Below are 288,358 nucleotides of genomic sequence, written 5' to 3' on the forward strand. Positions count from 1 at the left end.
TCCAGTTAGACCAGCACCATTTGTTGAAGATACTTTCTTATTTCCATTGTATGGATTTGGCTTCTTTGTCAAAAATCAAGTGACCATATTTGTATGGATTAATTTCTGGGGTTTTTATTTTATTTCATTGACCAACTTGTATTTTTATGGCAATACTATGCAGTATTTTCCCCATTATAGGGTAACTAATTTTCAACTCTTTATATATGTATATCAGGAAACTTCTACAATAGTTTTTCATGTGACTTTTTCAGAAGGTTTTGGTGTTAATTACATATTTTTATATTTTGATACATTTTCCCATCAAATGCATCTATATTTTCAAGAGATTCTATGATTCTAGATCCCACTAAAAATTTGCCATCTTGCTACAGCGAATGCAACTGGAAATTGTATTTAGCAAGGAAGAAATTTAGACACATCACGTTTCATTTCTTAGATAAGTGTAATAAGGAAATCATCCTGGATATTCAGGTAACACTGTTGGATTCAGGAAATCTTCCTTATGTTTCTTTTAGAGACTTCTACATTAAGATAAGGCAATATATGGAGGCCATAATGATAATAAAAATAGTTAGGACAAAGTAGTGCAACTAAATATAGGAATATTTTAAAGACAATGGAGACAGCCTTTATTTGCTGTTATAACAGAGCAGAACAAGGATAGACAGAAAAAAAAACTTCAGTTATTCATTTTATAAAGAGGTTTGTATAACTGGATCAAAGGCAGGAAAGCTTTAGATTAAAAACAATTAACAACAAAGTAATTCAAACATACCTAAAACATGTAAAATAATCCAGATACAACAGTTGATAACTTTTTCTAAATACAAGTAACAGCTATGTACTTCCTGGCCTTTTTTAACTTGATGAAGAAAGAACTACATTGTCAGCTCTTCTATTTCCCTGGACTAAATGTTTTTATAAAATGGGTTACAATTTTCCTATGAACATTTTAAAATTTAAACTATCCACATCTAGACTGATAATAAATCTATACTAAAATATTTTATAAAATATTTTTAAATGTCCATGAAATGTATTAAACTGTATTCTATCACTGTCTTCGCCAGCAATTAGTTTTATAAATGTGTTATCTATGTCAGTGTTGTTGAAAAATGCTGCAATTTTTGAAAGATTTACAGATTATCTACCTATTATTCCTCTAAATAATAGTTAGATTATTTTCTCTGTTTCTTCTACATCCTATCCTCAAAATAACAGGGATTATTGACTATCCTTTTATATACCTTCTTGGACTCATATTAGGGAGACTCTCTATGACTTTGTTACCCAAAATGTGGCCAGGAAACAGCATTTTTAAATGTTCTTGTGAGCTTGTTACAAATAATATATAGGAGTCTCCATTCTAGACTTACTGTCGTGGGTTTGGGTTTTATATTAAAAAAATCAATATCTCCCAGGTGATATTTTTGGTGGTTAGCAACACTGGAGGAAATGAAATTAAATACAAATACAGCAATTGATTAAAGAGCAGTTAGTCTGTAATATCTATAATTTTCTTTACACTCAGGTGTCTGATCTTGTGGCTTACATGATCACATGCATGCATAGAGTCATATTATTATTTTTGAGGATTTCTGTCATGGGTCCCTAGTTACAGATTTATATTTATCAAAAAGTAAGGACAACTTTCTATTTATTTTCATCCATCATAGTATGAGTTTCATTTCTATTTACAACTACTATATTTACCTTTCTTTATGTTATATCCAGGCAGTGGTTAATAAAAGGAAAAAGGTTAAAACAATTGGTTAGAATTTCAAACCAATGATTTACAGCTCTATAGTCTATGTAGAATACAGGTTAGAGATACTGGCTGGTGGTAAGATAGTAAACAAAGTAGAACCCAAGTATTATAAAATGCTGGGACATTGAATAAAAGCAAAATAAAGTAGATACTGTTTGAAATCTCCCAAGATGTTCTACCTGCATTGCTGGTCTCATTTTATATTATTTTATTTTTGATATTATGATATAATTACAGCATTTCTCCCTTCCTTTTCAATTTACCTATCTGCAGTCTATTTCATATTCATGGTCTCTATTTTATTGTTATTACATGCATACACATATATTTATATTCCTACATATAACATATTCAGATCATATAATATTATCTGTTTTTATGTTTTCAGTGATTACCATTTTGGTATCTCTTCTGTCAGTACCACTCCTCAGTTGCTTAGAGACTTTGTGTAGGGTTGAAGCCTCATAGGCTTTTCCCTGTCCAGTTTGGCATGTCCATTCCTGTTGCCCCTGTTCAGCTCTCATAGTTATGTTGTTGGGACTTTATGGATATAGCTTCTGACATTACTACAATACACAACCTTACAGCCAATCCCTTGTTCTTCTTGCTTTTAACTGTCTTTATGTCCCTTTATGTCCCCTTTTTCACAACATTCACTCAACCTTAGGTATGAGAGTATTTTCTAGATGGGTATCCATTGTAACTGGGCTCCACAACTCTGCATTTTTATTGGTTGTGGGCTTTTTTTTTGTAGTGGTCTCTCTGTTGCAAAGAGAAATTTACTTGATGAGGGGTGAAGACTACTTTTATCTGTGGGTATAAACTGTTCATAGGTTGTTGTTTGAGGTTGTGCTGGTTTAGTAAATTACTAGCTGTAGACTCTCTTTCACTAACCATGACTTCACTAGCACTAAGTAATTAGGTAGGTTTCTCGTACCAGGCATGGTCTCCTTGTTAAGCAGGTTTTAAGTCCAATTAGAGAGTTTTGGTTACTGTCAAAGTATATGTGTCAGTACTGTACCCTTGGGGGTTATAAAGTCATGCTGCTTGTTGATGTTCTTCATAAGCTAGGTAGGGCTGTTGGTTGCTTCTATCTTTTGGAAACTTGCATATTGTTCTCTAGTACCATGAAAGGTAGTCCTCAGGGAGGAAGCATTCCACTCAGTTCCAGATCAGGGTCCCCGAGCCTTGTTTCTGAAGTGCATGCTGTCTTTAGCCATATAGATATGCCTTCTATCTCTAGGGAGCAACTGAGGGCAACAACAATAGGCTGTATGTTTTGGGAGCCCGTAGGACAGATCAAACCAACAACTCAAAAGGGGCTTTTCATGCCTGGTATTTGGGGTTTCTAATTTTAAAGAAGAAATATTGTGTTCTCTGTGCTGGGGCAAAAAGACATATGGAATTCTTCATCATTTTAATGTTAAGGAAGACAAGTGATTATAGAAGTTACTGTGATTTTAAAACCAGTAAAATATAGAAGCCAGTAAGTCTCATCATCTTCTCACCTTCAACCCAAAGAACCAGGAAAGTAGATAGTATACTTCAGTATAAGGCAGCTGACATTCTCAAGTAGGCAGAGGAAAAGGAAAACAGAAAGTTCTCTCTTAGGGTTTATGACATTTGAAGCCATAGTTTCTTAGACAAGTTTATAGTGTTCCATCTTGTAGAGCAAAGCTTTAATTCCATGTTATCAAGAAGTGGCTGGCTAACCCCATACCATTCATGCAACTATTGTACCAATAAGCACATCATGCCAGACTTTCTAGACTTCCAGTTATATACATGAGATTTAAAACTATATATATATATATATATATATATATATATATATATATATATATATATATCCCTATATACCTTCTTTCCCAATTTTATCCTTCTCATAATGCTTAATGTTTTGGATTGTTCTGTTTGTTTTTGAATGAAAACAGGTTTCCTTAATATATTCCAATGAGAGCAGCAGGTACGGAAATAGAAGAACTACCTGTGCGCTTACAGCTTTTCCATTGCCTAAACCTATTCCATTCTCTAGTTTCTTTTGTGTTTCGTCATTAAGTACATAGAAATGCCATCTAAGAAGCTTTCATCAGTCTTGACAATGGTGCATGTTGGATAAAGAAATGCAAGTCCTTGTATTAACTCCTCTTAATGCAGCCAGATTAGTTGAATACTTTGAGAATGATATGTTTAAGAGATTAAAAATGCCTCAGCATTGTCTTAGTGTAGGGGTGAAGATGTCTTTAGGTCTAGATAGATGTTTTAAATTGATAATGACGAGATAGCTATGGATTTAAATTCACAGTTTTAGACTTACCAAGATAAGAAAGATGTTTTCTTCAAAGCTGCCAAACACAAATAGCCAAAACACTATGCATGTAACAGTTATATAATTCCTGATTATTTTGTGCTTCTTCTTGATGTAGGTAATAATATAAATATATATGTAAAATATTTAATAAAAATTGTAATAAATAAACAACTCACTTCAGCAAAACAAAAAAACATGCATACAGACACACTACCACAATCAACAGCAAAATAAAAGAAACTAGTAGTCACTGGTCATTAATATCTCTCAACATCAATGGACTCAACTCTTCAATAAAAAGACACAAGCCATAGACACATAGAATGGATGCATAAACAGGAACAATCATTCTCCTGCCTACAAGAAACAAACCTCAGCAACAAAGATAGATATTATGTGAGAGTGAAGGGCTGAAAAAAGGTTTTCAAGCAAATGGACACAAAAAGCAAGCTAGAGTAGCCATTCTAATATATAATAAACTACACTTTCAGCCAAAATTAATCAAAGGGGATAAGGATGGTTACTTCATACTCATGAAAGGAAAAATCTACCAAGATGACGTCAGAACTCTGAACATCTATGCCCCAAATGCAAGGACACCCACATTTGTAAAAGAGATATTGATAAAGCTTAAACCACACATCAGTCTTTATATACTAATAGTGGTAGACTTCAACACCCTACTCTTGCCAAAGGACAGGTGAGCAAAATAGAAACTAAACAGAGAAATAATGACACTAACAGCTCTCATGAATCAAATGGACCTAACAGATATCTATAGAACCTTTCAACCAAACACAAAAGAATGTACATTCTTCTTAGCACCTCACCAAATCTTTTCCAAAGTTGACCATATAGTAGGTCACAAAGCAAGCCTCAACAGATTCAAGAATATTTAAATAATCCCTTGTATCTTATCAGACCACCATGGACTAAAGCTGAACCTCAACAACACCTAATTTTTTTTAAAAAAAAGCCTGTACATACATGGAAATTGAACAGCTCTCTACTCAGTGAAAACTTCATAAAAATCAATGAAAATTAAATAAGGCTCAATATAAAGGATGTAAACATGTTTTTGTTTTGATCCCAAGTGTGGGATGTGAAACAGACTTGTGTAAGGATGTGTGGTATTTTTCTGCTGAAAACAGACTTTTGAGAGAACAGGTGAAGTTTGTTCCCTGAAGAAGAACTGCCTCTTGTGGGAGCATGGCCTTTGCCAACTGATAAAAATCCTCATATGGACTCTGAAAGGAATATATATGCATATGCCCAAAACAAGAGGCATGGCTTTTTGGTCTTGGTTGTTCATCATTCCACTTCAAGACTTTCCTAAAGAAAACATCTCCAGAGAATGCTTCGAGGCTCCAGGTTCCAGCTGCTGCTCCATTTTCCAGCTGCTGCTCTGGGTTCCAGAGGCTGTGGTTACAGTCACTTTCAACTGAATTGCTGGTCTACTGTTTAACTGGTCTATTGGAATCCTGCCAACTATGTCAGTGGAATTATTCCAAGGAACTGAGTCTTAAAAAGGTCTATTTCTTCTGTTCTTATTAACCTCTTTTCTTTCCTATCTAGGGTAGGTGGGTTAAAAGGGAAGTATTAGCATTAAAGAACTCCAAATAAAGTAGGTTTGAAAAAGTTCAAAGCTAACAGCGCAACATACCCAAACTTATGGGACACAATGAAAGCAGTGCTAAGAGGAGAAAGTTCATAAGTGCCTTCATAAAGAAATTGGAGACATCTCATACAAGCAACTAAATGGCAAACTTGAAAGCCATAGAAAAAAGAAGCTGACACACCCCAAAGGAGTAGACTACAGAAAATAATCAAAGTCAGGCCTGAAATCAACAAATTAGAAACAAAAAGAACAATTAAAAGAATCCATGATACCAAGAGTTGGTTCTTTGAGAATATCAATAAAATAGACAAGTCTTAGTCAAACTAACTAAAAATTAGAAAGACACTATCTAAATCAACAAAATCAGAAATGAGGAGGGAGACATAACAACACACACTGAGAAAACCCAAAGAATCATTAGGTTTTACTTTAAAAACCTATACATCACAAAATTTGAAAATTTAAATGAGATAGAAAAAGTTCTTTTTTTTTTTTTTTTTAAAGAAAAAGTTCTTGATAGATTCTACTTACCAAAGTTGAGTCAAGATCAGGTAAACAAAACAAAACAAAACAAAAGATCATGTAAACAATTAAAGAGCCCTATACACCATAAGGAAATAGAAGCAATCATCAAATTCTCCCAACCGAAACAAGCCCAGGGTCAGATGGATTTAGTACAGAATGCTACCAGACCTCTAAAGAGGAGCTAATACCAATACTCTTCAAACTAGTCCATAAAATAGAATCAGAAGGAACACTGTCAAACTCATTCTATGGGGCCACAATCACCTTGATATCTAAACTTCACAAAGACCTGACAAGGAAAGAGTATTTCAGACCAATTTCTCTTATGAACATTGATGCAAAAATACCCAATAAAATACTTACAAATCGAATCCAAGAACACATCAAATATATCATCCACCATGACTAAGTAGGCTTCATATAGGCATACAGGAGTGGTTAACCATATAAACAAAATGAAAGAAAAAACCCTACATGATCATCTCCTTAGATGCTGAAAAATCATTTGACAAAATCCAACACCCATTCATGTTAAAAGTCTTGGAGAGACTAGGGATACAAGATACATACCTAAACATAATAAAGGCTATATACAGCAAGTCTATGTCAACATCAAACTAAATGGAGAGAAACTTAAGACTATCCCACTAAAATCAGGGAGAAGACAAAGCTGCCCTCCCATCCATAATCCCATATACTTGCTAATTTTCATCATCTGGGCCAAGTCTCCATCCACGCCAGCTGTGTGCTTCTTCTCCACCTCATCCATGGCAGCAGCAGCCTCCTACCTTCTCCTCTTCCTCTGCTGTCTCTTCTCCTTCCCAAGATCCTTTTCTCCCCCAAGGAGAACCTTGGCCACGCCTACTTTCCTCTGGCCCTGCCCAGGTATCAGCTTTATATTGGTCAAACAGGGAGGCAAGGTTACACGGTGTCAAGGTAGCAAGCAGACCTTGGGAGCCAGTAATCAGCATCAAAATGCATCAGACAAATCTGCAACACAATTTTCTGTCCTTCTTAAAAAATATTTTTCTAGGAATGAGCCAGATGATTCAGTGGATAAAAGTGCTTGTCACGTAAGCCTTACTACATGATTTTTATTCCTGGAACCCATATAAAAGTGGAAAGACAGAGCTGATATCACAAAAGTTGTCACCTGATATCCACATATACTATGGCTTGCATGCACACATATTTATATCATGAATATATATACATGTACACAATAATACATAAAATTTAAAAATATCTTCCTGTTCCAAAGTCAGTCACTCAGATTTTCTCTATCGATTAATATTATTAGAACAAAAGTTCAGATTATGAATATGATTACCCAACTTTTTAAGATTTCTTTTTATCTTTATTTTGTTTTTATACATACACATATTTGGTCAAATAATTCCTTAAAACTTAATATTTCATCTGAACAGTTTTGAATATGTTTTATTTTTTGAATTCTATCCTCAGTGATAATTTAAAAATTAATTTTCTGAGTATTCCTACCTATGACATTTTGCTTATAACCTCCATTTTGTTTTAGAGTGACCTAGTCCTGAACTCTGGATCCAGGAAAAGCCACAGAATGTATACTTGGCACAAAAATATAGAATAACCAATCAGTTGTAAAACAGAAATGTACCAAAAGTCCAGATGCTTCCTCAGATCTTCTAAAAACTTAGCTATTTGTGGTCTGGCACATAACAACAGCCAATCAGAGACAGATATGTCTGTCTGTTCAAATGTCATCCAATCATATACTGCAAAACCTATTTCTTTGTCTAAAACCTATATTAAAAACACACACGCACACTTTCTAAGCTCGGGGCTCTCATTCCCAATCTGCTTCATTGACAATGGAGGGCTTCCCTACCCAGGCTTGAATAAACAACCCTCTTGAACTTGCACTGAAAGTGGCTCCTGAGTGGTCTTTGGGGATCTCATGATCTGGGGCATAGTACCTAGTATATAGAAATACAGCTAATTTTGTATATTCTACCTCTACATTGTATTTTTCAAAATAGGCATATTACATTCAGTAACTTTTTTATGCATATCTTGAGTTTTTCAACATAAACTATGACATCCTTTTTATGCACACCTTGAGATTTTCAACATAAACTATGACATCCTTTAATACTTAAGATTATATTCTTTTCTTTCTACTATACATACATGTTTTTATGTCATCTGCGCCAGTTGTGCTGATTTCTAGCTTTTGTGTATTTTGAAATTGTTATGTAACAGATTCCTCCTAGATAAAACATTCCATCTTACAGGAAAGTTCCTTAAGATCAGCCTAGAAGTAAGTAACTCAAATTAGCTTCAGAAAGTCCCTGAAATCGACCAGATTCACCAGGCCTCTCCAACCCTGAGTGTATATAAGCAGTAAAGCCTGCTAAGAATCCCTGTCAGACAAGCCAAGCTGCAAAGAAATCTACCTTCAAATAATAGCATGCTACTTATCATGTAATATAAGAATATAAAAACCTTTTATAACTGTTTACTTTAATTTCTCTCCCCTAACATACATGCTATTTTTATTGTACATTTTACTCCTATGTATGTTTTAGCCACCAACTATTTTATTGTTATTTTTCATTTATGTGCTAATTTTTCGCCTCTCGTTATTTTTAACTTTATTGGGTAAAGTAGCATTTCATAAGCTGTTCAGTAACTAGGGCACAGTTTACACAGCATGTTAAATTCATATATTTTATCAGCAGTAAATTAGGAATCTAAAACAGGACTGAGCTACAAGTCCATTTAATTTTTTTTCAAGAGAAAGATTCTGAGTACCTCAGTGTTTTAAGGGCCATTACCCACCATCTTCCGAAGTTTTTGTATTTACAAATGTCTAGTTTCTGGGCTGTGAAACAAATGATTATAGCTAAAATGTGCAATGGCATGCCGTAGCAGAAAATTTCAGAAAGGAAGCTCATTTTTCTTTTCTGATTTTTCTTTTTATAACTTTATGTTAATATAACTATGCATAAGAAGTACACTTATTGGTTAATAGAATGTAATTGTGTTTAACTTATCCTACATAATCTTGACTAGAAATTTGGTACAAAGTTTATAATTTTTTAAACCTTAAATCTGGTTTGTTTTTATCCATTTCAGATACATAACAGACCCTCTATCAAATGCTGCTAATAGTCTGTCTGCATTTTCTTTCTGCCTGAAGAACTTCCTTTAGAATTTACTATAATGCTGACATACTAGTGATAAATTTTCTTAAGTGTTACATGCCTGCTAAAGTTTGTTTCATTTTTACTTATAAAAATTATTTTCAGCGGGTACGGAATTCTAGGTTGACAGGATTTTTGCATTTAACAGTTTTTTTTTAAAAAAAAGGTGTGACCACTTTACCCTTGTTTGTACTATTTCTGATGTAAAGTCTGATTTCATATTTATTTTTCCCTCTGTATCTTATATATCCTTCTCACTCTGACTTCTTTAAAACAGTTTCATTGTATTATTGCTTTTCACAATTAGACTAGGATTAATTGCTATCCTTTGTAACTGTAAGGTCCATAAAGGTACACATGATAAATAAAGGCTTGATTTTTCAATTTGGTGCTGCTGGGAGATGTGGGACCTTTAAGAAACGGAGTTTTTCAGGAGGAAGTTAAGTCACCTTGCCCTAGAAAGTGATAACAGGACATTTTCTATTATCTGTTTGCGTTCCAGATGCCAAGAGATGAGCAGCTTCCTCTGACATTTAGATCCTGTTGTGATGTACCTGCTTTGATACAGAAACCAAAGCAACAGGAACAATCATGTGAAGCCTCTAAAGCTTTTATTAAAAATGATGGTTTATTATAGAATCAGAAAGTGACAGTATTTAATGTCTCGTTTAGGGAACCATATTGTTTATATTTCATTGTGCAAATTCCCTGTTATGTGCAGAAGACACTCTTCCAGTAGACACCCTGGACCTCTTGGTCTTCCAATCTTTCTGTTCCCTCTTTTATGATGGTCTCTGAGCCTTAGGTTTAGGAACTGTAAATGAGAAAAAAGTCACATCTTCTAACAAGCAGCACTTCACTTTTATTTAGATGTGAAGTTATCACTCTAGTTCCAACCTGCACAGACATGTTCTTTGCAGCACAATCTTTGTGTTTTAAAAATAACTAAAATTCAGGAACAAATGATTTATATACATACTCATCCTTTTTCTTTAAAAAATCAATTCAGCTTTATAGAGGTCTTTCACCTATTTCCTTTGCTAGATTAATTTCTATTTTTTTCTTTTAAGTCTGTTGTGTTTGAATAACATGTCTATATGTTCAATCATGTTAAGTGGTGCAAGAGTGAACAGTGAGAAGTCTCCCACCCTTCTCTATTCTTCCAATTCCTTTTCAGATAGAAAACAAAATTTACAAGTTCTTGTAAATTTTTACATGCATATTTCATATATACCCAGAACTATTGATGAGGAAAGGGGAGACAGAAGAAGAAATGAATATATAATGAGAGATCAGTATGATCAAAGAAAATTATGTACACTTATGGAAATGTAATGATGAAATATCTTACATTTTATAGATAATATACTGTTAAAAACATTTATCAGGCAGGTATTTTTATAAAACAAAAATGATGTTTACAGAATTCCTAAAAAACAGAAGCAGAGCATATATACTTATTTGCCTATGTATACAGATATTCTTTTTTATACTTTTATTTGCTTATTTCATCATGCATATAATGTGTGATCAAAGCTACTCCTTTCTTTCCCTTCCAAATTCTCCCTTATCATTCATATTACAATGCATTCCCAACTTCATGTGATCTTTAAAAAAAACCCACTGAGTCCACTCAAAGTGCGTGAGTACAGAACCATCTATTGAAACATGATTGGGAGGCAATGAGGGAGAGGGATGTAATGGGGACCTGAGTGAAGAATATAAACTGCAGAACAAGCAGGTAGCTTATACTGCTAATCGCACTCCGTGGGAACAGCTCTGAGACTGGCTGAGACATGAATGTCTATGCAGAGACAGTGCTTCTTGTTGGCTACAGAATCCATGAATAAAGATTTAGAGATGTCTTTCTTCTGCTCATATGAAGAGCAGCGAACCAGCCTTAGTTGTTCTGTTCATCACACACACCTCATACGTTTATAATTTTAGGACTGTATAATGCTTGTGAGAAATTACATGTTTTCAGAACAAAAGAACCAGACACAGACATTGGATTAGACCTGACAGGATGCATTCCTCTCAGCATGCTGGACGCTGACATCCTGCATCCTTCATGTTCCAGCACCAAGCGCCTCATCAGAACAAGACAGCTCCCAGGACAGCTTCAAAGAAAGCTTCCAATCCCAATTGGTCCAGCATTTCAGACTGTCCTACACAGGACTCTACTTAACCCTGGAATTTCTCAACATTCAGAAACTGGACCACAAATGTTATTCCTAGCTTGTTTAACCATTTTCCCCAATTCTATTTGGGGCCCTACAAAGGTATTATTTATCCCAAGTCAGCCAGAAGAAACCTTAAGAGAACAAAGCCCCATTTCCCTTAAGGGGGTTCGGGTAGGTTTGGGGTTGCTTTCTTGGGTTTCCTTCATTGGGAATTGGATATAAGTTATTATTGGTCTTATTTAGAAAGAAAACAAGGTTGGACTTGGGGATTTCTCTCTTTTCCTTTATCTTCCATTCTTAGGTTTGGAGATAGGGGTTGAAAAGAAAGAAGGGGAATAGAGAAATATATAGGGATGACAGGACAAAAAGTAGATTACTGAATCTACTCCTCAACTTAATGCCTTAATTGTTACTCAAAAGGTTCATTTTAATTCACTGGCATAGAATTTTGTATATTTATACAAAATAAGTTTAATTTTGATATATTGGTATAGAATTCAAATGTAAGATTATCCTTTACAAACATTATATATATTTCTACTCTAATATGAAGTATTGTACCCATACAACACAATTATAATACAAGGTTTACTTCCAATACTTTGAAAGTGCCATTGCAGGTTCTTTAAAATAATTAAGTAATACAAGTTAATTATTAGTTGATCAGCTCATGGTCATGTCAATTACTAGTCGATTTTTATCACAAGAATATACATCCTAAGTTTAACAGATAAATACGATTCTATAGATGTATAAGGTAAAATGGTTAGATGTCTTCAAAAACCTCAGAGACCTACAGAATATGGCATTTAAAGATGTTTTTTATTATTTTAAAGGTTCTTTGACAATAAGACAGGTTAACTCCTAGCAACACCCAGGATGATGAGCATCAAAGAACCTCCTTTATGGAGACGGCTTCAAATGTGGCAAACAAACCACTGGGCAAAATGTCCTCATTTCTGCCACAGACAGAATTCTACCTAAAAGAAGGCAAGCTTGGATACAGGCAGAGTAGACAGCCAAACTCTGCCAAGACAGGGTAAGCAAGTCCTCCAAATATAGAGAGTTTTGGGTGACTGTTCAGGCAGCTGTCTCTGCCATTTTCTCATTTGGCAAGCTGCTAACCTGCACTTCCTGTCTACTCAGGTAATTAATTTTATTCCTTCTCAAGTCTCGAATGGGGTTGAAGACCAGATAGTTTAGTTTTACAATTAAGCTTAGTTGTTTAGGGGTTAAGATGTTTTAAGGTCTAGATATATGTTTTAAGTTGATAATGACAAGATGTGATGGAGATTGATTTACATTCAGAATTTTAGATGCACTAAGATAGGAAAGATATTGTCTTCAAGGCTGCCAAATACGAATAGCCAAAACACCCTGAATGTAACTTTTATATAATTCTTGATTGTATCGTAGTTCTTCTTGCTGTAGGTAGTTTATTGTATATGTATATAGTAATATAAATGTATTTGTAAAAAAGAAACACGAGAGAGGTTTCCTTGAGTATATGCTCCCCTGATAGACTACCCTGTCCTGCTTCTCTGGACCTATAGATAAATAAAGTTCATAGATAACTTTGGCCAAGACAAATCAAACTGTTCAGCTACATCGTTCAGAGTACCATAAGCCTTTAGTTAATTGTAATCCATTAATTTGAACTCTCTTACTAAACACATTGTTATGCAACAGCTTAAATGAATTGTTCCAGTTTATACAGCTAGAGACAAGCCAAGAGTAGATGTTAGTTTACTTGTGCCTTGGGCCATTATCTCATCATAATATGATGTAGAGGTATACAACAATATTTTTAGAACAGAAGTAAATGTTCTTCTCATAAAACATATGAATTTAGGAAGGAGAAAGAAACAAGAGGCTAGCTGTTAGAACAAATATTGATTTGAGTCATTCCTTCCTTTTAGTTCTATAATAATTTCATACAATAAATTTTGATGGTCTTTGCTCCTTCTCTAACTCTTCCAATACCTATCCTCCATTACGTATCCACTCAATTTTTCCTTTGTTTTTAATATCCCCAAAATCCAAATTATAATGCCATAGATGTAAAGTTTTCCAGTAGAGCATGATTGATCTGCCAATGACAACATTCTTATCGAAAACTGACTTTCTCTTTCCCAGCAGCCATCAATTGCCACGATCTCTTTGTCTAACTGTGGGACTCCATGTATACCTGCCCTTTGCATGTCGGGATTTTGTCTGCCTTAAACTTGCACAGCGCTCACACATGGTATCTTAGCTAGAGCAATAAACAGTGAAGCAAATAAGGGGATACAAGTAGAAAAGTATGAGGCCATCATATCTGTATTTGTAGATGATGTTTCTGTATAGAGAAGATTATAAAGACTCTACCAGAAAACTTCTCTAACAAACACTTTCAGCAGAGTAGCAGGATGCAAAATTAACATTGTGACTCTTGTGGTGGCATATGCCTGTAATCCCAGCACTGCGGCAGGCAGAAGTATGCAGGTCTCTGTGAATTCGAGGCCAGCTTAGTCTACAAAATGTGTCTAGGACAACCCAGGCTACAAAGAGAAACCCTGTCTCGAAAACAAACAAACAAACAAACAAGCAAAATAAATATACAAAACCAAATAGCCATCCTTTATACAGTCAAGAAACACACAGAGAAAGAAATAAGGGAAACAGTACTATTCACAAAAGGTCTAGAAATGAAAATATCTTGGAAGAGACCTAACAAAGGAAGTGAAAGACTTGTACAGTGAAAATGTCAGGACACTGAATAAAACAATTAAAGAAGACATATGAAGATGGAAAAACCTAGTATGCTCGTGAATTGGCAAGATTAATATTATGACAATAGCTACCCTACTACAAGCAATCTACAGAGTTAATGCAATCCTCATCAAAATTTTAATGGAATTCTTAACATAAACTGAAAAATAATAAAAATTCACATGAATGAACAAAAAGTGTGGGATAGCCAAAACAATCTTGAATTAAAAAAAAAATTTAAAGCTGCTGCTAGAGGTACCATTATTTCAGGTTTTAAGTTATGCTACAAAACAACATAATGAAACCAGCATGATCAAGGAGATAGAATTGAGGACCTACATATAAATTCACACTTCTCCAGCTACTTGATTTTTGATAAAGAGACCAACTATACACAGTGGAGAAAAGACAACATCTTCAGGAAATGGTGGTGGTCAAACTCAGTGGTTGCATGTAGAAGAAAAAAAAACTTGATACTTACTTTCTCACTCTAAACAGAAACTCTATGGTTGTTAAGAGTTCTTTTTTTGAAGGTTATGTTTCTGAGGAGGTATTGGTTCAGTGCGATGCTCAGAGTAGAAGATCTCAGAAGACCACTGAAGAAAAGACACAGTTGTTTGAACCTGATAATGATGACCAGGTTATTCCTAGAGGGAAGTCTGTCCAATAGTATAATTGTGTTGCATGGGAGCTGAAAGCTGGAGTGAAATTTCACTTTCAGAACTGTAAATTATGTTGAGTAATACTTACTGAGTGAGAGGAAACACTGAAACATACTCATTCGTTTTGAAAAACCAGAAAGTATTCTAGACACATTGATACATACAGTAAAGCAAACCTGATTATTATGTTTTGCTTCTAAAAAATCACATCCATTTATATTGTGCCTTAATATCCAGTGTTAATTTAGCATTCTAAGTAGGGGTTCAGGCAAACATATGGTGATAAATCTAGAATATAATCATGGCTTTCATTTTAAGTAACTTGTTCTTATATTTCTGCTATTTCCCTTGCTAGAATCTGAGCACAGATGGAACAGATCAGGGAAGAGATTTTATTTGTGTTCTTTTCCAGGCTTCTTTTCTACCTTTGAGCCTATGGTTGGGAGAAAACTTGCCTCAAGGGTGTGTTTTTGACAAGTATGTGTTCGAGACACAGAACTGGAGAAGTGACCACAGTCGGGAAGAAGGCTGCTTCTAATTATGTGCTTTTCTCCAGGTAGGCAGACAAGGACAAACAATTTTAGGATCTTTAGCCAAATTCCCTTCACTGTCCCATGGTCAGAAAACTGATGTATAATGCCATTTCTATTTAAATTTTCCTTCTTAATTTTCACTGGCAAAATAGAAGAAGGCAAGCTGCTCACACTCATGCTGATTTGTGTATCTACCTGTCATGATGTGTAGTTTAGTTCTTTGGGCCATAGGCACTTGTACCTTAAACTAATCTCTCTACTGGTACCTTGGATCCCACTCAAGGGCAGGACTCCAGCAAGTCTCGCCTTTTTCTCCTGATATGCCAGCCTTCGTTTTCTGAGTCATTTCCATCTGTCTACAAATATGCTATATTGCCTTCTATATTAAAAACACTCAAAACAACTTTTTTTTGACATACCATACCCCTTCTGCTTCCTTAAGTGGGTGTATATTTCCGTTTATAGCAACATTTCTTGGAAGATCTTCCCATACCTGTTGTTTTCCTGTTCTCTTCTGAGGCTTTCGTGAATCCATTGCAGTTAGGTACTAGAGCTTCTTTTCTTTACCACATCAAATCTAATGGCTAAATATTATTTCTATCACATTTTCTCTTTCAGTAGGGCAAGATGCTGCTTCCTTCTCCTTTTAGAAGCTCTCCATTTTATAGGCAAATTCCATGAATGATCTTTTAATTATGCTTAATTATAATCTCTTAATTATCTTCCTACCTCGTTGACCACTCTCAATTCCTTTCACAAATTGCCTTTCCTGCCTTTCAAGTGCTGGATTTCCTCAGACTCTTCCCCAAGACCTCTTATCTTGATTTGCTGTCTCCCTAGATGATTTCTGTAAGCATTTTAATTGTGACCTATAGGGTGACAATTTTCATCTGTCTTCCACTGTAAGAATAATCTCAACTAATTTTTTAAGCATTTCCACTTAGATGAATGAGTCAAACCAGCAGATCCTGAAACAGAATAAAGCCCCAACCCCCTTTCTCTAGTAATGCTGCAATTTGGTACCTAGAAGGCCCCTCTGTCCATGACCTGTAGTGGCTCACCAATAACTGCCACAAATATTCTGTTTAGATTCTTTTATGCTCTAATTTTAGAAATTTGGCTCAGTTTCCCCTGCAAGTATGCAGTCCTTCCTACTCATGCTCAAGACCATACAATCTCGTTTCTCATATAAACTATAAGAGACTCCTAACTTACACTTGCTTTAGCTTTTTAGGGAGTCCTCTTGTAACCACTTCACCTTATCATGTATATGCTCACATAATACTAATTTTTCTCTAAGGATAAAAAAGTGTTTCCTAAATTTCTCCATAACTGTTTGTAGTAGAATGCCTGGATCATAATAAAAACCAAATATATGTTGAGTGACTGTTACCTTTTCCTTATACCATCATTAGCTCACATGCCCAGATGCCTGTGTTATATCTAGTATTCTCTATAACATCCTTTCCTGATTCCACAACTACTTATCTTTTCTTTTATTAATAATTTTATTATTGAGAGTATGCTAGAATTTCATTGCAATCCACATCAAAATTCCATAGACTTTTCCCCATAGAAATAGAACAAATAAAAAAAATTCATAGGGGATCACAAAAGAACCCAGATTGCCAAAGCAACCCTGAGCAATAATAACAACGCTAGAGATATTGTAACTGATTGCAGGTTATATTACACAGCCATGGTAACAAAATCAGGACAATACTGACAACAACAACAATGACAAAGCCAGATGTGGTGGTGTACACTTGTTATACCAGCAATGGGACAGGAGCGACAAAAGGATCCCTGAGGCTCCCCAGCCAATGATCGCCAAGCCAGTGAGAGACTCTACCTCATAGAAGTTGAATGGCATTCCTGAGGATGGCATCCAAGGTTGTCCTCCAGCCTCCAAACATTATGAACACACATGTACTTTTGAACACATATGATTGTGAGCAAATCCATCCATGCATGCATTAAAACAGATAAATAAAACAAATAAATAGAAGAGAGGACCCAGAAATTAAACTGCATAACTATGACTACCTGACTTTTGACCAAGGTACCAAAAACATATGCTAGAGAAAAGACAACTTCTTCAATAAATTGTGCTGAAAAAACTGGACATTGACATGTAGAAGAAGGAAACTAGATCTCTGTCTGTCATCTTGCACAAAACTCAATTGCAAATGGGTCAAGGACTTTAGCATATGATCTGAAACTCTGAACCTGTTAAGGAAAAAGCGATTCAAGATATAAGTATAAGCAAAAGTTTCCTCAAAAGACTACCAATAGGTAAAATTGAAGATTGAAAAAATGACATTCCGTGACATTTAAAAACTCTTAATAGCAAAAGATATGATCAAGTGAAGAAAGGAGGGAAAGGCTTTGCTAACTATACATTTGATGGATGATTAATATCCAGAATGTACTAAGAACTCTAAAAACTAAATATGCCCAAACCAGACAACCCAGTCAATAAATGGGCTAATAAAATGAACAAATAACTGCCCTGTTGCGCCCAATACATTCAGCAGGACAGCTGCACATATGAACTCACAACAGTTGTTACATCATCCACAAGACTTATGTAAGCCAAAGCTAGACCAACTCTTAACGTGAAGAGGGGAATTAGGCATGAAATTCCACTCTTAACTATGGAGCTGTTAGAACTGTTGCTTCTGGGAGAGAAGGAAAGAGTTTTATCTTAAGATATCCTAGTAAGTCAACCATGCTCTAGCAGAAGACCACACATTCAAGAGTAAGCACAAATTGGTCTTGATGGGTTAGAAAATACACAGAATTGTGTGGGTTGGGACGAGTGTAATTTTGGAAAATATTATGGAAGGGGTAATCAAAACATGATACACAAAAAATTCAAGGAATAAAATTGTAGCCAGATTGAGATTCCTTCTCACTCCATTCATGATGACTATCTTGTTTGTGTATTTATTTGTGACAATCTCATTCATTATGGTTGACCTTGAAGTTGCTATAGCAAAGATGTTCTTGGACTTCGATCCAACCTTGGTCTACTTCAGAATGTCTATTATCATAAACAAATATGTCAGATTTACAAACGCAAGTATGGCATATTTTCTTTCATTTGCAAATCCCAGATTTTGTATAGTTGTATAAAAATCTTACATATAATCATATATATTTATCTATATATTTAATTTAATTTGTTTTTGAAAATATCATATATGAATTCATGATCTATTTTTTCTTAATTATTGTTGTTACATACATATGTATAAATGCTTATGTAAATATAATCTACTGAGTCCATTAGTGTTGTTCATATATACATGTATTTAGGGCTGACCACTTAGTATTAGATAACCAATTAGAGGTTTGTTTCCTGGAGAAAACAGATTATCCCTCTTTCAGTAGATTTTCATCTAGGAGTAGAGCCTTGTGAGATATTCCTTGTCCATGTTGTCCTGTGAACTAGTGCTGATGCTCAAACGATATACACTTCTTGTTTAGGTGATCATCTTATTGAGATTTTGAGTGTGACTTCCCTGTGATATATAGTATACATTATATTCCAGCGGAGGTGATTTTTTGTTAGATAGCCCATGGCTTTGGGCTGAGCATTATTAAACTAAATGGCATGACTCCAACACACACACACACACACACACACACACACACACACACACACACACGAAAGAACAGGGATAGTGGGAGGGGTAAAGGAGAAAAACTGTGGAGGTATGAGGGGGAAAAATAATAAGAAGGTATATGGTATAGGTGAACAAAAATGCCTTTAAGAAATCCTGTACTATTTTCAATGAATATACACCAATTTAAAGGGAATCATACAAAAAGGCTGGGTGGGAATTATAATGTTTTTCTCAGCTCTTTCAGGACTGATAGATTATAAATTGTGATCTGGTAAAAGGAACTGACTATATATTGCTGGAAAAGGAAATAATTAAATGGGTGAAATAAATTAAAACTAAAAACCATTACCGTGTCTTTTGTAACAGAATGAGTAGACTAAAAGTCATAATGCTAAGTGATACTGAAGGACAAATACTGACTGTTCTCTTACCTCTGCATGCTAAAAGAAAAAAACGGAAGGCTCAGATGTGACTACTAAAGCCTTGGAAGGTAGGGACAAAGATAATAATGTGAGCTTAGGTAACAAGTATCCAGACACTCTATGTTATGTTTTAGTGTCATGTTCTAGTACTCTACATAAAAGTGGGAAAGAAGTATATTTCACAATATGTTATTATATGTTTTCTGAATTTCTACAAGAGAAGATTTAAAAGGCTCTATGTGTGTAGTAATGATAAAGAGACAAAAATTTTAATTGTGCTGATTTGATCATTATACATAGACTATATACTATGATGCTATATGTACAACGTACTATATACTATTTACAATGTACCATATACTATGATGCTATATGTACAACGTACTATATACTATTTACAATGTACCATATACTATGATGCTGTATGTACAATTCTTTTATGTTAATTGAACAATTTTAGAGGTTTAGTGAGATAAAAATGCTGACTATCCCTATTTGATCACTAAACATGTGACAACTCAATCACATTATGCCACATAGATTAAAAAAGGAAGAATAGCAAATAGATGTTACATGAAATTTGCATAGACATCACTGGGCACTGTGTTCTTCTTTCCCTAGTCTCTGCCTTTGGGAAGAAGTTAGAGGTATAGCTTCTATCATGAGCTAGAGAATTGCCCCCACCAGAGGATGTTAACTGCTTCTATAACCTTGAGGAGGGACTTTCTCAGAGCCTGAACTTTGTTTGCCCCCCAAGTTTCATGAGACCCTTCCTTTCCTGGTGAGAATGTTATACTCACATGGCAAATCACAACCATCTGAAACTCTAGTTCAAGGGGTGTAAAATGCTCTTTTCTGACCTTTGTAGACACCAGACATGCACATGGTACACAGACATAATGCAGGCAAATTATTCATATGTATAAACAATTTAATAAAAAATGTTCATGTAAAAGTGAAGAATGGGGCCAGAGGATAAGGAAACAGAACCAATTTGAAAAAAGCTATGTATAGAAATGCCATAACGAAACCCATTATTTTGTATATTAAATGAAACCAAATGAGTCTGCAATTCAGATGACTATGGTGGCGTGTGTCTATAATTCCAAAATTTGGAAAGTGGAGGCAGAGGTTCAAGGCTACTACTGGCTACATTAGTGAATTTGAGGCCAGCCTGAGTTACATGAGACCCTGCCTAAAAGACCAAAACAAAGCAAAGCAGAACAAAATATATAGTAAGTATTGACAGGCAGAATATCAAGATCTGCTGCTATGATTCTTTTTTTAGATGTTTATATCTCAATGCAATATGGAATCTTTGACTAGGCTAGTATGAAATTTATAGGTATTTAGTTATGACAAAGCATATAGCCTAGATCATAGCATGGGATAGATACTTCATGTTAACATAATTTGAATTTAAAAGTCTGCCCAAGCCTTTGTTTTCAGGGGGCACTCAAGCTTACAGGTATATCCAAATCATGTATTTTTTTCAGAAGTCTTATGGGATACTTGAATCCTACTATTGATGATTCTGGAATTGCATTTTAAGTAGCACTGTGTACAAAATACTCTTTGTTGCAAAGAGAAGCTTATTTGATGATAGTTATGAACACTTATTTGTGGGTATAAGGATAAGTATTTAGAATGCAATTAGGAATTATTCCAGTGTAGGAGAGTAGTATTAGTATGTTCTCCTCCAATGGTCCATGACTTTACCAGCCTCAGGTATTTGGTTAGGTCTCAGGCCTTAAATCCAGTTAGAGAGCTGCCAAAATATTAGTGTCATTCTTGTGCCTACAGGAGTATGTAGCAGGGCCTTTCATTGTTGTGATGCATAGGCATCATACCTGGGGCCAATATATGGAGCAAAAATAAGGAAACAAAGGCCATGAATACATTTGACAGGTTGTAAAGAAGGAACATGAGTTAGGTTAGAGGGGTAAAATGGATGGGGAAATGGTGTAACTGTAATTTAATTTCAAATTTAAAACGCCTCTTGCCTCTGAACTTATGTTGTTCTTTGTAAATATGTGTCAATTTATTGAATCCCTGCAACAATATATTTCTACATCACAAGAATAGGATCCTTCTGAAGGACAGAACACCACTAATATAGTCATCCTTCAGGGAGAACCCAGAATGTTGGATTTGAGTAGGAGGACCTTAACTAGGTGGCCAATATAAGGGGTTATCTTTTTATATCATGGATGGTGTCAGCTTGCCTTAAGAATAGGCATAGGGTAGTATGTTTGAACTGTGGGATCTGAACATTGAGAACAAAATAAAGCAGTGGTCGTAAGAACTGAGACAAGGTGCAGTGATGCACTGCTGACTCTTGAGGAAGACAGCAGATAAGATGGATAGAGTAGATAGAAATTGAGCTGCCTCCTTAGCTTTGCTCTTTTTCTGTGCTTTTAAAAAAATTACTCCATTAATACTTAGAAAAATATTGTTAAGGCATTTGTCTTTCTTTTGTTTTTCTGAGACAGGGTTTCTCTGGGTAGTCTTGGCTGTCCTGACTCACTCTGTAGATCAGGCTGGCCTCGAACTCATAGAGATCATATGCCTCTGCCTCTTGAGTGCTGGGATTAAAGGCGTGTGCTACTACACCTAGCTGGTTGAGGCATTTTAAATTGTATTAATTATGCTTAAGTAAAAAAAAGCAAAAACATTTGTCAGGCTAACCTGTTAGCATTTCATCCTGAGGAAACTGAAGAAAGCTGAGTCAGCAGCATGTGCTTTAGTTCTTCTTGACCAAGGGACGCCCTCCCCAATTTGACTTTCATTTTCTACTAGTAAATTTTTGTCTGTGTTTTAGTTTTCATCAGCCAACTTAGGTTGTTGCTCCACTGCAAAGCTGTACTCACAGTCAGAGCAGTCACGGGCAGCACAGGTTGAGCGATGATCCATTTAAGGAATGCCAAGTTCTCCCAGCAGCCTGTGTTGGAAGTTTTGTATCCAAGCTCTACTTCCAAATCATCATCCATCTTTTTGACAACACTATAAGTGTTGTGAGATTTTGTGGGTCTGACTATGAGATTATGTGGATGCATTTGCATTTTAGTCCCTCAGTTCTGCACCAAGGGCATTCTTAGGGTGTGTTGTTTTAATTTGGCATTATACTTTGGATAGTGATATCGAAAGATGTTTTAATGTAAAGAGAAAGTAGATGACAGATATTTTAAATTGCTTCATATATAATGGTGAGCAAAATATTTAGCTATCTCACTTTAAAAATCCTTTGAATGTAAAATAAAATGTAATATACATGATTCAAGGTCTGCCATTAACTCTGTTTTTGGAGAGCAAATTGGACTCATCTTTAATCCTATCTTTATTATAAACTAGTGCTCCTGAGTAAGGTACTGCATCAGTCCATGTTTGTCTGTGACAGCACTGGCTTGGTCCCAGTATGTTATATTCGGAAGAGCACATTTTTTAACTCGTGGTAAGACTGTTAACTGTTTGAAGCCATCTTCATTTACCACAATTTGAGACAAGACTATGCTCTCCACAGACCTGACCACCTGGTCTCTGCAGAAGATAAGATTAGGCCCTACATTACTATTTTTAAGAAGATTGGATCATGCAGATATCCTGTTCATTGCTCTTAGAACCAAGGACTCTCCTCATGGCTTTCTTTGTCCCTTCCTCAGGTCGTCAGTATGCCTAGTAGAAGAGACTAAGTGTGGTCTCAGCTACTTAGTAGAGGATTCAGAAATGCCACCAATGGATGTGTACTAGGCTTGACTAGACAATGCTGTGGTAACAGATGTCCTTTGCCTAGCCTCTAAACACAAGCGATAGTTATTTTTCCCTTCTAAAACCTTTCCAAGACTGTGCTTTCACCTGTACACTGCAATGCCACTTTTGGTGATACACTCTTTTTTGTGTAGCTTCTAGAAAATTATTGGTCTGAATCTTGTCTGAAAAAAAGACAAGAAATTTAAGTGCTACTTTATGCCTTACTTGTTTATTTTATTTCATTGTCACAGATTTTTTTCACTACAATGCCTTGATATATGTTAACATGTTAGCATAAGAATCTTCCAGATGTGTTTGTTTTCTCAAAATTGCCTTTGGCTACATTAGCTATTTTGCATTTCCATATGAACTTAAGAATCAGCTTGTCAATTTTTTGTAAAAACGTCTGTTCTTGCTTTGATTGGAATTTGAAGTAGATTACAGATGTCCACAAATTCTTTACACGCTTCATACAGGACTATGAAGTCTTCTTATTGGTTTTATCCCTTTATAATTACAAAGTAATCGTATTTATCTTTAAGGATTCTCGCTTTTTTTTTCTTGACATTTTTTACCATGTCATCATCTATTTTTTGTTGAATGATTTCTTTTTTCAAGCCATTGGATTTGTTTAAAAGCAGAAAGATATAAAAGAATTTCTCATTTTAGTCTTTTTATATTAAACCATTTCACATCTTAGCATTGAGAATGTATCTTTTGAAACCAGCATATAATTAGGGGTTTTTGAATTTTTATTTATTATAATTTATTCACATTACATCCCCATTGCTTCCCCTCTCTCTTATCTTCCTGTTTCCCCTCCCTCCTTCTTCTGCCCTATTCCTCTCCCCTAAGCCTCTGATGGGGGGCCCTCTTATCCCACTATCTGGCCATAGCCTATTAGGTCTCATTCTGATAGCCTGCATCCCCTTCCTCTGTGTATCCACAAGGCTGTTTTGCCAAGGGGTAGTGACCAAATCATGGACACCAGAGTGCATGTCAGAGATTCAGCAGCAGTTCGCCTATCCCCCATTGGGAATCAGCTGTCCACTGGCTTTGTCTGAACAGTGGGTCTTGTTTTTCTTCATGCATTGTCCTTGGTTGGTGCATCAGTTTGTGCAGGTCCACCTCTGTCCAGATCCACAGGCCTTGGTGGTCTCCCAGTGGAGCTCCTGCTCCCTCCTGGAACTTCCATTGCCCGACTCTTCCCTACAACTCTCAATGTTCCACCCAGAGTCCAGCTTTGAGTCCCAGTATCTGTCTGAATCCCCTGCTGGGTAGAGTCTCTAGAGGAGATCTATTTTGGGCTAATATCCACTCATAAGTGAGTATATACCATATAGGCTGTTTGATCAATGGAATCAAATCAAAGACCCAGAAATAAACCCACACACCTATGGACACTTAATTTTTGACAAAGAAGCCAAAAACATACAATGGAAAAGAGATAGCATCTTCAACAAATGGGGCTGGTCTAACTAGATTTCTGCATGTAGAAGAATGCAAATAGATCCACATTTATCACCTTGCACAAACTTAAGTCCAAGTGAATCAAAGACCTCAACATAAAACCAGACACACTAAATCTGTTAGAAGAGAAAGTGGGAAAGAGCCTTGAACTCATTGGCATAGGAGAAAACTTCCTGAACAGAACACCAACAGCTCAGCCTCTAAAATCAACAACTAATAAAAGGGACCTCATTGAACTGAAAAGCTTCTGTAAGGCAAAGGACACTGTCAACAGAACAAAACAGCAGCTTACAGTCTGGGAGAAGATCTTCACCAACCCTACATCCCATAAAGGGCTAATATTCAAAATATATAGAGAACTCAAGAAATTAAACACCACCAAACCAAATAATTAATTTATTAGGGTTTTAAAAGTTCATTCTGACAAGCTTTGTATTTTTTTTGGAAATGTTTGTTCTGTTTCTAATTTTTATTGGTTGAGAATTTTGTACATGCATGCACTATATTTTGATCAAATCCATCCCTCAATGCCCCCTCTTTCAATTTCCCCAATCTCCACCACTTTTTCTTCTCAACTTTTTATGCTTTTAGTTCACTGATTTCCCTTAGTACTTCCCGTATGTGTGGACTGGTAAACATAAAGTAAACTCACACTCTCTTTTTCAGTAACCATGAAATGCCAATAGCTCCTCAGCTAGGGGTGGGTCTTCATGAGACTTTCCCCCATCCATTCTGAGATTTGGGTGGATTTGAAATTATACAGGACTTGTACGTGCAATCACAGATACTGTGACTTTATCTATGCAGTGCCACTTTAATGTCTAGAAAACACTGTTTTGCTATAGATGTTCACTGTCTGTGGACCTTACAATCTTCCTGCCTCCCCTTCTTCAATGATACCAGACTTGTGGGGAAAGAAGGTGTAATATATATGTCTTGTTTAAAACTAAGCATTCTATAGTTTCTCATTCTTTCTCACATTGACTAGTTGTGGGCCTCTTTATTAATTGCCATCTACTGTAAAAAGAAGATTCTGAGTGTTGAGAGATTCACTACTCACTGGGTATAAAGATAAAACTTAGGAGGTAATTTATTAGTATGCAAATTTATCAGAATAATGGAATTAAGTGTTTACATTGGCCAGATGACATAGCTAACCACAGGTGTTTGTCCCAGTTAATTGTACCAAGCATAAGTACTGTCTTATAAAACAGGCCTTAAATCCAATAAAAAGTGATTGGTTACTCCCACAGCATTTGTGCCACTATAGAGTCAGTGGGAATATCTTGCCTGGCCAGTTGTTATTGTAGCTTGCACAGTTCACAGCTTGGTAAGATACTGTTGATTACTTTTCTTCCCTGGCAGTATGCACAGGCACTTCTAGCATCATGAAAATTAGGCAGTAGTGATAAAGCTTCCAGACCAGTACTGTTCTGATTTCCTCATGTACTATGACTCAAGTATGTGGTATTGCCAAGAATATGATCTTACCAAGTTTCAAATGGTAACTAAGAGCAATGACAATAGCTTGCAACTTGGGGGTGATCTATAGGACCCCACTGAGCAATGGCAATATCCTTGGATGCTGGTGTAGTCTATGGAACCCCACTGGCAAACAACTTGAAAAGAGTAACCCATAACTGAGCTTTGTATTTGATAGCCTGTCTTGTTTAGTAAAGGCATTATTTTAGAGTTTCTATTGCTGTGGTAAAACACCATGACCAAAAGCAACTTGAGGAGAAAAAGATTTTTTTTACAACATATAAATCCCAGGTCACACTCCATCACTGAGGAATGTCAGGAGAGAAACTCACAGCACAAACATGGAGTTAGTAACTGAAGCAGAATCCATAGAGGAGTGCTTATGTGCTTGCTCTCATGCTTTGCTCAGATTGCTTGAAGACAAGTATACAACTCTGGACCACCTGCTTTGGGATGGCGCCAACCACAGTGGGAGTTGCTCTCCTGTATCAATTATTAATCGAGAAAATGCCTTACAGACTTGTTTAAAGATAGTATGATAGAGGTATTTTCTCAGTTGAGGTTTCCTCTTCCTGTATGTCTAGGTTTGTGTCAGGTTGAAAAAAAAAACAACACGGGTAGACATTATCCTCCTTTTATAAAATAGCACTATTTAAAACGTGTGTGTGTGTGTGTGTGTGTGTGTGTGTGTGTGTGTGTGTTAGAAAGCTTCTATAATAGGTCTATATAGGGCTGTTCAAGTATTAGTTAGCCTACTATATACTCACCCGTCTATACTATTCTCCTCTTTTCCACCCCATTTAACTTTTCATGAACCGTTTGTCCCCACCCCTCCATTCATACACACTTGTGTTTTATTCCTCTTCCCTAGAAATATCCCACCCTCATGGTCACTGGCTAGTTCCATGCCTTCTATGGGCACTTCATTTTAAACACACATATCGAAAGATTCAAAGCTAGTATATGAGACAGAATCTGAAACATTTGTCTTTCTTGGTCTGGGTCACTTTACTTAGATTGTGTGGTGATTTGAACAAGAATGGCCCCCAAAGGCACTTATGTTTGAAGAATTAATTGGTCTTCAGTTGGTGGAACTGTTTGGGAAGCATTAGGAGATGTGGTCATGTTGGAGGAGGTGTGTCATCGGGGATGGACTTACAGGTTTTAAAAGATTAGCAATTTCCCAGTATGCCTTTATGCCTCTTGCATGTGGACAGAGATGTGAGCTCTCAGCTACTGCTTCAGCCACCTGATGCTGTGCTTCTGCTTCACCATTATGGACTCTAACGCCCTGGAACCATAAGACCAATTAAAGCTTTCTTTTATATTTTGCCTTAGTCTTATTGTTTTATCACAGCAACAGAACAGTATCTAAGACAGAATGTGTATTTCCATCCTCATCCATTTACATGAAAACTTAATTTTGTTTTTATTTACAGCTGAATAATACCCCATCGTATATATGTATGAAAATTTTAATATCATACATGTGTTGTGAATACAGAAGCAATGAACATTGATGAGAAACTTTATCTGTCAGAGAATATAGTTATTTGGGAATATGTCCAAGAGTAGTAGAGCTAGATCACATGGTTGTTCTATTTCTTGCTTTCCAAGGACCCCCCACACACACACACTGATTTCCATAGTGGCTATACTAGTCCCCCTTTCCCTATATCCACAACCAGCATTTGTACTAATTTGTTTTGTGATCTTAGCCACTCTAACAGATATACAGTTGTGTGCCTACATATGTTTTTGTTTTTCTTTCTCTGGTTTATTCCCCACAAGGAGTCTCAATTCTGTGGATTTATGTCTTTCATTAGTTTTATGAACATTCTGGATTTTACTTATTTGTTTATTGTCTCTTCTTCATTTCTTCTTTTCTTCCATTTTATGTGTGCTGATTTCTCACTGTGTTCTATCTATGTGTCTCTCATGCTCTTTCCTTTTTGACCCCCCTTTTGTTTGTATGCTTGAGTTTCAAATTTTTAGGTCATTTTTGAGTCATATAATCATGTTCTTTTATGTCCACTATCTTATTAAACCTATACATCTAGTGTTTAATTTTCATTTCACAATACCCAGTTGTTGATTTTATTAATTCAAACTTTCTATTGCAGTTCTTTATTATTTTATAATTTCTGTTAATTTCCTCTGTTTCTTTAAGAATATCAATAAAGTGACACACAAGCATAAGAACTGGAGTAAAACCTAGATGTGTAATCTTAGTGCTGGGAGAGCAGAGACAAGTGAACCCCAGGGCTTGCTGTATAGATATTCTACCCAAACTTTAGTGAACCCCAAGTTTGCTGAGAGACCCTCTTTCTAAAAGTACAGTAGAGAACAATTGAAAGACACCCAACATTGGCTTCCACATACACCTACACATACGTGGACATGCACTTTCACATGCACATGTACTCTACAGAGGAATACATTTCCACACGTGGATACATGACACACATAAACCTTATGTATAATTGGATATCAATAATAATAATTTCAAAATTCAGACTTTCTTTGACTTTATGCCTTTTTATTTTTTATTTTATTTTTGGCACCTAATTTTTTATTGTGAGTTCCAGCATCTATCCCAATCCCCCTACTGGGTAAAGTCTCTCAGAGGACAGCTGTGTTGTTCTAGTACCCAATTATAAGTGAGTATATACCATGTGTGTCATTCTGGATCTGGGTTATCGCACTCAGGATGATCTTTTCTAATTCCATCCATTTGCCTGCAAATTTCAGGATTTCCTTGGTTTTGATAGCTGAGTAATATTCCATTATGTAAACGTGCCACAGTTTCTTTATCCACTCTTCAACTGAGGGACATCTAGGTTGTTTCCAGATTCTGGCTATTACTAATAAGGCTGTATGAACATAGTTGAGCAAATGTCCTTGTATGGTGGAGCATCTTTTGTGTATATGCCCAGGAGTGGAACAGCTGGGTCTTGAGGTAGAGCTATTCTCAATTTTTTGAGAAAGTGCCAGATTGATTTCCAAAGTGGTTGTACAAGTTTGCACTCCCACCAGCAATGAAAGAGTGTTCTCCTTTCTCTACATCCTTACCAGCATGTGCTGTCACTTGAGCTTTTGATCTAGAGGGTGTAGAAGAATGGAGAGAAAGAAAGATCTAGAGGGTTCAGGAGCCCCACAAGAAGACTGTCAAAGCTGATGGATCTTGACCCAGGGGGACCTGCACAAACTGCTGTACCAACAAAGGACAATGCATGCAGTAAGCCTAGACCCCCTATTCAGATCTAGTCAAAGGGCACCACATTCTACCTGGTTGTGGGGAGAGCAGGGACTGTCTCTGACATGAACTCTGGTGTCCCCTATTTGACCACTTCCCCTTGGTGGGGAGACCTGGTGGCACTCAGAGGAAGGGGAAGCAGGCTACCAGGATAAGACCTGATAGGCTGTGATCATATGGTCGGGGAGGAGGTCCCCTTCTGTCAGAGGTCTAGGGGAGGGGAAAGGTAAAAGAGGGAGGGGAGAGGGGAACAGGAAGATACAAGTGAGGAGATAACAATTGGGATGTAATCTGAATAAATTATTTTTAAAAATATTTTTTATTGCATGATGCATACAATGTCTAAAAGAAGCTTCACATAAGACAATTCTAGTTAGAAATCTACATCCCCCCTTCTTACAGTATAAGCCAGCATCTTGTACAGGGACAGAGAAATTAAAATGTTTGTTGAGGAAAATATGCAGAACCATTTGAGTCTTGTCAGCTTTTAAAATTTGTCATAGCAGCCCTATGAAACTGCTAAAAGGTTTGCTATTTTTTCTTTTTCCCAGTAGAGACTCTTTGCCTGAGTAAGCTTGAAGCTTAGCTTGCTCTCAGAGTTGGCATATTTTCAGGGAATAAATAGGTTGAATATTATTAACTAACTCAACTTGAAAATTTTTAATGTTCTTTGGAATTTTAATTCATGTAATCTTTGTTTCTACCATTATGGGATACCTTTATAATGTTATGATTACTATAAAATGACCAGATTTTTCTACTTTTGGAAGGTTTTGCCTCTCATAACGTTTTATTCAGAAGATTTTTAAGTGGAAAAGTTTGATGCTATTATAATTGGGACTTAAATTTTTTTTGATTACTTATAGAACCAAACAGTGATTTTTATGTATTATTTTTGTATTCAGTGATTTCACTAACATCTTCTTGTAAAAACAATAGTTCATGTTATATTTTTGTATTCTTGGTAATATAACCTGTTAATAGTGCACTTTATAAATGTTTTTTTTTTTGTAGCAAGCCCTGTCTCTATCCTCTCATCAGTGCCTTTGAACCTCTCTGTGTATTTATATGTGTGTTTTGTAGGCGTTCCTGTGTGAGTGCATGCAGATATGTGTGTGGGGGTGGTATGCACACGGAGTTTAGAGGTTGATGCTGAGTCTTTTCCTTCATCATTGTCTATTTTCTTTTTGAAACAGGGCTTGCTAATTTGACTGGCTAATGAGTCCTCGGGATACTTGAGTATCTGATTTCCCGCCTCTGGGGTTATGGATTCATTCACAATGCTCAACATTTGCATGGGTGCTGGATGACTAAAGGCAGCTCCTCAGGTTTAAATTGCAGATGCTTTACTGACTGAACTCCTACTTTGTCAGACTCTTAGTATCAGAGAGAAACATTGTAATAAATATAGATGGAGACAATATTTTCAGTACATGTTTTTGTATATGCATTGGCTCATATTAAGGATGTTACCTTGTTCTCAATTGTGCTATTTTTAGAAAAGATAGAAATAGAGTTTTATCAATGCTTGCTTTAAAAAAAATCTGCCTCTTTATATAATCAAAATGTTGTTTTCCTCTAAAATATTGATGTTGTGACTTACATTTAAGATTTTAAACTAGAATTGCTTTTCTGGGATAAACAAAACCAGGTCATGATGTATTAAGGTGTTTATATACTGTTAGATATAATTTTAAAATATCTTTATGGGTTCTCTCACTCACACCCATGAGTCACAATGTTCTCAAGGGTATACTAGTCTAATAGAATGATTTGGGAAGTGTTGTGGATTGGTTTACTCTGTGAAGGTTTTTTTTGTTGTTGTTGTTAAATCATAATTACTTCTTTTCTTGAATAGTTGATTGAAGTGGTGGTTAACTTGATTTGGCTTAGATTTTCTCCATGGGAAAAACTTGGTTTGACTCTATCCTAGTAAATTTGTTGCTATGCACTTTTTCTTTTCCTTGATCTGATGTGCACAAAGTTCTTGGAATCTTCTTGTTCAGTTCTCTTTGTAAACAGATGGTTTCCTTTCTACTGGTTACATATCTATAAATAGGATCACCACAAGTGTAGGTATTTGTAAAATTTTTCTAAAAGCTTTCAAACTGGTTATGCTATTTTAAAGATAAATCTTTCATCTATGAGACTTCAAGATGTCTCAGATCTTCGATACTATTGGCAATCAGTGACTATGTATGATAGCCAATTTCATCCTAATTGATGAAAACCTCAAATCTATCAAACCAAAAATGAGACAGGGCTGTTTACTACCTTCACTCATTTTCAATGTAGTACGTGAATGGGTCTGCTTCTGCCCAAGGGGTATCCAGGCATAGTTGCTCACCAGGCTGGAAGGAATAAAGCTTAATCTGGCAGGTGGCTTATGCAAGATCTCAGAGAATCAGCCTTCCCCAAGATGGTTTTCAGTGAAACATCTCTTTTTTATTGGGGATATAAGAGCTATATAAACTTTGTAGAGTGGGTAGGGGTTTTGGAGGTAGGTGTACATCATTGGCTGGGGCTGAGGTCCTGAGAATGCTTCATTTGCATGAAGAGGAATTTCAGGTGCTAGTTGGACATGTCTTTATAAGGAGGGAGGAGGCTTAACGTGAAACCTGACCACCAGGCTATGTGACTACCTGAAGGGGATCAGAGATGGGGGTCTTAGAGGGTGGTTTGTCCAGGGCTGGCTTCTCCAGTCCTTTGGTTTTCTATCCCCACATTTGAAGCAATAGTGTAAGCAATAAAGCAAGAGCAGAAAATTAAAGTGATACAAATAGGAAAAGAAGTCAAACTATCCCTATTTACATATGCCAGAATAATATACATAAGTGATCAGAAAAATTCAACCAGAGTTGACTGTTTGTTTGTTTCTGTTGTTGTTTGTTTGTTTTTCTGGGCAGAAACTTTTGAGTTTGATGATGTCTCATTAGTTTGTTTATGGATTTTGGTGTTATATTTATGAGATTATGACCAAGATCACTCAGAAAAAAAATCTGTTTTCTTCTAGAACATTTCTTTTGATGGCTACATAATTCTCTACTTACAAATTTTAAAATGTCATCATTTTATTGAGTGAGTTTTGCAATGCTTGGGTGAACCTAGGGATTTGCATATGAGAGATAAATGCACTAACATTGACCTAAACTCCCAAAAGTATACCTGCATTGTAAAATGCTTTCTCATTATGAGGATTCTGAGTTTAACTTTAGTGTTCTTTCTAAGTGTGTGTGTGTGTGTGTGTGTGTGTGTGTGTGTATTGCTGGATAGCTTCAAGATTTTCCCTTTGTATTTGTTTTCTGAAGTCTATCCTACACCTAAGTGTGGTATATTGCTTAGAGTTCATTGAGATCATGGACTTTGAAACTATATGTGCTTGTTGTCTTTTTTAAAGAATACTTTGTTAGAATTGGAAGTAATTTACAACAACCTGAACATATTTAATGTATTCAATTTCATGAGTTTTTATTATATTTAGAAATATATTGAGGAATCATTTTCAGATACTTTTATTTCTTGTGTGTCTTCTGACACTTTAATTACATATATGTGATCAATTTGTTATTGTCTCACATATTACTGAAACTTCATCTTCCCCCATGTCCATATTTTTATTTTCTAAAATCTATATTCTTTGTATACTTCAGATTAGACAATACGTGGTAATACTCCACTTAACACTTTCTTCTACCATTTCAAATCTGCTGTCCAGTGAACTTCATTTGAGAGATTTTCATTTTTAGTTATAGAATTAGCATTTTAAAAAGTTCATCTTGTTACAATTTCCTACTTGTTCATTTATTGGAAGTGTATTTTCTTTATTTCTATTAATGTAGTAATAAAAGATTACTAAAATCCCTTCCTGCTAATTTCAACATTTGTTTCAATCAAAGATGGTCTCTGCTGAGTATGCTTTCTTTTGAGTATTGATAATATTTCCATATTTGTTTTCCTATAACTTTGTAATGCGTCTTCAACATTGTGAATGGCAGTTTGTAAGGTTTGTAAAATTCTTTTTTATTTCTCTGTAGTGCATTGATTTTTGTTTCAATACATGGTAAAGTGGCTGAAATGAAACTCTCAGTTGGGTGGGGCCTCTCAGAGGATAGTCAGCTAGGCTCCTGTCTGCAAGCATAGCACAGTATTATTAATAGTGTCAGCGGTTGGCTTTCTGTCATGGGGTAGGTCTCAAGTTGAACTGTCCATTGGTTGGCCATTTCCTCAAACTCTGCTACATCTTTATTCCTGCCCCTGTTGTAGGCAGGGTAAATTTTGGGTCAGAAGTTTTGTAGGTGTTGTGGTGTCTCCCTTCCTCTATTGGAAATTCTGCCTGGCTATGGGAGGTGACCACTTCAGTCTAAGCTATTAAAAACAAAGAAATCATAAAAATTTCAGGCAAATGGTGGAACTAGAAAAAATCATCCTGAGTGTGGTAACCCAGACTCAGAAAGACACACATGGTATGTACTCACTTATAAGTGGGTATTAGCCATATAGTACAGGACAAACATACTACAGTTCACAGACCCAAAGAGATCATCATTTTAAGTGTTTGTCATACTGAAAAAGACAAATATCACATATTTTATCCTATATGTTCTATCTGGATTAAAACCATATAGGACATAAAAATAGAAGACTCTGAGACAAAGATAAAATCAGTGATGGGAAGATAGCAGAAAGTAATGACAGGTCAATACATTAATATATATGGTATACATACGTGGAAATGTCACAAAGAAGCCTATTATTTTGTGTAATGAAGATATGATAACACAACATGACTAAGATAAGAGTATTCGTTTTGAGGACATCTTTAGCTAAATAATTTGTATTAAGATATCTTTACAAAAAGATATTATCCTGTTGGTTTATTTGTTTAGTCTTGAGTAGTGTCCCACTAAAATTCATATCTATTCATAACTTCAGGTTGTTACCTTTTAAAGATGATAAGTCTTTGCAAACTTCTTTAGCAATGAAATCATCTTGGTTTTAATCTGACAGTAAGAGAAAATAGTGTAAGTTTTCACACATAGGGATAAAAGAAGAAAACAGGCAATCACTGGCTCCAACAGAAGCTGGGAGAGTCAAGGCAGTTTCTTCCCGAGCCTGTGGAGCAGCTCTGCTAATATCCGAATTAGGGTCTGGCCTTTAGAATAATGGCAGAATAAACTGCTATTGCTTTATACTATTGAAAGGATGGTCATTTGTTCTAGAAAACTAACACCCCATTCTCATGACACTTACATGCCTTTTTATTGAGTTACTAATCCACTGTGCTCAGTGGACATTGTGAAAACAAGTCTACTCATAGAAAATAGGAAGGCACTTGCACAGGCATATAACACACTTGCTTTATACACAACTTAGATGTTCTCTTGGAAGTCAAACATGCTAAACCTGGAGCCAGCAGTCTACATGTTGATCTTAAGTCTACCACTGATGCATTGATGTGTGTGTTTTCTTTTTCCTTCAGTCATTTTGTTTTCGTACAATGCTGCTTATCTTCATGCTCTTTCAGCTCCACAACTTCAAGATTATGTGCCTCTCCCTCTCTACACAATCAATCTACAGATCTATATTTTGACAGAAATGTGTGGTTGTGCTGTATGTACTTCAGTGGGTAGGAGTAGAGAGTATTAGGAATCAATGAAAAGACAATAGCACTATAGTTTAAATAAAAATGGAACACTGAAAAACTTTAAATACCCACTAGGTCTCAGTTACCATTTTTATATTGAGGACTAATTGATCTTCAGTCAATGTCCTTTCTTTCTCTGACTGAATAGGGCAGAAATTACAATATGAAGGTTTAATTTTTAAAAAGGCTTTAGGATGGTGCAGTGGTTAAGCATGTGTTGCTCTTGCAGAGACCTGGGACACACATGGCAGGTCTCAAGCTTCTGTCATTCCAGTTGCAGGGGGTCTACCACCCTTTCCTGGCTTCCCTGGGCACCAGGCACCCAGGTAGAACATAGACACACATATAGACAAAACCACCACATGCTTAAAATTTTAAAAAAGGTTATAGCTTAATCATGCTGGATAAATGAAAAGAGTAAATTTTTGATAGCAGTAATTATTTACACTCATGTCCATATTCAAGTTGCTTCAGAAATACAAAAGGAAACAAACAAACAAAAATAATGGAATGGTAAGTCATTGAAGACTTACTTTTGGAAAGCCTTTGAAATTTGGTAGTTTTTTATTGTTTAAGGATAACATCTCTTGCATCTGGATGTTTCCTGTCTTTTATGTCTTAGATTGTTACATCTAGCAGGGTCTTCACCACCTTTCAATTAGTCATTGATGATTCTAAAGGCATTGAAGAAATGATTCACCCAAGGCAATAGTTATTTCCAGAGGCTTTCCTCAAACTTAAGTTCCTTGGTTTAATCTTTCTGTCTCTATCCACTCTGTTACATTGCTGTTTTACTTGGCTCAAACTGCGTTTTCTCCTTTGGGTGTGTATATTGGATCAGTCAGTCTTGAGCTTGTATATTCTCTCTAGCACTATGGACCCACTGTTGCCCCATTTTCCCTTGAAGAAAGCTTGAACTGACAGTTTTGAATTGGATCCATACTTTTACTTCATTGGGGTGGGGTGGAAGTTAGATCATTATAGGGGATCAATATGGTTGAACTGTTTCTTTTTGGTGGAATGTGAATGACAACTTTTTTGATGTACATTTTTAGGAGCTAATTTTTATCCTTGGAGATGGAATCTGGGCAGACAAGATTGTCAAACCTTTATTTGGAGCCCAGGTTAAAAGGCACGCCCATAGAGAAGACAGAAAAGGAGGATGCTCCTCTTATTCCTGAAGAGGGAAGTATGCATCTCACAGCGGCTTGGTAATCCACACTTCCTTTATCTTCTATTTGTTCTTCGCCTTTTGCTCTCTTTCTCCTCTCTGCTTGCCCTGCTCCTCCCCTTCTCTATGAGCTTCCCTCGATTTGATTTCTCTACTAGAAACCTCAAAGAATAAAATACTACTTTAGTCTTTCGTAAAGCAACCACAGATTTAAAGCCTTTGCAGCTCTGTATTAGGAACCCCAGCTTAGCCGCGTGCTCAGCACTAGGCAGTGGTAAAACCAGCGCAGGGGGTGGGGAGCAGGGGAAGAAGATTGGGAGAGAGGTTGAGGAGGGAAGGAAGGAAAGAGGGAGGGGAGAGAGGACAGAGGGAGAGAGAGGGGGAGGGTGAGAAAGGGAGAGAGGAGGGAGGGAAGGAGAAGGAGAGAGAGAGAGAGAGAGAGAGAGAGAGAGAGAGAGAGAGAGAGAGAGAGAGAGAGAGAGAGAGAGAGAGAAATAGGGAGGGAGAGGGAGAGAGGGAGAGAGGGAGGGAGGGAGGGAGGGAGAGAAGAGAGGAAGAGCGCCAGCGCGCGCTAGCTAAGCAGAGAGACAGACTGAGAGGGACTAGGAGAGACATCTAGAGAAAGAGAAGCCACGCTCTATCAGGGCTTAGCCTCCAACTTGTTTCAGTTCATTCATCTTTTTTTCCTCTCTGCTTCGGGGAAGTGACTGTGGCAGTAGGTAAGAGACAGAGAATGTTCCTTCTTCCCCCTCCCCCCAAGCCTTGGTCTCCTTTCCTGATAGCATCTCTCTCTCCCCCGTAAGGAGAGTCTCCTTGGGTTGGTCGGGAGGCGAGACACGCTCTGCAGCTGTGATGCTATCGTGGGTTCCCCAGTGGGGCTGGTGGAAGCCCAGAGGCGGCATCCGGGCTGGGAGGCGCTGGGGTAAAACCTGGTTTGAAGAAGGGGGGTTGCGATGTGGTGGTGTATGCGCGATTTGCTTCATTGTCAGTGAATTGTTGTGCTCCTCTTTGAAAGCAGGTCAGCATTGACCTTGCAAATTGCTTGGGGGGCCAACAGCTGCTGCAGAAAGCCACAGTGTGGCCCCTAGCCAGAACAGACAGCACTGTCATGACCCCTCAGGCAGCCCTAGGCACCAAGGGTGGGGGAATGGCTGGAGCTCCCTCCTTTAACTCTTTCTCTGCAGCTGTGTCTGGCTGCTGGGAATCAGAAGAAAGGAGGAGACTGTGCAGCCCCTTTCCTTCTCCCTATTGCAGTCCCCAGCTGCAAGTGAGTAGAAAGTTGTAAATAACTGCCTCCTGTTAAGCAGGTGGAGCCCTTCCCCCTCCCTTTTAGAGGCTCACTGTGGGGTTGGGCCCCAGTTTTACAAACTTGGGAGGCATGTCTTGCTTCAATGAGGGAAACCCCATTGCCTGCCCACCCCTAATCCCAGAAAGCTGTGCTGACAGCCTAGACCACAAATTCAGATTTAGCATATCCCTCTCTGGTGGGCATCCTTTTAGGTCCAGATGTGTCCTTGGGGGCAGGACAGAAACACCTGATGGTTTGTAAAGGGCTTTCTTGCCAGTAAGCTGCCCCCCTGACTGTGCCTGGAGGGGGGGCTGCTGGGCAGGAGAAGAGAGGGTGAGGAGCTAGGATTTCTGTTGTGAATAGTTTGGGTTATTGAGGGTTGGTTCCTCCCCTTTGGTTTGCTTGAGGCCATGAGAGGACTAGCTGAAACTAGTGTATTACTCCTAAACTTGTAAGAAACAGAGTTATTCCATAGAGGCTTCTCTCTGGAGATAGTGGCACTGTCATGTCCCTGGTAATAACTTTAGAACAAATTGTACCTATCACTAGTATTTTGAGTGTTTAATGTTCCTGATCTGGGCTAAGGGTTCCATGTGTATTACCTCATTGAATTTTTATTTCAAATCTATGAAGCTGTTGACTTGTCATCTTGGATTAGCTGATGGGGAAACTGAGTTACACCAAGGTTAAGTAGCTTGTTAAATGACAGAACACTGCCACATCTAGTGGGAAATGAAAGCATAGGTCCCTGGCAAGTGCAGGAGCAGCAGGAACAGCAGCTCTTATGTTTGGGGAGCAACTAGTGACCTTGTGTAGAGCAACAGGAAGTGGCATGGGAGGGATCCAGGCTGCTCTTGGCCAACCTACTTTCTGCTTTGGAAAGAGTGCCTTGAACACCTTTGCTTTTCCATGGTCACAGTGGAAACCATTCTGCATCTGGCTTCAGACTATCTTTTAGAAATGGATCCTGCTGTTACTCTCTGAGAACTCTGCTTTGCACTGAGTTCTTCAGCTTGTCCCCAGCATCCCATTTGTTGGTTGACTGCTGTCGATTTAAACTCCCTGCCGTGCTAGAGAGCTCATTAAGCGTTTCTTCATACTTTTGAGCAGCTCTGTTAGAAATTTTATAAAAACTACCTATGACTTCTGTTCATTGGCTCTTTGGAAGTGTGTGGAAGAATCTTACTTTTTCCCAGCTAGTTGAAGATGGTACTCATGCCTTCTTCTTAAGTCTCAGGTCTCACAAGACTACAACTTAAAGGGTCAGAGTTACCTTCTGGAAACTACACTTTTTATTTATGTGGTAAAATAGCTCACTTGTTTGTCAGCTTCAAACTCACATGCCAGAGCTTTCTTAAGAAGCTCTGATAATATAAGTTCTGGTACTTGAAAGAACCAGCTATCTGCTGTCATCTGGACTGCTACAAAGTTCTATTTCGTATTTCTCAAGACCAAGTACTGTTCTAAAACTACAAAAGATCCACATAACAGTTAGACAATAGATATGAGGCATAGAGCACTCTAGAGTCAGATATTAAGGAGAAATATTAGTAAGGAGATTTTTGAAATAGTGGTGACTTTAAGACCCGACGTGATTTGGAAAAAAAAAAACCTGTTAGAATGACAGATGTTGGATCGCTGAACAGATCCAGGATGACCAGAAAGAAAAGGAGAAAACCATGCTAGAGAAGAGCATGGCTAGCAAACCTGAGTTTACTCCAGGCTCTGGTGATCTTCCAGTGACTTCTCCTTCAAGACTCTTAGCTTTTCCACTTACAAAATGAGTTGGTGCACTATAGCCCTCAGGCTATTTCACATTTGAAAATCTTGACCTGAAGTTTATAAAATCTCATGAGTGTGAAGGTTTTCAGAAGTAATCTGAGGACAGTGCTTCTCAGTCCTTAACATGCAATGTATAGTAATGCTAATTCCGGTCTGAGGTTTTAGGGTGGGCCTGGGACATTTTAGTACACAGCCAGGTGATCCTTAAATTGCTGTTTCACTGATCACTGTTCAAGTAGAAAAGTCCTAGTGTGCTGGTCATCAAACTATTGTCATCAATTCAGTTGTTTATTTCTCACTATTGAATCATTTGCATATGTAGTTAGGCACTGTGTAGAAGACAATAAAGCTGAACAGAAGAGACGTGTTCTCTGCTTGTTTGAGGTTTATCATTTAAAGGGAAGAGGCTGCTGAGCATGTTAGTGGCGAATGACTCGAAGCATAAGTATGAGGGTGAGTTATAAGAATATCTAATAAAGATCTTGGGGTTTAAGCAAAGCGTGAGGATAGAGCAAATGTATTATTTCCATAAGGAGAAGATACTGAAGCTACACAGAGATGCATCTGTATCAGGATGGAGTGATGGAGCAGTTTGTTGATGGACAGAGAAAGGGACGAGGAAGGAGAAGCGGGAGAGCAAGAGGAAAAGTACATCTTGGGACCTGAGATGAGAGATACATGGTCTGTTGAAGGAATTTTAATCTTTGGTTAGGAAACATGTTGCCTGATAAAAGAGTTTTAAGTAGGATTATTGACATACTCTAAGCTGTATCCATTTGACCTGAGGTTACTAAGTGTTTACCATAGTCCAAAGAAAATGTGGGAGACACAGAATGGGTTACACTTAGTCTCTGCTCTCTGAGGTGACAAAGCCAAGTAAGAAAGAGAAGAAATATTCAAGCAATGCCAGTACTAGGAATATAAGATCTAAAGCCATAAAACAAAGGCAGAGGGCTTCAAGCGGAACAAAGACAACTCCTGGAGGTGGATTTTTGAACTGTGCTGAGGATTGAAGATTAGACAGTCTTTAGACACTAGTGCTTGGAAATGGCCGGTTGTACATGATGAAATAGCATGTGCATGAGAAATGTTCTGCAAATAGTTGAAGAACTTGCTAGAAACAATATTGAAAGCTAGCTTGGAAAAAAGACTTCTAAGCAAAAGAGATGGGGTGGCACCACTTGTGAGCAATCTGATCTGGACAGGCTGAGCAGCTTGGTTTGCATGAACTCACACAGATAGTAATGCTATTGCTGAATCCCAGCATGAGCTGCTGGATGCAGTCGAAATGTGGGCTTGAAGCTCAGCAAGGAAGCCATATGGAGACAGCAGTGTGAGAGTATCTCTCAATTTTTAAAATAAGAGATCCAGCTGTGGTGTTTTGGCGAATGTTTATCTTTAGGTTATAAGAGGAGATAAGCGAATGTGAATTCTAGAAAGGAGGGAAAGGAGTCAATTGTAAAAGAGGTTTGGTCTCAGCCACTTACTATTTGGACAGATATTCATTGAGTACATATACTTTTCCTTCAGTGGTGAATAGAGTGGTGAACAAAATAGGGCTGTTATTGCCAACTTGGTTTAGATGGGGAGAAAGGATATTTTTGACAAACTATTGAATGATACTGCCATAAATTATGGTTTTGTGTGGAAGAGGATGTACTTCTCTAACAGGGAAGACATGATCACCATCACTGCAAAATGCAACAAACGGCAGTCAATTTTTGTGCTCTGCAGCTCACAGTGCTCACTAACATTTAAGTTGGATGATACATAACCATTTTGCAGATATCTGGCAGGTGGTAATACTGCAATAGTAGGGGAAAGGGAAGAGTTCCTCCTAGACTTTGGCTCACAGGAGCATAACCTTACTTTAAAATCCGATGGTATGCTTTAGCTTAACTTGTAGTCTCATTGTGCCAGCGCCCTCCTCAGATCCTTAGCTTTGTATGGTCAGCAGTTTGTAGAAAAAGTCATCTGATAGAGAAAACATTTGTGTGAAGCATCAAACACTAAAAACCTCTTCCAACATGAATTTCTGATAGCCTAGTACATAATCTATCCCTGAGCTGGATACTGATTTTCTTGTGACAAAATACTCGTTTTGTGTGAGCTTCAATTTTGATAACTGTATGACGGGGCTTAGGGGGCAGGTGGCCTGCTAGACCTGGATTATTTATAAAGACTCTCTTAGCTGTAAGGTTCTACGGTGACTGCCCTGCTTCATAGAATACTGCCTTCTCTGCACTTTGCGCACGTGTTTCAAGTTTAGCCACCTCAGGAATACAACAACAAAGAGGCCTCCCCATGGTCTCTTCCAAAGCGTCAAAATACTCTTGTCAAAATGTTCAGAGAAAGTAAGTAAGAGTAAAATGGTGCCGCTGGACACTGTGAAACAAAAGTGACATGCTAAGCTTAGATGCTAGTTGGTAATAGAAAAACAGTTTTATACTTGGACTTGAAACATGATTTTAAAGGTGTTGATGTCTGTACACAGTATGTCTCCTCACTATCCACAGAAGGAGAATAAGAACCTCCAGGCTGTGTGTTTTAGAGGGTGATTTTCACTTCAAAAATGTTTTCTTGAAAGCAAAGGGTATTACATAGATTCTCTTGAAGGGAAGGGAGGTGCTTGCAGACAGAATTATGTAAGTGATCATAGCATAAAATAGCTTTTCAAAATAGTACAAGATGGAGCTCAGAAGTGGCGTGATCTTTAGCTATCCTGTACAGCACTCTTATCTCTGTTTTCAGTGTGAATGCTTCCAGAGACGTCTGTTCGCTGCTATCTGATGAGAGGACCACTACTTGATGTTATGCAACGGTTATTGTTAGCAAGTTAGTCCTCACTTTGTTCTGAGACACATTTTCTACATCTAACCTAACCTTAGAACAACAGCAATGCCACGCTCTGTTTTCTTTCCTATACCAACCATCACATACTGAAAGATTGTTTAGTCATCGTTGCATCTTTCCTTTACTCTCCATACCCTCGGTCCTCCAGGTCATATGCCATATATATATATATATATATATATATATATATATACATATATATACATATATATTAATATCTCCTCCATCAGGCCCTTCATTTCCAGAATAACTCTTTTTAAAAATATACTTTTATTGATCATTTGAGAATTTAATATATCACATTTTGCTCCTATTCACCCCAACTCTTCCTATATCCAACCTCTCTACTGTCACCTCTCTACCCTCCCAACTTTGAGGGTTTTTTTTCCCCATTCCTGTCTCAAAGTTTGGCTTGGCTTGGCCAACTACTTGGAAGTGAGGGCTGCCTAGAAGTGTGGTTGCCCTACCAGGGTGCTGTCATTAGAGAAAGCTGGCTGCCTATGTCCCATACCTATCAAATGTCAATTGGTCCTCAGTTAGTGGTGGGATTTGCACCCACCTGCCACCCTCCCTGCTGGGATGTTCTCTGGCTTGAGTTTATACAGGTCTTGTGCCTGCGCTCACATTTGCTATGACTTCATATGTCCTGCCATCCTGTTGTGCCCTTTTCCTAGTGTTTTCCACATAAGTCATGTGGTAGTAGAGCAGCATGACTCCTAATGGTTGCTGGCTAAACCTGAGCCCATCCTCTTATGTACTGCTTCCCAGAACTTTAGTTTTAAACGTCCTAGACAGCTTTCAACCTACTTTAGAACTGTAAAGTATACCTTCATTTTTCATCATATTAAACAAAATAACCTCAGTATAAAAAATTGGAAATTGTATCTAAGATTCAACTCCCGAAATAACTTGCAATGCTTCCTTGCAGATCTCTCTCTCTCTCTCTCTCTCTCTCTCTCTCTCTCTCTCTCTCTCTGTGTGTGTGTGTGTGTCATAGCTATTTTTCATTAATACTTCATTCTGAGAATTTTCACTTCATTAAGTAGTTATTTTTAACAGCTGCATAATTTTAATGGCATCATTATCTGACAGCCCTAATATTGACTGTTGAAATTGTTTTCAATTGTGAGTAGCTCTGTGGCGTATATCTTTATGCATATCATACATCATTGTTTTTACCTCTTTAAGGTCTCCACCCAAATGCTACTATGCTGAAGTCTTCTGTAATGAGCTTAGGCTAAAAGAAAGCGCAAACTCATCCCCCGTAATATGCACCTCTCTTTTTTTCTTTGCTTCTTTGGTTTGCATCATCACCTAACTAGATTTCATTTGAGACACTTACCTTAGAAAGCAAGCACAGGATTTTCCTCTATTTTGTATACGATAATATAACATAGTAGCTAAAAATGTCTAAATACATAATAAATACTTTTAAATGAATGATGGAAATGGGTTAGGGGTATTGGTGGGCCTCAGGATGCTAGCTTTTAAAATCTCTTGATGCTCATGTGAGATCATTGAGCTGCATACGATGATTGTTCCTTTTATTATAGTAGATGTGAACATTTTTATGTATTTTATTTTTTCTTTTTATGTACATTGTTTCTGTTGACAATTTAAATAACTTTTACTCCTGTTACTCTATTTAGTAGATATTAGACCATCCTCACCACTGTGAAAATATTTCTGTCTATCTGCATTTTAAAAGATGTTTTACATACACTAATCTTAATTTGTACATAATTATATCCATCTCTCGACTTATAATTTCTTCTCATAAATTATGTTGCAGTTCTTCATTCAAAATTTAATAAATGTTTGAATAGATTTTGTTTAGTTTTCATTGCTTCTGAAATTTGTTAGTGTATGGTGTGAGGTAATTTTCTAAACTGTTTTCCCCTTCAGTTGTTTCACAACAGCAAATATTGAATAATGCATTTTCCCACTGTTGTATAATATATCTAAATTTTTATATATAGTATGTTCTTTAATTTATCTATTTCCCCTTCTTGTCCTAGATATGAAGTTTAAATATTATCTAAATATTATCTAAATATTATTTGAACTTTATGGCTTTTAAATAATTCCTATCACTTCAGCTCTTCTACTTATAATAAGTTTAGGGTCACTGAGCCTCACTTTGTTTTTTTTTGTGTTGAGTGCATACTTTTATACCTTTAATTTTGCAAAGGAGAACTTTCTACTATTATTGCAGATAATTGAGTGTGGCTTTTCTACAGATAATTTGATATTAACAATATAACTTCTATTTTCTCACTTTGTTCAAATGTATTATAAACTCATGGCTGACAAGTTTATCTTTTTATCTTTTGAAGATCAAAAAGTATATAGAAAACAACTCAACTTTTTTTGCTTATTTCTTTACTTTTTTTTGAGACAGGGTCTCTATGCCTGGTTCCTCAGTGTCTTTTAACGGATTGGCTGCATTGATGTGGTACATTTCTGACAGCTGATGGACTGATATGTTATTGCTAATTAAAATTAATAGTTGGCATTTGGGGTCAGTCTTTATTTCATGTAGTTAAATGTGAGATTTAGCATGCATAATGCCATATAGTCACGACCGTATTATTCCAGCCACAAAAGTTCCCTATTCATCCCTTTTACTCATTTGAACCCATACTCATCATTGATCTTTAAATATTTTTTTGATATTATAATTCCATCATTTTCTCCTTCTCTTTCCTCTTTCACCCCATACCTTCCTTTCTTGCTTTCTTTCAAATGCATGGCCCTTTTCCATTAATTTTTGTTACACACACCCACCCACCCACCCACACTCACATACACACCCATCCATCCATATATATTTATATTACTAAATACATAAGTACAACCTACTGAGTCAGTGCTTTTAGGGAGTTTTGTTTTTATTTAGTATATGTTGTACAAAATGAGTTTCATTTTGACATGTTATCTTCTCTTGTCCTCTTCCCTCTTGCATCTGGAAAACTGTTTCTTCCCAAATAGTTCCCATTTTATTTTCCTGTTGTTGTTTTTTATTCTGCATATAAGAGAATATATGACAGGAGACATTTGTCATTTTATTCCCTGTGTACTTTTGCCTTTTTCAGAGTGGCTCTTTTCACTTGTCAGTATGAGTTTATGGTTCCTCAGTGTCTTTTAACGGATTGGCAGCTTATTTATTTCTTTTTATTAAGGGGTAATATTCTGCAGCATTGGGATGTTACAGAATTTTTTAAAAAACCTATTCACTTATAGAAGGACATTTTGGTTCTTCCCAAGTTTTGACAGTTAAGAACAAAGCTGTCACTAACATTAATGTTTAGGGTTTTGAACTCATTGGGTGAATTGCAAGGAGTTCAACTGCTAGATTACATGGTAATACTGACAGTTCTTCCAAGGTGGCTAGCTAATATGACATTCCTGACGGCAGCAGCTTTTGTTCTCTGTCTTTGCTAGCATTTGGTTTTGTCAGCATCTTGGACTATGGCTTTCTGATGTTGCGTTATCATTTTGGTGTTTTGCTTTGCAAGTCCCTAGTGACACAAAATCTCACACTTTTTCATAAATTTATCTCTCATTGGTAATAGTTTTGGCAATATGTCTATTTAATTCTCTTGTACCTTTGATAAAGACAGGGTCTCTCTATGTACCTTTATGTTTCAGGATATTTGATCCCATTATGAACCCCGAGATTGTGAACTGTAAAAATCTGTTTCTTGTTTGGTGTGGTTCAGCCCTAACACACACTTTTAATCTAAGAACTTTCTGCTTATTGTAAATAAGAGATTGTGGTGTGGCTCAGCCCTAGCATACACCTTTAATCCAAGAACTTTCTGTACACAGGATTAAATAAAATTAACCCTAGGTCAAGAGTTGGAGCAAGAAAGCAGCTGACAGGGAGTAAACAGAAAGGAAAGGCTTTGAGTTGAAAGGTAGTATTTAAGATAGTGTGGGGAAGGAGAAGGTGCTTTTGGTTTTTTTTCATTCTGGGATGTGAGCTGAGTAGAAAGGCTTTTTTTCTTCAGGGAGGTTGGCTTAGTAGGAGGGTCAACTGGGTGCTTTCTCTGCCTCTCTGAGCTTGTATGATTTCACTCCAATATCTGGCTCTTGAATCTTTATTGGTAAAATTGAATAATTGGGATTTTGTTTTAAAACAACACCCTGAGAACTCTCTGTGCGATCAAGGCTGGCTTTGAACTTAATATGGAGTCCTCAGTGGCCTCAAACTTGCTGTATATATAGTCCACACTGACTTTTATCTTGAAATCCTTTGGCCATTTTAAACTGAGTTTCTTTATTCTTATTGTTGAATTTTAAGAACGTGTTTGTATATTTTGAATGTAAGACCTTTAATGTGATCTGTGCTTTTCACATTCTTAGTCTGTGACTTGAGTTTTCTTTATCTCAGTAGCAACATTTTGTATTGCATTGAGGCCTAGGTTATCAACATTTACTTCTGTGAAGTAGGCTCCTATCCTTCAACATTGTGTACTAAGACTTTTGTAGTTTTCTATGAAAGCATATATTCCACATTGGACCATTTTTGTGAAGGGTATAAATTTGTCTAGATTATTAGAATTATTTAAAACATGTGTTTAATAATAATTAGTGAAAAAAAAGAGGCCATGAATTTGAAGGAGAGTGTGCAGAGAGGTATATGGGAAGGTTTGGAGGGAGGAACAGGAAAAGAGAAATGTTGTAATAAAAGTGTAATTTCAAAAACAAAAGAAAGACAAAGAGTGATACATCTTTGAGAGCATACATGTAATGATGTTGAAATGGTTTCTTCTTAATATGACATAAAAGACTATGAAGAAGAGGAGTAGAAAATGAAAAAAGTCTCCTCATTTTATGTCCTATTACAACCTTTGAAAAAAATAACAAGCACATACATGAAAACATACTATATTTATTAATGTGTCTGTGTTTTTGTGTGTACAGCTGTGTGTGTGTGAGTATGTAAGGCATACATGCCACAGTGCCTACATGTGGCGGTCAGAGGGAAAGCTTATTCTTTTCTCATACAGTGGGGGTCCTGGAAGTTGAACTCAAGTCATCAGGCTTGATGACAAATGCCACTGGGCCATCTCACTGTAATTGCCATCATTTTCTCTTTTTATTATTATTGCTGTTACTGTTTTATTAGTAATGTAGATAATACTATATTTTAAATTTTCATTGTTCATCACTGTCTTCTTTTATTATTGTTTTTCTTATTATATTAGTAATGTAGATAGCACTGTATTTTAAATTTTCATTGTTCATATATTAGAAAACAATTATCTATTTGTATTAACTTTCCATCTTAATTTGGCAGTCTTTTTAGTGAATGTGTAGTTGTAGCTTGTGGTTCAACTTGTATTTTCTTGTTTCATTATAATTAGCTATTGAATAGCCTTCTTGTGTTTCTCGGCCATCTGGACGCTTTCTTTGTAGAAATGTTCATTTAAATAATTTGCACATTAATGTTTGGAATACTTACATTATTATTGTACACATACATGTGTGCTCTTGTGACAAACCGTTTAAAATATACATACATTTGAGATTTTTTCCATTCTGTGGCTTATAATTTCATTTTCTTAATGTGTTTTGTATTATGATAATTATTTTAGGGGTTCTAAGAAGTTTGTGCCTTACATGATGGCCCCCTTGGCTGTTGTCTACTCCCAGTCCTGGAATGTGGACTCCCTTCTCCTTTACAATAAAATCTGGCTATCTTCACTATAAAAAGTCTTTGCTTCAGTTTCAAAATGACTTTGTTGATTTTGTTGCAGAATTCTATAGAATTAAGTAGATTTATCCATTCATCTCTAGATGGACACTGGTTGATTCCATTTTTTTGTTTAGTATGCGTGCTGTTCTAGGGATGCAGTGTAAGTTTTGTCATGCTAGTTTCATTTACTTTGTATATGTACATAGTGGTGGTCTAGGTGGATCATGTAGCAAATCTGTCTTTTGGCCTTTAAGGAACCTCTACACTATTTTTTGTAGTAGTTACACCAATTTGCATTCCCCTCAACAATAAATCAGCACTCATCATTATATCAGGACTGAGATGAAATCTGTTCATGGTCTTCAGTTGCATCTCTCTGAAGATTAATGCTATCAAACATCTATCTGCATACTTGTTGACCATTATTTAGAGATGTCTTTTCAAGTTCTCTGCCCACTTTAAATCAGGCTCTTGATATTTTTGCAACTGAGTTAATTTGGTTCCTCAAATATTTTATATATTAATACCTTATTACATGTATAGCTTCCTGTTTTCCATTTTGTAAATTATTTATTCACTGAATGGATTTGCTGCATAACTTTTATTTTGAGAGAATCCTACTTTATCTATTCTCACCTTAGTTACCCATGCTTTTTAGATTATGTTAAAAGCTATTGCAGAAAATAACGGCACAACATTCTCTCACTGTGCTTTCTGGATGAGTTGTATAGCTGTGGGCCTTACATTTTTACCCTGAGGAGTTTATTTTTGTACATGGTGAGAGGTCAAGATTCCTGTGCTTTAGATGCACTGGTACCTGGTTGATACCCATTGTGTCACTATTTGGAGGTACTGGAAGCTCTAAGAAGAGGGACCTAGCTGAAAGGACTTACATTGTTGGAAGCAGCACTCTGAGAGAGCATTATGGTCTTCTTCATGGGGACACTGGCTAGTTACATCCGAGTACATTGTCATAAAAAGAGAGAGTTGCTATCTAATTGGACTCCCTAATCTCAAGACTTTCAGCCTTTAAGGTTTACTTAATTTGAAGTTTTCTTCTGAAGTTTCAGGACTGATATTTTGTTATAGAAATATAAAGTGGAATTAGAACAGAAAACTGGCACTGAAAATCAAGTAATGCTGTAACTATCTGAAAACATGGAAGCTCTTTTGGAATTGGGTAATAAGCAGTGACTGAAGTTGTTCAAATGAGCTGGCTAGCAAAAGTATAGAACGCTGTAAACAACATCACACATAGGATTCTAGGCAGATACAAATGAGGACCCTCTTTGAACTGGGGTAAAGGTTATCTTTGTAACCATTGAAAAAACTTTAGGAAGCATTTTAGAGTTTCTTAGAAGATTGAATTTCAAAGTGATGATTAGAAAAAGAAACATCTAAACAGCCCATGCAAAAAGATTCTGTAGGCGCTTTAGACAGCAGAGGAAGCAGAGCATGAAGACTAAAGAGAATTGTGGCTTGACCAGGGAATGCATTAAGAGACAGTGTGCAAGTGTGTGGCCCACAAACTACTTGCTAAAGACGCTAAAAAGGGTAAAAAGCCAAGTGCTATCCATGAAGATAGTGGTCTGAAATGTATCTCAGAAATCTGTGAGGAGTGTCCAAGGTCCTGGAAGGGCCGCATTATGCTAAGGAACAGGCTTTCTATGATTCCACTGCTAGCCAGCTCCCTTGAACTCAGCTAGGGGATCCCAATGGCAGGGGAAGAGACAAAAGAGACTAGTAGAAGGTGGCTAGGGCACTTGGCATGCTTCCCTTGATGGTAAAACATGCCAAGCACATTTCTTACAGGAGCAAAATTAGTTCCTATGAGAAAAAATAATAAAAAAAGAGCAAAGTTGGCATCTAATCTCTCTGACTTTCTAATGGTTTCACTATTTGGATTCCTTTGTATGAACTCCAACCTATAGGAGGACTTCACCAGAGGCTAACTAAATAAGTTGGGCTGCTGATTGTTGGACTTTGAGCTTCCAAAACTATGAGCTAAATAAGACTCTTTTAAATTTCTGAGCTATTAGCCTCAGGTATTTTGTTGTAGCAACAAAATCTGACTTACTTCTGCATGTATATATTTGGTCGTAATAGTACCACTAACCTTTCTCCATCTTTGGATCTTTCTCTTTTGGTCCTCTTGGATCTTCGTCAAAACAGTCAGTTTTCTGTAGATACAAGAATTTATTTCTGCCTTATGTATTATGTTCTATTGGATTATATTTCTGTTTTAAGTCAGTACTATGTTGTTCATATTGCTAAATCTCAAAAGTACAACTTGAAGTTCGATGGAGTGTTGCTTCAGCTTTGTTCTTTTGGTTCGAGATTGTTTTAACTATTTGGGTTCTCTACAGTTATTTCCTGGTAGGTATTTTATTTTGTCCATTTAGTAATGTCATGCTTTCCCGATTACCCTTGATCTTTGTTTGCCTGCATTAAGGCCTGGGTGGTGAAGAATTAGATGCTTACAGCAGTATTTTCATTCTGGCATTGTCTGAGAATGTCTCCCTAAATAAATCTGTCCAGAAATTCTGAGCATGTTGTTTGTTTTGTGGTTTTTAAGCCCACAACTGCTGCAGCTAATGCAACACTAGGGGGCACCCTAAGTACAGGACCTCTGAGACCCATGCCATACCAGGCTGGGGCTTAAGCTCTTAGCTGCCTAAGGCTTGACTGACTGTAGGCTATTCAGAGCCTAAGGTCAGTGTAGTCCCCTGGCAAGATTATAGGCTGGATCTCAAGTCTGTCTTGAAGCAACTATAGATGCCTATGTTACACCATGAGACATTTAGAGGCTCAGGCTGTGTCTACTGACCTGGACTTAGTAACTGTGAGGGGTGGTCAGAGATTTTGTTTCCTGTGGTGTGGCCCAGTGTTAGGAATTATGGCTAAATATTGTGGTTAGCTATTTTTTGATCCTAAGTAAATGATCTCTCTCTCTAGCCAATGCTGCTTGAGGTTGGTTCAATGATGATGTAGGTAATACGAGATGGTTCCTATTCTCTTTAGCACACCTTTTCATGGCACCATATTATGATCAGATACTCTCATCTATGTATGGATAGTTGTTGAAAATGATGCTTGGGACAGAGTGATCAGCAGTGAGTTTAGACTCCCATCTTGGTATGTCTCTTCTCAATTTCTGCGTGCTTTCTGATACCATCATAATTGATTTACATTTTGTGAACTGACAATGTATCTATGAATCTCACTTTTTTGTTTTATTGCCTTTTTATGTTCTTACTAATTTCTATATGAATGATTAAGCTGCCCAGCAACAAAGATAGTTTTATTTATTTTTTTCTAGTTTGTATCCATCTGTCTTATCTATCTTTTTTCTGTCTTTCTACCTCGATCTATCTATCCATCTGTCAATCCATCCAGCTATCTTTTGCTCTACTCTATTGCAGCTGGACAGGAAGGCTGTCTATTAGGATGTTGACTAAACAGATCTCATTGCAGAAACTCTTTAGCATTTTCTCACGAGCTGTGATGCCAAATTGAGTTTTCTTACAATTTTTAAATTTGTGAAAGGTGCCTTTTAGCCATTGCTTGCTAGAGGATTTGATTATGAGTGTGCTAAACTTTTGTAGACAGTATATCTATATTTTTTGGATCTACTACTATGGAGACAGTGATTGGTTTTCAAGTGCTGAATCACCCCTGTATTCTCTTGCAAAATTCTACTTGGTCAAGATATATCATACTTAGTATGTATTTCTGGGATCTGTTAAATACTACTTTGTTGGGAGCTTTTGTACATATCTTTATTATGTATGTTCAACTTCTGATTCACCCATTTTGTACAGTCTTGGCTACCATAGTACAACTCTCCCCCCAACTACATATTCCTTTTTAAAAATGTATTTATTCACTTTACATCTCAAACGTAGCCTCCTCAGTCCTCTTCTCTAGGTCCAACCCTCCCTCCTTCTTCCCCTTCCCCTATTCCTCAGAAAAGGGGAATGCAGCCACGCACCCTAACTCGTCAAGTCACATCAGAAATGAACATATCCTCTCCCCCTGTGGCCTGGCAAGGCAGCCACTCCAATTGGGGACTGATCAAAATGTAGGCAACAAACCAGGCGCAGTGCACACATGCCTTTAATCCCAGCAGAGGCAGAGGCAGGTAGATCACTGTGAGTTGAAGCCATCCTGATCTGCAAAGCAAGTCCAGTACAGCTACAGCTACACAGAGAAACCCTGTCTCGAAAAACTAAAAAGAAAAAAATAAAAGCAGGCAGAGGGGTCCATGTCAGAGACAGCTCCTGCTCCCCTTACTAGGTGACTCACATGAAACCTGAGCTGCCCACCTGCCACATCTGTGTAGGGAGGGTCTAGGTCCAGTCCATGCATGCTCCTTGGTTGGTGCTTCAGTCTCCACAGGTCCCTCTGGGCCCTGGTCAGTTGGCTCTGTTGGTCTTCTTGTGCAGCTCCTGTCACCTCCAGGTCCTGTTCTCCTTTTCCCCCAACTTTTCTGTAAGACTCCCCACCCTTCACCCAATGTTTGTGAGGTTTACCATCTGTTTCGAACCGCTGTTGGGTGCAGCCTTGCAGAGAACAACTCTGCTATGCTCCTTTCTGATAATGCACTTGAACTTGAGTTTTGTGTAAAGTGATAAATATGGATTTATTTGCATTCGTTCGTATGCGTACATCCAGTTAGGCCATCACCATGTGTTAGAGATGCTTTCTTTTTTCCACTGTATGGTTTTGGCTCCTTTGTCAAAAATCAAGTGTCTGTAGGTTCGTGGTTTTATTTCTTGGTCTTCGACTGTCTTTTTCTATGCCAGTACCATGCTGTTTTTATTACTATTGCTCTGTAGTATAACTTGAAGTCAGGGATGGAGATATCTCCGGAGGCTCTTTTATTGTATAGGATTCTTTTTAGCTATTCTGGGTTTTTTGTTCTTTCAAGGTCTGTAAAAATTGTGTTGGTATTTTGATGGGAATTTCATTGAATTTAGGAATTGCTTTTGGTAAGCTGAGCATTTTTACTATGTTAATCCTATGAACATGGGACATCTTTCCATCTTCTGATACGTACTTAAACTTCTTTCTTCAGAGATTTGAAGTTCTTGACATACAGGTCTTTCACTTGCTTTGTTAGAGTTATACCAAGATATTTTCCTACATTTCTTTGAGGGATTTATTCTGTTCCTTTTAAATGCTTCCAACATATTCATAAACATAGATTTATGGCCAATTTACTGTGTCTCAGTTGCATTAGGGGATCCAATGTTTGCTGGGGTTTCTGGTGGAGCCATGTTGCCCTGGTTTTTGTTGATTGTGTTCTTATGCTTGCCTTTAGCCATCTTGTCCCTGGCTAATAGACTAGTTGTTTCTGGAACTGTTGGGTTTCTGTGGTGTGGGAGAGGATCCCTAGGTCATGAGCTGGGCACAGAATCTCCTCCTGTAGTACCTTCAGCTCTACTCTACTGATTGTGTCCCAGTTGGACCTATAACAGGGAGCTAGGGTGTGGGTTTCCAACCTGTGTGAGCCAGTGAGGTCCTGTGGTCTCCTCATTTCAGCCTGTATAGCTGTGAACCGCAGGCTGCATCTACACATCTCAAGAACATGGAGTTGTCCCTAGGATAGTGGTGGTAGTTGGAAAGTTTGAAGTGGCAGCATGTGTGCCTAGAAGCTGGGATCCCCTCCTCTCGCTGGGGAACATGAAGGACTGAAGCTTTGGAATCAGTGTGATGGCTTGCTCACCCAGCAGACACTGGTATCAGACTTTGCTGGACACTGACAACTTGGAATAGGGACCCTGTAAGCTTCTATTGTCTCCACAGTCTCCACAGGGGGCCAGTCGAACTATGTACCAGAGTCTGGGATCCTGTCCCTGGTATCTTCTTGGGTCTGGACACTGGAACCATGGGCTTCTGGAACTTGGGATCCTTGCTCAAGTAGACAGCAGGTGTAAGGTGCCCTGAGAACAGATCCATGAGAAACTCTTGGACCTGGAATATGACTGCGGGGGGCCTGGAACTTGGGTCTCAACCCCTGGGATGCCTCCTCCTGTCTGGGAGATATAGATGCTTGTGTTCTGGAGTCAGCAGCCAAGTGATTCACTTCATGAATCTGATACTCAGGTATGGTATGCACTGGGTGCCGTTGTCTTGGAACCCCCTTGCTATGAATTCTTGGTAGTTCTCATTCATCAGTTGAAGAATGTTTCACTGTATTTGTAATTCGCTAAAATTAATTTTCATAACTGAAAGAATCTAGTTGTATGCCTTTTCAACTATTGAGATACTTTTGTGCTTATTCTCTTATACTTCATGCATATATTTTGGCATTAACATGTTCTATTCAATACCTTGCTTCTCTTTTTTTTTCAGAATTAAAAATCACATCACTCTATTTAATATTGAGCTATTCATCATTGCTTCCACCAATGTATTTGATCTTAGAATATATGTCGCTGTATTTATCGTTTCCTCTAAAAACTATATTCATGTTCATATATTAATTGACTTTGCATTGCTATAATGAAATATCTGATATGAGTTAGATGTGAAGTAAAAATAAGTTTATTTAGTTCACAGCTTTGGAGATTTACTCTAGAGTGCAGCACAGTGTCAGTAAAGAGCATCAGTTGGTTATATCAACTCATGTTAAATGGTGGGTAGCAGTCAGAGGAGTGTATGTAGGAGCTATGGTGGGTTTTGGTTTTGTTTCTGTGTTTTAAGACAGGACCTGCTACTGACTGAACCTGCAGCTAAGTAATTTGGCTACACCGACAGGCAGTTAGACCCAAAGATTCTTCTGTTCTATGCCTCCTGAGCACTGAGATTCTAGGCACATGCTCAGTATATATTTTTATAATGTAAGAACTGGGACTAGAACTCAAGTCCCCATTCCTGCTTGGGTGGCAAGGGCTTTCCTACAGACTCAGTTCCCTTCCAATGCTTTTTGCTTTAAGGTTTAAAAAATATTTATTTTATGTGCGTGAGTATATGTTTGCGTGCGTGTCTGTACAACATGTACATGCATGGTGATCATAGAGGCCAGAAAAGGGCATCGGATCCTCTGGGACTAGAGTTACGGATAGTTGTGAAGCACCATGTGGGTGCTAGAAATTGAACCCTGGTCTTCTGAAGAAACAGCCCATGAGTTTAACTGCTGAATCTTCTCTCTAGGCCAACTTCCACCTTGAAGCCTTTCTCCTTCTTCTACTTCTTCTTCTTCTTCTTCTTCTTCTTCTTCTTCTTCTTCTTCTTCTTCTTCTTCTTCCTCTTCTTCTTCTTCTGCTCTTTCTTTCTTTCTTTCTTTCTTTCTTTCTTTCTTTCTTTCTTTCTTTCTTTTTGAGACAGGGTTTGTGTGTGCAGCGTTGGCTGTCCTAGAGCTCACTCTGTAGAACATGCTGTCTTGGAGCTCACAGAGGTTCACCTGCCTCTGCCTCCTAAGTGAGGGGGATTAAAGATATGTGTACCACCATATTTGGCCTAGATGCTTTTAGTAATATAACTTTAATGATATTTTCCCTTGTAGAGTATTTTCTTTCCAAGTCTCCTTTAAAGAAATATGTTTGTTCTTTGTTTTTCATGTTAGAGGCTTTCTGCTGCATCCTGTGTTTTTTCCTTATGTGTTCTGGTGTGCAGCATCCTCTGAATGCAGGAAAGATTTTAAGGGTCAAGCAGTTAAGGAAATTTACCAGGCCCAGGAAGGCCAGAAATGTTATGAGGGCAATAAACAATATGTGGGGAACACAGACCCTCTGATTCTCCTGCCAGACACTGAGCTCCAGAGATGCAGCTTTTAGGAATTTTCATTCATCTGAGGGTGGGTTTTTCAGAGACGCAGTTGCTTTTGAGTCACCCAGGCTCTAGAAACAAACTCTCACTCCTGTTTCTGTAAATACCCAAAGAAATGTATTGTTTTACTAAGCTACACTCTGGTAAATTAGTGTCTGACATTGGTCCATATTTATTAGCTTTCTGTCAACTTGACGCAAGCTTAGGTGGTTGGGAAGAGGGGACGTCAATTGAGAGAATGCCTCCATTTGACTGCCCTGAGGCATTTTCTTGGTTCTTGATTGATAATGCAAGAGTCCAGACCTTGTGGGTGGTGCCACCCCTGGGTTGTATAAGGAAGCAGGCTTATCAAGCCATGAAGAACAAGCCAATAAGCAGTTTTGCTCCATGGCTGCTGCTTTAGTTCCTGCCTCCAGATTCCTGCCTTGAGTTCCTGACTTTCCTTCATGGTGCACTATAGGACCTAAGCTGAAATAAACCCTTTCTTCCAAAGTTGCTTTTGGCCAGAACGTTTTATTACAGAAATGGAAAGCAAACTAGAACCTAAACTGTGTTTGTGTTTTCTCAGGAGATGTGACGCAGTATGAGTGAAACAGTAAATACTGACTAGAATTATTAGAATTATCATTAACTGCCAAGGTTGTGCTTTTAAATTTCTTTATATAGTGTAAATATCTTTAGATAATTTCTCTTAAATAAAAAAGATTCAAACTATGTGGATAATGCAAGTATCATCTTCAGAGGAACAGACTTAGTTTCTTGAATTTTTGGTGATAAAGTTTGAAGTATCTTAAATACTGTTTTGTTGTTGTTGGTAGTTGGTTGTTTCATTTTCTTTTCTCTTTATCTTTGTTTGTGAATTAAAATAAATTGATTTACTGCCACTTCAGTGCAATATGAACTTGAAACAAGAAATTCAATCAGCTGTTGTTAACTATAGATGGTTCAAGATTTCTGTTGATACTTTTCTATGTATTTCCTTGTTGTTATGTCTGAAAGTCAGCCAGCCCCCTTACCAATGCTCTAAGTATGCTCTTCTAGTTTTTTTGTATGCAAGTGTCTATCTTTTTGCCACCACTACTTTTACAGGATGTTCAAGTCAAATCCAATATTATATGTAAGAGGATATATATGTATCTATGTATATGTGCATATATAATGTTATTTATCTACTATTTCCTATTTCCAGAACTCTATTAGGCTTTGAGTAGAATGTCTTAGTCATATCTAGATATCTTAATTTCTCTTTAATGTCATCAGTTCCTCTCATGTGTTTTGGTTTAATCTATTCTCAAATATGTCTTAAAATTAACTAATTATTTGGGTATATTGAGTGTGTAATTTATGCTGCCATTTGAACTTTTGTTTCAGAGTCCCCAGTCTTGATTTAAAGTATTCATATTTTTCATTTAAAAATGAACATTTTTTATGTCTATGGCTTTCTATTTTAAAACTTATTGTTCCTGCTTTGCATAGATCTTAGGCCTCCAGTTCTTTGATGATGCAAAATCTATGTACTGTTAAGTCTCTTTCAAATGTGTGTTTCTCCAGGATTATACTTTCATATTTGTTTATTATTATTTTCTCAAGACATTTTTGGGAGTCTTTGCAATTCTAGATCATTGCATAGCTACCCTAAATACAAACATTCATGGTTTTCTTTCCCTACATCTCCTTATTTTCCCTGTGTCTCTGTCTAGATTATGTTTGCTTCAAACAGTCCCTTAGTTAGAAACAGTTTTTACACTCACAGCTTGAGGCCTTTGTTCCTTTGGGATAGGGATAGCAGAAGTCTGAGTTTTGAGCTGGTGGGTGGTGTGATGTGAACCATAGTTATATAATTATTTGTCTGACCTCCTAGGCTGCACCTCAGTTGGCTATCTTGGTTTCTTATACTGTTCATAATGTATTTAAAGTTATTCTTGTCTTGTCATCTGGTTTCTCGCAATGACTTAGTTTTTCTAACTTGCCACTCAAGGTGGAGTGGAGTGTCAATTTTACAAATTTACAATTGTGATTATGCTTTGCTTCTCAATATCTAGCTTATTATGTCACAATTGTCACTATATTTCATATTCGTAGCTGAGAGGAGGCATTTCTCCTATGTGATATGATCATGTGATTTCCAGCTGGATAACAGATTCTTCAGATAATGAGGACTCAGTTAAGGCAAACTGCTCTTGGTTAGTTTTCTGTGTTGAACTTGTGTTTGTATATCTGAGTACTTATTGTTCTAGAGGATAAAGCAACAGACTTATTTATTTATTTATTTATTTGGGGCCCAAATAAATAGCAAGGGATTTTTGTAGATTGGATGGGTGGTAATAACTACCCTAGCAGGAAACATTTTTGTGGAAGGAAGGATAAAGGACAAAAGTGTGGGGAAAAAATCATAGCTGGAGCTTTAAGCAACTAATTCTTAGGTTGAAGGTAACTGTTCTTGTTGTTTTGGAAGTGGTAAATGGGACTAATGAAAAAAATTTCACCATAGTTTCAAGTAATTTCTGAATCTGCCAGCCACCATAGTGTTGCAGTAGAGAGAGAGAAAGGAGGCTGATATGAGATGCTGATAAAAGAATTCATGTTGAAGATATAAGACTTTACTAATTCTTTAAGGACTTTGTGGGCCAGATTCAAGACTTCCCTCTTTCTTCCAGGAACAGTAGGGAGCCTTCCAATTGTTTTAAGCAAGGGAGCAAAGCTATCTGATTTGCATTTTAATGGTTGTTGTGTGAAGGGTGGATTAATGCAGCAGAAGGGTAGTTAGACTGCATGTGAAGGGAACAGGAGGGCTGCTTTGGCTAAGGCGCCATGTGGAGAGAGAAGATAGGTTTGAAAAGGATATTAGAAATTGGAGCCTGGCATGGTAGCACAGGCCTGGAATCCCAGCTCTCAGGGAGGCAGAGGTAGCCAGATCTCTGTGAGTTTGAGGCCAGCCTGGTCTGCAAAGTGAGTCCAGGACAGCCAAAGCTACACAGAGAGACCCTGTCTCAAAAAACAAGACACAAAAACAAAACAAAAACAAACAAACAAAAAAAGAAAGAAAGAGAAAGGAAGGAAGTTAGTGGCAACACTGGGTAGAATATCTAGCAAGCACTGGACATCAGGTATAACTGAACTTGTTCTTTTGCTTGCATTTTTTAAATAAATAAGTTGACTTTCTAACAGTTTTTCTTATCTGTCTTTAGCACTCATATCAACTGATTAATTGTTTTTCCTGTTATTTAATTTGATTTTTTCTCCTTCATTATCACCTTTCTGCTTTTTTCCACTGATATAAGGGCTGGGCTATGATTTTGTGCCAGAATTCAATAATTAACATCTTCATTTCCTTTCTCTGCTTTCTACATTGGTCTGTTCATAATGTTTTTTTTTTTCTTCTGACTTCTTGTTTGTTTTCAATCCATTTTTCTTGGTTTCCAGCTGGAACTAGCTCGAGACAAACTCTTTTGCTCTTAGGGAGTGGGTGTATGCTTACCAAATGTTTACAAGAACTACCTCATTGTACAAGTGCCATTCCAGATGCCTTACCACCCTGGCAGGAAGAACTGAACACTCAATTTTAGAACCCACTCTCATCTTTACTTTTAGAGTAATTTCTTCCTGTTTTCCGAGTGCTTGTGCAAAAATCTAAATCTGCTGCAGTCTCCAAAAGCTACAAAAATGCTCCTGGTTATATGTTCAATGGGCATTGGAGGCTGGACCATCATATATATGAATGCATCATCCCTCTCTTTTGTGCCAAGTCTGAAAATTCCCCAGTTTAGGTAAATGCAGGTTTCCTGAACTATAACATTACATATGCCAGTTCATAGTTCCCATAACCCTAGGGACAAACTACAAATCTGTGATTACTCTTTAGTCTACAACTTTGTCATCTCTTTGCAGCTCAATAGATCTTTGATGGAGGCAGGACACCACCTATTGTTTAGGCACAGCAGCCCTAGCTCTGAATCAGTGTCTGCACAGTGAATGCCAGTATTGGAACCCTGGTGCGAAGCTCTAGGGGACTATGAGTTACACAACTCACTCTTAGGATGAGACCAGTGGTAATTCAGGTCAGCAGTCTGAGGAGTGCAAATGAGACAGGGTGTTGCTCCTTTTTTGATTCAGTTCTCAAATTACTGTTTCTAATTCCTGGGTCTGCAAGTCTGTAGATGGTTTCCTTGCTTTGCCAAGCACAAATAATTTAACTGTTAACTATATTCTTATGTAAAGATATGCAATATAACATATGTATATGAGCGACAGTTATTAAGATAGTTTGATGTGTTGCCCCCCCCTCAGAGCTTGGCTGTGAATACTATGGGCAGAACTGACAAATTCAATGTTCAATTTTTAGAATTTCTGTGTGATTGAGCTCTATAAAATTTCTTAGAATACTCCAACTCTAATCACAGTAATGAAATATTTTTTTGGTCAGGACACAAAGATTTTTTTCTACCTTTCATCATCTCTTCATTATGTAAAATATATCAGCCTACTGTGTTAAAGTTTGAGGAATTAACTGTAAATCAGATAGACCTGCCTTCTTTCTGCTGCCTGGATCTTATCATATAAAGCATAAGGGACACTTTGAACAAGAATTTTTCCATGATCTTAATGCTTTGGAGATGTAACAAAAGGTGTTGTAAAGCAATACAAACTCAGACCTGGTTCAGCTGGGATACAGGAGACAGCACTGTTTCCTTACTGGAGTAATATTCAAGCATAGAATCTAAAGATCTGTAGCTTCTAGCAAGTCAGCAATGGTGGACAAGGAAGCAGGTAAAACATGTTTCAGGGTGAAGGCCCAGGTTATATAGGGGTCCTACAGGTTATATAGGGGAATTACACAGATTACATTCTAGGAGGTAAGAGGATAAGAGCATACAGATACAGCATTATGTATGTATGAAATACAGTTTAGACTGTGTTTCAAACTCATGCAGAGTCATTGAAGGATTTTAAAGAGGGAATGGCATGGTCCAATTTGCAGTTTTCAAAGCTAATTATGGCAGCAGGGAATGAATTGGTTGTCAAGGAAGTCAAAAGTAGAAATGGAGAAGAATTAGTTGATGAGAGCTAATAATGATACTTCTGTGTATGGTGGTGCTAGGGTGGATATAGAAGAGAGAGATAATTAGAAGCTACTTATATGAAGAATATTTTAGCCTATCCACCTAACAGAGCTGTTGTGAGGGTTCAGTAACATAATTAATGCAAAGGACTTAGGACAGTGTCAAATGCAGATCATGTTTCATCAGTTTTTAAGAAGCACCATTTCCTCTTTTAATGTTTCCAAAATTGGAACAAATCTCAATTATCAATGACATCAATTATTCATTAGATAGCACATTTGCTTTTTTGTTACTGTATAAAATATAGGTGGGCCTTAAATTGGTAGAAACCCGGAATAGATGAAATTTGATCATAAGTGGTATAGACATGTTACTGCTGTCATTATTTTACTGTTATTATCATGTCAAAACTTGGTGACAGAAAAAACCTACAGGAGTGACAAGAAAGTACAGTGAAAAGAAGTGACAGAGAATGAGGATATATACCTACATATTTAGAAAAAGTGGTTTTCATGTAAGGAAGCTTTTAGGATTGAGATAGGATTTGTCATCACCACCATAGTGCTGAGTTCACAAAAGAATTGAGTGTGAAGAGTTGACTCCAGGGACTTGAGTTCTCCTGGGAGTTAATTCACCTGTACTTGTGAATGAAAAACAAGCTAAGTAGCATGATTTGTAAGAATGCTTCTTATAAAGACTGAATATCTCTTAATCCAGAAAGAAGATTAACATTGCCTATCATTTATGCAGCTTCTTTTATGTGCTAAGCATTATACTAGTTCGTTTTATAAGAATTTAATCCTAGTAATCCCATATGATATGTGATGGATGGTGTTGCTTATTCTCATATAAAGAAATCCGACCTCTGATAGTCAAATGTACCTTCTGTGATTTGTGATTTGAACTCAGATCTGTGTGATTGCAGATTCCCTGGGCTATGCTGTGTCTTAAATTCCAGTTTTTACAGGAAGAACAAATCTCTGACTAGTTTCTTATTTATGTAATGAATCTTATGTGCTGCCACGTCCTGTGTAGGAAGCTTGAAAGACACATACTTTATTAATGTTTTGTTATATTTTCATTGATAAATCCTGTAGTTTATTAGTGTCATTGATATTTTCTAAGAAATGAATGATTTTTGTTGATCCTTTGACTATAAACTTTTTAAAAATCAGTTTTTGCTCTTATCTTTTAAAGTTTTGCTTTAGTTTGGTGAACTTAGCTCTTTCTTAAGTCATTCAATGAAATTTAGTTTTCTTTTTCAAGTTTTTTCTTTGCCAACAAACATTTTAAGACCAGATGTGTCTCGCTAAGCATGGCTTGAGCTATATCTCACAGACTTTGATATTATTTTTAATATTGTGCATCTTAAAACATTGCCTAAATCCCAAAGTAATTTTCTTTTTTGCCTAAGGCTATTTAGAAACATATTTCTTAATTTCCACAGGATGGGGATCTTATAATCAAATTGTCCTTTGTTTATTTATTTCTTGTTCAATTGCTTCATAGCCAGATAGAAAACTCCATAGAACTCTAATCCTCTGAAATTTGCCGAGAATTGTTTGATTGTCTAGAGCAGAAAACAGGAAATGATTTTCCATAGGTCAAATCTGGTTCATGAACTATTTTTATATAGCCTGTAAAGTTGAAATTGCTCCTAATGTCTAGAAGGTTGCTGAAAAAGAAACATAAACCATGTGGCAGAGGCTAGCTGAGGAGTTGTTTGCCTTATGATGTTTAATGAAACTAATAGTGCTAAGTTTGGCCAGGTATGGTAGCCTTTTTATTGGGAAATTGGGACCACTAAAAATGAGAGTTATCAGTGAACAGTTTTGTTTTTGTTTTTGTTTTTATTCCCACTATTTTGTTCTGTTTTGTTTTTGTTTTTGCTTTTCTCCTGTCCTTTGATATGCTGATCTGGGCTTATTTATTCCTTGTATTTTCTTGGGTGTGGTTAAGTTCTTTAGGTTGGAATTTTCTTTCAAATGCCTTCTGTATGGCTGGGTTTGTAAATAAATACTGTTTAAACTTGGTTTTGTCATGGAATGTCTTGTTTTCTCCCTCTATGGTGATTGAACACTTTCCTGGGTATAGTAGTCTGGGTAGAGAACTGTGGTTTCTTAGAGTATGCATGACATCTGCCCAGACTCTTTTGTCTTTCATAGTCTCTGCTGAGAAGTGAGGTGTAATTCTGATAAGTTTGCTTTTATATGTGACTTGGCCTTTTCCTCTTGTTGATTTTAGTATTTTTTCTTTGTTATGTACATTTAGTGTTTTGATTATTATATTTTGTGGGGGATTTCTTTTCTGGTCCTGTGTATGTGATATTCTGTATGCTTCTTATACCTTTATAAGCATCTCCTACTTTAAATTAGGGATTTTTAAAAAATGACTTCGTTGAAAACATTTTTCTGTGCCTTTGACCTATACTTTTTCTTCTTCCTCTATCTCTCTTATTATTACATTATTGTGCTTTCATATGGTTTCAAATTCCTGCATGTTTTGTGCCTGGATTTCCCTCCCAGATTTAACATATTTGGCTGAGGTATCTATCCATTTCTTCTATCTTGTCTTCAATGCCTGAAATTCTGTCTTCCATCTCTTATATTCTGGTGGTGAGGCTTGCCTCTGGGTTCCTGTTTAAAGTTCCTAAATTTCTAGATTTTTCTCAATTTGGGATTTCCTTATTGATTTTGTTTCTACTTTCAGTTCTCGAGCAGTTATATTCATTTCTTTCTATTGTTTGTTTGAGTCTTTGTAGATATCTTTAATGTATTTATTTATTTCCTCTTTAAGATCCTTAAACATAGTCGTAAGGTCTATTTGAAGTCCATGTCTTGTAGTACGGTGGCTGTGCTCTAATGAAGACATATTGTTTTGGCTGTACTGATGGTATTTTTACACTGGCATCTTGGCTTCTGGGTTTGGGATGATTATAATTCTAGGGGTGGAAATCTAGCCATGTTTTTGTTAGGTGAGTTTTCCAATTCTTAGTTTTTGTTGTCTTCTCTGAATCTTAGAAGCATGTGGTGGTATGGGTTGCTTAGTACGGAATACTTCTGAGTCCCTGCCAGATGTGGTCACTGGGGGTCCCAAGTAGAAATTGTTTCTAGATATTGAGAACTGACACACCAGAATGGAGGTAGGCTAGAAGGGTATGGAGGTGAGGCAGAGGGGCTGAGAGAGTTCCTGAGAGGGTGGGAAGGTTCTGTGGTTCCAGGAGGTTCTGTGGAGTCCACAAGGTATGGTAGAAGAGAGGGAAGGCAGGCCCCAGCAGGGGGGTAGGAGGGAGAGTGAAGATCACCTACCTGATTCCAGACAAGCTCGGCCAGCAGGTCTCCAGGGAGAGAATGGCTCAGTTGTGAGGCAAAGGGATAGGGGGTGAGGAAGGAAGGCTGTAGGAGAGATCTGTTCAGTTCCCTGGGACTAGGGCTGGAGAGAAAGGAAAGGCCACAGCAGGTGGTCTGCTGCCAAGGGCTAAGGCAGTCAAACAACAATTTTTAACATTTTAAATATTCTGACAATAATTCCAAAGGTGCACTACTTCAATACATACTCAGAAAGGATGGTAAAAATATTACATTTGTTTTCTACAATTAAACCATTATATTTGTTTAAGAACAAAAATCCTTGTATATATAATAAAAACACTGATTTTCATAGAATTCAATAGTTTCCAATCTCAGCAAGAGTGAACACAGCATGTACACGTTGTGTTTTCCAAACCAAGACTCCAGAGTTGCAGCACAAGCAGGCACTACCAGAAACAACTCAGATTCATTATACATTTGATTTTGAATTCGTTTTTTATTGTTCTGCATTTAGAAAACTTAATATTGCTTGATATTTTTTATCATCACCCCATTCAGTTGTTTGACCACTACAAAGAACTGTTGTGCACATTTTATGGTACTATGGTTACTGAGGAGATACCTCAGTGAGTGAGAGTGCTTTCTATTTCAGCACCTATGTAAAAATCTAGGCATGGTTGTGTTTGTACCTGAATTCCAACGCTAGTGGGTGGGGGGAAAGTCCAGTAGGAGATTCTGTTGCAAGGAATAAGGCAAAGAGTGATAAAGGAGGACATCCAAAAGATCTTCCTTTGTTTTCTATATGTGTGCACACATGTGCATACACCTCTGTACACATTTGCATATGTACTACATACAGACAAACACAGACACAAACATAGTAAAAAAATGTGGCTTTAAATATAGTCAGTGTACTTGACTGTCCCATGTTTCTGAAGAGCATAGTGTTTAAGTTGGATCTAACATATGATCACTGCACTGAGCAGCTTTGAATGTCTTTACAGTATTTATCTTTGTTCTGTCAGTATGACTTTGTATTGCCTATTTCTCATTGTGTCTTGCTTAGCTTTTCTTAATTTCATCTTACTTCATATCTTTTGAAGCACTATTTAGGTGCATACAAATTTAGAATTGCTTTTGTTGTCCTCATTAATGGCACAGTTTATCATTCAGGCACATCTTTTTTTATTGCTAATAATGATTAGACTTTAATGTCATCTGCCTGATATTGATTTAGCCCTCACAAACTTTTTTTGGATTAATTTTGGATTATTATGACCTTTCTTCATATATTTCTTGTATATAGTCTTCCTTAAACCAATTTAATCGTCTTTAATCAGAATATTTAATCAGTGTTTATTGTAATTAGTGCAATATTTAATTGTAACAATTCATTTTATTTTCTACTTTTTCTGAACAGTTTAAAAAATGACTTTAGCAGGCAAGGGACTACTATGAGTTGCCCAATAACTGTGTAGGATACAAGGCTCAGTGGATTGAGGAATCTGGAAGGAGGGCCATGTGGCTTAAGACGTTAAATGAGCAAACTATTGAGACATAGAAGCCTGGCCTTGGCTCCAGCACATAGGGTAGGGAATGACAAATGAGATAGGAAAGGATAGAACATTTTCTATCTGTGTTTAAAAATTTTTTTTCTATCTTGTTTTAGAAGAACATAGAAACTCAGAAAAAAAACAATAAGAAAATCATTTGCAAAGTTCAAAACATATAAGCTAGGCATGGTGGCACATTTCTGTAATTTCACAGTCTGGAAGCCCAGAAGATCCCAAGTTCGAGGTTAGCGGCCTCGGCATTGAAAAACCGAAATGCTGCCCCGTCATGGTGTGCATGAACAGTGTTCCTTCCAAGTTAACGTGCTAGTCACCGTTCTCCAGCTTTAGAAGTCAAATGTCCTGTTGAAATAGTTCTGCTTGTTATGTTTATGTTTGTTATGCATTTGTAATATTCCCTTTGTTCATCTTGCGTTTTGTTTCATCTTCTACTTACTCATTCAGATAGACTCTGTTTGCCAGAAATAGTAGTCATTTCATGCTCTAGTTCCTTTTATTGAAAATAGTTTTTTTCCTCATGTAATGTATCCTGATTGTGGTTTCTCTTCCTTCTACTTTTCCCAGTTCCGCTTCCCCTCCCCTCATATCCAGATCTACCCTTTTTTCAGTCTCTCATTAGAAAACATCATGTTTCTAAGGGATAAAATAAAATATAAAGAGTAAACAAAACCAAACATATTGTGATTGGACAAAGCAAATGAACAGAAGGAAAAGAATCCAATACAAAGTACAAGAAATAGAGATCCATTTGTCTCACACTCAGGAATCCTATAAAAACATTAGATGGAAGTCACAATATTATATACAAAACCTGTAGAGTAGAAAGAGAGAAGAAAAGTATATAAATGAAATAAAAATAAAAAATAAAACACGATAAGATAATCTTAAAAACAAACAAAAATGGAAAAGGAAAAGCCCACACAGGACACTGTGAGACAAAGAACCTCTAAACATGCCTTTGAATTAGTTTTCTGCTGGCATGCAGCCTACCTACCCTTAAGAGCCTTTGTCTGACTAGTGAGAGTCTTTGTTTGCAAGTGGTTATCAATTAGAAATTGCTTCTGGGTTAGAGATGGGCCTTGAGTCCATTTCTTTTAGCCCTAGGATCTCATTGGTGCAGATGCATGCAGGCCTGTGCATGCTGCTTCAGTCTCTGTTGGTTCATATGCATGTAGATTACATTGATTTGGTAAGTTAAGTCTTGTCTTCTTGTTGTCCTCCATCCCTTCTGACTCTTACAATCTTTCTGCCTCTTCTTGCACAGGCTTGAGGGGAGGAACTTGATGGTGACTACCTGTTTAGGGCTGAGTGTTCCAAGGTCTCTCATTTTCAGCATAATGTCTAGTTGTGAGTCTCTGTATTTGTTCCCATCTCCTATAGGAGGAAGCTTCTCTGATGATGGCTGAGTAAGGCACCGTTCTATGATTATAGCAGACTGTCATAAGGAGTCATATTATTGCTATGTTTTTATTGTTGTTGTTGATTTTTGAATAGTAGTGTTTATTTTTACTCTATGTCCCTGGGCTATCTAGTCTCAGGCTCTTGGTCATCAGGCAGTTTTGAGTATGGGCCCCATCTTGTGGAGTGGGCTTTAAGTCAAATCTGCTATTGGTTGGTTGCTCCCACATACTCTGTGCTACCATTGCCCTAGGATATCTTGCAGATAGGACACCATTGTAGATCAAAGAGTTTGTAGTTGGGTTGGTGTTTATGTTTCTCCTTTGTTAGCATGTAGAGAATCTTCCAAGGACAATCGCATATAGGCGTCAAGGCTCTATGTAGGCACCTCAATTTATCCATGTTCAATGAGTTGTGAAGTTATTGTCAGTTTGTGAGGAGCAAATATCCCTGAATTGTTTGGGGTTTCCCATGGGATCCCCACTTGGCCAATAACTCATTTAGATGTAACTGGAAGGTTAATTTGGTGACAAGACAGTTGAGGGCTCTAGCTTCTCAATTATTTGGCATTTTCACTTATTTATCCATTCTTCTGTTGGGGGACATCTAGATTATTTCCATTTTCTGGCTATTATGAATAGAGCAGCAATGAACATTGTTGAGCACTTGTCCATGTGATAGAATGAAGCACTCTGGGTATATGCCCACAGTGGTATAGCTGGATATTAGGGCAGATTGATTTTTATCTTCCTGAGGAAACACCACACTTATTTCCATAGTGGCTGTGCAAGTTTTCACTACCACCAGCAATGCAGGAGTGTTCCCCTTACTCTGCGTCCTTGACAGCATAAACTGTCATTTATCTTATTGACCATATCTATTTTGATGGGTGTCATCTGAAACTTCAAAGTAGTTTTGATCTGCATTTCCCTGTTGTAACTTTCTTTTACCCTCATTACTTTACATAAGTTTCTTTTTTTTGTTGGAAAACCCTTTTAAATTCTTGAATATCTATGGACACTTCAGATTTTTATGCATAGATTGAATTGATCAGTTTTTGTTCATGTCTGCATAACATATTTGATGTTCATGTGTGCACAGGTATTAGGGTTCATGTAGAGATCAAAAATTGATGTTGAGTGTTTCTTAATTGTTTTATTATTATTGTTAATTATTATTTTGAGATAGGTTTTCTCATGAACCTGGAAATTAGCTTGCATGGCAAGCACTTTGATTTCAATATGATTCCAGACTCTTTATTTTCATAGTGTCATGAGTTGTACTGATTGATTTTTAAGTGTTAATCCAGCCTTTATTCTTAATCTAACCCCTCCTTTTCATAAAGTTGTGAGATGGGATAGGAAGTATGTAATTGTACATGTGGGGTGTGTTTGTGTATGTGTTAGAATTTTTGTGTTCATTCTCATAAAAATTGTCTTCAATTAAAAATATTTTATTTAATTTTAATTTATGTGTGTTGGTGTGAGGGTGTCAGATCTTGGAGTTATAGACAGTTGTGAGCTGCCATGTGGGTGCTGGGAATTGAACCCGGGTCCTTTGGAAGAGCAGGCCATGCTCTTAACCACTGAGCCATCTCTCCAGCTCCTTGTCTTCAAATTTTTAATGTAAATTTTTGTTAGGTTTGAGAATTAGAATAATGTTAGCTTCAAAAATAAATGAAAACAGTTGTACATTCTAGAAGACATTATGTAATAGTGAGAGTATTTATTCTTTGAATGTTTAGAGGAATTCACTGTTAATGCCATCTGGACCTCAAGTTTTCTTCGGGGAGTATATTTAGTTATATAGTTATTTTTTTAGAGAGTTGAACGAATACTCAGATTATATCTTTTCAGTGTTTTTTGAAATGTTCACTCTAAAATTTCACACTTATTGGCATAGGGATATCTATTTTATATCAATGGGATCTACAAGGATGCCCTCCTTCCCGTTCTCAATCCTGGGTTTTGTTTGGTTGGTTCAATAGTTATTTATCAGTCTTGAAGGTGATTTTTCATTTTTTTCTATTTTACTGCAAGATTTTTATTTCATTAATTTAAATTTAATATTGATTGTATTTTCTTTGGTTTTAGCTTGGTTGTACTTTGTTTACTTCAGGCATACTTATATATTTTTATTAATTTTCAAATATATGCAACCATGGAATATAATCTTCACTCTCGTAATGAGTCTTCTTGTTTCTCAGACTTTTTTTTCCCGAGACAAGGTTTCTCTGTGTAGCCTTGGCTATCCTGGACGCACTCTGTAGACCAGGCTGGCATCAAATTCATAGAGATCTACCTGCCTCTGCCTCCCGAGTACTGGGATTAAAGGTGTACGCCAACACTGCCGGCTTCTCAAAAGTTTTGACTTGCCATGTATCTGTTTTTGTGCCATATAGGGTATTTTGTTTTCTTTTTGTCTGGTGCAAACTCTTGCTTTGTAGCTCAAGCAAGTTTAGAACTTGTGTGTAATACCAGCTAACTTTTGACTTGCAATTTATCCCACCTCAGCCTTTTAAATACTGGAGTTACAGGTTTGTGCCACCACAACAGGTTATAATTGTGCTTTACAAGCAGTTGCATACTGGAGCTGTATATTAGAGTTGTATATTGGAGGTTCTTGGTTAGGAATGGGAGTTTTTGTCCCTTTTCCCCAATCAGCACTAATATCTGTCTGACTTGAACCTATGCAGCCCCTGTGCGTGCTGCTACAGTCTCTGAATTTATATGTACATCAGTCCTGTTGTGTCTGGAAGACACTGCTTGGTGCCAGCCACCCCCTCTGGCTCTTAGGATTTTTCTGCCTCTTCTTCTGAATAGCTCCCTGAGCCAGTGAATTCATTATTTTGTATGCCATCAGAATACTATAGTGCCTAGATTACACCTGAAGTTTTGTTTTTCTTTTTAAGTTTCGTTTGAATAAATATTTTAAATAAAAATGGAAAAGGTCCTGGAAGATGTTATTTTTTTAACTTTTTAATTTTGAAATAGTAAACTCATGGAAAGATGTATCAACAATTCATAGATCCTTATGAACTCCATACTAATTTTGCCTTAGTGTATACAGTTATATAAAAATATTTTACATGTAACCAGTTTTTGATATCTGTTAGTATACTTCTATGCAGTCTTCTCACACACACACATGTACATATATATTTGTGTAACAATTACTACAATAAAGATATAGAAATGAAACTCTGTCATGTTACCCAATTCTAGGAGCAATCATTCCATCTGTTTTTTTCAATCCACTAATATGTTCTCCATCTCTATAGTTTTGCCAGTTTAGTAATATTATAAAAATTTAATTACATGTTATATAACATTTTGAAGTCAGCTATTAAATAATTAATAGACTATTTTAGAGCAGTTCTAGGTTTACAGAAAGCAGTACAGATCTCTGTATGTCTTTTATGCCTTTTTCTGTTATTAATATTGAATATTAGTATGGTATATTTAATACTGTTGATAAGCAAGGATTTAATATACTATTGTTAAGTGCATAGTTTTCAATGTATAATGCCATATCTCCACAATTAGAGAGTGTTTTCACTTATTAAAATTTGATGTCTTCTATTCATCACTTTCGTTCTCTCCTCAAATTCTTGTCAATGACTGACGTTTTAAACTTTAGGTAGTCTTTCTTAGAATGTCATATAAGAGGGTAGTTTTTGGGTATTTTTGTTTTTTATTTTTTGTTTTTGTACATAATAATATACATTTAAGGTTTTTCAGGGTTTCCTTTGTGGCTTTACAATTCATTTTTGGTAACAAATGATATTTAATTAAATGAATGTACCATGCGTATTCATTTGTAGAAGCACATATTGATTGCCTCCAACTTTTAGTCATTATGCATAAAGCTGATATCAACACTTTTGGACTTTCCTGTGCACACAGGAAAGAAATAAATTGAAATTGCTCAATTGTATTTAAGAGTATGTTTGGTTTTGTAAGCAGCTGGTCTTTCCTTCTCACCAGCAATGAGTGAACACATGCACTTGTTTTCAGAGTCTTGGATTTCAACCATTCTTACAGATGGAAGAACTAACTCATGGATGTTTGACTTTGTGTTTTCTAATGACATATGAAATGCATATTTATTATGTTTTCTTTTGCTAAGAGATTGATGTTTTATGCATGATCCCTTTGAGTTCCCTGAAACTTGGTACACAGACCAGTAATTGTTTTTTGAAGAAAGAGAATAGCTGAATTTGTTTACCTAGTTCTCCAATTCAATATTTTTATGTTGTTCCAATTTGAGGACCGTTAAGGGTAGAGCTAGAGAAATATAGCTGATAATGCTCTCTGGCTTCCACACACAAACACATGCTTGAATATGTATACTCATGAACAAGCATGCACACTTGTGCACACATTACACACATGCACACACAAAATCTAAACATGTTTTCATGTTTGGTAAAAATACTATAAAACTCCAAAAAGTTATTGGTTATTATTTATAGTGAGAGAAACAGTCAAATATTTTAAAGTAGACTTAGCATTTTTTTTTTTTTGGTCAACAAACATTTTTTAAGTGTGGCTAAGCTGGGCGTGGTGGCACACTCCTTTAATCGCAGCACTTGGGAGGCAGAGGCAGGGGGATCTCTATGAGTTCAAGGCCAGCCTGGTCTTCAGAGTGAGTCCAGGACAGCCAGGGCTACACAGAGACCCTGTATTGGAAAAACAAAATACAACAACAACAAAACAACAACAACAAAACCCCAAGTGTGGCTAGAGAGTATTTGACCATATTGTCACCACTTTAATACATGCACGTTTCTTTTAACAATTAAGTATTACATAAATTAGTGCATGGTTAAATGTACGGAGAAGTATGAATATCAGCGTGCACATTTTTGAGTATATGTGATTTCATTTCTTTGGACTATATGCCCAAAATGCAACTCTGTGTTTGTTAGTAGGATATAGGAATCTGACTTTGCATTACTTTCTTTCTTTCTTTTTTTTTTTTATGGTGAACTGTTTTTGTTTGATTTTTGTATTACTTTCATCCTTTCCATTTCCTTGCTTTCCACTGTCATACCTTGTTATACTGCTTAATATTCCAGTGTCATGGGAAAAGGTTTGCAAATAAAATGATGACCTTCATTTTAACAGGAAAGAACTCATTATTTCAAGATTAAAGAGACTTTTTAAAAGTTTTATAATAAAACTTTAATAATTAGAATAAATGGACTTCTTATTTTTTAATTTATTCACTTCACATCTGAGTGGCAGCCCCCTCCCTCCTCACCTCCCTGTCCCACCCCTCCTCCCTGTCCTCCACCCCTCCACCACTCCTCAGAAGAGGGGACCCCACCCACCCACTCACCCCAGCTCTTCAGAGCATGCCTCCTCCCCTGTGGCCTGACAAGGCAGTCCCAATAAAGAAACTTTTAGTTAAATTATTTTCTTCAAATATTCTTTATTAAGTTGAGTATATCAATCATTTACAATATGGATAATTTTTAAAAGTTACTAAATGTATTTACTTGTGCGTGTGTGTGTGTGTGTGTGTGTGTGTGTGTGTGTGTACGTGTGTATGTGCATGAATGTCAAGACATACTTTTGGAGGTCATAGGGCAACATGTGGAAGTTAGCTTTTTTGCTTTCACTATGTAAGTCCTGGAAATCAAATTCAGGTGATCAGGCTTGGCAGCCAACATATTTAACTGAAGAGCATATTGCTGGCTTACAATATCCTGTTTCCAATTTCCCACTATTTTGGTCTTCCAAATCCTGACTGATTTATTCTCCAGTTGGCTAACAGCATAATCCTTATTCTGTTGTTTCAGTTATTGAATTCTGACATGAAACAAATGTTAGTTGTTCTTTTCTGTCCCTCCCTGGAAAAGATTCCATTTTTGAAAAAACAAAACAAAACAAAACTTCAGTTCTATTCTTGGCATAGTATCAGTAACTTGAAATACAGTCAATAACTATGTAATGGGTTATTTAATTTACAATTTATTATATTTGACTCTCTACATTTTAATTTTTCTTTTATTATGACCATGTAATTGTTCAAGTTGGACAGTTCTGATCCTAAGGATAGCTTAGACCTAGGAAATGAGTGATCATATTCTTGTTCAATTCTCAGTTGATGTTCCTCTGACTTCTATAATCCTAGATCTGGAAGTTTAGTCATTGTATTAATTGATTTTCTCATTGCTATGACCAGATTATTGACAAAATATATGAAGGGAAGGCGCTTATTGGCTAATGGTCCAGAGGCCACCATCCTGTCAGTGTGGTAATACATGCTGACTGGGATGATAGCTTGTAGTATGGTTTGTTTCTGGCTTAATATGGAATCTTTCCCTTAGAAGAACCAGAAGAAGATATCATCCTTGAAACTCAACCCCAGCAACCCACTTCTGCCATCTGGGTCACAGTCTCAAAGATTCCATTTTAACCCCCAAACAATGTTACCAGCCAAGGACCAAGTATTAAATCACATGTGCTCTGGGGACATTTTCCATCATTGTTTTGTTTGACTCGCTCATTCTGCAAACTAGAAAACTGGGATGTAGTTGAGAATGAGGTGCCTTAAACTCAGAGACAATATGTAATCTACTCCATGAATTCATCTTTGCAGCAAAAGAGATGCCATCGTAAATGAATAAGATTATCTTTGCTATGTGGTGATTTCCTCCCTGGGTATACAGATAGGGTGAATGGTGGTGTAGAGATCAGCACTGGCTTAAGGCATCAATTTAGTCTGCAGAGACAGAAAAGCATAGGCTTTGAACTTTTTCAAACCTACTTTATTTGGGGTTCTTTAATGCTTATACCTCCCTTCCAACCCACCTACCCTAGATAGGAGAGAAAGGAGGTTAATAGAGACAGAAGACCTATTTTAGACTCAGTTCTTTGGAGTGATTCCACTAGTGTAGTTGGCAGGATTCCAATAGACCAGTTAAACAGCAAAACAGCAATTCAGCGAAGGTGACTGTAACCCCAGCTGCTGGAACCCGGAGCCTCGAAGCGTTTGCTGGAGTGGTACTGCCTTGAAGTAGAATGATAAACAGCCAAGACCGAAAAAAGCCTTGCTTCTTGTTCTCTTTAGGAGCATCTCAAGGTGGAGCAATGAACAGCCAAACAATACCAAGACCCCTCCAAAAAATACCCAAACTCCTATTGTGTTCTCGTAGGTATATATCCACTCAGAGCCAGTACTAGGATGTGTATCAGTTGGCAAAGGCCATGCCCCCTCAAGAGGGGGTTCTTCTTCCATTGAATAAGCATTACCTGTTCTCTGACAAGTCTGTTTTCAGAGGAAAAGCACCAGACACCCTTACACAGGTCTGTTCCTCATCCCACACTTGGGATCAAAACAAAAACATGTTTACATCCACTACAGAAAAGTGTTTTCCCCCTATACATCACTTTCTGGAATAGCAAATTCTGAATTGGTTCACCATTTTCTTAGATGCAAACAGTATTCTTTTTTTTTAATTTTTTTCCTTTTTTTCTCCTTTATTAATTTATTCTTGTTACATCTCAATGGTTATCCCATCCCTTGTATCCTCCCATTCTTCCCTCCCTCCCATTTTCCCCTTACTCCCCTCCCCTATGATTGTTCCTGAGGAGGATTACCTCCCCCTGTATATGTTCATAGGGTATCAAGTCTCTTCTTGGTAACCTGCTGTCCTTCCTCTGAGTGCCACCAGGTCTCCTCCTCCAGGGGACATGGTCAAAGGTGAGGCACCAGAGTATGTGAGAAAGTAATATCCCACTCTCCACTCTTCTGTGTTAGTCTTGAGTTTATTTTGATATGTGAAAATACCTTAGATAACCTTTGTTTTTGCTTTCTAGTTTCAAGTATTATGCTGGGTTTATATCTGAGATACTTGAACTTTGAAATAAACCAAACTGTACAGCTGTTGGGACGTGTGTGAGTGAGCTGAAGGAGCAGGAATCAGAGAAGAGGATTAATGGCTTTGGCTAAAACCAAAGTACCCTGGGTTTAAGAACTACATGGTTTTTGTTCTTTGGACAGCTATATCAGATTTTGAAATCCCTTAGTGCTGATTTGGACATGGCCTTATCCAAATCTCTCTATCCAGCAATTTCTGCTGCTCTCCTTAATGCTTTCTCAGCAGACTCATTGTGAAATTTTATTTCTTGCACATGCTTAGGATTGGTTTTAAGAGGCTATGCTGGCTCTTTATTATATTGGAGATATCAAGTAGCAACTTGCCCAAGAAGTATTTCTTTCCCTCTTAAAAGTATAACTAAATTCTCCCCAACCTTATGAATGCCTTCAATGAGTAAATATTCATACTTAAAGTGAACTGTGAAAATAATACATTACCAGAAATGATTCAATTTGGACTCAGTTTTTTCTTGAACATTCAGGTATTGGTTTCTGAGCAAGTAAAAATTTCTTCATGTTTTAGACTTTTATCTCTTTAGGTTGAAACATTTTTATAATTCCTACATATCTAGACTGTGATGAGGATAAAATATGATAACAGATGCCAAACTGTATCATGAATATACAGATATTATTATTAGAGTAACAATTTGTAAGCACTAATTGTATGCATATAATATCTACTCTAATCAATTATATAATAAACAATTATATTTATCTTTCTTCTAAATCATCATTCAATCAAAAAGAAACAGAAAAGTATCCTCCTCTCAGAGATGAGGAAAGCAAGTATATTAATTGTCTACCATTCATGTAAAAACCTATCACAAATATAGCACTTTAAAACAGTACACCCTAAAAAACAATCTGAAAAGTCAGAATGCTCTCAGCAGTGTGTTGTTTCCTGAAGTTATGCCGATAAATCTGCTTCTAAGCTTATCAGCTTGTTGATATATTTCAGTGTCACACGATTGCTGGACTCAGATCTAAATTTTCTTTCTGGTCATTGGCCAGAGATTTTTGTCACCTTTTCAAGGCCATCTACATTTGCTCTCATGAATCTCTTCATCTTCAAAGTAGTATTTAGTTCTTACCACTCTTGAATCTCTTCTGGCTCTTATTCTGCATTGAGATCTTCCTTTTAAGGATCCATGTAAGTAAACTAGACCCACTTGGAGAATCCAGGGTAATCCCTTATGTTAAAATTAGTAGATTATCATTCAATACCATTTGCAAAGGCCCTCTGGGCATGTGATGTTAACATATACTCAGGTGTAATACTAGGGTGTAAAGATCATGGGAAATAAAATCTTGATATTATGTTAAGAGAACCATTTTTGCTCTATTTTAATATTTATGTTTATAAACAGGAAATTAAAATAATATTAACAAAAATATATTAAGGCCACGCAACACAACGTACTATGATTTCCTTTTAATAGATATGATTGTCTATCATGTACTTTTTGTTTTGTTTGTTTCATAATTTTCTTTGTAATCATATGATCCTTTCCTTCCACATAAAGACTGTCTGCCCCAGCATCATGATTGTTTATTACCGTGGCTTTCTATATTTACCACTGTACTTTGTGCTCATGTTTTATTACATTTTTTCTGATTATGAACCTCTTCTCTGATCTTTGGGTTCTCATTTGTTTTCTGCTGTTTTAAACAAATTCATCATTGTTAGTAACACTAGTTTTACTGCATCACAAACAGCAGAGCAAACAGACATCATGTCTGATCATGTACTTTGACTACTACTAATGTATACTGTGCATCACAACTGACCTTATGAACACATGGAAGGGTTACATGTCATGATGATCTGAATAGGATAATATAGGAAGTTCTTAGACCATTGTGATCTGAACATTTAACATGGTCATTTTGATACAAACCATGAGAAAAATTGGCTGAAAACGGAATATACAACTTTATTTTACTCTTGATTTTCAGTCAGGGCCCAGGGTCTGCTTTTTCCTTCAGGTCATCCGGGCTCCCTTGTGCACAGATGCTGGACTTGAAAGTATGAAGCTTAGCCAGGCGGGTGGGTTAGCAGGATCTCAGTTCCTCTGTGAGTGTATGGGGGAGGGGAGAAAAGCCTTCCCTGATACAGTGTTCAGTGAATCAGCTCTTTTTTATTGGGAATAGAAGGGCTATAGAAACCTTGGAGAAGTGGGTAGAGGTATTTGGGGTAAGTGTCCATCATTGGTTGTGGCTGAGGTGCTGGGAATGTTTCATTTGCATGGAGAGGAATTCCAGGTGCTAGCTGGACGTGCCCTTGTAGGGAAAGAGGAAGCTTTAACCTGAATCCTGGCCACCAGAGTACATGACTACCTCAAGGGTGACAGAGGTGGTGGTGGTAGGAGGTCTGCAAGGCTTTGTGCACTGGAGCATGCAGGCTCAAAACAGGGAGGGAATGATCCTTACTCCTGCTGGTCTCAAGATGAGAGTTTCAGGCTTTGGACACGCCTCTACCTCATTGCTGCAGGCTAGTTCCCTGGGCCCAGGGCTCACTTGACATATACCCTATAGGAAGCAAAAACCCAAGATTTGGCCATAATGTGTTGTATTAACTATATGTCAATTCCAGGTTACTAAAAGTTATTCACTATACACCTTTATCTTTTTAATTTTTTCATGTGCTTCAGACATTTTTTTGTTGCTATAATAAAATGTGACTAAGGCAACTTATAAAAGGAAACATTGTTTGGAAGTTAAAACTTCAGAGGGTTGGAGTCTGTGTCAGGAAGCATGGCAGTCAGTAGGTGGGCACGGTGCTACAGCAGTGACACAGAGAGCACACTGGGAACACCATGGGCTTTTGAAACCTCAGCTACCAAACTCAGGCATAAGTTTCCTTCAATCTTCTAATCTTTCCCCAATAGTTCCACCAACTAGGGACCAAATATTCAAATATTTGCGCCTATGGGTGCCATTCCCATTGATACTATCACAACATAGATAGAATATTGCCCCAAATGTTTTTAATAATTGTATGTTTTGTTTATTATAATTTATTCACATTACATCATGATTGTTATCCCCTCGCTCTTATCTTCCCATTCTTACCCTTCCTCCCTCTTCTGCTCATTTCCCTCCCCTAGAACTCTGATGGAGGGGCCCTCTTATCCCAACTGTCTGGCGACAGCCTATTAGGTCTCCCCAGGATAGCCTGCATCCTCTTCCTCTGTGTGTTCACAAGGCTGTCTTGCCAAGGGGAAGTGACCAAATCGTGGCACCAGAGTGCATGTCAGAGGTTTAGCAGCAGTCCCCCTGAGAATTTGTAGGGAAGCCGTGGAGGGCAGGGGGAAGTGGAAGTTCCAGGAGGGAGCAGGAGCTCCACAGGGAGACCATCATGGCCTGTGGATCTAGACACACGGGGGCCTACACAAACTGATGCACCAGCCAAGGACAATGCATGCAGAGAGCCTAGACCCTTGTTTAAATGTAACTGATGGAGTGCCAATTCTCCAGGTTGGGGAGGGGACTTCAGCTGAACCTCCGGCATTTTATTTCTTTAAATTAAAATATAATTACATTATTTTCCCCAGTCCATTTCCTCTTTCCAGCCCCTCCAATGTAACCCCATGTTCTCAAACTCATGGCCTCCTTTTAGTTGTTATTACATATGTCTCCATACATGTATATGTCTCTGCATATGTATATGTATATTTATATAGCCCAGGATATATAAATATAACCTGCTCAGTCTATATAATGTTACTTGTATGTGTATGTTTTATGGATTGACCATTTGGTATTGGATAACCAATTAGTGTTTGTGTGTGTGTGTGTGTGTGTGTGTGTGTGTGTGTGTGTGTGTGTATGTGTGTGATACTATTTCTACGTCTCTCAGCATTCCTTTGTTGCCTGTAGTTCTTTGTGTAGTATTGGGACCTCATCTGCTTTCCCCTTTCCATGTTAGCATGTATATTTGCATTGCTCTTGTTCAGGTCATATTTAGGCAACCGTGCTGGTGAGATGTCATGAGTGTAGCTTTTCTGAAATTTCTAGTAAACACGATCTTATGGAAAACTCTTGCACCTTTGGTTCTTATAGTCTTTCTAGCTCCTCTTCAGAGGTGATGCCTGAGCCTTAGGTACAAGGATTGTATCGTAGATGTATGAATTGGGACTGGGTACCACACATCTATATTATTCTTTAAATACCAACTTGAGCTATTGGTTCTATAGTTATATCATTCATTTGTTTTTCATATTAATTTGTATTGACTTGTTTTTCTGGCTTTCTCATCAATTTTGCTGAATTTTTAGTTGGTGTGTGTGTGTTTGTGTATGTGTGTGTGTGTATGTGTGTGTTTGTCGTCAACACTGTGTGTCTTGTTCTGTCACTCTGCACTTTTGAGATAGTCTTTCACTGAACCTGATTGGCTAGGCAGTCTGACCAGAAAACCTCAGGGAATCATTTGCTCAACAGATGTGTGCTGCTGTGCCCTGATTTTACATGAATGCTCAGAGTCTAAACTCAAATTTTCATGGTTGTGTGACAAGAACATTGCTGACTTATCTGTCTTCAGACCCTTGTTGACCATCTGCAGAACTGTACCTTGTCTTTGTTAATTCTGTAATCTGTTCTTGTGTGTCACTGATTACTAAAAAATAAGAGCTTATGCATATGAACATGAACCATTACTATAAAGGTGTATATCAATACTCATACGCATAATTTAGTTACCCATCCTTACTTTCTCTAGATATTAGGATTCTTCAGGAAGAGGCAGCACTATATGTCATTTTATGTTATGTATAAATTATCTTGTTAATGTTTTACCTGAATACACATCATGCAAGTGTATACCTGCATTAGAGAGTTAGTGTACCTTGTTGAGACTTATAAATTATTATTTTTATGTGTTGTAGTATTCATACTTATTTTAGTATATTATTCTCATACTATGGTGATTAATAATAAAAATGTACTACATAAGGACATTTAGCTCAATTATGGTCTGTATATATGACGATCATCCCATAAAATTGTGGTGGAGATGAAAAGGATTTCTATTTTTTTTTTTGATGGGATAGCCATCACAAGTAATATCACAGCCTATTATTGAGACATTTGTAGCATAAACTTATTGTGAAGCCAACATAAAAGTTGGGCACATGTAAGTATATATATTAATATTGAAGAATGAATAATTTAGTGTTTACTTTAATATTTTATTTCTTTTTAAACTTAAAAGTATCTCAATAGATATAAAACATAAATTTTTATATTTTTATGGACTACCTTGTAGTTTGAAAATTTCTTTTATTTGTACTTAATTTAACTTAATTTTATTTAAACACTTTAATTTCATTTTTCCTCATTGGTTTTTAGTCATCACACAGTTTCATATAGGCAGTTTCTTTCAAGAATATCATATATTAGTATTCATACCATATTAATCCCCTTTTATCTCCTCCCTTTAATACCTCTCCTCTATGAAAGCATAATATACTTTCAGTCTATATATGTTTATTATATGAAACTATATATCTCCTCATCTGTTATTTAATATTATGAACAAGTTAAAATTAATTTATTCAGTCATTTTGAAAAGTACACTGCATTATCATTATCCATAATCATCCTGATGCACACAGAACACTAGAACTTCTTGCTTCTATTTAACTAATTTTGTGGTCATCAATAAACCTCTTGCCCTTTCCTGCCCCATCATTATTTTAGAGGGGTAGCATTTTTTTCAACATGTAAAAAATACTTATTGTAAATCAGCGGCCTGTGTTACAGTAGCAGCAGCCCCAAATGCCTTATATTACTGTGTCTCTTGAATGCATCATTATCTGGTTCACAACTACAGTTTAATGGTTATAATTAACTTCTCATTCTAATAGATGATTATGAATGTAGTACACGATGGATGTCAAGTCATTGGTCACCTCATAGGTGCTGGAGGTTTGCTTTTGTAACAATACCATTCATTGTTGTCTGCAAGGGCTAAGTTAACAAAATACCACAATAGTACCTATATCTGCTTAGACTTCTAGAAGCTAGAGCCTAATGACCAAAATGTAGGCAGTGCTATGCTCTCTTCGCAGGTTCTAGTGAACAATAGCTGTTGTTAGCTTCAAGCTTTTCTTGGCTTGTGGCATCCTCACACTAAAGACTACCTCTGCTGAGACAAGCTGTTCTCTCCCTTTTGTTCAAATTTCACTCTTTTTATACAGGTGATGGTGACTGGATTTTTGGCCCATGCAAACATCTTACTACATTTTCTGTTGATAGAACAGAATCTATGAGACTAAGTTATTGTCTTCTGAATGCAGAATGCTTACTTTAGCGTATTATTGTGGTCATTAGATTTTGTGCAAGGGTCCCTCAATTTCTGCTGATTGCTCCGGCATCATTTCTCATAGTTGTTTGCTCATATAATGGGATAATTTGGGTGTATACCAGAAATCCACAGATCCACATATGCCAAGCCTGTTTTCATAAGGGATCATGTTCATGGAAGTCTAAAAACTTCTGTCATATGCTGTGTTTGAAATTATCATATGGATTTCACTTAAACACCAAGAATTGTAAAAGTACATAATGACAGTCTAGTTTTTTTTTAAAGGAACCGAATATTTTGCACCTTTTACATTAACCTGTACACTGTATTTTGCTGGTAACATGAGTTTCTCTCTCTTTTGTCATTGGTGTTTGTGTGTACATCCTGGTTAATGCTCAGACTCTTGTGGTGGCTGCTTATGCACCACGGATGTTTGAGCATGTGCTAAGGCACCTACTTTTACAACATTACCATCTGTTTCTGAAACAAATCCATTCATTTCTTTACTCAGTTTTTAAACCATGTACCACGTCTGTCTGTCAGGAGAATCAGAGCATATTGTCATTTATTATTGTACTTAGAAGGATGGGCTGTGGAGCCAAAATATATGTGTTCGGATTTCAAATTATTGACTTAGTAACTATGGGATCTTTGACACATCAGTTTGCATTTCTGTTCTTTGGTTTCTGTAAGAGGCAAAGATAATATCTCATAAATCTGTGCAGACTAATACATGGCTACATATAAACTATTTCAAATATTGAATATAGTGTTGGGAGGTGTATGTGACAATGATCTTCTATCATCAATTTCCCCCTAATATGCTTGCACATATACTTTTGGTTTATAGTCACCAACTTATTTGCTTGTAATGTCTAGGAACACATCATGGTGAAATGTTCCAACATCAGACAATGGTATGAATATGTGTCATGTTATTGCCTTTAGCATTATTAGTTTCCTTATGAATGTCACCTTTATTCCTATATCTTGTTCATTTGGCATATTCTCCACTAGGCTGTTTGTTCCCATATCATACCCACCTACTTTTGTGGTATAGTAACTGTATAGGTTTTTGCTCATGCACCATGGTTGTCTGAGCATGCAGCATGTTTGTCTGCTCATACCCCATGGTTCCTGAGCAGGAATCTTAACTGCCTACAGCTCTACAGAAAAATAGGGTTTTATGTATTGCCTATATATCAGTTTGTGTTTTCTGGTTGTTGTTTTTTTTTTCTAGTACATGGATCTCTGCTCCTAGAATTTTCCTGCATTTTCCTGTACCATCTCTATCTGTTCCAAGTTTATAGATGTTATCTTGTGTCACTAGAGTTCCTGTGCATCAGTCCAGTGCTCAACTGCATCCCATGCACCATGACCTGTTTTATCAATGTAGTCTACTCCTAGACTGAAGGGAGCCATAATTTATTAATTTCAAAATGGTAGCATACTTTTAACTCAAATAATGAAATTGTATAACTAAGGAGCATGATCAGATGCTGTAGTACAAATAACGAATGTTTGTGGACCATGGTCACATGGTCATCTGGGCATATGCTGCCACGTCTCCCTTGTTGTATGCGACATCTACTAATGCAGTAAAAGCTCTTTGCTCCTGGGTCATGGCTCACTTATAAGGCACAACCCTCTCTGGGCATCACAGCATGGCTTTCTTCTTCTATACCATCTCTCTGCATCTTAGCTCTTGTGGCATAACTGCTATGTCGTAGAATCGATTGTTTTTGTACAGATCCTGATCAAATGCACAAACATTCCTCACAGCTTTCCTCATCTCCGGATGTCCATTGGCTCTTTATATGTGTTTTGGCCACATGATTCTGAAGCAAATATTCATGTATTGAGATTTTTCAGCTTTATAACATATGCAGCTGTGAATTAGCTACTCATGGTTATTTTATATTACATCTCGTATCTTGGAGCCATGTGGGGGCCTCATTTTCAATACTTGTATGACTATGAATTAGCAGCACATCCTGTTGTTTTATTGTGTTTGGAGTTTTACTATGGTCTTGTACTCATTCCTCATGCTCATCTGCTTTGTCATAAAGCTGGAAATTTCTGTACCTTGACTATCACTTTGTACTCCATAATTACTTCTTTAATGTTTTTGCCTCCTTCTGCCTCCTCAGTATCTACTACTATAAACTGGATGTCAACTCGTGTTGCAGAACCTTCAGAGTGTGCATCGTGGTCAAATGCTCAGATTCCTGTGGTGGCTGCTCATGCATCACGGATGTTTGAGCATGCACTACGGTGTCTACTTTTGCATCATTGCCATTTACTTCTGGACCAAATCCATTTGTTTCTGTGTTCTATATTTTAATTTTGATCACATTCATCTGAGGAAGCATGGCATAATCAGAGTAGAATCTGAAGCCAGATTCTTCGGATTTGAATCCTGGTTTTGTCATTTAATAGTTTCATGTTCCTGAGCAAGATATACTTTCCCCCCCAGTGTCTGTTTTTTCAACTCTGAAATAATGATAATAATGCTATCTCAAAGGTTTAATTGTGAGGACTTGACAACCTGAATATAATATGCTAGGCTTAGTGGCTGGCACATGGTAAATGCCAAATACTTCCTGATACTGTTGTATTATTTATATTATATCTTGTTCTACATGGTCTTCAATGTATGTTTGTGTGTATTGTAATGAAACACCGGTACTGTTTTTCTTGTGCATGGACATTTGATAATCTGTCATTGTGTTTCCCACTATATTCTTTACTCCTAGACCAGCATATTCTTCCCATATTATACCTGCTTGATCATGTATTTTGATTTAACTAGCTCCCTTTCTACTCACTATGACAAAATACTTGATAGAAACAACTGAAAGGAACAGAGGTTCGCTTGGCTTACAGCTTCAGAAGGTACAGTTTATCATGGTGGGGAAAGGATGGCAGTTGAATCAACTTGGTCTGTGGTGGAGGAATTTATAGAACAGTTTGTTCTCATTTAGCGGCTCAAGAATCAGAGTGAACACACTAGGAGCAGAACCCAAGCATAGCCCTCAAAGGGTCATCCAAGTGACCAACTTCCATCAGTCAGGACTTAGGGTCTCCCCAAACAATGCCTCCATCTGGGTACCATACGTTCAAGTATATGAACCTGTAGGGAACATCATGGGCAAGTGGTTTTGTTGCTTTGATGTCCCTGTACCATGGTCTCTCTTTGGGAAACTGGGAGTTTAATTCCATTCTGTTTATGCTGGTATTGTTAACTTGGTGAAGTTTCTTAATTTCTTTCACTGAAAATATGACTTACTTGCATCAAAAAATTTAATTCACTTCATAGATATAGTGATTCTGCATTGCTTTTTTGCATTTTTTCAATCTTAAGAATGTCTTTTAAATAAATACATTAGTGTGATCAATCATCAATGTTTAGCACTTGGTGAACATGGGGCTGATATTTCTGTATCTTAAATTTTAAAATATAAAGCAGAACACATATATACACTTATATAAAGATGTGAATTGTTTAATAGTAGTTATAAATTGAACATCTGTACAATTACCATACAAGTTAAGATATAACAATTTGTGAATACTACTGAAGTTATAATAAACATATTTCTGTCCTCAAATGCTTCTTTCATCAATCACTAGCTTGAATCTTATTTGTTTTGTTACGTGAACTTATAATACATGTAATCAAATGTAGACTGGTTTTCTAATGTTTGAGAGTTGTATCTATTTGTGTTTGTGTGTGTGTAAATATGTACATGCCATGGCATGCATGTGGATGTCAGAAGGCATCCTTGGAGATTGGTCCTCATCTTCCATCTAATTTGAGATGACACATTGCCTCTTTGTGTGTGCGTGTATATGGCATAAGTGCTGTGGAGGTCAGAGGACAACTTTGTGGAATTGGTTATCTCCTTCCACCTTTACATGGGTTCTAGGGATTAATCTCAGGTTACCAGGACCACATAAAAACTCTTTTTACCTGATGAGCTGTCTTGCTGTCTGAAGACAGTTTCTCTTTTTCACCACTGTGTAAACCTGTCTGGCTGGCAAGGGAGCATCTGAGGATTCTGTATTCACCTTCCATTATACTGTAGTAGTATTGATTGTGAGATAACTGATATAAGTGCTAGGAAGTGAACCTAGGTTTTCTATTAAGAGCAGCAAATACTAAGCCATCTCTCTAACCCCATACTTTAGTTGCTTTATTTTATTTTATTAATTTATTCATATTCCATCTCAATGGTTTTAGTTGTTTTCAAGATGATGCTTTTATGAATATTCTTTCACAATTAACTTGTTGTATTTGTTCAAATGTTTCTTAACAGTTCATAGGTCATATAGAAATAGTAGATCATAGGGATGGATATTAATTGTACAATTCAATGCCAAACAGTGCTTCAAAGTAGTTTCCCATGTTCTCAGTAAACTTGATATTATGAGACATTATATTTTTGTCAAACAATGAATATTATAATATGAGTTTATTTTGGCTCTGTTTTTCATTATATTTATAGAGTAATGGCATGGATTAGCAATATTGAAGTTAAACATCTGTAACAGGAAAAATATTTTGCATAAGATACACAAGGTATAGATATAGAGTGCTAATATAGAATGAGAAAATAATTAACTATTGTGGAGATAGAACAGCCATGATATGTACACTACCTACACAGATAAATGTGAGATAGTGAAAGTGATGTAAAGACATGAAAACTGTGTGTTGAGCTCTGTTTTGGGATCAATGTGAGCATGTAGAGGAGAAAAGGCTTTGGAATTGTACTGATGTAGCTTAATATGATCATGTATCCCAATTACATATGTATGAGAAGACATACATGTCATAACTAAGAGTAAAGCTGTAAAATAGTGGTTTTTGACAGAAAGCTTAAGCTTTTAAGGCAAAATATGGGGAAATTTTTCTTTTAAAACCTTAGAAGAATAGGGGAATTTTCTTGTCATAAATGAAGGTTTACAAGAGAAGAATATCTCTGAGTAAAATAGGGTAGTCAGAGTTGTATAGTCATGTACTCCAGAAAGTAGCAATTTTTCCAATAAATATTTTATTGAATGCTTCCCATATGCCAAGCATTGGCTTTTAGCCGAGAGATGGAGATAAAATATCTTTATTAATGAAGCTTATATTTAGTGAGAGAAGTGGGTAATGAAGAAATAAATGTCATTTCAGGTGGTAACAGAGGAAGGCTCAAGTAAAATGAAGTAGACAAGTGAGTGGAACAAGAGAGTGGAGTAGAGTTCAGTTTCATAGCAGAAAAGTTCTATTACTGCCTAGAATTTTAAAGCACATGAAAGAGTGATTCATATCGATACACAAAGGAAGAACATTATGAAAGAAGGAAGAACAAAGGCAATGTGTCTCAAGCAGGATCCATGGTCACTTTCAGGAGGCACCAGGAAAGCAAGTGTGGCCTAGTGTTAAGGAGGAGGAGGAGCCGATTAAAGAAGTGGTCAGGTAATGTTGATGATTCAGCTCATAGCAAGACTGGTGGAGCTAATGCCAGCACACCACACACGCTTGAGGAATGTGGAAGCCAAGTCTCTGGTCACAGTACAGACAATGGCAAAAGTGAAAGCACAGGGACAAATTAGGCCATTGCCTTAGTCCATTTTCTGCTGTTAACACAGAACAAATGGAATACCTCAGGATGGTATGACCTAGAAAAAAAAAGTTTAACAAAGGTCATGTTCTGGAGCCTGAGAAGGCTGGGAGCCTGGTTAAATTTGCTCAGTTTCTAAGGACTCATACGGGTTAACCTAAGACAAAGAAATGACTGTGTGCAAAGGAGGGCAAGCACAAAAATCGGCTTGCTTTGTAGGAGCCTGCTCTTGTGTGAAAGAAAGGCAGTATTGATTTATTTTTAAAAGATCTACCTCCAAAACCCAGACACCACTTATTAGTCTTCCAGTGTGCTCCATACCTCAATCAATGAGATTTTTTTTTGGAAAAATTCAACATAGGAAGCAGTTAATAGAGAATAAAAGAGAAACATTGGTGTATGTATGTGGATTACACAGTGGGGTAGAGAAAGAAGACCTTGTTCTATTATTTCTCTCTTCACTGATTCTATTTTTTGGCTGCTTTGCTCCCTTGGAATGGTGCCTGGCGTGTAAAATGATGCTTCATAAGTTTTGAGTTAAGAAGAAGAAGATAAATTTCAGTGGAGTTACATGTGAAAATACTTGGCAGCTATGGACCACTATAGTTTACATGTTAAGCATGATGCTTTAGTCTATAGTTGATATAGCTCCATTAGTTATCACTATACTATGTAGTCATAACTACCAATGTTTTTTAGGTTATAATATTGATTCCTTCAATTTTCCTAATATCAGATTTTTATGTAGTTTATCAAGCATAGAAATCAAACGACAGTGTTTTGAAGCTAAGTTAGTGACAACCTGAGGCAAGTAATTGATAGTTTGGTTCATAGTATCTGAGAAAATTCCAGCAGTTATAATCTCAGATTGTAAAAACAGAGGAATTGATGGGAAGAATTTTAACATGATCTAGTTGCTAAGTACTGAGGTAGATATGTTTCGCGAGGACTTGACTATGTGTGGTACCCACAGCAGCTTTTCAAATGTTCTAAGATGAACTTTTATTTGGAAGGGATTTATTGGTGTTCTCATCCTGGTAACAGGCATTGGGCTAAATATATTACATATGCTATCTTATCTATGTATAGCCCTTATGTCATCATCTCTAATTTTCACTGAAGAAGGGCTGGCTCTTTAAACCCTAACACAGCTAGGATTTGTCAGTTCCCGATAGCCTCTGGATCAAGTAGGTTGCGTGGTCTCCCCTGCAACTCCAGCCTTTATAGCATCTTACTTCACTGATGGTTCTGCCTGTGTCACGATAACATCCATCTATTCATTTACTGTTCTTAAAATACTCATCATTTGTCATGCACTAGCTATGCATTACTCATGTAGCAAGCCCTCTGTTGTATTGGCAGGTTCTGGATCCACAGATTCAATCAGCCGCAGATTGAAAATATTTTTAAAAATCACGTCTGTGCTGAATATGTGCAGACATTTACCACAGATTCAACCAACCATAGACTTAAAATATTTTAAAAGATCATGTCTGTGCTGATTATGTGCAGATACTTTTCTCACTATTCCTTCAGCAATGTAACGATGTGTTTAATTAACGCCGTAGTATGTGTATGTGTGATCTAGAGAAATCATTTAAACTATTTAGGAGGATTGCATAGGCTATGCAAATGTTGTGCCTTTCTATGTAAGAGACTTGAGTGTTTGAGGATTTTTGATATTTGGGACTCCTGGCATGAACAACTCATAGATACCAAGGGAGAATTATATATCTCTGAATAAAAGAAATACAAATCATAGTTCACACTGACCTTAAGCTGTGCTATGGACAAGATAATAACCAGGCACAATTGCAAAGGTGATATTTGAATAAAAACTTGAAGGACTCAAGTGAACAAACATTCTGGAAATTCCTGTATCTTGTACTATCTCCCTCTTAACTTCATATTTATCTTTATAAGTGGTGTCTTGTTTATTAATTTTTGTTATCCTTCATGTTTCCCTTTATAGAGCTATTTTCTTAATTAATTTATATAATTTTTTAAACTCTTGAAAATAGCACATTTATTTAAATGTTGGCAAGTATATGCAAATATTTTTTATTTCTTTTATTTTGATATTACAATATAATTACATCATGTCTGTTTTCCTTTTCCTTTTTCTAAACCCTCCCATGTTATCCCTTGCTCACCTTCAAATTCATGGTCTTTTTCTGTTATTGTTGGTTTTGCTGCAGCTGTTGTTGTTGCTATTGGTGGCGGTTGTGCTGCTGCTGCTGCTGCTGGTTGTAGTGGTGGTATATTTCTCTCTCTCTCTGTCTCTCTCTCTCTCTCTCTGTCTCTCTCTCTCTGTCTCTCTCTGTCTCTGTCTCTCTCTGTCTCTGTCTGTCTGTCTGTCTGTCTGTCTGTCTGTCTGTCTGTCTGTCTCTCTCTCTCTCTCTCTCTCTCTCTCTCTCTCTGTGTGTGTGTGTGTGTGGTGTGTAGTCAGCTCTGAAAACATACAAGCAATATTATACATAATGAGGCTTTTGAAATGAGATAAAATTGCTAGGTTTAGACAGTGTCATATGATCTAACTCAGAAACTTAAATTTTTACCTTGCTAGCTATGTGGAGAACAAATTTGCTGCTTAGGAAATCAACCATGGCTGCCCACTCATAGACATTGAATTTTTGTGTCTACTGCCATTTTATGGTTTACTGCCATGGCTATCTGCTCCTCTGTCATGCCACCTAACTCTTGAATTTTGTTACCATGATACACATGCTATGTTTCTATGTCATCATGGGTCTCAGAGTTTTCAGTTTATTCACAATGCTCAATCAAAAAAAAATCACCACTTATATCATAAAGATTTGGGTTACTTTTTCACAATCATTCTCTGTGTTCATATGATGGTTATTTGAGCTTGTGACTTGGGTGTATGCTCATCTAGTGCTAAATACTATTGTGAAGTATTTCTCTATCCACATACTAGATTTGATTTCTGATCTGTGAATATTTGTTAATAGCAGCAGGCATCTTTTCCCCCTTAAAAGCACTTCACATAAAATTTATCTTCTTAACCATTTTATAAAATAGTAACTGTACTTACTACTATCTTTGAGACAGGGTCTCTTACATAGCCCACCATCCTGGAACTCATTCTGTAGACCTGGCTGGCCTCAAACTCACAGAGATCCACCTGCCTTTGCCTTCCAAGTGCTAGGATTAAAGGCATGTGCCACTATGCCTGACATCATCTTAGGCATTTTTAAATACTTATTTCAACAATGTTGAATATTTCCATATTGTTGCCAGTAATTTAGTTACATGTTTTGATTATACATTATGCCTTTTGTGTATGTATTTTTCATTTGTATATCTTTGTGTGTGCATTATGTTAATTTGATCTACCCTTACAATGCATACTAATCAAGCAAGAAGAATAAACATTTCTTTATATTCAACCATTAATCACTTTTATATACTGGAAATTTCATACTTGTAAGTCATTTTGAAAAATATCATAGATTGTCTGAATGCATGATTATCCTACTGTGCTATACCATTTATTCATCAAGACATCTAGGTTGACCCAGTACTTTTTTGGCTTTTGTACACATACTTCAATAAATGTAAGAGTACAAGTATCTGGTCTGGTACAAAGATTTCATTTTCTTTGAGAATATATCCAGTAGTAGGATTGATTGATCATATATAGTATCTAATTTATTTGTTTGTTGGTTTTTTCAAGACAGGGTTTCTCTGTGTAGTCCTGGCCATCCTGGACTCACTTTGCAGACCAGGCTGGCCTCGAATTCACAGAGATCCATCTGCCTCTGCCTCCTGAGTGCTGGGATTAAAGGCATGCGCCACTGCCTATAATCTGTTTTATAAAATGGTTATACTGTCTATTTTTGTTTTAGTGGAATCTCTATATTGTTTTCCATAGATTATATTAATTTAATTCCCTGATTTTTGCACAACGGCCAAAGGGTTGTTCATTACAGTCATTCTGAGTTTAAATAATACCTGATTTTGTTTCTGATTCAATTTTCCCCGGTGGTCACTGAAATAGACCTTTATTTCTGGCTCAATGTATTTCTGTTTAGTTGTAAAGCCTGCTTTTCTTTTTTTTTAGTTCCTTATATACTCTGGATTCCAGCTCCTTATTATCAAATATATTTTTCCCACTCTGTAGTTGTCTCTTAAATATGTTGACTTTTCTGTCTACAAGTTTCTTATTTTTTGTTTTTACTTTTTGCGGCTTTGTGGAAGAATTTTCCATATATTGTTGGTAGGATTGTAAATGAATATGATCATTATGGAAACCAATATAGAAGTTCCTCTAAAAATAGATATTATATATGATCTATCAACCTACTACTAGATATATACTCAAGGGAAATGAACTCTTTGTACCAGACACTTGCACTCTGGCTTACTATGTCTTGAAAGAGAACATGCACATATATTGTGATTACACAAGAATTAGCCCTTGCAATATGATCAAAAACCATTAGGTAGTGACCAGGCCCTATGAATATTTGCACATATATTATAGATGTTGTTTATGCCCAGATTTGTCTGATTATATAAGTGTATTTTATTACTTACATGATAGGGTTTTCTGAACTGTAGTAATCTTGATCATTTATGTAAAATATCCAATAATTCTTGTACAGTCCATAAATCATCAATCTTATGTAAACTCTATTAGCTTAACTCAAGATATAATACTTTAGTGAAATAAAAATTGTTGAATTTACAAATGTCATGCTAAGACCTAATTTCGCGATGAGTCTCATGTCTGATGTAGACATTGAATCATGTCAGAAGTCCATGGTACTCAGCGTTATAGTTCTTCATATACCTGCACCAGATTCATAAAGACAGCCCAGAATAGACCCCAACAGTCTCTTCGTAAGGAGTGCATTTAAAGGGAGCCATATTCCTTGGGTGGATGTGGTGCATGTCTTTGATTACAGCACTCAGGAAGTAGAGGCAGATGAATCTCTGTAAATTTGAGGCCAGCCTGGTCTATAGCATTAGATCTAAGACAGCCATTGCAAAACAAAGGAATCCTGTCTCTAAAAATCAAAAGGGTTGAGGGCATATTCCTTTAATCAACCAGAATAGTTCTCCAGATAGGATATGTTTTATGGATTGGTCCTTTACTTAAAATTTCCTTGAAAAATGTTTCATATACCTCCACTGTCTCTTAAAATTAATTTACAATTATGACTTAAAAAGATAAGTTTTGGTCTGGAATGCTTCATGTCTCTAAGATAAGTTAGCACAAATTAATTGGCTGTTTCTTAACCTCATATCTTGTATAAATCTTTTGTAGTATAGAGTTTATGAAACAATGCTTGTCCTCTGTATATAATATAGATCAATACTTTTTATCATTGGTATAATTTGATAATTTAGGTTGTGACTTCTTCCTTAAAGGAATTGGCCTGTCCTTGATTAACACTTTGTTGGGAAATGGATTCTTATTCAAGATCCATCACTTTATATCACAGCATTTTAAAAAAAATATCTAGGGAGCTCATTTGTCTACTCAAGATTTTCAATATTTTGGAAAAGTGTTTAGCTTTAGGAAGATGGGAAACAGTCTGAGAGACTTCAGGTTTTACTATTGATGAATTTTTGCAGTGTTATATGTTTAACCAAACCAAAGACCTCTGTGATGTAAAAGACCAAACAAGCAATTCAGAGAAATAGAATGGAGACATGAGAAACTATCTTTAAAAGATATTTTTATTTAAAAGACTACCTGTTTTCATTTTATTTTATGGGTATTTTACTTGCATGTGTGTCTGTGCACTGTGTACATACTTGGTGCCCACAGAAGCCAGAAGAGGATGTCAGATCCCCTGGAACTGAACTTTATAGACATTTATTAGCCATCCTATGGATACTGGGTGTTGAGCAGGGCTCTTCTGGAAGAATACTTAAGCCTTGAGGCATCTCTCCAGCCTTATGGGGGACTGTTTTAAGCTCTTATGTATTACAAGAGGTAACTGAGGCTCAGGGAAGTTCAACAACTCATCTAGTCATGCAGGAAGCCAAGGAGAGGGATGCAGCTGTAACTTCAGTTTCCTGATTTCTGACATACAGGAGGTTTGTTTTGCCTTTTGCTCTTCTTGAGAGGATTCTGTTCAAAAGAAACATATATTAAGAATTAATACTTTTGACTTTGATAAGGTTGGGAGTGTAAAATAACTAAATGGATACTGGAGAAACGGTAACTTTAAACATTTCTAAACCTCTTTTTTTGTTTCGTTTTTGTTTTTTCTTTTCTTTTCTTTCCTACCCTTTTGTTGATCTCCTTCCCCTGTACTGTGGCCATCACAGGTCTCTGCAAGTTGCTAAGAAGATGATAATAAGACAAATGTGGCTCTTCTATGAGACCAGAGTTGGACTCCTTTTCCTGATTAGTATTCTCCCTGGGACCACTGGGCAAGGGGAATCAAGACGACAAGAACCCGGGGACTTTGTGAAGCAAGATATTGGCGGGTAAGAAAATGTCATCCTTGGAAGAAAAATTGACTGCTTACCTTCCACTTTTTGCCAGAGTGCCTAAAATACTCTGATCACAGATGTGTATATATTACATTGCATTTGGAAAAACAAAACAAACCATCAGATCAGATCAGATTGCTATGGCTGAAAGAAAATGTGACGGTCCCTTGGAGAACTCTCTATATTGTGATCCTGGAAACACACTTATCTACTCTCCCTTAGATTCTTAACCTAACCCCTTTAAGGGATCATATCTATTTAACATTTAAACATCATTATCAATATCCCATCTTCAATATCTTTCTTGTAGAAAATTTCTCAAGTCTTTGCTTGCTTTTACAGTCATATTTCTTGAAGGAATGATATGCTTATTATCTATACATTTCTCTCACCCATTCTTATATTCCATGATGCCAGAATTCTGACCACAGGATTAGAAGGCAACTTCCATAACTACGACGGTTAATGCTAAATCTGTTGGTCCAATGAACAATCATATCCTTATGTCATTCAATTTTTTTAGTAACAAGTATTCAGTGGATTTCCCCCTTCACTTCTTTCTGTCACGAAATGAAGCATGCATAAATTAACATACATAAATAAGCCCATAGCATAGATATAATTCTTTCTGTGACTTTTTAAAACTCAATTCCTGGGTGTTTAGGTTAGGCTCTCTAAAGTAGAACATCACCCAAAATCTCTTGAGCACATGACTTGTAGAAAGAATGCTCTCAAGAGGAAAGCACGGGGGTAAGGACAGCAACAGACAGAACATAGTCATTACCTAATACAAGTGTCAGGGTTACATTTCACTTTCCATTTCTGAGTTATTTCATTTCTATATCCACTTTTTATTTGGACATATTCACTTACATATTCTACAAACTCCTCAAAATAAGCATGCTGAACTCTCCTCTCATTCTCTTACTCATTCCCTAAGAGCAAACAAAAGAAACCCTCCTTTTTTTCTTTTTCATATTTGAGTCCATAATGCTACCATGTACTCAATTGTTTAAACCAGAAAATCCCAGTCATCTTTGCTAATTTTCTACCTTTCCTCTCCAAATTGAAGCACTTGCCAAAATCTACCATTTTATCTTCCATGTCTTTTGAATGATTTTATTTTCCTTTACTAGCCCAGTTTTCTTCAGTGCTATTTTCTACTTTGACTGCAGCAAGGGCTTCTAATTAACATAATGCCTAGGTTTGCTCCTATTCTTCTCTAGACTGTAGCTATTTTTTTTGTTTAATGCAAGTTAAAACATATATTTGAAGAATTTAATGCCATATTCTTGTCTTGAGAGTAAAATCAGGACTCCTAAACATGACGCTATCATGCCCAAACTCACCTTCTTCACCTTACTTCCTAGTCCTCCTGTCCAAATTGGGTATTCTCCGGCGTTTTTTACCTTTTTTTTCATGTCTATTAATGTATTCTTTGTGGTATAAAATATGTTTAGTTTATTTTAATTTTAAAATATTTTAATTAAAATGTAATTTCATCACTTCCTCCCAGCCTCTCCCAAGTTCCCTAATTCCAACTCTTTCCACATCCTTCTTCTCAAATTGATAACCTCATCCTGCATAAGTATATAAGTACAATCTCCTTAGACTGTTTTTATTATGTGTTTGTATATGGTATCACTTTCTGTTGGACCACTAATTACAGTGTTCATCCTGGGTGACACTCACACTCCCTCTCTCAGCAGGCATCAGTGGCCTCTAGTTCTTTGCAGCCTTCCTAATATTATAAATCTTATAATCTTATTGTCCCCTTTTCTTGATGTTCCCTGAGATATACCAAATTCTTATCCCACATGTGTACTGTCACTGCTAGAAGTGGCTCCCTGTGTGTGAAATACTTTAATATTATCATAATATTGTTTTTGTTTGAAACAGTTATTTAAATAGCCATCATTTGTGGTTTCATTTATTTTGTTCTTACTTTACAATTTTATTAGCATATATTTAAAGGAATTATTTATGACATTTTCATTCATGTATATACTATATTTAGTTTATTCTCACCTCCCTTGCCTTCTCTTACTCCTTTACATCCCTTCTTATCAGTTCCTTTCCTCTTCACAAATGCAATCTCTTTTGCTTTCATGTATTTTTAAATACTATAAAAGAAAACAATTAATATTTATCTTTCTGATTCTGAGGTATTGCTGTTTTATTCCTTGTTATTACCCCTCTAGTTCTTTTTTAACATTTGGCAATTGTCTAATATTCTTGGAAATAGAATTGTTCTTTGGTGCTTTTGCAAGGTTAATTATTTTAATGCATCCTGTTTCTTTCTATCTTTTCTCAGCATTTCACAGTGATCTCTGGGGTTAAGGGATACAGAACTGGACTCATGTTCTTTGAATTTTTGTATATTCATGTCCCAATATGGAAAATTAAACCAATTCTGTCTTACTAATTCCGCGAGTCTGATTTTCCTGGGCTGAAATAGGTGTTCTAAAAGAGGTAGAGATTCTAAATGAATGAACCTCACCTCCTCATGTCTTGAAGCTTTTACAGCTTCGCTTGGAGGCTGAAGTTTCTAAAAACGCATTTCATATTTTCCTATGATCTAAAAGATTTTGAGCAGAATGGTTCCTTTTCTGGTAAATTTTTGTTCTCAGAAAGAGCATTTATTATATTTCTCCCACAGCTGCATTTTATTTTTATCCTTAGTGTTGTCACCTTTCCTGTTTATATTGTTTCCTAACATCCTGCTCAAGCTTAGAAAAACAGATATTCAAGCATTTTTGCAATTATGTTAAATAGGAGGAAAATAAATCTTTCCTGAAACAGCAGAGTAAAGAGCTTGGCTTTACAGCAGGGCAAAATGACTGGATAGCCCTTCAATTAGACACATTTTCTTATTTATTCACTTTCAAGCTAAAAAGAATTCATCCTGTACAGATGAGACCACTAAAGAATTGACAATGGATATTAAGTTTGGCACTTTTCATATTTACTAGAAATAAATGAACTAACTCAAAATCTATGCTGCATATTGACATTTCTCATATGTAAAAGCTATTGTTACCTTTTGTTTGTTTCCACATCCTCTTAATTATGTGTTAAAAATCTATTTGCTGTATTACTCTGTGATTTGTTTATTTATTTATTGTTTTTTCAAGACAAAGTTTCTATGTGTAGTCCTGGCTGTCCTGGACTAGCATGGTAGACTGTAGTGGGCCTCGAACTTACAGAGATCCGCCTGCCTCTGCCTCTCTGAGTGCTGGGATTAAAGGAGTGTGCCACCACCGCCCAGCTTGTGGTTTATTTTATTAAATCTTCTGTGCTGGTAATTGTAGCAGGTTTGACAATAGGCCAATCAACAATGGCCTATTGAAAACTACTTCATTTAAACCATGTTTTATTATTAATGATTTTCAGTGTTTGGTTTTGCAAGCCAGAAAGTGGACTTTACACCAGGAGGTTGTAATAGAGAAACTTAGAGGACACTGCCTAATAGTTTGTATTTGACCAAACACTCTAGATCATTCTAATGCAAGGAACTTTGGTAAATGCTTTGGGAAGACAGTTAATGTTTTCTAGGACTATCAGATCCTAGATCTTTAGTAGGGCAGTTGTTGAAAAACCCATATACAACATCTAATTTAATTTCTCATTTTACACTCAAATTGAATGATGGGACGAAATAAATTATTTTCCTAAGACCTTATAGCAAGTTAATAAGACAGTCAGGAGTAGAACACAGTGCTCTGATAATTTGTTGTGCAACAATTTCTTCTGAGATAAAAGCTTTTATTTTTGAAGGAGGCCTGTTCCAAATAGACTATCAAAGTGGAGGTTAAACAAAAGTGTGCTCTAAAGACGGGTGAAGTCTTCCATCCCCCAGGGAAGCTCATTAAGTTCAGGAAGTAAACAATTTAACAGCTTCGGGACATCCCCGAGACTGACTAGATTCATTAAGCTCCTTCCTCTCCTCCTGTCTATAAGCTCTAAGGGCTGCTAAGAGACACTCTCAGATGCGTCGAGTTGCCTGGAAGAAGCAGACGCTAGCTGAGCAGACTGCAAGAGGCTTAGAGCAACTGAGTTACCTGGAAAGGACCCTGTGCTCCATTTTGTGAAGTGTCTCCATGCTGGGATAGGCTTTGGGTGATGCCACTGTCACTAAGTCACTTCTGCTTCTTCAAGTAACTCCCATTTCTTCATAAACTCATGTTTTTTTATCAATTAAAATTTTTACGTATACACTTATATTATTTTCTTATGAGATATAGCGCTCTTTAGTTGAAGGAAAGAAGGAAGCTGAGGGGATTTGAGAGCACAACAATTAGTAACCTAAATTTTACCTTTCTTTATGTGGCCTTTAGGAATTGTGGACAAACTAAGTTGAATTTAGAGGACCAAAGAGCCTCACAGTTACCACATTCCAGAATTCTGTGGTTTTTGTTTGTTTGTTTCTCGAGACAGGGTCTCTCTGCATAGCCTTGGCTATCCTGGACTCACTTTGTAGACCAGGCTGGGCTCGAACTCAAAGCAATACACCTGCCTCTGCCTCTCGAGTGCTGGGCTTAAAGGCGTGCTCCACCACTGCCTGGCCGGAATTCTGGAAAGAGAAAAAAATGGACAATGAAAATGAAAACTTTATGTGGATCTGTGTATGGTGGGGCACGCCTGTAATCTCAGCACTTGGGAGATAGATGGAAGCAGGGATATCAGGAGTTGTATACATGGCCTGGATTATATAAGACTGCCTCAAAAAGATGTATCCAGGAGGGCAAATGAGGACCATTTGGGACTAGCCCTCATATTTGCAGAGTTCACTGTGCCTTAGAAGCTATGATCTACAGAGATGTGACACTATATTTACACATCCTTTTCTGCCTCAAGATTGTAGTGATAATGATGATGGCTGATATTATAAATTGAAGAGGAGATGGTGGAGGGTTTCATTATTTCTTGTTGGATAACATAGCCTATCTTGGTGTAATTGTACCAAATATGTAAGGGTCTTGAAATTTACATTCTCGTGGCTGGAGAGAGAGAGAGAGAGAGAGAGAGAGAGAGAGAGAGAGAGAGAGAGAGAGAGAGAGAGAGATATCTCAGTGGTTAAGAGTGTGTATTACTCTCATAGAGGACGTGAGTTCAGTTGCCAGCATCAACATCGAGAGACAAGCTTAGCAATTGGTGAGGTGGAGGCTATAACAGCTGTTAAAACTAGTCCTTACAGCCTTAGGGAAGCCTGGGGGGACATGGCATGACTGGTGGAGTTCCTCAGGCCAGGGCATCCTTGGTGATTCTTATCAACTCAAGCATCAGCTTCCCTTGCTGTGGATTCCTTTTTGTAAACTTTGTAAACTTTACAAACTTCAAAGGCATACAAGTGGCCAGGCCCTAGCCCCAGACTTCCCTAACAACCCTAAAGGCTGTTTTCTAACTGCTGTAATGGTCATTCCCAGCCCCAAAGTAGGAGAGTGGCCAGACTCTGCCCTGAATGTGCCCTCTAATCCCAGGCCACCTGGAAAAGCTTGGCCACCCAAGAAAAGTTCTATAAATCTTGCATTCTGCCCAGGCCTCTGCTGCTTCTCACCAGACCATAGGTAGCCACTTTCCTGGGATTTTCTCTCCCTATAAATCTTTTGTGTGAGGTTTATTGTGTAGTGTGACTTTGTTTGTTCCTCGTCTCCTGGTTGCTAAGATATATTTTCCATTTGAACTGTAACTCTTACAGGCCTGACTGCTCCTGTGCCTCAAGAGGTCAGGTCCTGCCTCAAGGAGTCCTGCATGGCGGAAACTGGAGGTCCTAGGGGCCAGTCTTACAAGGAGTCTGTGAGCATGGTAGGGAAAGCCCTCCTGCCACCTGAGTTGGCATGAATAGCTAACATGTACTAAATATCATTGGCTTATAATTAGATTTTTGAGAATTCAGTTTGAGAATTTTTATGCTTGTCTTTACAATTCTTTTATTCCATTATGCTAATTTAAAGCTTATATTTTACTACATATGAAACATTATTCTAAGTGCTTTCTATATGTTCAATTGTATATAATTCTTATAATAAAACGATAAGTAAAGAGGAAATAGTGGTAGGCTAGATAATACATATAACATTGCAGCTTTTCTATTTTATATAAAAACTTTCCTCTACAGAAACAGTATTATAAGTCATTTATAGATTATTTATAAAAGTCTTCTTATCAGAATGTTGCCTAATATATTAGTGTCATTGGTATAATAATTCAGGTAAAATATGAGAAACAGACTTGGAAAATTATGTATCCCCTCATGGCAGCATTTTAAAGTAAGTAAGTTCTGACTTCTTTGCAAGTGTAGGATTATGAGTCATGTGAAGCTGCTCTCTGTATGCCTTTGATCTTTTGTAGAATCATATATCTACAGCCTGTCACTTTGCTGTTTCATCATGTATAACAGTGAATCTCAACCTGGGGACTGAACAACACTTTCACAGGGGTCAACTAAGACCACTGGAAAATTGGAAAACGTAGCTATTTACACTATGATTAAAACTATAGCAAAATTGAAGTTGTGAGGGTTTTATGCAGTGATTCTTTTGAGGTGCCCAAGAAAGCACAGAGGCCTTGGTCTTGATTTTAAATTAACTTGGGAAAACAAGTTATTGTGAGTAGGTGGGGCACATGTTGAGTGGGTGTGTCTCAAGTCAAGCATTTTCTAGTTTACCAGTTTGTGCAAGCTATTTATGAAAAAAATGGCTGTCTTTTTGAGATAGATCATGTGTCACTTTTTGTCTCTATGGAAAAAAAATCCAACAAAGCACTTTAATGATTCAATGTTGCCTCAGAGTTTCAGAGATTTTTATGCTCTGTGGTCATGTGGTGTCAGTTCTCCTGGACTTGTAAATGGTGAATTAGAGCCTCATGGTAGTATGTTAGAGAGGCAGAGAGACAGAGACAGAGAGATAGACAGATAGAGACAATGAACACACACACACACACACACACACACACACACACACACACACACACACACACACCTTTAAGGTTATACTCCTGCTGACCTATTTCTTCCAGTAGACCTCACTTCCTAATAATGCATAATACAAACTATTGATTCACTTGATAAGGTAACATCCCTCACAGTACTGTCACTTCTCAATATGACCATGAACTGAGGGCAACATTTAAAACTATGAGCCCTTGGGGAGGATACCTTTTACCTGCACCACGATAGAGTATATAGGCATGTCCTAGCCAAACCCATTCTTTTTCATTAAATACCTTCTGGAAAGACAGTACAATGTGTTCAATTGGATTACATGGGTTTTGATTGCTAATTTAGTATATAATGAATATTCTGAGGGTTGAATATTTAGTTTGATATCCCACTTTTGGGAAAGACTGGTCTTTCTGAATGAAAACCTTTAGGACACTGAAAAGTAAAATAAATTGATCTGGCCACAATTTATTACCCAAAAGTGAAGTAGTAGAATTCACAACTGTAAACATGTATTCAGAACATATTATATAATGGTATGAATGTCAGATAAGGAACTGGGATTCTATTTGGTAAGCCTTCAAGATTTGTGGAAGGCTTGAGAGCAGGGGAGAGATATGATCTGCCCAGTATTTTAGAATTTTAAAAAATTCTATTTTTCTTCTAGGATACATGCAGAATTATGGAAATTGCCATTCTTTTAATGTTGTACGTTTCTCTTCTCTTTGGGTTCTTCATGAACTGCATCAGCAGCTCTGCAGCTGTGCTGCTTTTGCTTTCTGTGAACGTAAACACACTGGGATCCTTGATGAGGGTGAACTAATGCTGGTAGTACTGACATCCTGTACTTAATCTGTACTCCATGAACTTTTCCTCATAGCCTAGAAGTTCACATCTGTTAAAGGTTTCTCATGTCATCATTAGAAGGTTGAGGCGGGTAGAAATTAAAAAAAACATCCTCCACTTGCAAAACACTTTACTAATTCCCTCCTGAAGAGTTCCAAGGTTCGGAATGTTACTTCCCATGCAGTTGACGTGCTAGCAAGGATTGAGGACATCTTACAAGGCTGTGGGTTAAGAGCTACAGATAATTAATAGCTCCTGAGAGAGAGAAAAATCAATCTGTTCAAGGACATACCTCCAATAGGCTATCCAATGCCAGGTTTAGCTGTAAACACATGTACATATAAGCAACACTAAATGGACTTAGCAGAATGTATTTATATGTACATATGAACATCCTATTCTATACAACATAACAAATATTTAATGGGGAATAGGGAGGACATAGGCAGAGTTGGAAGGATGAAGGGGGTAATGATTTAAATACAGTGCTTATATATGAAATTCTCAAAATAAACAAAATTTAAAAAAATAGGCCATCTATAGCAAGTTGTGGTGACAGAACTGACATTTTAATTATTTTATTCTAATCTTCTAAAAATACTACCAATATGTTTTTAGGACTAAATAAATTACTAAATTTATATGACTCATACAGATAGTGTATTTGTAAATTAATTTTAATTATTTATAGAAAATTATCATCTTATTTAGTCTAACAAACAGTGATAGCATGATGAACAATAGTCATGGCTATGAGATTCATCTCATCAATTTAATACACATGCTTTTATACAGTTTCTTTTTTTCATTGGTACTAATGTCTGAGATGTTTCCTGAGTAAAGTAAAAGGAAGGAAAATAATTATGTGACCTCTAAGGTCCCCAATAACGTACCGTGAATATTTTCCTAAAGTACCTTTGGATAAGCAAAAGCTACAAAAGTATTGCTATACTTAACTTATTGAAGAGAAGGTTCCTTGAGCATTTTACTATAAACTAACATTTAGTTCTCTATGTAGGAGAAAAATGTATCAGTAACCAAGTACAATCATAGAGAAATTTGCTGAGAATATTACTGGCTTGTACTTAGTATTAACTTTTTTATTAGTTCTTTCAGAATCTTTTAAAAAATAATAAAAATTATTCACTTTACATCCTGATTGGAGCCCCCTCCCTCATCTCCTCCAGGTCTCACTGTCCTTCCCTCTCCTGAAGTATTCAGAAAAGAGGAGCCCTCCTCCCCTACCAACTGACCCTAGCCTATCAAGTCTCATCTGGACTGCCTGCATCCTCTTCCTCTCTTGCCTGTCAAGCCCACTCCACTAAGGGGAAGTGATCAAAGAGCAGGAAACAGAGTCTGTGTCAGAGACAGCCCTTGTTCCCTTACTAGGGGTCTCACATGGATACTGAGCTGCCTATGAGCTACATCTGAGCCCAGGGCCTAGGTTCTCACCATATGCTGTCCTTGGTTGGTACATCAGTCCCTGCAGGCCCCTCTGGGCCCAGATTTGTTGGCTCTGTTATCTTCTTGTTGAGCTCCTGAAAATCTTGATCAAGTGTAAAATCATGGAGAAATTTACTGAGAATATTTTGAGGCTGTATTTAGCATTTTTTTTTTAGTTCAATGAGAATCTTGGACAGTGTGTCTTGATTATACCCACTCCTTATTCCAACTCCTCTCAGATCTATTGCTCTCTCTGTGTACACATGTAATCTTGTGTCCCCTCCCTTTATATTTTATTGTTATAACCATCGAATTCAATCTGCACTGTTCGTTTATTACTGAATACGTCATCTTCCAATAGAGCATCATGGACCTATCAGGAGCCACATTCTCATAGAAAACTGACTCTCTCCTGGCAGTCACCAACTGCCAATAAGTCTTCAATCAGTGTTACAGGTAGGATGGAAAGGTACCCTGGCCGTCAAGAGCCAAGGAATACCACAAAATCACATGCAACCTCACATAATACACTTATTTGTAGTGAAAAACCTAGAAGAGTAGCTGCCTCTTCTCAGGCTAGACCAGCAGAGACCTGGCAGAACACAAGGTTTATATAGGGGTGTAAGAGCTTCCCAGGATGGCCTGAGATTGTTGGGATTATGTGGCCTTATCTTGGAACAAGCTCAGGGATTGGCAGGATTTTTTTTTCTGTAGAAAGAAACCTGGCAGTTAGGGCTTTTAGAGAAGTGTGGAGGTGGGGCTTCTTGGGGGTGAGGCTTACAAGGGGTCTCTGCCCCTCCAGGGAAAGTTATGTCTGCTGCTCAAGTTGGCTTGAATAGCCAACAGTAAGATTTCAGATTAAATTCCCCTCTCCCTGCTGGGATTTGGTTTGTCTTGAAAGTTCTCAGATATGCATATACATGAATATTATTACACATATACACAATAAACTACACACAGCAAGAAGAACTGTGAAACAATCAGGAATTATATAAATGTTACATTCATAGTATTTTGGCTATTTGTATTTGGGAGCCTTGAAGAAGACATCTTTCCTGTCTTGGTGAGTCTAAATTTCTGAATGTAAATCAGTATCTATCATATTTCATCTCTATCAACTTAAAACATCTATCTAGACAAGAACATCTTATTACTAAACAACTAAGCTTCATTGTAAGACTAAACTATCTGGTTTTCAACACTATCAGAGACTTGAGAAGGAATAAAATTGAATATTTGCATTCTCAGCCATCAGGGAAAGTGCAAGTTAAGACTCCTTTGAGATTTTATCTAACCTCAGTCAGTATTGCCAAGATTATAAAACCTGGATCAAAGCAGATACTTGCATGGATGTGGGAAAAGAGGAACACTTTTTGTGAGAGTGAAGACTTGTGAAGCCATTTTAGACATCCTACCGAAATCACTATGGAGGTTCCCCAAAAAGCTTGAAGTAGATTTACCACATGTTCCAGCTAGACTACTCTTGGGTATATATTCAGAGAACTCCATTTCATACTATAGAGAAGCCTACTGCTTATCCATGTTTATTGCTTCTCTATTTACAATAGTTAACAAATGGAAAAAGCCTACATGTTCATTATCTGTGAATGGATCATGGAAATGTGTTAGATTTACACAATGGAGTATTATTTAGCGATTAAGGAAACTACCTGAAACAACAAAGAAACAAACAAACAAAAAGCCTTGTTCTAGTAACACCAAGCTCTTCTTGTATAGAATAAAACATCTATCATAGTGTTTCTAAACATTATTTCTGTTTAGAATGCGATTATACGTAAACATGATTATGTGTTTAGAAAAAGCGCACGGTACTCAGAAGGGCTTTCTGAAGGCATCCAAATCAAAGTAAGATGGAGTGGAAAATCTGCAGGTTTTCAGTTATTGTCCTATGGCTGCCTCCGTTAGTGGTACGACTGAGAGAATCTTTGGTTTCTTCTCTCAGCTTGTTTCTGCATGCGTCATATGAGAGAGAAGAGGCGCTCTTAACAGTCCTGGTAGCTTTGGCATTTTCTAACCTACTTATGGCTTCGTTGCTCTGTCTCCATATGGTGAGGGCTGAGGGTAGTTCTAGGTTTTGTCTGACTGTTCTTCTGTGATCACGTGTCTCTCTGGACTAGATTGGAGGTAAGTTCTCAGGAATATTTTTCTTCCTTTAGTTTGAGCAACCAAATATCTGCCAGTTCTTGTTGTCAGCAACCTTGTGGGTCCAGTGCTTGTGTCTGTGCTGCTGAGATGGGGCTGGAACATGGAGCCAGCGGCACATTCCATGCGAATGTCGGCAGACTGAGTCTGTGCTGCTGAGATGGGGCTGGAATGTGTAGCCAGCGGCACATTCCATGCGAAAGTCGGCAGATTGAGTCTGTGCTGTTGATACTGGGCTGGAACTAAGTGTAGCCAGCGGCACATTCCATGCGAACGTCCACGGAAGAGTGCTAGCGCTGGGTGCCATTCTCTCCCTACACAGGCAAGTCTTGGAGCACTGTGGGTCAAGATGTAAAACTATTGCATTTGCCTGCTCTACTTCTTGAAATCTTCTAGAATTCCAATGCTTACTCATGCAATGTTTTTCTATTCAGAACTCTTATTTCCCTTTGCAGACTCTCACCCAAGCATGCTCCAGATATTCCTGATGACAGCACGGATAACATCACTATCTTCACTAGAATCTTGGATCGGCTTCTGGATGGCTATGATAACCGGCTGCGACCTGGGCTTGGAGGTCAGTTACTCTTTTAAAAGCCCTCTGCTAAGATAGTGCCCCTTTAAAAAGTAACAAGGTACCTATTGTTGACCAAGGGCTTAGTGCACAGTTGAGTTTCTTTTTAATCCTTTCATTTTAAACCGTTACTTTGGCAACTGACCTCTCATCTATTTTTGGAGGATTTCATTAAGCAAGACAAATATATTATGCTACATGCTATGTTGAACGGAAAGCATGGAGGTGTATGTATTTAATTCTTCCTATTGTTACACATATTACGCTGTTTTAGTGCTAAAATACTTCCATAGAACAAAGAAATTAGTCTATAAATAAATAATACACATATAATAACCTAATACTAATTTCTAATTTGGATTCCATATTCAAATTTTCTAATAATAAAAATATTTCTTACAACAGTCTCGCTTGATTTGGGACTCCATCCAGGCTTGAATATCACCATTTTTTTAAAGCTTATTATCTGTTACTATTTTATGGTGTTGCTAAGGTTCTTTATTCATTTTTGGAAATAAAAGCACAAGCGCTAATTGGATCTTCCTTGGGGATTTACTCAAGAAGATGACACTGTGTGTGTGTGTGTGTGTGTGTGTGTGTGTGTGTGTGTGTGTGTGTGTGTTGATTTTTAAGGTTAATGTCTACCAACTTACACACCTTAGAATTACCATTTTCATCTTATAGTTAATAGCTAATGCATGCAAAATTGCTTTGAGAGTATTTTGCTTATACCTTCCAAGTTGCATCCAATAGTTTTAACAGCTATTAGTCATCTTATGGAAATAATGACAGTGATGACTACAGGTCCATTGTTCCTGTACATTTTCCAGAAGGCATTAAAAAAGGCACAGTATTTTTTTCTGTGTAGTTAATTATCTAATCATCTGTATAGATTTTTGTATGTTACTGCATGCATTTGAAAACAGCATTACTCATTTTGGTGAATACTTTTGTTCCTAATTTGCCATATTTTCCTACTGTGAATTGTTTCAGGTTGGCTTCTGTGTGCTTTTGATATGTTCACTCTATGTTTTAAACAATTGTCATTCATTTTAGATTCATCTTGTTTGTTGACTGGTTCAGCCTACCAAGCAGTCACTTTTCCAGAACAGATCTTTTGTGAGGAGTTATAATTAGAATCTAGGTGTTCTTCTTTGTGTAACGGTGTCATTGCTTCTGTCTATTTCAGTTAGCAGAGCTTAGAAAATGGTAAGCACATACGTGTGTATGCACACATGTGTGCATAGAATGCCATATATATACTTGTGTATGTATATAAGAATGTCTACAGATAAGTGCATATATACATGTATATGTAGGTGTTTATGTGTAGCGCAGTTACATTAATAAACCTAATTCTAGCTCAGCATAGTACTTTTCATTGTTATGTTTATTCAGTCTTTCATTAAACCTTCAAGCCATTTTTGCAATTACTACACCCCCTACCATTATAATACACATTTACTAAAGAGATTAGAAAATATATTTGCAGGGTTTTGTTTTTTAAATGAGTATATATGACAATTGTGGGACACAAATAATGCATTGAGGTAGTGCAGTATTGGAAGAAGCAATCCATCATATATTGACTGGCTTTATCCTGAATGAGTGATTATGGGAAAGAATAAAGTTGATAGATTATAGAGTAAGAGAAGTTGGGTGTTGGGGAAGAACATGATGCCTTTTAATTCTGGCTTATGTGAGTCAGTGGCCAACACTAGAGGAGAATCACTGCTTTTATTTTATTTTTGTTGTTGTTGTGGTTATTATTGTTGTTGTTGTTGTTGTTGTTGTTGTTGTTGTTGTGTGTGTGTGTGTGTGTGTGTTTGGAGTTGTTGAACAGGGAAGATAGCATAAAGAGGAAGTAGGTGTAGGGATATAACCTGTACCACAGAGTTATCCCCTGACACACACTATGTAATGTGCGCCTTCACTCACAAAATATATAATTGCCTGTTAAAAAATTAATGTTAAAATCATGAGGTGAGACTTGTACTCTGACTAAATTGAAATCACAGGGCCCATATTTATCTTCTCATCTTACACAGCAACTGAGAAATGAACAAACACATTGAGCAATGTTTTCCAGAAATGGAACAAAGGTAGCATGTGAAAACGATGATTAAAGTGCAGGAAACAAAGTGAGTTACACAACTTGGAACCCTAAAAATGCCTGCTGGGCTCCTTAGTGATAAGGTGGAAGGACTTGTGACATTAGTTTCCTCCATTTTGGAGAAGTAATGCTTACTACAGAGAACATAAGGAAGTAGCATGAATAGAGCGAGGAAGGTAGGGAAGAAGAGAAACAGGAGGAGAAAGAGTGAGATAGAGAGCCAGAGAAAGGCCCAGGCACCTGCAGAGGATTCTCTGCAAGTTCTCAGGCAAGTATTTTCAGATTATTCACATAAGACAATAATCTAAGGTCAGATGAAAGTCATCTGAAAAATAGGGAGGAACAATGGGGTTGAAAGTAACTTTTGTTTCTACTAACCACGGCAGAAACCTTGTACTACATAGACTATGAGGTAGGATTTTCAGAAGGATAGAGCCTCAATTAGACTTAATAATATTCCAAGACTAAAGGCTAATCTAATTATACATAGCAAAGTTTAAATTCAAACTTTGAAATAATAAAAAAAAATGTTAAACTGTTTTCACATAACACGATACCATAACAAATCCCAAGAATATCTGTGTTCATAAAATAAAACTTAATAGCCAATAAAGAAGACTCCACTGTGGCTAGTGGCTAGTGAAAAATTATTGAGTACGAAATAAAAACATGCTCAAAAATAAAGAGACAGCAGCTAGTGGAATCACTGCTGTTCAGTTGATGGGATACCATGTGTGGTGCTGCCATCTGGGATCTCCCTGAGAAAGCACTTTAAAGTTAAGGTATTAGTAAATTAAAATTCAAATAATGGGACAAGAAATGCAGTATGTTAACATAAATCAAAAGAAGACTAGAGTCTTCATTTTAGTATCAGAAATACAAGAGAAATGAATATTGATATGATTGAAGGAGACTATTTCATAACCTTAGGGGTTTCATTCATAAAGAAATATGGGGGCTGGAGAGATGGCTCAGAGGTCAAGATCACTGACTGCTCCTCCAGAGGTCATGAGTTCAATACCCAGCAACCACATGGTGGCTCACAGCCATCTGTAACAAGATCTGGTGCAGAATGGTGTATACATAAAAAAAAAAAGAAATATGATCATGTACATGCTGAAATTCTCCTCCTCTCTCTGAATATGTGTGTGTGTGTGTGTGTGTGTGTGTGTGTGTGTGTGTGTGTGTGTGTACACATGTATGCACATGTGCATGTGGAGGCCAGATGACAATCCCTATGAAAGCCGCCTATGTCTTTTTGGCTTGGAGTTTACTAATTTGACTAGAATTGCTGGCCAGTGAGGCCCAGGCGTCCCTGTCTCTGACGCTACAATACCGACATTCCACATGCACCCCAATTGCACAGCAGTCTTTTACCTGGATTATGGGGCTTGAACTCAGGTCCTCCTGCTTGGGAGACAAGTTGTCTTGACAAATCTATTTCCCCAGCACCAAGACCCTTTCTCTTTTAATCCAGGTTGGCTGTCAAAATTGAACTTGTTCGTTGTTCTTTAGACAAATGTAACTAAATTAGAATTGATTGATAAGAGTGTATTTAGATCATCTGTCAGTAGATGGCAGCTAAACAACCTGCTTCTATATGACTGACCTATGAGTCAAAAAGAATGAAAAAGGAAAAAATGAAACAGTTTCTATGGAAAGAAACAGACATGGAATAAAACAGTGCTAAGAGGATGCATTAGAAAATAACCTAAAATCAATGTTTCAAGGCTTTACATTTAGTAGATAGAAAAAAATACTGAATCATTACCTATTAGCAAATAAAAACATACAAAGTAGAATAAGTTTTAAACATTTTGTTAGTTCTTTGGGAATTTTGTACAGTGTGTTTTGATCATATTTACTCTCTCTGATGAGCTCCTCTTAGATCCAGCTCCTTCCCCACAAATCCAAATTCTTGTTTCTTTTTTCTTGTGCATATCACACGCTATTTGTGTATCCATATATTCTCAGAGGTGTGGCCTTCTCCTGGAGTATGATCCACTTACCAGGAGCTACATCCTTAAAGAAACTTAACTCTGCCTCCTCAAGCAGCCACCAGTTGCCAATAGCTCATTGGCTATGGGTGGAACTTCATGCCTAGCCGTCGTCTCTGTGCTGGGATTTGGTCTGGTTTGAGCTTGCACTGTTCTTGTGTGTGCCGTCCCAACCTGTTATTGCTAATTTAAAGGTAGGGTCTAATAAATGTTTATTATTAGCCCTATAATTATTATGGTGGTAATGTCTAACCCGATAGCAATCAATGAAAACACAGACACCTGTTTTAAATTAGCCTTAGTCAGCCTGGGGCAGGGCTGAAATCAGTCCCTTAAACTACTTCCAATATTGTGGCAGGTATCCCACACTCTACCGCACTCCCATGCTATCTGCTACTAATAATTGGTCAAACAGGATTAAGTTTTTAGGTATGGTTACACAGTGATATTTGGGGTACATTAAAAGACTGCAAGCAGTAATTAGCATCAAAATGTATCAGACCAACCCCCAACACCAACCACTGTGAATTTATATGCGCAGCTGTCCTGGTGTGTTCAGAAGGTACTGTTTCATGCAACGTGTCTATCTCTTACACGCTTTGTCTTCTCCCTTCCACAAGGCTTCCCGAATCTTAGCAACAGGGGATAGTATTTAGATGCTCCATTTAGGACTGAACGCTCTAGTCTCTGTGTGTCTCTATGTTAATTACCATATAATGGTCCAAATAGAAACTTCTCTGATGAGGCATAATAGATACATTAATTTAATCCCAGCACTTGGAAGGCAGAGACAGGCAGAGCTCTGTGAGCTTGAGGGCAGCCTGGTTGGTCTACAGAGTCCAGGACACTCAAGGATACACAGAAAACCCTGTCTCAAAAAATACAATTAGAATATGGTTGCTTTCTTTCATGACATTCACACCACTATTTCACAGTGGGCTTGTTTTTTGGTAGACTAGTCATTTTTGTAGCTCACAGAATTCACAGCTGGGTAAGACTGATGATTATTTCTGTCTAGCAACATGTATATATAGCACCTTGCAGCACTATGAATGCTAGACAGTAGAGATGAAGCTTCCAGTTGAGTACCAGCTAGAGTTTTCCATGTTCTTGAATTCGAGTATGTGGGGTCTTCAGCAATGTGGTCTCAGTGTCAAGTTCAGTATGGGGAACGAAGAGCATGCCTTTAATGTTCGGAGATCTATGGTACATCACTGACTTTTTACTTTTTAGCCTGTCATGCCTAGTGGGGGCATTTCTCATCCATTATAACAGGGTGATTTGGGAATATTTTGGTGTTTCAATTTTTCAGTAATTTGTGTAGTCTGGATACTAGCTTCCTACCTCTGGTTTAGTTTATCAAGATTTTTCTCATTTTCTCTATCCTGCTTATTTTTATATTCTAAATAGTTCACCCCGCGTTTTCCTAGTAATTTTGTACTGTCAACTCTTACTTGAAAGTCCTTAAATTCTTAAGGATTCTGAATTGCATTTTGTAACTACTGATAAATATTGATCCAATTGTACTTCTGGGATCCAATTTTCCCAGCATGATTTAATGAGGATACTTTGTTCCAATCTGTGTTCACAGAACTTATATTTCTAATCACTTGACCATACTTGTTTATCATAGCAGTTGGTCTTTTGTCTCATGTGTCTATTTTATGCCAGTGGTTTTATACAGTGGTTTTATATTGTTTTTGTTACCATAGCTTTGTAGTATACTTGGGAGTCTGGTCATACATTACCTCTTGCTTTGTTCATTTTACATGGAATTGCTTGCACTCTTCCTGGGATGCTATGTGATATCATATGGATTTTAGGGTTATTCTAGCTCTTTCAAACATTTAATTGGTATTTTCATAAGATATGCATTGAACTTGCAGACAATTTTAGGTTGTTTGGATATCTTAACTGTGGTTTTTTTTTTCAGTCTATGAAAATGGGATAGCTTCTACTTTTTGTGTGCTTTTCAATTTCTTTCATCATTTTCTGGTAGTTTTCACTGTAGTGATCCTTTATCTCTTTGGTTGAATCTATAGCCAGGTATCTAAATTTTGCTCTATTACTTGTTCAATCACTTATGAGTCACTATTGGCATATAGCAATATATGACTATTGTGGCTTTTGTTTTCATTGTTGTTTTCTACATATAAGGTGACTTACAGGCAGTGACAATTTGACTTCTGCATTTCCAACTTGGATGTTCTTTATTTCTTTCTCTTTCTAAGTCATTCTGCTAAAGCTTTCCAGGACTATATTGAATAAAATTAATGAATAGCCCTTTTAGCTTAGTTCAGATCTTAAAGAGAAAGCTTTGGCTTCTCCTCATTTAGCATTAGAGCAACATCAGGCCTTTTAAAAAATACAGCCTTTATTATTTGAAGTCTTTTCCTATTATACCCACTTAGTTCACAGATTTAAAATTTAGATAATGATGATTTTTATTAAATGCATTTTTGTATCTACTAAGATCTTCAATTTTTAGACAAGATCCCACTATATGGCCCTGGTAGCCCTGAAACTCACTATGTAGTTCAGAGTGGCCTTGAACTCATGGAAGTCTGCCTATATTTGCTTCCTGTGTGCTAGGATTAAAGGAGTGTTCCATCATGCCTGGCCAATCTTTTAAGCAATGTTTTTTTTCTAGACCCAATGAAATATTATATTGTGATTTTTACAAAAGTGCATCACTCTGATACTATAACCTGGTCTCTCTGTGTCTTTTCTTTTAACAATTAAAATTTTTTTAATTTTTTACATATACATTTGTATTATTACACATATATGCAATAAACTACCTACAATAAGAAGGACCATGAAATAATCAGAGATTATATAAATGTTACATTCATAGTGTTTTGGATATTTTTGTTTGGCAGCCTTGAAGAAAATATGTTTCCTATCGTGGTGAGTCTAAAATTCTGAATGAAAATCCATATCCATCATATCTCATCATTATCAACTTAAAACATCCATCTAGACTTAAAAACATCTTAACCCCTAAACAAACAACTATGCTTCATTGTAAAACTAAGCTACTTGGTCTTCAACTCAATTAGAGACTTGAGAAGGAATAAAATTAATTACCTGAGTATACAGGGGTGCATGTTAGTAGCTTCCAAAATGAAAAAATGACAGAGACAATTTACTGTATGAACAGTCACCCAACACTCTCTATAACGTGGGAGCATCATCTTCAGCCTTCTGGCCCAATATATCTGATAGACATATTTGTGAGGAAGGAACTATTAAGGACTGTCTTGGCAGAGTTTGGCCATTGACTCTGCCTGCATCCAAGCTCTTCACATCTGGATTGTTTCCTCCTCCATCATCCTCACCAGACCCCCTCCCTTTCTCATTCCCCCTCTCTCCTTCCCCTAGTACTCAGAACTCTCTGTGTCTTTTTAATGAGGGTATCATAAAAACTGAATCCATCTGGAAGAAGAATTAGAGTACATCTGTGACTCTGAGTTGTCTCTGTAGCAAACAGATTTCTTATTGAAGGTGTTTACAAGGGAATTGGAGAAACAATTGAGATCCCTTTGAGACATATTATTCTCTCACTCCTAAAATTCATTTTCTTTATAATATTGAAAAACCTTTTTGAAACTAGCTTCTGGAAATTATCATACAGTGTACTCTGGAGAGACTGAATTAGAAACCTGGATGTTTCTAGGAGTTCAGCTCACTGCTTTTATTTATTTATTTTTCTTTAATTAACTGTTCTTGAAATTTTTAATTCCGCTGGTCTTACTGGTTTCCTGGTCTCACTGAATATTCTGTGATATAAGAAAATCACAATACTTACATAAGGGATCCAATATTCAGAGATGTGAATGATGTTTAAGGACAACATTTTCCATTGACATATTATACTGTCGAATTTCTGTGATGGGTGAGTGATCATCAGGCCAAAGGATAGAAGCACACCATTAGAAGTGAATATAATTCTCTGATTGGTAAAAGGATTTTCTTGGTTGTTAAAGAATAAAGATTAGTATTATTCAATGAATTAGGAAACATTTTACCTGGACAAAATATATTCCTTTGTCACTTAGTCCTAACTGTGAGTACCATTTCTAGGAGCAAAGGAATACAGACATAATGAAATATAAAGAACCACTCCTGGTTCTTTAGGCACATGGTAGAGTATTACATCAAATCTGTTTAATACAGGTGTTGTTAATTGCCTTTAGGGGCCCAACAGTTTCTCCTCTTCCCTGATGACAGTACTGAACTAAGAAATATGCTTCAAAAACTGATGAAGATCTATGGAAGATTGAGCAGTTGGTAAAATGCTTGCTGTGTAAACACAAGGAACTCAGTTTGATCTCTCAGAATGCACTTATAAATCTAGGCATACAGTACATGCGTGTCCCTTCATTCCCAGTGCTGGTGGGGCAGAGACAAGAGAATCCATGGGGACATCAGCCACGTCTAGCTGAATTGGCAAGCATAAGGTTCAGTTAGTGCCCTGTCTAAAAAATAATGTGGAAAACAGCCCAGAAAACACATGATGTTGACATCTGGCCTCATCCTTCAAGTGTTCTTCCCAATTGTCCCTTTTCTGCTTTCTCCAGCTGGTCTAGAGTGTACCATAATTTCCTATAAACTTTTCCCATTTCCACCACATTGTCTTTTACCATAATTTCCAGTGTCTTGTGAAGGCATGCTTATACTTGAATTTTTCCATACTTCATCGACGATTAAGTGAATTCTTTGGGGGAGAGATTTAAAATCTTCTGATCCATAGCTGAGTGTTAAACAGTATCACATTTGTCTGAGGGACGTCTTCACTTTGGTAGTTGAGGTCATGGCTTCAGGAGTGCTAGCTGTGGCCTAGATCTTATCAGCTCATAGTTTTCAGTCAGAATAAAAGGAATTGGGGACTACAAATTTATATTTACATTAGAGTCTCCACCTGAGGAGTGGAGGCCTTGGTGGGGTGGGGCAAAGGGGATAACCCACCTCCAAGCCAATATTTCCTGAAATTTAGTTTCGACAACAAGTAGCACTGGCTAGTGTGAACAACGCTGCCTTTCTGTGCCCATGTGGACAAGAGCCCTTCAAATGAAACACGGGACCAGACACTTCCTGGAAGCACTGCTCTGGAAAGGTTTCCGTCTCACTGAGCTAAAAGGACAAAGGGCAGGAATAGCTCTTGTTTTAAGTATCATGGGTTCTTGCTTTCCTTTCTAAAATTTAGTAGATTTATTTAGACATTTTTTGTCATTTTCTGTATGCCATTAGAGCCATTTTCAGAAACTTCAAGTCAACAGCTGAACTCTGCCAAATCAGGGTAAGAAAGTCCTCCATAGTTCCTGCCTCACAAATATGTCTGTCAGATATATTGGGACAGAAGGCTGAAGATGATGCTCCAATGTTATAGACAGTTTTGGGTGACTGTTCAGGCAGCAAACTGTCTCTGTCACCTTCTCATTTTGGAAGCTGCTAACTTGCACTTTCGGTTCACTCAGGTATTTAAGTTATATTCCTTCTCAAGTCTCTGATGGGGGGAAGGCCAGAGAGTTTAGTTTTACAATTATGCTTGGTTGTTTAGGGGTTAAGATGTTTTTAGGTCTAGATAGATGTTTTAAGTTGATAATGATGAGATATGATAGATATTGACTTACATTACAAATATTAGATGTACCAAGGTAGGAAAGATGTTTTCTTCAAGGTTGCCAAATACAAATAGCCAAAATGTAATTCCTCATTGTTTCGTGGTTCTTCTTTCTGTATGTACTTTATTTTATATATGTGTAATAATACTGTTGTCTTGTTTCAGGTCTTGTAGAAAGAACTTTTGGTCTTCTACCTTTAATATGATAGTTACAGGAGGTATTTCCTGGTTTCAGTTTTTCAATTTCATAATATCTCACAATCTAGTTTTTATACCAAGAAAATAATAATAACAATAATCTGTTTTTGGTTGGTTGGTTTATTTTTGTCTTTGAGACAGAGAAATTTTGTATAGCCCTGGATTTCCTGGAACTAATTCTGTAGACCAGGTTGGCCTTGAACTCACAGTGATCTGCTTGCCTCTGCCTCCAAAGTGCTGGGATTAAAGGGGTGCACCAGTATGCCCAGTTTCTATTATGTTTTTTAAGGCTTGATTTTTCTCTCCTCCCTCTCTTGACTCCTTGGGTATCTCAATATCTGTTCTAGGATTTATCAATCTGCAAACTGGAACTTTTATGATTGCTGAGAGATGGTTTCCAATGTTAAACCTTGTCTAGAGTAACCCAACACCTCTGTGTCTCATCTCCAATTGCAGAATGTATTAAGGCACATCAAGGATATTTCTACAATCTTTTCCTTTTACCTTCTTTTTTTGTGAGACACTGTTTCTCTGTGCAACCCTAGCTATCTTGAGACTTTCTCCCTATAGACCAGGCTGGTCTCAAAATCAGAGATAAATAACTCTACAATATATTTATGATAGCTTTGATATGTGATGAGATAAGTCCTTTATCTTTGTTCTTATTTTTCAGGGTTATAAATAGCCTCTCATAATTTTAGATAACCTTTAGAATCAACTTATTATCTCCTGAAAATTGTCTATAGTAATTGACATTTTATTGAGTGTATATCCCATACTAGGAAGTTTTCTATTTTTTAAAAAATCATTAATATGCAATATTCCTGTATATTTTTTGTTTTTCAAATTATCTCAATAATATTTTGGCATTATCAGGTTAGAAAGTCCTGGTTACTTTTCTTGAAATGTCATTTTAATGCATTGCTTTCATTTTACAGCCATTTAGAAATGATTTATTAGTTTGTCATTTTGTTTTAGAGTCTTTAAATATAGCCACACAATCTTCATTTAGAGTATGTCTAATGAGTAGTTCTGCTTTTTATATTCCAAATTTTATAGAAAGGCTTTGATGTTTCCTTGCCAACCTTGGCCCAATCTCTTTCTGTTCTTCTATTTGATGATCTTTCCATCAATTTGTATTTCAATTCTTTCTGCAGTTAACAACTCCAGAGTGTCAAATCTATTCTCATTCATTCATTCATTCATTCATTCATTCATTCTTCTGTGGTACAATACATCCTGAGTGCAGCCTCCCTTCCCTCAACTCCTCCCATCTCCCCCTCATCTCCCTCTCCCCTATATCTACTAGTCCTCCATTTCCCTTCAGAACTGAGCTAGACCCCCAGGCATGTTAACCAAACATAGTATAACAAGATGCAATAAGACTTGTCACAAACAGTCTTATCAAGGCTGGAGGAGGCAAACCAGTAGGAGGCAAAGTGTCCTAAGAGCAGGCATAAGAGTCAGAGACACCCCCACTCCTTCTGTTCGAGGTACAAAAAAAAAAAAAAAAAAAAAAAAAAAAACCAAACCAAACCAAACCAAAACAAAAAAAAAACCCAAGGTAAACAACTGTATCATCTGTGGAGAACCTTGCTCAGACCCATGTAGGCTCCATGACTGTTGCTTCAGTCTCTGTAAGCCCCTGTGAACCCTGCTTAGTTGATTCTGTGGCATCTTAGCATTGAATAACTACCTAGCTGCTATGAAAGCTAGGTATGGCATTTGCTGTTTCTGTTATCAAGGGGTGTGCTCTTAAGAAATGCCTTAATAAACCCGATCGGTTCATGGCTCTGTCATTCTATGTGTTACAGGACCTTTTCAATTGAAGTACTTAATTAGTCCAGATACCAATATAATCGAGTTGGTAAGTGAGGCACAGAATGTTAACTCTTGAAAGAAATTCCAATTTTTCTAAAGTGATGGCCCTTCTAGAAGGACAATAATGACTTATTTATCTTCTGTGAGAGTTAGCTATTCAGCTTCTTCATGAGTAACCCTACCAAGAAGGCAATGTTCCAATTTCAATAACACTTCTTCCAATATTCCGCATGAAGGACTTGTCTCACTTTCTTGCACTTGAAAAGTACTCCCCATCATAAGATGAACTTCTGCAAATTCAATTTTCAGTGTCTTCAAGGATGTTTTTTATACTATCTGGTCTCAAGGCCTTTCAGAATCCCAAGAACTATTCCCCTCCACTGGCATTCTCAAATTGTGTTCTACTGGAGCTCATGTGATTTTCTTTCAAAAGCAGGATTTTATTCTGCCAAATATTTGGGCACTTTAACAAAACCAGTTTGATGTTTAATTCAACAATAATGGGTTGATTAAGGCTGGTCGTGGTGGTGCACACCTTTAATCCTATCACTTGAGAGGCAGAGGCAGGTGGGTATCTGTGAGTTCAAGGCCAGCTTGGTCTACAAAGAGAGTCCAGGACAGCCAGGGCTACACAGAGAAACCCTGTCTCAAAAAAGCAAAACAACAACAACAATAACAATAAACAAACAAAAATATTTGATTATTGCTAATCAATGGGTTCTTGTACAACACTGTGAACACACTATATGTAGCTGGAATGAACAGAGAAATGTATACTATATGGTTTTCATCACAATGCATAATTTCAAAAGTATCACCTCTGTAGTCATTCCATGATTTTTTTCTCCATCAACCACTACCAAATGCTTTAGAGTATCATATGATTCAGCATTCCTCTCACTTTCGTTCCAGCACAGTATTTGCTTTGTTAATTTCAATGTTCTGTTTCTCCATTTTCAATCTTTGAGTTTCAACTCTAACACAGTTATCAGCAGGAAAGCAGTGAACATTCAAATATAACTTAAGGAGCTTGATTCTGTGCTTCTGGAAGTGGATCAACTTGAAGAAGTTTCCCAGTGTGGGTCAGGACAGTATGTGCAACAGATATGAGGTGATAATAGTCTTGACACATTCTAGAGAACAAACAAACAAACAAAAAGCAGCTGTGAAGTGAGAGTGCAGTGAGGTTCAGAGTGGCTAGCGTGTATTTGACAGACTTCAGCTTCATTCAAAATAGTTTATAAAGGCATCACAGCACTGTAAACCATATGAATGATAAGGCATTATAGATTGATGATGAAATATAGTATCATTCTAGAAAATAAACAGATTGGCAGTTTTATTTCTTTATTTAATTCAACAATTATTTATTGATATCTTTTGTTGAGTTCTTTGTAGATACAAATGAGTAATAAATGATTTCTGCTGTTGAGACGCTAAATGTAGTGGACAAAACAAAAACACACATAAACATATTTATATTATGTATATAATATAATACAGGCAATAGAAGACATACAGTTGTAAGAGTTAAGACAAAGGCTTTATCTATGGAATGCTTTAAAGATGAAAAATATGTGGATGTTAGAGAAAAGTAATTATTTATTTTATACAAAGAAAGGTTGAAGAAAGATATCTCAGATAGAGAAGAGATACAAAAGCCTAGATATACAAAACACTACTCATGTACTCACTCATAACAAGAATAGCTCCAGTGGATTCCATGTATGTACTAAGATGCAACCAGTCCTGCTCCTTTGGGGGGCATGACCTATTTTATTAGGTAAAATTTTACCTCATATTCCATCTTCCATATTGTTATAAATCCATATGCCTTTGACTTGTGACCCATCATCAACACATAGATAACCTAGTCTTTCTCCATTTGGTACATGAAAAAAATTCATTTTTAACTTATACAAATAATTTTAATGAGAATTTCTGATTCTTTCTACAAATAAGTTATCTGTATATACTTCTTTTTAAAAGATCAAAGACTTACATATTACCACTTTGTTAGTGATGCAACACCTTCTTTCTATAACTCTTTTGTAGACCATTTCTTTTGTTGGAAATAATTACTGAGGAGAAAGAAAGAGCTATTAGCCATTGTTAAAGTAGGGATGGATCTAAATAACTGGGATATATTCGAAGTTAGGACTGAAGAAATTTAATTGCACTTCCAAATTTAGCACAACATTATTATATAGCCTGAAATAGGTGCCTTGACTTATATCACACCAATTTATGCATTCATCACAGGAGAAAAACATTTTGTGGGTGACAAGACAATAGAATAAGACTAACAGCTCTCTTTCAGAGAACCTGAACAGGGTCTTTGTGTCTTGGTGGTAATTTAGAATTCCCAGATGGTCAGCAATGCCTCTGAAAACGTGAAAGGAAGAAATAGCAGAAAATTTTCAAGACACACCCAGAGTGATCTTTCTGAGATAACGACATTGTTCTTAAGCTCCTGTCTTAGTTTGGGTGATTATTGCTATGATGAAACTCAATGACCAAAAGCAAGTTGGGGAAGTAAAGGTTTATTTGGCTTACATGTAGTCCTTAGTTCATCCCTAAAGGAAGAAAGGACAGAAAAATCAGCCAGAGCAGAAGCCTGCAGGCAGAAGCTGATGCAGAGGCCACAGAGGGATGGTGCTTGCTGGTTTGCTCACCATTGCTTCCTCAGCCTGCTTTTCTAAAGAATCCAGCATCACCCGCACAAGGATGGCCCAATGTTACAATGAGATGGGCCCTCCTACATTAATCACCAACTAAGAAAATACCCTACAGGCTTGCCTCCACCCTGATATTATAGAGGCATTTTCTCAACGGGGCCTCCTTCCTCTCAGGTAACTTTAACCTGTGTTAAGTTGACATAAAATTAGCCAGTACAGCCCCTCGAATGAGATATATAGGCACAGTCAGGGTTAATGTTTTTGTTAAGCTCTGATGAGGTTTCTCAGTTGTATTTTGTCATGTGTATTTAAAAAAAATAATCTCCAAGTTGAATCTCTTGGGTTTATGCATATATGAGCAGTCTAAAACTCTGGAAGTCATCAGGAAAATAGATGCAACAAATGCTCATGAGGATGTGGTGAAAAGGGACGCCTAGAAATTTCATGTGGAAATGTGAACTAGTAGAGCCACTATGTAAGTCAGTATTGAGGTTCCACAAGAAAATAAAGCTAGTGTGATCAAGCTACACCACTCCTATGTAGACACCTCTTAAAATTAAAGTCAGCCTACTATAAAGATGCCTGGACACTTAATATTTATTGCTGAAGTATTTATAATAGCCCAGATAGAAAACCAACCTAAATGTCCATGAACAGATGCATATGCTTAAAGATGTAGTATATTCTATTTCTTCCTCCCAAGGAGATCCATGCATTTCTCTTAGACTTCTCCTCTTTATCTAATTTACCTGGTTCTGTGGATTGCAGTGTTATTTTCCTTTACTTTATAGCTAATATCCACATATAAGTGAGTACATGTCATGTTTGTCTTTATGGGTCTGGGTTACCTCACTCAGGATGAGTTTTTTCTAGTTTTATCTATTTGCCTGCAAATTACATGATGTTATTTTTCCCAATAGCTAAATAATACTCTAATGTCTAAATATACCACCTTTTCTTTATTCATTCTTTGATTGAGGATCATCTAGGTTGTTTCTAGCTTTTGGATATTATAAATAAGGCTGCTTCACACAAACTCTGATGCCCCATATTTGAACATGTCCCTTGGATGGAGATGCCTGGTGGCACTCAGAGGAAGGATAATAGGTCACCAAGGAGAGACTTGATACCCTATGAGCATATACAGGGGAGGAGGTCCCCCTCAGACACAGACATAGGGGAGGGGAGTAGGGGAGAAGTGGGAGGAAGGGAAGAATGGGAGGATACAAGGGATGGGCTAACAACTGAGATGTAATATGAATAAATTAATAAAAAATACATAAAAATAAATAAATAAGGCTGCTATGAACATAATCGAGCAAATGTCCTTGTGGTGGGATAAGGTGTCTTTTGGGTATATTCCTAAGAGTGGTATAACTGGATTTTGAAATAGATCCATTCCAAATTTTGGGAAAGAAACTGGCATATTGATTTCCATAGTGGCTGTACAAGTTTGCACTCCCACCAGCAATGGAGGAGTGTTCCCTTTACACCACATGGCTGCCAGCATGAGCTGTCACTTGTGTTGTTGATCTTATCCATTCTGACAGGTGTGAGATGGAGTCTTCAAGTAGTTTTGATTTGCATTTCCCTGATGGCTAAGGATATTGAACATTTCTTTAAGTGTTTCTCAGCCATTTGAGATTCCTCTGTTGAAAATTCTCTGTACCCCAGTTTTAAAATTGGATTGTTTGATTTGTTGATCTCTAGTTTCTTGAGTTCGTCATATATTTTGGAAATTAGCCCTCTATCAGATTTGTGGTTGGTGAAAATCTTTTTCCATCCTGTAGGCTACTGTTTGGTCCTATTGATAGTGTTCTTTGCCTTTCAGAAGCTTTTCATTCCACAATGTGCCATTTATTAATTGTCAGTCTTAGTGCCTGTGCTATCAATGTTTTGTTTAGAAAAATTTCTCCAGTCCCAATATGTTCAAGACTATAACATACTTTCTCTTCTAACAGGTTTAGTGTATCTGTTTCCATGCTGTGGTCTTTGATCTATTTGGACTTGAGTTTTGTGCAGGGTGATAAATATAGATTTATTTTACTTGGTTCTACATGCATATATCCAGTTAGACCACCATTTGTATAAGGTGCTTTATTTTTCCAGTGTGTTCTTTCTGGCTTCTGTATCAAAAATCAAGTGTCTATAGGTGTGTGGATTTATGTCTTGGTCTTCAATTTGATTCCATTGATCAACCCGTGTCTTTTATGCCAATACCATGTGATTTTTATTACTATAGCTCTGTATTAGAGCTTGAAATCAGGTATGGTAATACCTACAGAAGTTCTCTTATTGTACAGTATTATTTTAGCTATCCTGAGTTTTTTGTTTCATCATATGAACTTGAGTATTATCCTTTCAAGTTCTGTAAAGAATTGTTTTGGAATTTTGATGGTGATTGCGTTGAATATGTAGATTGCTTTTGCTAGGATGGCCAGGTTTACTATGTTAATTCTACAGAACTATGAACATAGGAGACCTTTCCATCTTCCAATATCTCCTTCAATTTCTTTCTTCAAAGACTTGAAGTTTTATCATGAAAGTCATTTGCTTACTTGGTTAGAGTTACCCCCAAGAGATTTTATATTGCTTGAGGCTACTGTGAAGGGTGTTTCCTTGGGTGGGTGGGGTGCAGGTGGGCATAGGAACAGGAGGCATCAGCTGGGATCAAGTGGGGAAGGCAGGAAAGAGAGAGAGAGAGAGAGAGAGAGAGAGAGAGAGAGAGAGAGAGAGAGAGAGAGAGAGAGAGAGAGAGAGAGAGCATATGGGGAGAGACAATTGAACTAGATTGGCATTTAGGTGGCAATGTATAAAGTCACTGCAGTGAAAACTTCTTGGAACCTATGAGGTTGACCCTAGGAGGACTCCTAGAAGTGTAGGATATGGATCCTAAACCAGTCATCTTCTGTAACCAGGCTAGGCTCCCAATGGTGGAACTGTGACACCAACCCATCCACAAAATCTATGTGCCCCACAACCTGACCTTCCTGCAAGATGTCCAGGGGCATTGGTGGCTCAGATCATGTGGAAGTCATGAACAAATGACTGGTATAACATGATGCTCACACCACAAGAAAGGGTCCAGGCCAGAGAAGGACCTGAAGCTGAAGCTGGTTGGTTCAGAGACCTAGGGTAGAACAAAACACAACTGACACAAAAAAAGTAAGTGAAATGATTCCTAACAATAGTCTGCTGTATTAGATCGGTGCCTAGTCCAATCAGAGTCATTAGAGAGGCTTTCTCCAGCAGCTGCTGGGAGGACATGCAGAGACCCATAGCCAAACATTAGGTAGAGCTTAGGGAACTTGGTAGAAGAGTGGGAGAGAGGATTGTAGGGGTTGAGGAACTGGAGAACATGGTCTACAGAATTAACTAAATAGGGCTAATTGAGTCTCACAGAGATTTAAGTGGCAACCTTGGAGCTTGTATGAACAAGGCTCTCTGCATACATGTGGTTCGTTAGTTCAGGGTTTTTGTGGAACTCCTAAAAGTGTGAGTGGGAGTGTCTCTGACTCTTCTGACTGCTCAAGTGACCTTTTTCCTCCTAATTGGTTCCATCATCCAGCCTTGATATGGGGGTCTATGGCTAGTGTTATTGTATCTTGTTATGATGAATTCAGTTCATATCCTGGGGAAGCCTGCCCTTTTCTGAAGAGAAATGGAGAAGCAGTAGATCTGGAGGAGAGGGGTGCTGTATGTCACAGGGACTGAGAGGAAGGAAGGGAGGGAAGGGTGTGATTGAGATGTATTCTATGAGAGAAGGAAATAAGTAAAATAATATTTTTCATTTTAAAAAAAATTATTGATTTATTCATTTTAGTCTCTATCACATTCACTTCTTCTCTCCCTGGTCTTATGCTCCCATCCTCTTCCCCTCCCTTTGTCCTTAGGAAAGGAGAGCCCACCTCCAACTTACCAGGGCCCATCAAGTTGAATCAGGATGAAGCACATCCACTTCCAATGTCTGCTTCTTTTCCCCTTCTGAAGGAGATTCAATCAAGCATCCCCCCACACCCTCCTTGTTACTTATCTTCTTTGAGTCTGTGAATGGCAGTATGTTTATATTGTACTATATAGCTTCTATCCACTTATAAGTGAGTATATACTATGTGTGCCTTTCTGGGTCTGGGTTACCTCACTCAGAATGATTGTTTCTAGTTCCATCCATTTGCCTGAAAATTTCATGATGTCCTTGTTTTAAATAGCTGAGTAGTATTCCATAGTGTAAATGTACCACAGTTTCTTTATCCATTATTTGGTTGAGGGGCATCTAGGTTGTTTCTAACATCTGGCTATTACAAATAAAGCTGCTATGAACATAGTTGAGCAAATGTCCTTGTTGTATGGTGGAGCATCTTTTGGATATATGCCCAGGAGTGGCATAGCTGGATATTAAGGTAGAACTATTGCTAAATAGTGCCAGATTAATTTTCAAAGTGGTTGTACAAGTTTGCACTCCCACCAGCAATGGAGGAGTGTTCTCCTTTTTCATAACCTCATCCACATGTGCTGTCACTTGAGTTTTTTTTATCTTAACCATTCTGACAGGTATAAGATATAGTCTTAGAGTTGCATTCCTCTGATGGCTAAGGATGTTGAACATTTCTTTAAGTGCTTCTCAGCCATTACAGATTCCTTAGTTGATAATTCTGAGTTTAGCTCTGTAGCTCATTTTTAATTTTATTATTTGGTTTGTTGGTGTTTAATTTCTTGAGTTCTTTATATATATTTGGATATTAGCCCTCTGTCAGATGTAGGGTTAGTGAAGATCTTTTCCCAGTTTGTAATGCATCATTTTGTTCTTTGTCTTAGAGAAACTTTTCAATTTTACAAGGCCCCATTATTAATTGATGATCTTAAAGCCTGAGCTGTTGGTGTTCTGTTCAGGAAATTGTCTCTTGTTCTCATGAGTTCAAGGATTTTCCCCACTTTCTCTTCTATTAGATTTAGGGTTTCTGGTTTATGTTGAGGTCTTTGATCCACTTAGACTTGATTTTTTTAACAGTGATAAATATGGGTCTATTTGCATTCTTTTGCATACATCCAGTTAGATCAGCACCATTAAGTTGAAGATGCTTTCTTTTTTCCATTGCATGGTTTTGGCTTCTCTATTAAAAACCAGGTTCTGTAGGTGCATAGGTTTGTTTTTCCAGTTTGATTTGTTTGCATTGCTCAACCTGTATGTTTTTATGACACTATCATGCCATTTTAATTACTGTTGCTCTATAGTACAGCTTAAGATCAGGAATGGAGATTCCTCCAAAAGATCTTTTATTGTACAGGATTGTTTTAGCTATTCTGTGGTTTTTGTTTTTCCATATGAAGTTGAGAATTGATCTTTCTAGGTCTATAAAGAATTGTAAAGCTATTTTGATAAGGATTTCATTGAATCTGTAGATTGCTTTTGGCAAGATGATAATTTTTACTAATTTAATCCTACCAATCCATGAGCATGGGAGATCTTTCCACCTTGTGATGTACTTCCTCTGATGTACTTTCCACTCTTCATCAATTTCTTTCTTCAGAGACTTGACGTTCTTGTCATACAGGTCTTTCACTTGCTTGGTTAAAGTAACTTCAAGAACTTTTATATTATTTTTGCTATTCTGGAGGGCGGCTTTTCCTTCTAATTTCTTTCTCAGCCCATTTGTCACTTGTGTAAAGTAAGGCTACTAATTATTTTAATTAATCTTGTATCTAGACATTTGATAAAAGTGTTTATCAGCTATGGAAGTTCTCTGGTAGAATTTTGTGGGTCACTTATATGTACTATCATATCTTTTGTGAATAGGGATACTTTGACTTTTTTCTTTTCCAATTTGTATCCCCTTGATCTCTTTTAGTTGTCTTATTGCTCTAGCTAAAAATTCAAGTACTATATTCATGAGCTATGGAGAGAGATGGCAGCCTTTTCTTCTCTCTCATTTTAGGGAAATTGCTTTGAGTTTCTCTCCATTTAATATGATGTTGGCTATCAGCTTGCTGTATATAGCCTTTATTATGTTTAGGTATATATCTTGTACTCCTGATCCCTCTGAGACTTTTAACATGAAGGGGTGATGGATTTTGTCAAAAGCTTTTTCAGCATCTAAGGATATGATCCTGTGGTTTTTTATTTTGAATTGTTTATATGATAGATTACATTGATGAATTTCTATATATTGAACCACCCCTGCATACCTGGAATGGAGCCTACTTGGTCATGGTGGATGGTATTTTTGACGCGTTCTTGGATTTGTTTTGAGAGCATTGTATTGAGTGTTTTTTGTATCAATGTTTATAAGGGAAATTGTTCTGAAATTCTCTTTCTTTGTTGGGTCTTTGTGTGATTTAGTTATAAGGGTGACTGTCCCTCAATGAATTTGACAGTGATCCTTCTGTTTCTATTTTGTGGAATAGTGTGAGGAGTATTGGTAGTAGCTTTTCTTTGAAAGTCTGGTAGTAGTCTGTGCTAAAAACATCTGTCTGTGCCCAGATGTTTTTTTGTTTTGTTTTGTTTTGTTTTTTGTTGGGAGATTGTTAATGACAACTTCTATTTTCTTAGGTTTTGAGGATTATTTAACCTGATCTTTATGTAACTCTGGTAAGTAGAATATATCAAGAAAATTATCCATTTCATTTATATTTTTCAATTTTGTAGAATATAGCCTTTTGAAGTAAGACCTGATTTTTTTTTAGTGACTGCTGTTATGTTCCCCTTTTCATTTCTGATTTTGTTAGTTTGTATGCTGTCTCTCTGCCTTTCATTTAATTTGGCTAAAGGTTTGACTATCTTGTTGGTTTTCTTTAAGGGATTTATTCATTTCCTCTTTAAAGGCCTCTATCATGTTTACAATGTTAGATTTAAGATCATCTTCTTGTGCTTCGGCTATGTTAGGTTAACCACAGCTTGTTGTAGTAGGACAGCTGGGCTCTTGTGGTGTCATATTGCCCTGGCTTTTCTTTGTATTCTCATGCTGACCTTTAACCATCTGGCTGTTCTTGGTGTTGGCTGGATAATCCAGATGCAGGACTCTTCAAGGTGGCAGATGGCGTCCTGAGCTTCTGCTGCCTGTGTACCAGGTGGATCAGGAAGATAGGGAATGGGCAGAGGAGGGATCTAAACTGGATGTTCCCGAGGATTCCCACAAGCCTCTTTGAGAAGACAGGTAATGGGGGTCCAAGGACAGTGTGCAGCTCACCTCTGCTGGCTGTGCCCCAGGTAGATCAGGCCAGCAGGGCACGTCTTGAAATTTATGTCTTGTACTTCCAAATTATGAACATGTTTAGAAAAATCATTTGGTGTTCTTAGCTATATCCCTTTTTGTATACATTTTAGAATAAATTTTATTTATTATAATTCATTCAGATTACATCTTGATTTTTATCCCTTCACTTGTATCTTTCCAGTTACTATTCTCCCTCCCTCTTCTGCACCATTCCCTCCCTTAGACCTCTGACAGGAGGGGACCTCATCCCCACAGCCTATCAGGTTTCATCCAGATAGCCTGCTTCCCCTTCCTCTGTGTGCCCAGCAGGACTCCCCATGAAGGAGAAGTGATCAACTCTGGAGCACCAGAGTTCATGTCAGAGGCAGTCCTCACTCTCTCCACAACCGTGGAGAATGAACTGTCCATTGGCTAGATCTGAACAGGGGTCTAGGTTTACTACTTGTATTGTCCTTGGTTGGTGCAATAGTTTAGCCAGGCCTCCCAACATCCAGATCAGCCAGCCTTGATGGTCTACTTGTGGGCCTCCTCAACCCTCTGGATCCTTCCATCCCTCCATTCTTCCATACTACTCTCCCCTGGAGTCCAGCAGGGAGTCCTAATATCTCTTCTGATCCCTCGCTGCGTGAAGTCTCTCAGATATCTACATTGGGCTAATATCTACTTATAAGTGAGTATATACCATGTGTGTCTTTCTGGGTCTGGGTTACCTCACTCAGGATGATCATTTCTAGCTTCATCCATTTGCCTGCAAATTTCAAGATTTCCCTGTTTTTAATAGCTGAGTAGTATTCCAGTGTGTAAATGTACAAAAGTCTCTTTGTCCATTTCTTGGTTGAGGCTTATCTAGGTTGTTTTCAGTTTCTGGCTGTTAAGAATAAGGCTGCTATGAATATAGTTGAGCAAACGTCCTTGTTGTATGGTGGAGCATCTTTCGGGTATATGCCCATGAGTGATATAGCTGGGTCTTGAGGAAGAATTATTCCCAAGTTTATGAGAAAGTGTCAGATTGGTTTCCAAAGTGGTTGTGCAAGTTTGCACTCCCACCAGCAATAGAGGAGTGCTCCCCTTTCTCCACATCCTTGCCAGCATGTGCTGTCACTTCAGCTTTTGATCTTAGCCAATCTGATGGCTGTAAGATAGAATCTGAGTTGTTTTTATTTCTATTTCTCTGATGACTAAGGACTTTGAGCATTTCTTTAAGTATTTCTCAGCCATTTGATATTCTTCTTTTGAGAATGCTGTTTAGCTCATTTCTTAATTGGATTATTTGGTTTGGCAGTGTTTAATGTCTAAATTTGTATGAAAGGATAAAAATCAAAACAAACAAAACACTGTACAAGGCAGCTTAGATTTTCTTTTATTATTTGGGAGTTGTGTTTAATCTGTTGACGTGTTTATGGAGAATGGAGTATACCTTGTTTTAACTTCCTCTTTGTATGAAGTCTGAACATCAATAAGTAGTGAAAACCTTTTCTGATCATATGTATATATATTCTTGTAAATTCCCAGGTATAGTTCAGGCTTTATAAAACCCAAATTCACTCAAATACCACTTGCATATCCTATCTTTTTCTTCTCAGAACTTTTAATTAATCTCTTATCCTCACTAGTATCCATAGCACAGGCTGCTGCCAACAATGTTTTTGTCTTTCCTTTTGATAAAGGAGTATGAGAAAGCTGCTACAGTTACTGGAAGTTTTCCAAGTTCTGTGAAACAAAGGCAATCATCAATATCTCAGAAGCCACCAAATTATTTGAGAATAAGATTTGAATTGCTCTTTGTGTTACTACACCCAGAGTATAAAATGCAATGTGCTGCTGCTCTGGGTGTGGGAGATGGTGAATGAGCCTTCTCAATGCAGCAAGCAGTGTTCTTCACCTCATCTGACTTTGTTTGCAGCACAGTTTTTCACTAGATACTTGAGAGCTATCAAAGTTAATTTTACAGATACGAATTTTACTTTTGTGGAGTAATGAAACCTTGAAATTCCTGTTCTGCCAGTTCAGGGCACACCACCCCTGACTTTTTCCTCATATTCATAATTCTTTCCCTTCCTATTAATTTCTGGTCACTCTGGGCACAGTTTCAAGTTTTTTTTTTACTGTTCCTCTGAAATAATTTCTCTTGAGCCCCCCCAAAAATCTTGTAGAGTGTAAAATTTATTTTCCTCTCATCTTTCACTTTATTAATTCTTTGATCATTTTTCATAATGCATTTTATGGTACTTTCTTTTTTAAATAGTTGTTTATACCCTATATTTTGATCATATTTTCCCCTCTGTCAAATCCTCCTAGATCCGACCCACTTCCCTACCCACTCAATCTCATTCTCATTGATGGATCATGCTGGCTAGTTTTATGTCAACTTGACATAAGCCGTAGCCATCTGAAATGATAGACCCTCAAGTGAGAAAATGCTTCCATGAAATCCAGCTGTAGGCAAGGCTATAGGACGTCTTACTTCCTGATTTGTGGGGGAGTGCTCAGTCTATTGTGAGTAGGGCCACTCCCATGCAGGTAGTCCTAGGTTCCATAAGAAAGCAGGCTGAGCAAGTCATGGAGGGCCAGCCAGTAAGCAGCACTCCTCCATGGCCTCTGCATCAGCTCCTGCCTCCGGTTCCTACCGCTGTTTGAGTCTCTGTCCTGACTTCCTTCAATGATAAACAATGATGTGGAAGAGTAAGGCAAATAATTCTTTTCCTCCTCAAGTTGCTTTGGTCATGTTTATCACAGCAATAGAAATTGTTACCAGGATACCGGGGTATGGCTGTGACAATATTTTGAGGATTGTGGAAGGACTTTGGAACTTTGGGCTTGAAAAACCATTGAGTGCTGAGAGCCCAGTGGGCCATTCTGTAGGAGTTTGGAAGAGAGGAATGTTGAGAGCATTGCACACAATGGAGACCTTGCTCATGACGCTGAGAGGGAAGCAGACTATCAGGCCATTTGTTTGAAATATCTGGAGTGTCTGGTCAGCTGAAACTAAATAATTAGCTGTGGTTAACAAGAGACCAGAATCACTGAAGTAAAACCTTTATTTTTCTGGGACAATGGTTCCTGGTCTGCTGGGAGTGAAGAATCAGCTGTGATTAAGAAGAGACCAGTGTCACTGAGATGATTTTTTAACATAATATTCCATTGTGTAAATGTACCAGAAGAATCTTGTTGATGACAGATTCTGTTGGCTTTAGTACTAGGAAGGTGTCTTTATTGTAATTTTATTCATGAAGCACATTTTTCTTGTAGGTAGAGACCTGCCTGGATGGCCAGGAACTGGAGACTGAATAGTCTCTACTCAGGATAGAACCAAACACAACTGACAAAAAAAATCAATGAAATGATTCCTAATGATATTCTGCTGTACTCATAGAACAGTGTCTTGACCAGTTATCACCAGAGAGGCTTTCTCTGGCAGCAGATGGGAATGGGTGCAGAGACTCACAGCCAGACAGTATGTGGAGAGAGTCTAAATTGTAGGTTTCCATAGAGTTCCTTCAGAGTTTGTGGAACTCTGCAGAGGAGGGAAAGGAAAGACTATAGGAGTCAGATGTGATGGAACATGGAAAATATAGCCCACTGAATAAACTAAGCATGGCTCACAGAGACTGAAGCATCAGTTGTCAAGCCTGCAAGGGTCTGGACCAGGTCCTCCTGGTCCTGGGACTCCTAACAGTGGAATTGGGTGTGTCTCTGACTCTTTTGCCTGCTAATGGGACCCCTTTCCTCTCACTGGGCTACTTTGTACAGCCTTGCTATGAGGACTTTTTGCCTTGTCTTACTGTATCTTATTTTATTGTGTTTGGTTGTCATCTCTTTTCTGAAGGGAAATGGAAGGAGAGTGATGTTGTTTTTAAATGAAAATCCCAATGGTTCTATTTTACCAATAAAGACTCAGGAGCCAGATGTTGTGGTGAAAACCTGCTGGCTCAAGAGGTAGACAAAGCACCCAGCTGTCCTTCCTACTCAGCTCATGTTCTGATGGAAAAGCCCCAAAAGCCTCACCAGCTCAGCTGACTGCCCAGGAGGAAAAGGCCAAAAAACAAGACAAAACAAAACAAAACAAACAAACAAACAAACAAAACCACCAAAAAACAAAAACAAAAACAAAAACAAAAACCCAGACCAAAGCCTTGCTAGCCCCAAAAGCCAAAGGCCAAGGAGCTGAGACGCTCAAGAGCTAATTGCCCTTTTTACTTCTACACACTGACTTAAATACCTTTCTCTCAAAGTCCCTTCTAGTATTCAATCCCTGTCAGCTGGTTTCTTGCTCCACCTTTTGACCTCTTAGTACTGCTTCCATTGTGCCCATAAGTTTGGGCATGTTTTGCCTTAAATTTCATTGAATTCTAGGAAGTTTTTAATTGCTCTTTTTAATTCATCTTTTCCCCAGAGGTCATTGAGGAGGGAATTGTTCAGTTTTCATGAGTTTTTAGGCTTTCAGTTGTTTCTTTTGTTGTTGAGTTCCAGCTTTAATCCATGTTGGTCTGAGAAGATGCAAGGTATTATTTCGATTTAAAGATTTGAAGATTTAAAGTCTTCTCCTTGTACTTCCTGGGTGTTCATATCTCCAGGGCTTTCTGTGTTAGGATCACTGGTTTCCAGGATGGCAGCTAATGTGGATTGTGGCTGGGGCCTGGACTCAGCTCTGCCTGTCTGCTCTGTGTCACAGACAGACGGGCCAGGCTGGTAAACCACTGGTGATTAAGAGAGATCAGAGCCCAAAGCTTCTCAGGTGCTCCACAGGCCTTTTCAAGATAGGAGGGCTCTGTCTATCTGCTCTGTGACCTAGATGGGCAAGGCTGGTAAGCAACTAGGGGACTGAGAGAGATTGGCGCCCAAAGCTGCTTGGGTGCCCCACACTCTTTCTTGGGATGGGAGCTAATGTGGATTGTGGCTGGTGCCAGGACTCAGCTCTGCCTGTTTGCTCTGTGTCCCAGATACAGTAAGCAGCAGACAGGTGGAGAGAGCCCAAAGATACATGGGTGTCTCAAGTTTTTCTCAAGATGGCAGCTAATGTGGGCTGTCCCCCAGGACTTTTCTGTAAGTTAGCTGGGTGGCCACGGGTCGTACTCACCCATGCTCCACGCAGTATGGATCCTTCTCACCTGGGAATCAGCAGCCTTGGTGTTTTGTAGCTCTCAGTTTGGTCTTTAGGTCATTAGGCCACTGCGCAGTCCTAGTTCATCCTGCTGATCAGAAGGGGTGCGTGACTGGCCGCATCATCTTGTATGTCCCTGTTGTTTGTTTCTTGCTTGTTTTGGAACTAGTCCAAAAAAGGAGAGAATGGCCTGAATGGTGCTTTCTGTTTCTTTTTACTAGCTGCATCTATGTGGAAGGGATACTAAGCAGTTAATTTTGAGGTTTCATAAATACTGAAATAACTGAAAAATTGAAAAAAGCATCCATAATTTTTAAATTAAAATTCTTACAATGCAGTTCCTACTATTCTCATCTCAAAGCCATCCTGCTAGGATTGGATATGTGTATTGCTAATAGTAACTTTCCTTTATTCCATATTATCTGTGTGAGAGTAAAGGTACTCATTGATTCTACTAGAACCATAATAAAGTTCTAAAGTTACAGTATTAGTGATTGTGCTCCTTTAAATGTCTCCTGGGTTTTATGTCACAAATAAATATTGTGCTACCTTCTCACATAAAGTATTCAATAGGATTCAACAGGAAGGCAGCTAGCTTTTAGAGTTTTCCTGAAGATTCTAGGTACAAGAAACTAGATGGAGTAGCAAAGACAAAAAAAATATAGACCTGAAGCCTGCAGAATGCCAACAGTACGATGTGTGTGTGGACAGCCTGTTGGAAGAAGTGTGAATCAGTTGTAGAACTTACAGTAGAGCTTAGCATTGCTGCTATACTCTTTTATAATATACTCTGCTTTCCCTTTTGGATCTTTCCACAGAGTTTATTTGAGATGAATAACCCAGGGTAGAGGCATGAATGCATCCTTTCTGTATTTGGCTACCCACAGTGATTGTCAAGGAGGAATGGAAAGGACATTTAGCTTAAGAACAGAATACCAGTTTCCATTTTTCTAAGAGTTTGCCTCAAAGGCACTGAAGCCTGTTGCTTAAGTTTCTCTGGCTAGCCGACTTCGTTAGGCAGTCATAATGAGTATTCATTTCCAAGTGCTTTATTGTCCCCCATCAAGGTGAAAAGTGTATGAAAAAAATGAGCACTTGTTCCACAAAATTTCTAATTATCTGAAAATAAATATAAAAGTTGTTTAGTAGCTTTCTTGTCCAATGCCCCAGTTTTTATCATTTTACTAGAAAGAATATCAGTGCAGGAAGAGTCCTCAGGATCCATGATGCACTCAAGAGGAGTTGTTTGCTTTTGACTGTATCATTCCTTTCATTATCACTTTAATAATGAAGTTGTGACATATAGATCATGAAATACATTTCAGAGGATCAATAAGACCTGAGCCATGGGTAAATGAAGCGAAGAACACAAGTGAAGGGACTCAGAAGCACTGCAAAAAAAGAGATTTTAAAGAAATTGGAACACAGTAGGGAAAACAACAAAAACAATACGAGATTTCAGGCTACAATAGTCACATTCTTTGTATTTTTGGAGATCTTTAAATCTCAAAAGAAATAGGAAACTGATTTTTTCTTGTGTGTCTAAAGGATGGAATCAAGAATCATATGTATAAGCATGATGGTGGAGGAAGGAGAATTGGAAAGCCTGTAAAAACTGATCCTTCCCTAATTCAAGGGTTTCAGGCAGAAAATGAAAGGTTTCTTGGGCATATACATGACATTAAACTAGAAAATAAAGGTTATTATGAACAACATACTCTTCATTAACACAGGAGTCATTTGCTAATTGGCTAACCTTTGTTCTTTCAGATAAGTACTAAATGAAAATAATGCAGGGTTTGCTCCAATGTGTTCTCTACCAATTAGAGCATCAGTAAGCATTAATAATTGTGTGTGTGTGTGTGTGTGTGTGTGTGTGTGTGTGTGGTGGGTGGGTTTTGGTGTGTTTACATAATGTATCTATATTTAGGTCACTTCAGGCCTCTAAATTACTTCCAACACTGCAGGCAAATTTGCAAAAGGAAAAAATAATCAATTCACCTTTTGCTTCAGAGTTATGATGGAAAGAATTAAGTTGACAGATCAAATGAAAATGAGCCAAAAGCATCTGTAAGTCATATAAAAAAGCCTTTCTTGTCTTTTTATTAATGAACATTTCACATTTATATCTATTGAGAAAAACCAGAAAATGCACTACATTCTGGGTACTTTGGCTATCCCCAATATTAGTACTTTATAGTCATTCAAATGAAATTATAAATTCCTATCATTGTTTCCTCATATAGAGGAGCTGGAGTTCCAGGTGGATACTGTCCTCTCAGACTGGGGCATAGACTTCAGCCTTCTGTGTGATTCTGACCAGCTTGTCTTGTGAGTGGCTCATGTGGTCTAGCTTCAAAATTAGTATACGTTATGGCAAAAAGATTGGACAGTGAACACTGAATCTACCTACCACTGGCTTATAGACAATCTCTTTAAAGCCTGAGAGCCATGCTGGGGTAGTTGGTCCCATTCCATTTTTTTCTAGATGGTAAAGTAGATACAAAAACCTCATCAAGAATGGTCATCCCAATGTTTGATTCAAGTGTAATTGTGTTGTTTTGATAATTAACCTACTTTGTTTAATTTAGTTATGGATAAGGAAATTAGAAATCACTGTGCCACACCATAGGTGCATAAGTTTTTGCTTCACCATCCAATGACTCTCTCAGGGTACATTTTCATGAAGCATATCTTTGATTGTTAGGTATTGTCTCTGTTCATGTAAGTAGAGAAAGAGCTTCAAGAGAAGACTGTTCTCAAAATGAGAGCCCAACTATTTAAAACAGCTCTGTTCTCAGCGTCATGTTTTTGTTGATTAAACCTGGGAGTAAATTGTGTCTTTTGTTAAAGTGATTGTAATGTTGATTATTAGAAAATGATACTCATAAACTCTTCAGGAAATGGAATGATTTTGCATGAGTACAATAGCCTTGAATGCATGGAACACACCAGTGCCAGTGCCTCAGGAGAGGAATACTATATTAAGTCTTAAAGATGGCTTGGAAAAGTGAGAAATGAAGGTACAAGAACATTTGGGCCATAAACTGTTGCTGTGTACAGATGAAAGAGTGTGTTTTTTGCTTACCCATGGCAGTAAAGAAATGTTAATATAAAACTATAAAAACCATCCCAATTATATATAGATGTCGAATCTTGTATGGATGTTTAAAAAATGTTATCTGTGTTGTAGTATGTCAACTTGTTTCAGCTATGTTGGGCTGGAGTGGGACTTTAGTTACTGCAATTGTGAGTTGTAGTGGGCTGAAATGGGTTTGACTGAGCTACAGAAGGCTATACGATTTTATTCTGTGTTGGAAACAAGTTCCCATGGACTGTTTGGCTGGCTTTCAATAACATGAACATAACTGATCTATGTAAAAGAGTAAGTCAGTAAATGTATAGCATCACTTTCTGGTCATCTGTTATGTTCTGAATGTTTGTGTTTCTCTAAACTTTGTGTATTGACATTTAATCACCAATGGGGTAAAATCAGAATATAGGGCCTTTTGGAGTTGAATAGTGGGGTAGGAGTTGAATAGCCTTTAGTGGGAAAAGTAATTCTGCAAAAGAGATTTTGAGTATGTTCTCTAATTCCTTCTATTATGTATGGACACAGAGGATCATCTATGAAGAATGGACTCTCACCAGGGATCAAATAAATCTACTGGAACTTTGATGTTGTACTTCCTAGCCTTCAGAATAACGAACCATGTTGTTTATAAATTACTAATCTAAGATATATTTCTATAGCATCATAGACAATTTAACATTTTTACATTGGCAAATATATGATGAGGTTTATCCATTAATCTGAAAAAGAAGTATTAAATGAGTAACTTCCAAGTAATAGAACCCTATTCTATACACTGAGGATACATGGATAAAAAATGGATGACACATTAATCTCAGTGCTCAGGATATGTGACAACATCACATGTCCCTTCTTAGAAATAGCAAGCTGGTTACAGTTCAGAGTACAGCTACATCGCACTCTCTGACCTAAGGAAACACTGTTTCATGACACTCTATTTTTCTACTTTATTTCACTCAGATGCAGTGACTGAAGTGAAGACTGACATCTATGTGACTAGTTTTGGGCCTGTGTCAGACACTGACATGGTAAGTGAAACATGATTCTCTTGATGCTCTTTTTTAAACTCTATTTTATTTGGGGTATTGATGCCTCCACCCCCTTCTACCAACCCCTTAACCCTGGGTATGAGAAAGAATGTTAGTGGGGAGATGGAGCACAAACCCCTTTACTTCTCCTGGCTGTTTAGGGTCAATTGGGTTCTTTTGGGGACAATACCAATCTCTGTCAACAGCAAACGCAGCAAACAGCCTCCTCCAAGCTGATGTGTTGAAAATGTTTCTCTAGTCGGCCACACCAGTCTCTGGTCTCTTCAAAGTGCTACAGGTCACTTCTTCTAACTTTGTTCTCTCTTAGAGTCCTAGAACACTCCCCCACCTACCTCTCTCTGTGCAGCAGGAGGCAGGCTGTTACCAGCTGGCAAGACAATTATGTTACCTCTGGCTGCAGAGGACAATTATAAGCTGTGAACAAACTAAAGCCCAAACTAAGATCCCACACTTGGGGTTAAAACAAAAACATATTTACATAACATACCTGAGTTTACAAAGAACACAAATGTTCTATTACATGATTCCATAGGTGAAAGAAAAGACATTTTCATTTTCCACAGCAGAACTTCAGTCTATGTTCTAAGCAGGTATCTTGTCCCATGAATGCCTTATTAGACTTTTGTGGACAAATTTGACTTTTTCACGTTCTCTTCACCCATATTAACAAACTGTATTTAGCCACATAGGAGTACCTGTCTCTTCTTCCATATCTTTAAACATTGGCTTAGTTCTGTATCTGCAATTATCTGCCTCTTCACACTTTCTATTTACCCAAAGAGAGCTGTGTGATGGTTACTATTTTTTTTATTAATTTATTCTTGTTACATCTCAATGGTTATCCCATCCCTTGTATCCTCCCATTCCTCCCTCCTTCCCATTTTCCCCTTACTCCCCTCCCCTATGACTGTTACCAAGAAGAGACTTGGTACCCTATGAGCATATACAGGGGGAGGTAATCCCCCTCAGGAACAGTGATGGTTACTATTATTGGTCAAGTAACCAGTAACACCATTCAAGAAGGCTGCACATTGCAATTGGTCTCCATGCACTGAGGACGTGCATGAACCAAATATTTCAGAGCTTGGATTTAAGTCACTTTTAAGTGTTTGTCCTTTTATAGATGTGAGCAGAGGGAGATCTACAGCACAGGCTCAAGCAATTGGTCCAGAAAATCTGCCTGCAAAGATTGCCTACCATCCCACCATTCTCTTTTGGTGTGCAAGCACACAGTCTGATGAAGGTTTAAAAATCAGATACAGGATTGTATGGTTTTCATAGAGAAAAAAAAAACAAAACCATTTTCTACCTTGTGTTTGGGATTTAGTAGATGTTCAGTAAAGTTTGTTGAAAGGCTTTATATTGAGAATCAATTTTTGTGTTGGTTTTGAGACTACATACATCTATGTTTCCCTGGCTGGACTGGAACTCACCATGTAGATCAGGCTGACCTTGAACTCATAATAGCCCTCATTCTTCTGCTTAAGATTAAATGACAGGATCAGGCAGGAAATGAAAATCTTAATATTTTGGAAAGTATGTTTAAATCAATGTTCTTCATCCACCTTTTGATATCTTCTGTATGCCTGTTTTTAGTGTGGCATGCGCAGGCCATTATGTGGGTGCTGAGATTTGGACTCATGTCCCACTACACAATTACTTTACTAAACTATCTCTCAGCTCTAAGAAACTTTTAACTTTAAAATGAAAATTTAATACAATTTTTTCTTTTTTGGATATTTGACTTTCAATTTAGATAATATATATATATATATATATATATATATATATATACATACACTTAAAATATGATGTTCCATTACAATGATACTATAGCTCATATGTCATATGTGTATATAGAATGCTTCATTTTTTAAAATTTAAACATGTGTACTAAATTCCTTCTATGCTAAATTCCTAAATATGTACATAATTTATTTATTTATTCACTTCACATCTTGGTCATAGCCCCATCCCTCATCACTTCCTAGTGTGTTTCCTCTTAAAACACACACAGCACATTTGCTCATTGCCATTTATTCATCATCATCCACAAATCCATTCAGACCAATGTATACATATACAGCAAACACACGTAGAGCGCACCTACTGATGCACTAGCCTAAAGAGCCTCTAGATACACACACGCAAACAGGTATGTGCATGCAGAGACATCAGTGAAGCACACCTTGCTTGTTGTTTGTTTTTCTTTGGAAGTCTTGTTCTTTCACTTGTTTATATATATTTCTTCAATAGGAGTAAGTTGAAGCAATATAATGAATGGATCTTTCCTGATCAGGAGGGAACACTTAGGTCAAACAAATGCAATGTCCTTTCTTAAGGCTGTAGCTCAATTGAGTGAAAAACATATTGCTGTTGTTTTTTTTTAAAGGTTTTCTCTCTGTGTTCTTGGTAGTGTGCAACAGAAATGAATGTAAAACTAGAAGTAACTGAGACTTTATAGACATCATGATTGAACAGGTCAGATAACTCTGCAATAAATGGAATGAAATAACGAATGGCTCCTCAGTAGTAATATCAACACCACAAGACACCAAAAGACCTTGTCCCGATTTGACTGAATTGAGGTCACTATCTGTAACTATCTACTATTAGGGGTGACCAGGCCATTTTCTTGATCAAATATACAGAGAGGTGGCACAGAGGTGGCAATGACAGAATGGCTACAAAAGATTTAGAGAATGAACTTTCAAATCAGGGCTGTCCATCCCTTAACAATAGAAAACAGCTGGTGGCGGATAGAAACATTTCCCAGGGTATCCCAAGATCTTTTGTTTAAAATTGTTGTTATTAATTTTGTTGTATTAACTGCCTTTTTCTTAATTTTTATTTTATATATTTTAATTAAAATATAGTTATATCACTGTTCCATTCTCTTCCTTCCCTTCAGCCCCTCTCAACCCCTTCCTCCAACTTTTTTCACATGGCCTCCCCATCTCTCAAACTGATAGTATCTTCTTCCCCAATTATTATTGGCAAAAGCCTTTGAATTACAGGGTGTACTGTGGAAGGTGAGAAAAATTTAGAAGTTTGTTCTAGGTATGGTTTACTTTTTCCCAAAGGACACTTTAAGACCTACTAAAGTAACAAGTGACAGCTGGAAATCTTCAACTGAGAAATGTCCTGGGAAATACAATGCGCATCTGAGAAATGATGCGAGTAAATGATGCAGTCATAGAACTGACCACCTAGCTTCCCGGGAAAAAACCCAGAAGCTTGAGAATTGAGGATCCATATTAGACATTATAGTCATAATTCTTGATAATAAATTCAGATAACATATTCTGCTCTGACAGATGCTTATGGAAATTGTGCAAAGTTATCAAAACATCTAAAGCACACAGAAAAATGTGGTCATTAAAAGGAAAATAATACCAGAGTATGTGAGAAAGTAATATCCCACTCTCCACTCTACTGTGGAGAATGTTCTGTCCATTGGCTAGATCTGGGTAGGGGTTTAAGGTTTACCGCCTGTATTGTCCTTGGCTGGTGCCTCATCTTTGACCATGTCCCCTGGAGGGGGAGACCTGGTGGCACTCAGAGGAAGGACAGCAGGTTACCAAGAAGAGACTTGATACCCTATGAGCATATACAGGGGGAGGTAATCCCCCTCAGGAACAGTCATAGGGGAGGGGAGTAAGGGGAAATTGGGAGGGAGGGAAGAATGGGAGGATACAAGGGATGGGATAACCATTGAGATGTAACAAGAATAAATTAATAAAGGAAAATAAATAAATAAATAAAATAAATGTAAAAAAAGGAAAATAATACTTCAGGGAAGGGTGACTTTACTGGTAGTGGTAGACTTGAAATCTGTTTCTCCCTAGCATTGAAAAAGAGGGTATATCCACTTCAGTCCAAAGTACACAGTGGATGGACCCATTCCACTAGCATATTTTCAGATGCAATTAATAAAGGGATCTGTATTTGTGAATTTCTTCCTTGGAGTCGGTGATCAGTTCTCTGCTGAGATTTATGAAACATGCACAGCCAGGCCACATGCAAATGCTTGGAAGACCATTTCAATGTAATTCAATTGCTGTGTATGCTGAACCCAGAGGTCCTGGGATACTTAAAGGGCAAACAGTTACCATCTGCAGAAAAATCTATTAAAAAATAGACTTATAGAGCCTAACTTTAAAAGCTGATTAAGTAAATTAATGGGGATACTCTTAAAAATAAATCCTATTTTTAAAAATAACCATTATAGGTACAGATAAAAAGCCCTTTGTGCCAAACATACATTTAATTCTAATAAGGTCACTATCAATTCATATATTCATTGGTTCTCTTGTTTGTATGTACTTAAGCTGCTTCTTCCTTTTTATAATTTTGGTTATGAGCCTAGCCTTTGATGGCCGAGCCATCTCTCCAGCCCCTGCTACTTATTTTTAAATAATACACATAATGATACAATAAAAATGTACAACCCACCAATGAGAATGTTTGAGTTTCTGTAGGGTATGTGCTTATACTTAAACTCTGTGATTCATATGATATACACACGTTTTACAGTTTTCAGATCAAATACTTTTGTGATGTGCCAATTTGCAGTTCCATTATCTGTTTATAATGGCTCCATTTCTATAAATGTTATTAATGTTTCAAATTGTCATGATTTATTTTTGATACTTTAATGGATATGAAATACTAATAAAATAATACATTTATTAATGTTTTAAATTGTCATATTTTACATTTGATGCATTTGTAGATGTGAAATAATACCTAATTATATTCACATTTTCCTGATTCATATAGAGGTTAAAAATGTTTCAAACTGTGCTACTACTCCTATGATCAAATTTCATACTTACCTTATTTCCTTGTGTTGTCACTTAAAAAAGACTTATTATATATAAACCATGTGTGTATGCAGGCATGTGGAAGGCAGAGGACAAGCTGGGGTCAGTTTTCTCCTTCTACCTTGTGGGTTCCAGAGATCAAGGTTAAGTTATTATGCTTTGTGACAAGTGCCTTTTTCCTTTGAGCCATTTGCCATCCCGGCTTTGCCACTTTTCTTTTTTAATTAATTGATTAATTACTGAAAGTAGAGTCTTCTCTCATACAGTACATCCCAGTAACAGTTTCCCCACCCTTGTGCCACTTTTCTATTGAGTATTGGTTTTTTTTTTCTAGGAAAAAAAAGGTTTATTTATTTTTTATTTTTTGATTAATTTATTCTTGTTACATCTCAATGGTTATCCCATCCCTTGTATCCTCCCATTCCTCCCTCCCTCCCTCCCGTTTTCCCCTATGACTGTGATTAAGGGGGACTCAAGTACTTCTATTCACACACACAAAGATCATATTGGCTGGAAGAGAGGGTGAAAAATGCTTTTTAAATTTATATTTTCAATTAATTCTTTTTGTTACAAATACATTTATATTATTACACACACACACACACACACACACACACACACACACACACACACACATAATAAACTACACACAGCAAGAAGAATCCTGATACAATAAGGATTTATATAAATGTTACATTCATAGTGTTTTGGTTATTTGTATTTGGCAATCTTGAAGAAAACATCTTTCCTATCAGACACTGGGGAAAACGTCCTTATTTTAGTTACTGACAGAATTCTGCCTAAAATTGAGTATTGGTTTTGTGTGTGTGTGACCTGTGTATGTGCACATTGAGTTAACTGATGATTTCTAAGACTGTTTCTAAGTTAAAAAAATGATGAAAATTTGGGGTTGATTCTCAATTTTAAAAGGTACTACTACTCTTGTCCAGCCCACCACCATTTTTAGCATGTCTAATTGAAAAAAGCTCTTAAATGATTTGCTGCCTCTACTTTTTATTTAATTATTATTGAATGCATATATGAGTCACACTGTGATAATTCAGCACAATGATTAAACCAAGAGCAATTTTAACTCCTTACTGCCTGCTTTCTTTATCATTTTGATGCCCTCTTTACATATTTGTTTGTTTGTTTTTCTTCAGTAAATTTGTCAAAAGTTTTGAGACTGGTAGTGCTTTCGAAGGCACCTTTTTCTGCTTGGCTGTCTGTCTGCACTACTTGTACTGTTTCTTTGTTTTTTTCCTATTTTATTTTGCTTCTGTATGGGTTGTCCCATTTCTTTACTTTCTTTAGCTATGTTCTGTGGTCCTTCTGGCATTTTAAGGCACTTTCAAACTGTTTTTTTTCACAATTGTCTTTAAATTTTCTGTATCAATTTCACCCTAAGTACCACTTTAGAAATCCAAAGCAAGATTTCAGATATAAATATTTATTATTTTGAATAAAAGATAAGTATCTTTTTAATATCTCATTTTCCTGGTATTTTAGACAAGTCTATGTATATTCATTAGTTCATACTTATTCATTGAATTTTAATTTTTAACTATCAATTGTAAACTTGATTGGGCCTTTATTTATTGAGAATTTATGTGTTTGTTGATTTTCCCACACAATTCAATTTCTGACTTAGCCATTTTGGTTACATACTGTTAATACATATAGAATAGAAATATATTTTGTTATTGTTATGAAAAAGAAAAATAAGAAATCATATGGATTTTTAATTTTTAATTTATTTTTCATGAATTTCATACATGAATACTATATTTACATAATTTCCATCTCATCTCTCTCCTGTCAGCTCCTCTCATGTTTTCTCCTTCCCTTTTAAATTCATGACTTGTTTTTTCTTAATTGTATACACACACATACCATGTACACATACACACACATGCACATAACCTACTGAATCTATATAGTGTTTTTCCTCTGTGTGTGTGTGTGTGTGTGTGTGTGTGTGTGTATGTGTATGTTTAGTGCTGACCATGTGAGATCAGATAACCTATATCTGATAACCTGTCAGGAGGCTCATCCCAAACAAAAAGACTGAACACTTTAAAAATGAAAATATCTCCCATACTCATGGATTAACAGAATTAATATTGTGAAGATGACAGTCATACCTAAATCATTCTACAGATTCAATGAAATCCTGATCAAAGTTCCAGAAATTCCTCACAGAAATAGAAAAAAAAAATCCTAAAATTCATATTGAACCACAAAAGACCCCAGAAAGCCAAGGCTCTATTATTTTCAATTGGATAATCCAGGAATGTCTTTGATGTAGTGGCTCTCAAAGGACTTGTATTTTCCACTTGAGATTCTCCTTTAAAAAAAATGGACTGATACTTTATTGCAAAGGCAAAACTGTTTATTACATAGTACATCTTGTGTGTGTTGTATGCATTATTTTTGATTTTCTTTACATGCAGCTGTATCATTTTAGTCATTTTATTTTATTTTATTTTATGTCTTCTGTGCTTTATCCTAATCTCTTCTGTTTTATTCTGTCTTTCCTTATTTTCATAGAATTGAAACCTTGTTTATTTCTATTTTTGTATCTTTTCAACTACATACATGAATGGTTACTTAAATGTTAATATATATATATACTTGACAATAGAATTATTTTATCAATTGAATCGATTTATTTCACATCTCCACTCTCCTTCCAAATCTTATAAGAATGTATTACCGTACATGTTTTACTATCTCCTTCCATGTAGCTTGTTCTGTGTAGTTTTTCTAACTTATTAGCCATTTTAAAGCTTATGCATGCATTTGCCAGTACTTACATATTCATAAGAGCATTACTTTCAACTACAGGAAGATATAATTTTAGAAGCCATTTTGAGAGGATTTATTTAATCATTTACTTTTAATTGTGCATAGAGAGCATACAGAGTTTCAGATGCTGAAGAAATAGCAATAAGTAGAAAAAAAGTCCCTACCATAATGGAATTTCCAACCTGTTGTGAAAGAAACAGTAAACAAAGACATTTTTTCAGTGCTGTGAAGAAGAAAAAAATGACAAATGATCAGGGAGAGGAGGATTACTATTTGTTTATGGTAAGGTGACCAAAGAATGTCTTTTTACTGTACAGTTCAATGCGACCAAAGGCTGCGGGGAAGCCAGCCATAAGAAAAGCTAGAGTTAAAAAGGCTCTTGAGTACAGAAGTCTTACTGTACTTGTGTAGAATTAGCTTTATGCTAACCTAGCTATATCAGGTATAGAACTCAGAAATAATAGTCCCCACCCACACCCCTTTTAGCATTTCTAGACACATTTTCCTTCTTTTTTTTTTTTTTTGACATCTCTTGTTACCTTTAAGAACTCTAATGTCACCCAAATTGATAAGTCTTTATGGTTTGAGTCTACACTGTGCTGATCGCTTGGCTCTATTTTAATTTACTGACTTTGCAGCTCATTATGGTTGTATTTCAACACTTCCAGGACAGTTAATTTATTAGTATATTGAAAATGGTTCCTCCCTCACTTTATGCATTCGCTCATGTTTAGCTTTCTCATGAACATCCACTGAACCTTTCCCTTTTATCCAGTCTACTACCAATTACCTTTTTGGTAATTTTTTTTCTTCTATAGTATGTGACTTTAAGTAAGTCCCTTTTCAAACGTGTTTTTAATTTCTCCACTTCTGCCCCCAAAATATTGTAATTTGAACAATACATTTTTGCTAATCTCTATTAGAGAATTATATTGTATGAAGTCTTTGGAGTGAGTCTAATGTTGTTGTCAGCATCAGATATTGACCATTGTCTTAGGTGTTTTGTTGCGCATTATACTACCTTCCCCTTCCTGAGCAGTCATTGATAGTGCTGTCCTTCTAGGGTGTTTTTGTAACACCTCCTCCAATTGCCATCTGACACCATCTTTACGTTAATTCCTCAATTTGAAAGTTTTAGATTAAGCAGGCAATATATCTTTATTTGAACATCAATCCAAGATTAGATAAAGCTGAATTTCAATAAAAAGTTCTTTCCTCCAACCCAGTTCCTTTTTGAACTTTTGTGCTATTGGATGATTCTCCTTTGCTAGTTTTATCTAGTTCACCCCTTTTATTGAGGTTGAAGAATTTCAATATTGTGGCTTAATATAGGAGTCTAGTTCTAGTTTATAGGCAGGCAGAGTTTCAGTTTATACCTGTTGTCCTAATTATTTATAAAACTTTGGGCATCTCTCAAAAATGTGCCAGTTCAGGCAACAATTGTAGGATCTTACCATTCTTAGGCAGGGTCATGAATGGGATGCTGGGGGAAGGAAAGAACAAGACTGTTTAGTTTATAGAGATCTCAAACATGAAGGCAATAATGTATATCAGGAAAGAGTTTATTCAAGGTATGATTAGAAACAGTTAGTGGACCAGATTTTCAAATGCTTTGAGCTGCTATGTCATTTCTTTTAACCTGGATAGATGAAGGATATCTCTGTGCCTTTTGTCTTCTTTTTTAGTTTAATTTTCAATTTTATTTAGAATTTAAAACAAAATAAAAAATTACCTTCAAAATCATTAGTAAAACTATATGTAATATTCTGCCAGTCACCAAATATAACATTTAATAATTTTAAAAAGCAGAATTTTAAAGTTTGAATAAAATTTAGTACAAAGCACATAAAGTCTGAAATATATTTTAAAAGTCAAAATGATTTTGCACATCCAAAAAGCCTTTCAATGCTTCACTTTATTGAAATTTTCAGTTCTTTTGTTTTATGGTTATCTCTAAGGTATTCTTATTGGCATTCTCATTGCATGTGAATGAATCTTCAGTCTTTCAAGCCTAGTCACTTTTTTCTTTCAAAAATATTTATATTTAAAAAATATTTTTCATGAAGTAAAATATAATAAGATAAAACAAAACCAATCATGTCAAAGTTGAACAAGGCAACCCAACAGAAAGAAAAAAGCCTCAAGAAGAGGGACAAGTGACGGTGTTCCACTCATTCACACACCCAGGAGACCCATAAAAACACTCAACTCGAAACTGTAATATATTTGCAGAAGGCCTGATGTGGACCTGTGCTTGCTGCCTCAGTCATTATGAGTTCATATGAGCTTTGATCATGTGTACTTAGAGGACCTTGTTCTCCTGGTGTCCTCCATCTTCCCTGCTAACTTAGTTGTTGGAGCTTGAAGGATTTCTTCCATTTAAACAGCAGCAAAATCCCAAACATCATCCACAATGCTTATTTGAGTTAGTGGAGGACCACTCTATTTTTGTAAACCTGCTCTTTACAGAAATACACATTTTTGGGAAGTCCAACTTTCTGCGAGGATTTGAAGTAGATAATATACCCATATTTGTAGGCTTATTGCTTCTGTGGCACTCTTGCTTTCGGGAGTATCACACCCAGCAGTCTCGATTTCCTGACAACTTGTCAAATAATGTTACGTATGCCAGGAGAATTCTAGATTTGGAGATCAAGTTCCAGAAGGTAAAAAATGAAATGGCTGAACACATGTAAAAAGTTGAAGCTCAGATGAAATTTATATAATAATATGTGGTTTGCCTTTATGGTTCTGGTTGTAATGACCTTTAATGTTCATATGAGATCATTCATCCGTAAAAACAAAGAAGTGTTGTAGTTTTTTTGTTTGTTTGTTTGTTTTGCTAAAGGTGTCATAGCCAGAGAAGAAAAGTCTTGACTCACCATGTATTATATATAGGGCGGTGTTGACAATGACTTTTCTTGTAAAATTTTAGGTATATGTTTAGATATGTGTATCATCAGTAAGTGATTAATATGGGAATACATTTCAGTCATTATTATTTGTCATACTCACCAGTAAGTACTTCTAATAGACTCTTCTGCCATATCACAGGAAGTATTTCAGTTAATATTTGCCAAAGGCAAATCCTCCTCAGAACCCTACTGAAACATCTTTATTTATTGCTCTCTCTGTTCTAGGAGTATACTATTGATGTATTTTTTAGACAGACATGGCATGATGAAAGACTGAAATTTGATGGACCCATGAAGATCCTTCCACTGAACAATCTTCTAGCTAGTAAGATATGGACTCCTGACACCTTTTTCCACAATGGCAAAAAATCAGTGGCTCACAATATGACCACACCCAACAAGCTGCTCAGACTGGTAGACAATGGGACCCTCCTGTACACAATGAGGTAAGAGAGTGGTAACACCCCCAACTCATAATATGTTGGAACTAGGCCTTGCATTGAAAGTAGTGGGATTTAGGATATACACTGAAAATTCCGTTGCTTTATCATACAGATACATGTATGCTATTTTTATGTATACTTAGAAATATATACATATATATATTCAGTAGTTTTATATACATACTATTCTTCCACATTCATAGATTTGTATAGTATGTATTTTGAAATATATTTATATATTTCAAGTTCATATATTTGTACATGCATATTGCTACATAAGCATACTTTTAACACATTTACATGTACACACGCATGTGTATTTCATATAGTTGCACATAGGAACTTTCTGAGACATAAAGAAATATGTTTATATTGTATAAGTAGTACATATTCAAAGACTTATGTGTATGAGACAAGGCACATATGTGTGCAAGAATACCTAAATACATAAACTTACAAAAACTTTTGAAGAGGCATGAACACTGTTCTCATTAGAGCATGGTAGTTTTAAATGCAGTAGCAAAACAGCTCAGTGACTGAGTTGTAAAAAGCAAAAGAGACATTGATAGATATTCTTGAGAACATTTAAAATAAAAATGTGTTTTATGTCTCTTTGGCTGGGGTACAGAAGTTTGATAGGAGTAAATTTTCCAAGTAAGTTCAGATTATACCTATCAATTGAAACATTCATAAAATATAAAAATATGTGCCTTTGCACCTATATTCTAAAGCATAAAACTGCACAGTTTCATATATTTCATTTGAGTGATTAGATGTTGTGGTAGGTAGAATAAGACTGTCCCCCGTAGGCTCGTATGGTTGATTGCTTTGTCACCAGGGAGTAGAACCATTTGAAAGTATTAGAAGGTGGAGTCTTGTTTGGAGAGGTATTCTTTTTGGGGGTGAGCTTTGAAGTTTCAAAAACCCCATTCCAGGTTCAGTCTCTGTCTGCTGCCTATTGGTCAGGATGTAATAATCATCTACTGCATGAGTGCCACGCATCTTGTCTTGCTCCCCTGCATGATAATGGACTAACCTTTAAAAATTTAAACAAGCCCCCAATGAAATGCTTTCCTTCATAAGAATTCCCTTGGTGATAGTGTCTCTTCAGAACAGTAGAACATTGACCAAGACAGATGTTATGGCATCTTGATGTCAATTTTTGAAGCATTTGCAATATAATATTCTTTGTTCTTACAAAGAAACACGTCCTTGGTTCTTGTGCTTGCTTTTCGTATTTTTTGTAGCTTTACTGTTAACAATTTTTTCTTCCTGAACCTTGCACCCATATTAATGATTGTCAATTTTGAGTTATTAAGATAACCTTTGTCTAACAAGAAATATAAACCTTCAATTGAAGTAGTCCAAGTGGATCCTTCTACCACACAAGCTATCAACAAATTGTTATAGTTTATATTTGATGCTACTTTGTAGGCATGAAAATGCATGAGTCATGTGAGCATGGAGGCTTCATCTAAAGCTTTCAAGGAAGACAGGGAGGCCAGGAGATCCATAGCAAGGTCAAATTCCCTGAAAGCAGCCCTGAGAGGGAGGTATGTGTAGCGGTGAGAGTTAAACTGAAAGTATAGGAACATACACATGCCAGAAAAATGTAGTATCTGCTGAAGAAAACTGTTGGAAGTGACTAGAACCAGACCAAATTAGCCATATAGGCTATAACAAGAAAGATCATAAGAGTCAAGGCTGCTTAAGTCCTTTCTGGTCTTGAGATTCTAAACACAGAGGTGTAGAATTTAATGCTGACTTTTTGTTTTTTCATTTCCCAAATCCCTCCTGCCTATATATCCCTATTCCTCCTGTTTTGAAATGGGAATGCTTGATATGCATCACTGTACGTTGGGAGAAGTTTTTCCATCTTACATGATGTCACAGTTAATAGTTTGCCTCGGATATCAGTAAAGAGTATGGTCCCTTCATCAGGGAAACTGCAGGGAAAGAATTGATATGGTTTGAATGAAAAAGAGATGTACAGTGTTAGGTGGAATTATGATCTTGGCATATCTTTTAAAATTGTTTTTGTTTTTGCTTTTTGAGACAGGGTGTCTCTGTGTGGCCTTGTTTGTCCTGGACTTACTTTGTAGACCAGCTGGCTTTAAATTTACAACCATCTGCCTGCCTCTGCCTTTCAAGTGCTGGGATTACAGGCGTGCACCACCACACCCAGCTACAATCTTGCCAGATCTTTATTTGCAAGTTAAATATGAATCGAGATGTGTTTGGGTGTCAAAGTTAACAAGGCATGGAGTTGTGATGGATAATCTTGATTGCCGTCTTGGTAGAAATTGAGGAGTGGTAAAGGGGGAGTGGTAAAGGACACCTCTATGAATGGTCCAAGGATTTTTCAAATTATTAACAAGACAAATATTGGGAGCACCAATCCATAAAATGAAGATGGAATTATTTCTTGGAACTGTAAATGTTGATATAGATGTTAAAGGAGTTGATAGTTTTAAAAAGATGGGAAAGAACAGTAAAATACTTTAATAGTATGATTTTTACAATCATCGGCGTCAATTTCACATCAACACTGTCACTAAATTTTCTAATCTTCATAACTAGGGGTTTTTATCTCTCTACCTTAGAGGTGAGGAAAGAGAAAAATGGAGAAAAAAGAGGGATGTATAAATGGCTACACTGTAGATAAAGGTCAGATTCTATTTGCTGTAAATGGACAATATAACACATATTTGTTAGATAGCAGAAAAGAGGAGATTGAAATATAACTACTGAGTACACTGCAGAAATAACATTTTTATGATAGAGGAAAGCATAAGAGTTGGCATAAAAACTACAGTTAGTTTTAAAAAATTATATGTGAAAATATGTATGCTTAAAAGGAGGTAGGGAAAATAAGTCAGGTGGGATATATCAATGCACATGATGTAAAAGATGAATTTGGATATAATACAGTATTATATAGAAAGAGATGGGAGAGAGCCACAATTGTATTAAAGTGGAGGAAAGAAAAGAGATTAGTAGTGGTCTCCATTCTCCAATAAAAAGACACACCAACATTCTTCTGCATTCAAGAGAAGCATCTCAGCCACAAGAATAGACAATACCTCAGGTTAAAAAAAAAAAGGTATTCCAAGTAAACAGACACAGGAATCAAGCTGGTGTAGCCATTTTAATATCTAATAAAATAGACTTCCAACCAAAATTAATCAAAAGAGATGAAGATAGTCACTTTATACTCATCAAAGGTAAAATCAACCAAGAGATCATCACAATTCTAAACATCTATGCTCCCAATACAAGGGCACCCACATTTATAAAAGAAATATCAACAAAGCTTGGACCACACATCAATCCCCACAAAACAACTCTGAGATTCCATCTTACACCCATCAGAATGACTAAGATCAAAAGTTCAAGCGACACCACATGCTGGTGAGGATGTGGAGAAAGGGGAACACTCCTTCATTGCTGGTGGTAATGCAAACTAGTACAACCACTTTGGAAATCTATCTGGTGCTTTCTCAGAAAACTGGGAACAGGGCTTCCTCAAGACCCAGCTATTCCACTCCTTGGAATATACCCAGAAGATGCTCCACCACACAACAGGGACATATGCTCAACCGTGTTCAAGGCAGCCTTATTCATAATAGCCAGAACATGGAAACAGCCTAAGTGTCCCTCAGTTGAAGAATGGATAAAGAAACTGTGGTACATTTACACCATGGAATACTATTCAGCTATTAAAAACAAGGTATTCCCTAAATTTGTGGACAAATGGATTGAGCTAGAAATGATCATAATGAGTGAGTTCACCCAGAAGCAGAAAGAGTCAAATGGTATATACTCACTTATATCTGGACACTAGCCCAAGGGGCAAGTCCCATGAAAGTCTTCACTTACCAGGAAAGTGAGACAGAGGGGAGGACATCCTGTTGGGACTCTAGATGAGAGAAGCATGGGAGAATGAGGAAATAGAAGGATCCAGAGGGTCCTAGAAACCTACAAGAAGAACATCATGATGGGTAGATCTGGGCCCAGGGGGGTCTCCTCAAACTACTGCACCAACCAAAAGCAATATGTGCAGTAAACATTGAATGGACAGGAAATTCTCCACAGTTATGTGGAGAGTGGGGACTGACTCAGACATGAACTCTGGTGCCCCATATGTGACCACCTCCCCTTGGTGGGGAGGCCTGGTGGCACTCAGATAAAGAATAATCAGGATACCAAGATGAGACTTGATAGCCTATGACCATATAGTTGGGGAGGAGGTCCCCCTCAGTCATAGACCTAGGGGAGGGGTATAGGGTGAAAGTGGGATGGAGGGAGGAACAGGAGGATACAAGTGATGGGACAACAATTGAGTTGTAATCTGAATAAATTAAAACACACACACACACACACACACACATACACACACAAAGAAAAGAGATTGGTAGTATATTGTATTTAACACTGTTGTGGAAAGGATGGTACACATTACATGTGAGCAGAAGACAGTATAACATAAAGAGGTTGATAGAATAATGACCTGGGTATGCTCCTTGTTAACAACATGAATAGCAAAAGACTTTAAAAGGAGCACAGGATAAGAAGGAATGGAAACAGGAAATGTAGAATAGAGAATGGATTAAAATAGCAAAGGAGCACCTGAACAGTGCAAGATAAAAAAGGGTGCTGGAGAAATGGTTCAGTGGTTTAGAGTGCTTACCACTTTTGCAAAGGATTAGGGTTAAGTTTCCAGTACCTCTGTCTGGCAGCTTACAATTGCCTATATTTACAGAAGATCTGATACACTCCTCTGGCCTCTACCATGAGTTCACTCAAATGTCTGCCACCCCTGCCCCCATCTCTCTGTCTCACACACAAATAAAAATAAACTTTATATAATACATCTTTGAGTTTTGAAGAAGAGGGGGCAGAGAAGAAAAGCAAGGATGTAAATACTGAAATATGAAGAAGAGAGAACATGAAACAAGCAAAACATGATTAATCACCAGAAAAAAGACTTGGATGAATAGGAAGAGGATAGCTATTGAGGTCTCTATACCCTGAATCAGACAAGAAAGTGGGTTTTTATGAGCTAGGTGTATAGGTAGATGCCTTTATGCTTATTTTGAAGTGTAGTAGAGAAAAAGGACAGAAGTACAGAAGGTTGATGAAACCATTATTTTCCTAGCACAGCAGAGAGTACACCTTAGATCCCAGAAGGTGGGCAGAAAGAAGAATGAGGCTCGAAACTCTGAGATAGAAATCTTGGCTCTTTTTATGGCTCTACAAGTGATTCATCTAGTGACCTTCACAAGTCACAAGCTGTTTCCTTTCTTCAGTTCTTCATTTAATAACACTAGCTGCTGCCGGCCTTGCAGCAACATAGAAAGAAGAAATTGGACAAAGCCTGCAGACCATTTAGAATTTTTCAGAAAGACTCATTCTGTAGCACTCTTATTATTTTTGTGATGTTCATTAATTTTATTCTGGAGTTAATGAGAACATTACGAAGGAAGGACAGCTACGTGGAAAAATTGGACCATGTCTTTCTGAGTATGTAACTGGTACATTTAGGGAAGTTTTGCCTTCCCTCACCTTAGAGCTTCAGGATGACTATAAAATGTAGGCTAAGCCCTACTTCTCACTGCTCACCTTAACAGCATGCATACTAATATTGGAACAACACATAGAAGTTTCACAGAACTAGCCCAACACGATAACCACATTTAGGACCTCTTTTGAACTACCCAAGCTAGAATATATATTGTGAACCCATTCTTTACTAATGATATAATACTTACTGATAAAAGAAAGGACAGATATATAATGTTCATCAGTATCAGTACTATAATAAGAATCCTCTTCAGTTTCTGAATAGGAAAATACTCATAACATTTAATTTGCTTTTATGCCATTGAATCACCTGCCCAGTGACACATTTACAAAAACTTAATATGTGTAAAACTCTGGGATATTTATGAAGCTGCAGAGACAAGGCACTACTTAGTTCTTAAATATTTCATAGTATAGTATATACTAGTATATATAGTTTATATAGTCTATATTATATATACACATATATATGAAGGAATGTACAATAGTAAAAACATCTCTTCATAGGGAGATGTACAATATGTCATGGACTCATAGGATAAAAAGAAAACAAAATAACATGCAAGCATCAAAAGGCAACCAAGAGACAAAAAACGTGATTCAGAGGCTTGCTCTCCAATACTTGGGCAACCTCACTTTTTTATACAGGCCATGGCCACCTGCCTAGAGGTGGCACCAGACACAATCAGCTGGACCCTCAGCCATTAATCATCAATTAAGAAAATATACATATGCTTGCAGACAGGAGCCTAGCATAATTTTCTTCTGAGATACTTCATCCATCAGCTAATGGAAACAGATGCAGAGACTAACAGCCAAACATTAGGACATGTTCAGGGAGTTTTTCTTTTCTTTATTTATTTCTTATTTATTTTTTTAAGACTTGCTAACATTTTTATTATCTAGGACTCAGAAGTTTCAGGGCTGGGATCTCTTTCTGTCACATACTGGCCTATACCAGTGGCTTTTAGGTGGATTTCTTTTTTTATTAATTTTATTTTATTAATTTATTCATATTACATCTCAATGGTTATCCCCTCCCTTGTATCCCTTGTATCCTCCCATTCCTCCCTCCCTCCTATTTTCCCCTTACTCCCCTCCCCTATGACTGTGACTGCAGAAAGAGTCAAATGGTATATATTCACTTATATCTGCATACTAGCCCAAGGGACATGTCCCATGAAAGTCTTTACTAGCCAGGAAACTGGGATAGAGGGGAGGACATCCTATTGGGACTCTAGGCGAGAGAAGCATGGGAGAATGGCATGCAATAGCACTTTCAAGGTATTGGAAGCAAACCTTGTATTATAACAGAATTGTAAGGGTACAATACCTCATATTAGAGTAGAAATATATATAATATCTGTAAAGAATAATCTTAAATTTGAATTCTATACCAATGTATCAAAATTAAACATATTTTGCATCAATATGCAAAATTAAAAATAACCTTGTTTGTGAGTAACAGTTAAGGCCTTAATTTGAGGAATAGGTTCAATAATCTACTTTTTGCCCTGCCATCCCTATATATTTCTATATTCTCCCTTCTTTCTTTTCATCCTGTATCTCCAAACCTATGAAAGAAGGATAAAGTAAAAGAGTCCAACTTCATTTTCTCTCTGAATAAGACAAATAATAACTTATAACCAACTCCCTATAAAAATAGATATCCATATCTCAAGAAAGCAACCAAAACCCTACCCAACCCCCCTGAAGGGAAATGAGGCATCTTTCTCTTTTTAAGGCTTCTTCTGCCTGATTTGGGATGAATAATACCTTTGTAGGTGCCTAAGTACAATTGGGGAAAATGGTTAAGCAAGCTAGGAATAGCATTTGTGGTCCAGTTTCTAAATGGTGAGAAATTCCAGCCTTAATAGAAATCCTGTGTGGGACAATCTGATATGCTCTGCCAATTATGATCAGAAATTTTCTTTGGAGCTGTCCTGGGAGCTGTTCTGTTCTGATGAGGAACAGCAACTGAAGCACTTGGGTCTGGAACATAAAGGATGCAGGATGTCAGCCTGCAGCATGCTGAGAGGAACGACTCCTGCCAGGTCTGATCCAGCATCAGTGTCCAGTTCTTTTGTTCTTAAAACATGTAATTTCTCACAAGAATTATATAGTCCTAACACTATAAAAGTATGAGATGTACGGGATGCACAGAACAATTAAGGCTGGTTTCTGCTTTTTGTATGAGCAGAAGAAAGACATCTGTAAATCTTCATTCATGCCATATGAACAATGGCATCTATAAGTCACTGGGATTCTGTAGCCAACAAGAAGCACTGTCTCTGCATAGACATTCATGTCTCAGCCCGTCTCAGAGCTATTCCCATGTAGTGGAATTAGCAGTATAAGTTACCTGCTTGTTCTGCAGTTTGAATTTGTGTAGGTGTACACTGCCTTGAGTTAGGAGTTTCTCTTTCATCTAGGTCTGTTTCATTTTGACTTTTTTCTTTTAAATGTATGTTTTATTTATTATAACCTATCCACACTACATACTGACCACCATCCCCTCCCTCCTATCCTCCTAATCCCACCTTCTTTCCATTTTCAGCCCATTCCTCTCCTCCAGATCTCTGACAGGGGGCCCTCCAGCCCCAACTGTTTGGCATCTGTCTATTAGGTCTCATCAGGATAGCCTGCCTCCTCCTACTCTGTATGCCTGCTAGGCCATCTTGTCTATGGGCAGGGACCAAATTGTGGGCATCAGAGTGCATGTCAGAGGTTCAACAGCAGTCCCCTCTCTCCCGTGGAGAATAGGCAGTCTATGGGTTACATCTGAACAGGGGGTGTTGGTTCTATGCATGAACTGTCCTTGGTTGTTGCATCAGACCATGCAAGCTCCCTTCCCCTTTGTCGAAATCTGTAGGCACATGATAGTCTTTGTGTGGGAATCCTGTTCCCTCCTGGACCCTCCATGTCCCAACTCTTGCATAAAATTTGCAGCTTTTCTCCCAGAGTCTTGCTGGGTGGAATCACACAGAGGATACCAATGTTGGGCTAATATCCATTTATGAGTATATACCATGTATATCTTTCTGGGTCTGGGTTACCTCACTCAGGATGATCTTTTCTAGTTCCATACATTTGCCTAAGAATTTCAAGATTTCCTCGTTTTTAATAGCTGAGTAGTTTTCCATTATGTAAATGTACCACAATTTCCTTATCCACTCTTCAGTTGAGGGGCATCTACGCTATTTTCAGATTCTGGTAATTGTGAATAAAGCTGCTATGAACATAGATGAGCAAGTGTCTTTGTTGTGTGGTGGAGCATCTTTTGGGTATATGCCCATGAGTTGTATGGCTGGATCTTGAGGTAGCACTATTCTCATTTTTTTTGTATGCACTAACACCAGAAATGGAGGAGTGTTCCCCTTGCTCCACATCCTTGCCCGCATGTGCTGTCTCTTGAGTTTTTGATCTTAGCCATTCAGATAGGTGTAAAATGGAATCTCAGAGTTCTTTATAAGCCTCTGTTGAGAATTCTCCATTTAGCTCTGTACCCCATTTTTAAATTGTGCTATTTAGATCGGTTGTGTTTAATTTCTTGAGTTCTTTATATATTTTGTATATTAGGCTTTTGTCAGATGTAGGGTTCGTGAAGATATTTTTCTGGTCTGTTGGCTGTCATTTTGTTCTGTTGACAGTGTCCTTTGCCTTACAGAAGCTTTTCAGTTTCATGAGGTCCCATTTATTAGTGGTTGATCTTAGAGCCTGGGCTGTTGATGTTCTGTTCAGGAAATTTTCTCCTATGCTGATGAGTTTGGTAATGTTCCTTCTGTTTCTATTCTGTGGTATAGTTCAAAGAGTATTAGTATTAGGTCTTCTTTGAGAGTCTGATATAATTCTGTGCTGAGTCCATCTGACCCTGAGCTATTTTTGGTTGGGAGATTTTGATGACTGTTTCTAGTTCCTTAGAGGATATAGGACTATTTAATTTGTTTACCTAATCTAGATTCAATTTCTGTAAGTGGAATCTATACCTCCCTGCATGCTCCCCAGCATTCTGGCCTACCTGGGAGCCAACAGTCTGAATCCAACAGAAAGGATTAGGATGAAGCCCCATTGTCTATGCTTGCCCTCAAACCCTCTGATCATCAGGGACAACCAAACCTGCTAACACCAAAGACATCACAATTGGAAGAGGGCAGTGTAAGAACACAAGAAACAACTCCCAAGACCATTTGATACCATCAGAAACCAACATTCCCACCACTACCAATCTCTAGAGATAATACCACATCAGATACACAGGAAAAAGATTTCAAATCCAAGGTTATGAAAATGATAGAGACCTTAAAGGAGAAAAATAAATCACTGAAATTACAACAGGAATACACAAAGAAAGAGGTGAAAGAATGGAATAAAATGCTTAAAGAAATTAGTGAGAAGAAACTACAGTCAAACAGGAGAAGGAAATGAATAAAATGTTTCAAGACCTAAAAATGGAGATAGAATCTATGAAGAAAACACAATCTGAGATAATCCTTGAAACTTAGAGGAGAGGACAGGATCTACCGACACAAGCATCACCAACAAAATTCAAGAAAAGAAAGAAAGAATATCAGGGATAGAAGACATGATGGAAAAAATTGATACAACGGTCAGAAAATGTTAAATCTAAAAAGCTCCTGACACAGAACATCCATAAAATCTGGGACACTATGAAAAAACCAAACCTAAGTATCGTAGGGATAGAATAAAAAGAAGACTCCCAGGTATAAAGCCCAGAAAATATTTTCCACAAAATCATAGAAGAAAACTTTCCTAACTTACAGAAAGAAATGCTTAGGGAGCTTTGAGGAAGAGTGGGAGGAAGAATTGAGGGAACCAGAGGGATCAAGAACTCTACAAGGAGACCTGCAGAGTCAACTTACCTGGGCCTATGGACCATCAACCAACAGCATGCATGGGCTGAACCTAGGCCCCTATCAGATGTGCAGCTTATTCTTCATGTGGGTCCCCTAACAATCAGAGAAGGGGCTATCTCTGACTCTGTTGCCTGCCTTTGGATCCATTTTCCCTAGCTGGACAGCCTTCTCTAGCCTTAGTGGTAGAGGATGCACTTAGTCCTGCTTAGACTTGATGTACCAGGGTAGGTTGATATCCCATAGGGGCCTCCCTTTCTCTGAAAAGAAGGAAAAGGAGGAATGGGGGAGGGGTGTGAGAGTGGGTCTGGGAATAGAGGAGGGAGGGCCTGGGATCAAGCTGTAAAGTGATTAAATTAATACAATTAAGAAATGAAGAAAGAAAATATACCATAAGCTTGTCCACTGGCCAATCTGTTGGGGACATTTTTCAATGGAGACTCCCATTTTCCAAAAGACTCTAGATTGTGTTAAGATGGCATAAAACTATCCAGGATAGTAAGAATGTAGCAGGGACAACAAAATTAGCCTTTTGGGACATCTATAGTAAGTTTCATGAGAAATTGCCTTTTCTCTTGAGATAGGCACTCACTATGTAACTCTAGGTGGTCTGGAACTCACTATATAGACCAAGCTGGCCCTGAACTCATAGTGATAAACTGGCCTCTGCCTTCCCAGCTCTGGGATGAAAGGCTTGCATCACTGTGAGAAATCACATTTAAATTCAGGTATAGGAGATGTGAAAAAGTTAATTATATTCAGAGACAAGGAAAAATAGTACAGAAAGTATATAGTAGGTATGAGGGAGTGAGGCAGTGATAATACACTAAAGATCAGTGTATGAGGGCCAGAGAATAGTTATAAAAGTGGTCTGGCTTGGGGAAAAGCATATACATGATATGTTGACAGAACAAAGATGACAATTCATGGAAAAGTGGATTGTAGATGAAGAAACCAAACAGATTTATACTTTAGATATGCCACTCTGAGAGCATGAGCAAGGAATGTCAAAGTGAAGAAAAGATGAAAAAGTTCTTAACACAGACACTACAGTAGTACTCATCTAATAAGACAGATAACTTCTGAGAATTGCAGAGTACCGAATGCCTACTATGTGCCAGACACTTATATTATCTTAAATCTTATAGTAATTATCCAATATATATGCCTATAGATATGTTTATGCTTATTAAACTGATGTGGAAAATTAAACTTAGAAAAAACAAATTAGTTTCTTAAGATGTTGCCAAAAGTGATCAGTGGGATAGAAATGTATTTCTTCTTTCATGTTCAGAGCAGATATTCTTCACTGACAAGAGGCCCATTTAGAAAAGATGTGTTCAGGGACCCAAGGTCCCCTCATCTCATGGCTCTACCATATTAAACACATACTTTCCAATGCCACTGGCTTTTCTGTGTGAAGTGAGTTAAACAGAAAGAACAGAGATGTTGTATTGGAGGTGAGTGTGGGTTAGGCTTTGAGAGCACACTCATTTCCACTAGCCTTCTTTTTATGGAAGAGCTTATCTGTATATTCCTTACCAGCAAGCCAGTCTGGGAAAATAAACATTGCTATGTGTAAAAGGAATTCTAGATTTGTTTTAAAATTAAAATATCTGATTGTATTCCTAGCAATGAGGATACTAGTTAGAGAAATGTTCATATTCTAGGGAATGGCAAAGTCCTGGACAAAGGAAGGTTAATTCAGAGTAGTAAAGCAAACAAGAATGAGAGAGATTTTCTATAGAACTTTGAGGCCAAATACAGGATTGAAGAGAAACATTCAGAATATCTGTGATATAGTTTCCTGGGACACTGAATAGAACAAACATTCTAAATATTAGAGCAATTTAATATTTAGCTTAAAAGAGGGGAAGGCTAGAAATTTGGTTCTTCTTGAGGATTTGCAATGTACCAGACACTACCAAGTGCTTTGTACATATTTTCCTTGCTTAATCTTCATAGCAGTAATCATGTACATTCAGTGCTGAGGTGTAGTGCAGTGCTGGGATGGTGATGAAGGAAATGGATTGTGCAGTAGGTTACTTCCTGGGCCATTTTCTGTAAAATGACATGGAACATAGCAATATCTTGGCATTAAAGCCATTGGCAATAGTAAATGTGATAAAGTGTGAGAACTATGTAATAGATCCTGGCAGGTGGCCACTCTCTCTGGAGGTTTTTATTTTGCTGTTGATATCCTCAAACTTACAGTAAAGAAACTGAAATTTCATTAGACCAAGTTACAACACTAAAAGAAGAGCTGATACAGAGACTCAGTTCACAGTTAAAGCAGATTTTTCTATCTCACACCACAATGATGCATCACTTTTTGAAACACAGTGATGCTTGGTGACCACTTTTGAGTAACGTATATGAGCTGGACATGATGAGCTGCATTGGGAAGTGCAGGTCTGGAAACCAGGAGAGCTTTTCCACAGTGGGGGATTTGTACAATAGAATACATTGTACAAAGTGTCTTTTATGTGATGTGATATGTGTATATTTAGCTGAAAAACAAGGGAAATAGTCACTGCTGCCTCCATGTTGTCTCATCAAGAGGAAAGTGTTGTTTTGAACCAACTGAGAGATGGTATCTATTATGTTGAGATGATGATTCATTCTTTCATTCTTTGCTTGGATGATTGGGTCAGTTTTGCTAATGTACTTGGGATGTGTTAAACATAGATTGTTTGAATCTTAAAAACTGCATGATGCCAGGAATTTTCTTCCCTAAACTTTAATAGTAGTGCTCCTCTCTTCCTAGTTTAGATGCAAATACCTTGCACTTGAGTTTTCATTATAGAGAGTGCCTCTGAAATGACCAGGAACCAGAGAAAGCATTTGGGCAAGATTTTTAATAGTATAGGATTTAATGTAATCAAGGCAATGAAGCATTGATAGTTTTCTTTTACACAGCCCTTTTTAATAATGGCTTTTGCTCAAGGGGACTCTCCCTGCAGTTCCTTATGCTTTGAATCACATTTAGTGAGCCTCACTCTAATGAACTGCAGCAAGAACATAGAAGAGATAGAGTGTCTCATTTGGGGATCTGGAAAGCTTAGGATGAGGCAAGAAAGAATAAATTGTAAAAGTCTTCAGTCAGTCACAAATGATGCTATGTGCTGAGTGCAATGACTTACACTGTATATGAAGAAGCACATAGTAATGATTTGCTATGTGTCAACCAGTATCCCAGGCATTTTATCATAACAAACAGAAATCCTTCTGTCAGAAGCCAGGCATACAGATACTTAGAAACCTAGATGTTGGGGATTATAATATTCAAAATGTTCTGGGGTTTCTGGGAGCTAGAGGAAAGCATAACGACAACATGACTTTCAGAAAGCAGCAGGGCATAGGTAGTATCCAAGCAAAAAAGATGTGTTGTAGGTAGAAAGAAGAGGAATTTAGGCAACACACAAAGATGAACACAAAGCCTTCTGTGAAATCTCAAGTATTTGCAAATGGATGGAGTGAGGGAAAGCAGGAACATCAAAAAAAAAAGTTAAGATGGAGTTACACCTCTGAGATAATTGTTCCACTCAAATGTGTTCCCTCTGGAGGCTACAGGCAGTGATAAGGTGGATGGCCTTTCTGCCCGTGCACTGAATCTCCTGTCTCCAGCTTTAGGATTTAATGGTTAGGCTGCCGACAATTGGGATTCTGGTGACTAATGCATAGCTTGTTTGGGGTGTTTAGGAGAGCATATTTCAAATGACTCATCCTGTACTGATAATGGCTATTAGTGATTTACTACCCTTTCTTTTGCACCATAAATCCCAGACCCTGCCCTTTAGTTCACAATTACAGGAATAGTCTGCCTGGCAACTCAAGTGCTTTCTAGATTGTGTTGCCTATCTTTTTGCTCTTAGAATTAACATCTCTCTGAGCACATTGCTCCACTTCCAAAATGCCTAGTTCACAGATGGTCTACAATGGGGCTCACCTCAAACTTCTAAAACCCTATTAGCCTGTGGAGTTTATACTGGGACCTCCTATGTTCATTCCTGTTATCAGGCCCATCGCCTGGCCAAACAGCCAGAACATACAAATATATGCAACATCATTTAGTCTTTGGAACTCTATTCGTCCCAGGACATATTAGAATTGAGTTTCCTCTAGGGCCTCAATTAGTTCGTGTCTCCATTTAGGAAAATTCTATGAATCATTAAATGTTCTTCTTATAGCAGCTTTAATCTAGTTGATCCATTTGCATACATATTAATCTGTAGTTTAAATAAAAAGCATAAAAGTTAAGTAATAATGCACATTTTAACATGTTAAAATGTTGTGGCTAGTTCCACATCATTCTGTCTAATGAACATGACAGGTTGCAGTATAAAGAAGGTACTGAAAAGGACAAATGGCTCAGCAAGAGTTATTATCAAGATTGAGGACTAGAACCTCATCTTCAAGAGGATTCCTGCACTTGAACCAAGGGCAAATGAGCACAAGATTAATTGGCTCAGTTAGAACAAAAACACTGCTGTGGGTAATTTATAGGAAGCCAATTTATTGTTCTGGAGAATTAGAAGTCCAAGATCAAGGCTCCAATAGATTCATTGTCTGGCCTAAGCTATCTACTTCAAAGCTACCTTCTTTCTGTGTCCTTACCTAACTGTAATTGCTAACCAAGTTACTTTAGGACTCTTTCATAATAACCCTAATTCAATTCATGAGGGACAGAGCCCCCATAACCTAATTACTTCTGGAAGGTCCCACCACCAAACAATTTCTCAATGAGGAGGAAGTTCCAGTATATGAATTTCAAGAAGACGAGAAGAGACCATAGTAAACTCTGTGCCTAGATTCTATAGTTTTGAAGTGTGGTTATTTTCTTACTGTGTTAATGCTTTTGAGTGTATTCCAATATAAAATCATATGATTTACAAATGGTATTGAATCTAGTTTAAGAGACAAAATATATGCATCTACCCCCAAATACTAAAAAAAAAAAAAAAAAAAAGCAAAGCACAGTATGACAAATACAAGGAAAATACATAGTTTTTGCATGAAAGTTATAGTAAAAAGAAAAATCCAGCAAATACCATAGTAAGAATAATCTCTCATGGGTTGCATTCATTTTGAAACTGTATTTACAGGGATGATGTGATTGGACACTAAATAAATAAGTCATTAATTCATCTTAATTCCAAAGACATACTTCATGGTGTTAAGTCAAGAGCCAGGAGTTTTAGCTCCATGATAGGAACTGAAATAAATGTCTAAAACTGTCAAATTCTGTCACATCCTTTCTCCTTAACTCTATTTTCCCTTTCACTTTGAGATTCTAATACATATATCTTCTGTCTGATATGTAAACTCCCTTGGGCTGTGGGAAGTAAATGAAGTGTTTAATATCACTCTTATTTTAAGTTTGTAAAAATACATTAAGCCAGCATTCTGAATCTTCATGTTTTGAAAAAAGTTTTGCTGAATATGTAGGTCATTTTAAGTAGTATCGAAAATTAATTATTTTCTGTAGTAATTTTAGTCATATTAATTTCCCCAATCTATGAACAGGGAATATATTTTAATTTATTTTTACTTTTTTCTATCTCTTTCATTGTTGTTCTATAGTTTTTAGTGTGGTTCTATACCTTTCAGTGTAGTCAGGGCTGTCTAGAATAACAGAACTCCTATTGGATGAACGTCTCTCTCTCTCTCTCTCTCTCTCTCTCTCTCTCTCTCTCTCTCTCTCTCTCTCATATATACGTATATCTTATTGGAACGATTTACAGGCTGTGGACCAGATAATCCAACAATGGCTGCCTATGTATAGAAGGCCCATGAATCCAATAATTGTTATGTCCACGAGGCTGGCTGTCTCAGCTGGTATTTAGTATACACTAGAATCATGAAGATGTAGGCTCTAATGCTAGTGAAGGAATGGGCTTGCTAGGGAGATGAAAACAAGCAGACAAATAGCAAAAAATTCTGCCTTTCATGTCCCTATATAGGCTTCCAGCAGTAGGCATGACTCAGATTAGAGGTGGGTCTTCTCACCTCAAAATATCAGTAGTAAAGATTTAGATTAGGAATGGATCTTCTCACTTCAAAGAATCCAGTTAAGAAAAAAAATATGTGCACAGCTATTTTGGGGTTTTACTTAATTCTACATATATTCTAATTGACAACAAAGAATAGTTACAGCAGTGTGTATAACATCTACCTCCTTGATAAAATGTATTCCTACACATTTTATTATATTATAACAATTGTGAATGCAGTACTTTGGTTTTTTCTGTTACAGGGAGTTTATTATTAAGATATGAAAATATTGTTTTATATGTTTATTTTTTCCTACAAATTTATTGAAACGTTTTACTCGTTGTAATAGTTGGTTATTGGAGCCTCGAATATTTTCTATATATAATAGCCTGTTTGAAAATAGAGTTAATGTGACTTCCTTCTTTTATATTTGGATGCCTTCTGTGGTTTTCTTATGCCAAATGTCTCTGATTATGTCTTACAATAGAAGTGACAGGTGGTTTTTAGTTATGACTTACCATGAGAGATTATGGTTATTCCCTAAAATTTAAGAACATCTATTAATTGTACATTTCAGTAGTATTCAGTGTAATTTCTACATACACATGGATGCATGTTTACCAACCCAGCCCCACAGCCTCCGCAATCTCCTCAACCAGTTTCTCTGCATTCCTGTCAGTTGGTTTCTTTCCATACTGAAGGAACATGCATTACTACTCTTTCTGCATGTGATTTCTTATCTTTGATATTTTCCGGTTCTACATATTTCCCTAAAAATGACAGTTTCATTCTTCTTTTGTCATTGAGCAGTAGTCTATTGTGCATTTACAAAAGTTTTGCTCATCCTTTTCTCCAGTTATGGACACCTAGACTCATTCTGTAACTTGGATATTGTGATTAGTGTCATGACTCATGATAGTTAACCAAATGTGTATGCAGATATTTCTTTGGTATGCTGCTTTCATTTTTTAAAGCTGAATATTCAGAACGAGTGTGGGTGACTCATATGGTAGTTACATTTTTAGTTTTTTGAAGAACCTCCACACTGTTTATGATAATGGTTGTGCTAACTTATGTGCTCCCAATGGTGGATCAGAAGTCCATTTCTTTCTGTATACTCACCAGCATTTGTCATTTCACTGTGTTACTTTTTGTCTTGAATTCATAGGAGTGACATCTTAATGATATACATTGAATGTATGAGTATGTCACCTCAAAGTCAGTTTGACTTTTATTTTTCAATTTTTATCTTCAGTTGTTTACATTGCCTAATTTTTAGATAGATTTCTTAAAATACAATTTACATGTCGGGCAATTCATTCTCTTAAAGTGCATGATTAAGTAGTATTTTAATATACTTACAGTTGAAAACCATCACCAGTGGAAACTCTATACTCACAGTTCTTTCCTTCTTGGAACTGCCAAAATCTCTAATAAAAACTGAACAAAACTAGCAGACAGATTTGTCTGATCTTCAGGCTGAGCAATTTAGTCTTTTGCTATTAAGTGCAATGTTATAATTTTTTTGTAAATGTCATTTATCACTTCAGAAAATTGCCTTTTTATTCCCAGATTTTCAGAGTTTTAAATCATGATGGGTGTTGAATTTCATCCCCTTGCTTTTGCCCTTGTCTTAATATAATTTATTCTTTGCACAGCTACTAGAGCGATTCTAACCCATTAGCAAAATGTCCTAGAAGGCATTTATTATGTAGCCCATGCCCCACACTTTTCTCTCAGAATTTATATTCTACTAATTTCCCCTTGTTCTCTCCACTATATCTACAGAAGCCTAACAGAGAGCCTCTACATTTCTTGCTCTTCCTACTTTCACTGCTCATTTCCCCTGTTTCTTAGTCAGCTGCAACCTACTCAATGCTCCTTTCCCCCAAATACCCTGTGGGAATTTCAATTAATATCTAATCCTTTGTATGTTCGTCTTTTTATTTCTTCCTGGGGCATAGCATCTTTTACGAGACAATATAAGTAACTCCTCATTTTCTCCTTCCCATAGCTAAATGTAAGTGCAGGATGGGCAGCATGATAGTCAGCCTTTGATGTAGCTTCACTGTTTACATCATAGATTATTTACAATCATGCATTGAATGAAGCACTGAATCAGGAATCTGGTATGTTAGATAATTTTGGAGAAGTTTCTTCTTTTTTGTTTAACCCATTTATAAAATCAGTGAGTAAATTAGATACTTTCTCTCAGACTTTTCTGTATCTGAGAGTCTAGGAATGAAACTGATTGAAAATGGAGGTAGATTAAGATAATATGCTACTTGAAGAAAGAAAATGAAGAGGATATCAAAAGATAGGAAGATCCCCCATGCTCAAGGATCACTATGCCTTAATATAGTAGAAACAGCCGTCCCATTAAAAGCAATCTAAAGATTTAATACAATCCCTATCAATGTTGAATTGCAATTTTCCACAGATCTTGAAAAAAAATTTTCAGCTTATATAGAAACCAAGATAGACAAAGCAATCCCACAATCCTGAATACTAAAAGAACCGCTGTAGGTGGCCCCATCGTTGATCCCAATTTGCAACAGAGCTATAGTAATATAACCAGCATGGTATTAGGACAAAAACAAACCCATTGCTCAATGGAATCAAATGGAGTCACAGACATAAGTTTACACACCTATGGACACTTGATTTTTTTAAATCAAGAAGCCAAATCATACACTGGAGAAAAGGGCAGTATTTTCACTAAATGGTTCTCACCCAACTGGATAGTTTTATGTAGAATAATCTCAGTAAGTCCATACTTATTACCCTGCACAAAACTCAACTCTAAATATCAAAGACATCAATGTTAAACTATATGTACTGATCCTGATAGATGAGAATGTGGGGCATAACCATGAACTCATTGGCACAGAAAAGGACTTTCTGAACAGAACACAGCATAGACATTAAGATCAATGACCAATAGTAAATAGGTCATCATGAAACTGAAAAGCTTCTGCATAGCAGAGGACACCATCATTTGGATAAAGCAGTAGCCTACAGAATGGGAAAAGATTTTTACCCACTGTGCATCCAATAAAAGACTAATATTCAAAATATATAAAGAACTCAAAAACTAGATATTAAGGAAACAAATAATATAATTTAAAAATAAAGTACAGATCTACACAGAGAGTTCTCAAAAGAGAAAACTCAAATGTCTGAGAAACACTTAAAGAAATGTTCAACATCCTTAGTCAGCATAGAAATGCAAATCAAAACTACATTGAGATTTACATCTGTCAGAATGGCTAATATCAATAAAACAAGTGACAGCTCATACTTGGGAAATTTGGGAGTGAAAGAAACTTATCTATTGTTGACGGCAGTGCAAACTTGTACAGCCACTATGGAAATCAGTATGGTGTTTCCTCAGGAAAATAGAAATCGGTCTACCTCAAGATCCAGCTATACCATGCTTGGGGGCACATACCTAAAACTGCTTCATCCTACCACTGAGACTTGTTCAACAATGTTCATTGCTGTTCTACTCATAATAGCCAGAAATTGGAAGAAACTTAGATGTCCATCAACAGATGAATGGATAAAGAAAATATGGTACATTTACACAATGGAGTATTATCCATTAAAATAAATAAAGTCAGCTGGCATGGTGATACACACCTGAAATCTCAGCACTTAGGGAGTCAGAGGCAGGCAGATTTCTGTGAATTCTAGACCAGACTGGCCTAGTAAGTGAGTCCAGGACAGACTACATGGATAAACCCTGTCTCAAAAAACCAAAATGATAATGATGATGATGGTGATAAAACCACGAAATTCACAGGTAAATGGATGGTGCTAGAAAAAAAATCGTTCTGACTGAGGTAACCCAGACATGGAAAGCCAAATATCATATGTATTTGCTTATAGGTATACATTAAATCTTAAATCAATGATAGGCAAGCTACAATCCATAGAACCACAGAGATTAGCTATAGAGTAAGAGACTGGGGTGGTTACAGGTATGTCTCCCTAGGAAAGAGAATAGATAGCTATGGGTGGATGGGAGGTCTTTGAACAGGAGGATCAAGAAGAGAGGGGCATGAGAGAGGGAATACATGGAAAGATAGCTAAAGTTAAGGAGCATTCAAAGGGTAGTATTGAAGCCTAATACAGTAGAAGCTTTCTAAATTCTATACATATATGAAGGCACGCTAAATGAAACCAACTAATAATGTTGGAGACAGAGGCCCAACTGGCCATCTTTTGTCACCAAATGAAGCTTCCAGTCCCAGGATTGGGTTACAGCTAATTGAGTTGTTGGCCAAAGGGGTCCTATGGGAAACCCCAAATAACCCAGGCTGTTTCTAAGACTATAGGTTGCACCCAAAAAATTGACAGAAAGTCTCCATTGATGAAAACACCTACACAACTTACTAAACTTGGAGAAGCCAAGCTGGTGCCTACATAGAGCCTTTATCCCTATGTACTAGCTAGCATCTTTGGTACAAGGAAGTTCTCTGCATGTTATCAAAGGGAAAACATAAACACCAATTCAGCCACATAACTTTTGATGTACAATGGTATCCTGCCTGCAAGCTAGGGCAATGGCGGCACAAAACATTTGCAAGTAACCAACCTATGTCTGGTTTGACTTAAGAGTCACTCTACAAGATGGAACCCACTGCTGCTCAGGTCATCAAGAGCCTGAGACTAGCTAGCCCAAGGACCAAATCTCTCCCTCCCTCCTTCTCTCTCTCTCTCTCTCTCTCTCTCTCTCTCTCTCTCTCTCTCTCTCTCCCTCCCTCCCTCCCTCCCTCCCTCCCTCCCTCCATCTGTCTATCTATTGTATAATAATTTCATATAGAATGAAATAAAAATATAAAAGGAGCAATAAAATGCTCCTAACAACATTCTGTTTTGCTCTACCATCATCACGCTGCTTTCTGTAGCAGACGGGAACAAATAGAGACCCCCAGCCAGCCATTATACAGAGGTGGAGAGACTGGAACACTGAGACCTAAACAGGACAGCCCTATAAAATCCCTTCCCTTAGAAATCAGGAAACCCCAAAGAAGAAAAGGCAGAAAGAATGTAAGAGCCCAAGGGGATGGAGGACACCAAGAATACAGGCTTGCTGTACTAACAAGATTTCCTTCCATGTAAGTTCAGAGGGTCTGAGGTAGTATGTACAGGGCCTGCACTGCTCTGCACCAGCTGGAGCTGAAAGAAGTGAACGCATGCCCCACCCTCACCCCTCATATCCCAACCCAGAAGCAGTCTCCTATTCATAGCCACTTGCAAACGAAAATTTCATTTCCTTTAAGGAAGTCTCCCTGAAGAAACAAACAACTCTTAAGGGTAGGTTACATGCCCAGCAATAGATGGCCATCAGAACATGAACTCAATTGCCAACTTTAGAGGTTCCTTGTCTCATAATGTCATGTTAGAAAGGTCTTTCCCTTTTTCTTTGTTGTTATTTTATTTTATTTTTATAATAAAATTATATAATAAAATAATAAATTATATAAAACTTATATACTATTTATAAATCACATATAATATAGAATAAACACACAAATCACACACACACACACACATGGGTCTCTGTTTCTTGCACCTTCTTTTCTGCTCTTTTCCATTTGTTTGTTTTGTCCAATTCTGATATGTATGTTTTATCTATATATTATATTGTACTATATTATATTATATTATATTATATTATATTATATTATATTATATTATAATTCCTTAAAAGCTTTTATTTTTTTAATGAGAGACAGAAACGGGGTGGGTCTGGTTGGAATATGAGCTGGGGAGAAACTGGGATGACTAAAGAAAGGGGAAAGTATAATCAGGTTATATTATTTGAGGAAAAAAGGAAAAATAAAAATTCATTTTGGAGAAAGATATTATGCTACAAATAAATCATAGCTTTCCATAACTTCAGAAATATTTGAACTTTGTGTTTTCTATCCCATAACCCTTCAGTTCAAAGTTTCAATAGAAATGTATTCCTTTATAAATGAAAACCATCTAGTGATCCAATGCACTAAGCTCTTAACAAGTATCGAAGGTAGAAAAAGGCAAAAATGTCCCACATAGAATGAAGGAAGAAAATAGACAATCTGTAGAAAAATAAAATCTATCCTGTGATATATCTCAGGTGATAGGGGAAAAGTATGGTAAAGTTCAATGTATATAGGGTGAGGGTAGGAAAGTGATCAGAGTTCATTCAGTGCAGGTATCCTTTAGAAACTAGTAGTTAGTCTAAGATTAAAGGAAGTGAAAAAGAACTCTACATCAGATTGAATTAACCAGTCTGTTCATCTGAACTCTTTTCTTGGTTGAATGGCTAAAATATAGCTCATAATATAATCTATTCTAAATAAAGTCAAAATGGCAAAAGAAAAATGAAATAAAATTAGTCACTCAGGTATTGGAAAGAACATTCTAGGAAGATGGGGCACAACTTCAACAGCCACAGTATCAGAGTCTAGAAAGAGCCTGAGCCTAGTGCCACAGGAAGATTAAACAAGAGAAGAACATATGGAGGCATCATTCTAGACTCTGAGTGGACACAGATTTGGGTTTTGAATGAGTCCAGGATTACAGCAAATCTTCTCTAACAGACTGGCAAGTTAGGAGATCATGGCAGTAACACAACATGGACTTATTGTAGCATTAGAAAAAAATCTGCTTAAGGAGTTCCAAGATGGCCGCACCTATCACACACTGTATCTGATCTACTGCATAGAGACCAGGGACTGGATTGGGCACCACAGACTGCAAGAACTGGAGAACACTAGGTGAGTGGGGTCCTGTACAGTGCAGACCACAGGCGGGCTTGGCCTTGAGCCAAACAACAGCCCACAGAGCACCTGAACCCACTCTCCAGACTTTGGAACGGAATCGACCTGCAGACTGCAGCCGGCCTCTATAGCCTAGGATACTGCGATAGTGGAACACCAGAGCTCCTGGCCTGGGAAAGTCTGAGGGAAACAAGTGAATCTGTCTTTGGATACCCCCACCTGCCCCACCCCAGTCCACGGGGAGCCCCGGAGGCCGCAGCAAAACCCAAGGTGCCCAGAAACAGTGTGTGCGGTCTGGGTGGGTCTGTCCGGAGCCTGGCAGCAGGCCTCAGTGGACCGAACCTGCAAAATTGGGCTGATAAAACCCGGCCCATGGCCCGGCAGGGACTCCCACACTTGTGGGAGGGGAGTCTAAGTTGTGGCTGTGGCTTGGTGGGACTGAGCTGCCAAGGGCATGCAATCTAGACCGGTCTGCTCTCTAGACTGCTCTGGGCAGGAACCTGTCTTTGGACCATGGCGGATAAGGCCTAGACTATTGGACAGATAAAGCCACAGTCCCTACATCCCAGCAGGGACTCCCCATGCTTTTGGGAGAAGCTGGACTGTCCTGGATATCTGGAGGGGAGTCTGAGTTGTGGCTGTGGCTTGGTGGGACTGAGCCCCCAAAGGTGCACAATCTAGACTGGTCTGCTCTCTAGACTGATATAGGAAGGAACCTGTCTGAGGACCAGGGCGGTCCGGGGCTGGACAATTGGGCAGATAAAGCCACAATCCTCACGGCCTGGCGGGGTCTCCTATAGGCTTGGGAGAGGCTGGACTGCCTTGAGGGGTCAGGACAGAAAAACAGCGGCCCCCAACACAGCTAGTCTGAATTCCCTCAGTAGCGTGAATAGAAGCAGGCAGAAGCCTACCTCTGCTGACCCAGTCAGGAATTAAGGTATAGAACAAAGTCTTCTGGACCAGAAATCAGGTCACCGGCCTGTTCCAGAGAAGAACTCCCTGATCCCCACAGGCAAGGGCATGTGACCTATAATCACTCACCAACTACCCACTCTCAATGACCAGTGAAGGACACCAGAAGCTACCCCCCAACATGAAAGATAGCAAGATGACTAAAGGACAGTGTAGGAATTCAAACAACAAAAACCAAAACAACTAAGCATCCCCAGATCCCAGCTATCCCAAAGAAAGTAACCCTGAGAACTCAAACACAATGGAACTACATGAAAATGACCTCAAATCCTTAGTAATGATGATGATAATGGAGGAAACGAATAAAATCCGTAATCAAATGCAGGAAGATGCAGCCAAACAGGTGGAAGACATAAAAGAAGACATAAGAGAGGCACTGGAGAAAATTCAGGAAAATACAAACAACCAGATGAAGGAAATCAATAATAAAGTTCAAGATCTGAAGATGAAAATGGAAACAGTGATAAAAACACAGACAGAAGAAAAACAGGAATGAGAGACCTTAGAGAAGAAAGTAAGCAACACAGAAGTAACCTTCTGTAACAGAATCTAAGAAATGGAGGAACGAATCTCAGGACTAGAAGATATAATTTTAGAACTCGAAGCAACCATCAAAGACAATACTAAGTCTGAGAAATTCCTGACACAAAATATCAAAGAAATCAAGGACACCATGAAAAGACTAAATTTGAGAATAATAGGCATTGAGGAAAGAGAAGAGAACCAACTCCGAGGCACAGAAAATATCTTCAACAAAACCATAGAAGAAAAATTCCCCAATTTAAAGAAGGAGATGCATATAAACATAGAAGAGGCCTGCAGAACACCAAATAGAATAAACAAGAAAAGAAAAAAATCTGCTAAAAGCAAAAGATTGGGTATCAAAGGAACCAGAGTGCCTTAATGCAAGTAAAATGAGGGCATTTTAATAATGAGGGTTGTGGGGGGGATTCTGTGGGCATACCTGTGCATGACTTGACTTTAAAAGCTTTGGAATTCCTATTTGCATCAGCCTCACCTAAAGGGAAGAGTCTCCTGGGTTATCTCTTCTCTACTACAAAGCAACCAAAATCCTGGATTATGTTGGAAATCCTATGATATCAATGTTGTGTTTTGAAGAGTTTCTGATCTTTTTTTTTTTTAACCATCAAAAATCTGTAGCCGATGCAACCTGTTGAACTATTTAGTGTTGTTCATATGTACAACATAGGTGTTTAGGGCAGACCACTTGGGACTGGATCTATTAGGGAACTCTTCCCTGGAGAAGGCTATGTTGAAATATATATATGAGAGGGGGGAGAGGGAGAGAGAGAGGGGTAACAATAATTAAGAAAGAGGTCATGTTCATAGGGTATCAAGTCTCTTCTTGGTAACCTGCTGTCCTTCCTCTGAGTGCCACCAGGTCTCCCCCTCCAGGGCACATGGTCAAAGGTGAGGCACCAGAGTATGTGAGAAAGTCACATCCCACTCTCCACTCTACTGTGGAGAGTGTTCTGTACATTGGCTAGATCTGGGTAGTGAACATATAGAGGGGGAGGTAATACCCCTCAGGAACAGTCATAGGGGAGGGGAGTAAGGGGAAAGTGGGAGGGAGGGAAGAATGGGAAGATACAAGGGATGGGATAACCATTGAGATGTAACAAGAATAAATTAATAAAGGAAAATAATAATTATTGAAAAAAAAAAGAAAGAGGTCATGAATTTGGGAGGGAGTTGTACAGACACAGAGGGGTTGTAGTGGCTAAAATGAGGGGTAAAAGTGAGGTAAATACAGTTCTCATGTATGAAATTCTTCTGGAAAATAAAGATTTAAGGAAGAAATTTACATGAAAAGTGAAAAAAACCTGTAGCAAAAATACAAGATTTAACAGAGTTCCCAAAGCAATGGTTTGTGGTTTAGCACACGTAATATTCTTTGCAGTGCCATCCTTTACTTCATCTTGCTCAGCATTTCCCTTTCATCCTGGTTGATCCTGTTCTCATAAGGCCTTCCATTTGAAGTTTGAACATAACACTTCTTTCACTTTCACTGTACCTTTTAGAGAACTTTATGGGTTGTTCTGGGTCTGGGTGTATATATTTCTCAAATTCCTCCTAGATAATAAGTGCATCTAGGTGTGTGTCCTTTAGCAAACACTTATATGGCTTTTATTTTCAGTGTGCTATTGAAGCAACAAAAGATTGGAACTAGATGATGACAAGGACCCTTCCAGTTCTAACCAACCCCTTGGGTACTTATAAGAATTTCAAGTGTCTTGGAGAAAACCTCAATTCTTAAGCCAGCCTTCAATATTCCACCAATCTGACATTTTTAAAGGCATAAAGGGTTACTTCACAATTCACAGAAGCAGAGACAAGAAAAATCTATTTTACAGAGAAACCTACTCTTCATGTTGGATACTGAAAAGTTTCCATGAGGCTTTAATAAAGAAAATTGCCTTCCTTCTTTCCACTTACATTATTATTTCCAAGATACTGCCTCTTATGAGTAATGTCAAGCGGAAATTATTTTATGTCTACCCAGCAGCCTTTGGGATGTAGAGAATAAGACCAAAACAAATAGATTATAAAGGCTAGATGCAATGGTAGTGATTTCTGATTAGGAACAGAACTGATTTATAATAACTTTCTTATCTGTTTTTCTATCCATTTCTTGCCCACCCCACCTGAGCAAAGGAGAAAATGCTGTTGTATTTGTGGGCAGAATTTGTCATTAGCCAGACTATGCTGTGTTATTTTCTTTGGTTCCTAGACTAATGTTATTAGAATCCCCTCACGTTTTTTATGAAAAAAAAAAGACCACTACTGTATCCAGGCTAATGTTTACAACTACTTCTTTGTATAAAAGAAGACTTATCAAAGAGGTAGGTATTCTTTTTCTCCTCCCATATCACTAATCCCTGTGAGGGCAATAATTACCGCCAATGTTGATCTTATTCTTCCATATTGTCTTCATGTTTTACCACAATTACTTTATACATAGGAAATGTTTATCCAAAGTTAACCACAACAGGTAATTAAGGCATGTATCACATGACTAATACATTCCTTATCAGCTGAGGAGTCATTTACCCTCCAATGTATAGAAGGTAACTAATGTAGGAAGAACTCAAGACTTGCTCCTGTCTTTGTGTGTCTCTGAGAAAATCACACAAACTCTTTGGATTCTTCTCTCTGAAACAGATAATAAAGATGTTCACAATACACTTTTTACTGGACCACCATGAAAGGGACAGGGAGGCCAAATAGAGGGAACATGCCCCTTTGTTCCAGGAAACCAGAATTCCTATGATAGAAGTGTTAGGAGCAGACCTGGGTAGAGTTACTACTCAATGTAAATGTGTTTTAGAAATTGTAAAATTCTGTGAATAACTCTAGTTATTAGCAATGATTGTCACAATGATAGTAATTATACATTGAGCCTCTCATTCCTTTCTAGATGTAGGAATATCTACACTTTTACTTTAAATATGAATGGTTCCTGGCATATCATTGGTTCCAACCAAATTGGAACAGTATTAGTCAACAATATCCTGGCAATTACCATCTGCTTAGATTTTGCTAGTTAGCACTGTTATAGTAGCACTGGGATTAAAAAGGGTAATAAATGGAGACTCTCTATACTGGATTCCTTACATGCCTTTGTCTATTGCCTTGATATGAAGCAAGACAAATTCCTCTGTGTGATCTGTTGATATTCTATTAAGCAGGAATTATGATCCAAAAGAAAATTTGGATCCTATAAAGCCAAAAGCAAAAGTGCCTGTGTAAAAGAGGAAGCTATTGGGAGAATGAAGAAAATTCTAATTGATGACCAGCTTCTCAGCTTATTAAAATACCATGAGTATAACATAAGCTGTCTTACATATACACAAGAGTTACAAAGACTAGATAGAAATAACCTATTCATGCCAGGTCCTAATCAACTCTAAACGTTTACTGTGTAGGCATTATTTATGTGCGCATGTGCATACACACACACACACACACACACACACACACACACACACACACACCGGAGAATAAAGTTGCGGGCAATAGCAGCTCAGCCTGAAAAGACTGGCAAGAATTCATGAGGAAACATTGAAATGGATTATTTTGAGAGACTGATGCAAGGAAATTAATATATAAATATGACAAATAGTACCCTATTAATATTTTTATTGGAAAATTTAAGCATACCCTTCATATTTATGCTTCTGTTGAATGTTCTTCAGATTTGACTTTTGAGGTTTCTGATTTCATTAATCATTTTTGTATTTTTTGTAGTGGTGTGCATGTACATCTGTGTGTGTGTGTGTGTGTGTGTGTGTGTGTGTGTGTGTGTGTGCATGTGTATACTTGTGTGTTCTTCTCCAGCAATGGCTTAATTTTTCCCTTGGTCTGTTATCTTAGCAAATATGCTCTTTCTATACGTCTCTCGCCTGTGATGCCTCTTTAAATTGGTTAACTCACATAATAGCCTGCTGAGAAGAATTCTTTCTGAGATAATGAAGCTGTGATCAGGATTGAATGAGTCAGGCAGGACCTGCTGTTTCTCTGCTTATTGAAGGGTAGCTAAGGAAGTACCAAATATATTTTTTTATAAAGGTGGTAAGGTGGGATTCACATCAGCTGCAACTAAAAATAAGCAATATAGGCTGCTGCTTTGAGAAACCCCCTAGTTCACTTAGCCCACCCTTTGTTAGCATACAGACTCTACTCTCAGTGAAAATAAACAAGTAAAACCCCTTGGTATTCTTAGGAGTACTCTGGTGCTGTTGAGTGGGAAAAGAATTTCATGTTTAATGACATTTATCTTGGCTTTCTATCATTTTCTGTTCTCTTTTCTTTTAGGTTAACAATACATGCTGAATGTCCTATGCATTTAGAAGATTTCCCTATGGATGTTCATGCCTGCCCGCTGAAGTTTGGAAGCTGTATGTATTTTCCGAGTTCTGTTTGCCTGATCTGCTTCCAGAAGAATTGTAACATATTCCTGGGAAGTTCTTAATACTAATTTTAATCTTCCTGGTACAGAGTGTATCAGGAGAGTGGGGCCAAGTAGTACTAACTAATCAAGAGTAGTAGACTTGGCTTTTAAAAGTTTGTTTTCCTAAGAAACAAATCTTATTATACTATGTCAGGGTAATTTCTGTAATTGGATAGAAACATCAACATTTGCTGTTTTTCAGAAGACAGAGAGAAGACTGATGTTAGCCTCCTAAAGACAAGAGACTATGTCATTTTAAAAAAATGTTCATTCTTCCTTCATCTCCACTTACTATTATCCAGTTCCCAAAGGAGATGGGACAACTGTTGAGATTTGTTCATGTTTCAGAGTACTGCCTTTCCCATTTGTTGTAACTCTTACAGAGAAGACAGTAGAAACTGAGTCTATTTTCACATGAATTACAGATATCAAAATTGAATATACTCGAGCAGTTTTGAACATAAGAATATTTGAGTAAGTTATATATCAAGATTTGTGTTGATCACATCTGAATGATATTGAAATAGAAACTACATTAGAAAAGTTTTAAATAATTATTTATGACATATTTTATCAATCATTAGTTTATCAAATATTTATACACTGTCTCTTGTGTGACACCCTCTATTCTATAACTGAGGAGAATGTAATAATAAAATATGAAATATTGAATAAAATAAGGCAAAATTAGCCATAAAGTAAGGAAAACCACAAAAAAACATTGACTACATAGTAATCCATAGGTGTATAGGAGATGGGATGAAATTTCAAACACACACACACACACACACACACACACACACACACACAATGGTTAATTTAGGGTAGCTAACATAGCTATCATTTCTATTATTTATCATTTTTTGGTTGTAAGAGCATTCAAGATCTTCTATTTGGCACTTTGAAATGTACAGTAAAGTCTCTGTGCTGTACTGTAGAACAATACAATATTCCTCCTAATTTTGACAGCTCTTAGGTACACTTTCCTTAATTTTACTTACCTGTAAATTTTTTTCTAATAAGGTAATCCTGACCAGTCTGTGTTCAATTTCATTGACAGCACACATACTTTCCTTGTAGGCACAACTCATTCTCTTATTTTTAATTATAGATAAATTAAAATATTTCAAAAATTACATAAGATTAGATATTTTTATTATGCAATAGGGCAAATGATGAAGACACATGAAGAAACATCTCAGGAGAAAGGTTTACATAAGAAAAGTATTGTGTTTGGCTTGCTCAATAAACACCTGAACAGCCATGTGGCTGCCCAGTGGGCATAAGAATGAACTCACTAGGTATAAGTGAGACTATGAACTCAGCTAGAGCCTCCAGAGTCTTCTAAAAATTGAGGGGCCTTGGATTACATTCTGTGGTTAAACAGGGAAAGAGTGGAATGTTTTGAATTAGAGATTAACATGGCCTGAGTTATTTTGGAAGAATGTTATTAAGGGGTTTTAAAAGCATGTGAATAGAGAACAAAATAATTATGGAGTCCAACTGATTTTATATTGCAATACTTAAGGTGAGATATGGTGATGGGGTTTATTGAAATTCTCCAGCTGATGATGGCTCAACTTACCTGTTTTAGTATTAAAGGTGGCTATGTTGGAGAAATATTTACAGCAAGATCTCCTGAAGAATTAATTGTATAGTAGAGGGAAAACTTAAGGGTAGTTAAGATACAGTCATCCTAATGAATTTGCTGTCAAGTGAGAAATCTAAGAGGGGGATATTCTGAACTGCCCTTCAGAAATGGTCTCTATTAGAACCTTACTACAGGTAAGAGCAGGCCTCCCAGGGATATCAACCAAACAGCATATCATATTGCAATAAATCTAGATACTTCCCCTCATATTAAGGATGGATGAGGCAACCCAAAAGGAGGACAAGGGTCCCAAAAGCAGACAAAAGAGCTGCAGACACCCCTACTCCTACTTTTAGGAATCCCACAAGAAGTCCAAAGTACATAACTGTAATATACATGCAAAGGGTCTAAGGCAGATACATGCAAAGTCCCTGATTGTCATTTCTGTCTCTTTGAGTCACTTTGAGGCCAAATTTGTTGATTCTGTGTGTTTTCTTGTGGTGTCCTTGGACCCTCTGGATCCTACAATCCTTCCTCCCCTTCTGAAGGATTCTTCTAGTGGGTAGATGCCTCATTGTGGGTGGGGACATCCCTGGGCTGGTGGTCCTGGGTTCTATAAGAAAGTGGGGTGAGCAAGCTATGTTGTACAAGCCAGTAAGCAGCACCCCTCCATGGCCTCTGCATCAACTCCTGCCTCCAGGTCCCTGCCCTGTTTGAGTTCCTCTCCTGACTTCCTTCAGTGATGAACAGCTATGTGGACATGTAAGGCAAATAGACCCTTTCCTTCCAAGTTGTTTTTGGTCCTGATGTTTCATTACAGCAATAGGAACCCCAACTAAAAAAAGTTGGTGCCCACAAAGTGGGGTATTACTGTGACAGACCTGAACATGTTTTGGGGAGGATTGTGAATGGACTTTGAGACTTTGTGCTCAAAAATCCATTGAGTGGTGAGAGTTCAGTTGGACATTCTGTAGGAGACTCGAGGATGAAGGTAGGACTGGGAGGAAGGAGGGAGGGGGCTGAGTTCAGGCTATAAAGTGATTAAATAAATAAATTTTAAAAAGAGTGTGGGGAGCAGTGCAGAAGATGGAGGCCTGGCTTGTGAATTCTCAGAGAGAAATTTAAAGATTCTATCAGGGCTTTTTGCTATTTGCAAACTAAGATTCTGTGGTTCTAGTCAGCTGGGCCTAGAGTCATCCATAATTAGCAAGAGACCAGCACCATTGAAGGGAAACCTTTTCAATGCTGCCTGGCTGGAGCTGGAAAATAATAGTGCTGATTAAGAAGAGACCAGCAGTACTGAGATGAAGCCTTCTGAGGACTGTTTCCTGAAAGTCAGCACACAGGAGCTGTGCTTCAAAGGTAGCCAAGACTGTACCTCAAGGTGGCAGCCAAACATGGTAGTGGAAGAGACACCCACGTGGTACTGCTTTTCGAGGCCTGAAGGGGTCAGGGAGAGCTGCTGAGGTTTGGCACTGTGAGAGGCCAGGAGTGACCACTGGTGAAGATACTACCTCAGTGGAATTGAAGGCTCAGGACTGAAGGGGTCATGCAGAGAAGCTGAGGCTTGGCACCATGAAAAGATCATATGAGAGGTTATTTGTGAATGTGCAGCCTAGCTGCAGCAGAAGATCCTAGCATTTTGGAGATGTCATCACCAAGGAAACACTAGCAGCAATAATGGAGTGGAACCTAGCCAAGCTTAGAGGACAAGTTGTGTGTTCTGCAGAAGGCGGAGCTGAAGAAGAGACCCACACCTCTTGGAGGAGCACTGAAGATCAAGAGTGAATCCAGATATTGAACACTCTGAAGTTTGATTTTGCTTTGATTTGACTATGACTGTGCCCTGGTTCTTTCCTCTTTAAGTAAAAAAAAAATATTTAATTATTTTTTATTTTACTGGGGCCCATAGTTGAAAGATTGCATTTTAAAAGATAGCTATTTTTAAAATAATTTTAATTTATTGTAATGTATTCAGATTACATCCAGATTGTTATCCCCTCCCTTGTATCTTCCTGTTCCCACCCCTGCTCCCTCTTCCTCCCTGTTCCCCTCCTCAGGACCTCTGGCAGAAGGGGACCTCCTCCCCCACCATATGACCACAGCCTATCAGGTCTCATCCAGATAGCCTGCTTCCCCTTCCTCTGTGTGTCCACTGGGCCTCCTCACCAAAGGGAAGTGATGAAATTGGGGACACCAGAGTTCATGTCAGAGACAGTGCCCACTCCCCCTGACAACTGTGGAGAACGAGCTGTCCATTGACGATATCTGACCAGGGGGTCGGGGTTCATTTCATACATTGTCCTTGTTTGGTGCAACAGTTTCTGCAGCACCCCCTAGGCCCTGATCTGCTGGCCTTGATGTCCTTGGTGGTCTCTGTGGGGCTGCAGGCACTAAAGTTTTAGTATGTTTTAATTTGTAAAGATTGTAGGACTTTTAAAGTTTTTTTTTAAAAAAAACCTGATTTTAATGTAAGCTCCTGGGGATGAATAAGAAAGGAAGAGTTGTTCTTTAATAGTGATGTGTTTGTGTGTCATGTTGACAAGGGATAAGCTGTGCTGGCTTGTCTTATGTCAACTTGGCAAAAGTTAGAGTCATCTGAAAGGAAGGAACCTCTGTTAAGAAAATACCGCCATAAGATCCTGCTGTAGAGTATTTTCTTAATTAGTAACTGATGGAGGAAGGCCCAGTGCATTGTGGGTGGGGCCATCCCTGGGCTGGTGGTCCTGGGTTCCATAAGAAAACAGGCTGAGCAAGCCATGGGGAGCAAACCTTAAGTAAGCAGCACCCCTCCCTCTATGGCCTCTGCCTCAGCTCCTGCCTCCAGGTTCCTGCCCTGTTTCAGTTCCTGTCCTGACCTTCCTTTGATGATTAATAGCAATGTGGAAATATAAGTCACACACACCCTTTCCTGCCCAACTTGCTTTTTAGCCTTGTTTTGTTGCAGCAAGAGCAACCCTAAGTAAAACAGATTGTAACTACTTAGTCTTAAATATTCCTGAAAATTTCAACAATTTGACTCAGTATATCAGCTTCTTCCCTTGTCCTTCTGATTTTACACCAATAGTTTCTTCAAATTAACAATATATGTGTATCTATATCACCAAGATTTAATTCTGATAGGAAAGTCCACATTTCAAACTTTGTTCCTTTCTAAGTGCTCTGAGAGAGGCTTAGCAAATAAAGAGGAAAGAAGCTCAAGGCTAGAGGAACTGAGCACATTGAAAAGGACTGGGTGACTTACTCTCAAATCATTATGTGTTCAGTGACTGCAGCTTCAAGTGTCACTGGTGACAAAAATTATTGTTGAACATTTCTTCTGACAGCCTTGGCTTTCAGGACTCCTGCATTAAAGCAATAAGAGGACTTTCTGAAGGTGTCAAGAGTGTGGTGCTTTGGCAACAATAGGAGACACAGCCTTACCAAACCTCTCCCCGGAGCTCTGGTTCCTCCAGTCGTTTTTCCCTCCTTCCACAAAGGTCCTGAGCCTTAGGTGCAGAGGTTGTTTTGCAGATGTCCTGAGTCTGTCATCCAATGGGAGTGGGCTCCACAACTCTGCATGTTGAATGAGTGTGGATCTCATTGATTTGGCTAGACAAAGTAGTCATCGAGTTCCAGGTATCCTCCTGTTTCTACTCTATTGGCATTGGAACTATAGGGCATGTGTCCAGCTTCTATATGGTTGGTGAGGGAATCTGAACTCAAAGCTTGGCGCTTATGCAGCAAGTACTTTACCAGTTGAGCCATCATCCCTATTCCCATCTTATAAAATATCCTGTACACACATACTACAACGCATATATAAAACTATCATAGAATTGTACATATTTGGTCATGGTACCAATGAGAATTTTGATGTCAATGAGTTCTTGGCATCTTATTCTTTATAAGTAAATCATAGAATGGCTGTTTATTTGAAAACAAGTCCTAAAAGACAATGTATACAGATTATAACTAATGTAGATGTGTACTAATGGTATTCATGCCAGATTTGCTTATTGTTAGTATATTCAGTATTGCAAATTTTTCAGACACCCAGACTTCACATTGGTTTACTAGAAAATCCACCAGAAATTATTTGCTTTATGGTATATTATGTAACCAGAGCATATTAAAGACATAGTAGCCAACATCATAAGGTGGGGACACTTTACATCATTGATTTTAACAACAGCTTAAAACTTGGAGGGAAGAGGCAAAATGTATGGTGATTAGCTTCCCTTTCAGAGCTTAGGTGCCTGAGTGAGGGTAAGGTGTTCACTCTTAAATATGAAATCAAATTGTAGAAAGATTTGCCTTTCACTGGAATGGAACTAACTCCTTTATTTAAGATATTGACACCAGGCACAGTGGCACACACTTTTAATCTCAGCACATAGGAAAATAGAGGCAGGTGGATCTCTGTGAGTTCGAGGCCAGCCTTATTTATAAAACAAGTCCAGGATAGCCAAGGCTACACAGAGAAATCCTGTCTTGAAAACTCCACAAAAAAATCAAACAAACAAACAAACAAACAAAAAACCCAAAGATATTGCCAACTATATATCTCTATGCCATCTCACTCTTTTGTTAATCTGTACAAAATTCTGTATTTGACAGTTTTGCTTCAAATCATTGACGACTTGTTATAAGAAAAAACATGAGATTTCTACTTTACATATTAAAGTGGTAATAAATAAGTTATAAAATTATGAATGATTGCTACTTCATTTCAGATTTTTATTTTTAACTTAAAATTTCATTTGTTTGAATTTTATCTTAATCTCATATGCTCACCTCATTATTAACTAAAGAAAATTTTATTATATTTCTGACAGTTTAGTTTTTGTTTTGTTTTGCAATATTTATTGTTTCTTTTCTACATATACATTTATATTATTACACATATATACAATAAACTACATACAGCAAGAAGAAGCACAAAACAATCAGGAATTATAAAAATGTTACATTCATAGTGTTTTGACTAATTATATTTGGTAACCTTGAGGAAAACATTTTTTCTTTGTTGGTGAGTCTAAAATTCTGAATGTAAATCAATGTCTATCATATCTCATCTCTATCAACTTAAAACACCTATCTAGACCTAAAAACATCTTGACCCCTAAACAACTAAGCTTCATTGTAAAACTAAGCTACCTGGTCTTCAACCCCATCAGAGACCTGAGAAGGAATAAACTTGATTACCTGAGTACACTGGAAGTACAGGTTAGTAGTTTTCCAAATGAGAAGATGACAGAGACAGTTTGCTACCTGAACACTCACCCAGCCTGATTCACTCACTTCAGGTATTTTTCCAGTTCTTGTCTCATTTGAGTTTGACATTTGTGAATGAGGTGATATTTTAGTTATTATTCCTAATCTTCAGACATTCTTTTCTCCAAGGAAAGGAAAGGTGTCAATCTAGAACATTGTCAGTCATTAAAGGCACAAAATATTGTGGCTTCATTTCATGTATGTTATACATTGTATAATAACTATTTAGTAAGTGGTTATTATAGGAGTGGAAGGATCAACAGAAAGGTGTACTTAAGTGAAAGACAAGAATATGTATCTAGAAATTTCTGTGGGTGGAAGCTGTACTAAATAAAACATTAGTAAATCACATACATGTTTAGCAAGATAGAAAATACATTTCCTCTCCATTAAACTTCTTTTTACACCTCCTCCCCTGCCATAGATGCCTATACCAAAGCTGAAGTGATTTATTCTTGGACTCTTGGAAAGAACAAATCTGTGGAAGTAGCACAGGATGGCTCTCGCCTGAATCAGTATGACTTGCTTGGCCATGTTGTTGGGACAGAGATAATCCGGTCTAGCACAGGTATTGTCTTATTTACTTGTTAAACTTGTATGTAATCTGTACCATATTCCAACATTGTACTTATTATTTAATGTTCACATCAGTTTTCAAATCTACTACAGTGATGAAACTGAAGCATACAAAAATTCAATAATTTATCCCGTGTTGTTATTCAGGGTCAGAGTCAAGCAGTGGACCCAGGCTATGACTTCATGATGTTACAGCATGCTATCTTGTCTGTCCTTTATCTCAGGACCCAGGGGAGAAGATAACATAGTAGAAATGCATTTGCCCAAGACTGTGGAGTTCCCATACTCAGAAGTACATTCTTCACCCGTTCACTGTGTTCCCTGTCCCAGTCCCTCTCTGCACCCGTTCATTGCGTTCCCTGTCCCAGTCCCCCTCTGCACCACCTCCTGGGCATCAAACTTGAAGATCAATCCTACTGGCTGTCTAAGCAATTCAAGATCTCATTTCACACTTCAATCACTGTTTCAGCTTTATTACATGTAAAATACATGTTCATAATAGGAACATTAAAAATACGCAGAGAACTCAATATAGGAAATTCAGATACAGCCAACTTGCTCAAATGAAGGATGTAAATCTGTCTTAACTATGTGTTAAACATGTGTAGAAGTTTTTTTATTGTCATTCTCCATACAATATAGTGTGAGTTATTTGTCTTGTATTCGATGTTTTCATTTTAAAGACTAGTAGAACTGAACATCGTAGGTTTTATACATATATCACACACTTTTATGCAAGGCACTCAAGAATTCAGAGATTTTGTGTTAGTAGGGGTTTCTGAAACCAGACCACTCAAGATACAGAGTTACAGTTTAATTCTTTAATTGCATGTCCTAGAAAAATTTCAGTAAGGGGCTGGAAAGATGCCTCAGTATGTAAGAACACTGGCTGCTCTTATAGAGGACCTAGGTTCAATTGCCAACACATATATGGTGCCTCACACCACCTGTAACTCCAGTTGCAGGGGATCTGACACCCACTTCTGACTTACATGGGCATCCACAATCATGTGAACACACACACACACACACACACACACACACACACACACACACACACACACACACATGGGATGGGATGGTGGAGGTGGGATGAGGGGGAAATAGACAGATAAACACACAGAAATAAAATTTTTAAAATCTTAGGGAATTTTTCTTAAAAGATTTTAGTTGATTTATTGATTTTGTGTATGTTGATATATCAGAGAATTCCCTTTGCATGATTCAGTAACTCAAAAATGTAATTGAATAGCATTTTGGAACACTGAAATGTAAAGAACCTTTACCAGTTATTCTATTTTATGTTTTTATCTACTATTAATGTTATATTTTTATTTTTTATTATATTTTTCCATGTATATTTATATTATGACACATAAATAAAATAAACTATATACAGCAAGAAGAGCCATGAAACAATAAGGAATTTTATAAATATTACATTCATAATGTTTTGGCTATTTGTATTAGAAATCTTGAAGAAAACATCTTTCCTATCTTGATGAGTCTAAAATTCCGAATGTAAATCAATATCTATCATATCTCACCTCTATCAACTTAAAACATCTATTTAGACCTAAAAACACCTACTCCCCCTATAGTAGGACCCACAAGGAGACTGCGTGGCCTATCTGCTACATCTGAGCAGAGGATCTAGGTCCACATCATACATGGACCTTGGTTGGCGCATCAGTCTTTGTATTGTAATGTGGTTATCTTGTATTATGTGGCTGATATTCACTTATGAGTGAGTACATACAATGTGTGTCTTGTCTAGGTCTGGGTTACCTCACTCAGGATGATAATTTCTAGTTCTATCCATTTGTCTGCAAATTTCAAGATTTCCTTGTTTTTGATAGCTTAATAGTATTCCATTGTGTAAATGTATTACAGTTTCTTTGTCCATTCTTCGGTTGAGGGGCATCTAGGTTGTTTCCAGATTCTAGCTATTATGAACAGGGCTGCAAACATAGCTGAGCAAATGTCCTTGTTGTTTGGTGGAGCATCTTTAATGTATATGCCCAAGAGTTGTATACTGGGTCTTGAGGTAAAATTAATCCCAATTTCCTGAGATAGCACCAGATTGATTTCCAAAGTGGTGGTACAAGTTTGCATCCCCACCAGCAATGGAGGAGTGTTCCCCTTTCTCCACAATCTCACCAGCATTTGCTGTCATTTTGCATTTTTTGATCTTTGCCATTCTGATGGGTATAAGATGGAATCTCAGAGTCATTTTGATCTGCATTTTCCTGATGACTAGGGATGTTGACCATTTCTTTAAGTCTTTCTCTGCCATTTGATATTCCTCTGTTGAGAATTATCTATTTAGCTCTGTATCCCATTTTTAATTGGGTTATTTGGTTTGGTAGTGTTTAATTTCTTGAGTTCTTTATATATTTTGGATATTATAATTTTTTATAAAGTTTTCAATCATTAGATGTATAGGAGCCAAGCATAATGCACATATAATTCAGTAGCAATATACTAACAATTATATGAAAGGTATTAATACTTGTTTTGGTTACTTTAAATAAAAGCAAAATAATAAAATCCCCTCTTTCAAGGCCAGAGAATTCTGGACAATTATTTGTGTTTTCTGTGGAAAATGTAGCATTTCATTGCTGAAACTCAGCAAAGTAATAGTTTCATTTGCAATGGCATTGTGCAGGGCTCATAGCCTATTTAACCAATTATCTACCATTATGTCCTGTGTTTAATTCTATAAACAATATTGTGTATACCCTCCTTTTCCAGACAGCATTCTGCTACAGTGTAATTATGTGTCTATGATCCAGACAGAACATTTTTGAAAATAATACATGTTGACAAACTGCTGCTCTGGAAGTTTAACCAATTCCTTTTTTCCACTGTCTCTGTATGAGCACCCATATTTTTCTTCCTACTTAGCGATACTGGAATTCTGAATTCAATTAATTTCCTTCAAAAATTGCCAAAGTGTTAAATGTTAGATTGTGTCCTTATTTGGGAATAATGTCATTATAAATGTAGTTACTGAAGATGATTATTGCACTAACGTAATGTAATTGTTCTGATGAAAAGAGGAACTTTGGACAGAGTGAAGAAGAGTAAGCATAAGAGACTATATGAGCACAAAGGCTCTGAACAGGTGGATCTTTTAATAAGTAAAGAACTGTCGACATTTGCCCACAAACAAGTTGAAACTAGTAAGAGTAAAGAGTTCCTTTCAGGTTTTAACCAGAACCTGGCCCTGCTGAAACCTTCAATATAGACCGCTGGTGATACAACTGTCTTGTTTAAACTTTTCTAATACCTGCTTTTCATTAGGGAAGCCTCAGCAAACTAACACAGCAGGAAATTCTCATTTTATTTTTCTTACCAATGAAGAAATTAACAAATACATGGTGATGAAATTAATAATAATTAATTGCTGAGCATGTAATATGTGCTAGTCACTGTACTAATTATTAACTCATTTTAACCCTGAACAACACTGAGGTAAGCATTATTGTTTATGCAGGTCTATGGGTAAAGGAATCATGAGACTAATACAGTGCCTTAAGCACATATATTTTAGTTCCCTCAGAATTTTTAGTATGCATATTCTGCTATGTCTTTTTGCTTTTAGAGATACAGCATGGATTCTTATGTGTCAAACATAGTGCACTTCGTTCCCCCACTACCATCTGATCCCTTACCAAATCCAATAAAAGCCTTGATGGCTGTGTAGAAGAGCCACTTTTGCTTCATGGGCTTTCCTTCCTTTTGTCTTTGTCTCCTTGTCTTCTTTGTTTCTAGAAGATTAAAAGGTATATTTGGTTGTTTTGGATAGTGAGAATGCACCCTAAATATGGTACATCCTAATCCCAGAACCCGTGAGCATGTTAGGTTATGGAAGGAATGGTTATGATGGTAAAATTAAGGTTTCTTATCTGGTATTTAAATAAGGATGTAATCCTGGATTATGCGGGTAGTACCAACATAATTACAAAGGTTTCTCATAAAAGGCAGGTAGGAAAACCATAGGAAAGTAAAGCACGGTAACAATTTGAAAAGCTATGCTGGCCTCCTCCCTAGAATCACCAGAAAGACTGAAAATTTAGCCAATTCGGTATATGGGTATCAAAATATTATGTTTCCTCATAAATATGGACACATTTTTACCTGAAATGTGAGAGCATAAATTTGTTGAATGGCTAGTAAGAAACAAATATAGCTCTCTGATCATAATTAAGATTTTAAAAATTAATTTTAGAAGTTGAAGTAGAGCAAGATATATAGACACAGGAAATATTAAACAGTGCCTTTTGTTGGGCAACATTTATTATATTACTATGATAATTTGCCAAATGGGAGGAAATTGAGTCAGTACTGAAATTAGAAATGGGTGTTAATAACTAGTCCACAACTAGTTTTTATTTCAGACTAGTTATTTTAATAATTACCATTTATTATATTAATGTCTCTACTGGGCACCATCCATTGCAGTTTAGTTATTTCTCTGTAGAAAGAGCCCACAAAAGCTTTGGGGCAAAGGCGTTATTGCTTGCTTCTTTGAACAGAGAAAATAAATATCTCAGAAGCTCTCTGTGCTTGTGCTATATTCCTTCTATTGCTGTTTCTTGACTTGTTCTTCTTCTTATGACTTTATACTTGCATCTTCCTCATTGATACACTACATTTGTAATGTTCTTAATGCACATTTATATAAGCTTAGGTCCATGTTTAAAGTTCTTTTACTCCTTTCATTAGTTCTCTGTATTCTGTATCTGAATCAAATGATTTAATAAGCATAAGTGCATATTTTAAGCTAGTTTTAGCTACTATAGCGTGTGTGCTTTCCTAAGTATATACACACTGTGTGTATGTATAACACATAATTCTAGGGAAATATACAAGCAACAGATAACCATGGTAGCAAAGAGATAAGATGGGAGAGTGGGGAACCCTTTGCTGTACACACGTTCATGCTTTTTGATTTAAGAACTCTGTAAATATTATTACCAAACATAAATGTGCCAATAATACCCTTCTGCGTGTTGACCATGCCCCTCCATGGAGCTTCCATTATGTGACTAGGGAACTGGGCAGAAAAGAGACCTGCACTCCATTGGTGTTCTATGTGCTATGATTGCATTTCTCTCCAAAGTGTCAGTTGCCAGCACATCAAACAGAGAATTTCTCCTCTTGACTCCAGATTCAAATATCTGTATAATAAGTCAGTGTAAATAAGATGAAAGAAGATGAAGCAGTTTTCCAATGTCATGGAAAGCTGAGTTCTCACGTTGACAACAAAAATGTGGAAAGATGATAAATGCTGGCTATGTGTTTGAGAAGTACTTGTCTGTGAATTGTATAATGGATTAGTTTGCAAACATTCTAAAGTGGTCTTTCATTCTCCCCTTGTCATTTTCCAGTAGATATAGGTAATCTGAAAAAAAGGCAGCAATAAGAGATCCCTCCTCAAGTAGGACTAAGTTTAAGTTCTCATATGGAAAATAGCCTTTGCCATTTGGAAGAAAGAAAACAAAAACAATAATGAAGAAAGGAGAGAAAAGCTTGAAGAAAATATATTCCCTTATTTACAACAAATGGTCCATTTGATAAACATTTCACAAGCACATTTGTCTTCCTTTTCATATTAATAGAGTACAACGGTGAATAATGAATAGTACATAGTAACATTAATATACCAATTATATTTTGTATATTAGGTATTTTACATGAATTGCAAATATTTGATAAGTATGGGTTAAGAACTATGAAACTAAAATTTGTAAGAGAACAATGGTCAAACTAATCAAAGTTCAAATCTTAGGAAAAATAAGTCCTCCACTCCTCAGGATGAAAGACTGATGGAAAGGTAATGGAAGAGGAGAAGAAAAGAAGGAAGAAAGAAGTCAGATACAAAGAGATACAAATACAGAGATAAGGGGAAAACATGATGCCAAGCATTTGAATATTTTAAATTTGGTCTAAGGCACCTAAGAGCTACCAGTTTTAGAGATGAGATAATCTGTTGGCAGGATCAGTTCAGATGATAATAGAATATAGAGAAAGTAAAATGTTAAAATACCTGTAGATACCCAAATAGTCATGCCAAATAGCTGGATGAATATATTGGTCTAGCTACCGTTGGGAACCGGAAGGCTCTTATAAGAAATTATTATCATATTGTTGGCTTATAACAGGGTAAACTTCTTGTCTCTCAGGTCTGGAGGTGAAGAATATAAAATCAAAGCCTTGTCAGGATTATTTCTGTCTAGAGATGGTGAGGAAAAAAATCTGTGTCTTTATTGTTCATAGCTTCCTCAGAAGGTGGTCAGACTACACCACATTATTCTCTGCCACTGCTATTCATGGAAAATGGAGGGTTTATCTATGTCAAATGTTATTGAAAAATACAGAAGGTTGTGATTCACTGATTGATATTGACAGAGTAAGAATTTATATGGACTGTTGTTTGCCACATGTCAGCAGCTCTGTTGAAGGGAATGAGGTAATATCAGTTCATATTCTTCTATGTGAATGAACTTTAAACACAATTTATATATGCATATGTATGGGTGTGCTCTTGTTTGTACGTACATCACAAGTATGCAAGGTATTACAGAGGCCAGAGGTGAGTGGGTATAAGTTCCTTTGGAACTGGACTACGAGGTGGTTGTGTGTTGCATGATGGAAGGGCTAAAAACTGAGCCTGGGCCCTCCACAGGTACTGTGCATGATCCAGCCCTCATGTAATCTTTTGGTTCTAATTAAAAAATGCCTGTGGATAGAACACTCTCCACAGTAGAGTGGAGAGTGGGATATGACTCTCTCACATACTCTGGTGCCTCACCTTTGACCATGTCCCCTGGAGGGGGAGACCTGGTGGCACTCAGAGGAAGGACAGCAGGTTACCAAGAAGAGACTTGATACCCTATGAACATATACAGGGGGAGGTAATCCCCCTCAGGAACAGTCATAGGGGAGGGGAATAAGGGGAAAATGGGAGGGAGGGAAGAATGGGAGGAAACAAGGGATGGGATAACCATTGAGATGTAACAAGAATAAATTAATAAAGGAGAAAAAAAAGAAAAATAAAATAAAATATTTATTTAAAAAAATAAAAAATAAAAAAAAATAAAAAAAATAAAAAATGCCTGTAAAATAGCAAAGCATACTACTTAAAAAATAAATTATGGGTTCAACCTATGTGAACTTAATTTTGAGCACCACTAGTTACTAACTGGGTACCTCTGCATGTTGTTCAGTCCCTTGTTGCTTGAGGTTTTTGACCTGTAAAATGAGGACAACAATAGTCCCTACTTCATATGGCCTTTGTGAAGATTACATGTTTTGATAAAGTGTTCCATGAGTATGTATCATGCAGTGAGTACTTTCTTTACAAACTGCCATTATTTCTCATTATGTAAATGAGAACATGATTTGAATAAACTTATGCAGACCTGCTCTGAGCAAGTTGTTATGGCATATTATTGGTGTGGTTTTTTTTTTTCACAACAAAAATACTATTTCATAATTTTGATTTAGGAGCTCAAGAGTTTGGAAGGTATTAGAATATCTTAACTTAAATATAAGATTGAGGATCTCTGGGAACAGAATTGAGGTCCAAGCTGCTTTAACAAAGTTTGTATGACTCCATGCTGCCTAATTTTATTCTCTGTCCAGGAGAATATGTCGTCATGACAACCCACTTTCATCTGAAGAGAAAAATCGGCTACTTTGTCATCCAGACCTACTTGCCATGTATCATGACTGTCATTCTGTCACAAGTGTCTTTCTGGCTTAATAGAGAATCTGTCCCTGCTCGCACAGTTTTTGGTAAGTGTTGCTCCATGGAGAAAGGGTGAGAAACACTTGCACAATCATAGTAGAAGTGAGAAAGGTGGAAAAAACACTGCTGCACATACAGGATGGTGCCCAAGCCCAGTGGCAGTAACGCATCGACAGATGCTTGGATTTTAAACAGCTAAGTTCTTAACAAAGGAGTAAGGATACAAATGATGAAGTAGTAAAATTACTCAACTGTTCCTTATCTAGTTTTGTCCTGAACCAGGAAGAAATTGAGTTTTCAGTGAAAAATATACAAACTTAGTGTAGAGAATAGAAGTAGTAGATTGGGTCTTATAAATTACCATTTTCATTTAAAGGTTTATTTTATGTATATGAGCATTTTGACTGTAGGTATGTTGTATGTAAGTATGTGTGTGTATGCATGCCTGTATGTGTGTGTGTGTGTGTGTGTGTGTGTGTGTGTGTGTGTGTGTGTGTGTGTGTGTGCACTCTGTGCATGCCTGGTGACTGTGAAGTCAAAAGAAGGTATAACATTTGCCTAGAAATAGGTCTATATATGGCCGTACACCACCATGTGAGCAGTGGGAGCTGAATGCAGGTCCTTTGTAAAAAGAACAAGTACTTTAACTGCTGATCCATTTCTCTAGCCTCCAGGAATGATTTCATGTGTACATATATGAGCGACTTGTTGCATATGCTCTAGCATTTTAAGTGCATAAATTCACTGATACTCAGGAAAGAAGGCATATATTTAAATGGTTTCTTAAATAGTATGCAGAATCAAAGAACTTTACTTCAGCGTGAGGTTTCTTATATCTAAGAAACAGTTTGCATAACATTGGCCCATCTTTCCTCAGAGACTTAAAGCATACAAAACATTGTCTGCCTGATTTTCCCACAGCAAGATTCTTGAAGCACAAAAATTAATTCTTTTAGGCTATTGAGCCACTGGGGAAACAGAGGCTGTGAAACATAAACTCAGAAGCTGTACAGTGTTATTACATCAATAGTAAATGATGTTTCAGAGAGAAGTAACACATTGGGGCAGGTCCAGGAGGAGATAGCAGCAGAGAAAGAGAAAGCCCAAAACAATAAGAAAGGTACAGCATCACGGAGGCTGAAAGGAAAGTATTTAGTGGCAGGAAATAATCATGTGGTCTGAAGGTTCACTGTGAATTTCTGTAAAACCTAGGTTGAAGCTGTTTGTTCATTACTGTGAAATAGAGGAAACACAAGAGGAAGCTTTATGGGTATAAGTTAAAAGTGGCCATTATTAGAGGAAAAAATGTGATCAGAATATATTGTATGAAAAATTATTTTGAATAAAAGTGGCCATTTTATCTGGGTTACTGGTTTTGGCAAACAAGCATCTGAGTTTTAGAATATAAAGGAGGGTTCTGATCTTCAGTAATGCTCAAGACTATAACTTAAGCTGTTGTATACCGAATAATATACTCCAAAAACTCATCTCCAAGTCTCTGGAATGTGGAAATGTGACTGTATATGATAAAAATGAATCTCCAGATGTGATACAGTTGAAGATTTCCAGATGGAGAGACTATTCTGCATTGCCAGGTATTTAACTATAAATATTGTGATAAAGGAAGCAAGGCAGATAGGAAGATATTCTCTTGCTGTTTTATAGAAAGAGGAAAGGCCTCACTGGCCAAGAAATGCAATTGATGAAGCTTTGAAAGCTGCAAAAGGTGGTATATTATTACACCAGAGCCATCAAAGGGAGTAGACTCTGGTCAAGATTGACCTTGACTCCGTAAAAGTAATATCAGGCTTATTGTGCTTAGATCTACAAGTGCAGGTTTGTGGTATTTTAAGCCACTATATATGTAATGACCTGTTTCATCAACCTTAAGAAATTGAAACAAAATCATTGCTACAAATCCAATACCAATGAAGGGTTATGACTTAATGTAAAAGAACATTAAGAAACTACCCATAGGATAGAGAGATAATGTGGAAACATTTTGATTTTGGCCTAGAGTATTTGTGAAATAAGTTCTTTGAGAATTTATTTTTATAATTATTTAAACTTTGCCTCATAATGATTCATAATTCTAACTTACAGTAACTGTATTGATGTGAAAACTCTGACTTGAAAAGTTAATGTAAAAAGTAAGAACCAAGAGCCAAGAATAGCCAGTATCCTCTTGAATAAGAACAGAGTGGAGAAACAAGCCTCATGGGATGTCAAGACAATTAAAACTCACTGTTCATTAAGGTAGCATTGTATTGGCATAAAGAAAAGAAAACAAGTAAATAAGTAAATCAAACACTATAGTGTGCTTGAAAATAATCCTTTGCATATAGAAACTTGATCTATCACAAAGAGAATTAATTGAAATTACTCATGGACTTAAAAATATGAAGCTCTTAGAATAAAACATAAAAATGATAAAATATCTATCCTTTGGAAATATGTACTTAACTTTAAAAGAATTTTACATAACCCCCTAATCTGGATATTATTGTCTTATATATATAACCAACTGGAATTAATAATGTAAATAAAGTGCATTAAATCAAAAGCACTCCCACAAAGACCCAACAAAGAAAGAGAATTTCAGACCCATTTCTCTTATGAACACTGATGCAAAAATAATAAAATGTTTGCAAACCGAACCAAAAAACATATCAAAGATGTCATTCACCATGACCAAGTAGACTTCATCCCAGGCAAGCAGGGGTGGTTCAACATATGGAAATCCATCAATGTAATCCACCATATAAACAAACTGAAAGAAAAAACTACATAATCCTCTCATTAGATGCTGAAAAAGCATTTGACAAAATCCAACAACCATTCATGTTAAAAGTTTTGGAGATAGCAGGGATACAAGGCACATACCTAAACACAATAAAGGCTATGTACAGCAAGCCAATAGCCAATATCAAATTAAATGGAGAGATACTCAAGGAAATTCCACTAAAATCAGGGACTGCATAAGGCTGCCGACTCTCTTGATATTTTTTTAATATAGCTCTTGAAGTTCTAGCTAGAGAGATAAGAAAATAAAAGATCAAAGGGATACACATAGGAAATGAAGAAGTCAAAGCATCACTATTTGTAGATGATAGGATATTATACATAAGTGACACCCAAAATTCCACCAGAGAACTCCTGTTGTTGATAAGCACTATCAGCAAAGTGACTGGATACAAGATTAAGTAAAACAAAATTCAGTCCTCTCCTGTATACAAATGACAAATGGGCTGAGAAAGAAATTAGAGAAACTATATCCTTCTCAGTAGCCACAAGTAATATAAAGTATCTTGGTGTAACTGTAACCAAGCAAGTGAAAGACTTGTATGAAAAAACCTTCACGTCTCTGGAGAAAGAAGTTGAAGAAGATGTCAGAAAATGTAAAGATTCCCCAGGACACTGTCAACAGAACAAAATGACTGGGAGAAGATCTTCACCAACCCTACAACAGACATAGGCCTAGTATCCAATATATATAAAGAACTCAGGAACTTAAACATCACCAAATCAAATAATCCAATTTAAAATTGGGGTACAGAGCTAAACAGAGAGTTCAGAAAAATAAAATCAAAACAACTCTGAAATTCCATCTTACACCCATCAGAATGGCTAAGTTCAAAAATTCAAGTGACAGCACATGCTGGCAAGGATGTTGAGAAAGAACACTCTTTCATTGCTGGTGGGAGTGCATACTTGTACAACCACTTTGGAAATCTATCTGGAACTTCCTCTAACAATTATAAATAGGGCTACCTCAAGACTCAGCTATACCACTCCTGGGCATATACCCAAAAGATGCTCCACCATTCTACAAGGACATTTGATCAACTACGTTCATAGCAGCTTTATTTGTAATAACCAGAATCTGGGAACAACCACAATGTCCCTCAACTAAAGAATGGATAAAGAAACTGTGGTACATCTACAGAATGGAATACTACTCAGCTATTAAAAACAAAGAAATCTTGAAATTTGCAGAAAAACAGATAGAACTAGAAATGATCCTCCTGAGTGAGGTATATACTCATTTATTAGTAGATATTCGCTCAACACAGATGTCTTTTGAAAAACTCCACCCAGCTGGGGATTGGGAGAGATGTTGGAACTCTACGTGGAGCTGTGAGAGTGGTATGGAAGAACGGGGGATAGAAGTACCCAGAGGTTTCAGGAGCCCCACAAGGAGACCATCAAGGCAGGAGGTTCTGGACCCAGGGAGACCTGCACAAACTGTTGCACCAGCCAAGGACAATGCATTCAATAAACCTAGACTCCCTTGTTCAGATCTAGCCAGTGGACAGCTTATTCTCCAGGCTTCTGTCAGAGGTCTAGGGGAGGGGAAATGGGCAGAAGGGGGATGTGGCATGGGAATGGGAAGATACAATTGAGATGTAATCTGAATAAATTATAATAATTAAAAATTTTAAAGTGGTTGGGACAATTTTAAAGAGGTAATAATCTAAAACTGGCCCTATCTAAAGAAGGATTTAAAGTTGCAATTACAAGAAAATCCATAAACCCCAGCACGATAAGTTGAAAGAATGTAAACTAGGTATTGTTATCATTATATTTTCCCTGAATGTAATACCAATGGATGTTCATCAAATCAAAGAAAAATTATTCTGTAAGAAATGTTAAAATTATTAGTGAAAATAATAGATACATGAGTCATGATGACTTTGTATTACATATACAAATAGTAGCAGTAACATAAACAAAATACTATAGTCTACTGTAATCTATGTAAATTGATGTGGAAAATAGACAGTATTCTATATAATTTCATTATTAAGAAATATCAATTAGAATTAAAACATTATAAATGAAAGATACGTGGTGACTGAGAATTGTCTCTATCTTCTAGGAATGTTAAATGTACAACTACTTTAATAAACTTGACAATGTCATATGAACATTCATACCATTATAATTTTATATTTCTATTCCTAGGTATTTATGAAAACATACTTGCACAAATACTTAATGCAATTAAGGTGTTTAGACACCTTTATAATAAGAGTTGAAGATTGAAAACAATTCAAATTCAGATGCTCATTAATATGTGAATAGATAAACAAATTAGATTATCTTAAAACTATGAGTTTACTCTGAAAGCAAGAAATTACTCTCAAGATAGATGAAACAGGATTAAACATAAATTATTCCACTATTACACTGGATTGTATCCAGACACAAATGAATGCACACTGTATGCTAATGAAATGTAACGATGTAGGGACCAGAGGCCAAAGAGAGGGTGTTAGGTACATAAAAGAGTCTATGAGAAAGAGTGTAGTCAAGGCTGAGGAGTCATGTCAGTTTCCCTCATCATGCATGCAGTTTAGCAGAAGAGACACATTTCAACAAGTATGTGTACTAGAAGTACCCATAGGAAATGAGAAGGCCAGTCAGTTTTATCTTAGTGATTGAAGAAGGGTTTTCTAGAAGAGTCCTATGAGAAAATCACTGTAAGGCTGGCACTCCTTTTAAAAGTTGAGATACTCCATGAAGTATATGGAATGCTTGATTGAGACTTCTTCCAACTCTGCCCAGCTAAAAGCTCCCCATAAGGTGACAGGTCTAATTAGGCACCAAAGTCTAGAGCTAAAAAACTCTCCATTGAGATAAGGCATGGAAGCATTTCTGGTGTAGTACAGGTGCTATAGAGGTGCTCAGGTGAACCATGATTTATTCATATCCATGCAGGAGTTAGCTTGTTTCTCTCATAAAGCTCTACTTCCCCTTTTCTCTATTTAATATTTTTGAGAACTTTGTACATGAGTACTGAGTTTATATCACTCATACACTCCTTTCTTTATTTATTATGGTTGGTGAAGTTTGGATCTATTATCAGTTCATTGTTTATAAGCACTAATATTGTAGCTGATCCTCATATTGTTTAAAATGTGTTTCTATTACTCCGCTTTGATGCTGTTTGTGCAAAGGTGCACCCTTAGGGTCTTTCTTTCAAATTCTTCTGCAGTCTAGATTTTCATGTCTACTGCAAATGTGTAAGTAAGGAATCCAAAGGAGCAAGACAAGAAAAGGAGCAGCAGGAGGTGCTTACTCCACTGTTTGTATTAATAGACTCAGTGATTCCTCTTGTTGCCTTGCTTGTAGTGTATCACAGCATCAGCATTGCATTCTGTGCCCTATTTGACCCAGGCACATATTTCCCATCCTCTTCAGTCTTGCAACAATGAGAAAGAGATTGTGATCATTTCTCCTTCAAAGCTGAATGACTTTGGGAATATGAAAGTCCTGGGGTATCTAATACAGATGGGGATAAAGAAGGCACAGAGAGATTAAAGAATTACCAAGATATAAAACAAGCAAGTGGCAGCCAAGAAGTTCTGGTTCTACAAAATCCCACAAGATACAGATGTTTCAACACTTCTGATTTCTCAGAAAGGTCAGACACCCAGAATTTTATACAGCTACAGAAACACATTCCATAATTCATGCCTTATCAGAAGAACATCCCAACAAAAGAGAAGTAGAAACCAGACTGAACTCAGAACTGTGCTCTAAATCATGGCCTCACTTTCAGGCTTGTCAAAAGAAAACTACCAGGACTAGTAGGAAGATGAACTAAAGGAGGACATGAGGAAAACCCTGATTTACATCACCCTGGAGAAGACAAGACTCTTCCTGGGTCTCTATAGGCCTGTGCTGGATATAAGAGAGTATAATTTACTTTTCTGTTGGGTCACAGAAAGAGTCTTGAGATCCATCAGTAGGCTGATCATTAGAGGAATCACATTTAGCCCAAAAGGAAGCCTTTGTATTTTAGAAGCTCTCTTATGACAAAATGGGTCACTTACTATTCAGCAGAATAGTCAGAGACTAAGGGACAGCTATAAAGTGCACTGAAGAATCTTATTCTTTTCTTTTTATGTTTTTATTATATTTCTTTTTACATATACATGAATATTACACATACACACAATAAACTACCTATAGCAAGAAGAACCATGAAAAAATCAGGAATTACATAAATGTCACATTTATAGTGTTTTGGTTATTTGTATTTGGCAGCCTTGAAGAAAACATCTTTCCTATCTTGATGAGTCTAAAATTCTGAATGTAAATCAATATCTAGCATATCTCATCTCTATCAGCTTAAACCAACTATCTAGACCTAAAAATATCTTAACCCCTAAACAACTAAGCTTAATTGTAAAACTAAACTCTCTGGTCTTCAACCCCATCAGAGACTTGAGAAGGAATAAAATTAATTACCTGAGTATACAGGAAGTGTAGATTAGAAGCTTCCCAAATGAGAAGATGACAGAGACAGTTTGCTGCCTAAACAGTCACCCAAAATTCTCTATAATGTGGGAGCATCTTCTTCAGCCTTCTGGCCCAGTATATCTGACAGATATATTTGTGAGGCAGGACCTATTGAGGACATGCTTACCCTGTCTTGGCAGAGTTTGGCCTTCGACTCTGCCTGCACCAAGCTTGCCCTTTTTTAGGCAGAATTCTGTCTGTGGTTTAAGATATAGGTATGAATCTATGGAAATATAAGGCAAAGTATTTAAATAAGGTCTTCAAAAGCCTCAGAGACCTACAAAATATGACATTTAAAGATTTTTTTATTATTATTTTTAAAGATTCTTTGGCAACAAGACAAGTTAACTCCTGGCAGCACCCAGCCTGCCTCAAAGAAGGTAATAAGCATCAATGAACCTTCTTACGGAGTTGGCTTCAAATGTGGCAAACCAGTCCCTGGGCAAAAGGTCCTCATTTCTACCACAGACAGAGTCTTAATCTTATAGCAGTTGGAAGAAACTGTTTGCTACATTGATCTATCCTGCCTTGACATTCTGGACAATTTACTTTAAAATGGACCATTACTTGATGCAAAGGAAAACGATGTTACATAAAAGTACATCAGGCTATTCCACAGACAACACAACTTAAGGGCCCTTACTCAATGAGATGAAGCGCTTCCTTTGAGGGAGGAAGTGGATGGCCCTCGGCAGGTAAACTGCCAGTGTCTTCCAGTTGCAACGGGCTCTTGACTTTTTCTCTCCTCAGGTGTCACCACTGTTCTCACCATGACCACCTTGAGTATCAGTGCCAGAAACTCCTTACCTAAAGTGGCATACGCGACGGCCATGGACTGGTTCATAGCCGTCTGTTATGCCTTTGTATTTTCTGCGCTGATCGAATTTGCTACTGTCAACTACTTCACCAAGCGGAGTTGGGCTTGGGAAGGCAAGAAGGTACCAGAGGCCCTGGAGATGAAGGTGAGTGGCAGCAAAGGAAGAGTTGAGAAGCACTTCCTGAGAGATCTGTATTGGGACCAGAAGTGAACAGCCTGTAGCCCGCAGAAACTCAGCAGGGCTATGTTCTATTCACTGGGGTCATCAATCCAATTCTCAACAGGAGTGTTTCTTGCTAACCTGGAGTTCAACTAGAAACAATGAAAAGAAGGCTAATAGCACGGAGGGCTTATGTCTTGTGGTGTTGAGTCAGATATAAAGGTGATGCTGCTAGACACAGGAGAAACCGTTTGGAACTTAGAAAAAGATCCAGAAGCTTGGAGTCTTATCTATATTCAAAGAACTTCTAGCCTTCCTTTTCCAGAGCACTCACATCCCAGTAAAGCTGACGGACGTGCTCATCATTCCTCCCAAGCCTGTATATTTTGTGTTCTCTACCTGAAGAGCTCTTCTCCCACCCATCCTGGCAAAGACATACTCATTCTTTCTTTTTTAAAGTTTTATTTATTATTTATACAGTATTCTGCCCACATGTGTGCCTGCTTGCCACAGGAAGGCACTGGATCTCATTACAGATGGTTGTGAGCCACCATGTGGTTGCTGGGAATTGAACTCAGGACCTTTGGAAGAGCAGACAGTGCTTTTAACCTCTGAGTCACCTCTCCTGCCCCCTACTCAGTCTTTCAAACCCAACTAAAATATTATTTCCTCTGTCGAGCCTGTCATGAGTCATGGAGATATATTTGGCTTGCCTCTGTGTGAGTACTCTGATATTAAAATAATCTAGTTCTATTAAAATTACTCATTTGTCTCATTATTGAGTTGTGAACATGTTGAATAGTGGAGCTTATCTTCATCTTGACATAACATCTGAATCAGAATGAAAGCTGAAGACATGTTGGCTAAATAGGTAGATAAAGAACAGAGACAAGACAAACTCGATTGATAGGAATGAACCATGAATGAGATCAAATATATTATCATTTCATAGTTTGTATGAATTGAGGTATCGAGACCTAAATGTATGTCTCAGTTATGGTTTCTATTGCTGTGAAGAGACACCATGACCACAGCAACTCTTACAAAGGAAAATATGTAATTGTGGCTGCCTTACACTTTCAGAGGGTTAGTCCATGATCACCATGGTGGGGGACATGGCAGCAGGCAGGCAGACATGGTTCTGGAGAGGTTGGCTGAGAGCTCTACATCTGGAGCTGCAGGCAGCAGGGAGTGAACTGGCTTGAGCTTCTGAGCCCTCAAAGTCCACCATGTAGTGACACACTTCCCCCAACAAAGCCACACCTATTCCAACAAGGCCACACCTCCTAATAGTGCCACTTCCTATGGGCTAAGTATTCAAATATATGAGTCAATGGGGGCCATAACTATTTAGATCACCATAATGTACATTATAGTATTCAAAAAAGGACTAGAAATATAATCCAATAATTGCTCTTCAAAAAAATCATAAAAAAGAATGCTGAGTTACCAATCTTTGAAACAGACTGTAATTCCTTACCTGAACAGAACTTACTTACTTTGGTGTAAAACTGTCTCTATTTCTTCCATCTACTCAATCGTCGGTGTTTTGTTGTTGTTGTTGTTGTTGTTTGTTTGTTTTATTATTGTATTTTTTCTAGTTGTTACATTTTTATGCTTGCCATATTTCCCACACTCTTGCATGTGCAAAATACCCCTCAAATGTCTCTGTACTGAATTGTACTTGTGTTGGTAGTCTATACTCACATACTCTTTCTCTAAGACTTTTAAGAATCACTTTCTATTTTCAGTGTTGGCACTGAATGGTGTTATCCAACAATAGAGGCAAATGAAATTTCTCATATCACAGAACACTTGTTTTTATGGTATAGATATCCATGTAAATAAATATACATTTCATTTGTGAAGTCAACTTATTTTACACTACATGCACTTATAATGGATTTTATTACTTCTCTGAGAGTTGCAATGTGTTTTGAAAATATTCATCACTCTTCCCTAGTTCTTTCCAAATCCATCTGCCCTTATCCATCCACTGAACATTTTTGTACTCTTTTGCTTTTAAACCCAAAAGAACAATTTGTATTGTCAAATATTCTTAGATGTGTGTGTGGTCTTCTGCAAAACAGGAAAGGAAGGAACATTTCTAAGTTCCTTTTCAGAAGGCACTGTTACCATGATACAAAAATCAAACAAAGATCCAACCCCCCAAAAAAGTATAAAGAAATATCCCTGATGAATACTGATGAAAAAATCTCAATAAAATACTTATACACACAAATAAAAAGTAATTCCAAAAGAGATCATCTACCATATTCAGAGAAAATTCATCCAGAGATGCAGGGATGGTTTGACATATTTAAATCAGTAAATGTAATCTACTATATAAATAAACTAAAGAACAGAAATGATGTGCTCATATCATTAGATTCAAAAGAAGCCTTTGACAAAAATCCAACATCCACCATGTTGAAAGTCCTAAAGCGAATAGGGATATAGGAGGCATCTCTCACACAGTAGTCAATATACAGGAAGCCCCCTACCCAACATCATCCTAATGGGAGAAAGCATGAAATAATTTCCATTAAAATAAAATAAGAATCTTCACTTTCCTTACTTCTGTTCAACCTAATACTTGAAAGAGATCAAGCAAAAAATAGGAAATACAAATAGGAAATTCAAAGTATCTTTATTTGCAGATGATACAGTTTTATATATAAAAGTCCCTGAAGGATTTCACTAGAAAATTCATACTGCTGATAAAAATTTTTCAGCAAAATAGGTGGACACAAAATTAACTGGTATTTTCTTCTAAAAGCTGTAAATTATTGGATTTTAATGTATAAAAAAGAGTTTTATTGATATCAAAGATTCATTCTGTTCTTTTCCTAAAAGTACCACTGATGTATGCCATAGAGATTTCTGAGATCTTCTATAATAATTTTAACTCTATTAAAAATAATTTTAACTCTATTATTCTTCCTTTAATCTTATTGTCATTTTCTCAAGCTTATCTTCTATGTCTCTGATTATTGTCAACAATTCCTGATATCTTCTTCAATCATGTACACACCTTACCTTTTGAGACAGAGTATCTCACTGAATGAAAAGTTCACTAATTTGGCTATATTTACTAGCCAGTGAGCCCTGATAATCTCATTAGTGCTGGGATTACAGGCACTTGATTCTATCCCAGGATTTTTTTAATGGATTTTGAGTATAAAACCTAGGTCCTCGTGCTTTCATAGCAGCTAGTTTACTGACTGAGCCATTCCTCCAGCCCAATTGACTTACATTTATTTCATGATCTTTCACAACTTGTTTTCATGCCATGTTTCTCTTGTGTATTCTCCAACAATCATTATTGCTTATCTTACTCCCTCATGCAGCAAATTTTGCATCAGTTATTACTTTAAGTTGCAATAGAACAACTCTTTACTATCTATTATGTGTGGAAACATTCTTTTAGGAAGTGACTTAGAGGGTGATTAGGACAGTGGTGAGTACTTGAAAGTGAGTTGTAGTCTTCATAATTTTCTGTCTATATAAACTCTCATGGGTACTACTCCATGTAATGATTCTGCCTCTAAGTAGCAGAAGTTTTCCCACTGGAAAGCACTCTCTATATTATATAGGGGGAGGCTTCGTGTGCCCATTTGGGGCTATACCATTCATTTTCCATTCTTTGTCAATATTCAGTGATCAAATTTAATTCTAGGATGATACTACTTTCAATATTGTGCTCAAAGATAAGGATCATTGCTTCTCCACTTGTTGAAATTCTATTTTTGACCAGAACCATAAATCAACAGACATTATTGTAATCACCATAATCTGATTATAATTACATTTTGGTATCAAGGTTATAAAACTCCAGTTTCACAAAAATGAAGCTTTAGGGTTTGAGACTATAACTCTGCTGTAGAAAGTTCATCTTTAAAATAAAATGATACAAAACCTTAAAAAGGTTCCAATGAGTAAAGATGTCCCAGGTCTGATAAGCAGGAAATTCCAGAATGTATTATTAAATAGATATTTTCAGAAAAGTTAGCCCAATAACTGATATAGTTTAAGTTCACTAAAGAGAAATTATAATAAATTGACCTCCAATAAAAGGTTAATAAACTAATAGAACAGAAAATGGTGTAGAATTTATCAACATACTTGATTAAATATTTAAAATATTTTATTTTCATTTTATGTGCATGGTTAGTTAAATGCACTGATTCATGCAGTTCTCCCCAGAGGGCAGAAGAGAGCACCAGATGTCTTGGGATTAGAATTGTTAGCTAACATCTAGTTGTTAAGAACTGAAGCTAGTTCCTCTGCAAAAACAGCAAGTATTTTTAACTACTCAGCCATCACTTTAGACTCGTTGATTACTGTTCTATTAGGCTCTGTGATGAACAGAAAATACTTAAAGTAGTACAATTATGCTGATATAATTGGTTGACCAATTGAAGTCAAACAAATTCTTCAATGGACTAACATTGACCTGGCCTGACAGAGACTCTTGAAGATAATTTATAGGATTCTTTTAACTCTAATCTCTCAAGATGCTGTCCTCTGAGATTTGAATGAAAATTCAAATACATAAGGTTGTCAGGGGATGATTTTTGAATTAAGAATCAGAAAAACTCTATGAAGTCAGAAATGATAGTTTAAAATTAAGAGACTAAGAGCAAATATTAATTCAATTCTACAATTAGTTCTAGCACATGAAAGCATAATAAAAAATTGGTTCTGAGTTAAGAGTGTGCATTATATATACACATGGCCCCCTCTTTTTCTGGCATGGAATCTTGCTGTGTCACCGAGGCTGACATTCAGCTAGTTCTCTTACTACCTAAATCTCCAAAGCAGATGGAATTTCTGGCATGTATTGTCACACTCGGTTTTGAAATCTCCCCTTAAAGTTTTCATTCACTCCTCTCAATGCATAGTTAACCTTGAACAAGTCACTCATTTTCCAAACACAAAATGCTTTGTGATTATTAGTCTCTCTTGAAGCTTGCTTGTTTAAATCTTTTAGCACTTTGTTCTTTCTTAGTCACGTCCTGAGTCACTTTTTAAATGATCCTTTTTATAGCCAGCATTAGCAATCCTACTCTGCACTGACCTTTCTTCTGTGGCTCAGCTCTAGTTCTCGTTGCCCAGAATGGCTGTATGTATTGGTCCCCTCCTGTAGGATCTGTACTTGACGACAGAGATCACGTTTTATCATGCACTGTTGCATCTCCAGCATGCACCAGACAACTACCATCTAATAGACAATTTTGAAATATTTAGTAGCTCAATAACATATGGAGACTTTCAAAATCTGATTTCTCTATTTTTTATTTCTTTACCTGGCATAGTTACAGTAAATTATGATTACATTCACTTACCAGCACCCATGGACTCTCCAGTCACTTCAGTACAAGGAAGATTTTTTGGTTTTATTTTTGCTAGAAAATTACAGCTATGAACAGGTTGAAGAAGGTTAGGAGTTTCTTTAAAAGCTTGTATACTTAAGTTATCCTGACCCTTAAATCAGTATCTGTAGGCCTTTTCTGTTTCAATATACATTTTTTCTATAAAAGTAAATTTAAATAATTTTAAAGATTTACCTTATTTTGATTATGCGTGTGTTTATGCATGTGCCTCTGTGTGTATATACATATGTGTGTGCATTACTTGTGGCCTGTACTGCAGAGGGTGTTCGACTCCCCTGGAGGTTGGAGTTATAGGCAGTTGTGAGCTGACTTCTTGATGTGATTGCTCAGAACTGAACTTGACTCTTCCACAAGCATAGCTGCTTAGCCATATGTTTAGCCTCCTAATATAAATTTTATTTTAACTATTTCTTTTACTGTCTTTCTAGGGAGTGCAGAAACCATCATATAAAGTTCAAGTCCATTTCTTGTGTTTCTTTAATCTCTTCAAAACACTGGTAGTATCTGAATCTTTCCATTCTTTTATTCTAAGCTATAATAAATTGAAACTGGATAATTCCCCATGGATACTTTAGGGATCTCCCATTCTTTCAGGAAGCTGGCCTTCCATCTGCATTTTCCTCCTTTCTATACGCCCAACTAATCCCTATAAATTGATCTGCCTTCCTTTATCATTCTTTTCCTCATTTGTTAAGATAGAGTCTCTCACTGAACCTAGATGTCACCAATTCAACTGGACTGTGTAGCCAGCAAGCCCCAGGGGGCTCTTCTGCAGCTTTCCCAGAACACATGGGTGTTAAGGGTGTTAGCTCAGGTCTCACTGAACTATTTTCTCATCCTCAAATTGTCTTTTGTTATAATTAATCTTTCTCTAAGTATTCTCTTTCAGTTTTCTGAGGGCCAGGTCTTTGATTCATTATACAATTTTTCATATACAAATATATTACATAAAGTAACTATCATAAACAATATAGTATGTATATTTAAAGTTTGATAGGCAGAATTAGAGCAATATGGTTCATTATATTATTCAAATAAATGTAGATGTACATCACAGTTAGTTCACAAGTCTAGGTTACAGCCTAGCACTGTAGGGACAACACTGTAAGGGAACAAAAATGTGAAGCTACCAGTCACATCACAGCCATAGTCAAGAACAAAGAGAAATAAATGCATCCATGCATACCGCTCACTCCATATTCTGTACCATAATTCAATTTAGGTCTCACGCCTAGAGAGCAGTGCCATCCATATCAATTCCCACAATGGACTGCCCATGGAATAACCTGATCCAGGTAGTCTCCCGTTGACACTGTCTTCCCAAGTGATTCCAGATTTTTCCAAGTTGACAACTAAAGCTATCACATATAGATAGATGTTTAAATTTTAAATTATGGTAAAATTTGCTATTTTTATTTTTATTATTTAAATGTTGTTTTTTGACAATTTTGTTTTTGTGTCCATGCATTTTGATCACTCTCACCCTCACTCTGTTTTATCTCCTTTCCACCCCTGTACTTTTTATTTCACAAAACATAAAATGCATTTTGATCACTCTCACCCTCACTCTGTTTTATCTCCTTTCCACCCCTGTACTTTTTATTTCACAAAACATAAAATTCTCCACTCATTAAAGGACACCTTCTCTACTTCCTGCTCTATGCTGTAATGTTCACTTTCATTCCCTTTCTGACAATGTAGGTAGAAATGTGCTAATGATTAAAATATGTCATGTTGGAAATGGTGAGAGAAACTAAAAGGTAATTTTACTTTACCATTTAAATAATCTGTGATTAAATCAACTGCTCCTTCTCTTTCCCTATAGAATGTAAAGTGGCTGTGGAGGCAAACAAAATGTTTATTGTCCCAAGTGATTATTTCAAAGACCTAGTCATAACCAGCTTATAAGATGACTAAGTGAAATGGCTTGTAAAAGCTTTTAGCAAAGTCAGGGTAGTGTTTTTTCCTTTTCTGGTTTTTCTTGTTCTTGTTGGTGGTGGTATATTTTTTTTTGTCTACCCATGTAAAAAAGAAATTACTAAGCAAGTTAATAAGCAGGCAAACAAGTAAAGCACTATTTTATTTAATAGCAAAAGCACTTAACAGCAGGAATCTATTCACACAATGACTTTGCTAATTATAAGTGAGCCTCATGTAGTATTTAAAGCATTTATAAGGTTCTTAGAAGGCTTTGCATTCTGTGCCCCTTCTGCTTGGAACAATGTGACTACAATCTTCCAACAGAAAGAAAAATGCTGCTTTTGAAATGTCTTATTAGTCAGACTGTTTATTTACTTAAATGAACACCCCCTTATCTTGCACATGCTTGCTCCTCTCATTCCCTAACATTCTCTGCCCCCAACTGAGAACACTGATGCTAACATAGGCAGGCAGAGTGTGGCCTTTTAAGAACTGGCCTTTTATTTCTGCACCTACAACTCCCGCAACCCCCTTTATTTTTGCCACGCTAACTGTGATTCAGCCACAGAAAACCCCTTGTCATCCCTCACCAGTGTTCTGGGCCCATGTACAGCCTTTGCTGTATTATCATCCAGTGACTCCTGTTCAAGTTGAAATACAGGAACTAGAAACCTCATAGCCTTCTTTGAGCTGCCTTTCCCATGATGGCTGCACTTACAGTTAGGACTCAAGTTACACATTATGACAATCACATGTTCACAAGGCTCTCTTCAACAATAGACTGTGAGCATGTAGGGAAAAGGGACTGAAGCATAACTTCCAGCCTTTCCACTTAACCCTAAATATCTAGCATATTTTGGCCCTGTTGATATTCAATCAGTGTTGTAAAAGGGTGATTACTTGGATCAGGAAAGTAAATGGTACTGTGGTCTAATGGCAGAAAGCTAAAAGTGATAAGAATTCTGAAGGAAGCAAAAGAGACAAGGGGAATGAGGTAAAAAAGAAAACAGGAACAGAAAAACTTAGAAAGGAAATATGTAAAGAACTGAGAAAGTAAAGAAGTTAATTCTAGGTTCTGAGAAAAGTCAAGAAAGAGACTGGTGTGTCTGAGGAAGAGCTGGAAGGAAGACATGGGAAGAGTTTGTAGGTTTTGAACTAGACAACTGCCTCGGGCTGCAGTTAGCATTGTCTCCTTTGTTTTGCACGATGACCATACCAGTGCAACACCACATAAGCATGAGCATGTGTGTGTGTGTATGTGTGTGTGTGTGTGTGTGTGTGTGTGAGAGAGAGAGAGAGAGAGAGAGAGAGAGAGAGAGAGAGAGAGAGAGAGAGAGAGAGAGAGAGAGAGAGGAGACACTTTGTGGTTTTGGGGGATAGTTTGTGCTGAAAGGGTCCCCAAAAGACAATGTCATAACAAGCTTCTAACTGTCTTTGCTTTTGCTGATCAGAAGAGGCCATTTCTTCAGCTTTGTGGGGAGGCTGTGGCTCCTGCCAGCAGCCTGACAGGAGTTGAAAACCTTTATACACTCCTTACTTTGCTAAACACCTTTATAGTGCATGTGGGTAGCATGTTGTTGTGATGATGCATGCAGACGTTCCATAGTATTTATTATGATCTTTAAGCCAGAATGACTTTGCAGATTCACCAAGCTCTCTTCTTCACAGGAGGTGTGCCCCTTGATGGTTGCAGCCTTTTGGAGTTTTTCTCCTCGGGTAACCAAGAGTATCTTGTGCTATAGAAAGCAGCATAGTTTATCTATGGAAAAAAGTTAGGAACTTGGATTCGTAGTATGTGTTCTGCCATTTAATCTGAGGCTGACTTACATATCAAGGGGAATAATGTCACCAAGTGGGTCACTGTGAGGGATGAAATCACAAAATCTCTAACAATTCTCACTGCCATTCTCTCCTGCTCCTCTCGCCAATCTGCCAGTAATTCTCAGCTTCAGTTTACAAATAAGGAAACTGAAGCTTACAAAGGAACAGAGATTTATCCAAAGACACATAACTAAAAGCTAATATTCCAGTTTCTGTTCACATGTGGTGATAAAACACTTAACTAAAGCAAATTAAGAGAAGGAAAGAGTTGATTTGGCTTCACTTCCTAGTCATACTCCGTCACTGATGGAAGCTGGAGCAAGGACTCAAGGAAAAGCTTGAAGCAAAAACTATGAAGGAATGCTGCTTGCTGGCTGATCTGCTTTGATAGGCCCAGGCTTAGATAGCTTTCTCATATAGTTTAGGACCATGTGCTAAAAGAATAGTGATGCCCACAGCAACCTAGACCCATCTACATCAATGAATAATGAAGGCAAGTCCTCACAGACAGGCTCAAAAGCCAACCCAGATTGTGGGCAACCCCTCAATTGAGACTCACTGTGCCAAAGTGACAGTTGGGGCAGCCTGGCATAGTTAAAATGCAAGTTTTCTCTTTTCCAAACACTTTCCCTATACCTGACTACTTGGTTCTGTAATGCCCCTCATGGTTCTTCCTCCCTACAGTGTCCAGAGGTACTTGGTGCTGTGAATTCATCTTTTGTTTGTTTTATTCTCCCCACTTCTCCTCTTTTTCCTGGCTCTAGAAGAAAACACCAACAGCCCCAACAAAGAAAACAAGTACCACCTTCAACATCGTGGGGACCACCTATCCTATCAACCTGGCCAAGGATACTGAATTCTCCACCATCTCCAAGAGTGCTGCTGCGCCCAGTGCTTCTTCAACTCCAACAGTAATTGCTTCACCCAAGGCCACTTATGTGCAGGACAGCCCTGCTGAGACCAAGACCTACAATAGTGTCAGCAAGGTTGACAAAATTTCCCGCATCATCTTTCCTGTCCTCTTTGCCATATTCAATCTTGTTTATTGGGCTACATATGTGAACCGGGAATCAGCTATCAAGGGCATGATCCGCAAACAGTAGATAGTAGTGGCAGCACTGCAACCAGAGCACTGTATACCCCATGAATCGTCCAAACCCCCAATGCAGGGCTCTCTCCTGTCATGTGGTTCATGTTTCTTTTCAACCCTGTTCCAAACTGAGTATAATCACTTTCTCAATTCATATTTATGATCCTCGTTGAAAATGTAACAACCGAAAAATGACTTTTCCCTTGAACATTGCTTGGATTGAGCCAAACACTGCCATGTGTCCAGTTTCTCATTTTAGTATGCCAGTCTCCCCCAGCTGATGGCACTGCATGTGTTTAATTTCATTCTGCCCATTGAAGAAAGACAGGAGACTCTACTTCTTCTACTGGAAACCTTGGCTGTGTGAGGTCCAGGCTGTTAAGTTCCAGGAACTTTCTTGGCAAGGCTTCATTGGATAGTTCTGACACTACGGAGTCAGCTTAGGCTGTCTCATATAATCTTGTCTATCTGACTCCTCCCATGCTCGGAACAGAGCTTAGTAGGGCAGATGAACTAGTAGAATGAGGAGAAGCCTGTGGAAACTTCTGAAGTAACCCCTAAATTGTTTCTTGCCTTGGAGGTCAGCAGGAATAACTGAGGCTCACCTCTATCAAACATGTATGATGAGAGAGAATGAGAGAGAGAGAGAGAGAGAGAGAGAGAGAGAGAGAGAGAGAGAGAGAGAGAGAGAGAGAACTCACTGAGTCTTTCCAACATTAAAACGATGGGCTCTACTGTAGTTTCAGCCAGCACCTCGGGAAAGTAGCTCCTCAAGGAAAGTCCCCTTGCTTCAATAACATTGAGCCCTTTATAGCCAGCTGAGTATTGCTTATTTTGGATTCATGGCTGACTGCAAACTCTTCTGGGAAAAATGAACAAACAGGTTTTTAAATTTTTAAATGAAAAAGGTACATGTATACATAAACTGATCTCAATCAAATGCCTACACAAGAATTGTTCAAAGACGGGGAATATGAGAAGCTCACCTCCCTGCCAAGGGAATTAGTTAAATAGTATATGGAATAAGATGGTTGGTAGTGGTTGAGTGCTGAAATCTTCCTCAAAAGAAAGGGCCACAAAAAGGGGAAAGTCACATTTTCCTTCCACGTTGTACATATAGTGCCCTCTTTCAGGCCCAGTCACTTTGTTCCCATTATGTCAAGGACTTCATACATGCTTTGGATGCCAATGTAATGAGAGGTGAATTGCAGATTCATAAAAATATCTCTACTTATTTTTGAGTCAATTAAATCATTAACTTTATTACCAATTTTATAATGTATTAGAAGCCATTTGATCTTATTTGTTCTTAAATGTGAACAAAAAGAATAGACATAATTTTTATAAAGTAGTCCCAGAAGTTTGAATAATTTGCTTGTACTTCTTACAAATGTCTTTAATAAAGAATTATCCCATACCCATTTCTAAAAGCCAAAATGAGGGAATAACTGAGAATCCAGGGCTATTCTGACCTTAGAATCAGCACTACTATAGTGGCCCCTCTGGTCATGAAGACAGTTTGGACACTAGAAAGGTGACAATACATTACCCAAGAAGATCACTTCAAGTAGTAATGACTGAAAGGAATGAGACTGTTTAATGCAACAGCCCCAGCCACTTGGATCTGAACAGCTCAACTAGTCTAGAGTATCCAGAAGGTCCAAGATAAAGCCACAAGCAGCACCACAAGCAAATCCTCCCTGCCCACCCGCTGAACAAAGCTCCTAAGGGGTATATCATTAGCTGCTGGTTGCCTTTAACTCATCTTTCCCTTAGCCCCTGCTTCCTTGCCATTGTTGGGATAATGCATGCCAGTCCCATTACTCTTACGACTGTGTCTGTAGGTAAACTTATGACTAGAAGAGTGTAGTCTTGTGGATGTGTGGGGATGGGGGGTGGGATGGGGGCTGTTAATGATTGTCTTAAGGAATTTAGAGTGGAAGCCTAACCTTTGCCTCTATGTAGAAATTGTGTTTCCAAATGCTTTGGTGCAATGTTTAGCGGCTGTTTATTAAACTCTTTATGAATTGTACTTGTGCTGAATGCTTTCATTCATTGCTATTAGTCTTACAGACAGTACAAACTACATTCTTCACTTTGACATCTACTTTGGCACCCTGAACTTTCCACTTATTAACACCATTAGAATATATTGGAAAAGGGTATGAGGTTTGGTACAGTGATCCAAAATGGATCCTGTGTGAAAACACAGCTTTGAATGACTCAAGGGCAACCTTGCCCAACATGAAAGAAAAAGGAACACCTACACTGCTTCTCTGCTGAATCCACCAAGTCCTGAGAATCTACGGTATTTTTATTGCAGTTTTAGACACTTTTCCCTTTCCAGTGAGTATTGTTTCCATCCAGCAATACTTCAAGCAAAGTGGTAGAGAACAACTGATTGATAAACCATGTTAGGCAATGCATGCTACCTTTCTTTTTCATAGTGGTATGAGAAATCTAAAAAGTAATTTCACAAGATACACTTGAGAAATTAAACTGGCCCCTGGGAATGGGAATGTACAGAGAGGTGGGGAAGATGGGGAAGAGGAGCAGAAAGCAGGGAAAGAAATAAAAGGAGGGAGAAAATAAGAGCAAAAAAATAGAAGGCTAGGAGATCCTTACAGCATTGAGTGTACCAGGGTCTAAGTGCCCCCTAGCATATGGGAGGTGCACAATAATGTTTACTGGATGAGCAACTACTAATCTATATCAGAACCTTATGGAGGAGGTTTCTTAATGGTAGGGTTGGAGAAAGTAGATGTTTTGCCTTGATCAGTAGATGCCAGTAGAAACAAATATAATATGCAACCCTCTGACACAACTCTGAGAACAATCCAGTGCTAATAAACATGCACTGTTTTAAGGCACTTTAAATAGCTTTTTCCTAATTAAGTCTCTGTTTGTTCCTCTGTGGGTGTAAACGTGGACACCTCATTAATAATCCATTAGTTCCTCTTCCTAAAGACCTGCAGGCAGGTAGGAAGGCATGGCTGAGTAGCAGGCTCTTCTGAAACCTCAGGCATACCTACTGACTCCTTCAGAGGCTGGGTTTGGGAAGGCTGGGATCGAGACACCCTAGAACCCAACCTCTTTGCAAAAGGTCCAGTAGTAGGTGAATATCATAGGAAGGGTACAGGAAGATACAATCTTGGGACTTTCTCTCAAGAGGGTCCCAGATTTCAATGGCTTCTTGTTACACAGCTTCCCTTCACATAGCATGTCAATCATGTGACTATATATTACAGTGAGGTTAGAGGTATCTGCATTTGCTGATGAAACTGCTTTCTGCCTTGTATTGGCCTTTAAATTATACATGTTTAAAGTATAAAATATGATTGTGTGACAAACGCACATAGGTGAATGATTATCAAAATCAAACCTACATTTTGGGATTGGGGCTTTGTTTATGTTTGGGCTATGTTATTGCCTTTGTTTTTGTTTTGTTGTTGTTGCTGGTGGTGGTTTTTTGTTTTGTTTTCATGTGATTCAATGATAAAATGCTCCACGTCAATGTACATCATGACAGAAAAGTCTAGGCAGCAAGGGCTTGAATCATATCCATAATCAGGAATAAGAGCAATGTATGCATGCATGTATGCACACAGCTCACTTCGCTTTCTTCATTTAAATGCTCAGAATCCCAGCCAGGGAATGCTCCCACCCATAGTGGGCAGACCTTCCCATGTTAATTGAGGCAGTTTAGATACCCTCCCACAACCACTCCCAAAGGTCATCTCCTAAATGATTCTACTTTCTGTCACACTAGCAACTAACATTAACCATCACAGTTTTGTTCTTTTACTTTACCCTTCACATATGAGGTATACTTATACTCACTTATTGGTAAGGTCACATTTCACTTGTCTTTCTGTTACTGAAATGTTACACTTAAGGTAATGGCCACCATGTCTATCGTATGACAAATGGTAGGGATAACATGGACCTAATCTCCTTTTCTTCTCCTTCAGATCCAATAATCTGGTATCCCGGATAAAGCACCAAGAAGAGGTACTTTGATTTCAGCCACAATTAAATCTCCTTACTTCTACTGACTTGAGCCAAATATTCCTCTAAGTTGACTCTTAGTTTCCCTATTAGTAAATTTAGGCACAGTGGTTCATACCTTTAGTCCCAGTGCTCCAGGGGCAGAGGCAGGCAGATCTTTGTGAGTTTGAGGCCAGTCTGGCCTACATAGTGAGTTCCAGGACAGCCAGGACTACCTAAAAAAGTCAATTAATATTATGATACATCCAAGTCAGTATAGTATTCTTTCTAATAGCTGCTTTGGTGAACATGCTCTACCTCCAATTGTTACCAGATCCTGGGCCCCATCCTGACTCTGCCATTGCTTCACACCAGCCCACTCTAGAAGCAAAACACTCTTTTAAAAAATTCTGTAACAAAACTAGATAACTTGACTGCTTCAAATGAATTTTTATTAAATGCTAAGTAAAGTCCAGGAGAGGAGAAACCTAGACATATTTATAGATAGATAGATAGATAGATAGATAGATAGATAGATAGATAGATAGATAGATCAATGGTCTGTCTAGATCTCTACCTTCACCCTCACACCCTTGCCCTGAGGTACAGGTCTCACCTGTGAAAGTATGGCTTAGTTAGCAGCAATCGTACATGACAAAAGCTACAGTGTGAAGTTGGTAAGATTAGAGGGACATTGATAACAGACTAGAGATAAAACATACTTCCTTTTGTGTTGCCCTCTGAACTCTTACCCCAGGACAGAAAATAAATCCTCAGAAAAGAACTTCTTGGCCTTCTTATCAAGTAGAGACCTGCAATATGCAGGTACCACATCTTTATCACAGGAGAAAGACCTCTCTTGGGCCTAAGGCCAGCCCCTGCTTTGTGCTTCTCTGCTCTCTTTTCAAAGAATTTTGCCATCTGAACTCACTGAGACTGCTCTCACTGCCTTACCACTGCCCTCCTTCTTAAAGCCTAAAGGCTTTCTCCACTCATCTTCCTTGACCTGTCAGCAGCATTTCATGCTGTTCACAACTGCTTTATCCTTGAAAGTTACTCTGGTTCCATGGCATCACACTCTCCAGAGAACCATCCTTCTGCGTTTTTTAAAAGTCTGCTAAACTCTCCCTTTCCTTTTAAGTCTATGGCTCCCTGTGGTGTTCTTGTTTCCTTCTTTCTTTCTTCACCCTGACCCTGAGTGATCCGATGTCTCCTGATGGCTTTAGGCTACATCTCTTGTATGACAAACCACCTCTAAGTGAAACAACTCTTCTCTAGCTTATCCATAGGATAAGAAGTCTAAAGAGCACACCAGGGAGCCACTGACAATGGGGTTCAAGCAAATGTGGAGTGACTTTTAAACTGGAGTGTCTAAGACCAAATAATCTTTTCCTTGGAAAGGCCTTGGGCTGTTGGCACTGAGCTGTAGGCATATTAGTTCCCAGACTCCAGTTCTACTCAGAAGGACAAAAGTTGAATGCCTGATGAAGGGGTCAGAATCTTAAGTCACCTTCCTAGCAAATGATCCATAAAGAGTTAATGACAAACTCATGTAGGACAATTCACCTGAATATTATATGACATAATATCTGGCTTCTGAAATAGACTATCTCTGAGAGAGTGTCTCCCTAAGGACAAATGTCCTAAAGAAAACTGGTAGAAACTATCTGAGTTTTTACTGCCCTATGTTAGGAAACACTGAAGATTGAAGACCAGTGAACAGTGAAGAAAAGAAATATAAAAAAAGCCCAAGGATTATATGTGTGCATAAAAACCACCACACCTCTTTTATGTTGATAACTGCCAAACTGATAACTTTAAACTATTTCTTTCAAATGAATTATTTTTATATGTTGAGAGGAACCCCCATTAAACACTTACAACACACACACACACACACACACACACACACACACACACACACACACACACTCACACACTCACACTTCTCTTGATTGTTCCCTTATCATTTAATAGAGGAATTATTCAACCAGATGCTCAACAACAACAACAACAACAACTTTAGGCAATATTCTTCACATGTCTTTCTTGCATCTTAATGCCTTGCAACCTAAATTCCATATTATACCCTCTCCTTCCCACTTCCATTATCTAAACTTTCATCATGATGTGTCACCTTGATTACTACAGGCATGCCTTTTAAAACTAAAATCCTTAGTATGTCACTTGCCTGTAAAATGCCCTTTTTAAATTTAATTTATTCAGATTACATCTCAGTTGTTATCCCACCCCTTGTATCCTCCCATTCCTCCCTCCCTCCCATTTTCACCCTATTCCCCTCCCCTAGGTCTAAGACTGAGGGGAACCTCCTCCCCCACTATATGGTCATAGGCTATCAAGTCTCATCTTGGTAGTCTGCTTATTCTTTCTTTGAGTGACATCAGGCCTCCCCAGCAAGGGGAGGTAGTCAAATATGGGGTACCAGAGTTCATGTCAGAGTCAGTCCCCACTCTCCACATAACTATGGAGCATGTCCTGTCCATTGAGTAGATCAGAGTAGGGGTTTGATATTTACTGCATGTATTGTCCTTGGTTGGTGCAGTAGTTTGAGCAGAACCCCTGGGCTCAGATCCGTCCATCATAATGTTCTTAGAGATTTCTAGGACCCTCTGGATCCTTCTGTTTCCCTATTCTCCCATGCTTCTTGCACCTAGAGTCCCAATAGGATGTCTTCCCCTCTGTCTCACTTTCCTGGTAAGTGAAGACTTTCATGGGACATGCCCCTTGGGCTAGTGTCCAGATATAAGTGAGTATATACCATTTGACTCTTTCTGCTTCTGGGTTAACTCACTCATGATCATTTCTAGTTCAATCCATTTGTCCACAAACTTCGGGAATTCCTTGTTTTTAATAGCTGAGTAATATTCCATAGTGTAAATGTACCACAGTTTCTTTATCTGTTCTTCAACTGAGGGACATTTAGGTTGTTTCCAGGTTCTGGCTATTATGAATAAGGCCACTATGAACATGGTTGAGCATATGTCCTTGTTGTGTGGTGGAGCATCTTCTGGGTATATTCCAAGGAGTAGAATAGCTGGGTCTTGAGGAAGCCCTGTTGCCAGTTTTTCTGAGAAAGCGCCAGATAGATTTCCAAAGTGGTTGTACAAGTTTACATTACCACCAGCAATGAAGGAGTGTTCTCCTTTTTCCACATCCTATCCAGCATGTGGCGTCACTTGAGATTTTAATCTTAGCCACTCTGATGGGTGTAAGATGGATAAAATGCCCTTTGATGGCATCTTGCTCAACATAGAATAAATCTGAAATGTATTGCTGCCCTTAAAAGTCTCATGTGGTATGCTTTTGCTTATTTCTCAGCCTCTTTTATCCAAAATCACTGTCTCATGGACTTCACACAAGTTGTTTCCTTTGTGTATAATGTTCCTTCCTTCCCAGTTTCATCTGGTTGACTCCTGCCAGTCCCTCAGTTGTCATACATGCACATGTTTAGCCATGTCATGTGCATCCACTCTACTCTAACCTAATATTCATCAGATTTTCTTCTAGTGTCCCACCAGCTTAAGCGTTGTAATGGGGAGTTGTCCAAGTATACCACAGAGTATGACCAAAGCTATAGTCAAAACTCAAAAGAGCAGCTGTGTATATAGCTCAGTCCTTAAGGACACTGATGCTCAGTGAATGTGGATCCTCAACATACACAGAAAAGGCAGGTACATGTTTTTACCCATAGCAGGGGGAGGAGACAGATTCTGCAGGTTCAGTAAGTGACCTTGTTTCAGAAATAAACAAACCAAATAAATAAATACATAAATAAACAAATAAAATATGGAGAGTGATAGAGGACGATTCCCAGGTTTTGTTGCTGTCCTTCTCACTTACACACAGGAGACCACAACCCCAAGTACATGCCCAAATGCATACAACATACACAAAAAATGTATTGAATACAATAAAGTGTGAGCTGATCTTTAAAGGATAATGCAAAATTGCTCAGGCAGGAAAGAACACTGACAACAGGATACACAAAGACCTAGATATTTGAGAGAGAAAAGTTAGTTATGTAGCTAAATTCATTTGTCAAAACTGTCTAGGATAATGATTAGGATGGTAAATATAATAGCCCAGGACCTGAGGAAGTGATATGAAAGGCAGGTTGTCATCTATCGAATAACATGGTCACGTGTCACTGGAAGGCTGACTTGTGATCTTAGAAGGTTAGATTACAAAGATGATAGCAGCACACATAAGATGCTTTGAGGGAAAGAGTTATTGATGTCACTGTTGCCAGTCAACTTCCTTCAGACCCAGTATCTTAGAATTTCCCATCCTTTCATACTGTCTCCAGCTTCACTGTTACACACATCTTCTTGCTCACAGTCCCTTTTTGATATAAATAAACTTCAAATAAAATGAGCAGCAAGTACAAGGAATGTATTAACAGCACTGACTACTTTCCCTGCAGTCTGCTTTTTAATCATAGTCTCAAAATGACCTTGAAATCTACACTAGGCTGGGACTCTGCATTCCAGAAAATAAAATATCATGATAGGTCTGCAAGTAGATCTCACTTCCTAAAATACAGCTTTAGATCATTCTAGGCTCCTTACTGCCTATTGACAGTGGAGACTTGAAGATATTTAATAATGTTATTCAAAGTATTGAGCTACTTTCTGAAGGGAAGCAGAAGAAGAGTGGATCTGGGGGGAGGAGGAACTGGGCGAGTGTGTTGGGGGGACTGGGAGGAGTAGAGGGGGGATCTGTATTCTGGTTGTATTTAAATTAATTAGTTAATTAATTAAAATAAAGTATGAAGCTAATGACATCCTGCTTGAAATAGCACTAGCCAGTGAAATCGAGCCTTTTTTATTTATTTATTAAATTTTATTATTCAGATTACATCCCAATTGTTATCCCCTCCCTTGTATCTTCCTGTTCACACCCTCCCTCCCTCTTCCTCCCTATTCCCCTCCCCTAGACCTCTGACAGAAGTGGATCTCCTCCCCCACCATATGACCACAGCCTATCAGGTCTCATCTGGGTAGCCTACCTCCCCTTCCTCTGAGTATAACCAGGCCACCTCACCAAGGGGACATGATCAAATAGGAGCACCAGAGTTCATGTCAGAGTCAGTGCCTGCTCTCCACACAACTGTGGAGAATGAGCTGTCCATTGCTAGATCTGAATAGGAGGTCTAGGTTTCCTGCATACATGGTCCTTGGTTGGTACAGCAGTTTGTGCAGGGCCCTCCAGGTCCAGATCCACCAACCTTGATGGTCCTCTTGTAGGGTTCCTGGACCCTCTAGGTCCTTCTATCTCCCCATTCTCCCATACGTCTCTCATCTGGAGTCCCAATAGCAAGTCCCAGCATCTGCCCCAATCCCTTGCTGAGTGAAGACGCTCAGAGGACACATATGTTGGACTAGTATCCAATTATAAATGAGTATATACCATGTGTATCTTTCTGGGTCTGGTTTAAGTTACTCAGGATGACCATTTCTATCAGAAATATTTCCTGTTGACACTGAAACTTTCTAGTCTTTTCACACCATATTAATGCTGAGCTTGTGGCCTGTGAGGTGTCGTACCCAACTTTTCTAAGTTTATGTGGTATTAATAGGGCATCTCTAGATTAAGATGAATATGAGATGGTGTCCAGGTCTGGTGCTCAATGGTTATTTCAACTGGGAATGAATTATAGGCTCAGGGCTTTGGATTCTGGTTATGGTACAATTCTTTTGAATGACCCACAATGATAAATATAGCTTGGCAAGAACCTTGGGCAGGTTATCATTTCCTTTTTTAAGTATTAATATGTGACCATTGAAAATGTTTTTAGTGTGTATAATCATATGTATATGTACGATATATGTGCGTGTTGTGGATGTGTGCGTGTGTACTGTGTGTTTGTGTGTTTGTGTGTGGGTGTTCCAGAAGTGCACATGAAGTCAGAAGACAACCCCCTATATCTGTTCTCACCTTCTACCTTTAGACAGTCTCTTTCTTATAGGTCACTGCCGCATATGCCAGATGAGCTTAAAGATAGATTCTCCTGTCTATGCCCCTAACGTCACTGCAGAAGTGCTAGGATTACAGATGTCTACATTATTGTTTCCAGCTTTAAATGGATTCCAGGGATCTGAACTCAGGTCATTAGGTTGTTGCATGCTACATGTTTTACCCAAATTTGTGACTTTGAACAACTCACTTAACCTTTATAACATAAGTATAGTATAGTAAGGAAATGTTTCAAACAGTGATTAAATGATTCAATGAGCTACCAGACATAGAAGGTTACTGGGATTTTAATTGCTACTCCATATGCAAGGAATACTTTGTCTAATGCCAACACTGTTTCTGACTTGGAATAAGTGCCCTCCATCTCTAGGTATCAAATGTACACCTGTATAATGAGGATCGTGAGCTACATGACCTTTAAGGACCCTATTGGGACTGATGGTGTAGGCATCTTACCAAATTTATCAAAGCTGAAGTCAGTTGTATTTGATCCCAAGGCAGTCTGGAATCTTTTTTTCCTATTGTTTATATAAAGAAAAGCTGCAGTGTACATTTCGGGTGCAACCCGAAGCAAGCTAGGCACTGGGAGGAGGGAAAGCCAACGCTCCTGAAATCCCAGAGTCCCAGTGCCCAGCAGGGTAAATACTGACTACCGTGCTTGTGTTTATCCCTTGAGCTGTAATCAGATCTGAGCAAAGTGTAAGGTATCATCACAGTTCTCAACACAATTATATGAGTTGGTAATTTATAGCTTTCTTTGGTTTGATTTTTTAAAATCATCTTGGTTGTTCCTGAGAACAAAATTCTTCCTAGGGAAAGAAAAATCTATATTCAGAGGAGGAGGGCTACCAGAATTACTACCAGACAGACATTATATATTAGACAACTAATGTGTGGTAGATGTTTGAGTCTCCTTTCCACTCTTCTATTAATCTATGCACATCTACAGACATGAGTATAGAGCCTAGAATAGAGCAAACGGAATGAAATGACTCTTGAGTGAACAGATGCGTATACTTTTCCTAAAATCTTAACCCTGAATATGTTGGGAGACAATGAAAGAATTACAGATGAATATAGGGTTCAGTTAAATAAAGTGATAAATATGATAACAAATTGCACAGATAGAGCTGCCATCTACCTGTTGCCTACCAGGAACTAGTTGCTTTGCTAAATACTTCTAATTGTCCCCTGGAATAGATGCTGTTATTGTTATTATTATTATTATTATTATTATTATTATTATTATTATTATTATCATTACTACTACTACTACTATTATTATTATTATTATTATTATTATTATTATTATTATTATTATTTTAGACTAAGAAACTGAGGCTTGAGGATGTGATGTCATTCCCTCATCAAACCCTGTAGAATGAACAAAGGTCCATCTCACCTATCTAACATTTGAGGTTAAGAAAATCACTGGTGCCTCTTATAAGTTTATTTAAATCCATGAGCATGATACATAAAACAGGGCCAGCCATTCTAAGTAGAAGATAGAAACAGAAGGAAAAACAGAGTGACCACAACTTGAGTAGTCCAAATTGCTGGCACTGTTTTGCTTTGCTTTATTCTATGACAGGGTCCTTTTATATATACCAGGTTGGCCTCAAAATCAGTACATAACCTGGTTGCTATATCAGGATGTTACTGCCTCAAACTTCCAAGTGCTGGACATTGCTCACTTTAAAGGTGGTAAAATGAATTCCTTGTTTTTAATAGCTGAATAGTATCCCATAGTGTATATGTACCACAGTTTCTTTATCCATTCTTCTATTGAGGGACACTTAGGCTGTTTCCATGTTCTGGCTATTATGAATAAGGCTGCTATGAACATGGTTGAGCAAATTTTCTTGTTGTGTGCTGGTGCATATTCTGGGTAAATTCCAAAGAGCACCTTCTGGGTATATTCCCAGGAGTGGAATAGCTGGGTCTTGAGGAAGCCCTAGTCCCAGTTTTCTGAGATAGCACCAGATAGATTTCCAAAGTGGCTGTACTAGTTTGCATTCCCACCAGCAATGAAGGAGTGTTCCTCTCTCCCCACATCCTCGCCAGCATGTGGTGTCACTTGAATTTTTGATCTTAGCCATTCTAATGGGTATAAGATGGAATCTCAGAGTCATTTTGATTTGCATTTCCCTGATGATTAAGGAGGTTGAGCATTTCTTTAAGTGTTTCTCAGCCATTTGATATTCCTCTGTTGAGAATTCTCTGTTCAGTTCCAAGCCCCATTTCTCAATTGGGTTATTTGGTTCGGTGGTGTTTAATTTCTTGAGTTCTTTATATATTTTGGATATTAGACCTTTGTCAGATGTAGGGTTGGTGAAGATCTTTTCCCAGTCTGTAGGCTGTCGCTTTGTTCTCTTGACAGTGTCTCCTGCCTTAGAGAAGCTTCTCAGACTCATGAGGTCCCATTTATTAATTGTTGACATTAATGCCTGGGCCGTTGGTGTTCTGTTCAGGAAGTTGTCTCCTATGCCAATATGTTCCAGGCTCTTCCCTACTTTTTCTTCTAAGTGACTTAGTGTCTCTGGTTTTATGTTGAGGTCTTTAATCCACTTGGATTTGAGTTTTGTGCAAGGTGACAAATACGGGTCCAGTTGCATTTTTTTTACACATAGACATCCAGTTAGACCAGCACCATTTGTTGAAGATGCTATCCTTTTTCCACTGAATGGATTTGGCTTCTTTGTCAAAAATCAAGTGACCATATGTGTGTGGATTCATATCTGGGTCTTCGATTCGATTTCACTGATCAACCAGCCTGTTGCTGTGTTAACCCAGAAGCAGAAAGACTCAAATGGCATATACTCACTTATATCTGCATATTAGCCCAAGGGGCATGTCTCACGAAAGCCTTCACTTACCAGGAAACTGAGACAGAGGGGAGGACATCCTATTGGGACTCTAGATGAGACAAGCATGGGAGAATGGCAAAGTAGAAGGATCCAGAGGATCCTAGAAACCAACAAGTAGAACATCATGATAGGCAGATTTGGGCCCAGGGGTCCTGCTCAAACTAAGGCACCAGCCAAGGACAATACAGGCCGTAAACTTTAAACCCCTACCCAGATCTAGCCAATGGTCAGAACATTCTCCACAGTAGAGTGGAGAGTGGGATATGACTTTCTCACGTACTCTGGTGCCTCACCTTTGACCATGTGCCCTGGAGGGGGAGACCTGGTGGCACTCAGAGGAAGGACAGCAGGTTACCAAGAAGAGACGTGAGCATATAGAGGGGGAGGTAATCCCCCTCAGGAACAGTCATAGGGTAGGGGAATAAGGGGAAAATGGGAGGGAGGCAAGAATGGGAAGATACAAGGGATGGGATAACCTTTGAGATATAACAAGAATAAATTAATAAAAAAAATAAAGAATTGACAAACAAACAAACAAAAAAAGGTGGTGAAAGGGAGTCAGGAGCCAGAGAGGGATTGCAGTTCAAATGTTAGAGCTGAAAGGACTAGGGAAACAGATTTTACATAGGACCTCCAGAAAAAAACCCAATCCAGTGAGTGTCATTTCAGAATTGTGACCTCCAGAACTGGAAGGTCATACATTCATGTTCCAAAGAGCTATGTGTACAGTCATTTTTTTAAACTAGCCATAGGGAACCAGTGTACCTCCAACTACTCTATTCTTTTTTTTTTTTCATTTTTATTTTTACATTTTTACGGTAACTTGAGTTTAGTCAATACGAATCTACATACATGGCATAAGGTGAGAATTGAGGCCTTGAAACACTAGACATGTGCTCTCTCCCACTACAACACACACAGACATACACAAATAAAAACTAAAATGTGATTTAAAAAGATATTTAAAAGTATGTCAATCTAATTTTTTGAAACATGGATGTCTCTCTTTTGCTTAACTTTATGTGCAAATTAGTATTCACAATGACAGCATCATTTTATGACAATAAAAGCAAGCATTATTTCTATTGTCTTCAGTGTTCTGATTGCATGTCCCCTCACATGGCATTGACTGGTATTAACCATGCATGCCTATGCTGGGAATGAACTTGTGTGATATTCTGGATTGCTAGGGAACCTGGAAAGGCTGAGTGATATGACTGGCCTGAATTGAGGCTGGGGGAGCCAGAAGATCTTTTCTCTTGTAATATTGTTCTGAAATACAGCAGCTCAATTGTGCCTATTAAGACTCATTCCACTCAGAACGGTTACACAAGCCTTAAATTTTCAGTGGGCATAGTCTTACCTTCTTATCTTCATGCCTCCCTCCACTCTTGGCATTCTGCAGACTTCTGTTTTTTTTTATTTAAATAATTTATTCAGATTACATCCTGATTATTATCCCCTCCTTTCTATTCTAATCATTGGAAAATAATCTAGACTCCACTGCTTCTTCATTAGCATGGGCAAATATTTAAAGGTCCCAGATCCTAACCCTTCCATGCAAATTAAGTAACAAATGCTTGTAGCACAGGATACTCATTTCACAAATATCCACACATATACAGTCTTATGTAAGGTGCTAGAAATAAAGCAGAAAGGAAAACAGACAAGGCTGAATAGCATTGACACAGAAAGTTTTTTTCTAGAACATGAAACAATAATGTTTCATATAGCAAAGTATCCAATCATTAGCTTTTTTATTATAGAAAAACCCATCATAGGTTAATGATTTTTTTTTTTGCCATCAATGATTTTGGACACACAGAGGAACAAAGAATACCTTTAAGATGTCATAAGGAAGACTGAATTGTGACACAAGTTGGGATCTTGCTAAATGTCAAAACTAAAGGATAAGGGGCCAATACATATAGGAAATGAGCCAAAGCTCCAGAGGTAGCAGCTTGAATTGTGGTGGAATACGTGAGCATCTGCCTGGCTTCTGGATATGCTGTGTCCTGTTCTACTTCTACCACTTGTGCTATTAGGACAGTTATATATTCAGCATTGGTTTTCCTGATTATGTTATGCAAACTAGGTTCTTTGAAGGGGTAGGGTTTATTTCTGCATTTCCTGGGTCCTTGTATGCAAGATTAGTTAATGTTCTCCTGATTTTAAGAGACACATAAATATTGTAAGCCACACTATATGTGGAAGAAGGCAGTGGGGTGGCTGAGAGACTGCTAGGGAGACAAAGTAAACCTTTTTGATCTTCTGCTGTTTTGCACAGACTTCCAGGCTCCCTCCATTATTCACCACTTCCTTTTCCAACCCACCTTCTAGTGGGATTGACAACTAAATGAATCTCACTTGAAAGATATCATCAATGAGCAGTCTGGGAGAGGGAAGAAGTCCAGCAACTGAGGATGAACAAGCACATTGAAAGTCCTAGTGGGGGGCCCTTAGGGCAACTTCTGAGCTCTGGCTTCTAGACAGGATGCTAACTTCTTCCCCGGTCACCTAGGGCCTCAGATTCTTCCTTTAAAACAAAGTACAGGAACAAGGAAAAATGACCTGGAGGAGGAGTACCTCCAACGCCACAAGCCTCCTTGCTAAGTTGGCTAATAATCACGTTTTTCAGAAAGACCATGTTTTTACGTTAAAGAAAATGATACCTGAAGGAAGGCAGGATTAGTGTTTTGCTATTTGTGGCTTCTGGAAAAACTTTAAACAGAAGCCAATAACTGCTTCATTTTATGATCTTGCTAAATGTCAATATAGTATAGTCAATTCAATATAGTCATATGTGAACATTTTTATTTGGCACAGCTTTCATCTGATAAGCTAAATTGATGCATAGAACGAGCTTTTAAATTGTCTCTCATGGAATGATTCAATCAGCGAATCAGACCAAAGCTGCTGCATTAATGATTCTCTGCCATCAGCAAATAAAAAAATAAAGAAAAAAGCACTTAGTCACCCATCTACTCACTGTCATTTCTGTGCCCCTTTGCTTGGTAGATATACCTCAGGCTGTCAGAAGTTTCACTTCATTCCACAGGGGCTTGAATCCAGGAATAACACCATAACAGATGCAATTTTAAAGCAAAAAAGATGCGTCATACAGCTTCCTCTGGGAGCTATGGAGAAGCATGTTCATTTCATAGTGAAGTCCCAGTCACTAGCTTCCTCTCAGACTGCCCACTGAAACCATCTTTCATGTGAATTTCATTTAGTTGTCAATCATTTGACAGGACAGTGAAATTAAAAGTGGAAGAGGAAGTTTGGGGGCTGACAGTAGAGAAGGAAAAGATCAAAAGGAGATGACCCTTTCTTTCTTCTATCTCCTCTTTCAAGACTACATAAATATATCCATTTTCTCCTAGTTGCAAAGCTCAAGACAAAACTTGAGCTAAATTCCTCAAAGTGGGCTTGACTACTCCACGTGCTCCATGTTTCCACTCTGGAACACTCTGTGATCATCTGCAATGCATAAAAGTGTCATTCTTTATGGCGGTACAAGGATAGGGGAAGGATGTACAACAATTTGATCATGAAACCTATGAATTTTCATTGAGGCCAATTTGCCAAATGATAGGCTTTTCATTAGCAGCCAGTATTCCATGGGCTAAATAAAGGAAGTCAGTGAAAAAGAAGTTGTTTGAGAAAATGGGACATGGAGAGTAAAGAAGTTAGGGATATTAATCAGGAAAGTTGGAAGTAGTTCTTAAAAACTTTTGAAAAACACGGATATTCAGACGAGAAGAATGACCTGGAGAAGCAGCAGCTGCTGCAGTTAGGGAAATGATGTATATTGATGTAAAGTAAATGAAATGGACAAGTAATGCTGTCTGTTCAACTGTGAGTGACGAAGTTATTCGTAGGAGGAACACAAGAGTGCTGCATGGAGTTTCCACCTGGCTGTTGTCACCCTACTGAAAAGTATTATAGAGCTTGATGAAAGAAGGATGACTGACAGCACACAGGAACAACTTTTGATTAAGAGGAAAATAAAGTTGTCAGCATGGAAGTGAGGATAATGCTACCAAATAATCCTGTACCTGACATTGTAGAGCATACTCAGTGTATGAATGAACCGCTAATGACCTTATGAACTCACATGGGAGGACTTAGAAAAATATGGGACCCAATGAAAAGAATTCTTATTTCAGAGACATACTTAGGCTCAATAGAATAGAGTGGGGGACTTTCAGAAATGGCCAAAACAATTTTTAAAAGCAGGAAGCAGAGTTACTGGAGGTTTCTAACACTAATCTCCTGACTGGTCACTATTCTGAATCCTAGTCTAAGACCTTGCTCAGTGGCTACTATGGAAGCACTGATGGGCTCAAGTCTTTGGAATCTGGACTCTAGGAAAATATAAAAGCAAGTCAGTACAATATTGGCAAAATCCTGCTCTCCTATGACCACACCAGTATTTGGCTTGTCCAAAGCACACGAGGTTCTATTTCAGGACCCTTGGTCATTACATAGGTCTCATTTTCCAGAAGAGTGGGATTTGTGCTCCAAGTATGACTTTTACACACAACAAATAAACCGTATGTTATTAAGGCCCTGAACAGTACAAATCTGAGACTGTATTTCACAGTGCAATCATCTGCTTGCTGACTTATTATTCCGATGTCCCTGTTTGTAAGGGCTACAGACAGACATAATTGAAATGGAATTATCAAGTGAATGCTATGGCTATGGACTGAAAACACAAAGCAAACAAAAATAATTCCATTTGTGGGTGGAAATGATAATATTTGGCCATATAATCTTTTCTGCTAGGGTAATTGTAGACTGCAGAGATAATAAATACAAAATTACAGGCAGGCATGAGGACTAGGCAAAGCAGAAACTGAGTTGGAATTGTGGAAGCCTTACTTCCCACTCACACCGCTGTTGCCTCCATACAGCTTGAAAGCAAGGGCTGCAAGTCAGTATATCACACACACTGAATGGAACTTGTTGAAATACAGACTCTGATTTAGGGAACTCTTCCCTATTTCCGAGACACTGTCAGAGTATGGGACAGAGTGTTACCCTAGAGTATCAACTAAATAAGAACCTAAATAAGATTCATGCTAAATCCTAAATGGGCCAGGCCAGAGCGGCAGTCCAGTGCCTAATGGGAAATTCTTCAATGGGTGACCCATCACCGGATCCCTGGTAAATATTAGTCATGACATGATCAAAGAAGTAACTCAGAGTTGAAATTCCTGGGGTCAGATGTTGAAAATACCTTTAGAGAATGCAGGAGCAGAAGGCAGGAGTCAGGAGGGTAGAGATGACAGCCCCAGCTCCGTTAGTGGGATAAATGTCTCCTTTCCAGACCTCCGCTCATGGGAAGATGTGAGTGAAGGAGGAAACACCTGAAGATAAGGGATATTTATAACTGGAAAATGAAGAAAACCCCATAGAGATGCATACCATAATTATAGTGCTGGGGAGCAGATTTATACATAGACAGAAAGTCTATTTCTGTCACTTTCTCCAGTTTAGGCTGTGAATATACTGTGAGAAACTCCCAGAGTATCCAGTCTTAAGAATGGAGCATTTTAATTATACTGTCATATTATAAACAGCTACAAACACTAGCTAGCCTACATCCATGAATCTGTATCACAGCTACACATTACAATCACTGAGATAGATTTAAAATACTGACACTATTATTTGGTATCTTCATTTAGATCACTTTAATATATGTATATATTTTATGAAGCATCTCCTGAGTTATACTTCCATATTGTCCTTCAAATGTACCTTAATTTTAGCTGTCTCTCCCAGCTGAAGATCTTTTGTCACCAAATGAGACTTCCAGTACTGAGATTGGGTTACAGCTAATTGAACTGTTGGCCAAAAGAATCTCATGGAAATCCACAAACAACCTCGGTTGCTGCCAAGGTTATGTGTTGCTCTCTCCACAAACTGACTGCAAGGCCTATTGCTGAACATAACACCTACAGAATTCATTGAGCATGGAGAAGTTAAGCTGGTACCTACATAGAGCCTTCACCCTTACACTCTAGCATCTTTGGTACAGATTGTTCTGCACTCCACCAAAAGAGAAACATAAACACCAACCCAGCCACAAACCCTTTGATCTACAATGGTGCCCTGTCTGAAAGATATACTAGGACAATAGTGGCACAAAGCTTGTGGGAGCAACCAGCCAATAACTGATCCAACTTAAGGCCCGCTCCATGAGATGGAGCCCATACCTGACACCACTTGGGTGACCAATAATCTGAGACTCCACAGCCTGGGACGTAGGTAAAATGAAAAACACTCTTCTAAAAAACAAATAACCAAAAACCATAGCAATAAAATGACTCTTGATGATATTCTGTTATACTCACAGATCAGTGCCTTGCTCAGCTATTATCATAGAAGCTTTCTCCTTTAGCAGATGGAAATGAATACAGACACTCACAGCCAAAAATTATACAGAGAGTGAGAGACCTCATAATACATATATCTAAATGGGATGTCTCCATCAAATCCTTCTCCCTCAGGGCAGAAGAGGAGGCAGAAATAGTATAATTGTCAGAGGGAATGGAGAACACCAATGAAAGAAGGTCCTCTACACCAGCATATCAAAGCTCGGATGAACTCACAGAGACTGAGGCCGCATGCACAGGGCCTGCATGAGTCTGCACCTGGTCCTTTGTGTACATATTATGACTTTCAAGTTTAGTGTTCCTATAGAAGTCCTGAGTGTGTCTCTTTTCTTGCACTTTCTCTCAGGCTGTTTTCCTTCTGGTTGCTTGTGTTGTCCATTTCCAAGGTGCTAGTTTTTGTTTTAACTTATTATATTTTATTTCATCATATTTTATTTTATTTAAATTAGATTAAAACACTGACTTTAAAAATGATTACCCTTTAAAGGGGAATGGCAAAAGCAAGTTACCTGGGGGGTTCTAAATGGTCTATGCCATGAGTCAACAAACCACAGCTCAGGGACTAAATTGGACACACTGCCTGTCAAATTCTTTTGATTCAGACATGTTCATAAATATACAGATTGTCTACGGCTACTTTTGCACTATAGAATTGAAAGAGTTCAGACTTTATAGTTTAAAAAAATCTGTAAAACTAAAACAAAACAAAATGACAAGACATGCTCAGACAAATCAAAGTGTTGTGAGACAAACACACAAACAAACAAACAACAAAAACCCTCCCCAAATGCCACTGAGTTAGTTTTGCTGGGCATGAGGCCTCCCTTTAAGTATGGTTTCTGTTCCTAGTGAGACTCCATTGGAGAAAAGTAATTTTTCCTTTGTTAACAGCTAGCAATTGGAGTTAGCTTCTGGGTTAAGGACAGGGAATTGGATCTACTTCCTCTCTCAGCACTGGGACACCATCTGGCTTAGCCTGAACATGCTGCCACAGTCCCATGAGTCCTTCTGCCTCCTCTGCCACAGAATTCCCTGAGCCAGAGGGGAGGGATTTGGCTGAAGGCATTCCATTTAGGACTGAGTATTCCAAGGCATCTCATTTTCTGCACATTGTCCAGGTGTGGGTCCCTATATTTCTTGTCACTAACTGCAAGAGGAAGCTTCTCTGATGATGGCTGAGCAACACGCTGATCTATGAGTACAGCAGAATGCCATTAGGAGCCATGTCATTACTATGTGCCTTTAACAGAACAGTAGTGCTTGGTTTTCCCCTAGGTCCCTGGCCTGTCTAGTCTCAGGTTCTTGATCACATGAGCAACATCAATAATGAGTTCCATCTCATGAAGTGTGCCTTAAATCCAATCCGGTATTGGTTGGTTACTCTCACAGTTTGTTGCTGGGTTGGTGTTTACCTTTCTCCTCTGGTTGTATGCAGAGTGCCTTCCAGTGCCATGCACACTAGTCAATCGTGGTGAAGGCTTTAGGTAATCATCAGCTCAGCTTCTCCTTGTTCAATGAGTTGTGTAGGTGTCCTCTTCAGCAACAGGACCTTGCCAACCTTTTGTGGCATGCAACAAATAACCTGAGTGCTAAAGATCTCATTAATAATGCCCTCGATGGAGCTCGGTGGCACAGTTAGTGCATGGTACTTATACAACAAGGCCCTGCAGACTTAACCAATATTACCCCACTTTCCATATTTGTGTTTCTTTTACCTGAAGATTGTAGTTGAACTTCAATTGTTTTTTATCATCTCTTGTCCACAGTAATAAGGGAACATTCAATGACACATAGCTCAGTTTTATTAATTAACCTTTCCCATTTCTCTCCTTCAATGTACATTTTTGTTACGGTTTAACACTCTCTTTTGGTAGGTGCTTTCAATTTTAAAATTAGTTATTATAATTATTTATTAACTTGCAAATGAATTTTGACTACAATGTTTTATTATTTGATATTTTGTATAAGTTATATAATGAAATATGATCATTTCCAACTGAAATTTTGCGCTTCAGTACAGACACACTAACCCCATATAGGAAGCAACATTTGTACTCCAGTTACCTTTTGTTGGCCTTCCAAACAAGGCCTTCCTTCATAGGACTACCCAAAGACGATTACAGTCAGTCCCATCCTTACAAAACAGTATTTGTAACAATTCCCGAGTTGTGAATCTGGTTATTTCCAGCTGCCTGTGGTCAGAAGCTACAATACAATCACCGTTTGGTAAAATTCCACAGCAGGTTTTGAACATTTCTTTTTGTATTTCAAGGCTGTTTCCCAGATTGTAACCTGCATTTACTTACTTTTCTCATCCATGGAACAAAAACATGCTTGAGAGAAGGAGAGATTTATTTTGGCTCCAGGAATCAGAAGACATCAGTTCATTACCTGCAGATGTTTGTATTCAAGGTTGGACTTTAAATCTGGAATTATTCTATGATTCTTCATAGAGAAATTTATTTATATGCCAAAAGGCTGTAAAGATAAGAGATCTTTCCAAAGTAGTAAGGATTTTATTATTTCCTTTGTAGGTTTTCTTTTCCTATAAATGGCCACATACACTTCTGTGTATGTAAGGATTTTATTATTTCCTTTGTAGGTTTTTCTTTCCTATAAATGGCCACATACACTTCTGTGTTTCTTGTTTGCTAGCCAAATTCTGGCGATGTGAAGTGACATTCTGCTTCCAAGGCACAGAAGATCCACATATTTGGTTGTGTTGCTTTAAAAGCAATAATAATTCATTTCTGCTCTAGAATGCTTTATATGCACTTCATATGGTATTAATAGAGATATTTTGACCTGGATCTAAAATGTTTTATTTACCTTTCATGATTTGGCATATAGATAAAGCATGCCTGACCATAAAACCATGGATTTGATGGGAGGAGAGGGAAGGAAAGAAATTAAGAGTAAGGTAGGTAGATCACAGACCTTAGTCTATCAAAGAATTTTTCCTGTGTCTTCATAGAAGATCAACAAAGGAAAATTCATCACCCTGTAATCATTCAAGTAACCATGATGATGAACATCTCACAGAACACCTGCTTCCATGATTAAAAACAGGACAAAAGTGTGGAAACTCTCAGGCTGATTCTTGATCTTCTATCTCAGATTTCTTAGGCAATGTACATGACATCAAGCTCCTAAGTTCAGAGAGAAAGAAGAGCTGCCTTACCATATGCTTTTTAAAAAGACTGAAAATTTCATCTTGGGCAGAAAATATTTTGTTTTCCTCATGGAGAGCATATAGATCATTCCCTGGGACAGAATAATAGAAAAGTTTCAAAATCTAAGATCTCTTAGTGGAGTTTGGAATTGTAAAATCTCTTCTGGAGGTTTTCGGTCTTTATCAGATTATAAACTGAATAGTTGCTCACCCTCTTGTATGTAATGCATGGTGATGGAGCAAGGAAAAGAAAAGCAAAAAACAAACAACAACACGACACACTGGCGCATGCACACACACACACACACACACACACACACAGAGAGAGAGAGAGAGAGAGAGAGAGAGAGAGAGAGAGAGAGAGAGAGAGAGAGAGAGAGATAGATTTGTTGTCACAGAAAGACAATGTCAGCCATTAATAGCATCACTCATTTAGGGTTTTGTAATTTACAGATGTTCACATATATTATCATCATTAAATTCTCCGGGGAAATAAATATGAGAGAAAATGTCTATACATATCACAACAAGTAAACGAATGACATAGACACTTCTTAAAAGCAATTCTAAAAGCCCACTAGGCTGATTCAGAGTCTCCTGCTGAGGAGGTGGGAATGTTACATGATTTTTTTATATAGCTTTTCTCTGCCATGAGAAAATTCCCTTCATTTTCCCACCCAGTTGACCACATTTGAATGAAGCATTTCCATGTATCCCCAATTTATCCTATTTGGAGGCTGAAAACCTCCAAATATTTGTTCCTGTTTTCAGTTTATGTTCATAGTATAAGAATCATCTCTATATAACTTAGTTCCACCCTGTTCCAAATGTCAGCAACTACATCACCGCTTCCCCTCTAAATAGACTTGGTAGATTTGTTACATGTGTCTGATTTCCTTTTCTTTTATCTCCTACAGTTAAATTATGGGTATCTTGAGTCTATAAAACATTGCTTTAAAATGGGAGAATTATAAACGAAGCTCATTTCATGTAAAATGTCTTGCCCAACAAAAAGGACTTACTTATGACGAGAGCTTTAATTTTGTTATTCTATTGAGTCAACAGTTAATTCCATGTTTTTTCCAGTGATTACCTGGCCATCCCCAAGATGTAATCCTTCCTATAGCCTGAGTTCCAAAAACTTTTGTCACCAAAAATATCTCTCTTGTTTCCTTCAGCCACTGGTGCTGAGAAGCAGTAATCTCTTCTACTTCTGCAGGCCCTCACATTTCTAGAGTCTGTGTTCCTTCCTATCATTGTTTATAAACGAGATGACTCTTTTCTGATCTCAGCTTTTCCAGCAACAACTTTAAAGAAGTGGTCAATAGTACTTAACCCTCAGTGCTGCCATTCTCTATTCAGAAAGCAGCAGTTTCAGCAAATATTTAAACACTACATGAAACCTCATTCTCCCAGGCCTGGATGGTAGTTTACTCAGTACTACTCCCCATCTGGCACCTCAGCCAGTGCTACACATGTACTGTTATTGATATTGTCATTGTTATTACTGTTGCTTGTGTTGTTATGCTAATATACTACTTCTGCATAATAATCTTTGTCTCAGCATGGATAGACAAGACTATACTGTAATATAGCAAAAGCAAACTTATCAGTGGCTTAACACAACAAAATATTTATTTCTTGATCAAATAGACTTTCAGTGCTAAGCAACAGAGAAGCCTCTGCTATTGCATTAATAGTTACTTTGAGAGCAAACTTACAGAGATTGCAGATCAGCGTGAGCTTCTGAAGTTACCATTGCAAAGGGAAAAGAATGTGACACATTGAGAACTCTTCTTAACATTTCTTCATAGGTGAGTTGTCGTCAATTAGCAAGTCATATTAGCCAATACATATCACATGCAACTCCAAAAGAATGGGAAGCAAGTTTACCCTGTGTCCAAGAGAAAAATAAACATTTGTACATCAGCAATAACTTCCCAGGAAAAAGTACACATATCCAACATTATTTCTCAAACTCTGCGTATAAGGTAGAAAGTTAAAATTTCTACAAATGAAAGCTTAAAGTGTTCGCATAGCTCATACCTGACTTTTCCTATGAAAAGCAAATTATAAGAAATAATGCAGTGATATCTACAGTCTTGTCTGGGGAAACTTGTTTTAAAGTAGAGTACTCTAGCCAGAAAAAAATTCTATTAGATATGAAAGAAAAAAGTCTATTTCAGACAGTCAGCCCCGGGAAACTTATGACTTGTTCAATGTGAAGGAAGTCATGATTCTGAGATATACTTTGGCAAAGGGAAAACAGAATCCAGTCAAAGAAAATGTAACATATTGTTCACTAGAAAGCTCTTCAACTATGATTTCTAAGGCTACCAAGTGTAGAAGACCATTGAGAAAGATACAGGGACCACAAAAAAAAAGAATCCTTAAGTGTGGGAAAGAGATTATATTCAACACTGATTACAGCATAAGCAAGTGGAAAGTTAGAGCCAAGGAACAAGATGGAGTCAGAAGATTAAAAAAAAAACATTCGGAGCCTCAACCATGGGTAAGCAAAAGTCTGGCTATACTGACCTAAGAAAGTTTTGTTGAAGGTAGTCCAGGGCAGTCAGCCATAATCCAAAGGATTCTACAAGGTAAAAACTTGAACAGATATGGAGAATGATCAGATATTGATCATGAAGATTCTTATTAAAATTACATCAGCGTGCTTGCTAAAGCTGAACTTCCCAATGAAATGAAAAGAATGGACTTAAGATTCAGAATCCTGGTTAAAGTGGGATAAAGCAGAGAATCTCTGTGAAGGCTAAAAGATATAGGCAAGATAAACATAAAACTAAAGAGCGTCTGATAAAGTTATTGACAGTAAGACAAGAAAATTTAATTTTACATAGTATTTTTCTATTATACAAATACTTTTATTTAAATCTTATCAGTCAATTAATTCTGACAGTAGTATTAATAGTGTGACTAATCAAACATACAAATAAAACACATATGTACATACTTTGTTGGCATTTTAGTTATTTGAACATATAGGAATTATTTAGAAGAAGCAATTCCAACATTTACAATGTAAAAAAAATAAATTTACTGTGTCTCTACAGCACAGCAGCAAATGCACTAGCACTGGATCACCATGCACAGAAGCTGTAAGCTTCAATCACCTCTCTCAATGAACTATGCATGGTCCACTACTGGGAACCCCAGGTCACTGCTGGCAACAGCAGTTCTCAGGCAGAAAAAGATGACAAGGACCATGCATGTTGATAATCCCCTGTCACTTCTAGCCCTTTATTTGGGGGCTGTGCAATGTTTAATTCTTTGCTGTAAAAACTCAGGGCATTAGCATGCTGACAAAGTGAAATTTCTGCTGCTCAAATCAAGACAGACCCAACAAACTGGCTTGGATAAGCAATTTTCTGAGAAGCCCACTTTACCCCACATCTACGAGCTTTCAGACTGTGCTCTAGGGTGGTAGAAGATCAGGTTTCTTAGCACAATCTTCTCAAGACAGCTCTGGGATTTCAGAGTCGGCTTCATGAATATGTATCTGACTGTGCAATTGTTATTGATCCAGTGAGTGTGGGAGGTTGTGCTCTTTTCAAGACTGAAGACAGAGCTTACCCAAATGGACCAGGATGCCCATATGGTCAACGAGGCAGCCCTGAACAGAGTTTTGTGCATGCAACAGAACAGAGTTTCATGAAAGAGGATGCTGAGCCAGACTGTATCTGTGTCTCCTGTTTAACACGAAGTCCTAGGAAGTCTGAGAAATGTAGTCAGGGCAGAGGACTTGCATATTTTACCACTGAATAGTCCTGCCCAGGGAATTGTCTTTTTTTTTTTTTTTTTTTTTAGGGTTCGGTGTTATTTTATTTTTTTTTCCATTTTCTTATTTATTTTTTTCTTTTTTTTAATTAATTTATTCATATTACATCTTGATTGTTAGCCCTTCCCCTGTTTCCTCCCATTCCTCCCTCCCTCCCACTTCCCCCCTTCTCCCCTCCCCTATGTCTGTGATTGAGGGAGACTTCTTCCCCCTATGTATGCTCTAAGTGCTATTCCTGCCATCTTGTGTTGATAAAAAAAAAAAAAAAAGGAGATGACTCAATGTGTAAGACCTGGGTTCAAATTTCAAATACTCACATCCACAAAAAGCTGGGCATAGTTATGTGAAAGTCAGGGTGGAGCCATAAGGATTCCCATAACTCTCAGGCTAGTAAGACTATGAGAAGGAGAGAGAGAGAGAGAGAGAGAGAGAGAGAGAGAGAGAGAGAGAGAGAGAGAGAGAGAGAAGAGGACACCAAGGTCTGCACATGGTTTCTACATGGACACACACACACACACTAATCAGGCTCTCTGACTGAATTCAACTCCCAGTATATGGTCTGATAACTTTAATTTGAATGTGGGCTTTTGAGTAATGATGAAAGTAGATTTTTACATAGTGCTTTATAAAATATAAACAATATACTGCTGAAAAAAGTTTGAAATAAAAGACAAGTGGATATCAATATGCAGATAAGGTAGAAAGGAAAAAAGAAGCAAAAAGCTTACTAAAAGTCTCATTCAATAGATAAGCTAAATGTATATGATATTCATTTTATATAGGGAATCATACTTTTAAATGTATTTTTCTAGAAGTTTAGAAAAATAAGCCACAGAATAGACTTTACAAAAAATGGGTTCTAGTAGAAGAGAGATAGATATATAATGTTATTTGTTTATAATATTAAGGAGCAGATAAACTTTTGTTCATTTGTGCTACTCTAACAGCATGGATCATTCATAAAGAAGTTAATTTCTCTCACTCATGAAGGTTGACACATCAGAACTCCAGGTGCTGCCAGGCTGTATCTGCTGAGAGACTTCTTGTCACTTCCTCACAAAGTAGAAGGTACAGAAGGGCAAAGAAGAGTGCTGTAAATGGTGGGAAACCAGAGAAAATAAAACGAACCAACTCTCCCAATATACAAGACCATAATCATATTCATGAGGACTCTACCCTTATTACCAAATCACCTTTCAAGGGTAATGTTGAACTTACTATTATTATCATCATATTTGTCAGTAAGTTTCAGCATGTGAACATTCAGATCATTATAAAATATGGAAAGAAATGACATAGAAAATAAGATAAACATAAAAATTAAAACTTAGTAACAAATGACAATAAACAAGTTCTAGTTAAAATACTGATGATACAACAAGCTTCCCAGAGAAGTAAAAATAATTTTAAAACAGAAATTTAAATTTTTAAGTCTCTAAAAATAGTGCAACAGAAAATAAAATAAAAATGAAAAAAATAAAATAAAATAGAAAATAAAAAATGAAAAATTGTACTGGCATTTGGATACAAGGCTAAAATTATGACACATTGGAACTGTGTCCCTCTCCCTATCACGCCTTCCCTTCCTAACTCCATTCCAGGTGGGCACACCCAGGAATGTAGGGTTCCCTGTTGAAGGCTATGGTGTCCCCTCCAAAATGCCAGACTACCAAAAGGTCTCATTTCAATAAAAAATAGTTATTGCAAAGGCTTTCTTGGAGAAGAGTGAAACTTTTTTTGTGTCCTCAGTCCACACTTAGGACCACTTGAGAATACTTAGGCTGGATGACATTTATCTGAGCTTATAAGACAGAGACCCTTTCTAAACAGATCTAAGATTACTGAAATCCTGTGTTTCTTCTTCTCCAAACAGAGAGCACCTACTCTTAAAACACCGATGTTAATGACAAAAATTCTACCGGCTCTATCTCCAGCAGCAAAAATTTGACTCACGTTTGGTCAAAAAGAGAAGCGACATGTAAGATAAGAGGTTTCCGATGCTGATCCTAAATGAGCAACTGACTTGATGAAAAGTTTTAATCATAAAAACACTCTGAAAAAACAGAGTTTTGGGATAAAGAATGATTAAAGGGACACTGCTTGTCAAGGAATAAGATTTTAAAAAGCCACAGTGAAACATTTTATGTTTACTTACAAATAAATACATTCATTTTTGTATGTAACACTATGCAAATCAATAAAATCAGAAATGATAAGGGAGACATAACAACAGACACCAAAGAAATTCAAAGAACCACTAGGTCTTACTTCAAAAGCCTAAACACCTCAAAATTTGAAAATCTAAAGGAAATGGACAGTTTTCTTAATAGATTCCACTTGCCAAAGTTGAATCAACATCAGGTAAATAAATTAAATAGTCCTATAACCCCTAAGGAAATAGAATTAGTCATCAAAATCTCCCAACCAAAAGAGCCCAGGGCCAGATGGTTTCAGTGCATTTTTTATATGTAGATACACCTGTATTTATGTAGTTTAATGAAGTTTTCCCATGCAGGGTAATTATCCCCACACAAGCCATAGAGTAACAAAAACCCAGTGTCTGACATAAGAAACAATCCCTTGAATTGTTGTTGGTTAAGGAAGTCCTGGAGACTCCCCAAATAATGCAGGCTGTTACCATTGCCTTTGGTTCAACCCAGAACTTGAAGGTAAGTCCTTATTGTTGAAAATGGCACATATTTCAAACACAGACTGGAGAAATCAAGCTGGAGCTGACCAGGAAGCCTCCTCCGAACATTATATCTCACAGAACCAGAAGATGATACATAGGCTGCCAAGGGAGTGAACCAATCAACAAGAGTGCTCAGCTCTAAAGCCTACATACCGCAATAGCCATGACACAAACTATATGTATGTCTATTCTTTACTTTAAAGGAGATAAATGAAGATACAAAGAAAACATTTTGTTAGACAGATTTTTTAATAAAATATAAAAATTCCAACATGATGGAACAAATAGAAATTCGGGAGGTGAAAAGCAAAGAGAAAAATTAAAATGAGAATTTTGCTACAGGTTCTCAACACACATCTCAAATGATAGACAAATGTATCAGTAGCTATAGCTTCTTGGGTGCAGGGGGAGAGTTAGTTTTCTGTAAAAGTGTGGCCACTGTTTTGACCATGCTCCATTGCATGCTCACACACCCGAAAGCATGTGTGCGGCACAAAGTGTGCTTGATGGGAATTTTAAAAATGGGGGCACAAAGTTGGAGTAGGGAAGTAGGCGTGGATTTGAGAGATGTTGGTGGAAAGAATAAATATGATCAAGTGTATTGCACAAAATAAATAAAAATAATAAATCCACTAGCAAACTGAAAGGAACATCATTGAAAGTTATGATGTCTGAGAAACAAAGAAAATAAATAAAGTGAGCCTTGGGGAATATTGCAATATGATAAGGTACATTGGCATATAAGTAAGTAGGACACCAGATATAGAGAAGAGAGATGATGAAGAAGAAAATGTTCAAATAGTTAATAGATACAAACATTCCATATTAGATAACAACTTTGACTTAGGAACTAAGAAACCCCATAAACTCCAAATGAGATGATTAGAGTGGAACTTGCAATAGACACATCATTGTGAAAATCCTAATAGGAGAAAGAGGGAGGGAGAGAGAGAGAAAGAGAGAGAGAAAGAGAGAGAGAGAGAGAGAGAGAGAGAGAGAGAGAGAGAGAGAGAGACAGACAGAGAGAGAGAGAGACAGAGAGAGACAGAGAGACAGAGAGAGACAGAGAGAGAGACAGAGAGAGAGACAGAGAGAGACAGAGACAGAGAGAGACAGAGACAGAGAGAGACAGAGAGAGACAGAGAGATTGATTCTTGACAGCTGGAGGAAATGACTCCTGACTTACAAGAGAAAGCTAAAAAAATTAATAACTGAGCTTATATCAGAAACAATATATATGAGATGACAGTGATAAAATGTATTATAAATACTTAAAGAATAAAATGATCAACTATGAATTACATACTTATGAAAGATGTCTGTCAAAAAGCAAGTAAAAATGTTACTAGCATTTTTCTTGTGTGCAACTGGATTGACTTCATTGTTAGTAACCCTATTTTTCAAGAATATCAGAGAACGTTCTAAGAATGGAAGCAAGTGTAGAGTAGGAAACAAAATAATTAAGTAAACATAAATGCTAATATAATGAATTAGTTCCAAGTTGTGTAATCTCTTAAACAATTAGGAAATAATTGAGTAAAAGACTATGAACTTAATTGTATTGTTGTATCTGTAGCGCGGAGCAGTATTTTCTTGTACTGGCATAGAGGAAATCAGTGAAAGTAGAAGTATACTGGTTTAAGAGAAGAGCAGATATTAGCTTGGATGCCAAGGACAAATTTGTAAACTTGAATGTGATAAATAAGAAATATAAGAAATAAAAACTATATTAAAAGTCCTGTTTTATGGGGCTACAGATTCACTGATTTAACAGTCCCTGTTGTCTAGAGTTTAGATCTCAGAGTCACGATCCTGTATACACCTGCAAGCCCAGCTCTAAGGTGAGGTCTGATGTGAAGACAGGAAGATCACTGAGACATGATAGCTGCTAGTCTAGCTGCAAGACTTGGGCTCTAGGTTCAACAAGAGACCCTGACTCAAAGGAAGTAGATGGAAGGTGATACAGGAGGACACTTGATGTTCTACTCTGGTCTCTGTGCACACACAGTCACTCATAAACCACACAGCCATATACCTCATACCCATCTATATCCCCCACAGACATTGAAGTAAGATATATAAATATTAAAAATACCAATGATTCTATCACTATAATTAAGTTACCAGAAATAGAAAGAAGATTCTGAAAAATAGAATATGATGCAAGGGAAGCATTAGTCAGCTAGAAATAGTAACATCATACTAATGTGCTCCAGAGCAGAAGTGGATTTTAGAAACATTAGGCTTTGTGAAAGAACCCTATCTCAGAAGATCATGTGTGATTATTCCACTTAGGTAAAATGGCCAGAGTAGTCAAATTAACAGAGAAAATGTACATTAATGATATTCTAAGTCTAACAGGGATTTGATAGGTCAAAGGATAATAGCTAAACTGTACAAGTATTTTTAAGGGTGATAAAAATGTTCTAAAGTTACCTAGGCTGATAATTGCACAAATGTGTGAGTATGCTAAAAAAAGAAATAGCATTGCATACTTCAAATGGATGAATTGAATTGTAAGGGGTCATATCTCAGTAGATTCACACAAATTAGGTCAATAATATGTAATTTAAGTATATAGAGTAATTAAGTGCATATCATTAACAGAAACTATCAACTTCATTAAAAAATATAGCCATGTTCACTTTGCATGGTAAATTTTGTCCTTGCCAAATAACAAGTAAGATATGCAGTTTAAAGCAGGACATATTTATTTTGTGCCATGGTTTCAGAGATTTTTATCTGTGGTCTATTGGCTTCATCGCCTTTAGGTTTGTGGTAAGGCAAGATAGCATGGTAGGAAGCATGTGAAAGAACAACTTGCCCTCCTCACTGTGGGACAGAAATTGTCTGGGTCATAATGCATATTGAGAATCCTGAGAGTTAAACTAAACAGAATGATTGAATAAGAGGAAGTGGTTGGGGGTCCTACTGATCCCCTCAAGGGTACACATATAGCAATTTAATTCCAGTCCACTGAGCGTAACTGCCTAAAGTTGCCATATCTCCCAATGGTGTCAAAGGCCGGCAACCAAGCCTTCACTGTGGGAGCCTTTGGGAGACATTTAAGACTTATCCATAGCACATGACATTTACAAAACAAATTAGGCATATATGGTGGGGGAGGAGGTCCCCTTCTGTCAGAGGTCTAGGGGAGGAGAATAGGGTGGAAGAGGGAGCGAGGGAGGGAATGGGAAGATACAAGTGAGGGGATAACATTCGGGCGTAATTTGAATAAATTATAGTAAACTTTTTAAACATTAGAAAACAAAGTGAATAATAAAAACAGATTAAAAAATTGGCCACAAAAATTAGGAAAACAAGTGAGTGGAAAACATTCATTGAGCCAAACTTGCAAGCTCAGAACCCAGGAGGAAGAGGACAATAGATTGTCCTGAATTCAAGTGAGTTCAGGGCAGGCCTGTGTTCCTGAGGGAAACCTCACCTAAAAATAGTTAGTGACAAATGTCAAAACAAAATTAAACAACAACGACCATGTTACCATCACAGAGACAGAATGTATGTCAAAGCCAAATTCACTAATTATATTTGAAATACTACATTGATAATGAGTTTTAACATTTATTAGTCTGGAAGTTTTACTATGAAATATGCAAAGCAAAAACTTCAGACATGCAAGGAAAGATGGAAATATTAATAACAATAAAAATTTACCAATTATTCCTCAAGATTGAGAGAAAACCCTATAAAATAAATATGATATTTGAATAGTATAATTTAATAAACCGAGAGAGAGAGAGAGAGAGAGAGAGAGAGAGAGAGAGAGAGAGAGAGAGAGGAGCATCCATATGGGCTGCTGCAGACTACTGCTCCTGACTACTCAGTTCTAGAGTCCCATTTTAAGCCTTCAATTCCTTACATGAATCTCTGTGACCAAATTCCTCTGAGCATAATGTAAGTAACAATGATATGTACAAAGTGTGTTTGCATTAACAAAATAAAAGCATTTTATTGGATATGCTCTTTATCATTTTCAAACATCTGGAACAAAGATGTTCTTGAGTTCTACCTCAAATAAGTAGACCTAAATAGCATTTGAAGGACAGTGCAGTAGCAAAATAGCTGGATCCTGGGTGCTAGATTGACCAAATGGAGTAAAATTGTTTCTACACCTCAGTCACACAGATTAAGACCATTATTGGCAATAGACATAGAATTAGATGATAGAGTATTAGTTATACAGAAAAGCTTTTTACCCAAACTACATGCATATACAAAAGTGTTTTCAGTTGTGTACTTACTGGTGAGTCCATCAGGCTTTATTAGATGGTTCCACACACATGGATGTACGAATAAGCCTGGTTAAACTTGATGTACAACAAAACCAAAGAAAAACATGGATAAGGATAAGCAAGCAATATGTAGGGTTAGAAAGAGGATTGACAAGGGTAAGAGGAATGTTTAAAAAGAGTGAAACGTGTGAGTACCAGCAATGCAGTATATGCTATGTAGGATATTATCAAAGAACACATGTAATTAAAATGTAAAAAGTAAAATATGCAATGAGATTGATTATATGATAAAAATTGAGTATATGATAAAACACTAAATATTCCTCAATTTTTATAAGCGCAAGTCATATTGACCGTAACCTTGATCCATAATGGGCTTCAAAATAAACAGGTGACAGACTGAGAAAAACATCCCATGAGTATGATGATGAAGATAGACAAACACATACATAAACATGTAGATACATACATGTAGACTATCTGAAAAGTAGTTCTATATTCTTAAATAGCTTTTGAATAGAAGAAATGAAAGTTCAAATATTTGTGAACTTTGTGACTATGAAAGGCAATATTCAGAGAAAACACACAGTTTTAAATGCATTTGTAAGTCATTACATAAAAACTAGAAAAAGAGCAAGATATTTTTCAAAGAAGTACAGAAGAAAGGAAATAATCTAAATCAGAAACTGATGGGAAGGATAATGTACAAACAGCAAAAATAGCAATAATGAATAAAAACCAGGTATCCATGTAGTTCTTAAAAGGAAAGTCATGTGTCTGGCATATCTTGATTAAACAAAACTAAACTAGACACAAGAAAAAAGAGAAAAAAGTGACAAATGCATCAGATTTTAAAATGAAAGATAATATAACCAAAGAATAAAATATAACAAAGATAATATAATCAGAGAAAGCCAATATTTAAGAATACCTGAAAATTTTTGCCTAAAAGGCAGCATTTCAAAGAAGTAAATCACTGACATATATCCAAGTTTGGGTAAAGAAATAGAAAATGAACCTATTATCTGACTTAGAAATAATTCCATACAACTAATTGGCTCTGAATACCTACCTACCTACCTACAAAACACCATGTTGTCAGGAAGCATTTACTTGCAGCTTCCTTATCCTGGATGTTTACAGCCTGAGGTTGCTCCCTAAAGAGTCTTCCCACTGCTACTAGCTAAGCCCTCCTTGACTGTAGTTCTGGGTTGTTGCATAGTTGTTACAGGTCCATCAGAGCAAACATGGTCTACCCGATCTCAGCTTTTCTGTACCTGTGTCTGTCCTGTCTTCATTCCCGCATCACCCTAGTCAGGTATACAGTACCAAGCCATACTGGATGTAGCAGTCAGAGGCCCACTTCATGGCGTTCATTCTCTTTTTCTATTGTGTGGGCTATAGGGGGTTGAACTCGGCCTAAGGCTTGCAACAAGCCAGTTACATGCTGCAATATCCTGCTAGCACATCAGTTATAGCTTATTTTTAGGAAAAAAATTCATTGGTTTTATGTTCTTATCTTTTATACAAAGTATAGGAAAAGACACTTTGAAACTGTACATAAAACATAAACCACCATTAAATGTTTCAGGAGAGGGCAATTTTTATGTATAGGTCTACAAAATGGCCTAAGAAAAACAGATTACTATCACACATACAGAGATATGGTCAATTGTTCAATTCATTTTGCTAGGCCAGGATTCCTTGATTCCAATACCAAAGGAACATACCATATGCAAATAACTTTTTAACCAGGAGATCTCGCATAGTAGCAAATATTGTAAATAATTTAATAGCATATTCAGCATTGCTGTAAATTAAATGAACAAGCAGGTCACTTCCAAGGGATAAAATATGATTTAATGTGAGAAAGTGCTTTCCATTTAAATTCCCTGAATATAAATTAGATGATTTAAAAACTTGATCATGTTGATGGCAACCAAAAAGCTTTTAAAATAAACCCAACACTTTCCTGAGTAAAAGAAAAAGCAAACTAACTAGAATACACGTTGATTTCTGTCTTTATTTTCTTCTTCCTCAGTAATGTGTTATTTAATCTCCATGAGTTTTCAGAATTTCTACAGATTTTTCTGTTGTTGATTTTCAATTTTATTCCACTGTGGTCAAATAAAATACATACTGATCGCACGTGATTACCTGGACAGAAAGAACACATTATCATTTGTTGTTAGGATGGTGCAAGTAAAAATAGCACTGAGATATAACCATCTATTAAAATAATAAAAAGGGAAAAATAGACCATATCAAGTGATGGTGAGGACAACTGGACCCTTATACACATTGAGTGATATGTAAAATGTTTAAAAGGTTTTATTTATTTTTAAATTTTTTTATTAATTCATTCATATTAATTCTCAATTGTTATCCCATCCTTGGTATCCTCCCATTCCTCCCTCCCTCCTGCTTACCCCCTACTCCCCTCCTCTAGGAAAGTGACGTGGGAGGGGGACTCCTCCCCCTATATATGCTCATAGGTTATCAAGTATCTTCTTGGTAGTCTGGTATCCTTCCTCTGAGGGCCACCAGGTCTCCCCATCAAGGGGACGTGGTCAAATGCAGTGCACCTGAGTTCATATGAAAATCAGTCCCCACTCTCCAATCTCTACTCAACTGTGGATACTGTCCTGTCCATTGGTTAGATCTAGTTTGGGGTTTGAAGTTTACTGCATGTGTTGTCCTTGGCTGGTGCCATAGTTTGAGCAGGACCCCTGGGCCCAAATCCACCCATCATGATGTTCTTCTTGTAGGTTTCTAGGACCCTCTGGATCCTTCTTTTTCTCCGTTCTCCCATGTGTCTCTCACCTAGAGTCCCAATAGGGTGTTCTCACATCTATCCCAGTCTCCTGGTAAGTGAAAACGACAGCCTACATTCTGGGAAAAGATCTTCACCAACCCTACATCTGACAAAAGTCTAACATCCAAAATATATAAAGAACTCAAGAAATTAAACACCACAAAACCAAACAAACCAATTGAGAAATGGGGCTCAGAACTAAACAGAGAATTCTCAACAGAGGAATATCAAATGACTGAAAAACACTTAAAGAAATGCTCAACCTCCTTAATCATCAGGGAAATGCAAATCAAAACGACTCTGAGATTCCATCTTACACCCATTAGAATGGCTAAGATCAAAAATTCAAGCGACACCACATGCTGGCGAGGATGTGGGGAGAGAGGAACACTCCTTCATTGCTGGTGGGAATGCAAACTAGTACAGCCACTTTGGAAATCTATCTGGTGCTATCTCAGAAAAATGGGACTAGGGCTTCCTCAAGACCCAGCTATTCCACTCTTTGGAATATACCCAGAAGATGCTCCAGCACACAACAAGAAAATTTGCTCAACCATGTTCATAGCAGCCTTATTCATAATAGCCAGAACATGGAAACAGCCTAAGTGCCCCTCAGTTGAAGAATGGATAAAGAAACTGGGGTACATTTACACTATGGAATACCACTCAACTATTAAAAACAAGGATTTCCTGTAATTTGTGGACAAATGGATTGAGCTAGAAATGATCATAATGAGTGAGTTAACCCAGAAGCAGAGTCAAATGGTATATACTCACTTATATCTGGACACTAGCCCAAGGGACACATCCCATGAATGTCTTCACTTAAAAGGTTTTTTAAAGAAAATAAAATGAAATGTAAACATGATAAAAATGTTGATCACTTTTAGAAAATTTTGGTGGAATTTTTTTGGATCTCATGTATTATCATCCTCATGTGATTTATTTTCCTATTTATATCTCTTTAACTTTGTTCTCTTGTCTTCTATAGGTACTGCTTACAAACACCAAACTAGAAAAGAATGAGTCTAGTGGAAAGCGCTGTTTCATTCCTCATTTGAATGGAATCACTTCAAGTTTTTCTCCATTACCATTGTTGTATGTGAGAAATCTGGGCATTAAGGTGTAAACATGTCTTATATAAGGTCATTGCTGAGGCCTGTGCTTTGTCTTCTCCCCTGAGGGACCTTTTCTACAGCTATTGTCGTGTCTCAGTTGGATCAGCTGTATACATCCTGAACAGCTATGGTTACTCTTTTCCCCAACACACTTACACACACAGAGAGAGACAGAGAGAAAGATACTGTATACATAAAGAAACAACTGAATGGCAAGGAAAGATGATGATAGGGGTTTTTGTAGTCTTTTTCATTACCCTTCTCTCCTTGTCAATTACCTATGACAGTTTCTCTCACAGTCTCTCCCTCCTCAACTGTCTAGGGGCAGGTCCACTGGTGACCATTAGCAGTCACACAGATTCTCATGGGTTCCCTCAGACGCCTGGGGCAAAAATACCCTAGGTAGTCTAGGACCAGCCTTGCTATCTCTTTCACCAAAGGTCTAAGCCTGGGAGGATAGGCCTTTGAAGGTGCCTCTATGGACTTAGTGAGTATTCCTAACAGCTTTGAGAGGATCAGCTTACCAAACACTGAAATGTAGTTTCACAAAAGTGGAACTTGCCAAGATTGGAATCTATATCATAGATTTTAGAGCCTGGGCTCCTACCTTAGAGCTCTCTTTGTAGATGTCCTGGGGTTCTCCTGTAGAAGTGTAGAGGCAGAAAAATAGGAATGGTAAGGATCCAAATGAGACCCAATCCCAAGTGGTCAGCCCTGTACTCAAACAGAAAAAATGCTAAATTGTCCCAGCTGACTATGTATACATGTAAGTGTGTGCCTATGGACACACACATTTATATACATGTAACAACAATAGCTAAAGAAGCAGCCAAAAAATTTGTGAGGAGAGAACATCGGAGCTCCAGCTCCAGGGGATCCATCGCCCTGTTCTAGCCTCTGAGTGCACTGAACATACACAGTGCACAGGTCTACAACGAGGCAAAACACCCACACATATAAAGTAATATTTTTAAAAGAAGCTTCTGATTGAGCCACGAGCTGTATTTTCATCAGCGCTGTGTCCCAACACCAGCTGGACAGGGTGTACCTGTGCAATAGCTTAAAGAGACTGTGTTACTTTTATACTTCCCTTTTCTCAAAAGAGAATTAGAGTAGAAATTATAGCACTTTAAAAACATTGATTTTCTCTTAAAATTGAGATCTCTGGGCTTAAGAAAAAGAAGGAGCAGATAAAACTGAATCCAGATACAAATTAGGCCTGAATCTACTGCTGGAACAAAATCTACATACACAATTTCCAGGACTGGGTAGGTAAATTCCACTAACTTGTTCATGGAAGAAATGTTATTTCCAATGATATTAGGAAAGAACTACTTCTGGGAATCTTCAAGAGGATGAGAAGATGCCTGCATCAGCAACAAACATCCTCTAGCATAGCCCCCAGTAAGTCTTTTAATGGGGTATTCTGTAAGAATTGGAGGGCTTGGGGGTGGGGATCTGAGGCTCAAATGTATTCATTGGCAGGGGGTCTGAAGCCATGGTTTCTCTGCTTAGTATATTTGTCATCCTTTCTTAGCCTCCTACACTGACACAGTTCAATTTTCAAATGACCTAAAACATTCCACTAGTGAGAAAAAGAATAGTTTGCTTTTGCCAGTGAAGCTGAACATGCAACAAATGAAACCATTTTAGAGAGTTACGGTGGCCTTCCCATGGAGAAAACAGAACACTATTGTGTGATGTGGAGCGAGAGAAACACTGGATGGTCAGGGACCTACTTTCTCAGGAGCTCCTACTTGAATGATGCAAAGGAAGAAATCTTCCCAAGTTCTTGGGGTGACGACCCTGCTCTCCCCATTTCACATGGCCAACTAGAACAGTAAACAGACACAATTTAGCTTGATTTTCTGGACTTGTATATCTGGGGTGAGGCTTTTTCAATCTACTTCTAGAGCTCAACTTGACTAAGAAAGTCCCCTCCTGTCCTGAAACATTTGAAATGACCATTATGGGCAGAGTGGTCATCTGTAGAGGCCCAGGCCTTTTCTTTTTCACCTAACTTAAGTGGTGACCTTAGATAAATGCCTTGATTGTCTGACCCTGTGAGGCCCAACTCAGTGGCTGTCACATCTGAAAACATGCCCAGAGCCATCCTGGCCTGACAGTAGTGCTGCAAGCAAGGTGTCCTAGGGTACCGTCTGTGTCCTCCATTGTCCCTACCTTGGCTCCAGTTAAAACGGAGAACCCATACTCTATGAACTCTTACCTCCATGGTCAAGACTCTGCCTCCCAGCATTCCCTTCTGCTGAAGACGGAGAGAGCCCCATTCCTCCTTGTTGTGCCCTTGTGCACAAGGCTGAGAACAGAAGCAGGACCCTCTGTGGATGGGCTTCCCCTGCCTACCCTCAGCTTCCGTTCCCAAGCCCCTTTGAATTTTCTTCTCTGCCTGGAATGCTGCCAGGCTCTATTCCAAATCAAATAGACTCTAATGCCCTTTAAAGGCTCCCTGTACAGCTGCACTTCCCAAATGTCTCTCTGGGTCTGAAGTCTTCAGCCTCCTGCTTCCTAAAGCCAGAAGACAGGCAGATGTGTCTGTTAAACCTGATTCTAGCTACACTCCCAAGTCTGTTTCCAGATGAATAGCACAGGACCTTACTGCATCCTGGTAACCCATTCTATTCTGAGGCCCAAGTCGGTCCAGGTAGAGTGGACTTTGGACATGTCCCTGTCTGGGGTTCCTCAGTGCATTTTTTTCTTCTTCTCCAGAAGTGCGAGATGGAAAGAAGGCCCTGCACGGCAGTTGCAGTGTTGTTTCATCTCAGGTATTTTAATTTACTTCCTGTTCCTTACACAAATGAGGCGGACTAGTCTCTTGAAATAAACAACTTTATTCAGGGACTCAGACACTTTATACTCTGAGGGTTAAGAAGAGTCACCCGAGTAAAGTGTACAATCACGAAGACAAGCCACATGTGGCAAAAACATGTTTTTCCATACAGGTATATGAATAACAACAGCCAAAGTAAACACATTCTTATATGTTACAGCTGGGAGGGGCTTGAAAACACATTTCAAGAACAATTCCATGTTTTGATGAAACTTAGGTCAGAAGACTCTTGTCTTTGTTTACTGGGCTTTTCTCAGAAGCACTCAGAATTCTCACTGCACAACTCCGTTCTTGGACTGTGTTCTAACTGTATCCTTTTGAGGGTCCTGCAGCAAACTCAAGCGGACTTGTGGGAATGAGCTCGCCCCCAAGCTGCTTTCTGCTTTCTCATCTGAAGGCTTGCGGGACTCGAGACATTTCCCGATGTGTCCTGGATGGGAGACAGTTACGCTGTAAAGGCAACATTCTAGAGAAAGAAGGGAGGACTATTTGTGGGAACAAATGACGACCTAAGAAGATGGGCTGTGGGAGCTGGATATAAAGACACAACATAATATAGCTCTGCCAGGGTGGAAGGCTACATCAAAAGGGATTACTTATGTAAATGAGCCCCTTCTCCTCCCTCTGGTTAAAACTCATAGGAACAAGATTTCAGAGGTTTCCCAGAGAGGAGTGAACCGCAGTGATTTTCCAAATCCAGACTGGAGCTGAGTGTCTCAGAAGCTACCCTAGATACACAGGTCCGAGTTACATTGTGTCCTTTTGGAGGTCAAGCCTCAAAGCTAGGCCACTGTGTGAAAATGAGCCTCTCTCCGAGCTTCCGTATCCTGGGACCCAGCGGTCTCGGGGCCATTTTGTGAGACTCAAGGAGCGCAGAAGCTGCTTCACTGCTGACTTGTGGGATAGAGACCCTCCCCACCCCCCTGCATACGGAACTCCAGAGGCTCGGCGCCATTTTGTGAGTTTCGTGGAAGGGGTCTCGCTGCACTTTCGGCGTTAAGGTGAGTGGAAAAGGCCCCTTTCAGTCTAGAAAGTGGCCAAATGACGCAGTTTAACCTCTTTGGTTAGCGCGGGGGCCCACTTGGAGGTACTCTGTAAAGAAGCTTACTCTTGCCTCGTGTTAAAATCTGACTGGGCCGGAGAGGGGCCTGGGAAAGCCGCACTCCTAGCACAGAGAATCCCAAATTGTTAGCTGAACCTACGGTGAGCACTGTTTTAAACAATGGCCCGGTGGTACTATTAAGCCCTTTTGCCCAGTTCGTCACTGTGGGCAATATAGAGGTCTTTAGCACAGACGGCAGTTGTACGTGGAATCCTCCTCTCACAGGACCCCACACCTGGGCGCCATGTAGGAGGAGTTTCTTTTAGAGGAGGAGCATTGGTGTCCTTCCGGCAAGGTGGGAGGTAGGCAGGGAATTGCAGAAGCCCCACCCAGAAAGGCAGGCACAGTAAGCATACCGTGCTGTGCCCTTTGTAAAGTTCTAAAAATCTGGCTGAATTGCGGAACCAAGTCCTCTCTCCTTTCGCATCCATATCCAGGTAACTGGGAGGTACTTAAAGTCGCTTTGTGGGGTTCTGGCACTTTGAGGGTGGTCTAGATGCTGACTTGCAGGAACAAGCCCTACCCTGCTCTCCCACGTCTCTCTCAGTGGCTGTGGGGACTTAGGCCCTTTGTGTAAGGTTCCTAGGAGAGAGATAGCCATGTAACAGCCTTTGTGCTTTTTAAGAGATTGGCATTAATTGCGGTGCTCACTTTCTGGTTACAGGATCTCTAGACAATGCAATGTAATCTCTTTGGACAGCATGACACCAAGCAGGCATTGAGAATGAGGCACTATCCACCCTTCTACTTCCACTTGGGCACTTAAAAATATTTGTAAGGATCCTCAAAAGGAGATAACCATTACAGTTGGTGAGGGTATATTTTCAAGACATTTCTGGATAGAGGGTACCTACTTAATGCAACCTGGCACCCAGTGAGAACCACTTCTAGGAGTGAGCCCCTTGCACTTCAGATCGTAGATAGACCTCCACACTCTTTCCAGCTCTGAGCAAAGGAATCGTTGCTTCAATCTATAGGGTATGAGAGGGGATCAGGCCTTGTTTTGCAATGAAGGCCTCAGATCTGTAGAGGTGAGGTACTGGATCCCTGAAGGAGGAACAAGGAGATGCCTGATATTATCCATATAAAATCTACCTCTATTGTAAGTCCAGACTGGATCTGGGGAAGACTGTGGCATAAGGTGGGGGGTCAAGGGTGGCCTGTGACTGAATGATGGATGTGAGTGTCAGGGGGACTTGTGAGGAGTCATACATAGGACATCATTCAGAATCCTCAAGACAAGAGTGGACCCCTGCTTCTTCTGCCAGTCTTGAGAAACACTCCAGGGGTGCTCAGATGGGCTCCATCCTAACTTCTGTGTCTTTCAAGAAGGTGAGCCTGAGTGAGTGGCATCACTAGAGAAGTAAAGAGAGCCACATCTGGTTACCAGAGGAGGTGTCTAGCATCTGCCAGTGATCAAGGTGAGCAGTCATGGTAAGAACTCAATATGTGAAGGTACCCATTTGGTACCTAGGAAGCCCTGGAAAGGTGGTTACTGTAGCAGGCTTTTTTGTTCAGCCTCAGGACTGTGGATAAGTGGTCTCATGGATGTGACAGCCTTGGTACTAAGGTCTCAGATGGTGATCAAAGGAAGAGTCTCAGGATTCGTCTGGGCATGAGCCAGATCCCAGACATGGACCTCTCATGATGAGTGTGTGTGTCTACAGCCCAGAAAGAAAGACTGTGCCCTGGGGCCAGCCCTTGAGGAAACTAAACGACAAGCTTACTGAAACTAACTCAGTTGGGAAGGTGGGAGGTAGTGGAGAAGATGTGTTCTAGTGTAAAGGGAGCCTCTCCGGGAAGTCATGCCAGATGAATGCACTGCACCAAGGGACACAGCAGGGATTATTCTGGGCCATGTAGGCATTTCTGGGGAATCCCACTCAACAGAGAAGCAATGGGTCACCTGCTCACACCTCCTGATTGCTTTCATGACCTCCTGCTGTTCAGGAACTTGACTTGAGTGTGTGACCTTGGTTATTTGCAGGGGTTGCATGATCTGTCATCAGACTAAGTAACCCCAGGGATGGTTGAAAGTAATCCCAGTTCAGATCCCAGACAGGGTGCCCACAGAAGCCTATCTCCCCCATTCCTGGGCAGGAATTGCAGTCTGATCCCCTTGTCTTTTTTCTAGGACATTGGTCTCAGGGACCTGAAGACCCTGCTCAAAAGAACCTTGACCTAGGTCATCAGAGAGAGGCTCTCAGGTGTACCAGTACTCAAGGTAAGAACTGTTAGTCAAGTACTTATACAGGTGGGGCTGTGTCCCCACCTAGCTTTTCTGTCAGCTGAGGAGACCCTATGAACTATAGGTGTGCTCCATCCTCTTTCCTCCTCTTTTCTCTGTTTCAGTGAAATGGGCCTTCGCTTAATGCAGGTGGCCTCAGGTCATCAGAGTAAGCAAAGCCATCAAAGTGAGGGATGGGCATGTCCCTTGTCCCAGACATATGGGCCACATTCAACTGGGATGTCTTTTGCAATTGCCCTTGAATAGTTCTTGCAAGATGAAGGGACCTTCGCTGCCCTTTGTTCTACATCAGAGAAGTGGGCAGCTGTTCCAGGAGTTTGCTACAGACCTGAAGAAGGATGCACTAGAGTAGTTTGCTTCAGGCCAGCAGATGCAGGTGGAGTCCAGGCCATGACAGGAGATGAGGGCGAACCGAGAGAGAGCACAGAGGGAACAATACACTTTAGAGTGGGACAACTCTTTGCAGTGCAGTTCAGCCTCCTGTCTGGAATGGGGATCCAGTACTGGCTTTACAGTTTATGGCTGTGACATGCCTCATCTTCTCTCACGGGAGCTAGGCAAGGGTCTTGGTCTGAGATGTTTTCCTCAGGTCAGACATCAGGGGATGCCTAGGCAGAGTCTAGAGTAAAGCCCTGCCATGTGCTGAATGTGTCATGTGTGCCTCAAAGCCAGCAGACACACTTTTCTTAACCCCATACATGCTTCTGGCAACCCTGAAGCCTCTATGGTGACACAGTTGCATTCTGAGGAAACTTGTCACTACTTCCCTCAGTCTCACAAGAGACATACATGCCAGGGAGACAGGACTCCTTGTAGCTTGAGAGCATCACACAGAGAAAGCCTGCCATTGGTTTTGTGAGCATTTCCAGTGGGGTGAATGTCAACAATGAATATATCCACTCTCCTCATCTTCCCCTAGGTCTTTGGGTGTACATTGTTGTGTTCCTGCCCGCTGTTCAAGACTAGAGTCACCATGCCCAGACCGCGGAAGCGTAGAAGATGCATGGCTGAGGGAGATCCTGAGGCCCAAAGTGAGACAGAGGGCCTAAGGAATGTTCCAATTTCAATAGGAGAAGAAGATTCCTCATCCTCTTCTACTTGCTCCTCCTCCTTTCCCTCTTCCTTTTCTTCTTCCTCTTCTGATGATGATGCAATGTCAGGCACTTCAGAGGAGGGCGGTGGTGCTTCCAGAGCATCAAGTCCTTCTCATAGTGTTCCAGGAGCTTTACCCTCCTGCACTGCCATGATTTCCTCTCCAGGCAGCCAGCACAGTGTAGAGTTTGAAAGTGAGGAGAGTGCAGGCCCCTCCGAGGCCCTGCCATGTGCTGCTTCATTGTCTAATGGTGAGAGAGATGCAAAAGTAGACGAGTTGGTGAAATATCTACTCTTTAAGTATCTAATGAAGGAGCCAGTCACCAAAGCAGAAATGATGAGTAATGTCATTAGAAATTATCAGGACCACTTCCTGGTGATATTTAGAGAAGCCTTGGAGTGCATGCAGCTAGTTTTTGGCATTGAGATAAAGGAAATAGAGCCTGCTGGCCACACCTATAACTTTGCCATAGCCCTAGAGCTCACCTATGATGGGATCACGACTGATGTCCAGGGCATACCTAAGACAGGCCTCTTGATAATTGTATTGAGCATAATATTTATGGAAGGCAACTGTGCGAGTGAGGACATGGTATGGGGTGTGTTGAATAAAATTGGCTTGTATGCTGGGGATGAACACTTTATATATGGAGAACCCAGACGTCTCATCACTGAGCATTTTGTGCAGGAAGGGTACCTGGAATACAGGCAGGTACCTGACAGCGATCCTCCTTCCTATGAGTTCCTGTGGGGCCCAAGGGCCCGCGCCGAAACCACCAAGATGAAAATACTGAAGTTTCTGGCCAGCATCAATGGGAGTGACCCCAGATCATACCCAGTGTGGTATGAAGAGGCTTTGAGAGATGAGGAAGAACGGGCCTAGGCTAGAGAAGCCTGGCGCATGAGCAGCCCAGGTTCTAGTGCACTTTTAGTGTCCAACTCAGATAAGGTCAGGTATTGCCAGCGATCAAGCAGTGGCCTCATTCTAGATGGAAGGGAGTGGGAGCCATCCCACTGTTACTGTTCTGCATGGGTGACTCGGGGATTTTTTTCTCTTAGTATTCTAAAATGTTGCTACACTTACTAAAAGGCTCATTAGGCTAAAAGTTAGGCTTCCAGGTTGTATTAGTCGTCTGCCTACTGCTGTTTATCCATGTTGAAAAAGCATTGCTATTTTGTAAAACAAGTTTGAATATTTTTCCATCTGCTCTGTAATCTCTCACAAGGCCCCGTGGTGTTGGAATTGTTATTTCTTGGGTTATGGGGAAGAACTTGTAGAACAGAATAAAATCGTTAATACTAGAATAAAAAATAATTCTTAATCATCCCCTTATGGTCTTTACTCTCTTATTCTGGTTAAGTAATCAAATCCTAACCTAAAGTGTCATTAAGCATATGACCTTTGCAAAGGTTAGCAGTGTGTCCTAGGAGAACCAGACCCATGCTTTCATGGAGCCAGGGTGAGTGGAGGAGCCACAGCCTTGTGAGGAAGACACTGAGAAGTCCTTTCAAACCACAAGCCCTAGTACAGGCTGAGGGATGCAAAAGGGTCTCCTGGGGTGAGCAGCGCAGTGTTGTTGTGGTAAACCAAGGTAGCTTGGGAGTCTAGGGAATTGATGTAATGAATCTGCAGAGTAGATAAGATCAGGCCTTTGGGAGCTGGAAGGAAAAACTGATCTCAGCATTGTCTTTTGGAGGTGGACACTGCAAGAGGAGTAAGACTGGAAATGTCCAGCCAGGCGTGGTGGCGCATGCCTTTAAACCCAGCACTCGGGAGGCAGAGGCAGGTGGGTCTCCGTGAGTTCGAGGCTAGCCTGGTCTACAAAGTGAGTCCAGGACAGCCAAGGCTACACAGAGAAACCCTGTCTCGAAAAACTAAAAAAAAAAAAAATAAAAAAAAAAGGACTGGAAGCGTCCAAGTGATAGAACATTTGAACAGCACATGCAGTCAACTCAAATGACAAACCCAAAATATGCAAAGGAGCCCACTATTGAAATGACATTTTAATTCAATTATCGCCAGTACAATTCAGTTAACTGTAAAGAGACACTGGGTTTGTGAAGTTGGTAAATGATTGAACATAGTAATTTGGGTGGAAAAGAAACTAGGGGGGAGTGATGATTCAGTTAATTTTATTCCTGAAGTTTCACTGTGGCTGGTTAGCTGTTGCCTACCTTCCTGAGCTACGGAGTCTCTGCCCTGGAGAACTAACACTGGGAAGGACAGTGGTAACAAGAATACATTTTATGAAAAAAACTATTTTCAATAAAAATAAACATGTTTAAGAAAGATTAGCAACCCAAAAGCTAGGTGAGCTAACAGCCACCTGCCTTTCACACAGGGCACTGCACCCAAGGCTTTCCAAACAGGATACATGTTCCAGCAGTTTAGTTTTAAATTTGCCTCATGCAATACAGAGTATCTATAAATATATATGGCTCTTTATTGATTCACTTTTATAGAGTACAATGGCTCTAATTTCAAAATCACTGGTTATGATTCCATAAAAATTTGCTGAACATGAACTGTACAGTGGTCCTGATGGGCAGGCTTTATGACTCCCACTCCCCAGCTGACAGCCACAAAGCTCCTAGCATCAGGAACTTCCCCTCCCTGTCTAAGTGAAGATACTGAGAGGAGCCCATGCGTTCCCTTGATTCTGGCCCCATTGGTAGCCCTCAGGCTTAAAAAAAAAAGAACATAAAGGTTTATTTTTAAAATTGCTTCATGCAATACACAATATCTATAAATATATGGATCTTAATTGATTCACTTTTATAAAGTACAATGGCTTTAATTTCAAAATCACTGGTTATGATTCCATAAAAATTTGCTGAACATGAACTATACAAAACACTTGGAGAGGCATCAGAAATACAGCAGTTAACAACATAAATATCAGTACTACCTTCATAGAGCTTCAATGCTTCCAGGAATATTATTTATAGAAACATAACAAGGTTGAATTTATAATTCTTGGCACCTAACGCCAAATTAGCAGACATTTTTCCTGCCGCTGGATATGTTTTTTTCTCCTTTTGTTTCTGTTTTCAGTATTCTTAACAATATAACTACAAATGATCATAGATAATTAAATATGAATCAGACTACCAAAATAAATAAATATTTCTACATGGTTTGTGAACAATATAAATCAACATATTGCTGGATTTTATTCATCCTCCAGCATGTGTAACGTATCTATAAGTATACAATAATAACTTAATGCTGAGACCCAGTCAGCTATGTATAGTTATCATCTTTCTCTCAGACTTTCAAATGCCATGCTAGGTCACTAAGACTCTATCCAGAAAAATATCTCCCTCTAGGAAAAGTAATAGCATATTTTATTCAATTTATATTTAAAATATATTTTCCTTAGCATGCTTCAAGTTTCTTGGGAGCACTGTGTATCAGCAATATTGTAAGGAGGGATTAACCATGGAGTCATCCCTCCAGTTCAAACACCTTGGACTTTCTAAACGCTGATTAAAATACGAAGGAGGCAATAATAAGGCACACCACACTCACATGCAGCAAAAAACTTTAATAAGTGGTGCAACATTTTATTCATAGTTCAATGTTCAAGATTATCCATACTTGATTGTGTATTATTTCTCACATAGAAGTATTTTGAATAAATAATTACTCTATTTTAAAAACATTTTATTCACATTCTGTCTTAACAAATTTATAAAATAGTTTCTGTGGAATTGATATGATTCCATATTTTATTATGCATTGAAAATTGTCTCACTACTGTATAATTTTCTTTCCCCTTTCCCATTAAACACATGACCTTACCTTCTGTGAATATTTTAAGATATGCACATAATTATTTGTTGCAATTTAATAACTTTATTATATGCATATTTCCTTCAAATATCACCTGACAGTCTTAAAATGATGTTATGATAGAATGAATAAATCCCATTTTCTTACGAATACCTCATTTTCAAATGCAAAATAAAAAATGCTTCCCGAAAAGGCATATCCCATGAAAGTCTTCACTTACCAGGAGACTAGGATAGATGCTGGGACATCCTATTGGGACTTTAAGTGAGAGAAGCATGGAAGAATAGGGAAATAGAAGGACCCAGAGGGTTCTAGAAACCTACAAGAAGAACATCATGATGGACAGATCTGGACCCAGGGGGATCTGCTCAAACTACTGCACCAACCAAGAACAACACATGTAGTAAACATCGAACCCCTACTCAGATCTAGCCAATAGACAGGACATTCTCCACAGTTATGTGGAGAGTGGGGACTGACTCTCACATGAACTCTGGTGCCCTTTATTTGACCACCTCCCCTTGGTGGGGAGGCCTGGTGGTACTCAGAGAAAGAATAAGCAGGCTACCAAGATGAGACTTGATAGCCTGTGATCATATAGTGGGGGAGGAGGTCCCCCTTAGGTCACAGACATAGCGGAGGGGAATAGGGTGAAAGTGGGAGGGATGGAGGAATGGGAGGATACAAGTGATGGGATAACAATTGAGTTGCAATCTGAATAAATTAATTAAATAAAAAAAGAAAAAAGAAGGCTTCCATAGATTTTTATATTTATTATTATATTGTTCTTTGTTGTGCATCTGCAATACATCTAAATAAAGGTTTTCTGGCTATTTCTAATTTTTAAATAATTTGATGTTACTGCACAATAACAAGATACATATTTTCTTATATAATTCCATGTTCTGTTTACCCTTTCTCTTGTTTTGCATTCATTATGACTTATGCAGCCTTATTTTGACTGGATGCGAAAATATTGTTTTTCAACAGCTTTTAAAATGACATTGGATGCTTTAATTTCTCTGAGGTTTTAGAATAAAAATTTTTGAGATAAGATTTCTCTGTGTAGCCTTGCCTGTTCTGGACTCACTTTGTAGACTAGGCTGGCCTCGAACTCACAGAGATCTGCCTGCTCCTGCCTCCCTGAGTGCTGGGATTAAAGGCATGCTCCACTGCCTGACACCACCCCCCTTTTTTATGGTCAGATTATTTTTTTACTTTTTTCTTCATGTGTGTAGTGCACTTGTGTATTTATGCATGTTTTTGCATGTATATGGGCTCACATTGTGTGTGTGTGTAATAAAATGTATAGGTACTATAGCAGCTAAAGGCCTCTGACAAACATTTAAATAAAATTAATACCAATTGTACAAAATATCTTCCACAAAATAGAAGCAAAATTTCCCTCATATTTTATGAAGATGAATTTTATTAAAAATTAGCCAACATGGTACAAGGACATAAAAACTTCAGCAATATGTTTTGTGGCTACATATTAAAATAATGTTTAAAATATTAACAAATTCAAGCCACAAACATAAAAAGGTTAATGTTACATGACCAAGAACAGTTTATAGAATGAATGCAATGCTTATATTAGTATGTCACCATAATAAATTTAAATAATTTCATAATATCACTCACTTCAGTATGAAAAAAGAACTTTTGATAATTAATATATTTTATTTGTCAAAAAATCTTAGAAAATGAGAAAGATGGGAGTATAACTTGATGAAAGACATTTACAAAACAAAAACAAAATAGTAACAAACTTTCTTGTGAATGATTGCATGCCTTCTATCAAAGACTAAAGTATAGGATTCCACTCTTGCCATTTTAGCTTTCTCAGAAAATTGGGAACAGTTTTACCTCTCAAGACCCAGCTATTCCACTCCTGGGTGTACATCTGAAAGATGATCCACCACACAACAAGGACACTTGCTCAACTATGTTCATAGCAACCTTATTTGTAATAGCCAGAACCTGGAAACAATCTAGACATCCCTCAATCGAAGGATACAGAAACTGTGATTCAATTTGCACAATGGAATACTACTCAGCTATTAAAAACAAGGAAATCTTGATATTCACAGGCAAATGGATGAAACTAAAAATGATAATTCTGGGTGAGGTAACCCAGACCCATATTGTTAGTCTTTTTTTTTTTAATTAATTTATTCATATTACATCTTGATTGTTATCCCTTCCCCTGTTTCCTCCCATTCCTCCCTCCCTCCCACTTCCCCCCTTCTCCCCTCCCCTATGTCTGTGATTGAGGGAGACTTCTTCCCCCTATGTATGCTCTAAGATTATTGAGTCTCTTCTTGGTAACTTGCTATCCTTCTTCTGAGTGCCACCAGGCCTCCCCATCCAGGGGACATGGTCAGAAAAGGGGCACCAGAGTTCACGTGAGAATCAGATCTCACTCTCCACTCAACAGTGGAGAATATCGTGTTCATCGGCTAGGTCTTGGTAGGGGTTCGAAGTTTACTGCCTATTTCTCCTTGGCTGGTGCCTTAGTTTGAGGAGGACCCCAGGACCCAGATCTGCCTGTCATAAAGTTCTTCTTGTAGGTTTCCAGGACCCTGTGGGTCCTGTTATTTCCCCATTCTTCCATGCTACTCTCGCCTAAAGTCTCAATAGGATGTCCTCTCCTCTGATCCACTTTCTTGGTAAGTAAGGTTTTTCATGGGACGTATCCCTTGGACTAGTGTTTTGATATAAGTGAGTGTATACCGTTTGTCTCTTTTTGCTTCTGGGTGAACTCACTCATTATGATAATTTCTAGGTCAATCCATTTGTCCACAAATTACGGGAATTCCTCGTTTTTAATAGCTGAGTAATACTCCATAGTGTAAATGTACCATAGTTTCTTAGTCCATTCTTCTACTGAGGGACACTTAGGCTGTTTCCATGTTCTGGCTATTGTGTATAAAGCAGCTATGAACATGGTTGAGCATAAGTCCCTGTTGTGTGTTCGAGCATTTTCTGGGTATATTCCAAGGAGTGGGATAGCTGGGTCTTGAGGAAGCCCTATTCCCATTTTTCTGAGAAAACGCCAGATAGCTTTCCAAAGTGGTTGTACTAGTTTGCATTCCCACCAGCAGTGAAGGAGTGTTCCTCTCTCTCCACATCCTCGCCAACATGTGGTGTCATTTGAGTTTTTGATCTCAGCCATTCTGATGGGTGTAAGATGGAATCTCAGTGTCGTTTTGATTTGCATTTCTCTGATGCCTAACGAGGATGAGCATTTCTTTAAGTGTTTCTCAGCCATTTGATATTCCTCTGTTGAGAATTCTCTGTTTAGTTTGAAGAAAGAGATTGAAAATGACATCAGAAGATGGAGGGATTTACCTTGTTCATGGATCGGGAGAATTAACATAGTAAAAATGGCCATCTTACCAAAAGCAATTTACAAATTCAATGCAATCCCTATCAAAATACCTACAAAATATTTTGAAGATATTGAAAGATTAATTCTCAAATTCATATGGAGAAATAAAAAACCCAGAATAGCAAAAACAATCCTATACAATAAAAGATCCTCCGGAGGAATCTCCATACCTGATCTCAAGCTGTACTACAGAGCAACAGTAATTAAAACAGCATGGTACTGGCAAAGTAATAGGCTGGTGGATCAATGGAATCGAATTGAAGACCCGGAGATGAACCCACATATTGTTAGTCTTAATGGCCCTTTTCAGCCTTGTTTGTTGGTTACTGAGCTTTCTGACCAGCCCTAAAGGGAAAGTCTTAAAAGAAATTAGGAAGTATTTGGAAATCAATGGAAATAAAATATAACATATTATAATTTATAATATTCTATTAAGGCAGTTCTTAGAGTAATATTTTGTCATAAATTTTATTGTATGATAAACACATTATTATATTAATTATATATTAAAAAGGAAGAATTCCCTAAGGCTGACACAGAAGGTGCCCAGACCAAGCTGATAAGCAAGACTAACCATACTGTGGCACTCTGCATTTACTAGAGGGCATACCTTGATGATTAAAGATGAAAAACAATGGGAAATGACTTCTGATATCAACCTCAGGCCTCCACATGCTTGCACACACACAGACACACACAATGTGAGCCAATACACATGCAAAAACATGCATAAACACACAAGTGCAGTATACACATGAAAAAAAAGTTAAAAAAAAAAAAGACCATAAAAAAAAAAAAAAGGAAAGAGGGTCAGGCACAGTGGCGCACGCCTTTAATCCCAGCACTCAGGAGGCAGAGGCAGGCGATCTCTGCGTTCTAGGCCAGCCTGGTCTACAGAGTGAGTCCAGAACAGACAAGGCTACACAGAGAAACCTCGTAACAATGGAAGCAAATGCCTTCTCTGACTCTGTTGCCTGACTTTGGGACCTTTTCCCCCTACTGCGTTGCCTCTTCTAGCCTCAGTAGGAGAATACACACCTAGTTTTACTACAACTTGATATACCAAGTTGTTGAAAAACAATATTTTTGCATCCAGTCAAAATAAGACTGCATAAGTCATAATGAATGCAAAGCAAGAGAAAGGGTAAACAGAACATCTCTCCCTCTCCACCCGCCCCCCCCCCCCTGCATGCTGCCTCTGGATGAGGATGCACTGACCCTCGGAAACTGGAAACCTGCTCCCATTATATTCTTGATCATGGTGTGTCTTTACAACTATAGAAGAATAACTAATCTACAGCAGGAGTGACCTTGCTCAAGGAACACTCCTACAACTTTGAGTTTATTCTCTCTGTTTCATGCTTATGATTTGAGATATGAGCTCTCAGCTGTCCCTGCTAGCATGGACTTTTATCTCTCTGGGGCCATAAGCCCAAAATCTGCCTTTCCTTCTATATGTTGTATTGGTTACCATGTTTCATCATAGAATACTAACGTTAGTATTAGGCTATATTAGTATCAGTATTAGGCTCTCTTCTGTGACTTATGTTCAGTTAATATATCAGGCATAAAGTTCACCCTGTGAAGTGGGCTTTAAATCCAATCATGAGGTGACTGGTTACTCCTGTAACATTTGTGACAATATTTAACCACTGAGCATATCTTGCCAGGCCAGTCATTATCAATTATCATTGCTTGTAGGGTTCACAGCCTCAGTAAGACTGTTGAATTTTTTTTTCTGCTGGTAGCATAAATACAACTTGATTCTACTGTGAAAGTTAACCAGTAGTGATGAAGGTTTCAGATCAGTACCACTTTGCTCACTCCATGTCCTATGTCTCAAGTATGTATCATCTTCAGCCATAGGATCTCACCATCAAGTATGCCTGGCTGTAAGGAGATTTATTGGAACATAGTTAGCCTCTCTTAATCTCAAAAACTAATTTTTCCACCCTCAACAGTTAATTCCCAAAAGCTTTTTAGATAAGGTGGATTTCCATGAACCCCTTAGCCAACCATGCTGGGATTTGAGTTGGCTTGATCATGTGCAGATCTCATGCATGCAGGCTATACACATACATGCAATAACCCAGTAGTATCCAACAAATAATGATTGTGTGCAGTCATCCATTACTCCTAACTCTTAAATATTTTTGCTTCCTCTTCAGTGATACTCCCTGAGCCTATGAGAAAGAGATGTGATATAGATGTTCCCTTTAAAGCTGAGAAATCATAGTATCTTATTTTCTTCACATCAACCAGTTGTGTGTGTCTATTAATATCTACAGCAAAAAGTAGCTTCTTTGCTGAGGGTTGAGAGATGTACTATCTATGAATATAAATACAAGACCTTAGCATGCAGTTTATACCCTGCCACAGACCCTTCTATAGCTACATTAGTTTCCTGAAGGGAGTTGCCCATACTATTGAAGCCCAGGTTGCAGCACAAGCGGAACTAAAAAGACACCTAGAGATTTCTCACTAAATGCACCATAGAACCATGTGGGACCCAATTGTAGGTCATTCTTGGCCTTTAGATTACAGGTGAGGAACAAATAGGAAAAATTTCAAGACCTGTGCTTCAGTAGACTGCTCTGTGGCCAGGCACATCCAGGAAACGCTAAGTGGACTTAATGGGTTCTAAAAATAAAGAGCAAGTGAAATTTGAAGAGAACAGTGGTGGGGAGGATAGAGGAAGAATGTCAGGTAATGGGGGATGGATTTGATCAAAACGCAGTTTATATATCTGTATGTGTGGAATTTTGAATATTTTAATAATTTTAATCCACTTACAATTTTCTATTTCAAATTCACTTGAAAGTTTTCATTTCATCTGTTTGTACGGTTTGGTAATGCCTGACTTTATTTTAAAGGTATTCTTTAATATCATCTAAAGTCTTGCCTTTGTGTGAATACATCTGTCTTTTTCTTAATACATCTGTCTTATTTCTCCTTTTTTCTTATATTTTCTCCAATGTCTTCAAAACTCTAATTAAACTCCCAATATTCGTAAATCTTATTATTTCTAATTCTTTTTAAATTTGTCTGTCTTTCTAGACTAGGGCTTTGTTAATCTGATTGATCTTTTCAAATAGTCAGCATTTGGGTTCTTTATAGTCTAAATTTTCATTCATTCCACCTGAATTTATTTCTGTTATTCTTAATTTCCTTTCTTCTGTCTGATTTTATCTTGCAGCTGGGGGCTCTGTTGATGTCCATGATCCATTTTACCACCAATGACCATGCCCCGTATTATAGTCAGAAACCATATGTAAATCCATGATCTGTGCCGCCACTCACCACAGAGGCCAAAAAAAGTCTTTTGCAGTGTATCGATGACTGCAGACTCGCAGTTGAAAATGAGAGACTTTGAAGGCTTCTGTGACAATCCCTACCTACCAAAAACAGTCTAGACAGGAATCTATTGAAGAAAACTTTTAAAAAATTGTGATACGGTTTCCATATGAAGACCAAATTACATATATGAAGAGGGCCTAGGTCAGTGAGACTTGTAACAATGGAAGCAAATGCCTTCTCTGACTCTGTTGCCTGACTTTGGGACCTTTTCCCCCTACTGCGTTGCCTCTTCTAGCCTCAGTAGGAGAATACACACCTAGTCTTACTACAACTTGATATACCAAGGTTGATTGATATCCATGGAAGGCCTTCTTTTTTCTGAAGAGAAAGAAAGGAGGAGTAGATGGTGGGGAGGGGAGGTAAGGGGAAGGACTGACAGGAGAGGAGGGAGGGGAAGCTTTGGCTGGGATGTAATTAATTAATTAAAAATGTGATAGGGATGCTGAAGTGTATCTCTTCACAGCTGATAGACTCTGGTAGGGGTGGGGTTGGGGCAGACCTTTTTTTGTTGGTGTTGTTGGTGTTGTTGTTGGTTTTGTTTTGTTTTGTTTTTAATATATTTTATTAATTTATTCATATTACACCTCAATGGTTATCTCCTCCCTTGTATCCTCCCATTCCTCCCTCCATCCTGCTTACTTCCTACTCCCCTCCCCTATGACTGTGACTGAGGGGGACTTCCTCCCCCTGTACATGCTCATAGGGTACCAAGTCTCTTCTTGGTAGCCTGCTGTCCTTCCTCTGAGTGCCAACAGGTCTCCCCATCCAGGGGACATGGTCAAATATGGGGCACCAGAGTACATGTGAAAGTCAGTCCTCACTCTCCACTCAACTGTGGAGAATTGTTTTGTTTTTTAAAAGGCTACCTACTGGGAATTTGACGATGCTCCACTGAGCCTATGGGCAATACAAATTGAACTTGGTAAATTTTTTTCTTTTTTTTTTTTCTTCTTTTGTTTTGGGGGAAGTCAGAAGGAGAGGAGTAGACCTGGGAGGCCTGGGAAGTGAGTGTGATTGGGGTGCATTATGTGAAACTACCAAATAAAATATATTAAAATAAAAATTGAAACTTATAATATTGAATTAATATCATTCCTTTTATATCTAAGCACGAAATGCTCTGAATTTCTTCAAATCACTTCTGTAGTTATAACCCAATTTCTAGTAAGTTGCACATTTTATTGTTAAATTGCCTGGTGTTTAATTCACTGAGAAGCTGATTCTGGAAGTGAAGTTTTTAAGTCCCTAACTCTATTGTTTTACACCCAAGCATGTTTGTCTTAAATTTTCCTTCAAGGCTCTTTGTCTAGGAACCAGCCGGCTCCTCCAACTCTGTAACAGGAAGGGCAAAATAGCTGCTGAGCAGAAGAAACATTATATCCTTGAAAACAGATAGAGTGTAAACAACTTCCGACAGATGATACTATTGTTTTTCTCATAGCTTAAATGGGCCTATAGTGGGAAAGAGAAGTTTAAAGTTCAGCCATGGGAAGTTATCCATGTAAAGAAAGCCCCATCCCCAACTCCAGATGACAACTCAGCTTTCCCAGTTGATTTCTACTGGATGTTTTGAACACCTGATTTGATCATGTGTATCCATTTACTGTTGATTGTCCTTTTAAAAAAAAATGGGAAGTCTCACCAGAGAGGACATTCCAGTAACACTACCTTAGTATATTTCTCTTGGATGTCGGAAAATGTACTTTAAGTGATTTTGACGTTGAACTAATATATTTGTGTTTGTTTTTATTATCTCTACATATTGATGGGTATCTTACATACACTTCAAAACTATACACATTTAGATGCTGTTAAGTATAGTGATATTGGGATCCACAGGTTTTGAGACTCGCCTGGTGCCTGTCTAGGACCTGGTAAATGGTCCTCTAATGGCCTTAGAAGATCTTCTTGGTGATAGAGAGTTAGAAGAACATTCTCTTCTATTTTCTACATATAAGCTTTCTTGTCAAAAAGAATTTTCGTGGTGTCTGAAGTGCTTTCTCAGATTTTGTTTATGCTGTCTCCATGGAGTTACCATGTCAGGACTTGGCCTTGTCTGAGTTCATGCCAGAAAGGAAATAACAGTATTTTTTTTTTGTCACTCTCGTGTCCTGAAGAATTTATCTATAATATCCCTTAAACCAAAAATAGCACCAGTTTCTTGGAACTCTTTCTGTACAAACCTTATAAGTGCTCATACCCCCCAGGATTTCTATTTGGAAGAGGCACATTAAAGGAGACATGCAGAGTCCAGACTCTGCTACTCAGGCTACTTCAAAATTCAGTGTCTGACTTCTGGGCATACTCAGGAGCATGGTGTAACATGGTTCTTATTTAGAAGTGCAGTATAGTATGCCAAGTAGGCTGACTGCCGTGTCTTGCCTGCATTTTCTCCTAAGGTTTTCTATTTTACTTCTCTCTTAATTTATTTTGTTTTACAAGCTTACCTTAAAAACTTTCGTAACATATATAGTCAAGTTTGCACATATTTTCTCCCTACCCAACTACCTTCCTCCTTTTCATCCTCTCCTGTCCCATTAGTCTCCTTTAACAGTTTTGTTTATGCTTTCATGTCATCTGTGTATATAAGATTTTCTGCATGTATAAAGTCTAGAACCTACAGATGAGAGAAAATATATGTGATATTTCTCTTTCTGAAACTGTCTTGATTTGGTTAATATGATTATTTCCATTTCATTTATTTTCTGTCAGATGGCATTACTTTATTCTTCTTTATGACTTTATCTTCGTCCCTTTATGGCCCTCACGTTTGTCTTCTCCTATTGTTTCCTTCCACTAGGATCTGTTCTGCTCTCCTGTCACATGCATTCGGTTATTCCATTTTCTTTTCTCTCCTTTTTCTCACCCTCTCCAACCTTCCTTTAAGACCCCATGGTCCCTTTTGTAGTTTTATGACCCTATCATATGCACAAACAAACACAAGCACATATATGTGCACATATGTGTATAGCATGTGTATATACATAATTTAAGATAAAGTAACAAGTATAAAATATGACACATTAATCTTTCCGAAACTGGAATATGTCAATAAGTATAATAATTGAATCAATCTTCATGAAGAAGCAAAGCCTTTACAACCTAATAAAATTCCATTGTGTATATCTACCATGTTTTCATTATCTGTTCATGTGTTGAGGGATATCCTTACTTATCCTATCTTCATTGTTACAAATAAAACTGTCATAGACAAACATGGGTGTGCACATATTTCTGTGGTAGAATGTAAATTCTTTAGATCTATGCACAGGATTACTATGACTTATTCACATGATAGTTCTATCTTTAGGATATTTTTAAGATTTATTTTTGTGTTCTGTATATGTATGTGCTTGCTTATAGATATGTGCATCATGTGCATACAAGTGCATGTCGATGCCAACAGAGGACATCAGATCCCCCGAGCTGTAATTAGAGGTTGCTATGAACCAGCTGATATACTGGAAACCAAACTCTAGTCCCCTGTAAAACTAACAAGTGCTCTTAACCTCTGAGCCATTTCTCTAGCCCCTGCTATCAGTTTATTGATAAACTTCCATAGTGATTTCCAAAGTGGCCACACTGTTTTACACTTCCAGGAACAGATGTCAATAATAACTGTTCCTATCTCCACCATCATTTGTTGTTATTTGATTTCTTTTTTTATTCATTTTGACTGGGTGACATGGAATCTCACAAAAGTTGTATATATATATATAATATATATATATATATATATATATACATAATTTTTATGAATGTGTATGTGCCATGCATGTACATGATGGAGAGGCATGTTTAATGACGTGCATCTGGAGTTCAGAGGATGACTATTCTGGAATTGTTTCTCTTTCACATTCAGGTGAGTTCTAGGCATGGATTCAGGTTACTAGGCATTCACAGAAAGTGCCTTTACCAAACTAACCATCATGTCAGTCCTCAGAGTAGATTCAATTTACATTTCCTTGATAGTTAAGGATGTAGAACACTTCCCCAAATATCTGTTAGTCATTTTTATTTTGTCTTTTTAAAAAATTGTATTGCTCAAACTACTGCACCAACCAAGGACAATACAAGCAGTAAACATTGAACCCCTACTCAGATCTAGCCAATGGACAGGACATTTTCCACAGTTGTGTGGAGAGCGGGGACTGACTCGGACATGAACTCTGGTGCCCCATATTTGACCACTTCCCTGTGGTGGGGAGGCCTGGTGGCACTCAGAGGAAGGGTAAACAGGCTACCAAGATGAGACCTGATAGATAGCCTATGACCATATGGTGGGGGAGGAGGTCCACCTCAGTCATAGACCTAGGGGAGGGGAATAGGGTGAAAGCGGGAGGGAGGGAGGAACTGGAGGATACAAGTGATGGGAAAAGGATTGAGCTGTAATCTGAATAAATTAACTAAATAATAAAATATTTAAAATTGTATTGATTTCTATAGATTTATGTGAGTGCCTAGTTCCCTGAGACTTAAGAGAATAGAAAGAGTATAGGTACCCCATTTAGGGCTGAACATTCCACTGTTTCTTATGTGCATCCTGATCAGTTATGGGTCTCTGTGTAAATCACTGCCAGCTGCTAATAGAAGCTTCCGTGATGAGGGTTGAATAATGCAGTAACCTATGGGTATAGTGCTAAATCATTAGGAATTGGTTCAATGTTATGTCCATTTCAAAGCACAATAGTGATAGATTTTTTTCTCTAAGGCTGAGGACCTGTTTAGCCACAAGGTTTACCTTGTGGAAAGACCTTAAATCCAATCTGAAAATGGTTGGTTACTCCCATCATGCTTTTGCCAGTATAGTGCCAGGGACCATGTCTTGTCAGGCCAGTCAAGGTTCACAGCTGAGGAAGACTGGTGATCAACTTTCTCCTCAACTGGTGTGCATAGCACCTTTCAATACTATGAAAGATGGACTTTAGAAATGAAGCTTCAGATAAGGGTACCAGCTTTGTTTCTCCATGTCCTGTAACTCAAGTATGTGGTGCTTTCAGCAATAGGTATTTATTATTATTATTATTATTATTTTATTTTTATTATTATTATTAGTAGTAGTAGTAGTATCTCATCATCTCATATATTACATCACAACAGCAATTTCCCCTCCCTCTGCTACCCTAATTATTCCCTACTTCCCCTTTTCCCAGGGAAATAAGCCCAGAAAAGAGGAAGCCTTTCAGGGATATCAACCAAAGTATGTTATTGCCTATTTCTGGAAGAAAACAAAGAGCACTGACAACAACCTGTGATGTTTAGGTATCTCTAGGCATTATTGCTCTGTTATGTTTGGATGATTTGGGGTATTTTGATGTTTTAGTTTTGTCAGTAATTTGTACTAGGCAGACATTAGTCCCCTGTCTGAAGTAGAAGTGAAAAATTTTTCTTCTATTCTCTGTCTGATACCTCCACTATTCTGATAATTTTCCATGCTGTGCATGTTTTTAATTTCATGTAATCCAATTTGTAAATTCTTGGCATCATTCCATGCATAGCGCTCTCCTTTTCCTTGTTTAAGCCTACATTTTGAAGTTCTTTTCCTATGTCAAATTATTCTTTATTTTTCACCCTCTCATTTTCTACCATAAAGTGACAGAGCATAAAGACCTTTGTTGGATGCCAGTACTATTTAATATTGGCATTCTCAGCCTCCAAGTCTGTGAGAAATAAATTTCTTTTCCTTAGAAATTACCCAGCATCCAATATTCTATTTTAATAGCACAAAATAGACAAAGACAGAGCTATTATGAATAATTGTATCATAAACATGCATGTGAATGTTCCACAGCAATTTGTGGCATATATTATGAGTTTTTATTAAAATACAACAAATATTGTTTCCCAGGTGGCAATAGACACTCCACTCTCACCAAGGTCCTGTGAATATTGAGCATCCCTAACCCTGTATATTCTTACCAACAACTGATTCAGGCAATTAAAAAAAAGTACTAGCAATTATGGTTGTGCTCTAATAACTTCTGTAATTAATAAATATATTGTGCTATTTTATATTCTTATTGGCTATTTGTGAATCGTGTTAATGAAATGTCTGCTGCATTCTCTTGGACATTTTTATATCATGCTCTCATTTTATTATTGACTTGTAGGAGTTATTTATACATTATTGATGGGATCCATGATTCATTTGAGGCATTACAAATACCTGCTACCACATTGGGACTTGTGTTTTCATTACTTTAAAAGTAATTACCAAAACTCTGTTTTAATGCAGTACTATTTGCCAATGTTTTATTTTATTATTAGTGCTTTAGTGTTGTTTTGTTTACCCATGGCATTCTACAGACACAAAAAATATTCATGTCTATTAACTCCTAGAATTTTTATTGATTTGATTTTCTTATTTAGATTTATGATTCATATTGAAATTGATTTTTGTGTAAGTTGTATAAATGTAATTTTTTCTGTATGGATTTTCATTTACCCCAGTAAGATTTATTGAATCAATCATTCATTCAACACTGTCAAGCAAAGATACCTTTGTCATAAAAGATGCAAACACACACACAAATACATGTAGATAATTATTCCATGTTTAAATTGGGGTCTTTCAGTTAATTTTACCCAGTGTCCAGTATCCTATTTTAATAGCACAAAACAGACAGAGATAGGGCTATTATGAATAATTATATCATAGACATTCATGTGAATGGCCCACAGCAATTTCTGACATATATTAAGATTATTTACTCAAATACAGAGAATAATATTTTCCCAGGTGGCAATAGACATTATAATCCCACCATTGTTATATTACTGGTGAAACAAAATCAGACTATCTTAAATAGTTTTAACATTTATTTTATTATTATTTGAGAATTTTCTGCATTAGTACTGTATTTACATCATTTACACTTCACCCTCTCTCCCATCTTCCCAAGCTTTTCTGAATTCCTCTCAACTTCATGATGTTTGAGATGACTTTTATATTCAACACCAAAAGCATGATCTATGATTTAAAGTAAGAAATAAACTGTTGAAAGAATGAAACTAGAAGTCATACATTGGAAGAAAACATTTCTAAATGTATATATGAGAAAGAAATTGAATCTCTAATGTCCAAAACACTATTTTCAAAAACATACAAACCAATCAGAAGGATGTAAACAGCCATTATACCAGGAAAACTATATAAATGTGAAAAAAGGATATGAAAAAAATCTCCAACATCATTTTTTTTTGCAAACTGTAAATTTTAACAGTGTCATATTAAAATAATTAAAATCTAAGACCTACTAACATTAAATTCTGGTAAAGATGAAAAGTAGCAATTTCATCTATCCATCATAAAAAAGTAAAATAGCACAGCTTTGAAGATGGTTTGATAGTATCTTAGAGGTTTGTATAGTTTACAAAACTCAGTGTGTGTTCTCCATTATCACACTTCTAAATATTTACCTCACTCACCTGGACACGAATAACAGCTTCATTCATAATAATCAGAAGTTGAAAACAATGGTGATACTTCTCAGAAAATAATGAGCAGCTAAGCAAATCATATCACATCACTATATAGGACTACAACTATAAAAAGAAAATTGTCTATAAAGCTGTAAAATGCCTGGATATGTGTTTAATATAGATTTTGGATAACCAAAACCACTATGAAAATATTGAAAACAAAAGTATGACTTCAATTACACAAAAATCAAGAGAAGGTAAGAAAACGGTTTTGAAGACAGGGTGAGGGCTGAATGGCTTACTGTAGGAGACAAAACAGTCTGTATAGTATCGCGCTATAGCAAACGCACGATAATGCATTTGTGAAAACCCATAGATCTTTTTGTCTGTGAGCCTAGTTTTTAGTGGTTGAGATATCTCTCCAGTTCAAACTGTTAGACCTTTATAAAATTTTGGAAGTAAAAAAAAAAAATTTTGTAGTCCTGCCATCTCAAAGAATGCACACCAGGAAAGACTCCAAGTGTGTCATAACTATGGGAAAGAATCTTTGGGAGAGAGCTGGAGTAATGGCAGTGGTCGAAGTAATGTGGTAATGAGCAGGGTCTGTGGGAATAAAAGCAAAGTGAACTGTACTTGTACCTTAGCTGGTAGAGTTACTGTCTCTGTGTTTTATGATAATGCTATTCAGGTATGCTAGAACTGAACACTTAAGCAAATCCATGTGCTTGCCTGCGAAAGAGGAGTTCAGGAGGCACAGGAAGAAGAGGGTGACGGAAGGAATGGGGAGAGGGAGGAGTGGAGGGAAGAGAAGAGGACTACTTTTCACTGATTGAGAAGGAAAGTATAGAAAACAGAGAAAAAGGATCAGCAAGATCCTCATACTAGTGTCTTGTTTCTATCAAGAAGAAATGAGCTATTTGATTAACAGATAAATAAAAAGGGAGGTTTTTGCATTCCTTGCTTTAATTAATGTTAGGTGGTATGAGCCACACGTGTGAATGAGGATGCTCAGTCAAATGCCAATTCAATGCTCAGTTCTTGGTTTCCTGGATTCTGGGAATCCAAGGCATTTATCTGCTCTGCCTCTAGCCCTAGAGCACTGTGAAAAAGCAGTTCTTGCCATTCCTCTTGCTTAGAAGACACTGGTTCCTGCAAGGCACATTCAGCGTCCTTGTATCTCTGCTGGACAACCCACTGTCGCTTTCATTGCTCTTTCTTCATCAGAAACAAACTTATTACCCTAATAGATTGTTAAAGCAGTGTCGCACATTTCTTTTTATTTATGTTTCTTAATGCTTTTTTGACTAGCACTTGTACTTTTCCCTCTTCTTGCTAGTCAGCTGGGAAGTTCTCCCACACAGAACTTTATGTTCGATGAGAAGACTTATTCAATAAGGCTGTATACACCAGCCTTTTCAGTGTGGAGGCAAGGATGCATGAAGTCATTTCACAACTTGCCTTCATTCTTTCTGGGGTTCAACACACAATCTCTACTTCTTTTCCTTTTGTCAGCTTCGTTTAGGGATGCGTGATATAGTTACAAAGTTTTAATATCTGTCTTTCAATGAGTTATTATATAGCACATACCATTGTTAACAACCTTTTAGATTAATACATAGTGTTTATAAGATCCTTTTTGATCTTCCCTGGCTTTGAACTATAAACAAATGTAACCATACAACATACACCATTTGTAGCTGGCGTTTCTTGTTCAGGCTTATCTTTTCAGATTTTTCTATGTAGTTGTTTAACTACAGATCAACCATGTTAATTGCTGCACAGTATGATATCTAATTACACCTCCAAGTTAATTCATTACATCTGTTCTGGATGGGCATATGGGTTGGCTCCAGTTTTTTACCTTGATAACTAGGGTAACTAGAATTTCCATGAATTTTCACTTTTTTAGTGCATGTCAGTTAGGTGTCTATTGAATGGAAGTCTCAGGGTGATGCTTATACTCGAGTACACATATTTTTAACTAGAGGGATTGTGGCAAAACAATTTTTCTGAAGTGCTTGAAGCTTCAACCAGTTTACGAGAGCTCTCTTACCTATCCATACTGTATTTTATTTTTAGCTCTCTTGGTGGCTGTGAAGTATTTCATTATGACTTAATTTGCATTTTCCTGATGACTAATAAGGTTGAGCACCTTTTCATTTGTCGGTTGGCCATATTGATATTATTTGAGTAGTGCCTATTTGAATTTTCATATCTACTTTCTCTAAAAGTTCTGTGTATTTTGGTAGCAAATTTTATATTTATGTATTTGAGACAAGAAGAACATTCTATATATTGGTTGCATTACGAGTCAAGCCAAGTATATGAGGTTACAGCAAAATCTAATCTATTATGGTCAATGTTTGTATATGGCAGAACTTTGCATATAGGCCCAAAGCAATAACTTATCTTATCACCAAACAGTTGAACTCTTTTGGGAATAGTTCACATATAAAGAACTCAAGAAATCAAACACCAACAAACCAAATAATCCAATTTTAAAATGTGGAACAGAGCTAAACAGAGAATTTTCACCAGAGGAATATTGAATGGCCAAGAAGCACTTAAAGAAATGCTCAATGTCCCTAGTCATCAGCGAACTGCAAATAAAAAAATGACTCTGAGGTTCCATGTTACACCATTCAGAATGGCTAAGATAAAAAAAGTGAAGTGACAGCACACATAGGCAAGCATGTAGAGAAAGGGGAGCACTCTTCCATCTCTGGTGGGAGTGCAAACTTGTACAACCACTTTGGATATCAGTCTGGCACTTTCTCAGAAAACTAGGAATAGCTCTACCTCAAGACCCAGCTATACCATTCCTGGGCATATATCCAAAAGATGTTCCAACAATCAACAAGGACATTTGCTCAACTATGTTCCTAGAGGTGTTATTTGTAATAGCCAGATACTGGAAACAACACAGATGTCCCTCAACTGAAGAATGGATAAAGAAAGTTCAGTATCCATGTGGGTGTCCAAGTAAGGAGACCAGGGTCTGTCTTGGCCATGGACTCTGTTTCCTGCTCTTTGATCACTTCCCCCAGGCAAGAGAGCCTTACCAAGCAATAGTGGTAGAGGATGCAGGCAGTCCTGATGAGACTAATAAGCTGGGGTCAGTTGGTAGTGGAGAAAAGGGTTCTCCTTCTCTGAAGACTAAGGGGAGGGGGAAGAGGAAATGATGGTGGGACCATTAAGAGACGAAGGAGGTTGTACATGTTTGTACTCCCACCAGCAATGAACTTCTACATTTGGAAATCAGTCTGGCACTTTCTCAGAAAAATGGGACTAGGGCTACCTCAAGACCCAGATATTTCACTCCTTGGAATATACCCAAAAGATGTTCTACCATACAATAAGGATGTATACTTAACCATGTTCATACCAGCCTTCTTTGTAATAGCTGGAATCTGGAAACAACTTAGGTGTCCCTCAGTCGAAGAATGGATAAAGAAACTGTGGTACATTTACACTATGGAATACTACTCAGCTATTAAAAACAAGGAAATCCTGAAAATTTCAGGCAAATGGATGGCACTAGAAAGAAACATCCTGAGTGAGTTAACCCGGACCTAGAAAGATACACATGGTATAAATTCACTTATAATTGGACACTAGCCCAACAGGGATGTCCCCTGAAAGTCTTCACTGACCAGGAGATTGTGATAGATTTGAGTACATCCTACTGGGACTCTAGGTAAGAGAAACATAGGAGAATGGGGAAATAGAAGGATCCAGATGGTCATAGAAACCTACAAGAAGAACATCGTGACTGTGGATCTGGACCCAGGAGGTTGGGGTCTGCTCAAGCTACTGTACCAACAAAGGACAATGCATGCAGTAAGCATAGAATCCTTGTCCAGATCTAGCCAATGAACAGCACATTCTTCACAGTTGTGTGGAGAGCAGGGACTGACTCTGACATGAACTCTGGTGCCCCCTATTTGACTACTTCACTTTGATGGGGAGGCCTGGTGGCACTCAGAGGAAGAATAAGCAGGCTACCAGGATGAGACTTGATAGGCTGCGATCATATGGTGGAGGAGGAGGTCCTCTTCTGTCACAGACCTGGTGGAGAGTAATAGAAAGAAAGAGGGAGGGAGGGGGGAACAGGAAGATATAAGTGAGGGGATAACAATTGAGATGCAATCTGAGTAAATTACTTAAATTAAAACAAAGAGACATGGGAGGTGGCTATGATTAGTATGCAAGGTGAATAAAATTTTAAAAATAAATTTAAAGTAAAAAATATTATGGTTATTCATTAGCTTAGGTTGTAAAAGTTGAATCTGAGGCAAGTAACGATGGTTGTTACACTATTCTCTTAAAGGCAGGTTAAACAAACAGATTGAGTACACAATAAGATTAAAGTGTTAAGTCTTAAGCTCCCTCAGGGTATTGTATGAACTTTGGCTGTGAGGCCCAGGAAAAGTTCTAGCCTCTTAGAATATAAGATGTTTTTATCAAAATGCATTGCTACTCTGGGACCACAAATTAATGCAACAGAAACTAATACTAAAACTACCATATTATCCATTTACATGACTACTAAGTATAGACCTGAAGAAGTCAAAGTCAGCTTACAATGGAGATACTTGCAATCCTATGTCTATTGTGCCACTATTTACAACACCCAAGTTATGTAATTGACATAGACACCTGCCAGCAAAAAGTTAGATAAAAACATAGTCAGCTATAAAGAAGAGTCACATTATGTTAATTATAGAAAATTAAGGGAACTAGAAATGATTATATTAAGCAAAATCAGCTTGTTCAGAAAGATGTACATTGTTTTCTCTTGCATATTGGATTTAGGGGAGAAAAGAACACAAAAGTAAAAAGGAAACTATCAAAGATCTCCTAAGGAAGGAGAAGATAAGGAAGACAAGGTATAGTATAGTAAGAATAGTATAATAAGAAGCTGAATATCATCCAAGTGTGTGAAATGCATATATGAATATATAATAATGAAAACATTAGTTTGTACATTATAATTATATGTTAATAAAATAAATAAGTACATTTAAATGTCTAGAACAAGATAGAATGGAAATTTATTCCATTCAAAATGCATTTATAACAAATCTACATTACCTTTATACATAATAATGAAAAGCACTATTTTGCATATATAAAACATGAAAGCAAATTGAAGCCTGGAAGAAGGGAGGAGACACTGGGAAAGCAAGAAAAGGGGGTGGGGATGGCATGGGAGGAAGGTAAGGTGTGGGAGATAAATATGGCCAGAGTACATCATATACTTGAAATAAATCATTTTTACTAAATCTAGCATTTTGTGCAATAAATATATACCAAAAAACCCCATAATTCAATATCAAAATATTTAGTTGGGTTACTTCAGGAATTGATTTTAAAACTACCACAAAGCTCAAATATACAAAGTTCTTCAAAATCTTGTTCTAGTTTTTAAAAATTAAAAGATAAGCCCTGGAGAGGTGACTCAGCAGTTAAAAATACTGGCTAATTTTCCAGAGGACCAGAGTTCAATTGCCAGCAACACCACAACCATCTGTAATTCCAGGTCCACAGATCCAATCCCTTGTCTACTTCCATGATTATGTGGCACCAAGTGCTACACATACATACACAAAGGCAAAACACCCACATACATAGAAAATGAAATTAAAAAGGACGAAAATTTGGTAACTGTGAGGATGAGTTTAGCACAAGGTTAGACATGATTGAAGAAAAATAATCCGGAGATGTGTTGGGAAATAGCTATATTAAAGTCAGAGGCAAAAGGAATGAACTTATAAAAACATGGACAAACAACCATACTTCTACATCAAAGTGGTTTCTATCAGAGCAAATATCTGTAACAATAAAAAAAGAGCATGAATTTAGGAAGGACATGGCATGGGGGACACTAGGAGTTGGAGGGAGGTAATTATGGATTAATAGAATCAAAATACATTGTGTAACTGTGTGAAATGCTCAAAGAATACATACAATTACTTTTGAAAAAAAGAAAATAAGAGTGGGAGAAGGAGGGAAAGATGAAAGGAGATGGGGAAAGAGAAGATAGGATTAAGGTGGTAAAGGAAAGGGGCCATTTAAGAGAGCACCTGACACTTGATGGCATGACATAACCTGGACCTAAGACATGAATCTAGGCAAGTGAAGGCCACATGGCTGACATAGAGTTAGTTAAAGACCTAAGCTTCAAGCTCCTCTGCCACTTTCAGTGTTGACTCAAACTGGGGGAGTCTGACCCTGAGTAGTTTGTTTTAGGCATATTTAAGCACAACACAATCTGGAAAACTATTTTTGTGATGATTACCTCAGTCTTATGTGAACAACAAAGCATAGTTAAATCACTTCGAGGAATAAAGTGAATACTAAGCTCACTTAAATCCTTTTTGAGGAACCAAGTAAGGCAAGTACACATAAGACATGAGCACCTTGAAACTTTTTGTAAGGTACATATGACACATTTCATAAAGATGAGTTCTATAGACTGCATGAGAAAAACAAGTTAATGAGAAGGGTTGGAGGAAAGTCTTGTGCCAGAAAGTCTTTGGCCACCCAGAGTGAAATAGCTACCATGCTAAGGATTGGCCAGCTGCACTGAACTCTGGCTCGGTTTTAGTAGTAATGGAAGTGGTGCAGCCTTCTCTATGCCCTCTGTTCTTGCATTCTCTAAAGGTGCTGTACATCTGGTTCATGGAATTCCAACTCTGAATTTATTTTATTTTCCACTTTGGAAATCCTGAAATAATGTAGACATTAATGTTTGGGAGAAATTTTCTGGGAAAGACAAATGCCTAAGGCTGCATAGATTTCCACCTGAGATTCAGCCTGAGGCAGGTGTGCAATCATCTTGCCTTGGTCAAAGTGTAGGGGCTATTATGCTGTGGTGGATTAAGTCACAGATGTGTGGTTGTTGGCAAGAGCAAGCTGGCTCTTCTCCAATCGAATGCCATTGAGTTCCCATGCCTAGCTAGCTGCCTGTCTGTGGGATGCTGCCTCTGACTCCCACCCACCTTGAGCCTGAATTGACAGCTGCTATCTCACCTTGTAGAGTAAGCAAAGGCTCTAGATTAATTGCAGTCACCAGAGCTTTCAGCACATACTAACTCTATTGGAATCTTGAGGGAATTGGAAAAATCCAAACCATGCTAAGTTCACAGATTGGTGACCTCCCCAGTGATTCTTTTTCTTGCCTCTTTGGTGACTTCTTACTGCTGAGACCACCTTGGTACAAATCCATGTGAGCTAAGATTTAATGTGGCAGTCAGTATTCTCAAAAGGTGGGATCACCATAAGGCGACTCAGTTGGTGAGAGAGTATTAATTACTAAAACACAGAATTAGCTCAGTTAAGATAATACTCTCTTCCCACTCAGCCACAGTACTGGTTATTTCCTGCCCTGTTGTTCATGTATAGAGAAGCGTACTTTCCAAAGGGCATCTCCGGTACTCTCAAAGTTAAAGGGCTTTGGGAATTTAAAGCACATATTTCTTTGACATACAGAATGTCTGTCCAAAGTATGTTAAAAATGGTTTCCTCATAAACCTCATCCACTTAAGTGCTCTAAACCTTCTTTCTAGTGATGCAGATTCTTGCCTTTTGGACTCCACCCTCACATCACAGGCATGGCCCGACCTCTAAATCTTTCTGAAGGAAAGTGAGGGCAATAGAGTCCAATTACTTCCTTGCTAAGAGCTATACCTGCTTATCCCTTGCTCTAGACTCTGTTTCTGTAATGTTGTAAGGATAATAAATGTTAGGGGCTTTTTGAACCTGCATCAATCATGAGGGCTTCATGATGTTTCTTTCTCTTGTCATACTCCCATTGCTAGTTCTGACCTTCTCATATGCTTTTTCTGTTTATGGAACCAAGGGTGCGGTGGGCGGGGGAGGTGGGACTCTTTTTTTTTCTTGTAAGATCCCTGACATTTAATACCTGTTGTCTTGCTAATTGCACATTGCCACCTTCACATCATAGGCTTCACAGGATTAAATATCTATCCCCAAAACTATTAATTGGTCTGATCTAATAATGGCTCAGTACATGAGTAGATTGGGCGTCTTAGACTGTGATTAGCCCACTGTTAATTGGACTCCTAGTCTGGCCAAGTACAGAAGTCCCAACCTGTCCTTGGAAATCTACCAATGCCTGATTCCATGAAATGGCTAAAAGCCAGGACCTCACCAAAATGGGACTTTACAGACAAAAATCCCAGTTTCAACTCTTACTGGTAGAGACAGGGTAGGGGGAACTCTCAGATGTTATACCTGGTATTTCATAGGTGGAAAACAGATCTTGACATTAGAATGACTTGTTCAGACTGTGTGCATTGATAGGCTGATTTTAGAAGTCAGACAGAAGGTACAACAGTTTTCCCAGTAACTTGTGGGTGTATGAGATAGGGAAATCTGGGAGGAGGGAGAATCTATACAAAACCGTGATGTAGGTTCCCCCAGGCTAATAGAGAGGTTTGAAACAGAGACTATTTAAGCAAATCTTATAGGGCAAATGAAGGTGTGCATTCTGTTGAAAGAATATTAATATTTAATATTGAATTATTATTTTAGTAAAATAAGCTGTTACTCCCTAACCAGCTTTATACCCAAACTAATCACAGAGAGACACCAGGATTTATTTAATTACTCTATAGTACAATGCTATACAATAATTACAATAATTATTCCATGCTAGTATAGTTTCTTTCCATTCAAATTTCCCACATTATACTTGCTTTTAAATCATCTCCTAGGCCCAGTTCATTTCTCCTGATGTTTCCTGGTCTTCTCCTCATGGCTCCATCCAGTCTTACCTTTCTCCTCCCCTCACCCTATCAGCATTGGCTAGTTTATTTTTATTGGCAACACAGAGAAAATAGTGACGTTTACACAAACTTGAGACAGGACATAATTAGAATAAACACCACAATGCAATAATCGAATTGACACCAGAAAGTGGGGTAGAGAAATCAACATTTGAATGAACAATGATAAACTGTACACAGTCCACAAGAACATTATTCCAACAAATCTCTGTCTTGCTTTCTCTAAATGATCTCCACTGTCTCTAAACCTGTAATTTTAAAGCTAGGATTTCCATACTCATATGGAAATACTGGAGGGAGCATTCCAGACTCACCTAGTGGGAACATATGTAAAGAGCTATTCAAAGTGACCAAAAATGTGGTGGTGCACACTGACACATTTCTGCCACTGCCCACTTGCTGTGACCTACTAAGTCAGAGCAGCCAATTCTCTACCAACTAGAGCTCTGCAGGCTGCATGGCTAAGTATGAGACATTCTCATAGATAGCAAGTCTGAACAATCCAGTTCTCCAACAGTCTCCCTAGCCCATACTACGCACCAAATCTTTATAAACATTTCTTCATATTTATTGTCTGCTGGAATATAACCTTATACACAGACTCCCCACTGCTATAAATCAGTGACCAGGTAAGCCTGACATTAGTAACATTTTCTACTCTTCATCTGAGCTTCCATATCTCTGGGACATGTGATTTGCTCTATCAAAACATTCTTCCTGTACCAATATATCATGGGGACTTATTTGAGTAACAGTAAGGAAAATTCTTAATTCTTTTCCTCCAAGATCTTATCATCTATGAAAGGAGACAGGTAGATTACCACAGATTATATCCCTGGGAAAATGCTCTAGAGGCAAGCAAGGCACTTGTGGTAGTAAAGCAAAGTAACCTAATTAGTCCAGGGCGATCAAGGAAAAAGGCGAAGGATCCCATGTTGATATCCGTATTCCAGTGCTGAGTGACAGTTCAGCTGGGGAGATGAAGAAGGTGGTTAAAATGGATGGAATACCAGAAGCAAAGATGCAGTCAGAAAGTTAAGATACACTTGGAGAACTGCTTTCCTGTCAACAACACAGAGTAGACTATGGTTAGAATGACTGAAAGGTTAAAAGGGAGATGGAAGGTAGCCCACTTACAGGAGACTTAAGGTGACCTGACATTACCTTTGAGGAATTCTGGGTAAATCTGCTTCTCTCCGAACTTTACTACTTCATCTCTGTAGTGGCAGTGATGATGCTTGGAATACATTTAGAGCATCAATTTGAACTTTAGTACATGGGTCAGAAGATAGTATCTATGAGTACAAATATAGAGGTTCTGGAATTGTGATATGTTCCTGCTCAGAATGCTCAAATTTTATTATGCCATTTGTATCGTTATGTCTGTTACTGCTCCATTGCCTCTTGCTTGCTTTCTCTCTCCAACGTTTGCCAGCCTGCCTTTAATTCTCCCTTTGAACATATGTCTTCTTTATAGTTCTCCTAAATATTCTCTGAAGGTATTTTCCTCACATGCTATATATCTTTGTATTTAGCAAGTGCTTTGGCAAACTTCTTACTCCACATGATGTTTCCCATGCCTTCTAAAATAAAATGCAAGAACAAAGGAATATCCATTTGTACAAGTACCATGTACTATTTTTCTAACCTCCAGATCTCTTTCTCATCTTTCCATACAATCCCTGTTTATTGGATACTTGGCACCCAACTCAAGAGTATTTTTCTGTACCCTAAACTCTTCCATCTATTTGGTAATGCCTGAACCTAATTTCTATATTCTTTAACTTCCTTATTTCAAAAGATTTTCTTCTCATTTGATCTCAGGCATGCACTATTTCTGCCACACTGTAAACTGCCATGGCCGGTTATTGCCTCTGGAACCAATACTGCATTGAATTCATTCTTAGACCACTGATTAACTCTTCTCCTTCAGGATTTGTGCTGTTCTCTTCACCAAATTGGCTTACAAACTGGGGTTTCTCAGTATGTCAGCTCTCTTACTGCTCTGCCTTACCTGCTTGGCTCTTGTGTAGCTCATTTGTTCAGCTAGCCCCTTGTCAATGCCATTGAACTCTCTTGGCTCCCAATTGTTTGTCACTTCTGCTCAGAACAAGCTGAAAATTCTGCCTTGCAATTGCCTGAGCTTCAGCATTTGAATAATGCTGGAGACAATTGCACTGACAGGAAACTGATTTCATTCTAAATTCAGGAATGTCAACTTCAGTCATCCGATGCTACCTGAAAACTCTCAAGGTCACCTCTGTTCAACAATCCCTCCCACTGATTCATAATTATGCTAAACCTTAGCTTCCCTCCTAAAACATCTTTCTTCCATAAACTTTCTTTATTCTCAACATGCGTGAATTTGGAAGTCAATTCGCATGTTGAGAAGAAGCTGCCCATGCATTCTGCCTAGGCTAGCATCCAGCTTTACTTGTTCCTTTACGTTGGGTTAAAGAACCTTCTTGTTGAATCCCTCCCACTTTGCTTGGGATTGCACTTGGTCCCAATTTATCACAGGCTTACCTTAACAGTTACACCTTCCATTCTTCTATGCTCTGTGACTTATTGTCTGGAATTATAGTAGTGATGAAGTTAGACCTCCTATTATTGGGGAGGATATTTTTGACAACTGGCTTTGCTTAAGAACAAATTCAGTGGTCTTTAGTGTGAGACATATGATACAGACTTCTGGAATGAGCCAGAAGACACAATTTGTTTATATTTTAACAAAAGAAAAGAATTTGACTTCTTAATATGTAGTATGCATATTGATCTGTTATCAAGGGTCAGTTTTCGATTCATAAGACAAACATTCCTAAGTCTTGTGCTTTGAAAAATTACCCTGAATTAGGACAGGAGATGCATAGTGATCAATTATTGAGAATAGTGCCAACCTGAATGTATACCAGGTAGCAGATCGTAGGTACTGAGTTAAATGTACAGACCAATTATTTTCCACCACAGCTTTTTTTTTTCCTAGACAGAGCTTCTCTGTGTAGCCCTGGCTGTCCTGGACTCACTTTGTAATCCAGGCTGTCCTTGAACTCACAGAATTCTGCCTGCCTCTTCCTCCCTGAGTTCTGCGATTAAAGCCACCACAGCTTTATTGAAAATAATTCACCAAATATCAAATTGATCTATTCAAAGAATACCATTTAGAATATTTTACTATAGTTGCCAAATTGTGCTATGTCAACACTATTTAATCTCAGAACATTTTCCTCTCTCGAAATGTATTTATTTCTCCCCAAAAGCTGTCAGTATCCAATTTTCCTCAACTGTACCTTTGGTCCTAATCAACCACGAAGCTATATTTGTATATATTGTATATATTGTATACATGTGTTTATTTGAGGAATTTCATAGATATGTAGTTAGTTCATATTTCTCTTAACATCATGCTTCCATGTTCATCCATGAGTAATCATGGTTTGGAACTTAATTACTTTTTAGGTCAAATGGATGTTTCAAATCATGCTTATCCATTCAACAATTAATGGGCATTTGTATTATTTTTACTTTGGGCCAGTATGAATATTACTTTTATGAACATTCATGTACAAATATTTGTATGGACATATGCTTGTCTTTCTCTTGGGTACAGACCTAAGAGTAGAATTATTAGTCATATGGTAAATTATTTTAGCTCTTTAAATAACTGTCAGGTTTCAAAGTCACTTCAACATTTTATAATACTACCTGTAACATATGAAGGTTCTTATTTATGAGAGAATTATTTATGTATCTGATAAAATATATGTATCTTAAAACTTTTTAAACACTTTCCACTCAAAGTCTCTTTTCACCTGAGAAATTTTACATGATACAAAGTACATAGGTTTATAAAACAGAACTATAAATCATTTAATTATAATAGTGTGCTAGCTAGTTTCTTGTTTGCTTGACCCAAGATAGGGTTATTTGAAAAGAAGGACTCTCAAATAAGAAAATGCTTCCTTAAGACTGGGCTATAGGCAAGCCTATAAGGTATTTTATTTAATTTTAATTATTTGTACACATATATGTAATATATATATTACATATAGCAAGAAAACCACGAAAAAATAAGGACATATTTTACTGTTACAGTCATAGTGTTTTGGCTATTTTTATTTGGCAACCTTGAAGAAAACATCTTTCTTATCTTGGTGAGTCTACAATTCCGAATGTAAATCAATATCTATCATATCTCATCTCTATCAATTTAAAACATCTATTTAGACCTAAAACATCTCAACCCCCTAAACAACTATGCTTAATTGTAAAACTAAACTATCTGGTCTTCAACCCCGTCAGAGACTTGAGAAGGAATACAATTAATTTTCTGAGTAAACAGGAAGTGTAGGTTAGCAGATTCTAAAGTGAAAAAATGGCAGAGACAATTTGCTGCCTGAACAGTCACCCAAAACTCTCTATAACATTGGAGCATCATCTTCAGCCTTCTGGCCAAATATATCTGACAGACATATTTGTGAGGCAGAAACTATTGAGGACTTGTTTACCCTGTCTTGGCAGAGTTTGGCCATTGACTCTGCCTGCATCCAAGATTGCCCATTTTTTAGGTAGAATTCTGTCAGTAGTCAAAAGGAGGACGCTTTGCCCAGTGGCTTGTTTGCCACATTTGAAGCCATCTCCATAAGGAGGTTCTTTGATGGTCATCATCCTCTTTGAGGTAGGCTGGATGTTCTCAGGAGTTAAACTGTCTCATTGTCAATGAATCTTTAAAATAATAAAAAAAAATCTTTAAATACCATATTCTGTAGGTCTTGAGGTTTTTAAATACCTTATCTAACTATTTTACTTTATCTATCTATAGAATAATATCTACTGTTAAACCTAGGATATATATATTCTTGTAATATAAATCTATTAATTGACATGACCGTGATTTAATCAACTAACAATTAACTTGTATAACATTTATCCTAAACAGCCTGCAACAGCACTTTCAAAGTATTAGAGGTAAACCTTGTATTCTACCTGAGTTTTGTGGGTACAATACCTCATATTAGAGTACAAATATATATAATATGTGTGAAGAATAATCTTGAATTTGAATTATATACCAATGTATCAAAATTAAACTTATTTTGCAACAATATACAAAATTATATACTAATGAAATAAAAGTAACCTTGTGAGTAACAATTAAGGCCTTAAGTTGAGGAGTAGATTCAATAATCTACTTTTTGTTCTATCATTCCTATATATTTCTATATTCCCACTTCTTTCTTTTCAACCCCTATCTCCAAACCTAAGAAAGAAAAAGATAAAGAAAAGAGACATACCGGAGTCCAACCTCATTTTCTCTCTGGATAAGACCAATAGTAACTTATAACCAAGTCTCAATAAAGTCACCTGGTGGGTAGAGTTATCCTTGGGCTTGTTTTCCTGGGTTCAATAAGAAAGCAGGCTGAGCAACCATGAGGAGCAAGCTAGTAAGCAGCACTCCTTCATAGCCTCTGCATAGGCTCCTGCCTCTAGGTTTCACCCTGCTGTCCCTCAAGGATGAAATGTGACTGAGAGTTGTAAGCTAAACTAAGCCCTTTCCTTCCCAAATTACTTTTTGTCATGGTGTTTTATCACAGCAATAGAAACCCTAACTAAGACATAAATAATGAAATTTATTTTAAGACAATTCCTGGGTATGCATGTAGTTTCATCATTTATAAAGACAAAAGACTTCAAGTGACACCACATACTGGTGAGAATGTAGAGAAAGAGGAACACTCCTTCATTGCTGGTGGAAGTGAAACTTGTACAACCATTTTGGAAATCTATCTGGCGCTATCTCAGAAAACTGGGAATAGGTATTCCTCAAGACCCAGCTATTCCACTCCTTGGAATACACCCAGAAGATGCTCCAGCACACAACAGGAACATTTGCTCAACTATGTTCATAGCAGCCTTATTCATAATAGCCAGAACATGGAAACAGCCCAAGTGGCCCTCAGCAGAAGAATGGATAAAGAAACTGTGGTACATTTACACTATGGAATACTACTCAGCTATTAAAGACAAGGAATTCCCAAAATTTGTGGACAAATGGATTGAGCTAGAAATGATCATAATGAGTGAGCTAACCCAGAAGCAGAAAGAGGCAAATAGTATATACATACTAGCCCAAGGGGCATGTCCCATGAATGTCTTCACTTATCAGGAAAGTGAGACAGAGGGGAGGACATCCTATTGAGACTCTAGGTGAGAGAAGCATGGGAGAATGGCAAAGTTGAAGGATCCAGAGGATCCTAGAAACTTACAAGAAGAACATTATGATAAGCAGATCTGGGCCCAGGGGTCCAGCTAAAACTATGGCACCAGCCAAGGACAATCTGTGCAGTAAACATCGAACCCCGACCCAGATCTAGCCAATGGACAGGACATTCTCCACCGTTGAGTGGAGAGTGGGGTCTGACTTTCACACGAACTCTGGTACCCCATATTTGACCACGTCCCCTGGAGGGGGAGGCCTGGTGGCACTCAGAGGAAGGATAGCAGGCTACCAAGAAGAGACTTGATACCCTATGAGCATATACAGGGGGAGGAGGTCCCCCTCAGTCACAGTCATAGGGGAAGGGAGTAAGGGGAAAATGGGAGGGAGGGAGGAATGGGAGGATACAAGGGATGGGATAACCATTGAGATGTAATATGAGTAAATTAATAAAATATTAAGAAAACATAAAGACAAAAGACAATTAATACACTAAGAAGATGGACTTCTTATTTATCTTTACACAGAATTAAATTTTGGTGGAAAGATAACTACTTTGAGTGGGTTTTTTGTTTCATTTTTATTATACTTTATTATATTATTTTGTATTGAGAATTTCATAATACATATAATGTATTTTAATAAAAACATACCCTTCCTTATTTCCTCCCCCTCCAACTTCTCCCCTCTTCCTCATGACTTTTCTTTTCAATCTTCATGTGCTCTCATCTCAGAAGAGGGGATGGAAAGATGTAAGAGCCAGAATTAGTGACCATCTGCAACAGGGATTTTGCACACATAAACTCACAGCAGCTGTCACTGTATGTGGACGACTTGCACTTGGGAAGTCCCACACCTAGAATAGGAGCTATTGACA

At 37.7% G+C, this 288,358-nt stretch overlaps 2 protein-coding genes across 4 annotated transcripts; both read left to right on the plus strand.

Annotated features, from left to right (window-relative positions):
* The first annotated feature begins 36,880 nt into the window (after nucleotides 1-36,880).
* Nucleotides 36,881-210,837, plus strand: GABRA3 (gamma-aminobutyric acid type A receptor subunit alpha3). Its single transcript, XM_084788916.1, has 10 exons — nucleotides 36,881-37,082; nucleotides 93,219-93,380; nucleotides 105,234-105,355; nucleotides 136,152-136,219; nucleotides 147,015-147,235; nucleotides 176,262-176,344; nucleotides 183,669-183,812; nucleotides 191,474-191,626; nucleotides 199,638-199,849; nucleotides 209,766-210,837. Exons 2-10 carry the CDS (start codon nucleotides 93,241-93,243, stop codon nucleotides 210,102-210,104), a joined length of 1,482 nt encoding a protein of 493 aa, XP_084645042.1. The 5' UTR covers nucleotides 36,881-37,082; nucleotides 93,219-93,240; the 3' UTR covers nucleotides 210,105-210,837.
* A 40,047-nt stretch (nucleotides 210,838-250,884) lies between these two features.
* Nucleotides 250,885-255,734, plus strand: LOC311601776 (melanoma-associated antigen 10-like). Of its 3 annotated transcripts, none has more exons than XM_084789501.1 (4): nucleotides 250,885-251,044; nucleotides 252,475-252,566; nucleotides 253,280-253,369; nucleotides 254,313-255,734. In XM_084789501.1, the coding sequence occupies exon 4, from the start codon at nucleotides 254,367-254,369 to the stop codon at nucleotides 255,366-255,368; it is 1,002 nt and encodes a 333-aa protein (XP_084645627.1). In that variant the 5' UTR covers nucleotides 250,885-251,044; nucleotides 252,475-252,566; nucleotides 253,280-253,369; nucleotides 254,313-254,366; the 3' UTR covers nucleotides 255,369-255,734. The 3 variants fall into 3 exon arrangements, with proteins under 3 accessions (XP_084645627.1, XP_084645629.1, XP_084645628.1); XM_084789503.1 differs by having other exon boundaries at nucleotides 252,478-252,579; XM_084789502.1 differs by having other exon boundaries at nucleotides 252,478-252,566.
* Nucleotides 255,735-288,358: the final 32,624 nt, after the last annotated feature.

This window comes from Acomys minous (genome assembly GCF_964271855.1).
Source record: "Acomys minous genome assembly, chromosome: 7".
Lineage (NCBI taxonomy): Eukaryota > Metazoa > Chordata > Mammalia > Rodentia > Muridae > Acomys > Acomys minous.

Excerpts from the sequence above, each read along its gene's own strand:
- GABRA3 (XM_084788916.1), top strand. The coding sequence starts at position 93,241 with ATGATAATAAGACAAATGTGGCTCTTCTATGAGACCAGAGTTGGACTC. Across the intron at positions 136,220-147,014 it reads CTGTGTCAGACACTGACATG|GAGTATACTATTGATGTATT; the intron begins GTAAGTGAAACA and ends TCTCTGTTCTAG. Across the intron at positions 199,850-209,765 it reads CAGAGGCCCTGGAGATGAAG|AAGAAAACACCAACAGCCCC; the intron begins GTGAGTGGCAGC and ends TCCTGGCTCTAG.
- LOC311601776 (XM_084789501.1), top strand. The coding sequence starts at position 254,367 with ATGCCCAGACCGCGGAAGCGTAGAAGATGCATGGCTGAGGGAGATCCT.